This window comes from Cyprinus carpio, chromosome A16 (genome assembly GCF_018340385.1).
Source record: "Cyprinus carpio isolate SPL01 chromosome A16, ASM1834038v1, whole genome shotgun sequence".
NCBI classification, from domain to species: domain Eukaryota; kingdom Metazoa; phylum Chordata; class Actinopteri; order Cypriniformes; family Cyprinidae; genus Cyprinus; species Cyprinus carpio.
The window spans coordinates 12964490-13249268 of NC_056587.1; the positions used below are offsets into that span (position 1 = coordinate 12964490).

Consider the following 284779-nt stretch of genomic DNA (forward strand, 5'->3'; position numbering starts at 1 on the left):
GATCTTTGGTGATAACTAAGCAAATTTAATTACTACAATACTAATTTCTTGGTAGAAATGACATCAAAATAGAAATAATTGTCACAAACTCACCACCAAATCCAACTTTCAGACAACTATTTTTTTTAGCTCAACTGTCATAGAATAGAACAAAAATTTATCAAGTAAAGGCCTATCAGGAGACAGGAAGTGAAGCTAACATTGGATTTAGAAGTGCCTTGATGTCTTTCTACCTCGACAATTCATCCCCTGAAGGCAGTATTTTTTAATCTTAATCTTATTTTTCAATTAATTTAATCTCTGGTTGTACTTGTGCAGTTGTTGCTGCTGTGAAGCAATCTGGCCTTTCACAGAATTTCGTATTAGTATCTAGGTATTAGTATCTAGGTATTACTAGTTATAGTTTCTTTCGAAACTGAAACATAACTACCTTGTTGAAAACAGTTTCTGTGGTCCAGAGAGCATATGCACCAATATGTTTTGTTGCTCCAACAGGAAACTCATGAATACGGATTTCAGTAAAGTCTCAGACACCAAATATTTCAGAAAACCTGCTTGTAATATCTTCAGCTGTATCTGAAATTGCATAGTATCTGAGTAGGTACTTTTTTGAAAAAGAAATTGCTTTTCGTGACTGAAACTCTTTAAGCCCCTTAACCCTCTGGTCCTTTTCATTTTGGAGTCACACTTGCCTTCTTGACCGAAGCCTTGAAATGTAACTTTTTTTTTTCTTCATGAAAATCTATGAAATATATTTTTGTTCAATAATATTTTTTGATTATTATTTATGATTTTGAGGAAATTTTATGGTACTTTACAATATTTATACAATTTTAATTAGCTATTTTCTCCATTAGAATTAAAATATTTATTTACTATTTTTTAATAAATGCAATATTTCACTTCAAAATAGAGTGAAGGCATTTAAAATCAATTTTTTTAAGTGAGAATTGGGCCATCCATCCGGAGTCATTAAAAAAATTAAAACTTGTGTAATGTTGCGTAACCTCTTGTTTTGGCACCCTGTATAGATGTATACAGAGGCTTTTGAATACCCATTGTTTTCTAGACATAATTTCTTAATTTTTTTAGGTTTTGCATTTAGATATATATCTAGACATTCTAAAAGACTACCTTTTGTCAAGGTTTAGATATTTTTGGATAGATAAATATCAGGTTTTACATTATGATTATAGTCAAACATTAAAGTCTTGTTAGAAAGTTAACACACAGAAAAGCATTTTTGTTAATCGGTATTTGAAAATTTAAAAAAGCTAATAAAATAAGGAATGGATAGTGATAATTCAAAACACTTTATACAAACATTTTGTAATTAATTTATATTTTATTCAATGTAATTCAATAAATGTTATTTCACATATTTTGAAAATTTGCTCTGTTGCAGTCTTACCAGTTATTTCTGTGTATATACGTACAGTATATGAGTGTGTGTGCGTGTGTGGGTGGGTGTCTGTTTTGCACTCCTGATATTCATGAGAGTCACCCCTTGATTGCTGCACACTTTTTTTCTGACCAGTGGCTGATTTGTATTTTGTACTTCCAAAAGATTCACTGAGTTTTCTAATTTTTTCGTATTTCCCCTTCATTTCCTATGTCAGTCATTTTTGACCGTGAAGAGGTCAAGTGTGAGTTGTTGTTGTTTTTTTTACACTCAAAAAAATAAATTGTTGAATTAACATGATTTATTCGTAGCACCCATTAAGCATCTAATCAAATCAAGTAAACTTGCACTGCTTCGAATAATAATTTAGTTACAAATAACAAGAATTAATAATTTAACATAAGTAAACGTGTTATATTCTTATTAATCAGACATATTTGTATTTTGCAAATCAAACAAATGGCTAGTTGAATTTTTTGAGTGTACCCTTTAACATATCCGAATCATGTCCATGATTTTTTTGTGTGTGTGTTCATATTGCTAATGTGACAAAAGTCAACAAGTGTCATCTCATTCCGATGAGGTTAAGACTTTTAAAATTTCTAAATATAAAATATAAAAAAAAAATCAAAAATAACCGAAGAGGGCCAGAGTATTAAGAATATATCTTAACCAGTAGTCACTTCCAATTCATTTCCAAGTTGCTGTTCTGATTTATAACCACAATGTCATCTGACAGAATGAAAATACATATCAGTTAAAGACATTAGCTATTTACATGTAAAATGAGCACTCAAAGAAAAGTAACAACGTCATGCAAAAGAATAAACTGCTTGTGTGGTGAGGTCCTCTGTTTCTCGCTCTGTGCCAATGTGGTCTGCAGATTGAACGCACTGAAAGAATGCACTGAAAGAAGGGGAGGAGCTGATCGAATTCTGCCACCGTTTTCATATGAAATTTAAAGAGGACTGAGGTGATCACGAATTCTTGTACAGTTAATAGGGCTAATCGCAAAATGTTAGGGGGGGCTGAGTAGTCATTTTAGGGGGCCATAGCCCTCCTAAAAATGGCCCAGCGATGCCTATGCTTGTGATAATGGTCATACATGTTTATACAGTCATATAATCTCTGTCATGGAATGGTAGTGAGCAGCAGGTTTTGTGAGTTTCTCAGACTGAGTCCTTATATTGAACATTATATTGAATATATTGAATGCTTTGAGCAAAATAAAACCCACAGATGTGCAGTGGTCAAAAAGGGAAAATGAATACATGAAAAGGAACTTAAAAGATTTAAAAACTGAGAAGGTGTGTGGAAAAGTCCCGTTTGATAGGTGTAAGAGAGGTGTGGCATTAGCCTACATATTTGAAATACCGGAAATATAGTTTCAAAAATGTTTAGACTTCACCTTCTCAATAAAAAGTGTTATTTGTTGTTGTGTTTCAAAATTAACATAATGCAATGACTAATATTCTTCAATGATCAGACAGAAACATAATTAAACTGCTTTAATGTACAATTCAGCCACAGAGTGGCCTACACTTTAGTAAGTTGAAAGAGAGGGAGAGAGAAAAAAAACATGATACAGCAATGACATCATAGGGTCCTGTAATAGCTGTGAGATAAAATGATTAAACTGTCTGGTAGAAAAAGAGAAAAATAGAATGACATGATTAACTATAACTAAAAGAAATTAAATAAACTCTACATAGAAAACTACAAGAAACGTAGGGAAATCTTAAGCATAACAGGTTCAATAGGCTACAGAAAAGGAAGAACAGAGAAAAGAAAGCAGACAGAAAATGAAAAGCACCCAACGGGCAAAATTAGTTAAATTAGCTATAAGAAAAAATAATAAGCCTTGTAGGCACATTCAGAGAGTCAAAGTGAAAGACGAGTTACAGAATCAGATTACAAGATCACTCATTTATATGAGTAAAAGCACAGCAAAATCAGCCCAGAGAAGGAATGAAATAGAGATAAAACAGGAAGAGGAAAAGATAAATCGAAACAAGATAAAATCAGACAGTGAGAGAAAAACAAACAAACAAATAAAGCAGGAAATATTATTATGAGGGCGTGGGAAATTACAAAGTGCAAAGGAAATTTTAGAGGCACTAAAGAAGAAAGTTTAGTAGTAGAAGAAAACAATCAAGCAAAGCAGGCAAAAAAGAAAAAGAAAAAGAAAAAAGAAAGGAACAAAGAAAAAAGACAGAAAAACGGAAGGAAGCAAAGGAAGGAAGAAAAAAGAAAGAAAAAATGGCTCAGAATAGTTCTTTAGAGATTATAGAAAACATTCAAATAGTCTTCAAAATAAATGTTCATACACTATTGATTCAGTAATTTGGCATTTGAAAAAATGATCTTAAGCAGAATTGAATGCACAGTTAAGAAAGTAGAAGCAAACAGTAAAGGGAGGTAAAGCACACAACAGGTTAAAATAAGCATGAAAGAAGTTTAAGTGGCAAAAGATAAGAATAAAGACAGAATGAGAATACAGAAGTAGTATTACTGAAGCAATAACAATAGAAAAACAGAAAGAAAAAAAAAAGACGAGTGGACCACAAATACTGAACAGGAAATGACAGGAGAAAATCAGAGGAAAGTACCAGAAGTTTTTTGAAGATTTTGAAATAGCTTCATAAGAAACCTGATGAATAGTTTGCATTAGAATAAAGAGATGTTTAGCTCAGAGGTAGATTACATTGAGAGAGAACATATCACCCACCCCAGTGCCACTGCTGTATCTCACAGTATTGCTTGCGACAGCAGAAAAATTACACACACTCGATCACTCCAAAGACACTCCAACATGCACACAGTCCTATACATACTAGACAGGTTCAGATTTTTTTATTTCTCAGTCTAGGGGAAGTTCCACTAGAGGTATCTGTCTTTGTCTATTTTTTATCATCATTCAGCAGTGCAACAAATCCAGAGGTTGTCATAAAATTAGTGTTTTGGGACTCTTTGTGAGGCCTGTCATCTTCCTTTGAGGCTTGATAACTATATGATATCTTTTGATAACTTCTATATGATAACTTCCATATCACGCTGCTATTATGAAAGTATCTGTATGTACTGGACATAACAGCACCATGATCAGCTAGACACTGTCTGTTAAGTAAGTTCTTTTTTGGGGAGGGTTTTTTTCTTAAATTAAGAATGAAATAAATGTCCTTAAATATAATTAATTATATTTTCAGCCTAGATTCATCTTTTTCCCCCAATAAATATATGCAGTTTTTACAATCTCAAGATCAAATGGTTCCTCAGCACTCAGCAGACGTGAGTCACAGAGCTGTTTTCATTCAGTACGGAGTAAAGCGGTTGTAGCCTCCACGATACAAACTTGCCTGATTGTAAAGAAATAGAATAAATCAGACATTCCATTGTATCAGTCAGTCAAGACATTGTTTAATTACAACTGACTGTATTCACCATGTGCGGTATTTCACATTGTAACTTACCACTGTTCCAACTCCATAAGTGGTGGTAGGTCCCACTGAGTGTTGGTAGGGGTCTGTTGCTGTGGCATAGATTCTTCCATATCTTAATATAAATTAATTAATTAATAGATATATTAATTGATTGAATTGAAGAATGGATAGATTGATTGATAGATTAACGGTTCTTACCCATCACTGTATGTGTATGTGGCTGCTGCAGCTGCTGAGGTGGACTGGGCTACTCGATATGTGGCTGGATATCCTCCCTAAAGAAAGGATGGTTTAAGTATTGCATTACATTTTTATTCATCCAGAAAACAATTTGAACTGCAAAACATTTTACAGGAATGCTCCCATGGTGCAGGCTGGTGTTAGATTATTAGCTAACCTAAAAAATCATTTTGGATTTGAAAATTCAATTTACAAATATTCAAGTAGATTAAAGTTTAGAGTTTAGGTTAGGAGCTTTTTTTTTTTTTACTTATACATCACACAATACAGGACAAAACAAGACACTACAGAACTAGACAGAAATGGAAGAAATAAAATTAATAATAAACAGGAAAGTAGATAAAAAAAATAATAATCTATACACCTATACAAATATTCATCTGTAATATCTTAGTCAGGGGAACATTCCATATGGTCTATTGGTGTTTTTTCCATATAAACTAGGAAGGGTTGCCAACTCTGTAAAATGTTTTACTTTTATTATTTTTTAACCAGTATGTTAACTTTTCTAAAGGTATACAAGTATTAACTACATATAATCACAGATTTATAGGAATAACATCAGAATAATATCAGAGATTATTTTATAGGTCGAATAAACCAATTGCTCCAGCTGTGTTAAACTAAAATGAGTTGGATTTAACTCTTATAAAGTCACATAAGTAGCCAATTTTTTTTTTTTAAATCTTAATTGCTTAAATTATACCTAGATTTGAGCTGTCTAAAAAACAATAATATTCTATCCTCATAGCATTTCTCTAGATAAATAATTCATTTATCAAGCCATATGTTAAAGTATTTATTCTGAACACATTTTGGAAGCAATCTGTTGCCCCACATTGGTGTCTTGTGAGAAAGAAACTCTTTCTGTCCAAATGTCTTTTGCAACTGTTCCCACATTTGGATTGAATGAATGATCATAGGATTGTTGGTTACCATTTAAATTAATTTCTCATCCCATTTATACAGCATGTCCAATGGAACATACTCATTTAATTCAAATAATTATGTTTTGAGCCATGAAGGTAGGGCGCCGCTTCCAAAGATCTGGGCCAGATATCTGGAATGTGCTGCCCAACAGTACAATTTGAAATTTGGTCATTTTAAACCTCCCTGATTACAGTATAAAGCTAATTTGTCAAGACTAATTCTGGGGTTTTTGCCACATCATATGAAACGTCTGATCAAACCATTAAGATGGGTGAAAAAGAACAGTGGGATATGAATTGGGAGAGACTAAAAGATATATAAAAACTTGGGTAAGATTTTCATCTTGATAGGGCTAGGAGTTAAGCTAAGCACTTAACAAAGCCTAAACAGACAGTGAAAGAGAGAGTGATCGACTGAGTGTGCGGGATTACTTGCGTCTGTCCTCCAAGCCGATTAATATATATTTGTGAAAATAGGTTATGTCCAAGGAAAGCGAAATTTCTGACATAGCATCGACACTGTATGCACAATTATTAGGCAAGTGATTATTTTGACCATATCATCATTTTATCCATAATTTCCAAGTCCAAGCTGTATAAACTTGAATGCTTATTGGATTTAATGCATATCAGGTGATGTGTATTTGTGTAATGAGGGAGGGTGTGGCCTAATTATTAGGCAGATTTTTCTCCTCAGGAAAAATGGGCCAAAAGACACATAAGTTGAAACGTCAAGAATAGGCCAAGAAATATCTGAAGACAGATTTTTCAAAGGTTTTGTGGACTGATGAGATGAGAGTGACTCTTGACGGACCAGATGGATGGGCCCGTGATTGGATCAGTAACGGACACAGAGCTCCACTTTGTTTCAAGCGCCAGCAAGGTGGAGATGGGGTACTGGTATGGGCAGGTATTATTAAAGATGAGCTAGTTGGACCTTTTCGGGTTGAAAATGGACTCAAAATCAACTCTCAGACATACTGCCAATTTTTAGAAGACACTTTCTTCAAGCAGTGGCACAGGAAAAAGTCTGCATCTTTCAAGGAGACTTTGATTTTTATGCAAGACAACGCTCCATCGCATGCATCAAAGTACTCCACTGCGTGGCTGGCCAGTAAAGGCCCTAAAGATGAAAAACGAATGACATGGCCCCCTTCTTCACCTGACTTAAACCCTATTGAGAACTTTTGGGCCCTTCTTAAGCAGGAAATTTACAGTGAAGGTAAACCGTATACCTCTCTGACCAGTGTTTGGGAGGCACAAAAAGTTGATTCTGACCAGATCAAGAAACTGACTGACTCCGTGAATGGAAGGCTTGTGACTGTTATAGAAAAGAAGGGTGGCTATATTGGTCACTGAGGTTTTCTTTTTGAAATTTCAGAAATGTTTATTTGTCAACTGAGTTTATTATTCTCTTTAACAGGTGAAAATAAACAAGTGAGATGGGAAAATCTTTGTTTTTCATTTAGTTGCATAATTCTGCACACTAATAGTTTCCTAATAATGGTGTACATGTAGAGATTCTCTTAAGAACACCAAAACTTCACTTTTACTACTTAAATGTTCAGGTTTGAGGGTTTGTTAACATTTTAGATTGACCAAGAGCACTGTAGTTGTACAATAACAAAATTAATCCTCAAATACATTTTGTCTAATAATTGTGCACACAGTGTATAGGCTAACGATAGCCGAACGATCTTATTGTCAGGTTTGTTCCGCTATGTGGACTGTTATGATGTTATTTTCTTGTTTACTTCAATTCCAGTTTCAGTGCTATTTGGTTTCGGTTTTATTGTTTTCTGAATGACCTCATTAGTCATATCACACACACAGATTATAATTATTTGTAGCAGAAGTCTATTTTTTACGACAGTGCGTGACAAGATCCTGGCAGTGTATGAAATGTCACATTCTCTACAGTACTTACTCTGAAGATTTACAAGCCTTCACCTTTAACCACAACACTTCATAACTCACAAATTTCTACTGAAACACTCTAAGAAAGTGCTGGTAAAGTTCACTGGTAACTTACATAGACCTCAGCACCATACAATCCATCTTGATACACCACTCTGCGGGAGACATAAAGTAGGCAGTAAATTACACAATGGCATAAAAAAATAATACAATTTAATGTAAGCTTAATGTAACTTCATGTAAATTATCCAATAACATAGGTGCAAAGAAAGGTTTACTTTGTCTTTTCAACCAATAATACCAGTATAGTGTAAATACTAATTCAATGTGTAACAAGAGCTACTGACCCTGGATAGGTTGGTACTGCAGCTGGTGTGGCTGCAGCTGTGGCTGCAGCTGAGCGGATTGTATTGTAAACTGCCCGACCACGTCCACGGAGTGTGGAGCCTCTGTAGGCCAAGGTCGGTGTGGGAACAGGATAAGGAAAGCTGGCGACTATTAAACCAAAACAGTGACATTTAGATGGCTAAATAACAAATTACATGTACTACAGTCTGTCTATGACAGGACATTTCTGCTAGCTATTATATTTTTAACTCAAAAATGGAATAAAAGTCAAGATTAGAAATACCTGTGTAAAGTTCAGGGGCGTACATGGCTCCCATTACTGGATTGATTTTCCACCCAGCAGCTACAGGAGTTGACATATAGTTAAGGAGTTGAATTTTACAAACCCTTTATTCTTATACTGAAAAAGGAGTAACAAGTTTAAAACATACAATTTTGGGCAGAATATTATGAAGGAAGCTCACCGTTCACCAATGGTGTCTGAGGCTTTTTTGTAACTACCCTCGCTGTGGCGTTGTTCACCTGAGAAGCAGAGTCATTTAGTTGTTTAGTTGTCCATACTCCCAACACAGAAACTTATCATCCTCATACCTCAATCTTCCTTCCCTCGACAATCGTTCCGTTGAGCTTCTCTCTCGCTCGGTCTGCTTCCACTGCACTCTCAAATGTCACAAATCCAAAACCCTAAAGAAAGGATTGAAATCAAACTGAATTCCAGTTGAAACTCAAATAAAGAAGCAATTAACTCACAAGCCTGCGGGAATCTACTGACCTTTGATCCTCTCTCATTAAAGATGATCTCCACGTCTAGAATCTTGCCAAATTGCTGAGAGATGAAAGACAGATATTGACTAAACAGTTGACAGGTGAGAGAATGGGTTTATATGAAGGGATAATTCACACAAAAATGAACATTCCGTCATCTTTTAGTCACCCTTATGTTGTGTCAAACCTGTATGACTGAATTTATTCTGTGAAATGCAACAGAGGATACTTTGACTAATCCACTGAATTTAATTGTATAACAAAAAGTTTAAACATTCCTAAAAAAATGTCTTCTTTTGTGTTCTGCAAAAGAAAGCCTTACAGTTTGGGTAAAACATGAGGCTGAGTAAAAATGCCACAAAAGCCAATTGAGTAATGCATCACATTTGGGACAAACACAGATTCTCTCACCCCAAACATCTGCCTCAGGTCTGGGTCCCGAAACCTAAAGGGGATATTGGAAACATGGAGCCTTTTGGGTTGAGCCTTCCCAGCTTCATCCTCCTCAGTTCCACTTCCAGACGCTACAGAAACACTGAGAGACTGTGGGTCAGATGTCACAGGCGCTAAAGAATCATCCTATGAGGGAAACAAGAATGAAAGATAGGGAGGGAGAAAATGTGAAGGAGGCAACAGACATAGAAAGAATGAGGAGGAAGTTAAAGAGAAGAACAGAAAAACAGAAGAAACATTAGTATGTATTTCATTACGTTAAACCCTTATAACTACTGCTTATCTATTGTAAGATTGCTTGTCAAATTTATTACAGTCTAAAATTTTACTGGGAGAAAAACTGTTTTTATAAATTGACCACAACAAAACGCAAAGGAGCATTCCTCATCCAGTGAATTCTCTCAAGCAAAAGTGAGGAAATGTGACAAATTCCCATTTTAGTGAGCTGTCTAGGTACATGCCTGTTAGATATAGACATAAAAAACACAGTTTCCTTGTAACACAATCATATTTTGACTTCAGTGAAGTCACTAAATCAGCAGCTGAAAGTCATTAAAGAATACTAGCATACTAAACGATGTGTAGTTTTATGAGCGCTGCAACTAAAATGTCGTCTATGTAATGCACAGGTTACACAGCATTTCCTATTGCACTGATTGTACATGACTGTGAATAAAATGCCCCCATGCAGATCAATACATAAGAGTATTTGTGCTTCAAACCCAACGCATCCACTATCCCACAATGCATCACGATGCCAGTTCGTATCTCTGCACAGCCTACCTCACCAAACGGCACAAAACTGTTACTTTTAAAAAATGGATTAAGAAGTCAAAAAGGGTGTATTAAAATTTTCAAAAAGAGAAATAAGTAGAAGAAAAAGAGCAACAAAACCAGAAAAAAGGGGTGCATTCGGTTCATCATGTTTTCTTCCTTTGTTTGTTTTCATTTTTACTATTTTTATTATTTTTTTAACCATTATCCCAGATGTCCCTCCTTATTCACAAAATATACTTTAAAATTTAAAATTAAAAAATAATTTTAATTTTAAAAGTACTATAGACCTATATTGTTGGCCATTTATAGATTACTGCATTAAAAAAATAAAAAAAGATAATTTATCTGTATCAACCAGAATTTAAATATCAGTGTATCCCTAGATTTAAATATGATAAATGAAAATTTAATCTTCTCACTTTCGCTCCATTTCACCAGAAGTTGCAAAATTCTTCAGTCATTCTATTTCTCTATTAAAATTCATTTCCACCTCAAACAGAAGCAGCATTTATAAAGATAAAAGACAATAAAGAAGCAAAAAAGAGAAATGATGAGAGTTGATAATCCTAATACGTCAAGAAGGTTCGGAAGGGTCTAGAACCGAGTGAACCCCAAACAGAAAGTGAAAGACAGAAGCTCTAAACACAGGGGAATTCAAAGCAGCTTATGCATTTTGGCGTATAACTTTAAAGGTCAACTACAAAATTGCAACAATGTATACAGCTATTTTTGTAACCAAGAAAGAACTTTTTATTAATAAGGAAGAAAGTGGTAGGAAAGGAAACACATGTACGTAGAGATTGACGCACAAACACATCCACACACGCAAACAGTTCATGGTTATGGTTAACTCTGAGCCGGCCGGGCTGAGTGCTAGCTGTAATGACTACGACAGCAGGTGTCACACTGCTGAAACACCATCATCATTACATTCATCCAGAGACACAGGCCAGGGAGGGTTTTTGGGAGAAGTGACAGATAGGAGGGGAAAGGTGTGATGGGAAGGTATGTGATGATATCACGTCACGATGCAGAGTGCTTTTCTGACTGGACCTGGGAAACATAGATGAGGGGGGAGGGGTCATCCCGTCCGACTCCCCCCTTGACCCCTCCCTCCACGGCGGCGTCTCATAGTCCCAATATCTGGCGCTCTCTAGTGATATAAGCAATGTGGACAGAAGATGGTGTGACAGAGAAAGAGAGAACTCATTGCATGAACCTTTTCAGTGAAAAAAAAAAAAAACTTTCATGGTGAAATACTATTCACAATCCTTCCCACAATTCCCTTTGGCACAAGCCTTTGTTGTAACTTAAAATGGCCTTTTTTGCAATTACTGTACCCGATGAGCCATTAGTAACACAACAATAACAATCATACACTTGGTGATACGCACTTAAGATAATACGAATTTAAAGATATGGTACGTGTACAAAAGACAATATTTCAGTAATTACAGATTGTCCTTTAAAGGATTCATAACTGACATCTCATTACTGGTGCTTTAAAAAAATATATAATTTAATTTAATTAATTAATTTCTTATATCAGGGATGTTCAAAGGTTTTGATGCCAAGGCCCCCAAAGTTTTATAATTCTCATTTGATCAGAAAGAAAAAATACATTTTGTAAAAATGTATATTTTGCAGACACCAACACCCTTTTGTGGCACCCTGAGAGTCCCCAGACCCAGTTTGAAAACCCCTGGCTCATATATTAACTGGAAAACACAATGTGATTCAGTTTAAAAGTAAATTTAGAGTACAAATAATTATTTCCCTGCAACTTAATATTCAGACACATCACTGAATTTCTTTTTATATAAGCATATAAGATTACCTCAAACTATTTCCTCTTTGAAAAGAGAACTGGAGAGTGGAAAAGCAAGTAAAGTCAGTTTTCCTTCCATAATAAGCTTAAATATTCTACTGTATAGTGCCCTGAGCGAGTTGAATTACTATACTTGGAGTTGGACAAGGCAAAGGAAGGATGTGTAAAGGACATAAAGATATTTTTAGCTCAGACAGGGGATCCCAGAGGACCAAAGCATAGGATTATATATCAGCAGCCTATATATATTCCTGACATACCTTCTCTAATGAAAAAATATTTGAAATGAATATACGCTGATTGTACTAAATAATTCCCAAAATCTTAATTTTCCATAGTCATATTGGCCCTGCTATGTTTTTAGTTAAATTTGATTATTTAAATAAATGTTTGTGCTTGATTTATATATTACGTTATGTTAGTTCAGTTTATTATTTACTTGTTGAATAAAGTCTACATGTACTTTAGATGCTCCCCTCTGTTAACTGATGTTTAAGACAAACTAATATTTAAAAAACCCTTTATCATCTGAATTCATTCATTTGTCAATTGTTCTTACCGGGTTATTGGTTGTTATGGACTCCGTCCCATCATGCTGAGGGCCCTGATAGACTCTCAACTGATGATGATCTGAATATTCAGAGTTTGGATGAGCAGCGCTGAAATCGAGGGGTGGCAGCCGGGCAGTATGTGTGGGGGGGCCTTGTCCAGGTGGAGGATATGAAGGAGGTTGCGCATAGACCTGAGGAAGTGAAGGGTCACCATTGCCTGGCCCCGCCTCTTGGGCAGCGGCACCCTAAAATGAGACAGAAGTGCTGTTTACTAACAGAAACTTACTTTTGTGAACTGTTAATTACAAGAACAAAATATGATTTGATCAATGAGCCATGGTAACAATCCATTACTTTAAACCAACAAAATAATTTTACCAGTTATAACTTCTTTTTATTACTATATGAGATTCAGCGTGATTTTTCAAGTCTGTTTAATAGCGGTTTGATTATACTTCATACTTATAATCAGCAACTGATCAACAATAATTTCATAGTGCATATTTGACAAAGATCCTTATCAGCAACTTTTTTTTTTCCTGTTTTTTACATAAAAGCAATTTCTGGAAATTTCCCTTATAGAATAGACACAAAAAGCATTTGCAACAAATTCATACCACCTTCAGTTTGGTAAAATATGCAATCCACCTTTTTTTTCTTTACCAAATAAAACTGACTCAAATTAACCAGCTATAAAGAAGCCAACATTCTTTTACTGTTTTGTTTGCAGATCAAAAACACTAAACAAAACACAGATAAACCAATACTGACATCACATAAAGGTCCTGACAAAGACACAACATAGCCTTTTCAAAATTGGGAGTATAAATTAGACATCTCACCCCTTCAGTGCATTCCGCAGGCGACCCAATACTCACCAACAACTGACGCATGCTTTAATGCAAAGCTTTCACCCGCCCACCCCACCATAAGTTCTCACACCCACCAATCACAGAGCTCCAAACCAGTCTCAGGGGGGAACTTTACACCAGCTGTGTTCATTTGTTCATGTCAGTCATCAACCCATTTTCCCCTCCTACTCTTAGGTACTAAACAGAGACACATCTGTTTGGATAAAAGTTGATTCTTACATACAAATAACTAAACTGCTCTGTAGAACTCTGGTCCTATTCATGTTCAGTTGAAAACAATCATATTGATTTATTTATTTAAACCAGACCAACAAGATTTCTGTGAATACTGAAGTGTGTACAGTGTGCATGAAATAGATCAGGTAAAACAGGTAAGATCACTCAAACACATTCAAGTTACTGTTCACTCAGAGTTCTCCAAACAAAGAAAATTGGAGACATTAAATTTACTTAAATACAATCTATAATACATTTTATGCAGAAATTTCAAATTATATTGATATTGTCAAGCTTTGGTTAATAGACTTTTGTTACAAAACCTTTCATTTCAGTGTTTTTTATGTTTCTTTACTGAGTCTGTTAAAAATAAAATAAAATACATATAATTATGGGGAAAATAATGTGAAGCAATGAAACCAGTATGAAGCTCTTCACAAACACAGACTCACTTTTTATGTGTTTACTCTTTATCAGCTGTTTCGCAGATAAGGATAAATTTAGCCTTCAATGATAAACTATGACACTGAAAGACACAGCTTTGATCGGATATCACCACCACACTTAGATTCCTTTAGCAGAAACAAAAGTCTCATGTTACAGCATGGTCTGTTTCTCATCATAGCTAGGGATGTTATATACCATAATTACAATGCTACTCAGTGTTTACAAGAACATGGCATCTTACCTTCATTCCTTAAAAAAAAAAACAGGAGCTACTTGACACCCCTGTATAAGATTTACGAGATGTAAACAAGTGTTGTCAGACCTGCGAACTGAAACACTACAGCGTTTTGAGTACTGCTGACTCAAAATGACATCCAGTGTGCCATTGCTGCTGGCTGTATATCAAGTCAAAGATCAAAATTAAGACTTCAGGCTTTGGAGACTTTATTCAACAAGTACAAAGAGAACACACTTGGTGAGATATTTACATACACTTATAACTTACATAAACAACACCCTGCCAAGTTCTTCTATAGAGGATATGGAGACTAATCATAAACATGCATGAGATAATTGTTCGAACAAACTAGTTGCTATCTAACATGCAAAGGTTATCATATGAGATTTGTAAACTGTTCTGTTTCCCGTCCTGATTCTTTGTTACTGTGAGAGTATTTAAATAAAGCCTCTATCTAGCAGATGAAATGTCTTTTCAAGCACACTGACTGATAGGAGATTCCCTCCCCCTCACACACACACACTGGCCCCTCCAGCTGTCAGGTTTGGGGTTAAAGATCAGAGGCAGGATGCCAGGTGCGTGATCTGACAGCTGCAGGATCATTCAAACACTCACACAGATCTGATGACAAGATCTGTTTATGTAGTCTATACTCCTATATTACAATCTGAAATACTTGATTCTGATTGGTCAGTTGTGGTATTCTGATTCATTGGTCAGTTGTGGTATTCTGATTCATTATTTCACTCTGCTGTCTCTTTAGTCATTTAGAATTTATTAATATTGATTGTGCCAGTCATTATTGCAAAAATAAGACACTTTAGGGTGACAATAAACCTCAGATTAACATCAGGGTTTATTTAGGGGTTTATTCTAATAATGAATGTCTATTTATTCATCATTCTATCAATAAACAGACATGCACACACAAATATATGAGCCAAATTATACAATTTTGCACCAACACAAACATAGCTATCAAAATAACCACATAATTCAACCCAAACACAAAAGGTTAAATCAAAGTATGACAGATGACTAGCAAATAAATGAGTAGAAGCAGCTAAGAAAATTCCTCTGTTTCAAGTCCTACTCTTTAGATGACATAATCTGTCACTGTGTATCACTTCAGATAAACTCAAGAGGCAACCTGAGACTCTATATATATTTCATATCTGTAATCCATGTGTGAGAGGGAATTTGCAGTGAAAGAAACAGACTAAAAATATGAGTGTGACAGAGAGAAAGAGCAGCACACCGTTTATCAGCTGTCCTGGAATTTCTCTCTCTCAGACACACACAAACATACAATCACACAACGGCACACAAACACACACTGAACCTGTTTGCAGTAGGCCACCTCGCAGGGACAAATATAACTAACAAAAGGACACAGCTTCCTTCACTGGCAGAGAGAAACACATTTAATGTCCTCATTGCAAACCCATTGGTGGATGACAGTTTAGGACATACACAAGCCTTTTGCTGGATAGTGATTGGTTGATTTATGCAACATATTACCAGATATGTGACAGCATAAACTGCACAAGTAAAAACTCGTTAAAAATTTTATAAAAATACAAATAAAAAGTTATAAAATTAAAAATGAAACAAACAAACTACAAAGAGAATGTGAAAGAGGACGATATAGAGAATAAAGGGTCATGTTTACCTGTACAATGCTGGGGTAGCAGGAGGCTGTCTGGGGGTAAACAGGGAGTCCGTAGGGCTGAAGGATTACAGTAGGGGAGGACAGCATGGTGCATAGCCAGAAAAAAGGACAGAAAAAAGGAACAGCTAAAAGGGATGGGAGACCGAGGAAAGAGAGAGGGGAAGGAGAGCTCTCTGAATCAAGAAAGAACCAGACTGAGAAAGTTTAGGATCCAAACAGAAGAGGAAAAAGATCCAGGGGCATGAAAAAGAAAAGGAGAAGAAGAGTGGGCTGCACTGCACTAATGGCTGGAGTCACAACTTCTAGGTGATAAAACGAGAATTTAAAAAAATAAGACCCGATCCAAGAGTTCAGAGTACCGAGTCAGTTTCACAAAAGGCAGAGGAGATCAGTACTGAAAGATCTCTAGGGGACACTGCATGTGTGTGTGTGTGTGTGTGGTTGTGTGTCTGTGGATATATTTGATAGACAGAAACACATGTTCAGAGTTGTGTTACACTCCTTTAAATAGTTCCCCTTCCTATTAGTTGTGCTAGTATCACCAATAGAAATTAAACAGATGCCATGTAGTAATACACGATTTAGTCCAAATTTGATGACATAGATGTTTGTCGTCTGGTGTATACTGAAACAGACATAAGCAAACGCTACATAAAAAGGCCAAAATGTAAAACCACAGACATCAGTCCATTTTTGTTTTGAAAATCTGATGCACTCGGTTAGGTTGACTTAATGCCATGTCTAGAAAAAAATAAATAAAAATAAACAAACAAAAAAATTAAAATACCTATGAAAGTGTAATAAAAGAGCATGTTGCCTTGCACACCTATTAAAGCTATCTCAAGGAAGCAAGAAAGAAAGAAAGAAAGAAAGAAATATTAAGGCATTTACATTTTTAGTGTTGTGAGAAGAAAAAACTTATGAGAAATCTAACAAAAACCTTTATTTTGCATAAAGCGAACTGTAAAAGGCGAGTGACTGTAGATTTATTCTCTAGAAGCTCTTTCTAGGCCTTATTATAACAGAAACGCAACAGATACTTAAAATTATTCATGACATCGTCACAACAGTTCAGCAACACTGCAGACAAATGTCTCACTTGTAAATACGACTTCTTCTGTTCATTCATGTGCACAGAGCGTAAATACGACATTTCCGATTCCACTGAAGGCTGCAAGTACAAATTCTTCAGTTATAACTATCTTCTGTTTTTTATTATTATTATAATTTCCTTTGTGAATCTACATCAAAATTCTCCTTTTTTTTTGATAGAAATTCATATTTTAACCAGCAGGGGGAAGCAAACAATTAATAAATCGTGATGTTAACGGAAGACACTTCTGTCCGTACTCGCAAAGCTTTGTGGGTAATGTAGTTTAAAAGGCACATATAAATATCCGGGAAGGCCAAACGCGCGTTCTCTTTCCTTTGCGAGCCTGACATAGACAGGTAATGGCATTACGGGCTTCCGTATATCTTTACTAATTTCTCACTGTTCGCAAGTTTAACATTTTCACTTAAACATTATGAAAGATATTATATAGTTAGGGGCTGTTTTATACGCGCAGTATCTCGTTGGTAGGTTATATTATGTGGAGAGACGAGCAGCAGCGCAACGTGTTTCCTTAAGGCGCGCTCAGGCCTAGTCATGAAGCGATAACTCGTGCTCTTTTTCATATGAAATTAAATCTCTACCTTGAACTGTTTAATTTATTAAAGGTTTATTTTATTTGGAATTTCAGTTGTATAGCCGGAATTTGGTCCCATAATAAAATTAAGTGTAAGTGTCATGAAGTGTAGTTACCAATACAAGATACGAGGATTGTGAGCTGGTTGAGTGGTAAAGCTTAAACATATAACAATTATTTTTATATTAAGTGTTATTAAATTTATTTATGCACAGGCGTCAATAAGTCGCCATGCCGGTTGCAAGGAGTTGGGTTTGTAGTAAGACATACGTCACCCCCAGACGTCCCTTCGAGAAGTCACGTCTCGACCAGGAGTTGAAACTCATTGGTAAGGGGAAAAAAATATTTAAGTGAAGAAAAAAAAATAAATATATATATATATATATATATATATATATATATATATATATATATATATATATATATATATATATAATAATATTATTATTTTTTTTTTAATCCGGATTTCTTTCCTCCACAGGCGAGTATGGTCTCAGGAATAAGAGAGAAGTCTGGCGGGTGAAGTTCACTCTGGCCAAAATCCGCAAGGCTGCCAGAGAGCTTCTCACTCTGGATGAGAAGGATCCTAAGCGTCTCTTTGAGGGTAAACTAGCTGATTTGTCTAAAACTTAGTGGCCAGTGATTTAAAAGAATACAAGTCAGACTGTCAGTGCTGCCAAGAATTCCTCGTCAATGAGGCCATATAACTGCTTATAGTCATTTGATGTCTGGTTTGCAGCTATCACTTTTTTTTCCTCCACTAACCGTTCAACTTTTACTTCTAGGTAATGCTTTGCTCAGGCGTCTGGTGCGCATTGGTGTGCTGGATGAGGGCAAGATGAAGCTCGATTACATTCTGGGCTTGAAAGTGGAGGACTTCTTGGAGAGGAGGCTGCAGACTCAGGTCTTCAAGCTTGGCCTGGCCAAAAGCATCCACCATGCTCGTGTGCTCATCCGTCAGAGGCACATCCGGTAAGATGCTGGACTATGCAAAATATGTAGCCCCTTATAGTTCAGGACTTTTAATCATGTAAACTGCATTTTCCTGTACCTGTGTAGAATGTTTACTATCCTGGTTGTCTGAACATGTGTATTGAGGTTTTCTTCCTCTTTCATTAGCTGACCATGTTTAAACTCCTCCCGGTGAGAGGGAATGAAATATTCTGCAAGGTCAATTCGGTGATTAAACCGTATACCTTTGCTTGTGTAAAAAAAAGCCAATAAACCACAGCTTCCCATCACGTCTGGGGTGCTTTATTGCAGAAAACCGATTCTACCAGGTAATGTATGTGGGCACTTTGGCAGATATTGTACTGAAAACTACACTTCTCTTGGTCAGTGATTAAACTTAACACTGTCAGATTGTCAGTGGTGTCAAGAATTCCTCGTCAATGAGGCCTCGAGATCAGCAACATCAGTTCTGAAGCCTTGAGTAGCCTTTGCACATTTAACAAATTATTTCTTTTTTGATGTTCTGCAGGGTGCGTAAGCAGGTTGTGAACATCCCCTCCTTTGTAGTGAGGCTGGACAGCCAGAAGCACATCGACTTCTCTCTGCGCTCTCCGTATGGTGGTGGCCGCCCTGGCCGCGTAAAGAGAAAGAATGCCAAGAAGGCCCAGGGTGGTGGTGGAGGCGGTGATGATGAAGAGGAGGATTAAACTCATTCCTCTCAGAGGGGTGGAGGGACTCCCTGCTCCCTAAAGTTTTCAATAAATAAGAATTGTTTTTCAAGTTCTTGTCTTTTCTTGTCATTTGAGTTGAACTATTACATGTTTATATAAACGTTATAAGTAGGTGCATTTAGTATTTTAAATTAAATACCCATAAATGTTTAAATGCAACATGTTGCATTAACTTCATTTTATGGACTATAGTGAAGTATAACTTTAGCAAATTGACTGCATGACCAAACTAGACTGAGGGTTTTGTTGCAAAACATTTGATAAGAGTTACTTTGTGACTGAGTTACATTGTGTGAAGTGCATTCCTGTGTACGATACGGTAAACAAAGTTCCAACACTTAATTCCTGTGAATGTATGAGATTTTTGATCATTTACTACAGGTAAACCACTTGAAGAATAGTGAAGTAAATGTTAAAGTTCCCTGCTGCAAACCAGTGTTTGATTCCATTTTAATCTTGAATACCATTTTGTAATTTAAAACATAATAGGCAGGGAGCTTAGTGCATTAAAAAAAATTTTAAAAAAAGGTGGATAGAGAATTCTAAACTGAATAATACAAAAAATACAGCAAATTTTTATTTATTTTTTCCCATTGTGAATCAAACTGAAATATATTTGAAATATACAAAAATATTTAATTACAGTTTACTTGATAAATTGCAAAAGTTTTTTTCAATTCCAGAAATGAAACCCACCCTTACAGGGATACATCAGCTATAAGCAGCCATTGAATCTAAACTATGCCACTTCAAAAAAAAGACATTCAAATGATAATATACAGTATCTGAAATCTTATATATTCATATCTTTCTGACTGCACTTGCAGCTAGTAACAATTTACCTTAATAAACAGAGTTTTAGTTAAATTATCTATTTATTGTGTTTTGCACTCTTCAATGGATCTTGAAGTCTGTGGAAGGCATTTTTTGTGCTTAGGCCTCATAAATAGTCGTCCTGGGGACTGGTTTGACCTCTTGTCTCAGTGTAGCCCACGTTGCTTGTCTGCTCGCTATGAGTGAGACAAAATATGAGTCCATAGACAACTATTGTGAGCAGCTGTAACTTGCATTGCACTTAAGGTAGCTGTAAGATATTTTATGTATTTGTTCTCACCTCTCACCATCCTTTTCCAGTGTTTTAGCAGTGAAGAAAAAAAAAGATGGTCATCTTTAACATAACCACAAAAATATATTGTTACATGTATTAAGAGAACATTGGTGTGTTACTAGTATTTGCTGACCTTTGGTCGCTGCCCTGCTACACCGCCTATCTTCTTTGGTACTCCCAAGGTATCGAATGAGTGGCTTCGCACCCTAATAGCTCTCTTAAGATGGAAAGAGTCACATAAAGTGACTGATTTGAAGCTCATTTTAATGTCAAACTGTAATAAGCACAATCCGATAACAAAATCAAGGCCTATTGTCTATTATTCTCAGTGATGTTTGAGATTATCTACCTTAAAGTTCTCAATGAATCCTCCACCACCCTCTGGAACACTCCTCCCCCCTTCAGTGAGGGGAATGCAGGGCTGTGACGGCTCTCCCAACATGCATTGGGATCGAGAAGACAGTTCAGATCGCAGTGCTTCCAAAAGAGATGAACGCGTACGCAACTGAGATCATAAAAGGAGAGAAGAGAAGCACATGTGTTTAAAATTGAGGCTGTGACATAAATTAATTATTATTTAACATGCTTTGTGTCTGGTTACCTCCAGTCGACTGAATTTCTCAGCCTTGTAACAAGAGATTTCAGCATTTATAAGTTTGGTCAGGAGGAACTCTCTTAAAACTGAGCCCTGGAAGTGGAAATTCAGAGGGTGACTCGCATGTTTTATCTTCACATATAATGAGGAAACTGAGTAGGTATTACTGATGTTAGACCTACAGGACTGATGTAAGAAAGTTGAGAGCTCCCTTGCTGAAACTTCTGAAATAGTGATCTCACCTCTGTAAAAATGGGCGGTGTAGGAAGGGGTGGGCCAAATGGGGGTACATCCTCCCTAGCGGTGACAGATACCTACCAATCAAACAAGAGGCTTTGGAGCTGTGTGCTGATAAAGCGAAATGTAGCAAGTTTTTTTTTTTTTTTTTTTTTTACCTGAAATGATCCTCCATCTCCCTCACCCTCATTCTCTCTCTTTATCCTTCTCACTGCAATGAAACAATGCAAGAAGTGAGATCTGATCATATCCGAAATGAAGGGAGTTTTACCTTCCTGATAAACCAGAGCAACAATGTCATTCCCAATGTGTCTCTTTCTCTGCAACTGAGAGGAAAAAGAGATGAGTAGAGTTGTAATTCAAAGCTGGTATAAGTTTGTTGTTATGAAGGACATTTTAGCACTTACCGTGCTACTTACTCTACTGTGATTGTCCCATTCTGTGTATTAGTACTACTTTCAGTGACTCTTTCTGCAGCTTGTATTGATACACCAGTAGGTGAATTAATTATCTAACTAAAGTGATATGTTCAGATGCATTAATTCATTCAGGAATAAAACAAGTGTATGGCGATTAAACAGTTTCATAAGCGCCACATATTTAAAAACCGCCCTAGTGAAGGAACATATAAGAACATTGTCTGTGTGCAAAAATGTGCTCTCGCGATACCCCCTCTACTCCCTCTTAATTGCTCAATTGTCAAGTTGACTTTTGAGACTTTGGAGCAAAGATTATAGATATACAAAGACAGTTCACTCCTATTAACGTTGCTTATGAATGGGAGAAACTGCAATGCGCAATATGGCGAATTAGTCCCGCCTTCTGAATAAAACAGCCAATCGCTGATTGGTAAAGTAATTGCGTCACTGCAGCTGCTGTTAAGTTCCGTTTTATGTCATCTGTTCAGGTGTTTGGTCATCTAAAGTATTCATAAGTGGCTGGATATAGTCAGCAGGAGCAATCTAAATATAGCTCTAGGTTACAAATACAAAATGTGATGTAATCATACTTGGGAATTTGCACATTTTAACAAAGATACAAAGTACAGGGAAAGACTTGCAAAACCTAGTGCGATGAGACTACGTTTACATGCAACCAAATAATCTGTTTGTAATCGGATTGACAGCTCAATCGGACTGAAAAACCTTCATGTAAACACCTTAATCGATCCGATTGAGCTTGATCGGAATGAAATTTTGATCTAATTGAAGGGGGTGGTTTTTTCCTGTTCTAATACAATTGAGAGTGCATGTAAACACTCGATCAGATTGAACCACAAAACTGAAAGGACTGCACATGAGCAATGACGCAGAAATACGCACTGTGAAGTGGAGCAGGACAACCTTGTTTTGGATAGTCATCCACAGGCGACACGTTTTGGGCGCGGGGAGGGGCTTTTTTTTTCTTTTCGTGATAAATATGAGCAGCACAGCACAGCGGTTTATATGTATATTTATCCATAAATGGATAAATATAAATTCTGCTGTTAAAAACAAATAAAGTAACCAAGTAGGAGAGTGGTTATTATGTGCAAACAGTGAGAAACTCCATATTATCTATAGGGCCTTTCGCACCGCAGGAACATTTTCATAGTACCAGAACTAATTGTGGAACTACCCACTTTTTGGTGTTTTCTCACTGCCTAAACTGAGTACGACTGTATTACCGGACTGCCTTTTTCGAGAACCAAATTAGCTTCTACTCCGGAACAGGGTCTAACCATAGACATATACACTAGATGTCGCCTTGGCTACAGCAGTTCATTGGAACAAATGCGTCATTAATGCCGCCATCTTGGAACAGGTGATCCCCTCCTCTTTAATGCATCAGCGTCAATGTAGGCAAATGTAACCCCTCTCTCCTGGGTCCTCACCACCACACCTCGTCCTTGCTCCGAGTGGGCCTCGAACCCGGGTCTCCGGCATGGGAGATGGACGCACTAACAAGGAGGCTAAATGACTGCAGCCACTAGCACGTCTATTGAGATCAGGGGAGTGAGGTTTACCTGCACAGCACATACTCACTGGCCTCCGTTACACTCACCCCACTAAACCTCACTCCCATCCGGGTCACGGCACCAATGTAACCCCTCTCTCCTGGGTCCTCACCGCCACACCTCATCCTCGCTCCGAGTGGGCCTCGAACCAGGGTCTCCAGCATGGGAGGCAGACGCACTACCAAGGAGGCTAAAGGACTGCAGCCACTAGCGCGTCTCTTGAGATCAGGGGAATGAGGTTTACCTGCACAGCACCTACTTGCTGGCCTCCGTTACACTCACCCCCCCTAAACCTCACTCCCATCCGGGTCACGGCACCAATGCAACCCCTCTCTCCCGGGTCCTCACCGCCACACCTCATCCTTGCTTCGAGTGGGCCTCGAACCCGGGTCTCCGGCATGGGAGACGGACGCACTCGTCTCTTGAGATCGGGGAGTGAGGTTTACCTGCACAGCACCTACTCACTGGCCTCAGTCACACAAAGGTAAACCATAAATCATCATGAATGTGATTTTCTAGTTGTTGTTTTTTTGTTCGTTCCAACGGTCAGACATGTACTTATCATTGAGTCCAGAGAAAATTTAAGGTTTTGATATTAAGATAATCTACTTTTTCAAAATATAATGCATAGTGCTAGTAGGCCTTAGTTTATTAGTTACATTCTTAGACTACTGCATGCAGCTACTTCCTATGACAAGACCCCTATTCCAAGATGGCGGCGGTTTTGACGCATGCTTAGAACCCCAAGGTGACATCCAGTATATATATCTATGGGGTCTAACCAGCGCAACTAGTACTACCAGTGACCCGTAGACATTGATTGGCCAGACGCGTTCGAAAACGCCCTCACCCGCCATGATTTAAAAAGTTGTGTAAACATGCTGTAAACATTGTGTCAACTTATTTCACAAGTATGATGAACAGTGATAGATGGAGGGACACTGAAGTGCAGGCACTTGTAGCAAATGTAGCACTGCCAGTTTCGTTGGGGAATCTTAGTACTCCTTTCTGTTCTTTCAGTCCCCTCTTCTTTTTATAACAGTCTGCAAACGTCTGGGGACTGAGGAGACAAGTTGCTCAAGTTTAGGAATAGGAATGTTGTCCCATTCTTGTCTAATACAGGCTACTAGTTGCTCAACTGTCTTAGGTCTTCTTTGTTGCATCTTTCTCTTTATGATGCGCCAAATGTTTTCTATGGGTGAATGATCTGGACTGCAGGCTGGCCATTTCAGTACCCGGATCCTTCTTCTACGCAGCCATGATGTTGTAATTGATGCAGTATGTGGTCTGGCATTGTCATGTTGGAAAATGCAAGGTCTTCCCTGAAAGAGACAAAATCTGGATGGGAGCATATGTTGTTCTAGAACTTGGATATACCTTTCAGCATTGATGGTGCCTTTCCAGATGTGTAAGCTGCCCATGCCACACGCACTCATGCAACCCCATACCATCAGAGATGCAGGCTTCTGAACTGAGCGCTGATAACAACTTGGGTTGTCCTTGTCCTCTTTAGTCCGGATGACATGGCGTCCCAGTTTTCCAAAAAGAACTTCAAATTTTGATTCGTCTGACCACAGAACAGTTTTCCACTTTGCCACAGTCCATTTTAAATGAGCCTTGGCCCAGAGAAAACGCCTGCGCTTCTGGATCATGTTTAGATTTGGCTTCTTTTTTGACCTATACAGATTTAGTCGGCAACGGCGTATGGCACGGTGGATTGTGTTCACCGACAATGTTTTCTGGAAGTATTCCTGAGCCCATGTTGTGATTTCCATTACAGTAGCATTCCTGCATGTGATGCAGTGCCGTCTAAGGGCTCGAAGATCACGGGCATCCAGTATGGTTTTCCGGCCTTGACCCTTACGCACAGAGATTGTCCCAGATTCTCTGACTCTTTGGATGATATTATGCACTGTAGATGATATTAACTTCAAACTCTTTGAATTTTTCTCTGAGAAACTCCTTTCTGATATTGCTCCACTATTTTTCGCCACAGCATTGGGGGAATTGGTGATCCTCTGCCCATCTTGACTTCTGAGAGACACTGCCACTCTGAGAGGCTCTTTTTTATACCCAATCATGTTGCCAATTGACCTAATAAGTTGGTCCTCCAGCTGTTCCTTATATGTACATTTAACTTTTCCGGCCTCTTATTGCTACCTGTCCCAACTTTTTTGGAATGTGTAGCTCTCATGAAATCCAAAATGAGCCAATATTTGACATGACATTTCAAAATGTCTAACTTTCAATTTTGATATGTTATCTATATACTATTGTGAATAAAATATAAATTCATGAGATTTGTAAATTATTCCATTCCTTTTTTACTCACAATTTGTAGAGTGTCCCAACTTTTTTGGAATCGGGTTTGTACATTTAGTTCTGGAACTAAAGTGGTGCAAAAGGCCCTTATATGTCACTTTCACTATTTGAGCAGTGTGCGCATGTCGATTTTTAAGCTTGTGACATAAACGCACACATCAACCCGATCACTTTATTTAGAGTTCATGTAAACACTTCATTCAGATTCACCACCTGAAGACTCCCTTTAATGAGACATCACCCTCACAATAATGGCTACGTTTACATGCACAATTTTTGGTTCAGTCGGACTGAATTCATTCCGATTTAACCAAAAATTGTGCATGTAAACGCAGTGACTGCGTCAATGTACAGGTTTGCTTTCAGTACAAGAACCACCTGGAGATTCCCTTAAATGAGACATCACCCTCACAATAATGACTACATCATAGTCATTATTGTGAGGGTGATGTCTCATTTAAGGGAATCTCCAGGTGGTTCTTGTACTGAAAGCAAGATAGAGGACAAAACACAGGAGAAATGATTAAGTGATTATCCATCACATATCAGTCCTGTGGCATCACTGCTCCTCCACCACTAAGTGCTTCTATAGTAGCTAGATGTATAAGGTTAAAATACAGTAATAATGTACAGGTTTACTCTGATTACTTCTATAATACAGTAGTGGTATATAGAACATTTTTGTTAATTTAGCCTAGTATGATCCTGAAATGAAAACTGCTCCCCCATTTTCAGCTTTTTTCATTCACACTTAGGTCAATCAGCATCATTTGCGACCAATCCAATTCTAACATTTAACTCCCACCCTGCAAAAATCATGTTTAAAAGCCTTAATTACACAACAATGGATGAAACTGCATGAAGAGAATGAATAACGTCCCCTAAATCTACTAATTCAACTATCTAATCTAGTCTACTAATCGACTAGCATGTTTTAATGTACAAGATCATTTGATTAGCTGTGCTGATAATATACAATTTTATTCTATAAACGTCTTAACTTTTAAAAGTTCATCTCACCGATTTCTTCTGCTGCACCTCTACGCCGCTGATATTATTTGGCGCTAACTTCCGGGAACTATTGAGAGGCTCCATGAACTGGTTCATTGGAGTGAATGGAGATGACATGACTCTTCTCTCTCTCTCAATGGCTCTAGACTATTTCATGTTTCATAATTGTTCCTTATATTCTATAGCAAATATGTATTTGTGTTGCCATGTAGTTTGTTCCTGATTATTTATTTAATAATAATAATAAAAAATATATATTCCTAAGATCATGACTTAACAAGCGGTGTTGAAAGTGATCAATCACGAGAGCGGACACATCTGACACTTGATCTCCGCCTCCAAAGTCTTAAAAGTATGGCAAGCCAAAGTATTCTTATACACCTGGTCAGGCGTCTGATTGTACACTGACCTGTCAAAAGTGTATGATTTGCCAAAAAAGCACGTGTTCTTAACTAGTGGTCGACCGATATTGTTTTTTTGACAGCCGATTTACAGGTCACATGGGATATGTAAAAAGTCATATGATCATTCTTCAGTGTACTAAAACCTCCAAGAAATACTTCATACGTGGCCCCTATAAGGGGCCTTCCCTATTATTAATGCTTATACCTTTTAAACTGTACACGTCTGCGGTGCAGTGTGGCTCTGATACGGCCACTGAAGCTGACTGCGGCCACTCTAGTCAATGCTTGTGTTTATTCCAGCCACGCCACGCATGTTTCTGAAGTGGCTCTCTGTGCTGCTTCTGTAAAGATACATGCATACGCCTCCTTTGAATAAATATAGCCAAAATCCCACCAAAATCCATTGCCATGACTTATTGCAAGAGGCAAAAGGTTATGTTTTAATCGCATTACATTACACCAAAGTTTTGTGCAAATCTGTAATGGAAATGCGCCTATATTTATTTTCCACTCAGTTATGTTGTAATAATAAATGTTATATGTTATGTTGTTTAAACAACATTTTCTTGTAATAATGACATATCATAAAAACGTGTTTTCCATGATAAAAGATAACTAAGTTGAGATATGATATGTTACATTATATGTAAACTTTTTAAATGTGTAAACTTTTCAGTTTGATGAGTGATCAGAGGTTGAGCAGTTGAGAGGGTGCAGAGGGGGTCAAGTGAGCACTCCTCAGTGCCGTTCTTACAAGAGCACATTTTAGTGCAAAGACAATGTTCTGTGCGCCCGCAGTGCAGAAATACTTCCTCATGAGGGTGATTTTTAAGTGAGCTACTTTTAAAACCGTTTAATCACCATACTCATCAGATTCATTCAAACACAATGATTTAATCAGCATCAAATAATCAACACTCTTTGTTGCTGAAGCGTGTATCTGACTTCTTTTGGAAATATTGCCAGTGGCGATGCAAAAATTCACAAAGTAGGCCTGACTATCAATATAGTTTCTAAAATATAAGTTACTTGTTGTTAGTCAGAATATATCAGCACACATAATAATATGCATTAAGGTAAAGTAATTTGGTAAAAGATGTTAAATGACTATTTACATTAAAAAAAGAAATATTCATCAAATTTCACCTGTTGTGGATCTCCTTCTGTGAACGGTAGTTTAGTGGCAACATGGAACATAATCTCACGTCCATGGAAGGAGGTGAAAACTGCTTCATTTCCTGTCTGGCCATGAGACACATCCAGACCTCCCCTGAAACTAAGAGATAAAAAATGATGTCCTTTTGACAGGTGGCAATACATTTCCAAGTTGTTTTTTGTTGTTGATATTCATATTGATATTGATACTGATACCAGTCAATATGAATAGGAGTGAGTCCTAACCTCCTTACCCAGTAAATCCTTGCAGTTTGACCGTCTGCCCGAGTATTGATAAAAACTCCAAAAACTCCTCACTTTCTTCATTGTTACTGAGAATATCTTCCTCTGTTAACTACATCACATACATTAGAACAAAATACAAAATACAAATTTATTGCAGCCTAAATTCAAAGTCAGACTAACACAAAGATTTATAACAAACCGGTGAATAACAAACCGGTGAACATATTAAAGGAAGTGAAGAATCTGCATACCTGTCCTTCTCTCTGGTATAAGACACCAAATTTAAAGTTTGGAGACACTCTGTGTTCATCAAATACCATTATGATCTTTGGGGCCTTTTGATGCAGAAAAAGAAAAGATAAATGATAATTGTATTAAATGTGTGAGAAAAGTTTTTACTTCATGGAATTTGTCAGTTTATAAAATCCAAATGGAGTCTTATATTAGCTCTTCCACCAGATCATAGTAAACAAATTTAAAAAAGGAAGATGTATACCTTTAAGTAACTCACAGCCTCAAAACATGTGATGCTGACACTTGGGCACAGCATCTTAAATTAAACAAATCAAAACAAATGAAACTTCTATTCACTTTCATTTAAACTGAATCAAATAAAACCAGTTGTGCAGTTGTGAAATACCTTTGTCAGCTCCACTGCTGTGGGGAATTGTTGAAAGAGAGAAACAGAGAATGTGCCATGAATTGAGCACTCCTTCATCCTGAATAAATGAAAAAGAAAACTGATCATGATGAACTTGTACAGCCAGTGACTACGGCACATCATTATAATGAACGGCATTTAAGATGGTCACAAAATACACACCTCAAAATGACTCTCAGGCGATTTTCCTCTTCCTCAAGACAAATAGACAAAACTAGGGGCCCAAGAGAGGGGTCACAGGCAGTGAACGAATGATGATACTGCAGCAAACATGAAAGAAAATCATTAGTCTGTGAGTTATTCCACAAAGTTATAAGGGTGTGAAGATTTTCAAATGACAAAAAATTATCACTGACTCTGTGGCGGAAGAATTCTTGATAGACTTTAGCTTCGCTGTCTCTCTCCATGATGTCGTAGCTCTCCAGACCAAACCCCCCCTGTGAGAGAGTAGGGCTGGTCTCCACATGTCTATCCAGGGGAGGGTCAATCCAATAACCTCCAGATTTAGGGGGCAGGATGAGAGGTAAGCCATCTCCAATCTTTAACAACTGTGTCTGAGTGATCAGTAGTAATTGTGTACGTGGGAACTTGAAACTCTATACAGTTTGTATTGTAATAAAGTGGTTAAAACAGTAAAATATATACATAAAAATGAAAACCATGAACTTTGTATACTTAAAAAAAAGGTACATAAAAGTGCTTAAAGTTGAAATAACACCACTTATGATTTGCTAAAATAGTTTCCTGTAAATAAATGTTAATAAATTTCAGTTAACCACCAATAATTTATATTTTTCAGCTAAAATCCCTACCCTCAGCGGTGGTGGGAACTCACAACGCTGTTCATCCAATCTGCTACCCTGCAGACAAACACAACCACAGAAAAATCATCATCTCTGCAGCAGAATTAGACATTAGTATTGTATTTACACTGTGTTATATACACTGGCAGAGAACCTGGAGAGAGAAAGAAAGATGACAACGTTACCTGTAGCTTTTCAATGATTGCAAACAACTCTGTGACCTGCAGAGAAATGATGGGTGAATGACAGAAACTGTGAAAGTTTCACATAATGCACCCTACAAGGTATAATCAAAATATTGATGCAGAATGTGAATTGTCCAGTTTCTCCTCAGTGTTTCCATGATTCAGTATCGGTATGCTGTATCAATAGAGTGATTTTCAACATCTTTAGAACATCTAAAACAGGAGATTTCTTACCTTCTGACTGGACAGTGCAGAAGTGAGTGGCTTGGCCTCACAGGATGGGGAATCCAAAATGTCCAGTATGCTGTGACCCACAGATTCTGCACAGCTGTAACATACAGAGACAAGCTTTCTGGAAAAGTCTGCTTGCGATAACTGAGTTCAAACACCTGAGCACAGCGACAAACCCACACTGTTGCTGACCTGCTCTCATTTCCAGTGATGAACTTGTCAATCCTACATACAGCATAAAGAAGAGACAAGACACGAAATCCTTAATTCAGACAGCATTGTGTTCAAATTACACTAGCGGCTCAATGTTATTTGTCATATCCACTCACCCTCCATAAGCTCCGAATGTGAAACTTCTTTTCCTGGAGAACAACTTCTCATTTCTCCCCTCCATGGTAAGTGTTTATTACAGACAGCCACAGAAAGATGCTAACCGGGCATGCAGGCCATCACTCCTGGTGGTGAATTAACTGCCTCCCTCTCTCTGTGTGTGTGTGTGTGTGTGTGTGTGTGTGTGTGTGTGTATCTCTCTCTCTCTCTCTTCTCTCTACCCCCTGCCACTTTCTAATTTAATCTTTCTCTACATCCTTCCTTGTCTCCTGCTGCCTGTTCACTGACAGGAGTAACTCTTGCATGCCCATCTGCTGCCACTGAAATCAGTGGTCGGTGAACTACTGCACATATACAGACCAACTTAAAGCCATTGGAAAAACCTACAGTGGTGAATATTCACTCGCTGAAATCATTTAAAAGCATTTGTGTAGCGTTTATGCAGCCGCTCTAAAGAAACCTGCCCTGGGAGGAAGGAAACATACGTCAATGGGCAATGGACTATTGCTATAGACCTGTTACCCTTTCAGTAAGCAAGATTCATCAATTATTGACCAAATTCTCTAAGAGAGAGGAGGCTAGGCAGCAGGGGTGAGGGAGCAGGAAAAAGAGGAAAGTGTGGGGGGGGGGGGGGGGGGGGGGTCAAGAGAATTTACCGACAAGAGAATAGAGAAATGAGAGGGCTGACACTCAATTTATATATGTTTCCTGTCTGACAGGAATCTTTATTAGCGTATTACTTGCTGAATTGAAAAGACAAGACATTTTTGTCTTTCACTGGTCTTAAAACATTTTATTTACATATTGCTTAAAATGCACAGTGGATATCTCATAGAAAGTGATTACATGTTAAAGTGATACAATCAGTGCTGATCATAGACTTCTGGGGGCCCTACTCAGCTTGCATACTTTGCGTATAGGGAGGAAGGGCTCTAGATATGCATTTTATTTATTAAACTTACAATGCAATTTATTAGTATACTGCAGTATGTTTCCCCAACCTGTAATTAGTGAAGTCCTCAACTTTTGCCCTTAAACCTAAATTCATCTAAAATTCAATTCACTTCAATTCCTCTCACACATCTAAACATGACGTGAGCATTGCGTTGTGTTAAAAGCAAATAAAGATGCATGTGGGCAAAGGATTTCCCCATCCAGATTTCATATTGTGTTCAATTTGATCATGGTGTCACATGAATTCGCTGTGTTGACAAAAAAAAGCTGACTGGTTTGAAAGTGACTTCTCTGTGAGCTTCAGACATCACTACACTAATTGACAACTTTATTTATTTATTTATTTTGGCAAAAGTGACTGCACTCATTCCATTTACATGATTCTGCTACTTCCGACAACAGGACAAATGGATTTGAAATGTTTACTTTGACGCATCCACTGTAGACAGTTGCTGTGTCTGGAATTCCCCCGTTTTCTCATTCACTGATCCCTGTGTCAATCCACTAATATAGTCCACTTGAAGAAGTGAATGAATACGAGTGAATTCGGGCTGCCATTTTTACATATGTTGTGCTTGCTGTTTAATGATCTTTGAACTGGCAAGTTCCAGTTGTTAAACGATCTTGAAATCTGTCATGGTGGCATTTGCCACAGTGTTGATATGTGGTTGCTAGGTGTTCTGAGTGTTGTTAGTGCATTTCTGTGCAGTTGCAGGGGTGGTTTTTAGGTTGCTTTTTGGCTCAAGTCAAAAAAGTCCACTTCCTTTAGTGTAAGTGTGGGGTGTTTTTTGCCCACTTCTATTGGAAAATCAAAAGTCCAATTTGCTTAGAAACAAAATGGCTTAAAGGTTTGGAATCCTGACCCTAAATAGCAGCAATAATGTCCAAAAAAATTTTTGTTGATTATTTCTTTTCTTTCTTTCTTCTTTTTTTTCAGAATGGGATTGTCTATATTTTCATATTCAAAAATATATGAATTATGTGAACAACTGACCTATGTAGAAATAAAACCAGAACTATGTATTTTAATAGTTCCTTATTCTAATAATATTCTATTTTAGCAACATCATGTTTTCACATACACAATGAATCCTCTAATTCATTAACTAGTTGTTTCTACTCAACACACTGTCCTTAAAATCAGATTTAAAATAATGATGATGATGATGATAGTAATAATAAAAATTTGCTACAACTCCTAGAAGTTCTTTTTAAATTCTAGAGCTTCACTTTATGTGTCTTTCTGGAAGATCAGATTGTGAACAGCCAGAAAACCTGCCAGAACCTCTTCTTCACAGAAAACAAGCAGTTCATGGATTTTCTGCTGTATTGCTTTATTGTTCCTCAGGTAATTCCAGCAGAAATCTCTGGGTTCTCGTCCAGTCATGTGGTAGTGTCTGATCACCATAACGGCCCTGTCAGAGGTGAAGCCTTGTGTTTGTTTTGCTGCCCTGTTTAGGATGTACATGTAGGCCTGAACTTGATGTGTTTCATTTAGGTGTGCATGACGACCACCATTTTGCAGTTTGCAGCTCGTGGCAGAACTTGAGGCATCCACGTTCATCTCCTGGGTTCTGGAAATATTTGCCAGACCTTTGTGGAGAAGAGGTTATCCAGAAAGCTGACTTGTCAACATAGTCTCTTGCTTTCAATGTCTCGGACATTCACTGTCACACCTGCAGAAATATTTTCAAGATTGTCTCCAACTTCTAAACGTCTCCAGCTCCTTGTCTATGTTGTAACATACATAGCAAGTGTGGAGGTGGCTTTTGTCTGGTATTCGTCCCTGATCCTGAATTCACAGCTTGTGTTTGACACATTTTTCCTGTCGTCATTCAGTCATGATACGTTCTTCCTGAGTCATTCAACAATGACTTACATAAATCTCTTTAAAGATGAACATGCTTCCAATTAAATTACATGAATTTGAATGGTTGAACAGATGAATTATGATAATAATTATTTATATGTTTTAAAATATGAATAACATTTTTATTATATTTTTATTAAATATTTGTTTAAAATATTTTTTGAAAATTGTGTACTGCTATGTATGCTTGAATGAAAGAAAGAAAGTGTTTTAATGAGCTTTTTAATTAATGGTTCACCATTTGATTTATTTTATTTTTATTTTATTTATTTTTGACATATATACATAATATTTTTACTTGTTATTTAAGAAATCAAAATGTTTGATTTAAAATTCAAGAGCTTGGCGTTCATGTTTTCTACTGGATTTTTTTATCTATTTTTTAATCCTTAACCTGTATTAGCGTATGTATTGCAGGTATGTATTTATTTGTTTATTTATTGTACAGACAGACGGGCAGACTTTTATTGTGTAATTATATAACGCCGCGGCAGACTTCTATCTTGCACGTCATTTTTGGCGCCGGAAAAGCTATAGTAAACAGTGCGGGGGGCGGGGCGGGGTTTCGTCGCTTTTTTGAGCCTCATCGCAATCACCGTTGTTTGAAGAATTCCAACAATACTTGCAAAAGCAAAAAATAAACACTGGAACTATATTATATCGATATCATAAGCAACGTGGACTCAACGTTTCCTGGTGGTTGTTTCCATTAAGAGACAGGGAAGAGAACACAGAGCCGATCGCAGAGAGGTAAATTCTGGCTGTTTGGCACTTTGGGAGTCGCCAGTTCGCCAACATTTTTGCAGCAGCGGATGAGATACTGGGGCGGACATGGTGTCTGTTTCCACCCAATACTTTTCTTCTGCTCTTACACATATGAAAATAAATAATTGTGCATAGTGTTGTTTAGTCTAATATGCTTTGCAACTTGCTGAAACGTGAATATTGCACAGAACTAATGCAGCAGAACCCCGATCATTCATCACCGCAGATGACAGATAACATTAACATTTATATATTCACTTCTAATTTTATATACATTAAAACTAAGTAACATTGTTTGGTTGTTTTAAAGATATTCTATAAAAAGGTTTTAACAGACTTGAGTGCTCTAACAAGTTAACAAGTGTTCCTGTGCGAACGTGTTTTTCTTTCTCATTGTTTTGATTATAATTAGCTGTTTAAATTCATATTTTATGATACAGGTAAGCATAAAAGCTCTTTTTAATCGTTTGTTTATGCATTTTTTTTCTCTCTCTGGTATTCTATTACAAAGTTTGATTGACTGGTCGTCCATCCAGTGAGCATGGAGGCAGGAGAAGACCAGACCAACTCCAGCTCAGCCAATAGCAGCGCAGCATCAGGAGGAAACTCCCGCCCCCCTCAGATAGCTCAAATGTCTCTGTACGAAAGGCAAGCCGTGCAGGTGGGTCACAAAGCCACTGCAAACTCCACTAACAGGCAAACTTAAGTGTATTTTAAGTCACTTATTCCCATCAATGCTTCTGTGTGACTTTAATTGCGTCTTGAATTGTGGGAAATGTAGTTGTCTGCACTGTTAAATATGTTTCCAGGCACTGCAAGCATTACAGAGGCAGCCCAATGCAGCTCAGTACTTCCAGCAACTGATGCTGCAGCAGCAGATCAACAGCGCTCAACTCCATAACCTGGCTGCTGTGCAACAGGTCAGACTCAGGCAGTAAATCATATCAAGCAAAATCCATTAAAAAAAAAAAAAATGATTAGTGATAATATCCCCGGTGGATGAGAAAAAACATGCAAATTATGCATAATTAAAAAAAAATAAATCACATCAGCTTTGTAAAATCTCAGTGCTGGTGTTTTAAAAGTTTTACCTGGTTCGATAAATTAAGTACACTACTGTTCTTTATATATATATATATATATATATATATATTTATATATATATCATATATATATATATATATATATATATTTCAGCAAGGACACAATAAATTGATCAAAAGTGACAGTAAATACATTGTTACAAAAGATTCTTATTTCAAATGTATGCTGTTCTTTTGAACTTTATAATGATCAAAGAATGCTGCTGAAAATTCAGCTGTGTTGATATATGAATTAACATGTCTTATATTCAATACAAAAGCATTGTTTTGCTCCGTATTTTATTGTCATTGTTTTTCAGCAAAGTGTTTATGAATTCATAGCTTTCATGGAGTTACATTGTAGTTGTAAACTTTCCAATTATTTATGGCAAATGGAAATGTATTACTATGGAGTTATAAAAATATTATTGCTTATAATTGTTATATTTCCATTAATATAATGTATTTACCATCATTACCATTATTATTGTTATTAAAAACATTCAATAAAATGTATTTTTTCATAAATGTTGCTATTTTTACACCAAAAAGTATACCATCTTTAGTGTTTTTCTACAAATTTCTTTTTTCAGTATTTCACCCTGAGATATTTCCTTTTTATACTTTCAGGCAACTCTTGCAGCCAGTCGTCAGTCCAGCTCTCCCAGTAACAGTGTCTCTCAAGCAAGTTCAGCGCAATGCACAGTGAGTTGTTTTGAATCTATTAAATGTGTGACATGGCTAATGGAAATTACAACTTTGATCAGTTCTAATTCTTTGTTTGTGAAAATGTGCTTATGCTTGTTTGACGATCATCTTGGAACGTTTTATTAAATAGAGCTGATCTATGGTGTGGTTTTTTTAGGTCAACTTAAGTACCACCTCTGGTGGAGGGACCATGACAAACCCCCGTCCAGTAGGACCTGCCACTTCTGCAACATCAACAGCCCTTAGTCAGTCAGTTTTGTTGGGTGGAAACTCGGGTGGACAGGGTCAGATGTACCTGAGAGTAAGTGTATTGTCAGAGTGCACTTAAATCCAGACCAAGGCCTAATGTATGTTTTTACAGCTTGTAATAACACTGTACAACAGTATAAAACTGTTTACCTGGTGAGCGTTAATGTAATGTTTATCCAAGCTCACTCTTTTCCTGAGGGTGTAATTTTACTGGTCTCACCACTCACAGGTAAACCGCTCTCTCAGGGCACCGCTCACCCCTCAGCTCATTTTCATGCCTGGTGGCACGGCGACAGCTGCTGTTGCAACGGTTGCCCAACAGCAGCAACAGGAAACAGTTCCCACATCCTCAAGTAACCAGACAGACAATGATCAGGTGTGACATTTGGCCTTCTATGGTTTTTTTTTCTTGACATTTAAACTGTGCCATAATTTGCGGCAATGTAGTAAGTGATAAATCCTGTTTCCTAAACAACTTCACCATGCAATGAGACCTGTTTTTATGGTTTTTGTGTCTTTCTTTGTTCAAAATCAAATCTTATTGGTCTAAAACCCCGCGGAATATAACTGTATATTAAACATCAAATATATTCTTAATGGTTGTGATTCTGTTTCATAGCATTTCACTGTCAGTTTTGAATGAAATATTACTTGTCGGTAGAAATCTGGTTAGACCATAGTGTGAAGATCATTGTTCTATATTTTGCCTCTTGCATAATTTCCTTTGTCTGTCTCTCTTTTTTAGGTGCAGAACTTGGCTATGCGTTGCGTTTCAACTCCAAGGGTGGCTACTGTGAAGACAGAGTTTGCAGACAGGAAGGAGACAAGTGGTGAGAATTAAAATGAAGATATTACAGGGCTTAAAAATAATTTTTTTTTTTTCTGCTTGGCCAGTCAAGCCAGTTGTTCAGATTGTACTTGCCCTCTTCCAACACACAAACAGTTTTTGTTTTTAATTAATTTTTTCAAATTTTATATTTATAATTTAGTTTAGTTTATATTTCTAATCTTAGTATTAATCTTTATTATTATTATTATTATTATAAATATGTTATTTAACATATTTTTCATTTTATATAGTATAATTAATGAAAAATAATATATATATATTTTTTAAACGATAATATATTTAAATAATAATTAATTTATAGATTTTTTTCATATGTACCCATTTATAAGTTTGGGGTCTTTTTTTTAGGTAATGACAGATACTTTGTTTTATAATTGTTTTTATAAATTTATTTATGTTTATTATATTTATATTTTGTGTTCTTCTATATTCTTTATGTATGAAATACCTTGTGAAGCTGATGTGGCAATAAACTTAAATTAAATGTTTTTAAGAAATTACAGTAAAGATGTAAATAAATCCATATCTCCATATTTTTCAAATAAATATAGTTCTTTTAAACATTGAAATTCATAAAAAAATGAATTTTTATTTACAAAATAAATTAGTTATAATATGTACTACAATATAACTGTTTTTACTGTATTTTTAATCAAATAAATGCATTTCTGGTGAGCATAAGATACTACAATGAAAATATGCAATAATTGCTGGATGTTTTGCACTTATTATAATTATAGAGGAAACTCCAAGACAGAAACATTCATAAACTCTTTTGCTGAGAAAAAAACAAAACAATGGCATACATGGCAAAACATTTTATATTGGCTTGTAATTTTCAACTTATTCTTAATGATATTACAAGACAATCAAAAGCCAGTCTTGCAATCTGTTAGTCATCTAAATAACTGTCCTTATCTGATGAATTTAAATATTAACACATTTATTACCAAATGTCACAGAAAGCCAAATGTTTAATTTTACAAGGCATAATAATACATGTACACAATCACTCCCTATTGTCCTGCCTTGTATTGCATTTCAAATTCCTAAATGTATATGTCTGCTGCAATCATTTCCAAATGCATGACTGTGAAATTAACTGCAGTTTCTCTATCTCTTCTTGACCTTTAAGGCTCATTCCCGCTTAACCAGCAAACTCAGCAGCAGTTTGGTCAGTCAGCCCAGCAGATCCAACCACAGACTCAACCACTCGCCAACACCAAACTGCAAAACTGCTCCAACGCCACCAATCCCAGCATGCCTGGCCTCAACGTGAAGGGCGCCAACCAATCCGCTGTCACCCCACAGCAAGTAGGAGGTTCCTCCAATCCTCCGTCCTCCTCACCTTCCCCCTCGCTCCCTCTCTCCCAGCTCCTCCTTTCTCAATCTGGCTTGTGCCAAGCTCGAGGAGTACCAGCTGCTACGGCCACCGTTACCCACATCCTGGTGCCCACCTCCAATGTTCCTACCTCTTCTCAAGGCTATCCAATGGGCACTGTGTCAGCCAAATCTAACATGACTGCCCAGACGTTAGTTGTGCAGCCACTCCAGCAGACAGGGGCAAATCTGAGCACTGAAAAACTGGGTCATGGAACGGGACATGTGCCTATTCAACCTAAAACTGCTCAGGGGCATCGGCTGCCAGTGCAGATGCCCCCTCGCCACCCACCTCCCATTCTCCCAGCACCACCCAACAATGGCCAGGCCACGGGAGGCCATCCCCCTCCCCACGTCCCAGTCCAGCTGGTTGGAGCAAGGCAGAGTGCACTAGGAAACTCCCAGGCTTTAGCAGTGGCCCAGGCTCGGACCTGTTGTGCCCAGCAGGATCCCACGGCGGTCGTGCCTGTCAATAACTCTGGTAGCAATGTTGTTACTATGGTGACAGCTGTAGAAACGGGCGGAGCCGGCATGTGCCTTAAAACAGCCCAAAGTGCCCTCCCAATGTCTCTGATGCAAACCAATCAGAACCCAGCGTTGAGTCAGGGTAATCCCGCTTTGGTCACACATTCGATGGATGGACAGAATAACTCTGGAGATTCTGTTTTCATTCAGTCTGGACCAGCTCAGGTTAGTAGATAATGGGTGAACTCTATTTCCCTATGGTCTGTCCATTCTGTGACGCTCATGCGTTCCTCCTTCTCTTGTAGACGAAGCCTGGGATTGCTCCGTTAAAAAGAAAATCCGAATCAGATTTACCCCATGAGATGTCAGCCGAGGCCGTCAATGCAAGTCCGTCAATGCAAGACTCTGCTCCTCCTCTCTCACCAGCTCCCTCACTAGATACAGGTGGGCCATAGGCAAAATGCTTCTTTTTTTTGAAAATAATACACTACATTTCAAAGGTTTGGGTCAGTAAGTTTTTTTAAATAAATAAATACATGTATTGAGTAAGGCCATAGTTAATTGATCAAAAGTTAGAGTAAACACATTTATAATATAACAAACAAACAAATTATGTTCTTTTGGACATTCTTTCTCATGAAAGAATCCTGAAAAAAATGTGCCTTGGGTTCCACAAAAACATTAAGCAGCACAACTGTTTCCAGCATTTATAATAAAAAAAATTATTTGTCATTATAGGAATAAATAACACTTAAAATATATATTAAAATAGAGAAGTTTCTTTAAATTGTAAATGATATTTTTCAATTTTTTTTACTGTTATTATTAATATTAATAAATATAGCCTAGGTGGTTAAAAAATGGAAGTGTTGCTGGTCACATTTTGATTCAAAGGTTTAATTCATAATTTTTAAAATGTATTTTTAAACATAATCTACTATTAAAACAAATGTGTATCTTTACATACACATTTGCAAATGAATAACCATCCAGTAATGATTAAAGTGCATCTAATGTATATATAATAGGGCTGTCAAATGGTTAATCACGATTAATCACATCCAAAATAAAAGTTTTGTTTACATAATATATGTATGTGTACAGGGTATATTTATTATGTATATATAAATACACACACATAAATTATATATTTAGAAAATATTTACATGTATATACATTTATATATTTATATTCTTATATTTTATATTATATATAAATATATTTAATATATAAACATAACATATTCTTCTTAAATATATACATGCATGTGTTGTGTATTTATATATACATAATAAATATACACAGTATACACACATATATTATGTAAACAAAACTTTTATTTTGGATGTGATTAATCGTGATTAATCATTTGACAGCCCTAATATATAACAATATAACGAATGTAAATGTAATTCTAAAATGTAATAAGCTTGCATTTTTATCATTTAATACATTTATGAAGCAGTGCAGAAAATACTGTTGAATCGCTTTTTTATCTTTTCATTTATATCAATGTTGTGCTGTTCTGAACAATCTGTTTTTTCCTCGTCTTTTTGTTGTTTAGTCCCAGATATGGCGTTCTCCTCTCCTCCTACCCTCTCTCTTTCTCTCCCTCTCCCTCTCCCCCGTGGAGGAGGGCAAGGTGATCGAGCACCTGTCCCACAGGCTGTGGTCAAACCTCAGGTTCTCACTCACCTCATTGAAGGCTTTGTTATCCAGGAGGGAGCCGAACCCTTCCCTGTGAGTCTATCTACTAAATACAAATCTAGATTTTCATGAAAAGGCATAATTTTCTTTTCAGACCACAAAAGAAAGATAACCCAGCGTTAGTAATTTAGTGGACCAAAGGTCTGAGAAGAATAAAACACAAATGAAGTTTTCCTTCTGATTGACAGGTGACTGGGCCAGTGAAAGAACTTCCTGTGGCTGTCCCACCCATCCTACATCCAGAGAACATCCGCTCTGATAGTGAGTTTTGTTATATTTATAGAAATATTTCCTACTGTGAATCGCTTCAGACATATTTATATTCTCTCTATCTCTTGCACATTGTGTCTTTGTATTGTTTACAGAGTTAAAGTGTGAATACTGTCTAAGATTTGCACCGGCCAGCCAGTTCAGACGATCCAAGCGCTTCTGTTCCAAAACCTGTGCCAAGAGGTAAGACCAAAATCATTGATCGATTCTTAAAATGTCTTTTTAATTAAAAATGTAATTAATTATGAATGACTTGAATGAGTATGTGCTGTGTATTGTTGTATTTGCATCCAAACCTTTTCATTCAGGTACAATGTCAGCTGCAGTAACCACTACCGTGTTAGTAGGGGTCTTGAGGGTGTAGAACGGCCACCAGGGGGCCCTGCTGTGCAGGATGTTATTGCTAGACGCAGAGGTCCTCGCAGAAGCAGCTCTGAGATCGCCTGTGCTAAAATAACAGGCAGGCATCTTCCTGTAAAGGTGAGAAAATGGACATTGCAGCAACCTGATTATAAGATAATCAAATTAAAATTTTATGTACACTACCAATCATAAAAAAAAATTAAATAACAAATAAATTAAATACTTTATTCAGCAAGGATACATTAAATTTATATAAAAGTGACAATCAAGGTATTTATAATTATACAAAAAAATTATATTTCAAATAAATGCTGTTCTTGTGTATTTTGTATTCCTCAAAGGATCCTGATAGAAATGTATCACCGTTTCTACAAACTAAATTAAGCTGTTTTCAACATTTTTAATAATAATAATATTTAATGGGCACCAAATCAGCATATTAGAATGATTTCTGAAGAATCATGTGACACAGAAGACTGGAGTAATAGCTGCTGAAAATTTCCTTTCCATCACAAGAATAAGTTGCATTTCAGAATATATGAAAATAGAAAATAATTATTTTAAATTGTAATAATATTTCACAATATTACTGTTTTGAATGTATTTGGATCAAGTAAATGTAGAGTTGTAAGCATAAGAGACTTTCAAAAACATAAAAAAAAAAAAACTTGTAGATATACGAAGTCACCCAAAGGGAACTGAAAATCATACTTTTAATATCCATGGTTTTATATCATTTTAAATAATTTTTTTTTTGTTTGAATGAATATACTTTAATCTATGATTTTTTTTTCTCTCTCTCTCTCTCTCTCTCTTTTGCAGTGTCGTTCAGAATCTAGTCGTTCTGAGGACATCTCCAGCTGTGAGGGTGAGGAAGAGGAAGACTTCCTGTCTCTCTCTCCCGGCTCATCCTTCTCATGCCCAAGACCAACTCACTATGGCCCTCAGTTGGATGACACAGCACCAAGTGGCCTCCCAGTGGATGAGAACCACTTCCTATCTGGCAACCCTTCTCACTGGAGTGTGGAGGAAGTGTGTCAGTTCATTTCTTCTCTTCAAGGTTAGTGTTCTAATGCTCCTCTGTATGAATGTGTTGTGTTCACCTGTATATTCATTATATCATGTGTTCCTCCGTCTCTTGTCAGGTTGTGAGGACCTGGCATCCCAGTTCCTGTCACAGGAGATTGATGGGCAGGCACTGATGCTACTTAAGGAAGAGCATCTAATGTCCACCATGAACATCAAACTCGGTCCTGCTCTCAAAATCTGTGCTTCTATCAACAGTCTGAAGGATTGAACGAGGGACGGAGAGAGAGAGAGATGCAGCAGGATTAGAGCTTTATACTTCTGTCACCAGCCTGAGAAACTGAAACTGATGGGCATGAAAAGACATTAGATTTTATGGCTGATCTAGAGGTTAATAAAAAAATAAATAAAAGAAGGAAAAAATGGCTGAAAAACATCTGAAGGGGAAAACAAGTGATGCCTTATTAAAAGCAAATTATTTACTGTAGTATTTTTGTTTAAATGTGAAAGCCTGGATTTTTTAATGATATTGTTTTCAATGATGGCTAGATTGGAGCTGACTAGTTCTCACTTTAATTTTTCCTGTTTTCAAACTATTCTAAAAAAAAAAAAAAAAAAAAAGAATGAGAGTGATCCTAAAGGAAAAAATAGCACAAAGATTATAATGTATAATCTTTAAATGACAGAATCGATTAGTTTGGAGGTGATAAACATAATACCTCTCGATTCTGGATTTTGAATGTGCTACATATATAATATCTTGGCTGTGTTTGAATGGGCTTGAGAGCCTCGCATCTCTGATTTGAAGCAGTCACTGTAAATGTGTAGCATTTAAGTCAGTATGTTTGTGTCCTTTGGTGTTTGTCAGTTATGTTAAACAATAGTAATCAAAGTATGACTGATAATGACATTAGAGACAGTAATCAATGTTATACCTGTAGTGCTTTTGACTATCAGAGTTAAAGATGTGAATAAGTTGCCTTTATAAAAAAACAAAAAACAAGTAAGTTGCCTCTGACAGCTGGATCTTCCTTCAGGGCTTCCCTTATTTTTCCCTAAAAAGTCAACTGAGTGTCATTTCACTACTTTTGTTTAGAAAGCCTGTTGTTTTCGGTTGTTCAGCACTTGACCAAGTGATTGTCGATTATCTTCGGTGTGCCATTTGGAAGTTAATACAATTAGATTGCCATACGCTGTATAAGTCGGTCTGCTATGGAACTTTGGAAATCTAAATGTTCATTGCAGCCATTAGTGATCTCATACTGAAACTTTCTGTGTGTGCGTTCCTGTTTCACTGCTATTAACGATTCAATGGCTGGGAGAGATGGAAGATCTGTAGTTATGTTCTCACTACACAGTATTACTGAATGGAAGTAGGTTCTGTTTCTTTTTATAAATCACATACTGAAGGAGTAATTGGATACCTGTCCCTAGAACAATAACTTTTTTTTTTTTTTTGTACAGTAGATGGTTAGGAAATTTTTCATTTGTATTAAAAATTAGCAGCATTTTTTTTTTTTTGGGTACAATTTAAAAGCTTCATAGACAAGTATTTGTAGCTTTACCTGAGAGTAATGCAGCACCTGAGTGCCGGTATGAGGAGGTAGTGTGTGAATGTTTATGAGAGAGAAAGAGTGCTGTATGCTGGCGCTCTAAACATATGGCTGAGTTTCTTTGTATGCTTAAATATGAATAAAGAAGGTGCTGTGACATTCACATCCAGATACTCACTCTAAGTCTTTATTTCCTGGTTGGCCAATTACCGTTAGTTTCTGGTCCTTGTTTTAAAATGCGTTGATTGTTAATGAATAATGCACGGCTTTTTTAAAAAAAAATTCTTCTTTTTTTTTTTTTTTTTTTTTTTAAGTATTTTTGTGTGTGTGAATTTTTAAATTAAACTAAAAAGGTTTGATTTCGATTATTTGATTTGCTTCGATTGAGTTTAAATATGTCTTTCTGCAGGTTACATCGTTATGCCAGTAGGTGGCAACAAGTTACTAGGAGTGGGTTAACTTCAGGGTGGCCAGGTCCTTAAAACGTCTTAAAAAGTTTAAAAATGTCTTAATTTAAGATTCAGTGGGTGTTAGATATTTATGGCCATATTACTGCAAAAATGTCTACAGCCTGGATGAAAATAGTTAAGTATATTAAGCTACTTACATTTTAGACACAGTATTGACTGTTTTGTTCTATTTCACCAACGAAAATAGTTCCAAACAAAGATAAGAACAGAAGAATTTGCAGTGTGCACTGGGCGTTTTTGTTACTGAACGATTCAGCAATTTGAAGGAATCGTTGAATGAATAAGTGACTTACCGCCTACTGGCTGTTTACTCCCATGTTTAAAAGTATGCCAAGTATGCGTTTATTATTGTATATTCAAAATTTGATTTAAAACATTTATCTCATAACATTATTGCATTTGTAATTTTGCTGTGTAAATGATTTAATTTGATTGGTAACAGCCTTGTAGTGTATATTGTTTCCTGATCAGTTGTAAGAATTTGACATGCAAGATGATGCATACATTTTATAAGGTCAAACATATTGGCCTTTATGAAGGTAAATTACATCCTGGGGTAAATATTAAAAACAAGCCGATTTAGTAAAAACTGACAGGACACCGATTAAAATATTGCTTCAGAATAAATCGTTTACACCACCAAAAAGTCTTGGTGTTGCAGTATACATAGTGTGTATTTCCATGACAGGTTTGGTCTTAAATTTCACCTAAGGTGGTATGTTCCAAGATCGAGCTGTGTTTCCAGGGTCATGTTTTTGAAAATGCGGTCACAGGAAAAAATACAGAGCCTGGGTATATGTTTTTTTTGTTTTTTTTTTTCTTGTTCTGCATTTATGTACCACAACCGGGCGCCAGAAAGACAAAGCAATCCTTTTTCTAATGTGTATTGATTCTTGGAATGAATACTAAAGACCTCTGAAAGAGGAGAAACTAGAGATTAGATAACGTTACATGAGTTTCACCCAGTAAATTTAATGCCGGTTAGTTGACTTGTTTTGTTAGAAGACAAAACAAGTTACTGTGAAGAGGAGGCAAAGATAAATGATTACGTACAGTAGGCTTAATAATGGTCTTGATTGAGATCAGAGAATATCAGATGATGATATGTTCTTGTTTTTTTATTTATTGTATAAAATGTGTTAAAAGAATTGGTGAAGATTCAGTGACTGAAGAGGAATAAAATACAGATTATATCAAGATGGACATATTACATATAAACAAGCCTAGCTAAAATCATTTAAATAAGTTTTAAAATTTTGAGTCAGACTCAGTATGGGCTGGAAATAGTATCTTTAAACAAGACTGCATCATTAACCCAGATCTTCTACGGTTAAGGCTAGATGGCATACAGCAAAAACTACTGGGCATGCGAACATCAACATATCTTAATTTTTCTCACACTGTACAACAATAATCATTTTTGCATTATTGTAACGGGTTGGTTCAGGGTTGGGGTAGGTGTAGACGTTAATAAATCACAATCTAATAAGTAGAAAATTCAATTTAATGTTAGCTTCCAGTTTTTGCTGTATCCCTTCTAGCCACAACGCTCTTCTACTGCTAATTTGTCTGTCCTGAAAAATTGATTTAAATTTTGCTTGATCAGATCAGTCAAGTAAGTTTGAACCTTCTCTGTGTTTATTGCTTCAAACTACACCGTTTCAAAGCATCATGTTCAAACTGTACAACAAAAAAGCCATTTGACCAACATAAATAAAATCCTAGAATTTGGCAACACTGCAGTTTGTTCAATGCATTTTAAAGAAAGGATAATATCTGTAAACATTCTCTAAAATTAACATTTCATACATTCAAACTCTTTAATGTCAGTATGGCTGGTCAACAGTCAATTCACTCAGCAGGAAGCACTGGAGATGCACAGTCTACACCTCAAACACAAAATAATATATTCATATAGATGTGATGTTTTTTATGTAGAGTCATGTGGAGTTTAGAAAATGGTGTAATTGTTGGATTCTCCATATCCCGCTTCCTTCAGATATTGTTCAGTATTGATTGGCTCAGGCACCCTGATAACACTGCTGTCATTGGCACTCTTCTCTCCTGATTGGAGTTTGCGCCTGACCTCAGCCAATGAGGGGCGGTCGTGCTCTTTCCACTGACAGCAAGCTTTGATAAGTGAGTAACTGGAGAAAAGCAGTAGCAACAATGTTTATTTTGAACATACACACTATATAAGCAGAAAATTCAAATACAATAAATAAAAAATGCAATACAATAATTTTATAAAACAATAATTTTAGAGGTGCATTTACAGTGAGTTGGAGCAGTTGTTTGGTTTCTTCAGGGTTTTCCCTCGCTGATGATACTGTAGAAGTTCCTTTGCAGGGATTTCAGCAAAGGGGACCTCACCTGCAAGTATAATCAACAATGTGAGAGAAGATAAAGGTCAGATTTATTAACCATTCTAAGCAAGATACAGTCAACTTAAATCATTCCAAAAGAAAAGGACAGCAGACTCACCAAGAGTCACCATTTCATACAGTAGCAGCCCAAATGACCAACTGTCGAAAAGATCAAGAAATACAGGTATTTGAGGTGAAAATGTGAATGTTGTTTTTCCTGAAAACATGTGTTGTGCTTTTTACTTACACATCACTTTTTGGAGTGGCTGGTCTCTTGGCCAATAGCTCAGGAGCCTGCCACTTTTTTCTCTCGGGATCTTCCTTGTGATTAGCACTTGCTGAAGTCCTTGCATACAAATCACCCAACCCCCAGAGTTTTGCGGTACAAATCCTGCTGACTAACACGCTGCGAGCCTTGATGTTGCAGTGAAGAAGATCTTTGCTATGGAGAAAGTCCTACAGAGAAAGAAGTAAGAATGTCCATCCTTGAAACTGAGCAAAAATATCACACAACACCATGACTGGTGTCATATTTGTTCCAACTAATGCTTATATTGCCACTTCAAATGTCAGAATGCTTGGATTTTGACACTGAGAAAGTGGTGATAACAGCATTGTGCTCACCAGTGCAGAGGACACATGTGAAGCCATGGTGAATATCTTTTTCTCTGTCATCTGATACATGCCGTCTGGTCCAACGTTATCCTGTTTAATACCAAATGACAAATGAATTCGCAACAAAACAAGTTTATTTTGATGCACAACCTTTGAGATCAACAACATAAGATATGGGAAGCATTTTAGAACTTTTAAAAGTTGATAAACATGCAAAAGAAAAAAACAGATATCATGGCCACAATTTAATAATTTGTTCCCATGATTATTCATTTGTTCCTACAATTTATTAGTTTGAACTAAAACAAGGGAACTAATTATTAATTATTGGCCACAATATCTTGTTAATTTTTTCCCTGCATGTCATGGACAGGGCTCTGTACCAATTGATTGCATATTACTTTATTGCTATTTTGCATTGTTGTTGTTTTTTATTCTAATTTAGACGTTTTTCGCCAACATGTACCAACCCTGGGCTCTGTACCAATTGATTTTAAATTACTTAATTATATATATATATTATATATATATATATATATATATATATACATATATATATATATATAATTGCTATTTTTCTTTTTTTTTTTTAGATCTTGTATTTTTCTCCCTGGTGTCAGTGACCCTATAAGGATTATGACCTCTGTAAAGCTGCTACCTGTTCTAAAACATCTTGATCAAACCTCTTACCTGTCTACACCTCCACAGGAATCCGAGCAAATCTCTGTTCTCCATCTCCTCAATAACAGTAATGAGAGGAGCTCGCAGGGATATAACTCCCAGAAGCTCCGGTAAGAAGGGATGGGGCCCTAACTGGGAAAGGAAGGACGCAAAGCCCAAGAATGACTGACTTTCCTGGTTACTGGCTGAATCTGAGTATAAGAATGAAAAAAGGAGAGTGAAACTGGAATTCAAGATCTCAGTCAGACGTTATGACTATATCATAAATCACTTGGCACCTTTAAGTACACGCAGCACCACATTTCTGTTTTCCATACGAGCCCTGTAGAGTGAGACAGAGCTGTCTGACTTCAAAGAGTATGATGCTGGGAGAGGAGACACCCCTTTGAAGTTCTCGGGCAGTCGCTGTCGTGGAAGTTCCCTGGGCTTTGTGAAGGCTGAAGCTGCGGCGCCAAAAGAGCCTCCGCCATCGGTAAAGGCCACATTGTTGGCATTGAATGAGGCATGTTCATGCCTATAGGAGTCTCGAACTGGGTTGAACGTCCTGTAAGATGTAGTGTCCAATGCTATGGGCTCACCTTCAAGAGCATTCAGACCCAGAGGAGCTACGTATAGGGAAATAGAAAAAGAGTTGTTTAGGTAAGATTCAATGAATCATAAGTTTAAAAAAACAAAAAACAGAACACGATTCTTAAAATATATTACCCATCAAATATCATGTTTGCTTACTTGAAGTCAGTATCAATACCATTTTGTGCAAACCCATCTCAGTGTGTAGATTAGAGGTGTGGTTCATACGCCCTTGCCACGACACGCAAACACAGTGGTTTGCATTTGAAATACAACATTTGTGCTTAACACTAAAGCAAATATTTAATCCCTGTATTATGTAAAGACATTCTATATTTATGTTATTAATTAGGAATTACATTTTTTAATTTTGAAACGTATGCATCAGTTTTGTTATGCATGATACATGTAACATAACATGCAAGTTTTTTGCATATAATACAAAACGTTGAACTATATACTGCCAAAACCTTAAAGAAGAAATAAAGACAAGTGAACAATGTGAAAAGATAATGGGAAAACAATGTGAAAGATTGGCAAACATGTATTATTGTATTTTTTAGCAGCAGTTAAACCTTAAAATTAGTATTAATAGTATAAGTGGATTTATCCTTAAATAAAAACCCAACTGGGAATTGGGAATACCCTAAAGAAAAGAAATATACGATTGTATATTATCATCATATCATAATCATGTGACAGTAATACAACATAAATAAATGAATTCCCAAAATTAACCACCAAAATAATACTAATCTAAAATAGTATTTGATTTGCAATATAAACATATTTTCGACTTTTATCTATGGATGACACTCTTGGCATGTTGTTTCCTGAATATATATGCAGACACTGACCATCAATGCCTTGCAAGTTTCTCCTAGTCCTGGTTGCTCGACTGGACTTGGGTTGCAGGCGATCCACCTTCTCAGGACAGAACTTCAGCAGCAGGAGAAACACCAGTGTGACCAAGAAACTCATCAAAAACAGCACTGGTACGATTATCACTTCCTGTTCATACACACGGATCTCTGTGGGGGAGCAGATCACATGTTGACATGGAATAAGAGTGATATTTTTGAAATTTTAGCTTACAACTTTGGAGACATACTCGTCAAATGGTGATGATGCCTTTGTTTTATCTGACAGACATGATTACTCACCACACAACGTGTCTCCAGGTTTACATTCAGAATACACAGAACTGGAAGGGGTCGCCATCCTGTGCAGAGACAGAATAAGGATTTAAAAAGTTGGAGATTTTTTAAATTAACTACTTACTTGTATACCAAATAGCGCTGAGTTTCATGTTGTTTTCCAAATACGGAGAACACTGAAACAATGTTGATTTTAAGTGTTTAAAATTTAAACCTTCTAAGGATCTCTTATAATGGCAGTATAAAACATCATACTGAGTTCTGGGTCAGTGTAACATGATCAGTGTTTCTAATCAGCATAAAAGGCTTTGGGTAATCGAGACAAATCATCACCTCATCATCAGTGTTCATTCCAGTAAAAAAGAAAAAAATAGTTTTTTTTGTTTTTTTTCGGGAACAACCACAGAGAGAAAATAAGAAAAATACAAGGAAATACATTTCACATGTAAATATGTGAATTCTGTGTGTTTACATGACGAGAGGGTTTTGTAAGTATAATCGCAAAGACGCTACACTAAACACTTGTGCTCTTTGTGCAATATGAGAGCAAACAGTGAACACCCAATCTTATGGTTTCTAAATGTCAGTACAAAAGTAGTAGCATTTGCTATACTTTGTGTATGTTCATAGCTGTAATTGTCATTTGAGTTGTGTTGTGCTACTAGATGAATGTGTTCTTTCTAGGCCTGTAAGAGTGGCTAAATGTGTTTTCAGACTGTAACATAAAAGGGCGCTGTATTAGCTCAAATTCTGTCACATACACAGAGCAGTCTTTTTATTTAAATTATGATGCTCAACCTGTTTGTTTGCATTTTTCATTCTCAAAGACCACACAACGACACGTCATATACACAGAGGTGCATAAGGAAACCAACATAAGCAACTATATTATGCATAAATATCTTGACTTAGTAAATTAATTTAGTATAGTGTATTTATTTACTTTTATTCAGCAAAGATTCAGTTGTTCAAAGTGACAGCAAAGGCATTTATAATGTTAAAAAAGAAGATTTCTAAATAAATTCCTTTATAACGTTATGTTCATGAAAAAATCCAGAAAAAAATGTATCACGGTTTCTACCAAAAATATTAAGTATCAAGATTGTTTTCAACAATGACAAAAAGAAATGTTACTTGATTTCTGAAGGATCATGTGACACTGAAGACTGGAGTAATGCTGAAAATTCAGCTTTGCCAACACATGCAGGAATAAATTACATTTAAAAAATAATAATATATAAATGAAAAGTCATTTTAAATTTTAATATTAAAATAAATAGTTTTTTGGGGACTTTCAAAAACAACAACCAAAAATCACACTGACCCCAAACATTTGAACAGTAGTGTAATGCTCTCTATATACTGTCTTTTGTCCTTCTTTGGTGTAATTGAGGAATGTTTTGACATCATCATATGTGTTCTGTGCACTTTATAATATAAACTAATTCACAATAAATAAATTATCAAATTTTCTGACAGCTAATCCCACAAGTAAGCCTGCCTTGTAACAAAAAGACTAAGTCACATATTTAACTGTGGTGGCTTTGTCTGCAGGTCTGTATGGACCTACCTGCTGGACACTGTAGGTAGTTTTACTCCTTGATGTTCAGTCTTTCTTTGCGTCTCAGATTGTCTCTATTCAGACAGTTTTGCTTGATGGAGATGATATCCCTTTGTTGAATACATCACTCTGTCCCATATTAAACAGTGTCATTAGTACATCTTATTTGTCCTCTTTCTTGTTTCTAGAGAATGTCCTTATGGTGTACTGTATACTAAGGCTGCTTGTGTTTGTCTAGGTTGCACCTTTGTTGGTGACTTAGCTCCACCCTCTTCACTTGTGCTCTGTCTCTCTACACTTGCTGTTGTTGGTAACACCCTCCTTTTCTGTAGTGCTAAAAATATTTTTTTTACAGCCAAAGGGTTTATTACAGTGCCTAGCTAATTCTGCATTTCACAGAGTATCATTTTCTGCTGTCAAACCCCATGAAATTGCACTATGTCCAGTTAAATGCTCAGACCCTGCCTTTGTCGCTACTTATGTTTAACTTATCTCAACTATCATGTTCAGCATATGTGACATTTTCTTCTTCTTCCTGAATATAACCAAACCAAAACCTGATTATCCAGCTCCTCAAGTTTCTCTATGATGTTCAGACATCCAGGTACAACTCCTGGCTCAATCAATGTCCATTAAACACTGTAAAAGAGGGCGTGCAGGTTTACCTTTCATCCACTGTTTATGTTTTAGAATGAAAACGGTTTCGTCAGCACTTACATTCAGTGTCTGACAGCTGATTGTTTTAAGTAGGACTTCAAAAAAGTCAATAGTAGGAATGCACAATTCAACATTAGGGTGCATCACTAACCAGTTAAAATCAGTTAATCAGCAAGCTATAAATAAATATGATAAAAAGTGATCAAACATGACAAAGGCCAATGTTTTTTATTTATTTATTTTTTTTTTTAAATAGGTCTTTACTGGCTTAAACTATAGACCATGCTAATTGTTTATATTTAACACACAATAATATTTTAAGGTCTACACACATTATCAGACATGGACAAAATATTTTACACCCTAGGTAAATAAAGTCAATTATTATTTTTTAATTGAAAAAAAGTGTAAAACATTTTCTGGTAGTGTTAGGGGTGTGGGGTTAAGTTATAGTAATTATAACTAGCTCTATACAGAAGCAGATATAGAAAATTATTAATAGGGTGGCATGAGGGTGGCATGATAGCTCTGAGGTGTGCCAACAATAAAGCAAGTGCATGTGGTCAATGTGTCATGGATTTCTGGTCTGATATACACATCTGTGTGCATGAATGTGCAGAACAGTAGCATTACCATGAAGTAATCTATACGGTTTAGAAACAATTAAAAATAAATATTAAAATATAAATATCCAGGGCAACAAGATGTTGGCTATTAAATCAACATAATATAAATGTCTCTGAGCTCATAACATTAGGTCTATCATTAATGCATACAGAAGACATGTGCATCAAGTCTGAGAGCAACAAAAACTTCTCTTACGTGGACATTATGGAAGGTCACCCAGAACACCCTAGCAACGGCCTATACCATCTCTCTCTCTCTCACTCTCTCTAAGTCTCCTTTTACTAGTCAAGGCCTTTATCGATCCAACATAGTTTATCAAGTTAAGATCAGGGCCCGTATTCACAAAACATCTTAAGGCTAAAAGTAGTTCATAACTCGCCGATTTAGGAGAAAATCTTAAAAATAATGGGCATGTCATTCCTAAATTTAGAAATGCTAAATTTTTTATCTAAAAGTATTTCACAGAGCATTTTAGCACTAAAACTAGCTTCTAAATCTGTGAAACGTTAGGAATAGTGAAGAGGACTCCTAAGCCACTAAAACCAAACCACAAACTATTCCTAAAATGGCTGTTGCTGGCAATCTGCCTCGGAACATGAACATTTTACAAATATTTGACGATAATGAGCTTTTATAAAGGTATCTTCTTCGGTTTTGAAGGTTATCCCAACTCCAAATTTTCCTTTGATTGTGTCCTTTATTTCAGCGGTTCCCAACCACGTTCCTGGAGGTCCCCCAACACTGCAGGTTTTCCATGTCTCCTTAATCAAACACACCTGATTCAGATCATCAGCTCACAAATACAGACTCCAAGACCTGAAATGGGTGTGTCAGACAAAGGAGAGATACAAAATGTGCATGTTGGGGGGCCTCCAGGAACGAGGTTGGGAACCCACTGCTTTATTTCATTAACCAGTTGGCCAAGAAGTAACAGTTGTGCTTGTGTCCAGTTTGGTTTTCTTTAACATTTGCATGTCTTAACCATGATTATTCTACTCTGTTTATTAAAAGGCAGTTTATATGCATATTCATTAATTTTGAGAAGCATACATGTAAGGGGCTGACAATTAGCTGAACACATACTTGTTTATTATAGTGACACTAAGCCTTCATTTTAAAATCTTTATTTGAATGTGGCAATATTTTTTATTTTTAAACCTTTATCTTTACTCAAAAATATTTCTATGAATAAATCTCTGACAGATACTATTAGCCAATCACTGTGGAAAAGTTAGTAAGCATGCTGACATCACCCATAGCAAGGAGGTCAACCCCGGCCCTTACTCTTAGCTTAAAACTTCTCTCTATTCCTATTAAAAGATTTTCTCAGCAGCTTTGAGAATAGGGTTTAAGAGAAAACTATTTGCTAAAAACTTTTACTGCTATTTAGGAGAACTCTTAGTGGTAAGATAAAAGGTTTTGTGAATACGGGCCCAGATTCTTACCTATTGTTGATTTTCAGAGACTGGAGTCATTTGATTTTGACCAAAAAGAGTCTTTCAGATTCTGATTTGTTTGTTAATGTTACATTTATGCCAGTAGGCGGCGACAAATGAGCTATCAAAACAGGCATTATTATCCTTTGTTTAAAATTTGCTTGTCTACAAATGTCGACTAATGGTTTTCCTAACAAATGACAACAAAATATATACATTTTTGCTTATTCATGAATGTAATAAACACAGACTAGTTTGGAATAATTCTGGGGTGGCAATGCATTTTCTTAAGGCAGTTGCCACCCAATGCCACACCAGTAGATCTGCCCCTAGCTGTATTTAAAAACATTAGAAGTCAATGTCCTCTTTTAGATGTGTGTGTGTGTGTGTGTGTGTGTGTTTGTGTGTTTGCTGTTGAACAGAAACAATGTGTATTTACACCACTTTAACATTTTATTTAGAGGTTGTTGAAATAGAGCATGGAGGAGTAGTGATCACATTGTGGCTGTGGGCTTTATTAGGGTGACAATGATTTTCAGAAAATCTTAAATCTGTAGTCAGTTTTTCCATGTCCATGTCATTGTAGTGATAAATATAAACTTTGACTGGAAAGAGATGTAAACATAAATTAGCATATAATATTTAATAAAGCATGAATAACATAGTTGCTTATCTTGCAAGAGATAAAATAAAAAGGAAAATGTGTTATTTTCTTTATAAGAGACAGAAAATAAATATGTCTTGCATTGCACATTATAAATCTGTCCATAAAAACCATCTGAGAGAAACTGTGGCTTGAATAACTTTCTCAGAAAGGCTTGAAGGTGAAAACATAGATACTCAGACAGCAACTTCAGATCTGAGACCATGTAGAGAGGTTTACTAGGGTTCAGTCCAAGGGGGCGGTTACCTAGGGAAAGAACAAACTTGATAAGGGTTTCAGTCTTCATCTATAAATAAAACAAATTTACACATATAGTTGACAACTGTGCATTACAAATTATACTTAAGCAGTTAGAAGATTATTGCTATAAGTAGAGCTTCACATTTAGTACATACTGTATATACTTATGAAATAAAGTGATTAAATAACTACATAAGGAATACATTTACTGTCTGGAATATATAAAGCTATGACCATTAATGTGACATATGTATTTAGAGTAGTTGTGATCATGTAACTCCCATGGACCCACCATCTGTGGGAGGAACCGTAAGGGGCTGGTGCATTGTGGATCGGGCAGTGGTCGAAGGCAGGAGCCCCGATGACCGGATCTCTGGACACAGAAACTGGCCTTAGGGACGTGGAATATCACCTTGCCGGCGGAGAAGGAGCCTGAGCTTGTGCGGGAGGTTGAGAGATACGGACTGGAGATAGTCGGGCTCACCTCCACGCACAGCTTGGGTTCTGGAACCACGCCCCTTGAGAGAGACTGAACTCTCTACCACTCTGGAGTCAGCCGCGGTGAGAGGCGACGGGCTGGTGTGGGGTTGCACATAGCTCCCCAGCTCAGCCGGCATGTGTTGGAGTTTCCCCCGGTGAACGAGAGGGTTGCTTCCCTGCACCTTTGGGCCAGGGATAGGTCTCTCACTATCGTTTCTGCTTACGGGCCGAATGCCAGTGTAGAGTACCCGGCATTCTTGGAGTCTCTGGGAGGGGTGCTGGAAAGTGCTCCAACCGGGGACTCCGTCGTTCTACTGGGGGACTTCAACACTCACGTGGGCAACGACAGTGACACCTGGAGGGGCGTGATTGGGAGGAACAGCCCCCTTTATCTGAACCCGAGTGGTGTTCTATTATTGGACTTCTGTGCAAGTCACAGTTTGTCCATAACGAACACCATGTTCAAGCATAAGGGTGTCCATCGGTGCACGTGGCACCAGGACACCCTAGGCCAGAGGTTGATGATCGACTTTGTGGTCGTTTCATCTGACCTCCGGCCATATGTCTTGGACACTCGGGTAAAGAGAGGGGCAGAGCTGTCAACTGATCACCACCTGGTGGTGAGTTGGATCCGATGGCGGGGGAGGAAGCTAGACAGATTCAGCAGACCAAAACGTATTGTGAGGGTCTGTTGGGAACGTTTGGCTGAGTCTCCTGTCAGAGAGATCTTCAACTCCCACATCCGGCAGAGCTTCGACCAGATCCCGAGGGAGCCTGGAGACATTAAGTTAGAGTGGACCATTTTCTTCACCTCCATTGTCAACGCGGCCACTCAGAGCTGTGGCCGTAAGGTCTCCGGTGCCTGTCGAGGCGACAATCCCTGAACCCAGTGGTGGACACTGGAAGTAAGGGATGCCGTCAAGCTGAAGAAGGAGTCCTACCAGGCCTGGCTGGCTTGAGGGACTCCTGAGGCTGCTAATGGGTACCGGCAGGCCAAGCGGGCTGCAGCCCGGGTGGTTGTGGAGGCAAAAACTCGGGTCTGGGAGGAGTTTGGTGAGGCCATGGAGAAAGAATATTGGTTGGCCTAAAAGAGATGCTGGCAAACCATGTGGCTCCTCAGGAGGGGGAAGCAGTGCCCTGCCAACACTGTTTACAGTGGAGGTGGGCAGCTGTTGACCTCAACAGGGGATATCATTGGACGGTGGAAGGAATACTTTGAGGATCGCCTCAACCCCACCGACATGTCATCCACTGAGGAAGCAGGGGCTGAGGGCTCGGAGGTGGATTCGTCCATCACCCAAGCTGAAGTCACCAAGGTAGTTAAGAAGCTTCTCGGTGACAATGCACCAGGGGTGGATGAGACCCGACCTGAGCTGTCTTGGTTGACACACCTCGCGTGGCGGTCAGGGACAGTGCCTCTGGAATGGCAGACCGGGGTGATAGTCCCTCTTTTTAAGAAGGAGGACCGAAGGGTGTGTTCCAACTACAGGGGTATCACACTCCTCAGCCTCCCCGGGAAAGTCTATGCCAGGGTACTGGAGAGGTGAATTCGGCCGATAGTCAAACCTTGGATTCAGGAGGAACAATGCAGTTTTCATCCCGTCGTGGAACACTGGACCAGCTCTATACCCTCTCCAGGGTGCTGGAGGGTTCATGGATGTTTGCCCAACCACTCTGACTCCGGCAGGGCCTGGGAACGCCTGGGTATTCCCCCGGAAGAACTGGAAGAAGAGTCTAGGGAGAGGGAAGTCTGGGCATCTCTGCTTAGACTGCTGCCCCCGCGACCCGGACCTGGATAAGCGGAAGAAGAAGAAGAAGAAGTTATCATGTAATTTCCCCATTACCTAAGCCGTATATAACTTACTATATACTTATATAACTTATAAGGTTTGAATTTAAAGTTGATGTTCCTAACATTTCTATGGCGACAGCACCTTAAAACACACACACAAAAATCAATGCATACATGATATTGACACTGCATTAGTACAGATGGCAATGAAATATACTAAGGGGCGAAAAACATTACGCACCTCAAATGCCAGCCAGGAATTAGGAGAAGCAATATCATAAAAGAACTCTATCATTTTTCAGATCCTCAAGTTTCTCTAGGACAGGGGTGTCAAACTCAATTCCTGGAGGCCCGGAGTCCTGCAGAGTTTAGATTTAACCCCATTTAACACACCTAATCCAACTAATCAAGTCCTTCAGGCTTATTTGAAAACTACACGGTATGTGTGTTGGAGCAGGGTTGGATCAAAACTCTGCAGGGCTCCGGCCCTCCAGAGATTGAGTTTGACAACCCTGTTCTAGGATGTTCAGACATCCAGGCTCCTGGCTCAATAAATGTCCATTAAACACAGTAAAAGACAGCGTGCATCTATACGGCAGCGGGTATTTACACTAAGTGGAATGAACTTTCTTAGCGACAGATCCTATTTACAGTAGGCTAAGTGCAAATTTACTTCCACTTTTAGAACATTTTCTTCATTTTTTTTGAAAATAAATTCTAATGTGATATGTGATGGGAAAAGTGAGAAGAACAAGCTCGGCAAAAGCCGGATTCAAACCCCGTCAATCGCGTTACAAGTTAGTTTTCCACATCCAACACGTTACTGCCTGGAAGGTACAACCACTGAAACTACTATTCACACACGTCATATATTTTAACCTGGTGTGCATTAAGATTATTTTTATTACCACACTGGCAGATAATTTTACTTAAGTACAATGCACTTAATTTAGATCCCCCCAAGAAACAAGACTAAATATGTTATATAAATTTCTTATATAGAAAATCCATCTTGATGTAAGATTTTTTTTATAATTGTACTTGAAAAAAAAAAAACTTAGTAAGAAATGCATTTTTGCAGCGTGCATGAATGAATGAAGTATTTAAACAACACTTGCGCTTTAAAAAGGGGGAGGAGACCAAAAGAAACTCTGGGTTTACCAAAGAAAACCTATACTCCCGACCAGGTTAGGTTCATAGAGTAAGTAACCTCTCTTTCAGAAACGGGCTTGACATACCCAGCTTTCTCGGGTTTGACAAACCTCCCATTCTGAAACAGAAAACCCAGAGTTTCCCTCATTTCAAGGTTAACATACTCAGTTTTCACTTAACCTCTGAACCTTTCTGAAACAGGCCCCTGCTCTCCCTGCTTGTGTGATATCGATATTGTATGATATAAATATGAGACAAAAACACATAAAGGGGCATTTTTTGCATCAGTATCTTGAATTTTAGGACATTACTGCATTAATGGAGTTGTTGCCTGGCATATTTGTCAATAGTCAACTGTAAGAAATGTAAGATGATGTACAGGTCTGGGGGTGGGGCCAATGCATTAGCTGCATTAAAGTATTTTAATCCAATATTTTTTGGTAACTAATTAATTAAGCTTTAAACTGACAGACCCAAAATAAACAGAAAGATAGATTATGCTTCATTAAATTACAAAAACAAAGTTTAGCACTACTTACATGCCCTTGTAAGGGACCTCACTGGGAGGGAAAAATCTTTTCCAATAAGTTTATAATAAAAATGACTTTAAAAACAATCCACAGCATTCTTCTTCTATTTGAGTGAGAAATTATCTGAGATTGTGAATGTGGTCATGAGCCATCATAAAGAGAAACGGTGGTTTGAATACATTTCTTTCAAGGTAAAGGTGGATTCACAGGGACCCCAAAGAACTTAGACAGCTGCTTCAAATCTGTGACCATGTAATGAAACTTATTTTGGACCAAAACAGGTTCCTGGTTACCTAGAAATAAAGCAAAAATGTTTTGTGACATTGTGAAGAAAATCTCAACTGAAGTGTTCCAAACATTTCTATAGTGACACAGCACCTTAAAACACAAAATCAACACGCACACAATACTGACACTGCATAGGCACCGATGGCATGGCAATGAATATACTAAGGATATAAAAAACTTTCGCACCTCAAATGCCAGCCAGGAATAAGGAGAGATGACATCATAGAACTGCTTGACCACCTTTTTTTCTGGAACTGGACATCTGTAATAAATAATCACAATATGATACTCACACATCCAAACACACAAGTTTGGACTACAGTATATTAGAATGGCATTTACAGGCATAATGGTACAAAACCTTTGCTGTGTTCTTGTTCTGGTTTCTTTTAATGGGAGAAGAGTGTAGCTGCTGGTCAGAGATCTTGAAAGGGTCAGGATCTTCAAACAAAGAAACACACAGGCAAACCCTACCCTCAAACTTAACTGTCTGTCTTGCACTTACCCTTTTGAATGTTCTCCAAACCTATTTGGAATTCTTCTCCCCTTTTTGGAAATCACTTGTTTCTCACCATGTCTATGTGTTTAATGGCTGTTGGCAAACCAGCTTAGCTGGGATCACTGTTTCATATGCTTTGCATCTTCGCACATGCTGTATGTCTCTGGGATTTCACACAAACTATACCTTCCTGACTAATGTTTCCCAGTTCCAAAAAAGGTTCTACCAATGTTCCCTCTAATTTGTTTTTTTCTTTTCTTTTCTAACTTTTATCTGTTTGGTGGACATACACCTAGGATGGCTTGAGAGTGAGTAAATCATGGGGTAATTTTCATTTTTAGGTGAACTATCCCTTTAAGGTCTATACCGCATGAGCTGCACATAGTTTAAATTCTTTAGAAATGACAGAGAAAACAAATGTAGCCAACAGAACCTTATTTAAAAGGGACATATGATAAATTCGTGGTTTGTTTTGTTTTAATGTATTTGATTATTTTTGTTACAATAACACAGTAACAGAGTTTAATTGACTGAGTTTATTAAATGATTATGAAACACTTAACTACATTCATTTTCTGAGAGTTTAAGCCTGTAAAGCCTACATATCATATTTAATAAACATATTAGTCTCTAAATTATTAAAATGACAAAACTTTGGTGAAGAACCTGTTGTTTACAGTCCTCTACATGCCTTCTATCATCTGACTGACACCTTATACTTATTATAGTAAAGTAAAAGGCCTTTTAGTTTAATTATCTCCACCTAATGGTTCTGGTATGTGACAAATATTAACTAATGTTTTTCTTTTTGTTCTTCTCCACACCCAGAAAATGTAAAATCAATGAGAACTTTCACATTACACAAGGACTTAAGAAATTTTTTTTATAATATAAAGAACTTTTTTCCACTATAAAGAACCTTTTGTGCAATGGAGTGGTTTCCATAAATGTTAAAGGTTGTTCATCCACAGATGTTAAAGATGTTCTTCTTGGAACCATCAATGTCCATAAAGAACCTTTCATTTTTAGGAGTGTTTATGTTTTATTGTTAGTACATGTATTAGTTAGACTATTTCTGTATTCCTGGCTTATTTTTTGGCATTCTCTTTTTTTGTTTTGCGTGTATGTTTGCTGTTGAACTGAAAACAATGTGAATTTAAACATTAAGAAGTTGAAACTGAGTATGGAGGGGTAGTGATCACATATGGGCTGTGGGCTTGTTAGGGTGAGGCCCCATCCACTTCTCCCCTGGAACACACACACACAAAGAGAATGATTGTACAATTAACAGTGTCACCGTGTCTACACTGGACGTGAACGTCGCAGCGCGACAGAACACTATAGATCTCATTATAATAAGTGATGCTGTCTACACTGGATGCGGCGTGATGCGACACGACAAATCCCTGACAAAAAACTGCTGCTGCGTTCTATTTATGATGTATTGACACAAATTTCAAATGATTTTCAACGGTCGCTTCGTGTCCAGTGTAGACAGACTTTAGCTGTTGCAGCACAGCACGACAACTGTCACGTCTGGTGTAGACATGGTATGTGTCACCTAAGATTTCAACATTCTAAGGTTAGTTAGGAATTTATGATTTAAAACATGACACAGCACACTGTTAAAAAAGTAAGTCTTTTGAGTTCTCTCAACAGTAGTTTTTTAGTTTTGCTCAGTAAAGATACTTTGTTTAGTCAATGTAAATTTGTTTGTTCATGCAATGCTGATTGTCTTATTTTGCTAATAGAAAAATTCTTTTCACAGCAACTGAAAAAGCAATTACTGTTGTTGGGGTAGTTCATTTTTTTCTGTTGTCTGGATGAAAAAAAAAATGTGTAAAAAGTCATCACATTATTAAATTTATGTTTGTTTACAAATGAAAAATGTTAATAGGCAATTTAGTCTAATAAGTAGACAACATTGTCTTTGCTGGTAAAACAACTTTTAAGACTAAGATATCCAGGAAATGGACATGAGTGGTTGAACATACTCTAGGACTCAAAACTAGACACACTAACCTCAAGAATGGTGACAACCAACAAATGTTAAAAAGATGAGCTCTTTACATCACAGTACAACAAATAAATAACAATAATGATAAAACAACAAGAAGATAATAGCATTTTTTAGTACAGGAGATTCAAAAGGTTTTGTAAACTGAAAAATGTGCAGTTGCATTTTTTACAGTGTACAATAAATGGTAAATATAAGATATATGGTAATATATATACAGGTGCATCTGTAAAAAAGTTCATTTATTTCAGTAATTCAACTCAAATTGTGAAACTCATGTATTAAATAAATCCAATGCACACGGATTGAAGTAGTTTAAGTCTTTGGTTATTTTAATTGTGAAGATTTTGGCTCACATTTAACAAAAACCCACCAATTCATCTCAACAAATTAGAATATGGTGACATGCCAATCAGCTAATCAACTCAAAACACCTGCAAAGGTTTCCTGAGCCTTCAAAATGGTCTCTCAGTTTGGTTCACTTGGCTACACAATCATGGGGAAGACTGCTGATCTGACAGTTGTCCAGAAGACAATCATTGACACCCTTCACAAGGAGGGTAAGCCACAAACATTCATTACCAAAGAAGCTGGCTGTTCACAGAGTGCTGTATCCAAGCATGTTACCAGAAAGTTGAGTGGAAGGAAAAAGTTTGGAAGAAAAAGATGCACAAACAACCAAGAGAACCGCAGCCTTATGAGGATTGTCAAGCAAAATCGTTCAAGAATTTGAGTGAACTTCACAAGGAATGGACTGAGGCTGGAGTCAAGGCATCAAGAGCCACCACACACAGACGTGACAAGGAATTTGGCTACAGTTGTCGTATTCCTCTCGTTAAGCCACTTCTGAACCACAGACAACGTCAGAGGCGTCTTACCTGGGCTAAGGAGAAGAAGAACTGGACTGTTGCCCAGTGGTCCAAAGTCCTTTTTTTCAGATGAGAGCAAGTTTTGTATTTTATTTGGAAACCAAGGTCCTGGAGTCTGGAGGAAGGGTGGAGAAGCTCATAGCCCAAGTTGCTTGAAGTCCAGTGTTAAGTTTCCACAGTCTGTGATGATTTGGGGTGCAATGTCATCTGCTGGTGTTGGTCCATTGTGTTTTTTTGAAAACCAAAGTCACTGCACCTGTTAACCAGGAAATTTTGGAGCACTTCATGCTTCCTTCTGCTGACCAGCTTTTTGAAGATGCTAATTTCCTTTTCCAGCAGGATTTGGCACCTGCCCGCACTGCCAAAAGCACCAAAAGTTGTTTAAATGACCATGGTATTGGTGTGCTTGACTGGGAAGCAAACTCACCAGACCTGAACCCCATAGAGAATCTATGTGAATTGGTGGGTTTTTGTTAAATCTGAGCCAAAATCATCACAATTAAAAGAACCAAAGACTTAATCTACTTCAGTCTGTGTGCATTGAATTTATTTAATACACGAGTTTCACAATTTGAGTTGAATTACTGAAATAAATGAACTTTTCCACGACATTCTAATTTATTGAGATGCACCTGTATATATATCTATCATCAGCATATATATATCCCGGCAGGGTTTGTCAAGTCTGGTAGCATGCTCCAACCTCCTGCTCAGAAAAGGAACACCATGCTTACACCCGGCAAAGAGTGGCATATGTTAACAAACCTCAGGAAGCAGCTGGTCTTTACAAGAGATTGCAACAACTACCCTTCGGCCAGACATTATCATGTGGTCCACAGTGGAGAAAAGGGTCCTCCTCATTAAGCTGACCATCCCCAGCAGCCCACGAAAGGAAGCATCTCAAGTACGGACATTTGTCCATGATTTCAGTTTTTCACATTTTAAATCTGCAGTCAGTTTTCCCACATCCAGGTTATAGCAGTCAGGCCCGGATTGACCATCAGGAGCCCAGGGAGAATTCCCGGTGGCCTGGCGGCTGATTTTGCCTGTCCTTGCAAAGTTGTAACTGGCCCACTTTATAGAAACAGACTTTGAGCACAGACCCATTGTAGGCTAGTCTGCAGGTTCAGGAAACAGTCCTCCATAAAATGTGTCACACACTGTGGGCTTGAGTGAGGAATGGCCGGCGGTCTTGCGGCAACCACATGTGACCACCCCGGGCTGAACTCAGCTTCGTCCACGGTGAAAGCCGATTCGGCGATCCACAGCGAGAAGTTGATGTATTTCCTCAGCGACTAGCACAGATCAGCTCCAGGCATGACGAAACGGATATTATCCTCTTTTGGAAGGCCAAACAAATTAGTTTCGCTTTCACAATGAAACACACAGCACCTTCACAACAATACTACAGCGAGAATAAAAGTTATGCCGTCTTTCTTTGCGTGAACATTTGTTCCCACACAGTGATGTAGACGTGGGGGGCGTGTTTAAATGAGGCATTTTAGGAGGGCGTAGACAAGTCTTAACTTTTATAAAAGAATATCTCTTTGGATTTGAGACTTTAGTCTTTGCAACTTCACAGATCTTCTTTATGCACCAAGAGCTTGTTACACTCCAAAAAGAAAGGAAAACTTGAAATCGCATCATATGACCCCTTTAATATTTTATATTTCTGCCTTCTTAATGTACTAAATTGAGCATTTCCGATTTTGTCATTCGATAATAAATTAGTTAGACTTGACTGGCAGTGCTGCACTATAGGAATCTGCTCACATCTTTTCCGTGCTTCTGTCAAATGGTTTTGAACAGAACCTATGCGCAGGACTCTGTGAAAGAGAGAAAGCGGCCAGAAGGAGCAGTGAAATGTAGCAACATCACTGACCTGTTCAGAACTTCAAGTGCAGGTCAGTTTCATCTGTAAATATGCTAGATAGTTTTGTCTTTATTAACCTAGTTGAGGATTAAACTGCTAGTAGGCTATCTGTTAGGCTGTCAGTAGCACCCCATTATCATCATCATTCAGAATACTGTGCTAAAGAAGTCACAGCTTAGTAATTCAATAGTGTGTTAAGTATGAGAAATTTTCAACAAATATATTGTACTAATTTTAACATTTAGGCACTTTAGAAATTGTGTTTTAGTAAGATCAGTAAGATTTTTAATGTTTTTGAAGAAGTCTCTTCTGCTCACCAAGCCTGCATTTATTTGATCCAAAAACAGCAATATTGTGAAATATATTTATTATTTAAAATGACTGCTTTCTAATTGAATATATTTTAATATGTAATTTATTCCTGTGATTTCAAAGCTGAATTTTCAGCATAATTACTCCAGTCTTCAGTGTCACATGATCCTTCAGAAATAATTCTAATAAGCTGATTTGCTGCTCAAAAAACATTTATTATTATTATTATTATTATTATTATTATTATTACCTTGAAAACAGTTTTTTTTTTTTTTTCAGGTTTCTTTGATGAATAGAAAGTTCAGAAAAACAGCATTTATCTGAAATATAAATATTTTGTAACATTATAAATGCCTTTATCGTTACTTTTGATCAATTTAAAACATCCTTGCTAAATAAAAGTAATAATTTATAATCCCCCTGCCCCAATTTGTGGATGTCCCTCATCTTTCCAACTGTATTTCTGAGATTAAGTTAAATTTTCTATGTCTGAATAGCTCTAAAACTGAAGTAATGCTTTTTGTCTCTCCCCTCCAACTGTGAAATGCTGCTTCTATAGCTCTATCAGTTGATGGTGTTGCCCTGCACAGTAAATTAAAAAATCTTGGTGTTATTTTTGACACAACCCTGTCTTTTGAGTCTTTTGTACAGAACACGGTAAAGACCTCCTTTTTTCATCTTAGAAATACTGCATGTATTTGGCCTATGTTGCCCATTTCTGTTGCTGAAAGATTTTCTCACAAATGTATTATTGCAGTGCTCTCCTCGTTGGAGTGTCTAAATCCTCTCTTAACAAACTGCAATACTTGCAGAATTCAGCAGCTAGGATTTTAACTGGGTTTAGGGCTGGCAACCATATAACTCCTGTAAAATACCGTATAGATTTTAAATTTTTAATGCTTATATACAAGGCTCTGCATGGTCTCGCGCCGCAGTATCTGGCAGATCTTTTAACACCTTATACGGGAAAATGAAGAAAAGGAAAAGGGAACTGAAGGTGCAGTGCAAGAGACAACCTTTGATTATTTTCCATGGCCTTAGACTATGGGTTTAGACCTTTTTTATGTGATGGCCATACAAATAATAGGGTTGTCTGTGGTTTCGGAATTTGTTGTGTGTGTATAGACTAAATACAGAAAAAAAGGGGCCAAAATTGCACCTTTTGGGGTACAATAGCTTGTTAATGTAGCAGTACTCTTAAAAGGACATTTTTGTTCCTTTTTTTTTTACCCCTAATAGGTAGGCCTACAAATTAGTACCTTAAGGGTATAAATTACTACTCTAAGGTACTGATATGTTCCTATTATTGGTAAAAAAAAAAAAAGGTACAAAGATGTCCTTTTAAGAGTACTGCTACAGTGACAAGCTGTTGTACCCCAAAAGGTGCAATTTTGGCCCCGTTTTTTTCTGTGTGGCCTGGGTGAGTGTGAGATTTTCCGGCCTGAAATTGCATCCCAGTCCATCCCTGATTGCAGTTCTAATATAGACTACAACTGGAAAGTGATGTAGGCATAAATTATCACAGAATAATAAATAACAAATCATGAATAACCTACGCTATAGATAACTTCTTTTTAAATAATTGTATTCTTAATTTTTATCATGATTAATTGGAGTAGTCTTTTTTTTAATAAAAAGTAAAAAATAAATGTGTTAACAGAATGTGTAAATTAACGTTAGTAATGACGTTAGTCAAACAAATTAATTATCAATCAGTGAATCAGTAAATCCCTAGGCCATTGTAGTTACCCATAAAATAAGCCATGAGCTCAAATCTGTCAGAACCAAAGAAGACCTTCGCCTTCCCATTCACTTGGCATACAATAAATGGAAAACCAAAGCACTGCAAAAATGGGGGAAAAATGTGTAAGGACATTTTATTATATTTTTCTACCACAAAGATTTTTTGGTGGGCAAGACAGAGAGTGCAAAGATGCAAATTAAATGCACTAACTTTATACTCCAGTGCTTCCTGTGTGACGCTCTTCAGCTTGTCTTTGATTGGCTGAGATTTAGAGAGACTCAGAATTTCCTTAACCACATTGGCTGACAGACCTGCCTTTAATCCTGCCTGTGCAAAACAGAAAGACATTTGAAAATACTATTAATTACCAAATGACAGTTTGTTATATTGTCTTCACTACAGGTTTAGCATAGAAAGATACATCATTCTCCATCTTTGTGCTAAAAATATGAAATTTCCTCACGTGTATAATTGTATGGAGTAATAATTTAAAAAATAAAATATGTACTAGTGATTTTTTAAATTCATCAAGGTGACATATCATGAAAATCTGACTTTTCCAGGTTTTAAGTGCTATAATCAGGTTCCCGGTGCATCTACAACCAAGGAAATGTGAAAAAGATTAACCCAGTAACTTTGTTTTAGTAAGCCTTTTTCTGCAATCATCTGAGAAAAAGAGCGCATCTGATTTCGCTCCCTTGGTGACGTGGCAAAGGGATCTCATTATAATATTACCGCCCCTTAATCTGTAAGTTTCCACCCACGGCGCTGTCATTTTGATTTTGCAAGCGACAACGGTGTACCAGTTCCAATGCCATGGTGAAAGTTTGAGCAAAACATGCCAACCATTCTGCCTTGGGCTGCACAGATTAGCACAGAACACTATTTAGATTCCCAGCCTTAGAGGAGACAAGAGAGCAGTGGATTTATTGCTTTATAAATAATGACAGATAGTAAATAAATCGCTTGTCTATTTTAGATCTGTGTGGCAGCAGCAATATACAGTACTGTATATTGCTGCTGCCACACAGATCTTAAATAAACAAGTGATTTATTTCCCAGCTGTTTACCTTCACAGAAATAACCGACTGTTTTTGTAACTCATGTGTGTTTTAAACGTAAACTTGTGTGTGAATGAGAACTTAGTTTAGTACTCAAATGCTCCTTGACAGCCGCTTTCTGTCCGTGTGCTTCGGATGTGTGAAAACCGTATTTCAGAAGTAGGGCTGTGAATATTTGGGTAGACAGCGAATTGATTCGATTCACGATTCATAGGTTTTCGATTCGATTTTTGCAAATTCAGAACGATTTGATTCGATTCGATTCGATTCACGATTCGATTCGATTAACGATTGTGCATTCTTCAAGTGCATTCACAGGATTATTTAAATGCTTCCCCTAAATTCTTTAAATGCTTAGTCATAGGGCAAATGACACAGCAGCCTTTATGGAAACAGAACCATAGGTTAGAGGATAAAAAAACTTTTGTCCGTTTGATAGATGCTAGTTTAATGATGCTATGGCATGACATGGCATATGTAGAAATTTATGTAAGCCAAGATTTTAAAAAAGAGCTTTAAAAGTATTTTGTATAGGCTAACATTTTGTCATGCCAGGGGCGTAGCCATCATTTCAGAAGTGACAGAAATGTCAAATACAATAATTTTATGTATGTATTATTGTTATTATATTATATTATTTATTTATATATATTTTTACAAGACCTTCTTATCTCTTACTTTAAATTTGCTATAAGAAATCAAATACACTGCTGAACAATAATCAATCATTTGTAATCTATAATTTTTCCTAATGGCATTTTTATGATTGTTTTATATACTATAAACAATTATTTAAATTTTCTGCACAGAATAAGGTAAAAAAATAAAATATTTTATAGTTTCTGTACTGTAATAAATTATATGTCAATTAGCATCACATCATTCATAAACTGTATTTATTTATTGTGTTTATTGTCTTAACGTTTCATCAGTTCATTCTGCTTTTTATACAATTTAGGTGCAGATATAGCCTGGCACATCTATGAGCACGAGATCACTTCTCTTTCAGTGCAAAAACTTCTTTATCTCGTTTTTATAAAATAAAATGTCTGTTTGCTATAGCAACAAACGATAATTTCATGCATCTGATTATCAGATAAACCTCGCACTCTTATTTCAAGGTTGTTGTTAATGCTGTGGTTATTTTATCAGTTTCCTTCATACATTCTGTTCAACAACATTGTTAAAACACATTTATCATTCAATGGAACTGTGCGTATGCCTTCGATTGCTCAGGTAATGTCATTGGCATGACTGAGAGCCATTGAAAAACTACAGAAAAGCAAAACTACTTCACTTTAGCATTACTGGCCACGAGTCCTAAGGAGAGATCACAGTGTGAGCGCAATCCTGTGACAATCATTCACAGGTGGTAAATAGTGGAGCCCGTGAAGGAGAGATGCGAGGGCACAGACACTGTTCAAGGTCTCCATCAATTTGTGCTTATAGTAATTTAATGTATATATATTTTGAAAGCATTGAATCGTTATAGAAATCGCGATTCCTTCAATTTTTAGCGTCTTAAATTGATTACTGTCCGAAATCAACGATTCACGATTCAAAAATCCGTAATCAAAGTAATCGATGAAAACAAGTTAATTGTTACAACCCTAATCAGAAGTTTAAACTAATATGGTTTAAAATGCATGATTTCAGAACGATAAACATGATAATCAGAACCAAAACAGATGTTTTTTAGCAGATATGAGCTGTAATGGCACAGCTCTATTCTGGAAAAGGGGGTGGGGAGAAGCAGCTCATTTGCATTTAAAGCACAGGCCCGAAAAACAGCTTCCACTCAAAATAGCCATTTTCAAAATGATAAAATAAATGCTCTGTGGAGTATTCTGAACTGAAACTTCACAGACACATTGTGGGGACACCAGAGACTTGAATTAAATATTGTAAAATGGGACATAATATGTCTCCTTTAATTTCTTAATCTCAGTTGTAGGACACCTCAGTGAGTGAGGCAGGCTGGGTAATGTCCTGATGAGTGCGCCACTTTCTCTTCCAAAGCTCCCTAGACACCCTTTCCACCAGCATGTCTCCCTCTTTTTCCTTCTCTGCTAGAGCTGTCACAAAACGCATCGCACTCAAAGTGTCTATGAAGGCAATAGATAACAGGAGAAAAAAAGAGAATAAAAGATATGTGATTCACTTAGAAGCACAAGAATATATTTCTTTATATTGTAACAACAATCTAATTAGACGAGTTAAGTGCCAAATTTAGTACTTACTTAAGTACATGCAATTGTCAGGGAAAAAACTTATAAAAATGAGTAACATCTTAGAGAAACAGGCTTGAATACCTTTGTCAGAAAGGTCTGAAGGTCGAAACATAGGGACTCCAAAATATTCAGACAGCAGCGTCAGATCTGAGACTATGTATGTTAGCTTACTTGGGTTCATTACAGCAGGCTGGTTACCTATGAAAAGAACAAACTTGATAAGGATTTCTGTCTTCACCTATAAAAATATTGAGTGTATATAAGACATACATTTACTGCTTGCAATATTTTTAAAATCATAAATGTCATTAAGTCATTACCTGAACCGTATATGACTCCCGGTAAAAATGCTGGTTTAAATTTGAGGTCGATGTTCCAAACATTTCTATAGCGACACAGCACCAAAACACAAAATCAACACATGAGAACATCCAGACTGGATTGCAATTAACTACTTTAAGGGAGAAAAACTTTATGCACCTCAAATGCCAGCCAGGAATAAGGAGAAGAAACATCGTAGAACAACTGGACCACTTTTCCAGAGCTGAACATCTGTAATGAAGAAGCATATTATTTATAAAATTTACCAACATTAATAGGCCAGCATGAGAATAATTTCATTTAATTTTTCCATTGTAGGGGGTGGGATGGTTCAGATTCTAGAGTGCATTTGATTGGGAAGGAAACATGATGAGAAGGATCATCATGAATGATTATAATCATCAACTTTGTTGTGTCATCTGTATTGTTGGTAGACAGAGACATGACAGGCTGCTGTCACTTTAAGACCTGTCTACAGATCTTGTATAATATGCATTTGATTTTATGTATATGCTTTGTTACTCTGTATTCCTGTTGAAAAGTATACTTCTTTACTTACCCAAAAATTTATGATAAATGCACTTTTAACTGGAGAAAATATGGAGTCATGTTACATGTGCACATGCCCTAAAAGTGGAAACAAAATGGACCCCTGTGGGTCATGTGACCACTTTTTTTTTTGCATTTTTTAATGCTAAAAAGAACATTATGTTGTATATTTGGTGTAATGCAATGTGTTTATGCAGTTTAAGGTTTAAAAAACTTATTTTAAATTATTTGCTCCTCTATGACCCGCCTTTCTGAAACACGTTGATCTTTTAATCGGAAGCTCATCGTTCTTAAAAGTGAGATGTACGCTGATTGGCCAGCTATCCAGTGTGTTGTGATTGGCTGAATTGCGTATCATGCTGCATAAACATAAAACCATGTCTTCAAGGCCAAACAAAGTAGTTTTGCTTTCACAAGGAAACACACAGCATCTCCACAACATGGCAGCAACAACAATACTACAGCGAGAATAAAATTTACACCTTCTTTCTTTGCGTGAACATTTGTTATGCAAATCTTCCCACACAGTGACATAGATGTGTGGGGGCGTGTTTAAACAAGGCGTTTTAGGAGGGCTTCTTTTATAAAGAATATCTCTTTGGATTTGAGATCTTTGCAGCTTTACAGATCATCTTTATGCACCAAGAGCTTGTAACATTCCAAATAGAGGTGTTTTGCTTTAATATTTTTATATTCAAATCAAGAAGTAACTCAATATAATTTTTCCTTTCTACTTTAATAACAAAAAAAGTTGTTTTGCATTAGCCCATTTTGTTTATTCATATATTGTCCCATAATTAGACAGAAAATGATAATAAACGTGCCACATTTGGTTGTAATCTATCAAAAGAAAAATATAACTTTTTAAGAAAGATGGAACTTTCATACCTAAAGATTTACAGAGTATGTCTTTCAAACTGTCCTGCTATAAATGCAGTTGAAAATATGTGAGCCTTTTCTTTCTTCAACCCACAGAAATAGTATAAGTGCATTTACAGCAAATTGTTTTGATAAAAGAATCTGGTGCAAATCCTGGGTAGGCATATCCCAAACCTGCCCCCTTGGCTGAAATCAGAACGACATACTAGGATGCTGCTTGTACTATTTCTTTCATATATTTATACGAGCAGTTTGCAATAGTGTGGTCTCAAATTCAGACAAATAATTACATGCTAAGAAAAGTGGAGCTTTAGACACATACTTACACAGATTCAAAGGAATATTGCATAAATGTGTATAAATACATATTGCAAAGATAGAAAAGTAGTAAAGAATTGTTGAAACATCAAAGAAAATGATAGTTGTTAACTGTTCTTTGCAGTTAAATGTAGAAACATGAAAAAAATAAATTTATGAAACTGCAATTTATTACACATATACTGGAATGTGATTTCTTTAGGTGCTTCATATGAAATGGAAGGTAATTGTAAATGTCCTCGAAGGTCCTTGAATCTGGTTTTCATAAAAGAGTGAGAATCCTGGCTGATATGCTGTGACTTTACTAGCTGTGTTTGGTTACAGTATTCTCAGTTGAAACAGTGGAATAATGTCATTTACATGAAAATGTGCAACCTACCCTTGGTGTTGTCCTCTAACCCTATTTGAAGATCTGTTTCTTCTTCTGATTCTGTTTAATGGCGATGGTCAGATCAGTTCATGGTGTATTTCTGCCACCTACTAGACTGGAGTGTGAAGTGTCAATGTTGGATACTATGAAATATTATTCAGTCACACAATATTAATCTTTAGTCTAACACTGGGTGGAATGACCTCCCAATCTCAATTCTAGTCTTTAACCATTTTCAAAAAACATCTAAAGACACATCTTCTTCTCCAGCACCTGACCAACTAATACAAGCACTTACCTATTCTATTCCATTCTATTATAAAAAAAAAAAAAAAAAACTAGCAGCTGCGTGTACTGTGCTAGACTAACTGAGACTTGTCATGGCTCTTGTATACTGTTGTTCTCTCGTTGGTCTGATTGCTTCTGTTGTTCTCATTTGTAAGTTGCTTTGGATAAAAGCATCTGCTAAATTATTAAACTAAAACTGCTAAAAATTCAGTTTTGCCATCACAGTAATAAATTGCTTTTTTAAAATGTATTACAATAGAAAATTATTTATTTTAAATTACAGTAATATTCCACATTACAGTTGTTACAGTATTTTAAGTAAATTAATGCAGCCTTGGTGAGCACGAAAAAAACTTTTGATCAGTACAGTATATTGACATAACTTTCATTATTTCTGTCTCCATGGCTTTTTCCCCCACTCTTTTGTATTCAGTATGTTTATATTGTAAGAGCAATATGAATTTACACCATTTTAAAAATTGTATTTAGTGGTATTGAGGAGCAGTGATCACATTTTGGCCGTGGGGTTGGCAGGCTGAGGCCCCACCCACTTCTCCCCTGTAACACAAAAGAAAGGCAACAATTGGACAATGAATAGTAAAATGAAATATATTTTAAGAATTTAATATCCCAAGGTTAGTTAGGAATTTATGGTTAACATGATCAAGTCCAATAAAACATCAAGAAAACTGGGTGTGTTAAATATAACCATTAGACTATAGTAAAAAATCAACAGTTACCGATGCAATAAGCCATGAGCTCAAATCTGTCAGAACCAAAGAAGACCTCAGTCTTCCCATTCACATAACACACAGTGCAAGGAAAACCAAAGCACTGCAAAAAAAAGGGGTGGGGGGGGTCACTGTAAGGAATATATATTACATGTCTACCACAAAGACATTCTGGTTACAAAGACAAAGAATGCAAAGACGCAAGCAAAAGGCACTGACTTTATGCTCCAGTGCTTCTTCTGTGACACTCTTCAGTTTGTCTTTGATTGGCTGAGATTTGGAGAGAGTCAGAATTTCCTCCACCTCATTGGCTGAGAGACCTGCCTTTAATCCTGCCTGTGCAAAACAAAACTCTCTTAAAGGGGTTGTTCGGTGTTTTTTTTCTAGGCTTGATTGTGTTTATGGGGTGCAGTCTAACATGTGTTAATGAACCACCCCTTTAAGTCTGTTTTAATACAGTGGTGAAGTACAACAAAGGTTATCATGAAATTTTTCATGTATGGCATAATATAGAACATGTAAATTAATTCTAATTAGCAATTTTACAATGTAAGTTCTGCATCTGACACCTCTTCATTTCAAAACAGCTAATCTTGGGTATATGATACCTCAGTGAGTGAGGCAGGCTGGGTAATATCCTGATCAGTACTCCAGATTCTTTTCCAGAGCTCTCTAGATACCCTTTCCACCAGCATGTCTCCCTCTTTTTCCTTCTCTGCTACAGCTGTCACAAAACGCATTGCATTCAGTGTGCCTACATGGAAAAATGGAAGATGAAACAGAATAAAAGTGATTGTGACAGAAAGTGATTAAAAATGTATTTTCCCTTAAACAAAAATTGCTCTAAGAAACAGTCCAACATTCTTTTTGTATATGACATATACAAAAATAATGGCTTGCACTGTGCATCTGATCATGAGTGCCATAGTAAAGAGAAACAATAGTCTGAATACCTTTCTCAAACATTGCCTCAAAAGCATTTGAGGGTGGAGACAAATGGACCCCAAAGTAGTTAGACAGCCGCTTCAGATCTGTGGTCATGTAATGAAACTTATTTGGGACCATTCCAGGGGGGCGGTTTCCTAAAAAATAGAAGAAAATTGATAATATCTTTTCTATAGAAGCACACTTTTATAATGTTTTAATTAATTACATGATTATTGCTCCCATGACAGCCTAATATGTGACCCTGGACCACAAAACCAGTCTTAAGTCGCTGGGGTATATTTTTAACAATAGCCAAAAAAACATTGTATGGGTCAAAATGATTGATTTTTCGTTTATGCCAAAAATCATTAGGATATTGAGTAAAGATAATTTTCTATGAAGATATTTTGTAAATTTCCTACCATAAATATATCAAAACTTAATTTTTGATTAGTAATATGCATTGCTAAGAATTCATTTGGACAACTTCAAAGACGATTTTCTCAGTATTTTTTTTTTCTTTTTTTTTCACTCTCAGATTCCAGATTTTCAAATAGTTGTATCTCGGCCAAATATTGCTTATTTATTCAGCTTTCAGATGATGTATAAATCTGTGGTCCAGGGTCACATATTAGTTACTTTTGACCAGTAATGGTAATGTTTCAGTAATGAATGCAGCATAAATAGCACATTTGTTTTGGTGTTTTAAATAGGTTGTCTGAAATTGTCAACGATAATACTTTTTTGTTTAAAATATGTGACATATTATGAAATGACCATGGAGATGGATATTTTTTTGTTATGAAATTGTGTCCCGAAGTTCTTTAACATTTCTTTTTACTCAAATTGGGTTACTACAACATTCAGTTAAACCAAATGCATACTGCATTCTGAGACTGATATTTGTGTGTGTGTGTGTGTGTGTGTGTGTGTATATGTGTGTATGTGGGACACTAATTTGCATCACAGGAATAAATTGTATTTTAAAGTATATTAAAATAGAAAACCATTATTTTAAATTGCTAAAATATTTCACATTATTACTGTTTTTTTCCCCCTGTATTTCTGATCAAATAAATGCAGCCTTGATGAGTAGAAGAGACTTCTTTAAAAAACATTACAAATCTTACTGATCCCAAACTTCTGAACGGCAGTGTATATAAGGTTATACCCATTACCTGACCCATGCATGACTCCCGCTAAATATGCCGGTTTAAATTTGAGCTCGATGTTCCAAACATTTCTATAGCGACACAGCACTTAAAACACAAAATCAACACATATATATGAGAATATCTCGAGCAGACAATTGACTAAGTTACTTTAGGGGGGGGGGACATTACGCACCTCAAATGCCAGCCAGGAATACGGAGAAACAACATCATAGAACAATTCGACCACTTTTCTTGAACTGGACATCTGTTAAGAAAAACCACAAAACCGAAACATAAGTATGGATTCTGATATGGATTATTAGAATCATGTCATTCGCATGCACGCGAGCACCTTACCCTTAGCGTCACTGCCTCACTTTTGTACTTATGAAACCCGTGTTAAAGTTCAACGCAGGTACGCGAGAGATTAACCCAACTGTTACACCCACCACAAGAAAGCCCCTCATTCGCTGGGACAGTCCAGCAACGACAGTTTGAATTCTGTTAACTACAAAAAAAGTGTATTTGTACAGATTATGAACGACGTTTAGAAACAACACAAACAGAAATCATATTCGTCTCGAAATAGTGATGGACGCTTTCAAACTCAAAACACTGCTTAGGCCCTGTGTCCACCAAAGCGTTTTCCCATGGGAGCACGATGATACTCACTGAGCTCTTTTCGCGCGCCCAAAATCTCATGAACCCACACTGACAGAGCGGCGGGTCCGTCTCTTCTTTCTAGTGCTTGGTTCAACCACCCTCCACCCAAAGCAAGGACCAGAACAAGTACTCTACATTGTGTCAACATTTTAGTCAGAAACAAGTTATCTACCAAATCAGATACAAGTAACAGTTTAGGGGATATTCCGTATCACAGCAACCAAAGCGTCTCAAGCGCCCGCTGGCGTTTCGAGCGCTTTAAAAAAAAAATCATTTTACGAAGCAACTGTTTCAATTGATTCAAAGTTGCGAGAAGCTTCGTTTCTTTCTCCCATCACTACTCCAAAGTAAACGCAGTCCATTTAAGCATACTGTGAGCAGCATGCAGTTCTAAAGTTAGTGAAGAACTTGTAGAAGAATGTGTAGATTATACTTGCTTAAGTTGAAAAGTAAATGCAATTAAAAGTCTGTTTTGATTAAAAACTAATCGCCGGCCAGGTTTGTTTGCACCGTGATTTGTAGTTACTCATAAACTTTTGCAACAAGTCCCAAATATTTCAGGAGTGGCTGAAAAGCTCAAGGCTTGAGATCCTGGCTGTATCAGTTCTCCGCCCCTAGCAGTCACAGTGAAATACCCCTTCTGTTAAAGGGGTTGCCAGATATTCAGATTGTTACTGTCTTCATTTAAACGTAATGTTCCTGAATGAGGGGAAAAATAAATTACGTTTATTATCGTAAACCTCATGAATAAAACCTGCATTTTTTTGGTCTTCAAATATCTTTTACAGTCCAAAAATGTAAAAGAAATAAGAACTCTCACATTACACGAGCACTGATAGGACTTGTTTAAAGCTATTTTTACAAGACCATGAAGGTGCGTAGCATATAATTTATTTGTATTATATCGACCAAAGCCTTATTGTTTGTTTCCTATTGTCTCACTGTAATAATTTGCTGTTGAGTTTATTATTAATATCTGGCAACCCGTGAAGCGATCCACGAACCTATGCGGTAGTAGGAAGTGTTGAGGAGAGAACACGCCAGTGCGCGGGTGGTTAAAGGGGACTGCAGGGTATTTTTAATATCCGTCAGAGTATATCGTCTTTGATAGCACACTTCCATTTATCACTGCTGTAAGTATTGTTGTGGTTATTTCAGAATTAAACTTGATATATATTAGCCTATCCAGTCTAAATGTTCCAATGTCAGTCTGCTTATCTGAGAGGCCAGTCTATTACAGTAGATTCATCCCATATGATTCAAATCATTGTTCAGATGTCAGTCTTATGAAAACTGGTCTGATGTTTTTGTAGCGTTAAGTTAACTTGTTCAGATGTGTTGAATGACTAGTGCCTGGAAGTGACCGCATGATCTAGTAAAACCATTTTACTAGTAATGATGGGATAGTCAGAAGATGGGATGACTGGTTAAATGTTGGCAGTTTTCCAAACTGAATAAAGTTCACAAGAAAAGTATTTTTGTTATTGGTGTAAACAGAAAGATGTCACCAGATGAATTAGTCTACCTAGGCATCCTTGCTGCATCAGTACCTGTAGGATTCCTCTTCCGCTACCTAAGTAAGTCTGATCATGTTATTCTTCACATTAATGTGTTAAAAATAGGGTGAATATAGGTGAAGAGGGATAATTTGTCATTGACATTGACAATATCTTTAGAATGGCTCATCCCATCACAACGTTGTTTTGTGACAAAAAGTACAGAATATTAAATAAGTACTATACAGCATGAAATCTCACCTCGAGCACACATAGACCCCACCTAAAACACCCCATATATCACAGTGCTTACTGGCAAATTATTTATTATTATTATAGTAAATGGGTCAAAATGTAAATTTATGTTGGTCAAATAAAAATACAAAATTGATTGCCCCTTATTAAAATGAATTTAATGGCTTTCCCAGTGTACCAGTGATACTTCATCACTGTATGAATTCTTAAAGCTGATTGGAATAATGAAATAATAATGGCAAGGATGATTAAGTTTAAGTGTCCCTGTATTCACCCTAAAATAAAGCACCATTTAAAGTCAGCATGTAATTCACCCTATCTCTTTTAAATGCATGTTCTAAATCTTCTTGTAAATGATTCATCCATGTATATGTTTGATTTAAAAAAAAAAAAATTTTTGACCTCATAATTTCTTTTATCAAAATGTCATAACTGGATCTTCCAGTGACGTATGCAGGACAAGCTCATATTCATCTTTCTATATTGATAAGTGTAATGTCTACGTCTCAAAATCCAATCTACAGCTGATGCATGGAACCAAGTTTCCACACCTTTGTATTTATTTTTCGATAATCCATTACTCTCAGATGTATGTCACAACAGAGAGGTATTCAGAATTGTGACTTTAAATAACAGCCCTTGATAATTTTCCTGTGTATTATTTCCCAGGTCCTCCAGTCAAGCAGGGGGCAGCATTGCTGTTAGGTTTGATCATCTCTATAGCAACCTGTGGGCTCCACACTCTACACTCTCTATGTACAGTGTTAGGAACATGGTTGATTATAAAGATCAACTGGCGGTTAGTATGATATCTGGACTTATACATTGGATATGTGATGAATCCTCTGTAACCTTGTGCCTTCTGCCTTGTTTTTTTATTTAGAAGTTCCCCTGCTCTGTCTTTGGGTTGGACGTTTCTGTACCTCCTCTTTTTCCGTCTGGTCACCTGGTTTGGCCTCCCTCAGCCAACACCTTTTGCAAATGCCATTCAACTTCTGTTAACATTGAAGGTAAAACAATAAGATCAGACACCTTATCCATGTTTTAAACCCTTGAAATATATTTAATGAGTTTTGTTTTGAATACACAGATGGTCAGTTTAGCCAATGAGATTCAAAGTTATCACTTGGAGAAGAAAAAGGAAGTGAGCGCCTTCACCAAATCCCCAGTGGTGGGAGGACTTTCCCATGAGCCTTCACTTTATGACATTATGTCATACAGCTACTGCTATGTGGGCATAATGACAGGTATTTTGCATGATTATTGTGTTGATTTTAATATTTGGGAATGCTTTTGTGTATATTCAGATGTTCTGAACTGTTTGTTTTGCATGTATGCTAACGTGTCTCTCTGTTTTTCTCTGCTACTAGTTCAGTAATGTGTGAGTCCAGTTAATTTTTTATAACTGATTGTGTTTATTATTGCTCCTCTTTTGTCATGATTTGTCCTCCCAAACCATGGCTCATTTTTCATTCCAATATTCCATTTGATTCCATACCTTTACTCCATTCTATCTCAATATTGTGTGTTATTTTTGCACATCTACTTCATGTCTTCATTGATAACTCTTACCATTCTCTTCTCACATGCCTCCATTTTTTCATTCTTTCTCCCACCCACTCTTGCCGGTGTTCTGCAGGTCCTTTCTTCCGTTATCAGACATATGCAGACTGGTTGCAGCAGTCTAATCCTCTGTCATTGCCGGGTAAAGAGCCCTGCCTGCAGAGGCTGAAGATGGTGCCTGTTTACGGAGCTCTCTTTATAGCCGTCAACTCTGTCTTTCCCTTGTCCTATGTCCGTACTGATGAATTCCTGGAGCACAACTATTTTTACAGGTTCATTTTTCTGGATTAAAAGACCATTCCAAACTGAGTAAATGCCAAAGGAGATGTCAAAATTAAATCATACTTTATCACAATTTTTATCATATTGAGAATAATAGTGGTATTATATTTCAGGTTTTTCTACATGGTAGCAATATTCTTTGTATTCCGGATGCGTTTCTACTCTGCGTGGTGTGGGGCAGAGGCTGGCTGCATCAGTGCAGGTCTAGGCTGTTACCCCCATGGGGCACTTTCCAAACCTGGAGGAGGGCCAACGGTGAAATATAGGTAGGGTGATTAACTTTATTACCGGATAGAGTTATAATGTTTGACTGTAACTTGGAAATATGATGATTTTAAAGTCCACCTACAGATATGTCTATACCAGGAAATAACAGTGTACATTCTTTGAAAGGATACAATAGAACTTGAATTTCCCAAGAAGAGAAATTTATATTTTACAGTAATGGAGCAGGATCCAATAAAACTTTGAGGACAGCAGGGTCACAGTTATGTAGTTTGAAATGGCACAGAAAAGTATAACTAAATATATATTTGCTCTACCATTTAAAAGTTTAGGGATTTTGTAAATGTTTTTGCAAGAACTTTTATGCTCATCAAGGCTGCATTTATTTGTTCAAAAATACAGTAAACACATAATGTGTAGTATCATTGAAATGTAAAATAGCTTTTCTAATTATATATTTTATAATAATAAAAACTTAAATATTAAAATATTCCTTTCAAGTAAACATTAACACACAAAACTTCATTAATCAACTATTCATCTTCACACCATCACTCAGCAACAAACCAAATACGGTGGTTTGGTGCTCAAAAATATTAAATGTTTATTTATTTGCTCTAAATATCATATTTAATATATAAAATTGTTGCCAAACCAGTAATAAAATTTCATTTAAAAAAATACTGAAAACCAAAATTAGTCATTTAATGAATGGCATAAAATATGGATATTAATTTTGAGAACTGCTGAAGATTGCATTTAAATGATTAAAGGTATTGTTATTGAATGTGTTTTTAAAGATTAACTTTTAATTAAGTGGCAGTGGTAATCTAAATCTGTAAAAACAAGAGAAATGAGCATGCATAATTAAATCGGACAATACAATTAAATTTAAATGAATCTCTTAGTAACTGATATGGTACCAGTATATTGGTATAAAACGGTGTATCAAGATAATTACATTTTTCTATATTTCTTAAGCGTAATTCTACAAGACACTTTAGCTAGACTATCTACAGGAAATTAGAAGCTCACTTGTGGTTTGATGATGTGGTTGATAAGGTTAATAAGAGGTTGTTTATATTTCAGTCCTGATCCAAACACAGCTGTGGAGTATGACTTTAAAACGATCCAGAACATCGACTGTTATAATACAGATTTCTGCGTAAAGGTTCGGCATGGCATGCGCTACTGGAACATGACGGTGCAGTGGTGGCTTCACAACTACATCTACCCCAATACTCCTTTCAGAGCGTATGCTCTCAGGTACAAGCATGTTCATTTCAATTGACTTTCAGCTGCATTGTGCTCTTATTGACCATCACTAATCCTCAACTTTCTTTTTATTTTTTGTCTCTTTTCTTACATTATGTCAGGGCTGGATGGACTATGTTAATCAGCGCTTATTGGCATGGCCTCCATGCTGGTTACTACCTCTCTTTTCTCACTATCCCATTGTGTATAGCAGCAGAATCAGCCATGGAGGCATCAGTCAGAGCCCGTCTAGGGCCGATGGGCCAGAATATCTTCGACTGGATCCACTGGTTCCTCAAGATGAGGGCTTACGACTACATGTGCATGGGATTTGTTCTCTTAAAGGCCAGCGACACCATCAACTACTGGAGCTCCATATACTTCATAATTCACATCATTGCTGTTGTTTGTATAGCAGTAGGACAAATGATGAAAGGAGGTAAAAAGAGAGAGAGAAGGGAACGAGGTGAAGGAGAGAAAGAGGATGTGGTAAGAGAGAAGTCTGAGTGAAACGAATGTGTGACATGCTGATCGTTCTGATAAACGGAGAGTTGGTATTTTTATGCAAAACCATTTCCCAACATGTACCGTAATAGCCATCAACTGCCATTAAAGGTATTATTTTTTTTTTTTTAAAACAACACAGACAGAAGAGTAGTAGATTATAGACACGAGGACATCCATCTTTATTTTATTAAAAGTGAAAATAGCTTTCAAATAATTTCCAAAATGTTAATGTTATCAGTTGTTTTGTTACATATATTGAAAAGTGATTCTTTTAGTTATCTGGTGAAAAACAGTGCAATGTATATATTCATCCTGACCAGGTCAGTATTGTTTAAATTATGATCTTGTTGCTTTAAACAATTGGAAAGGAGGTTTGTATTTTAATAGTGGTTCTCTGCTCATCGTTGACCTTGGGAAATGAATCTCCCACACAGAGTACTTATAACTGAATCCATCCATTCATTTACAAAAAAATAAAAATAAAAATAAAAACCTGATAAATGATGGACCCGTATCACTACTTTGAGCACAAATTTGTGGTGATTTACTCTCTGTAATGGTGTATTTGAGGTAATACAACCTTTATAATAACAAGGTGTATGTATGGAACATTAAAAGTTAGTCTGCCTTGTTTTTCATGCATTCTGAGGGATGGATTGAGTATCCATTGATGATTAATGTATGTCATGTATATCAATATTATTATTCTACAAAGAATGTGAAAGTAGTTGGTAACTTTCATTTCAACTTTTTCACTTTTTCAGAAAATAGGAGTGAGTGTTTTTGCTATTTTGTTCATTCGTTTTTCAGTTTAATACCACATGTTGTAAAGTGCAGCTTAAAATTATCAAGCAAAGATTTTGCACCAATTGTTTCAAAAGTAATGCATTATTATTAAGATCTTTTCAAAAGAGCTCAAAAGTTCTGTTCTTACAAAATCAAATTGTAATGAACAGTCCTATTTTATAACATTCAGAATATTTGTCCTTGTACACTGGAGTGGAGCCGGGGTTTAGTTTATTGATCGGTTGAGATTGTATCATGGTTCCTGTAATGTCTTCCTGCTATGTTGTATCTCTTATGTTTACTTTCTGGAGTATTAAACACAGAATGTGCCACTTCAATCTTTGAGGTTTTGTTTAAAAAAAAATAAAAAAAAATCACAGTATTTTCATTAAAATCACAGTGATTTTTTTTTATCCCAGACAAACTTCCTTCTTTTGGTGGAATGTCAGTCTGAAGACAAAATGTGTTAAACGATCATCTGATTTCATGATTACATGAAGTGACAGTTTTCATTACTTTTACAAAATTTTTGTGATGGATATTGTTTACTGTTTTTTTTTTTTCTATCATAGCTCACATTCTGCTTTGGCTTACACTACCATTTCAAAATTTGAGGATGGTAGTTTTTTTTTTTTTTTGCAAGAAATCTTATGCTTGACAAGGCTGAATTTATTTGTTTAAGAATACAGTAAAAAAAAAAAAGTCACAAATTACTGGAGTTTGAAACTTTTATATGGTAATATGTAATGTGTTATAATTCAATTTATTATTATTTTATAATTATTTAAATTTTTACATGATCCTTTGGAAATCATTCTAATTTGCTGATTTGGTGCTCAAAAAAATAAAATTGGTGCTCATTTCTTTTTGTCAATATTGAAAGGAGTTCTGCTGCTTAATATTTTTGTGCAAATTATGATAGTTTTTCAGGATTTTTTTTTATTTTTTTTTTTTTGTAGAAAGTTCTAAATTTCTACATTTGAAATAGAAATTTATTGTAGAATTACAAATGTCTTTACTGTCAATTTTGATCAATTTAATGTGTCCTTGAAGTGCTCATTTCTTTCTTTAAAAAAAAAATAAAAAATCAAACTGACCCCAAACTTTTGAACCATAATTTATACCAACTGTCTGTTTCGTTTTCGCTCTTTTTTCAAACGCATTTTAATTAACGTTTCACCGAGAGATGGACGTTTTTATTTTTTAATTCTCTTGTTTATTAACAGGGTGTGATAGTGATATGATCTGGTAGTCTGTTAACAAGGTTATGCCCACTGATCTATAATATAGAATATTAACATATTTTCAACAAATAAACTTCATTCTTCAGTTATTCATCATTATTTAAACTGTCACAACTAAAGTAGTAAATCTGTTATCGGTGCACAGAGAAACAAAAATGCTTTAAAAAATATTCACGCATGGTTACAGGATCTAACAATAGGTTGCCTTCGCGATCTGACAAGACCCAATTAGTCTGCCTAGCATGTGTTGCTAGTGTTTTGGTGGTAATAAGTACAAGGAAGTGTTTCCAAAGTTTATTTCCACGAGAATCAAAGTTCAGATGACAGAGTCCTGACACACCTGTGTTCTTCTCCGTGAGGGCGAGTTCGTCCTATCTGTGCGCTACTGAGTACTGACAGCTGCGGTTTCTGGATTGTGATTTTCGTCTTTTTGTTTGTTTTATGTGGAATCCATGTTGATAGTACCAGTTTCTGATGGAGCTGAAAGAATTCAACAATCAAGTCCATCCATCTCCAGGTAAGACAGTGTGGATGTGTGTAACTGAGTTAATGTTATACATGTGTAAGGGGGTTTATTTTCGCTGAAGTTTACTGTCAATTATTCCCAAGTATGATAACTACAGATGTTTGTCTACATCTATAGACGGTTTCAATGGCAACAACATAAACAAACGTTATCGCGCATGCGCGCTTTTATCTTAACTTCAGGTAGACTTCCAAATAGAATCAACAACAACAGCTAAGTACAGTAGATTATTTTTGATAACAAGCTAAATGTGTTTGCTGCGTAAATCAGAATTACTGAAAATGCAAATTCCTTCTCTGCCAGCAGGAGGTGTTTTAAAGCGGGAGAAACAGAGGTTTCCTCAGTAACTGCTGTATACAAAGAACTGCTGAGCTCACAGACACTGCTTTATAAGGAATATAACATGACATGAAAACGACAAAGGAAAATTAATAGACTAATTAAAGATGGTCTTCCTTCAGAAATACAGTGATATAAAAACACCCGCGCCTCGTTTTGATTTTTAAACGTGCAGTACTTGTTCATGTTTCTTCAATTAAGCCGTTTGGAAAATCGGTCAGTTTTGATATTGTGAGCGCCACAAATAAATAAATGTACGCGAAACACATCCCACAGAATAACCACCTGAGCCCAACTTCAGTCTACTCATCACCTTAACTTTAACTGCGTTTGTAGACGGTCGCAAAACAAAGCCAGACTGATAAACAAACACAGACCGGAAGTTAATTTAGGGCCAGGCGCGTGCGCCCAATAAAACAGTGTATACACTTTTTAATTTTTATTTACAGATGGATAACTGGAAAATCATAAGCTCTTATGATGAGACACCATGTTTGTGACACTATATTTGACAGTTCCTTAACCGCAGTCAACTGTGTCAATAATTTTAATGTACCATCTACCATCCTGTATATTATGTTAGTATACTGTATTGAGTTTATCTTTCTTGCTTAAAATGTACTGACAGTAACACTACAATGAAGTAATAATTAAACCTTTTGAATAATCTAAATAAATGTGATTTGGGGGAATTCTGAAAATGTCTTTCCCGTAAATTATTACTGATTATTTTGTATTTGGTTTTTTTTATTTTTATTATTTAGAAGTGATTTGAAATTTTTACTTTTAAAGAAATATCATTGTATAGAATGTATATTATTTTAGTATATTTACCAAAATATTATACAAATATGTTAAAAAATAAATAAAATAGCTAAATACTTATTTTTTACACTCAGGTGTGTCAATGTAAATAAATATTATTGATACTATTTACTTAAAAATACAGTAATCTACAGTACAATAAACCATATTGTTCTGTTATATAACGCAGAGCTAATGCATTTAAGGTCTGTATGGTCTTGTAACATTTATTACACTGAATAGTGAAAATCTCACAGAAATGATATCTGTCCTTAGTTTCAGCCATTGTCAGTGTAAAGTCTAGGAGTAAAGTCTATGCTATTTTAGAAGTGCACGGAGAACTGACAGCGATATGTATATATATATAGGACTTGGCTATGTATAGAAATGTAGTGCATATCAGAGCTGACGGGAAATGCTGCTCCATTTTGTTCTCGGTCACAGTTTTTAACACAACCATTACTGTACTTGACTGTAATGTCTCCCAGTACAGTTAACTGTCAGTATTATTCTTTCCTTGCCATATATAATCTTAACATTCCAACTTTGTAATTGTGATTGCTTTGAAGTACATCTGCTTTCTCTCAACACCCACAGACTACCCTAGTCCTTACAGTTCCCAGGATTCATTGAGGCTGCGGACAGTGCCAGCCCAAGACACAAGTGCGGTTCAGTTTGATTGGGCCTCCCCACCTGAAGATGCTGAAGACTCTAATGAACCTCAAAATCTCAGAGAGCTGCCACTGCACATGAGTCTGAAGAGAGCAGTATGGTATACATGCATTATCGTATTGCATACATGTACCAGTGTCAACTTTTACATTTTTACATTACCAAAATTTAGCTAGGGATACACTTGAATTGAAGAAAACCCATTTTTTCTCTGTTCTATCTCCAGCTCCCTAAAGTTTCAGACAGAAGTATATATTGAAACTTTTAATTTTAGAAAGTTTAATCATAACATGGCTTGTTTTCGCTGTCTTCGTCCAGGCAGGTGCAACAGATGAAAGTTCCAGTTGTTTCTAGCTCTTGGAACATCAAACGATCAAAGACATTTCACCGTTTCTGTGAGGTTGCCAAATACATTCTCAGCTATTTTGTTCTGTGGAAGAGGGGAATCCAAAGGATAGGAGGTGATGAAAATATGAATTAATTTACAAAAATGAGAAATACTGCTCTCATTTGCACATACATGTGTTTTTTCCAGCTACAATTTAAGCCATTTATTACAATATAATAAAATAAATAAATAAAATAAAGATGTGTTTAATATTTGATTTCCTTCATTCACTTGTTTTCTTGTAGGTCACTTTGGTGGAGGAGTTCAATCCTACTTCTTGTTCCTGAGATTTCTTGTGATTCTCAACTTCCTGTCCTCCTTGTTAATCGCAGCATTTGTCCTCATTCCCAGCATTGTGTTTCGCTCCATGAACTTCAACTCCACCATCGCTCTCACAGTCAATAGAACCGGTAGGAACACAGTCTCTCTGGTATTCAGCACAACACAAACTTATAATGCTTGATTGCCTCTAATGAGAGCATTCTAACTGGTTATCGGATAACAGTATACAGTATTCATAAAAGCAACAAGACCAGTCTGACAAGTTTAGTGCTAAAACATTCACAGTCTAACTTAAGTCTAACAAAAGTATATTAAATTAAAAAACAATAAACCCACATAATGTCATGTCATGTTTAAAATAATTCGTTAATAATCCATTATAATAACTAATCCTTTTAAAGAAAACCTTAACCTTACTGTTTTATGTTTAACCGACTAAATTGGGTCTATTCTTCCCTGTTCTGTTATGTTTTCATTACCTAATGCAGTGTTTCCTGCAGTTAGTAATAATAAGGATTGCTGGGATTCTCCCTAATTTTACAAACCCTTTACTCCTTATATGATTGGATTTCGGGTAAAACACTATTAGGAAGTAACCCTCTTTGTTGAAATATACTATTCACAATATACATACAAAAATATATTTGTAAAAAGAAAACAAAAATTAATAAGAAGTGCATATTATTACATTTTAAGAAAAATGTGCTTTGAATGTCCTTTTTTTAATTAACTGAATTAAGTGCACTTTAATAGTTATGTTTTTTTATGTTCAGTCAAATTTATTTATTTCTTTATTTAAACAGACGTTGAGACATGCTTGCAGTATGATCCAAAACCTGATGCCCTGATGGTGTTTTTTACATACTTTCTGGACCTAGTCTCAGGAACGGTATGGACACACATTCAGTGTTTTTTTTGTTTTGTTTTTTTTGTTTTTTTTTTATACATTATACATATTTATACACTACTGTTCAAAAGGTTTGTGGATGGTAAGATTTTTTTAAAAAGTGTTTGAAAAAGGTCCTTTATCCTCACAAACACGGCATTTATTTGATCAAAATACAATAAAAGGGTAATATTGTGAAATATTACAATTTGAAATATTTTTTTCTATTTTGTTTGTTTTTTTGTTTTTTTAAATGTAATGTGTTTGTGATGGCAAAGCTGAATTTTCAGCAGCCTTTACACCAGTCTTCAGTGTTGGCAGCTGGCAGCTTTTCAATTTAAACCTACAACTTTTTAATTTAAACTTTGAATTCAAATAACTGAGAGACAACAAGGCAAATGGAATGAGAATTAAAGTAAACGTGAAGCAAAGTATGTGTTTCTTAAGGTATAATTTTGCTTATTTGTCAGTCTGAAATAATATATATATATATATATATATATATATATATATATATATATATTATATATATATATATAATAATCTTTACTCATCACAATTATCTTTTTGTTTAGGGTTTTATGGAGTATTCATACCTGTTTTATGGGTATTATAATAATTCAATGATTGAGAGTAATGGATTCTCTTACAACATCCCTCTGGCCTATCTGTTGACGGCGGCTTTCTACTTCCTCTTCTGCTTGATTTGTATGATTATTAGGTGAATCTTGTCAGCTTTGTCAGGTTTTTCAAGCAACATATTGAAAACACATTGCTGAAGTATTAAGTTAACATCTCTGATTGACCAACAGAATGGGCGTCTCAGCTCGTCTTGTCATAGTGACGGGTGGAGGAGCAGCAGGGGGTTACAGTATGCTGGTGTTTACAGGATGGGATCATGGTCTCCAAGGAGACCGTGCAACAAAACTTAAACAAAACAATGTTCGCCACAGATTACAGGTCTGTGTATTGCAAACAATAGTTGTCTTCAGGTATTTTATATGAAAATACAGTGAGTTATTGTGTTGGGAAAACTTAAAAATTTGCTTATGGAAAATAAATCTTTAATATAAATGATAGTTCACCCAAAAAAAAAAAAAAGTACTAAATTTTGCTAACCCCCAGGCCATCAAAGATATACATGAGTTTGTTTCTTCATCAGAACAGATTTGAACTCAGAGCCGTCAGAGTTCAAACAGCTGATGAAAACATCACATTAATCTACAATTAATCCACATGACTCCAATCCATCTTTTAATCTCCTGTCAAGTGAAAAGTTGCATGTTTGTAATAAACAAATCCTTTATTAAGGCATTTTTAAGATCAAACTATTGCTTACGGCTACATTATGAGTCCATTATTCATAATATTGTGTTCATCAGTGAGAAAATCGTCTGAATCAAGAGAGAAATATGTTCAGATCAAGTACCATTTACAAATGAATACGGTCCAAAACAGTTCTAAACAAATATGTCAGTGGATTTTGATGAGAGGTGATAAAAGGGCTTGGAATTTTTCACTTGAGGAAGTGTTAATATGGATTATGGATTGGTATTTGGCCAGAAGCAACGGTTTTAAGTTAAAACATTTGTTTCTTACAAACACAGTTCATTAATTGATGGACCGGAGTTGTGCCAGTTACTTGTAAATTACTGAGATGTTTTTATCAGCTGTTTGAACTGTCAGTCTGATAGCATCCATTCACTGCAGAGCATCCACTGGTGAGCTAGTGATATAAAGATTACATTTTCATTGCATTTTCATTTTTGGGTGAACTATTCCTTTAAAAGGAACTGCTAGTGCAGTATAATGTTTATCATTGTTTTGACTCTTTCTCTGTCTCTCTCTCTCTCTCTCTCTCTGTCACTGTGTCTTTCACACCTAGGTGGATCTAGAAGAGGAAAGGCTTAAGAAAAGGGCTGCCTCCTTAACTTTGGGCCAAACAGTGTCTCTCTATGCACTCCGTGTTTTCCTTAACCTAATAGTCTTAATACTCATCGGTGCAACTTTCTATGGCATTGCAGAGGCAACTCAGTTCAGCCAGGTTAGCTTAATTTAAAAAAAGACCACAAACAGTATCTAAAACTAAATAATATCAATACAGCTTACGTAAGTCCCATATTGCCTTGGGCCAGTAAATTCCGATTAACAAATTAGGTCTCTGTGTTGTTGTTTTTAAAGCGGAAGTTTTAAGATGATATATAAGATTATTAAAAAAAGTAAAAATCAGTATTTATTAATTTAGTTGAGGTTCTGATCACCCGGTCTGGCTTTAATTTACAATAATTAATTGAATAAAATATCTCTTTCTCTCAGTCTAGGAAAACAACAGGCTTTGTGGGGCTGCTGTTGCAATATTTACCCTCCATGGTCATAACAGCAAGCAATTTTGTGGTGCCGTTGCTGTGTGACAAGATAGCATTACTGGAAAAGTATTCTCCAAGTACCACTGTCATCCTGGCCTTATTGAGGTTTGATCAATGCTTACACCCACACAGAATAAAGATATAGACATAGAGCAGATAGATGAAGAGCAGTACTCGTTTAGCCTTGGTTCGAGCCTCATCGAGAGCTCTTAACCTGCAATTTCTATTGTGACCCTCATTAAATAGCTTTCAAAGTGAATAATTTCAAATGAAGCGCCATCATTTTCTCACACATTGTCTGTTCATCCACTGCTCTTTTGATTTGGTCTTTGTCATTATTCTTCTGCTTGCTGAATTTTAGTAATTCTTTGTATTGGTCATTGTAGGGCGGTTTTCCTGCGTTTGGTGAGTTTGGGTGTTTTGCTGTACACTCTATGGGAGCAGATTACCTGTAAGGGAGAAATCAACAGTGAAAACTGCACACCCTGTAATTATTATTACGACCAATATAAGGTAAACAACTAAGATATGCACTCATTCCTAAACTGGTCAGATACTCTACCATGTTTGGGTTCCATAAGATTTTTTAAATGGTTTTTAATTAAAGAAGTATTTTATGCTCACTGAGGCTGCATTTATTTAATAAAAAAAATACTGTAAAAACAGTAATATTGAAATATTTTTACAATTAAAAATAACTCTTTTCTATTTTAATATATTTTTAAAAATGTCATCTATTCCTGTGATGGCAAAGCTGAATTTTCAGCAGCCACTACTCCTGTCTTTAGTGTTACACCATCTAATATGCTGATTTGATGCTCAAAAAACATTTCTTAATACTAATGTTTGCTGCTTAATATTTTGAGGGAAATGTAATAAAAAAAAATTCAGGATTCTTTGATAAATAGGAAGTTTAAAAGCACAGCATTTGTTTGAAACAGAAATAAAAACCTTTGAAAAAGGTCCCTTTTTAATTTGAATGTATTTTTTACTTTCAATCTCTTTCTTACAACCATATAGTGCTGGGAGACACGGGTTGGACAGGAAATGTATAAACTAACTCTTTTTGACTTCCTGATCACCATCGCTACACTAATCCTGGTAGAATTCCCCCGCAGGTCTGTTTACACATTTGTGTATTGGGTCATACATTTCCATATTAAAAATGTAAGTCTATAACATCTTTTTGCCATGTTCAGGATCGTGGTTGATCATTGCTCATGTAAACTGACTCAGTGGGTTGGACGGCAGGAGTTTCTGGTTGCCCCAAATGTTCTTGCTCTAGTTTACAGTCAAACAGTGGTTTGGACTGGAGCTCTTTTCTGTCCATTGCTGCCATTCATTAACACCATCAAATTCATCTTCTTTTATTACTGCAAAAAGGTACCATGACCACGCCTTTCTCGGACACACACATCTACATTTGCAATTGATTGCAATTGCTCATTTTTTTTTTCTGTTTGCTTGTGTCAGATAACCCTCTTCCACAACTGTCAACCGGCAACAAGAAACTTCCGATCCACCACCTCCAATTTCTTCTTCTTGCTGGTTCTGCTATTCGGATGGATGTTGTCCAGTGTGGTTCTCCTTTACAGTGTGGCTAAGTGAGTGAGGCCTGTAACTTTCCATGTGGTAGCACATTGTTCTTATTGACAGAAACTGAATATTTGTGTATAATCATGTATATGTCAAGTGTTATGTAGACCTTCTCTCTCCTTTTTTTGGTAGGATCCATCCATCTTATGGCTGTGGGCCTTTCCGCTTTTACCCAGCAATGTGGGAAGTTGTACCAGGAGCTGTTGAAATGCTAAGCAGCACCAGTAAAGAATTCCTGTTTTATATCGGCTCCCAGAAATTCTCTATACCACTCTTCATCTTCTCCTGGTCAGTATAAACAGCCTTGGTTCAGTTCAGGATTTCTTATGGTTTCATGTAAAACTTTACTCAACATGCATTCAAGTACCATATTCAATATTTCCATAACTTACAATATTTACAATATTTCCATATTGCTGCAGGATTAGGACTGATTTGACATGTGTTTGATATTTAATATACAGTGTGCTCCTGTGCTATGTGAGCGCTTTAACATCTGTCCATGGGAAAAGTGTAGCACTGCTGAAATCTCAGTGTAAACTGGTAAGTTCTTAGTTATTAGCAATCCAGTTCACAGACTAGAATGGTTATGCATATTTAAATGGTGTAATTGTATAATATAATAATAATAATTACAGTAAATGTCCTTTGTATACCTTTTAAGCACAGAAAAAAATGTTTGTGGTTTGAATATTATAGAAATATCACTAAAGGTATCACTAAGTCTTTTTTGTTTCCAATTTATCCTCTGACTGGAACCATTATTAATCTGTCCTTTAATCCGTATTTATCTGGGTGTAACAGGAACAGCGTGACAAACAGTTCCTGGTTAGACAACTTGAAGAGCTAAATGCCACAATGCAGAAGTTACAACGTGAACCACAGCAGCCCCAGAGAGAGACTGAGCCTTTCTACCACACAGCAACACGGTGGCATCAACATACCAATTATGCATTTGATCCCCATGAAGACCCAAAACCATATTAAGACTCTGTTGATAAAGTGCAGTTTATACTAGAATTCTGAAAACTGTGCACTCCATTATTTTACAGAAATACAACCAATGATATTTTCACTACTGTTCAAAAAATTTGGGGTCAGTAAGAGTTTTTTTTTTTTTTTGTTTGTTTAGGGAGATTAATACTTTTATTCAGTAAGGATGCATAAAATGTGATTAAAAGTGACAATAAAGACATTTATAATGTTACAAAATATTTATGTTTTAGTGTTCTCTATTCCTGAAATAATCCTGAAAAAAAAATTTAAGAAATGTTTCTTGCACACCAAATCAGCATATCAGAATGATTTCTGAAATATCATGTGACACTGAAGACTGGAATAATGGCTGCTGAAAATTCAGCTTTGCCATCACATCACTATTTCATTTTAAAATGTTAAAATAGTAAATGGTTATTTTATATTTTAATAATAATAATAATATATATATATATATATATATATATATATATATGTGTGTGTGTGTGTGTGTGTGTGTGTGTGTGTGTGTGTGTGTGCGTGCGTGCGTGCTTGCGTGCGTGTGACGTTTTTTAATGCAGCCTTTTTAATGAGCAGAAGTCTTCTTTATCAAATAAATGCATGTTCATGAGCCAGTGTACCTATTAAATACTTTGCGATTTTTGCCACTCAAAACTTCAGTTATGCATAATGTACACTATGCACAGCATCCCAGGTTTTATTATGCTGCACCTACTTAAGTATAAAGTAATATTTATTTATTTTTAAGTCTTTGTTAACCATTAAAACAACACAAACAGCTAAAAGACCATTACAACGCATTTTGTTGTGCATTCTTTAAAGCATTTTCAAAGAGAAATAATTAAAATACACTATCAGTATAAATTGCTGAGCGTTATGATATATTCAAGTACTACATAAATTCTGAAATTGTTTCCCTGGCAAACAAAAGGCTGTCGTTGAGGATTTTAGCCGCGCCCTCATGTGGTAGCCTACATGTAGCACATGACTATTCACTGCGTCACAAACGTTTTACGTGTGACGTAGTCACGCCACGACAACTTCCGGTATTTCCAAAGCTTTTTTTCTGTACCATCGAGTTGGTATATTTTTTTCGAACGCTGTTTACTTGTGTTTTGTTGTGAATATTCAGTATGGATGAAACGGATCTAACTTACTTAGGGATTCATTGGCGAGTTTGAATTTCCTAGCGTAGTAAGTCGACGAGCCTCATTTATTGGATCGTGTATGTGGTCTGACGAACTTGCTACGAGACTACAGCTACATTTTTCTGTTTCACTGCTCTCTGAAGCATTACATAATGAACATTTTGCCCAAAAAGAGCTGGCATGTGCGCAATAAGGACAACATTGCGCGCGTGCGCCGCGACGAGGCCCAAGCAGCAGAGGAACAACGCGAGATTCAGCGGCGAGTGGAACGCGCAGAGCAAGAGGTAACCATAGCAACCTAGCATCCTTCCACTGTTTCTAGGTTAATTTACTACATTCTCATCCCCTCCTGTACTCTGTGACCACGACATGACGTATCGAATTTGACCTCACAGCATTACTTAAAAAAAAGTGTATTTTGTCTTTGTTTGCATGGCATGTGTCATAATTATAATGCATGTTTAAAATGAAATTTGACCTTATGGCTTGAGTTTTGAGCTGAATGTTGATTTCTGATCTATCCATCTGTCCCATGATCCCTTAGGCTCGAACCGAGTATTTGAGAAAGAAATCTCAAGCAGCCCTTCAGCAGACAGCGAAAGGAACAGAGGATGGAGAGACGGCAGAGACAAGCCGAGGAGCCCGAGAGATAGAACACCTAAATCTGTTTCCTCTAGAGGACTCATCTGAAAAGAAAGGAAATGCAGAATACCTCAAAGAGAAGAAGGAAGAGAAGGTGTAACAAAAAGACACAAAAACTCATTTTTACCTACAATTTTAAGATTTGAGAATATTATTTTTTATACTGCACACAGATGACTTAAAATGGTGATTTAAGGGTGTTTTTGTGATATTTTGTTTTAGGAGAAGCAGGAACGTGCTATTGGTCTTTTAGTGTCTTTAGGTCCAGCTCCTGGAACAGAAGTGACTCCCTGGTACATGAAATGTGGAAAAGAAAAGGAAGAAGATAGAGACAAGAAAGAGAAAGGCAACAACAAGCCAAGAACAATAACTGAAGAGGAGAAAGAAAAGAGAGACAGGAAGCTAAAAGACGGTTTGGATCCTCTTAAAGAAATGAAGAAAGCACTGGCAGTGAAGGACGGGAAGGAGAAAAAGCATAAGAAGAAGGAGAAGAAGTACAGAGGAGAGAAGAGGAGTGGAGAGAGGTGTGAAATAAATTTTCTATTTCTGTCAATACCAATAAAGCCTCTTGCCTGGCTACACAACAATTTAGTCTTACTTCAGATGTCAGTACATTCACTCAGTGGGTTCTTGAAAGTGAAAACGTGACCATGAGTGTTTGCAATCAGTAAGAATTTGATGTATAGATGTTTGTGCGCTACTTTACGAAAATTTGGGGTTGGTAAAATGTTTTAATGTTTTTGAAAGAAGACTTGTGCTCACCAAAGCTGCATATATTTGATCAAAAATATAGTAAAATAACTTTTTTTATATGTATTTCAAATTGTAAATTATTACTATGATGGCAAAGCTGAATTTTCAGCAGCCAGTACACCAATCTTCAGTGTCACATGATTCTTCAGACACCATTCTAATATGCTGATGTTATGCTTAAGAAATGTTTTTTTGCTGGCGCCAATAACCTCGTGAGCAGTGCGCCAACATATAGCGCTGTTGCACTTTAGGCGTCCTGAGTTCGAGTCCTGGCTCGCGGACCTTTCCTGATGCCCTCCACCTCTCTCTCTCCCACTTTGTTTCCTGTCTACATACTGTCCTAGCATAATAAAGGCAGAAATGGCAAAAAATAAATCTTAAAAAAAATAATCAATGTTGAAAACAGTTGTGCTGCTTAATATTTTTGTGGAAACTATCATACATTTTTTGCAGGATTAGTTGATGAATCAAAAGAACAGCATTTATCTGAAATAGAAATATTTTGTAACAATATGAATGTCTTTACTTTCACTTGTGTTGAATTTAATGCATTCTTGCTGAGTAAAAGTATAAATCTTGCTGATCCAAATCTTTTGAACAGTAGTGTGTATGCATTTATAATTGGTATGTTTTTGCCTTCAGATATCTTCCTGATGTCATGTTTAAATAACTTAAAAACTTTTTCTGTTGTGTAATGCAGTCTAGAATTACAAACAAAGCCAAAGTATTATATAAATTACACTCTGAGAATTGTTCCCCTTGCAAACAAGTTCAAATATGCATCAGTAGATGCCCTCTGCAATAGTAACTTGTGTACGTTTGTCAATCTTTTTGTCCTAAAATGATTTCTTTTCCTCTCATGACAGTTCAGTTGAGAGATTACGGGCTGAACGACTGCAGAGAGAAGCGGAGGAGAGGAAAAGGACAAAGGCTTTACTGGATCAGAGGAGCGGAGGCGGGAAAGAAAAAGAGCAAGAGCGAGAGATGGGGGATAGAGACAGACCATACAACAGTGCCTACTTCCCTGAATTGGCACGGAAAAGGCAAAGGAGAGACCGAGATCAGTATGGCTTTTATTAGCTTACAAAGGCATTGATTCAATAAGTCTAGAAATCACAGAACTGTTGTGTGGTCGGACAAGAAATTAGCCACATGCAAAGTGTGAAGACCATTTAAAATGACTGATTACTACTGTACCTAAACGCCATCGATCTGGCCTCTGCAACACTTTTATTGGCATCAGATGTCTTGGAAAAAATGGTCAAACAAGAAATCCTCATTTTTGTTTGTGTTCACAGCACACGAGTGATTAAGTGTTGAGTGTTATAAAAATGTCATCTTATGATCTGTAGGATATGAAGGTTTTCCTGAACAATTCTAAGGCATCAGAAAACGTGGAGAAGCCATTGAGACAAAGAACATTTTCTGTCTGCTGCTAAAATTGGAGTCCATAAAATATTTTGTGCCCCTCTTGTGTAAAGACTTCATTATACCCTATTATCGCATAACTGGGATAAGCTGCAAAAGGTTATATTAGAGTTTTTATCTAAAGCAAACTTTTAAACCTTGATATAGGTTTTTTAAATAGCTCTTTTATACTGTTTCAGTTTGTTACTTGTTACATGAATAGACAGGGAAGCTAGCATGGCATTAAGACATCAGCCAACCAACTCTGATGTGAAGCGATGAAATTTTGTTTTTATGTGACAGTTTAGAGGAAGGTTTATCTGAGATTATACCACAATGATATATATTTGTAAAAAAAAAAAAAAATCCATAGCAGTCTCTTCAAACAATTGTACAGAAACACATGGAAATGTCACAGAATATGTGTGGAGGCGCTTAGTACAGTGCAGAAAAGAAGTATACACTATTTCGTAGAATATAAATTTTTGTGCAATATGTATCAGTCATATATTGTGGAAATGCCATCTAAAGCTGCCACTAGAAATACTTATTATGCCATTTGTCGCTATTCTTTATCCTTGGTGGTTCATATTATAAAGTACAATCATGAATTTTGTGAATTAATACATATGTACTGTTTTCACTCCAAGCAAATATGTTTTGTGGGACAAAAAAAACCCGACTGCTTGGAGGATGAGATTATAAAAATAGTTGGTATTTAAGGCATTTAATGTACCTTTAACCTTTCTGGTGAAAATATTTGGCCTTTTCCAGGTACAGACAGAGATTTGCATGTTATTAATTTGAAGGCTTCTACTGCGCGCTCCGTGCACCTGTCCTCCCAAACGGGTCATGTCACCGCTCCGTGGAGGTGGTCCGATTTAGGGGGCTTTTGATGCAGTGATACCCAAAGCAAAGACACGGGGGCGTTGACGTTCTCTCCAGTCCCATAAACAAACGCTTTTGTTGGTCGGCAGCAGGTACCTGAGCGGAAGACATGGCGTAATCGTTCGATTGCGAGGCAACGTCTACCTAAGAAAATCGCCGCGAGGCGCGCGCCGCTCCACAGAGATCATAGCGCAAGCTCGGTTGCGTCTGACGTAGAGAGGTTTCTTGGAAGAAAACATAGCTGGACCACTCACATGATACTGACACACTATATAGGATTGGATATAGAACCAATAGAATGACTTCACTGGTATTTTCTGCCCGTTTTCGACCGATGGGACTCGATGAGCATGGAATAGTAACAGCGCGCTGGTGAGGATGCGGCTCGCGGGATTAAGCTGACACAAAAGAGCGTTCACACCGTGTTTAATTGCGGATTAAAGGAGGGCATCAGCCTTGCACAACAAGGAGACGCTTCTTTATTAGAGGGGAGCCAGACGCGCGGCGGGTAACATTGACAGCGTCGCTCGGATGGTGGTTCCGTGGACCGCGCGACTATGTCACTGCAGTGCTGGGTGATTGTTCTGGTTGGGCTAATGTCGTACTTCAACCCGGAGAGAGCACTGGGAGCCCCGCAGAAGGAAGGTGAGCGTGTCGTTCCGATGGCGTTGATGCGCTCGGGGGGAGGCGGCGGCGATGAGACGCGGAATGAATAAGGCATAATGTGACAGTCTTCTGAGAGCATTTTATATTTCTGGATGGGGGTGAATCATGTATGGCGACGCTAATTATTATTTCATAATTCAATCATATCTATTAGATCTAAGTTTCATATTGGCACTATATATGTGTATTGAGCCCAGTAGATCCTGCACTGATGATAATAAAGGTGTCTGGCTGGTATTCTGGTACGCATGTATGATTCTTCATTGTGGGCCTGCAAAACATCTCTCCTTTATGTTATTTTACCTATGGGCCTTAGGTAAATCATTATTTTACATAATGCGATTTTCCCTGTTTTAGCTGTTCGCAGAACTGCATCATCTGCGGCGTTTTATTATGTCGGATGTTTTATTCCGCGCGTTATTTTAGCAGTATCATGAACACAATGTGCCAACAGGCCCGTGTGTTTATTTGTGTGTTCTCTCGTATGCAGTATGCGTAACCATATGGTCAAAGACGGGAACTGCGCACAGGTCCGTGTCTGCCAAAGTCTGCCCACTGTCCCTCGAACAATAACAGGTTATCAGATGAATAATATTACCCTTCGTGTATTCACACTGTTACCTGCTCAGTAGCCTATATATTTCCATATAGTTCAAGCGGACGAATTCCGCGGGGTGATTCTTGAATGCAAAACGCATGACTATTAATTGAAAACGTGGCATTTGTGTTTGTGATTTTTAATGTGCATTTTTTTTACTTCTAGCCTATGCATTGATCTTTGGCAACATACATAATGTTCGAGTGTTCTGACATCATGTGATATTTTGAAATTATAAAGCTGTACTATATTCTCCATGAAACGAGAGCAATATAGGTTGCTGACTTGTGAGATAGCTATTATTTTTTATTTGTAAATAACAATTATAAAAATCATAATGATATATTATGTATTATCATATGAAAATAATTGTAAAAAAAAAAAATAGTATTTATTGTTATCGTTAATAATAACATCTACAACTTCATCATTGAGAATAGATGCAATGATATTTTGGTTTCTGTAATTTTCCTGAAAATACCATCTATAAGTTTAAATGAGCACAACCTCAAATGACCTGTTCACACAACAGACCTTTATGACTGCTTGTGACTCTTTTTTAACAGCCTTTCCCAGCTTCAACCAGGTCCTTGCTGTCAGTCCTTATGTGTCCAAAAATGTCTTTGTGGTGCCTATGCTATTTTAAGAAAACCTTGGCCCGTCGCCTTTAAAAGTTACATTACTTTTTGCAAATGAAGAAAGCTAATAAAAGGGAGGTATTCTCTAGCAAATGGCATGTGTGCTAACATTGATGAATAAACAATGAGGTTTCGAATCAGTTAAATATATTTTAGTAGTGGATATTCAATCTTAGCAATCACAATGCCAAAGGAATTTAACATCCTTGCCCTCCTCCCCACCTTCTCTTCTCTACAGATGGCTCTCCTAAAACAAACGGCCAAATTGAGGTACAAAATCAAGTATGGCACCTCTCCTTCTGACCCAGCGAATCTTTTCAATAATCCAGTCCCTCCCCCTAAAAAAGGCCCTACCCCAAACAAAACTCCAAATACCTTCCTTTCTTCAATAGTGACGAGTACAAGAAATGTCTTGTATGATGACTCTCTGGTTTCTCTCCTTTGCTTCCCTTAAACCTCAACTCTCAAACCCCTCCCTAAACCCAAACTGAAGGTGATCTATTCTGAGTTCCTCTGCTTTTCTCTGTACTTTCTCCCCCTTGTGCAATGAAAACACTTCATTGGATTCCTGTGCTATGTTCTGAATGTAACGCTGCCCTTTTCAATCTTTCCCTGTTAGGAATATTTACAAGTTCTCTTTTAACACTCTCTTTTTATCTATCTATCTATCTATGGAGCAATCCCTTAGTATTTTTAAGGCTGGATATGTAAAACTCTACCCTCTTTTTTTCCTCAGTCTCTCTGTCCCGGGACGGCTCTCTCTCTCCTCCCCCTTATGTGATTATTCTCATCTCCTGCTCTGGGCTGGTCTCTTTTGTTCTGTTGCTTCTCACCTGCCTTTGCTGTAAGAGAGGAGGTGTGGGTTTCAATGTAAGTCTCTTTGGTGTGTGTTTTTTATACATGTAGGTTTATTTGAATTTTGCATAACGTGGGTGTTACTAATATGAATCAGCATGAAATATATGTTTTCTTGTTTATCTGATGGTGGTTAAATATCTTCTTTTTTATATTTTCCACCTCCACCTTTCTCTTTCAGGAGTTTGATAATGCTGAAGGGGAAGAATGCTCTGGGGCATCCAGCCCTGTTCCTGAGGACAGTTTGTCCTCCTGTCCATCACTACCGGAGGTCTACACTCTTCCACTGCGGGATAAGAACTGCCACATTCTACCGAATGGCACAGGTAAACCCATTTACTAAGGGCAATATGCACATCTAACTCCATAACGTGTTCGTAAGTTACAAGTAAACTGTCACTGTACAGATACATACATACATACACACACACACACACACACACACACACATATATACATATATATGTATATATATATACACATATACACACACACACACACACACACACAACTCTCTTTAACAGTCTTATTGAATCCCACAGACAGCTCCCAATGTTTCCGAAGGCACACTCTCAACTACCTGCAAGAGATTGGAAATGGCTGGTTTGGGAAGGTAAACAAACCATTTTTAATCTCAGGAACAGCTTGAATTGTAACTAACAATAATGGAAACCCATGTTGGTGGGGGTACCCAAGAAATTTGAAAGGTGTAGTATTATAATTATTAGAATTTCTTTACATACCTCTTTATGTAGGCTGTTTCAGGTAAACATAAAACTAGAAGAAAGTAATTTGTTTTAATTTAAGTATGTATATGCACTTGAAGCTGAGGCTTCTGAATCAGTGTTTCATAGTGTAAAATATGATTTTAAGGCTGTGGTCTCATTTTCAGCTGCTTAAAGATCACTTTCTTACTTGATGACCATCTATAATTACACTGACCTGAATTTGTAGTCTGTTTGACATGTTTGTCATGGTCTATATGTCCACACTCTGCAGTTATTTTAATTTTATTTTTGTACTATTCTAAATACTTTCTTTTCCTCTTTTTCATTTGTACAGATATAGCATAGAAAACTTTTCTCTTTTTTTCTGGTATATCTGTTTGATCTGTCTCTGGTAGGTGATATTGGCTGAAGTGCTGTGTGACTGCAGCTCCTATCAGGCTGTGGTGAAGGAGCTGAGGGTCAGTGCTAGTCCTCTGGAGCAGAGGAAGTTCTTGGCAGAGTCCGAGCCATACAGGTCAGACAGACTGGGTTTCTCTGGCTGGCATTATGTCTTGCTGATTGTTGTTTTTTCTAGTTAGTCCATTTTTTAAAATTATATTGGTGGAAATTTCTGCTGCTTTTTATTGAGGCTATTATTCCACACTTATCTAGCAATCAAATTGCTCATTCAAGCAATGGATTACCTTATTTTTGTCCTCGTTTATTTGCATTACAATGGCTTGTGATGGCCAGGAAGGTTTCATTTGAGCACTGGACATAAATACATACACACATGATGTGTATGGGCCCAGATGTGCCCGGGAATGCTGAAAAATTTATAGATCTATTTATTAGACCAAAGTTGTAGTTTAATTACATTTGCCATCTTCCTTTCTCTTCTCCCTCTAACCCTTTATAACTTATGTTTACAAGAATTTTGACAATACAGTTAATTTTTAATGATTTTTTTTTCTCACCTCACAGAAGCCTTCAGCATCCGAATATTCTCCAATGTTTGGGCCAATGCAGTGAGAGCGTTCCTTTCCTCCTGGTCATGGAGTTTTGTCAACTGGTGAGAACCCAGATTTGGAGACCAATTTGAGACCAATTTTAGATCTCTTTTTTTTTCAAACCCACAACCTTAGGGTTAGGAGTCAAACTCTCTAACCACTAGGCCACAACTTCCCCTGTGAACCAATTTATGTAACAATGGATTTGTGATGTATTGGATTAGATAGTTAATGTGTATTTTTTGAAAATTCAATATTCATAGAAATTAATTCTGCATGTTTCATGAACAAGGCCCATTGTGTACTCATAAGACTGAAATAAATTGAAATGTACCAGTGTATTCTGTTATCATAAATTGTTTTAGTGCTTTTAATTAGGAATTTGATCCTATTTTCTGTATCAAATAATTTTCTGGATTTTCAATTTTTATGTCTTTATCCACAGGGTGACCTGAAGAGGTATTTAAGAGCTCAGAGGAAGTCTGATGGGATGACCCCTGACCTGTTAAACAGAGACCTCTTGACCTTACAACGAATGGCATATGAGATCACCTCAGGTCTCTTGCATCTCCATGAGAACAATTACATTCACAGGTAAGACTGAGGAAATCTTTAACTTTAAAAGTGTTCAGGATCATGTGACTGACAGATAAAGCATTTGTAAAAAAAATAAATAAAAATAAAAATAAAAAATGGAGAGATATCAAAAATGTTGATACTATTCTCTGTTTGTCTGTGTTCTCCAGTGATTTGGCACTGAGGAACTGCCTCCTCACTTCAGATCTTACTGTTCGGATTGGAGACTATGGCCTCTCGCATAATCAATATAAGGTATTTAAACAATCTCTAAACATCATTCCACTTCAAATAGATTTTATAGAGCAGGACCTCAATCAATCGGTGTCTTAGGGTTTTTTTTCTGTTCACTATAGAAGATGATTTGGCAGTATTCAAAACAAATATTTCATGCTGCATAATCAGCATATAGATAGTTTTAGAGCAGCTTAGCTTCTTTACTAGGAACTTTGATAATGTGGTTTTCCATATTTTACACAAACAGGAGGATTACTATCTAACGCCAGACAAACTGTGGATACCTCTTCGCTGGATTGCCCCTGAACTTCTAGAGGAGTTTCGCGGGAATCTGATTGTCACTGATCAAACCAAAACCAGCAATGTGTGGTATGTAAAATTATAGACAAATATATTAATAATGGAAATTTAAATGGAAGAGTCCAATAATAGCACATAAATAAAAAATAACAGTTATGGAGTTAGCTTTTTTTATTATTATTATAAAAACAGTTTTAGGGACTTTGATAAAACAATATGAGACAATATACTCTAACTTTAGTAATAGTGTATAATATTTTGACTTTATATTCTGAGTTGTCAGCTTGTTTAATTTCCTGAATTTTATCCCAGTCTATCACTTGTGCTACTCTTCAGTAACTTCAACCACTTTTTTCCCTTCATGTGACAACTGACAGGTCTCTGGGTGTTGTGATATGGGAGCTGTTTGAATTTGGGGCTCAGCCCCACAGACACCTGAGCGATGAAGAGGTTCTCACCTTTGTTATCAGGGAACGACAGATCACTCTGGCTCAACCTCGCCTCAAACTCGGTCATGCAGACTATTGGTCAGTATTTTTAATGTCTTTAATTAGATAAACAGTATCTGCAAGCAGATGCAGATATAGAGTTCAGATTCACCTACCAAATGCAGGGGCGGCTCGTGGGTTTTAAAATAGAGGAGGCACACTTATTGTATTGGTCTGGGATCCCTGCCGATTATTATTATTATTTGCTTAACCACTTTAAAACGGCTTTTTGATTGCTTTTAGTCAAAAAACATAAAGAAAACGACACACATACAACAAGATAATATAATATCACTTAACTGTTCTATCACCTGAAGCAAACATCCATTCCTTCCTAAAAGTTTGTGTTAGAGAGCTGCCTGTTTTGCTATTTAATTAAGCCGACTGCTGTATTCTATATCCAGCTAAGACGTGGTTTCCCTGAAAGTGAACACTCAATGCTGATTGGCTAATTTTTTTACCAACGGAGGCATGAGAGCTCAGCTCTTCCCCCGCCTCCCACTACTCTTCTCTATCACCTAGCGGTTGTAATTACATCAGCAGATTCGGCACATTCACGATAGAAATGCAGCGCTTTCCGACTTCATTAACATTTTATGGTATTACAACTGTGAAATTACAAAAAAAAATACACATTCTGAGATATGAACTGAAATTAATTGTGAATTTTATTAACATTAAATAGTCCTCCTCCCATTTTCACCTCAAAATTTGATGAGCCGCCACTGACCAAATGTTTTACACTTACAGAAATTAATAGTACTTGCGAAAATGTCCCTTTTCATAACTAGCATTAAAATTATTTTTACTTGTTTCCCGGTTTAAAAAAAAAAAAAACTTTAAATCAATGATTCTTGAGTGTATTTTGTCTTACTGAACTAAAAATTTGAATAAAAAATAAAATGAGAGAAAAATGAAACAGGATTTGTAATCTTAATAAAGTAAAATATGTAGTATATAATGTCACATACTAATATGTGAACTATTTTTGTATATTTCATTAGGTACGAGGTCATGCAGTCTTGCTGGCTACCCCCATCCCAGCGGCCAACGGTCAACAAAGTCTTCCTCCTACTCTCCTCTCTCCTTGCCGCAGAACAAGGAAGTCGTAAGAGTGCTAGAAGGGATGACGATGAGGAGGATTATGAGGAAGACAGTGGAGAAGGAAGGAGAGGAGAGAGTGATGAGTCGTTTGAAAGACGATGGGATGCCCTCCGGCCCCCAGCTTTTCAGTCAGCTGCTCACAAACTTCTGAGGGAGAGAGAGTATGGGAGGGAGGATGGCTGCCTCAGAGAAAACGGAAACTCCTTTCCACTTTTGGACCCTGTGGACAATATGATCTCTCCTACATCTGAGCTAGATGACATTCTTACTGTAACAGAGACCAGCAAAGGGTTAAACTTTGAATACTTCTGGGAAAGGGCCCATGCAGGAGAGGGTACAAACCACTTCCTCCTCCTCAACCAATACCGACACCCAATTCTGGCCACAGGCAAACCTTGGACACACCGACCGTCGTCCCCGTGATCAGTGCCCGCAGCCCTTCACTGGCCAGCGAGTATTACATTCGCCTGGAAGAGCATACTCCCCAGGATAAGTCCCCTAGTCTAGGAAAAGGGCGCTCGTTTAAAAAATATTCTGTGTGTTCTGGAGATCTGGAGCTGGTCGAGCTTCAAACAGGGACTACTGGAAAAGACAGACCATCTTTCAATCAGCAAGATGGCTTTGCGAGAGGCACATCTCAGACTGTCAGATGCAGTGAGGTAAAGGTTATGGTTACAAACACTGGCTTGGTTGAGTTTAGTAAGGAGAGCTGTAACCGAGTGACAGATTACGCTGTTATAAATGTTGAAGCAAACCAAAAGTCCCTTGGTCCTCAAGCACCCATCCTCCCGCCTAAACCTCGTTCAATGTCCATGTCCTCTGGCAGCCATCTACACTCACGGCCCCTGCCTGCTCCTCCACTAGGTTACGCAAGAACATACGGGTTAGACATCTACCCTGGATCCTCGTTCCCAACAGGCAAAGTTGAGACCTCTGATTCTTTACTAATAAGTTCACTGTCAAAAGTAAATTTTGACCATTTGGGCTTAAATCGCACTCATCAGACACTGCCCCCATCTCCATCACTCTCTCCTTCTATTCCACCATCTTCTGGCAGTCACTCCTTGTTCCTCCCACCTCAAACCTGTCCTCCACCTCTCCCTCCCCACTATAGACTCCAAAAGGGTCAAAAGTACTCTTCAGAGACATATTCCAGATACAATGTGATGCACATACAAAGAGACCCACTAAGCTGTGACCATACTGATAGGAGACATGCTGACAGAGGCATGACACGGTCTCAGTCTTTGTATAATTCAAGAGATGGTCCAGAGACATACACTACAGACAATGAGTCCTCCTACAGAATGACTCGATCCCAATCCACAATTCCAAAAATTGAGAGAACATCATCCTCTAGTCCGGAGCTCTCAAAGGACGATGAAGACGATGATGACGATTCACCTTTCATGTCACCGCATAGATCCAGCAGTGGCACAACTATTCAGCACACCAACCTGGCTGATGAACCCGATCCAGCTACGGCCGAGTTTTTCTCAAGGGGAATGAAGCGAACACAATCCCGCCTCGCCACTATCCTGCTGGCCATATGGAAGGAAGATGCAGTCATGCAACGTGAGCGAGTTGCAGCTGCTAGGAAATCTCCCATACATTTGTTTCTGACTGAGATCTCCAATGACTCCATGGACATGAAAGATGGAGAAAGCTCATGGGCACGAGAAAGTGATGGAAGGAAAGATAAAGGAATGCGGAGATCCCAGTCTCTTCTCTCAGAACTTGACTCATCCACACAGGCTTGGGCCTCAGACAAAGACTTCCTGCCTGGGTATGAAGGCAGTACCAAAAAGAGAGATTTGTTCCTTACAGAGATTGAGACATCTGTGTCAGATTGTGAGGATGCATATGATGGCGAAGGTGGCACCCCGGTTTCCAGATTTGGAACTACTCCTCATCCTTTTGCACATCCCTCAGATTTGCCAGTGTATGCAGAAGCTGAGGAGGCTTTTTCATCAGCGATGAAGAAGTCTCATTTCGTGCTCTCTGAAATATCTATTGAGAGTGTTGAACCTGAGCCGAAGAAAGGGGAAATGACAAGAGAGGAATTTCTGAAGGAGATTCAATCTGCTGAAACATTTCTGACTGAAATCATTACAAGGCAACGCAAAAAGGAAGAGAGTGTATCACCTACTCCATTGTCTCCTGAGTATGAATCAATATGCATTGACCCAGAATCGTCTCAGACAATACAGTTTGAATCAGAAAGAGCAAGAGCAGGAAAGCTGCCAGGTGACACAAAAGAAGCAATTTATGCTCAAGTCACCAAGCGGGCGAAAAGGAGTGAAATAAAAGTTGCTATGCGTCCAGAAATTCCAGTACTTCAGATTGCATCTGATTTACACAATCTTGAATCAGCTCAGAAATTAACTCCAGTCAGTCACTTTTCACCTGAAATGGAGCCAGAGAAGCATCCCCTTAATGATTTTCCTCCCTCAGAAGTACTGCCTAAAAATGGGCCTCTATTGGAGCAGATATCTCCCATTATAAAAGAGAACCAAAATTCTCAAGAGTCTCACAGTCAGCATGACTGTGTAAGGGATGGTCCAGCAGAACCCAGAAATATGCACAATGTTAATGGTACACTGAGTTGTGACAAAAATCTAATCACTGATGATACACGAATTGGAAGCGTAGATGAAAATTATTTGAAGAGCATTTTTATTCAGCCAAAAGAACTAACACAGAAAAACAATCACAGTGTTTCAACTGAAATTGAGGTGATGACATCAAATGCAACATTTGAAAATGTACACAATGAGAAACTGCCAGAAAATCTAAATGAGAGGCCAAATGAATCGACTTTCCTTGATCCTTCACAAAACAGTAATTCAGCAGGTGGCCCAAGCTCTACAAAGGAGAGGGAATACAGTTCATATGTGAGTCAAGACTGCCCCACAGCCAACTTGCAAATGGAAACATCCTCTAAATCCCTTGAACAAACTGATTTGCCTGACAAGGACACTAGTTTAAGGACTGGGTGTCATGATAAAGACATGAAAATGGCAAAAGAGCAAATACTTCCAAGTGACTCTTCATTCTCCTTGAATGAATCAAGCACAGATGCGTTCTACTCGCCTATGGTGCATGAACCCAACTCTGATCAGTCACTTTCCACCATGACCCCCACAGATTCTATGTTGTCACCTTTGACCTCTAGTTCACTAGACTGCCTCACACCTGGAGATTCCTGGTTGGGTGGGGGAAGCAGTGGATGGAGAGCCCTGGGAACTGAAACACCACACCGAGATTCAGCTTACTTCTCTGACAGTGACTGGGATGGTGGAGAGGGTTTAAGCAGAAGAGGCACTGATGTAGTTGGCCCTTCTCGTCCAGGTAGTGTTCAAACAGGAGAGCGAGGAATATTGATGGGAATTGAGGAAAAGATTGAGGATGAAGGACTACTGGATCATTTAGAAAAGGAAGTGGAGATGAAACAAGATATGCAGGGATTGTGGGGTTCGAATGAGAGAGCTGATGTAGAGAAGGGTCTCAAACAAGGTGCTGTCATTTCAGGAGATTCTCAGAGCGAATGCAATGCTGAGTTTATTGCCAGGTTTTTCTCCAGTGGACAGGATGAGCCAAATAAGGGAGTTCCATTTAGCAACGGCTACCTTAACATCCAAAACTCCTCTCTAGTTAAAAATAGTGAGCTGTTCATGTCTCACACATTTTCGAAAGAAAGAATGCTTCATGATTCAGGTGCTACAGATCCTAGACTGCTTGCTGACATGGTCTCAGAGCCTCAAAAACCCATTTCTGGACCAGTTTGTCAAGAGCAACTCATTGAACATTGCTCATATTTGCAAACAGCGAAAAATACGGAGGCACGTTGTACATCACCTGAATTCCCAGTTGATGAACAGTCATCAGACAAAAGTAAATCCAGGTTATCACGGTTTTATAGCTTTCAGTCTGATTATTCTAAATGCATCACCAGCCCTGAGATAAACACAAAGCTCAGCAATGATGACACCAAATGTGGCTTGACCCAATTCATCTGGTCTGAGACAAAAGCTGAACAACCTACAGGAGGCGAGAAGGGTAAGCTTGATATCCAAGACGCAGATGCAAATGAACTAGGCTTGAGAAACCTCTCATATTTAGAAGAGTGTGAGGATGAACAGGCAAAGGAAAGGTCTGAAAGTCAGCTAGCTGTAGGGGAGCTCTGCTTCACTGTCAAGGAATCCCCCAAAAATGCTGCAGATGAGAATGCCAGCAGTATGGAGATCTCAAAAGATGAAAATTCTGATGAATTCAGCAGAGGTGCCTCAATGGGTCTTGAACTGAAAGAGAAGGAGTTGTGGAGTGCCCTTGAGGAAGATTACAGTACGGAGGAAACTATGAGAGGGGAATTCAACTGCCAAACATTTAAGCAGAGAGAACTTCACATTTGGCCTGTAGAAAATGACCAGTGGGCTGTAGCTGAAGCTCGGACACCAGAAGCAGGGCTTGGATCAGAACTCTTCCCAAATTTTGGAAAAAAGGCCTGGGGGGAGGAAGAACATTTAATGGTGAGTCATGAATTTTGGGAATCTGAAGCAAATGATGAGCTTGCGGATAGTGAGTCTCATCCCTCTACTCAGAGAATATGTGAAGATGCATTTAATGACGAGAAGCTAGGACGGGCTGATTATCCACCACATGAGAGGCTGATCCTTTCTAGTGGGAAAGGAAGCTCAGCAGGCACTTGTAGAAAGGCTCGACTTTCAGCAAGAGGAGAACATGGAAAATCCAGACATGGAAAATGGAACACCAGAGTGCTATACTAGCAATATAAAGATGGAAGCTGAGAATCTGGAGAACCCAGAACTGGAGGCACCTGTACAACACAGACCTGTTGAGGTGGTGATTGATACCCAGACATGCTTACAAAATTATGTGGGAGGTGAATTGTTTGGGGATAAAGATAATAAAGAGTTTGACAGTCACGAAAACATAGTGGGTGTAAGAGGTTGTATGACTCACTCTCCCTCGTTTTCTATTACAAATGCTTCAACTGATGAGTTGGAACCTCTACAATGCCACAAAGAATCTCTTTCTACTGATAATGACAATGTACAAAGGGACCAAACTGAAGCCACATGGACACCCAAGACTGAAGCAAGCAAAACATTGGTTGCAGCCCTTGAAGACCATCAAACCTGCACAATAGATATGTCAAACTCAACCACTGACTTAGCTGATAGTTCCCAAATCATTTCAGAGTGTCTCAGTACAGAAACTGATAAACGTAATGTTGACAGTAATCACTGTCCTTCCACAATCAGTGATGTATTTTTTGAGAAAGAAAGATCAGATTCTCCATCTTGCCCAAATCTCACCATTAGCACTGATCCAGAGCCATGTAAGATTCATAGTAGCAATGTTCAGTGTTCAGCCCCTGCACTGATTTCAATGGAGCTTTCTGAATGTGCTGCTTCCCCACGTGCAGGAGTGGGTAAGTGCCAAGGCCCAAGTACTTTCCCGAATACAGTACACCACATAGAAATCAAGACCAGTTCAAGTGTGTTCTGTGCTGCAGATCAAACATCTAATAAAGGACATGAGGAGCTGTCTGACTCCTCTGATGATGTTAACTGTTTAGATCAGCCTTTTGAAGAACTTGCCACCAGTACCACCACTCACAGCAAAGGCATCACCGCAAACCTGGGAGAAAAACTGCACACATCTCTCGTAAAAGAAAACCACATTCACCCAGAATCAAAGGCTGTGGATGACAAAAATAGCCTGTTCAAGAAAGCGGCCCATCCACCTCTTTCCCAGTGTTCTCTGAACTCCATCCCTGAGTTGTTGATCTCTGAGTGGAAGGACATGGATGAGGAGCCTCTAGAGGATTTTGAAAAACTGGAGCAACTGTGTTGCATTTCTGGGGATGAAGAGACACTTGGAGATCTGTTTTTAGGAAACTTAGATCTGCTTGAATCTTTTAAGAGAAATCCAGAGCAAAGAACTAGTGGTGCTGGTGGCATAATAAATCATCATGACTCAGCAGATGCAGAGGGGAAGATGAGAGTAGAGCTTAAAGAGGAAGTTGACAGGATATCGAAAAGTACCACGGTTGTCTTGCAACAGTCAGACCAATATGAAAACATTTCTCCAAATTTCCCTGGAGAAGCTCAGCAGTCAGTGGAAAAGAAAACGGGGCAGCTTGTGCCAACATCTCTCTCACCATGCAATTCTGTAGATGGTTCCAAAGGGCAGAGGTCTCTCTCAAAAATGCAGACAAAAAATGGACTGATGATGCAGGTGAGTAAAAAGTACTCTGACCTGTACTCTATTGATGCTCTGCTATTTCTGAAAAATTCTGTCTTTTTTTTAGGTTTGTGAGGAAAGACTTCAGTACTCTCTCAGTGAAAATGTTAAAGCCAATGTCCTGTGGGGGTCTACAGTTAGTGACAGCGTGATTCTGCACCCTTGGGGAGCCTCTACCACTTCGTCCTCTGAAGAAAATGTTGCAAACAAAGATTTCCAAGAAAATGAGAGGTGTGGTTATGCTCCAGAAATACTTCGAAAATAGATGAAGTGATGAATAAAACAACATTATTCTAAGAGAGAGATAATATATCTATTTAATACTATTCTAAGAGAGATAATATAATGTCTCTCATATTCTATATTTAATAAATATGAACTGTAGAGAATGTGATGTCCTCTTGGCATTTAATGTAACCACAGTCTTTGCTTTCAAATCATTTTTAACTGAATGCTTTTTTTGGTTAAAGAAGGTAAAAAACAGACTTCATCTTAGTGTAAATTATTAATCTTAGCAGCAAAGAGGAGACCCCACCCTCCTCTCCTGTGTCTGTGAGTGAACCTACTGAAGCAAAGACAGAAGGAATGACTGTGCTTGAACAGCCTGAGGTTACACCTTCACTGCCAGCTGCAAATCAAGCTGTGAAAGGTACTGTGAACTGAAAACACTCATAAAATAAAACCAAAGATTATTTATTTTAATTGAACGATTTGGCTAATTATCCAGTTTTTATCACATCAGTCTCTGAATCTAGTTAAAATCCCAAACAGAAAAAAAAATGGCCTGTTGTATAATTTATATATTGTCATAGTTCTTTAAAAAAGTAAATACTTTTATAACAATCTCTCTCTCTCTCTCTCTCTCTCTCTCTCTCTCTCATATATATATATATATATATATATATATATATATATCTAATTTCAGCTAAGCTGGCCCGTCTCTCCTTATCCCTCCCTCTGCTCTCTCTCTCTCTTCCTCTCTCACCAAATGCCAAAGGAGGATTCTGGGAAGGGGGAGAGCACAGAGGGGGAAGGAGGAGGGTTGCTTCAACAGGTAGCGATCCAGATGAAGATGAAGAAGAGGAACAGGAGGATGAGTCTCCCAGGCGCGTCATCGTTGTCACGGAAACAGATGTTGACAAGAGAGTGGGTTTGCGCAGCTTGTTGAAATCACCAAAGGAACCCGTGGACAAAGAGAACCATGACCGTGGGAGGAATGTGTCATTTTTTGATGATGTCACAGTCTATCTTTTTGATCAGGTATGTCAAGGGTGTTGTTTATACAGAAAAGTGCCTTCAGTTGCAATTTCACATTTTTAAACATTATCTGATTTGCTACTTCTCTGTGTCTGCCAGGAAACTCCAACCAATGAACTGAGCTCTGGATCTACTAGTTCATCTCCCCATGGAAAGCCCCCCAACACTGATGGTTTTGGTAAGTGTAATCAGCAGAAGATATGATAATTTTGGCCTTATTTGCAAAGAGCAAATGCAAAACTTGTGATTTTGGGTCTCATTTTTTTGTCTTCCGCCCTGATTAATCTAATTTTTTTTTCAGGATCAGGCAACCACAAGGCATCAAAAAGTAAAGACCATGTAGTGAAGCCAAGATCTCCAACTGGAGTAACTTCCGGCTCATCATCAAGGTTTACAGTGAGCCCTGCCGATGACCCACATTTAGTGTGACATACTACAGTTCCCATAAACACCTGGACAGAATGTATGCCCCTGGAGTGAATGAGTGGCCCCCGTTGTCATCGGTAACTATGACGACTCCTGGAGGTTATTTTTTTAACTGAACTGTAAGAAAAAGAAGGACTCCCGTTTCAAAAGGCTGGAGGCAGTCCAGGTTTTACTCACTGCAGCAGCTGGAGTGGTAGATCCACACATAGAAAGTACCTTCCAAACAGCCAAAATCCTTGGAGTTATGTAAAATCTGACATGTACTTTTCGGCTATGCAATGGGAGTCTTATTATGTACCAGCTTAACTGTTCTATTTTCATGGCTTCTTGAGGTATGTTTGTATTTTATTCCCTTTGAATGAAGGGGAGCACTTTCTCTGACCAGTACCTGTCTATTTGTGAGCTTAGAAATATTGACATTGTAAATTTGTTCTCATTGCAGTCAGACATTCTTGTAGTTTGTGGTTGAGGAGGAAATCATCTTTTTCCCAAATCACAGCAGTGCAGTTCTCATTTAGCATTTGTACAAACTAAAAATGAAATTGCAACAGAATACAAACTCATTTTAAAAACATTTATTTTAAATGTATTCTTACAGAAATGCACGAAAAAAATAAAACTGCAACTGTCATGTTTAATACTGTATTTTTAATTGCAAATGTTATTTATTTCTGTATCTAATTTCTTTACTTGTTTATTTATTCTGCATTTGTTTTTTTATTTTTAATATATGTTTGTCTGTTGGCCTAAGTCACTTCAGAAGTTTAAGTATACTGTATATTTAGTTTATTTTGTATTTATGTTATTTGCCATTTAATCCTATTAATAACCAACTCAACAAACATGTCTTTGCATAGGTACAAACACTTTGAAATGTTTTCTCTAATTTAGCTATTTCTAGATGTCAGTCTGTATCTAGTTGTCCTAGGATGTCTCTCTACGCAGGTGTTATTTTCTAATAATGTATTTGACATTAGCTTTTCCTTTATTTATTTTGAAGCAGTAATTATTGCTTGGCATGAAAAAAAGAGGAATCAGCATACATAACTACAAATTGACTTATTTATTCATTCATTTTTAGTTTTTTATCTTATCGTTCATGCAAATGTCTGACTCTGAGGTAGTCCAGATCATTATATCATGTTCAACATCTGTTTCATTTAGAGGATTCATATTATTCTGTAAGAAGCTGAGGGAGTGAAAATAACATGAAAACTGTGAAACATTTATTGAACTGTTTGATGACAATAAATTGTTCTGTCTTATAATATCTTCTGTGTAACATTTTAATTTACTAACCTTGTTTTGTATTATCATTATTTTAGTGCATTTTTCCCACAGTATAACTTAAACTGGCATAAAATAAAGCTTAGTATTATGAAGTAGAACTCCTTAGCGAAATCCACAATACTTTACACTGTCCCATGAAGCACAAATCCCAAGTGTTTTTTTTTTTTTTTTTTTTACCTAATATCTACCAGAAAATTTGTAGTAAAGATTTGTCAAAATTATTTTAAAATAATGAATTATTGAAAGATTATTATTATTATTTAAATATTATTGGCTTTTGTCACATGCAACCCTTACCTAATATTTTCCAATCGAAATAAAAAAGTTACAGAAAAAAAATACTAAAATTGTGGCATTTATTTGTGCCATGATAACAAAAATATTCTGCTTTGTCAGTTTCGTTCAAACTTTGCACAAACTTAATTCTTAACCATGTTCTTCCATTCAATATTAGTTTAATGCATACATTCTATGGTTTAATGTTTATTGCTAGAAAATTGCGAGGTTACACAAATTAGGGGTTTACATTTTATTTTTACAATTTCCCAATGTTGCTTTTAGGGTGCAAAAACGACAACCCCCAGAGATTCAATTTTTTTTTATTGATTAATTAATACCATACCATACCGTAAGCAAATTTTTTTTTTTTTTTTTTTTTTTTTTTTCATGTCTGCGTTCCTGAACACATTTCCCAGAAGCCTTTGCTGTAAAACATATGACGCATTTAACCTGCGACTTCAGCATTGTTCGGTGCTGTGCGTTAGTGTATCGTTGCATGTTGGCTGATATTGGTATTTTTATAGAAGTGAGAAGAAAAGAGGCGCTTTGGAAATGTAAGTTTAAGCACATTTATCTTGAAAACTATTTTAAAAACCTCGTTTAGTTTTGATGTAATTCGTGTTTATTTGCTCGCTCTGTTCGTAGATGTCTCTGGCAGACGAGTTGCTTGCCGACTTGGAGGAGGCAGGAGAAGAGGAGGACGGGCTGTATCCCGGTGGAGAAGGGGGTGAGAGTGACGGGGAACCCGGGGAGAATCAAGCCGATGGGGGTCTGGAGGACATACCGGAGGAGATGGAGGTGGATTACAGTGCGACGGAGAGCGTCACATCCATAGCAAAACTAAGACACAGCAAGCCAGTGAGTTTCTGACTTCATTCATTTGATTCTAATAATTACCGTCTCCCTGAAACGTTCCACTAACTTACTGCAAACTTCTCGACTTCGTACAGTTTGCTGAAATCATGGATAAAATCGGTCATTATGTTGGAAATCAACGTAAAAATTCAGAAGGTGAGTAGCATCCATCTCATTTCGGAAACGTGCGTAACTATTAATTTTCCGTATTTAACATGTTTTTCCACTCTCTTCAGTGTCTGGACCTGTTGAAGCAGACCCAGAGTACAGACTCATTGTCGCTGCCAACAATCTCACAGTGGAAATTGACAATGAACTCAGTGAGTTTAATATTTATTTTAAAGTGAATATGCAAAATATTTGTGAAATTACAAGATTTATATCACTTATCAAGCACTATTTCCCCCTCAGATATCATTCACAAGTTTGTCCGTGACAAGTACTCCAAAAGGTTTCCTGAACTGGAGTCTCTGGTGCCAAATTCACTAGACTATATCAGAACTGTTAAGGTATGAAGATTAATTCAAAAAATATAATGGGCTGAGCATTTTTGAGCAGCCTTTTCATGCAAAATGTTACCGTCATATGATTTACATCATCTGATCGTGCATTTTTTTTTAAACTAATGATGCTTAAAGATAAATTCTCATGTGTGTGTTATACAAGTTAATTTGTTTGTGCATCTTCAGGAGCTGGGTAACAGTCTAGAGAAATGCAAAAATAATGAGACCCTCCAGCAGATCCTGACTAATGCTACTATCATGGTGGTCAGTGTCACAGCCTCAACCACACAAGGGTGAGTGAGCAGATTTATAAGGTATGATTACAGGAAGAGAACCTTGTTTTCTGTTAAAGTTTTTTTTAAAAGTTTGGAGCAAGTGGGATTTTTGTTTTTGAAATAAATGAATACTTTTCACCATTCAGTTGGTCAAAACTTACAGTAAAGACTTCCAAAAGATTTTTAAAAAAAATGCAAATAAATGCTGTTCTTTTGAATTTATATTTATCAAAGAATCATGGGGAAAAATCGTGGTAATTATTTTACAATTGTTTCACAATATTACTGTGTTTTTGATTAAATGAAAATGCAACCTGGATGAGCATCAGAGACAATAATATTACAAATCGAACCAACCCAAAACTTATGAACAGCAGTATAATTTTGCTGGTTTTCTGATTAAATGGTTGGATTTTGGCAGAACAATGCTTGGTGATGATGAGCTTCAGCGATTGGAGGAGGCATGTGACATGGCCCTTGAGCTCAACCAATCAAAACACAGGATCTATGAATATGTGGAATCCAAGATGTCATTTATTGCTCCAAATCTTTCAATAATTGTCGGAGCTTCAACTGCTGCCAAGATTATGGGTGAGAACAAGACTGCTGAATCAAAAGCACATTTACCCCAAAATTACAATTCTGTTATTTACATGTTTTATTTTGTTTGGATGAAATATGCACTTATGCTTGATCACAATCAAATTTGGTGCTACTGTAAAGATCCCTTCCGTTTTGTTTCCTGACCACATGCAAATCTCGTTTCAGGTGTTGCTGGGGGGCTGACTAACCTGTCCAAGATGCCTGCGTGTAATCTGATGTTGCTGGGAGCTCAGCGGAGGACGCTGTCTGGATTCAGCAGCACATCCCTGCTGCCCCACACAGGCTACATCTACCACTGTGACGTAGTGCAGTCTCTGCCTCCAGTGAGATCAAGCTTTTTGCTTTCACTTATTTTTCCTTGCTTTTATCTGATCATTTTTATTCAGAATATCATGAGTTTTTCTTTGTTTCCAGGATCTGAGGAGAAAAGCAGCTCGTCTGGTTTCAGCTAAATGCACTCTGGCTGCCCGTGTGGACAGTTTTCACGAGAGTACAGATGGCAAGGTCAGTGGTTTCATCATGCTCTACACCACTGTACAGTTTAGAGGTCACTCGCTTCAAATCATAATTAAAGCTAGACCGTATTTGCTGCTAAAAAAACTACAGTACTTTGTCTTGATTAACTTGTTTATCTGTTTATACACAGGTTGGCTATGACTTGAAGGAAGAGATTGAGCGAAAGTTTGATAAATGGCAGGAGCCCCCACCAGTCAAGCAGGTGAAGCCTCTTCCAGCTCCCCTAGACGGACAGAGAAAGAAGAGAGGAGGAAGAAGGTGAGGGTCGTAGGGGGTGGGGATGATGGGTCCTTGTGAATCTAATAAAGCATGCCACTAACTTTCATTTCATGAACCATTTCATAATATTTTTTTTTTTTGTAAAAGAAATTGTTTTTCAAAGGGTTTAAAAAAAATTTATAGGGGAAGTAAAAAAATTTTATAATTAATTTTATTGTTTTATGTTTATTATATATTCACTAATTGTTATTAATTCATTTTGTATTTCATCTAAAAGAAGCAGAAAAAAATTGCATTGACCATATATTCAATATTGACAAGTAAACAATAATAATAATAATAATAATAATAATAATAAAAGGGAAGTACTTGTTTATATGACATTATTCATTCTTAAATATGACTGTTTGACAATATTTCAGAATTTGCATCTAGATGTTTTCTTCACAATTAAGCAAAAGAAATTTAAAAGGTGTAAGAAGACCCAATAAATAATATAATGCAAAAATTATTTTATTGAATTGACAAGTAAAACATTGAATTATACGTGAAATTTTGAACATTTGGAATTGTATATGAAATTTTGAAGTATAAAGACTGAAATAGTATTTTCTTGTAAAACCTACTGCAATAATTTTTTTTTATTTTTTTTACATTGCATTAACTTGCCATTCTTTTTTTTTTTTATACCGTCAGGTATCGTAAAATGAAAGAGAGGCTGGGACTGACAGAAATCAGGAAACATGCCAACAGAATGACATTTGCAGAGGTTAGTTGACCTCTGTCAGTATTGCTCCATTAGCATGCCTTTTTGTTTTTAGTTCCATAGATTGATTCAGATGATAAACTTTGTCTTTCTCCCTGTAAGATCGAGGATGATGCTTATCAGGAGGATCTGGGCTTCAGTCTTGGTCAGCTGGGAAAGTCTGGTAGCGGCAGGGTCAGACAAGCTCAGGTCAACGACTCCACCAAGGCCAGAATATCCAAATCCTTACAGGTATGCTTGCTTACTGTAGCATGAATTACAAAATATAAGAGAGAAATCAGTTTCTTCAAAGTTACTACCATTCAAAGTTTGGGGTTGGTAAGATTTTTTTTTAAATGTTTTTGAAGTCTCTTATGTTCACCAAAGCTGTATTTATTTATTAAAAATATAGTAAAAACAGTACAATTCTGAAATATTATTACAATTTAAAGTAATTGAAAAGTGAATTTCTTTAAAAACTGACCCTGAACTTCTGAACGGTAGTGTAAATTTGATTTTGCATTGCTACTGAATGAGCATTTCCATATGGTCTTCTGAATGTTTTGTTACTGTAGCGAACACTGCAGAAGCAGAGCATGACGTACGGTGGGAAGTCCACTGTCAGAGACCGATCTTCTGGAACCAGCTCCAGTGTGGCCTTCACTCCTTTACAGGTACACAAACTCTTATTTGAAAATGGATTATTTTTGCCATTCTTTTCCTGCCTCTAGGGTGAAGAAGTTACAGCCTTCACATCCAAGTACAATTGCTTTCTGCTTGGTTCCCTTGCTGAATCACTGACTGACAGCTGTGGTTTGTTTGGCTGATTTGTTAGTTAACAGTCTGTACACTGTCTGCTCTCTGTCAGGGGCTGGAGATTGTGAACCCACAGGCTGCAGAGAAGAAGGTGGCTGAAGCCAATCAGAAGTATTTTTCCAACATGGCTGAGTTCCTCAAGGTTAAGCGCGAGAAGGAGGATAAAGTGTGAGGCGTTGTGTCAGACGAAAGAAACTACATACATCAGAGTCACACGTCAACTGTTCATTTATACTCTATCACACACCCACACAGATAGACTTGTGTGGGAATGGTGACATTATGAGGACAGCACAAGGGCACATGGCTGGAAATCCTCTTTCTGTTCAGAGGCGCTGAAGAGGGAGAGGATTTTGTTTTTTGTTCATTTCTATCTTTTAAAATTTGTACAAAGGAATTGTGTGTTGTCTGTATATATGACAAAGAACAGTAAATGCAAGTTTTTTGTCTTTAAGCATTTTTTTTTTTTTCAGTTTCAATAACTTTGGACAACACTTTGAATAAAGCTGCTTATCTAGCACACATTCATTGTCTCCAGTCCTTTTTCATTTTAGTTCAGAGCCACCTGTTATTTTCTCTGTGTGATGCATGCTATGATAATGATAGACTAAGGATTACTATGTCTTGGTGGATTTCTTAATTTTTTTTAATGAGAAGCACATTCAAGATGAATTAACAGGAAGTGTTGTGCCACTAAATGAAAAATAATTATCAAGACATTAACTTTTTTTAATAATATGCTTTATTATACACCTCTGGTTAGTCAGTTGCAGACTAGTCTGTTATTACGTCAGTATGCTAACTAAATTGCATGTTTGACTCATGCCGCTGGTAATCAATCTTGTAAAGTGTTCTCTCACATGATAAAAAATTAAACTATTTCTCATCCATTTTGTGTGTTTATTTGGTAGGAATATATGCGGTTTGTAGGATAATAAATAGTTAAGTCCATTGTTTGCTCAAAGTCTGGTTGCAACTGCTGGATGATGTATATTAACATCTACATATGCATATTTGTATTGGTTATATATATATATATATATATATATATATATATATATATATACACACACACACACTTGCTCACTGTATATATGGTCTTGTTTTTGGAGACAACAAGAACACTGACATGGCATCACAAAAGTATTTTATTGAAATTTTACAACTCTGTTTTTTGTTTCCTCTCAACCTACGAAGCGACATCACAATCGCATGCTGTCCTGTCCATGTCAAAAAAGGCAAGGATGATGGTGTTTTATTACTGGAGAGACAAATGCAATCAGCTGCCCTGTGCATCAAAAATACTTTTCATCTCATCACATTTATCTCATTTTGTGTGTTGGTCGAAGCCCGTTGTTCTCCCCAGACAATAGAGAAAACTGAAATGAATGGAAACTCACATGGGATTGTGTCACAATGTGGGTTGTTTGAAAAAGCTTTGCCTTATAAATGGAGTAACAGGACAATGATACTTTATTTTTGTTTTGGGAAACTGTGCAGCAGAGCATTTAAGAATAATTTTGAGACGTGACTTCAAAAATAACTGAGGAGAGTTCGGGGAAGGCTTTTGCTTTACTTTACATGCACTTTTACACAACAAAAATATTCAGCAATGGACAACCTAAAGGACACTAAAAGAAAGAAAAATAAGGTTTTTAACTTTTACATATTTTACTCTGTCTTTTTATTAGATATTTTTGAAGTGAGATCACTCATGCCATGTTTAACAGACAAATAATCACACGCCACTCTGAAGGCTGACAACTTCAACCCACCTTGCTTGTGAACATATGTAAGATAGATGCTACAGAACATTACCCTATCAATGCCATCTTTTTTGTGGTCTAGGAAAACCACATTTAGGTAATGATAAAGGTAGGGAGGTCGAGAGGAATTCAATTGCATAGCAATTTAATGGTCGACACGTTATCTCGCAAGGCAAAGTCACAGTGCCTCAACACTCCCAGAGGGACTCAATGAACTAAGAACAACCAATCAATGCATTAGACTTGGGATCTCGCATAGTGCCGGTACATCATAGTCAGTATATGTCATCAAAGAGGATAAGACTCGCTAATGCAGCACTCCACCAAACACAAACTACGAGCAAAATGTTTTGACTGTGGCCAAACCAAATTGTTTCCTTTTATTTCTGTTTGACTAGGTGGGGTTTTCGGTTAGAACAGAAATGAAGGGCATAAAGACTCAACGTTAAAGGAGGTTCAAATGTTTGCATGTAAACAGGCACTCGACCCCCTGCTCTCTCTCTCTTTTAAAGAAAAAGGCCATCATCAAATCCAACTTTAACCACGACATGGAGTTCATCTCGGAATGTTAACAGCAGCGTTTTCTCTGTCGCAGCGATCACTCTCTCTCTCTCCGTCAGTCACTGCAGGTCTCGGTCCTCCAGGTATCTGTACTCAAAGGTAAATCCTTCCTTTTTTCTCTGGCCCCACTTTTCATAGTCAAAGTAAATGTACGTGCCCTACAGACAGAAAAACAATACATTCATTAAACAGAGTTTTGAAATTTCAAACATATTATTACTGCATTACATCACAGAAACTAGGGCTCTTAAAATGGTTCCAGTTTGTTGGATATGCACATACTCATATGTTCATTTGTACATTTATTAAACTGTAAAAAGATTATAGAAATAGATTTTTTTTTTTAAAGAAATCAATACTTATTTTTAGCAAGGATGCATTAAATTGAAATTGAAAATACAAGTGACAGTAAAGACATTATAACGTTATACAAGATTTATACTGCAAATAAATTCTGCATTTTTTTTTCTTTTTTCTCCACTGGTATTTGCATTGACTACTATAACTGGTTTGGTTATGAAACTACATGCAGCATTAGAAAATTAATCTCAGTTTGCCGTATTTATTTTCGGTGATGAGCAGGAAAACTGTGCTGGGTTTGTACCTGTTCGAACTCATCAGTGATGGTCTTGGGTTCCTCGTGCCGTTGGAACCACATCATGTATTTGGTGTGGAACCTCCACGATTGCTTCTTCAACGCTTTAGCCGACAAGTACTGCGCCTTTGTGCCCTGAGGTAAAATGCCAACCAAGAGAAACATATGGAAGACTGCAACATCCAACAGACGTGCTTATTTAAAAGCAACAAACACAGACCTCCAGGTAGTAGAAAATGAAGAAGAGCGTTTCAGTGGACAATCTCTGGTAGAACTCAATAGAGTCTGAATGATGTGGGGGAACCTGGTGGTGGAATGGCGGTGTAGGACAGGGGTTTCTCATCAAATACTGCCTACAAACAGACAAAAAAAAGACTCATGTCAGGCCCACATCTTCAGCTTGAGGAACAGCTTCTTCCAGCTGAATGCCTTCACAAGATTTCTTTTAATCTGTGTTTAGACTAGAAAGCATATTGTGTACCTGATTCTCTCTGAATCGGACGGGTGGGGCATGTGTGTCCATGTTGACTCCTGCATTGCCTGTTGGTAAAGCTGCTCTTTAGTGAGGGGGGTGGGACCTAGCGGACATGCCCCTAAAGATGGCGGCAGGTTGACCTCTGAAACGGCAGGCTGAGGGGCCGATGTGGGTCCAGGTGGGGCTGAGTACAAAGGAAGGAAGGGAATTTTTAGAGTTTGTGATGATTATACCAGCCTGTACCTTATGTAACATATAATCTGGCACACTAAACTGCAGTCTAGCTGTTAGACAGGGTGGGCTGTGTGTGGTTGAGTCATTTTAATCATAAGCTTGAAGGATACTGAGGCGTGACGGCTGACTGTACTGCAAATAACCATGTATGCCAGATAAATAGATACTGAAAATGAGTTGTTTTAACTATTTCTGTAAGGTACCTCGATCTGGGAGATGTAGTGATGAAATCTCTCCATCCAGTGTCAATCCCAGTGCAGCCCGTTCTGCCATAGCTTTCAGAGAGCTTGGTGGTTCAGGAGCCTGCGAGAGACCAAATGGAGTTACAGAGGAAACAGCACTATTTCAATCTAGAGGAAACTGATTTCATTGTATTTGATGGAGATGACTTTTGAGAAACGTAAAGCTGAAGTGTGTGAATTGTGTGCCACTGGCAGTCTGAATCTAGTCTAACCAGAATGAAAAACACACCTTGATGGCTTCTGTGTTGAGTGTGTAGGAGTGTGGGCCATTTAGCAGACTCCCACCACCAGGTGTGCTGTCAGTGAAGGCAGGTGATGGGGAGGAGGGGGGTAGAGTGATAGAACTCAATAAACTGGGGCCATTATCCAGACTACAATACAGACGAAGTTGGAGAGAGAACGACAGCAACAATCAATCAATCATGTTACTGTTATGTTAGCTACAACTTAAAGATATGCAGATGTACACTCACATTTGATTGGTTGATGAGCTCGAGGATGAGGAATGGCTGTTTTGTGATAGGCTGGCACTGCTAAGTGAGGAGTCTGGTGTGTTGTCCGCAACCACAGCACTGTAACCTGTATGTAGAAAGATAAGGATCAATTTAAACAAATAATAATAATTAAAACATTTTAAAAGTGATCAAATAAAAACAAAAAGATAAACAATAGTAATAATAATTGTTATAAAAACAAACTAAAAAACTCTAAAGATAAATATGTATTACTATAATAACAACAATGATCATAACTATAAAAGGCAATAATTTAAAAGATTCATAATATTGAAATAAAAAATTATAATAATTAAAAACAATTAAAATGAATAATATTACTAATAACAATAATTATTGAAATAAATAAAATATTAAAAAGAGATTAAAAAGAACAATAAAAATTCAAAAATTAAGATAAATATTAAAATTTTAAATAACGATTATTTTTATTAAATAAATTATAAAAAGCTAATAATAATAATAATAATAATAATAATAATAATAACAACAACAACAACAGATCTGAAAAATATTTTTAAAAATTTAATTTTATAATAATATTATTATTATTATTATTAATAATAATAATAATAAACAAGTTTAAATAGCTTTATAAAGAGATGAAAGAGACAGCTGGAAAACACAACCATTATCTTCAGCTAAACATTTATTCCTACTCATAAAAATCAAAAATAAAAACTGGTAAATACAGTGAATAACTAATGGCCAGATTAAAAAAACTCACTGGTTGCTCCATTTTGTTTGAGGCCACTAGGGGGTCTTGCAGGCACTGCGTTCGTCCCCACTCCTGCACTTGCCACAGAACTGCTTCCATTTCCACCCAAACCGCTCTCTCCAGTTCCTCCTCCAGGTGCTGTGCCCACATGGCTCACAGGTATCTGTGTAGACCCCTGGAGAGCCGTCTGCCCCGGTACCAGGTTTAGAATCCCTCCGGTCAGAGCACCATGACCCGGACTGGACCCTAGCAAGCTCAAACTAACCCCTGCACCTGTGCCATTACTGGTTGCGCCTGTGTTTGCTCCCCCTGAACCTCCGCTCGGTATGGATATGCCAGAACTACCACTGCTGCTCCCCACCGGACCACTGGAGGCACTACCTGCTGTTCCACCAGCAGCTGCCTGGGCATAGGGAGCAGGGGTAGAGCCTGAGAGAAGCCCTGCCATGGTGTTGAGAGAACCAGACATGCCTGCCATGCCCAGACCTGGCATCTGAGCCCCACTACTGCTGCTGGTCACTGTCACGCCCCCCTTCACAAGGCCCAAACCCAGTCTAGAGCCCTCAACCCCAGGAACAGATGAGGCCTGGGACTGGGAATTGGAAGTAACTGGGCCAGGTGTGCTGGAACTAGGCAGAGAGGAAGTAGTGGAGGCAGGTAGCGTGGGGTGGCTAGGTGGACTAGGTGTGTTGTTGGAGGGTGTGGATGTCGAGGAGAGTTTGACCTGTGCTTGCTGCTGAGACTGAGGAACATGCTGCTGCACTGCGCTGCTAAAGCTTCCCAGCAGGTTGCTGCCCCCAGAGATCGCTGTGCAGCCACCAACAACAGTAGCCACAGAAACCAGCGAAGAGGAGGAGGAGGAGGAGCCTGATCCTGAGGAGGCGGATGAGGAGAAGGACGAGAGAGATGGGTTGCCATTCTTCACAGGAGACTGATCAGAGCAAGAAAGCCACGAGGTTAGAAACACTTATCTTTTTTTATTAAGCATCCATGTGATTTAAAGGGATTGTTCACTGAAAAATGCCATTTCTGACATAATTTGCTAATGTCATTGTTCAAACTTATGATATTTAAACACATAAAGAGTCAATTCTGAAGACTGTGCTGGTTGCTCTGTTCCATATAAATATTACGGGCATTTCAAGCTTATGAAACAAAGCACCAAAAAGTGGTTCACACAACTTGAGGAGTATTTTACTTTTTATATTAAGTCTTCTGAAGCCATATGATTACTCTTATAATGTTTTTGCACCCTTCTTTAAATTGAAAGCTTCAGTTTCCATTCACTGAAATTAGGTTAGGAGCAACCTTTAACTGACACTGATGCTGAGGTCTCACCTGACTGATTTCACTGTCTGTAGATCGGACTCTCTTTTCCTCCGAAATCTCCTGAGTAAAACATATTCACACACAATATATAGTAAGACAATCAATTCTGTGACTAAAGGTCAATAAAAGGTAAGAAAAAAGCATGATGGGTGGTTCTGCATCAATAAAAAAATGACAGAGATCCTAAGCAGACTAGACTGAGACGAGAGGAAGAATGAAAGAAAGCGGTTTACCGTTGTGCCTGTTGCAGGAGATGGAGGGATGGGGGAAGAGGAAGTGGTGGAGGTCGGTGTGCTGCTGGACTGAAGGAACATGTCATCTTCAGTATGGCCCTGAGGAGACGTTGCCATCAAAGTTGTTGCTACAGAGAAAGAGATATTTATAAATGTGACCTATCTTGACAAAGCCATTTCATTAAAAAAAAACATCCATCCCACACACACACAAACTTACGTATTTCCTCCAAATCCAGATCATCATAGATGAACTCGTTCTCTTCAAAGTCTGGGTCTTGCGAAGAGTCAATGTAATACTCCACATCATCTTTGATCTTATGGATAGCGTCAACCTGGATCGAATCATTATCCAACATCCTCAAGATGGTCTCTAGCATAAGAATGTGGTGTCGGTGTCTTTCGATTAACCTCTTTAGCTCTTCAATCCGATCCTGCTTCTAAAAACAAACACAATAAACAGCTTTCTATAGGACAGAACTGTGTGAGAAGCTAAGAACAAGTTGAGGTCTTTAACAGTGAGGGTTCACATAATAGTGAATGCATATAAAGGAAAGCTAATCTATAATAAAATAGGAAAGCAGTGAGAAGAAAGGGGGGAAATGGAAAAATTGAAATGCCGACCTCTTTGTCTCCTTTCTTCTTCCGTGTTTGAACAGAGAGGGACTCAACTTCACTCTCAAACTGGTCCACCTGCATGTTCAAAGTGTCTATTGTGTTCTGCGAGAGAGAGAAATCATTCAATTAATTAGCACAACACTAAAACCCTTCAAAAAAGTTTTTCTACCCCCCCACTGTTATCCATGAGCCCTCTTGTACCGTGAGCCACTGTTCTGTTTCCTCCTTCTCTTTCTGCGCCGGGTCCACTTTCTGAGCCAAGCCCAGCCCCTCTTTAGAGTAGGCCTTTGTCTTGGTTTCTCTTTCAACAACCTTAAATCGCTCCATTTGCTGAGAAGAGAGAGATAGATATTCAGGTTAAGTGGGGCAAGCTTGACAGATTAAACATGGGAAACATATCTAAGAATTCATGAGGCAAATTTAAAATGTTATGCCAATGCACTGATATTTTTATCAAAAGTACAAAAGAATTTTGCACACTGTGATAACTGCATTCAAATAAAGTAGCATTGAGGAATCAGGCAAATCCCTTGTACCGTTTCAATAAGCTTCCGGTTCTCCACTAGCTGCCGTTTGTCTTTGATCTCATTGGACGCCACCCATGTCTTAATCTGGTCTCGTAGCCGCTAAGAAGAAAAACAGGTGAGAACAATTATACTGATTGCGAACACATATTTATCTCTTGGTTCTAAAGAAAGTGTACAATACTTCATTCTAGGCAACAGCTAGTTTCACTTCTCTAAATGCATTGCCCAAGAAGTGATCCAAGAGTGCTAACACTTAGTCCAACAGCAAGAAATCCTTCTCTGTTTGTAATTTATCCATGTTCACACGATTCCAGAAAGCCTCAAAAGTAGCTAAATGTCAAATGAGCACATCCTCACCTGCAGCTTTTTAATCTCTTTTTTGAGATCGGCCTCGTATTTTTCCTTCTGATTGGCATTGGCTGCATTATGAAGCTGAGAATGAAATGGATCATTAAATATAACATATAAGAACAGGTGCACGATTCCTTTGACTTTTCGAATTGCACATTGGTTTTTGAGTTGTTAACATCTCACCTTTTTCCAAATGTCTTCAAACTGTTCGACTCCTTCAGCAACTTTTTTCAAACATCGATCTATTTCACCTGGTTATGGAGAGCATATGATTATGCATAAGTCATAAAAAAGATTTAGAAAACCTCTCAAAAGAAACTACTGCCTACACGCAACTGTGGCAGGGGAGAGTAGAGAAAAAATATATTTTTTTATCATATAATCTTACCTTGTAGTTTTCTCTTATCAGCCATGGCTTCGCTATGATAATGTCTTCATACCTTCTGTCACTGCAAGCACATCAGAGAGACTGGTAACTTATACCGTATTCAGTGTGAGGCAGAGGGTAAGTGTTTCTCATCTCAATAGAAAAGGCTGATATTATAACACCCCGCTTGATTAATTTGCCTGAGCACAGAACACGATTAACCTTCAAATTTACATTTTAATCATATTATTTCCAGGTCAACAAATAAACGCAACTGTCACCTTTGCAATCCCCCTAAATAAGAGAAAATATAAATAACTTTAATGACAGCCAGCCTTGATCGTCCTCATAGTGTTATTCACTTAGACGGTAACGCCAACACAACCACAGTGCGTTTACGCAGATTTACGCAGCCTCTGATCACTGAGCACTAGCCACCAAGATGCTAACGTGTTAGATCAGTAGCATTTCATCGCCATATCTCATCTGCACTCATAATATGTAACCCTGGGAGTATATATAGACCGTATAATGTATATTTCTGCAGTTATCATGGATTAAGCTGCTCTTGTTGAGATGTCGAGCAGCGCTGACGGCTAACGCTCTGCTAGCACACACATAGTTTTTCCAACAGAAGGTGTGGGGGGTTTAAACTCTTAAATTGAATGCACAGTAGTCGTATACCTTTTTCAAACGTGCGTAATATTCGTCAGTATCTCTATGTGACAGCCACGACCAATATATCCGCCAATTCCTTATTTCAAATTTGGTAATGTTTTTAGCTCGTCAATCCCCCTTCTGTTCAGTAGTACATTAAAGATGGCCGGCAGACTCCGCCCACCGCTCGCTGCTGAAGGTCCCGCCCCTCGTCTTTTTTCGTTCTCGGGATTCATTAAAAATGTCTGTCAATCATTTCTCAAATTGTGACCATTTCCGCAAGACCGTAAATCCCATTGGATGAAACATTGGGTGAAAGGTTATATTTACGGAAAAACCATTCTCGTTACAAAAATCGACTTCTCCTTCTATATATATATATATATATAGATAGATGGAGAAGTCGATTTTTGTAACGATCATTTCTATAAGTATAGCCTACGTTATACACACACACACACACACACACACATATACACACACACACACATATACACACACACACACACACACACACATACTATATATATATATATATATATATATATATATATATATATATATATATATATATATATATAACGTATAGGCTATACTTATAGAAATGATCGTATTAAATATATAAATGAATCAATTATGATGAATGTTTTATTAGGCATTTAATTTCATTTCATTCAACATCTCCACATGCAATTATATAACCTATTTTCACAACTTCATTATGAATTAAATAAAACTTTATACAGGTAAAGTATCAAAGTCTGTTATCAAAACATGATCAAAAATATGTTCTACCCTTAAGGTTTTCGGCCTTTTCTATTCTTTAATTATTCTTTGTTTTATATGTCTGTGAGTTAGCACAGTGCATAATTTGACTAAACAAAACTAAACATTAACTGCAAGTAACTGTATACAGTCAAAGTAAAGTATCTCTCTCATCAGTAATCAAATAGAATATAAAAGTAGCAAACAAGCTCTTCAGCACTGAAGACATTGCTGTGAAGTAACGGGCAAAAGCGTGTTTTATCCGAGTTATGGGCTGGCCAGACAGATTGTATTTCATGATTGTACGTTTATCACGTCAATCATCCTGTTGACTCCGCCCACCGCGCCGAGAGACTTCCTGAAAACGCTCGTGCCTCCCCTACACAGATCAGGAAAGCTAGAATACTCGCCGTGTAGTGGGGGGCAAAAAAATAAAATAAAATAAAATAAAAAAACCGGTAAGTCCAGTACTATTTTCGCTTTGTCGTTTATGGTTATTATTACTATAGTCATTTCTTTCCGTAAGACACATAAAAGTTTCTAGTTCGCCCTATTTTATGAACAATTTAAACAGAAACAGATCCGTTTTCAGGTTGATGTCTCGAGTTTGCTTGGCTATTTAAAATGACACGAGCCACATGTTTGCTGAATACTCTATTCTCTTCATCGATAAAACCGAATTTTGTCTTTGCCAGCTTTAAGATTTTAACTGCAACTGTTAGGTATAAAGAAGTCCACTCATATCCATGTGATATGCTAGTTTCTTAGGTTGTTCTGACATGTATATATGTGAGTTTGACTCTGAGTTGCTAAGAAATTGCAGTTGCACTTAATAATTTTATTGCCAGTCGTTTCTATGATGGTTTATGACATGATAAACTCCCAAATGTCACTAGATGAGCTTCCTTTTGCATGTAAAACCCTGATTTAATACAAGTACACTCAGATGAAAAGCCTGATTTCTCACTTGTAACACTTAAATGAACTTGTGACTGTCACGTTCTGAGACGCTATGTAATTGTATAAAGTTATTTGAGTTGTAATAGGACAGAGCTTGTGCCTATGCTCAACTGGCAAATTTGTATTTTGTTTATTTATTTCATAAGCACTCGCCTAAAGAAAGATCTACGAAACTGTGAGCAAAGGTCATTAGTGCTTTTATTTTGTGATCTGTGAGGTCACAACTGACTAATAGTCAAAGCCTTTGAAATTGCTTTGGCGAATCTGAATAGGTCTCAAAACTATCATATCATTGATGCAGTGAAAGTCTTGGTGATAAAAGGGACAAAGTGTGCACTCATGTGTGAGAGCACAGACAGCTAACAGAGCTCCCTTTGGGTCCTGAAAGGTAAAGCTTGAGACAGCCTGAGAGAGGAATGCACTTTTGGTCTACTGTGGGTTTTGATTACTTGACGGTGTCTCTGGCCAACTTTTCAGGGACACATAAGGACAAAGTGGACATCACAGGTTTTTTTTTTTTTTTATTCTTTAACAATTATGGAAATCTGCCAGGTATTGATTTCGCAGGAGTCTTAACAAGCAGAAAATTAAAGTGCATGATAAGAGTTGCATATTTCTGCATTTTGATCAAATTCCAAAACACAGTCCGCAGATGTTGAACTACAGCTAAAACATCCTACACAGCCACCCATTTATAGATATTTACAGACTGTGTTGATAAATTAGGCCTCTCAATTGCAGGCGGCGTTTCCTGTCAGCCATAAACTCATACTCTGAGAGCTTAATCTGTTGAATCTGTGGTCAGTTCACATTTCAAACATTCCTGTTCTCCTCTGAGTAGAAATTGCGATTACATCTCAACTGTAGTTTTCATTCATGGTCCTGGTGTTGCGTTTCAGACTCAGTTGCGGAATTTACATATGTATTGTCATCCAAGATTGATGCCGGACGGGTGTAAATCCACCCCAGACTGTCTGCTAAAAAGTTAGCTTTTTTGCCATTGCAAGAATACATTACATTTTAAAATATATTAATATAGAAAGTTATTTTAAATTGTATTCAGAGATACTACCTTTGATAGGTAGTACATCTTCCTTAATAAAAGGTCCTCAACTTCTATTCAGAATAATATATTGTTCATGTTCTTAGGGTTCATATTATTTGACCTATATTGCTTTGTAGGATGTAGAATATCGCATTTAACTTCAAAAGTTAATCTTTCTCTTTCTGTCTCTCTTCAAAACTTTTCTTCTCTATGTACCAGGGCACCTTTAACATCGGATAAAGAGGTTTACCAAGCCTTGAGACCCTGTTCCAGCACTCCTACTCTTTCTGTATTCTGTGTTGTATTTATTTACCATTTTGATGACCATCTTGTAAGGGTTGAAGAACAGAATTCAGCGTATATGGAGATCAAATCCTGGATTTTCTGGCATTTTTTTATTGGGTGAACTATAACACATGATTTCTCCGCACGTCTGCAATCTCTGACACTATTTTGAACCGATACCAGAAGTTACATCCCTGTTCATCTCTATCACTTCCTTAACCTTAAGGTTTCATTTGATACTTCTTAAACAATATCCTCGGCTGGGCCGTTACGTCTGCTCTCTTTGCTTGTTTGTGACTGAACATTTTTAAGGTTATTATAACCTTAGTGTGTGTTTATTTTTAGTCATTTGTAAGTTTGCTGACCTTTAGACAATGCATTGATAATTGAAATTGTGCTTCGTATTTTATTTAAACAACTTATAAGGATGTAAAATTGTTAAATTAGTAACTTAAGAAATTCTGTTTAATGGATATATGTAGATGCACAACCTTAACAAAACCTTGCCTTTTCTTATATTATGACATTTTGCCAGTGCAGTCAGTCAAAGAGAGAAAAGCAAATAATCTGGCATCTTAATCTTGTGTATTTTCGTTTTTAAAACAAAACTGTCATTTTTGTTGGTATACTAGAAATACTAAACTGGAAATCTCTTTCTTATATTGTGTTTGATCAGATGATCATAAGAGGATTTAGCATTGCTTTCAGGCAAAATACACTGACGGAAAGGATTTAACACTATCAGGGATGGAAAAACCTGCTGAAATTTTCTTGTGTTTTGAAAAGACACCTATTGAAACACTGTCATCATTTGTAGTTTTTAAGTTTAACTTAAAGTTTACGTAAAAGCCCATGATTTGGGCTTAAAGCTGACACATTTATTTCAGAACAACTAATGCATCCGTCCAGAAAGTCATCTCTACAAATCAGAGGAAAGACCCCTACATGAGGCATTCAAGCTGTATAGTCCAAACATACTCTCCGCATCCCAGTGGCACTACCTTTTGAGCCCAGATGTTGAACATGCGCTCCCCAGGCCCAGAGAGCCCGTCTTCTACTGAGGAGGCCCTGCTGCACGGACAGTTCGGCGGTTGTAGCAGCGGAGGAGGAAGTGGAAGTAACAGCAACAGCTGCCCCAACAGCCCTGGAGGTGTTTCTTTACCTTCCAGCCCCACCAACTATGCCCTGACCCTCACGCCAACTCACATCCATGTCCAGCGGTTGTCTCCACGTGTGGGTAAGCAGTCTAGGCTGATCCTGCCACTGGCAGAACTGACCGGATGCAGCTGTCCGCGCTCGCCGGCTCCTCCTTTGCTGGTGCTTTACTGGTACCCTCCGGGTCGTCGCCGGAAAGGTGTCTCCAGACACAGACAGGTGAGGGCATACTTGGCAGAGAGCAGAGTTGAAGCGGAGAAGTGGAACACTGCCATACAGAGCCTTCTGAGGGGGATGGATGTCAGCTCCACTACAGGTGGGTGTCAGGGTTTGATCATTTCATAAATGCTTTGTCTCAGGTATGTTTATGCTTTTGTTAGTGGGAAACGTTTAATGTACCCCCTCAATGTCTTCACTAAATAAAAAAAAAAATGCATCCAGATGCTGCTAATTCTTCAAGACGTCTGAGTCAGTGCTGTTGCGTTAATGTTGTGTCATTAGTTTGTGTGTTGTAAATGGGATGCCACTTTGATTTCTTCTATAGTGAACTAAATTTATGTTAGTAAGAGTCATGTCTGTCTGCATTTATTTTTGTAAGAGCTTAACTGTTCCCTCCTGCTCCTTTTTTCTGTTTTTACACTCATAATGTGTACCACATGCTGTTATTGACAGTCAGAGAATGGGTGGGTCTGCGGCAGGGAAAATACAGCCTGAATTGAGTAGTGCATATCATTCGGTTGCAATACATCAGGATTTAACAGATGCTTCTCTGTCCCTGTTTTAACTGCTGTGCTGTAGTTAGTTGTCAGTGCTAGTGGTTGCAGCTCAGTAAATCATTAAGTTTGTTGGCTTGTTAGTTTGTGTTAGGAGTTCAGATCTTGAGTCAGGATAGTGGTTCTAATGGTGTGAAAATATAAATACACCCCATTTATTTTATTTTATTAATAATTTTTATTATTTTGGCTAAAATGACATTTGATTGTCCTTTCACTTATGGTGGTAGGTAAAACTTGGCTGTTTATAGATTAAAGCAACAATGAAACAAACTTTTACAATCAGCTGTTTAAACAAGGAAATCCAATGGAACATTTATGGGCAAAGTTGTGAAGTAATTGACGGGAAAGTCTTGCCTCAGTTAATTTCAAAATACATGAGTCAACCAACTGAAAAAGACAGCACAAATTTGACCCACATGGGAGGTTTAGGAAGAATTTTTGATCTTAACAAAATACCAGATAACATTTGAAGGTCAGATACTTATTTTTCACACTTACTAAAAACATTTATGGTCTGCTTTCAGATGGTTTAGGATGTGGCCTAGTGTTGTTTTCAGCCTTAATATGAAGGCATTATCCTCACTTGCTTGTTTTTGCTCTCTTATTGAGCAGAATTTTGTAAAAGCATGTTGCCCCGTCCCCGTCGACTGATGCTGCTGGTCAATCCATTGAGTGGCCGGGGTCAGGCAATGCAATGGTGTCAAACGCACATACTTCCAATGATAAGAGAAGCCAACATCAGCTACAACCTTATACGGACAGGTAAGAACAACATGCACAATCACACACAAACAGCTGCAAATGGTTCAAAATATATATTTTTAAGTGCTCAGACCAACAGTCCTAAGAATTTGATCGATTGCATTGAATGGTTGTGATGTGTGTGTGTGGTTTTGTTGTTGAACAGAGCGTCAGAATCATGCACGTGAGCTAATTAGAGAGATCTTGCTACCAGAATGGGATGGAATTGTCATTGTTTCTGGAGATGGACTCTTGCATGAGGTAAATATCATAACAATCTTGATTGCTTTGTCGCATGTATTTAGTTAACTTATTACAAAGCCCATATAGTACTTTTTGCAGGAAATTTGTTTGGTAAATTTCTCGGAACATCTGTGGAATTCTGTATAATTTATTAAAACAGGGTAAAACATGTTAAACAGCTCTTATCAGTAGCTGAAGATATGGCCAAATAAGCAAAAATATTTAATAACTGTATGAGCAGAGGACGTTTAGAACATTCTGAATGACACATTCAAATGTGTCTTACCTATTATCTTACTTGCTTCATTCACAACCTTGGACAGCTTGACTCTGAAAATCTGAATATTTTCTACAAAATTTGTATAGACTATTTCAAGTATTTTCTATGTAAAAATAAGATGATTTACATATTATTTACATATTAATCTGTGTGTCCTCTTTTTGCAGGTGATAAATGGCCTTATGGAAAGGCCAGACTGGGAACAAGCAATAAAAACTCCAGTGGGAATCCTTCCTTGTGGCTCTGGAAATGCACTGGCTGGTTCCATCAACCACTGTGCAGGGTACAAAGTGTGCTTGAGCTCACCTGGGACACATTGTGTGAAAATCTCCAGTTCTTTAGAGAACCTCCCTTATTTTTAAAGGAACAGTTCACCCAAAAATTTCAATTGTCATGATTTACTCACCTGCATTTCAAACATATATTGTTATTTTTTCTGTCAGCTCTCACTGTACAGGAAATAAATCTGTGAAGATTCTTTGTTATGTGTATGGAAAAACAACAGCATTCTGTTCCATCTATAGAGATAAAAAATTATATTTAAAAAAAAATTGTCAGTGTACAAAAAACATTTCTGTTATTAAGATGAGTTTCATACATTTCTCAAGGGCTGTTTACTGTAGTGTACGTGTATTGGTTGCAGTGTACCTACATTAACACTCAGACAAAATCCATGTAATGCAGAGGAGATTATTCACAGCAGTATTTAAATATTTTTTTGAGTCATGTTTTAAGTATGAACAGTAAATTAATGTTTTTTTTTTTTTTTTTTTGCGGTTTTATTAAATGCAAATGATTTGAATTTAATCATGAATCTTTCTATTTTCCCATTTGTCTCTCAGATATGACATGTGCCTTCGGGAGCCTCTCCTTCTCAACTGCTGTTTTCTGCTGTGCCGGGGTGGGGTTAAACCAATGGACTTGGTGTCCGTTACAACCAGCCCATGCACTTCATCATCCACATCCAATCAAAATGGGCACCCACCTGCTCCCAGGAGGCGTTTCTCTTTTCTTTCAGTGGCCTGGGGTTTTGTGTCTGATGTTGACATAGAGAGTGAGCGCTACAGAGGGCTGGGCTCAGCACGGTTTACACTGGGAACACTAGTGAGATTGGCTTCTCTGCGCTCCTATAAGGGCCGTCTTTCCTACCTTCCACCCGCTATGGTCAACCCGTCCCCTGATGCCACACCTCAGCCACCCCGAAGGCCACTTTCACGTAGCATTACTGAAGGCTTGGAAGGATTTTGTCACACTCCCATTCACCGCACCTGTTCAGACATGGGCCTGAGTGAACAAAGAAGTCTCTGTAAGGGAGATGGGGAGAGAGAGAGGGAAAGAGAGCGGGAAAGGCAGGAGAGAGAGCAGGAGAGGGAAAGGAGGAGAGAGAGGGCAAGAGGGGTTGGGGTAGTGAGAGCTAGCAGTCTCGCAGAAGACAGAGAGAGAGAGTTGGAAGCAGAAGAGAAGATGGAGGAGACGTCAGGGACCAGCTCGGAATCAAACGGAAGGGAAGAGTGTGACAACATTGCCAGTAATAATGGGATCAGGGAAGAAGAGAATAAACCAGCTGGGGATGAGCTCGACGGAGAAGGCTTGACGAAAGCGAGAGATGAGGTAAACGAGTGCAATGAGAGTTATCAAATGTCTCTACCTGAGATGCAACACACACTATGTAAAAACTCGGCCCCTTCCGGCCAGATAATTAATGCCTTCTTCAGCCAGCCAATCGGTGCAGACACTGACCAAGACTTGGATCTGGCAGCCTATGGCAAGGAGGACGAAGACATGAATGGGACCTACTTTCAGAGAGAGGCATTTCCACTGGACAAATCTCGGGAGCGAGCCCTCACTATCTCATCTTCCCCGTTCCGTCAGTCTCCTTTCAAAGCTTTTAAACCTAAAACTTTGGACCAGGACCAGAACCAGAACCTCTCACGACCTCGGCCCCTCTCTCTTCTCCACCAATCGCATTCAGATTCTCTCCCTCCAAAATTTCCATCCCTTTCTCTGTCCCTCTCCCCAACCCCTCCTACATCTCCATCTTGCACCTCTCCTCACTCTTCTTATCTCGCGCCACGTCCCAACACTCCCAGCTCATCTTCACCATCGCCTTCTTTTCATTCACCGACCCCTTCCTACAGCTTTGATCTTGCAGAACCTGCAGGACCCCTGAAAAATCACCCTCACACGACATCCTCCATCAACCTGCCAGAAGATGATCTGCTACCTCCTCTGGACCAACCTCTCCCTACACGTGACTGGGTCACTATTGAGGGCGATTTTGTCCTGGTGCTTGCCATCTATCAGACCCACCTGGGAGCAGATCTTTTCGCTGCGCCTCAGGCTCGATTTGATGATGGGTTGATCCATTTGACATTTGTGCGGGCTGGTATCTCACGGGCAACACTGCTTAGACTGTTCCTAGCAATGGAGAGAGGAGCCCATTTGTCTGTTAGCTCTCCCTACGTTAGTCATATTTCTGCTCGGGCGTTCCGCCTTCAGCCGCTTTCACCGCGAGGAACCCTCACTGTAGATGGAGAGCTAGTGCCCTATGGGCCACTGCAGGCACAGGTGAGTTGAGTCAATAATGATATTTAATTGATTAACAAAGTCAATCTTTAAAAACACTAATTATTTAATAACACTGACAAATGTAATCTTTAGCAAATCTCAAACTGAATATCCATTTTCATACTGTATATTATAATAAAAAAATAAATAAAAAAAAGTTGATTGATATCTTCTTTTGTCCCAGGTTCATCCCTCCATGGCCCGTTTGATTGTTGGGGACTCCGGAATAAAGATTACAAGATTCTGACCGGTTTGGATTTGAACAGACAGGGATTAGCGTGACGCTTTGGATTATATAAAATTTTGCCATCCGCATATTGTGGGGTGGCTGTGTCGGGGGAGAAACAGAAAGCCAGCAAATTGCAATCACTGCTTTTACTGGGAATAACTAAGGAATTGCTTATTCATGCTGCATATGCAAGGAGTATTTTTGAATTTAAGGAAGGGATGAAAACTATTGCACTACTGTAGGATTACACTTGGGTTACCCACACTGTAGTTGGAGAGAGAACACTAAAATGTCTACATAAGAGGAAACGGCAAAAACTGAATGAGTCCAACTGGTGTATACATTTTAGTATGCATTTGATTCACAACAGTGCTCCAGCCTTATTTCAAAGTGGGAAAAAAAATTACAGTCAGACACTAACAATAGCCAGCTTTTAGTTTGTCACGCCCACATACAAATGGATCCACCTGTTTTGCATAATGGGTACCCCTGAAATGCCTTGTGCATCTCTGAACTTTAAGCACCCCCGCCCCCCTTTTTAATTTACATACCGGCTTAGTATCACTTTCTCTGAAACCTCATTTAGTAAAGATTTATCTGCATTGAAGTCTTCGTCCAGCTTTTGAAAACTTGATTTATGGGACTGATCAGAAATGCAGTCAGTTCCATCTTGTGTCCATTTTTTTGTGGTATTTTAAGGACACAAACATTGTGTAGATTGAGTGAAACAGTTTAATGAGGGATGTTATGTTGTATATTGCATTGCTAGTTTGTGTAAGAAACGCATGTGGTGATGATGATGATGATGATTATATTCAGTAACTAGCTATATACATTGCAGTGAACACCGAAAGAATTCTAGGAAAACTTCCAGTTCAGCATTTTTCTTCCCCCCAGTAATATTGTATCACTGTCTTCTATGACATAATGCAAACTTGCATAACATTTGCTAATTTTTATTCCTAATGAATGAAGAAAGAACTGGAAGTTATGGATCGACTGGAAATGCACCTTCAGCTCCCTTTCCTGAAAGATTCATCTGTTAAATATTAGGCAGGGACTATTTCATAGTGATCAGCAACTTGATAACATTTTAGTCTCTTTCTCTCCATTTGTTAGACTGATTCATGTCGTGTCTCGGGGCTAATGATGAATTTCTTCAGTCAGATTAATAAGGCTCAGGAGGCAGAGTTCCAGATGTCAAAATATAGACTTTATTACTCAAAGCAACAAAGCCGAGATAATGGGCACCACATCTCAATCTTCTGTCTGTCCACGCACTCGTTTTATACCTTTATACCTAATTTGGTAGTTCCGTTTTTTATTTGGCACCCACTGTCCAGTTTACCACAGTTTTCTACCAGTCCACCTAGTATATTTTTTTTAATGGTGGAATTTGGCCAAATCAACAATTAAGAAATCACCTCTCCCTATTGGTTGGCTGTGGTCACGTGAGACATCCACCAAGTCTGTTTACTGCTGATGTCAGCATTTGGAAATCACCCAAAGTTCACAGGGTTACTTTAGTTCACAGTCGCAATTCAGAGGTTAGTTTAGTTCACAGATACAACTCAATGGAAGACTATTAGGACCTCCCAGTGGGAGGTCTTTTATATGTCCAATCCTGTTCAACACTACTAGTACTGCCCAATGGGAGGGCTTTATACATCCGACCCTCTTTATGACATCCAGTATTTATGAGTAACTCAGCATATTAATCAGTATATTGATTTCTTTCATAGTTATGCATAATATTATAAGTAAGATAATACCATATTGAGTAAATAACATAGAATAACACAATTGTATTGAGTATTATCATAGGATAACACAATATTCACTAGAGTATAATGTATTTTTCAGCTGTCTAAGAGAACAGGCCTGTGGAAAGTCCAGCTGTGGAGCTGATTACGATTGTAACGGAGCCTTTCCAGTGCTTTTAATTTTACCTAAATATTTATTAGAAAATGCATTTCTTCTGTCCTTTTTAATTTTTCAGAGGAGCACAATTTGACAAATGCAGACTCTTTTTGCTCTCTTTTTGTGAATTTACAATGATTAGCGAATAATATTTAATTCCAATAAGTGTTTCCGAACAGCTGTTTAGTTCTGTTTAGTGCAATCATTTTTAGCTTCTGTTGATCACCGTTGTCCTCACATCTTAAGTTTCGGCTGGTATGTAAGTATTTGCAAGTCTGGGCAATCAAATTGATTTTCAGCTGCAATCAGATTGCCAGTTATTTATTTAATTTATATATGTATATATATATATATATATATATATATATATATATATATATATATATAAATATATATATAATTCCCTATATTTCATTCCTTCTTTTCTTGTACCATGCTTTAGAGTGATCTAATAAATTTGGTTTCAAGCTGCTGTCCACCTTGAAAATGCCAGTTTAAGGTGTCTCTTCATTCTATGATGCTTGTATTAAGATTGTAATTACTATTAAAAGAATATTATATTAAACAGATATACATATTATTATAGTTCCGTATGGTTTAAAAGTTTTGTTTCAGATAAGGTTTAACTATGAAACCTTTCATTTGTGTCCTCCAGTCTTTTACCTTCTGTAGGCTTTCCAAAAAAGTACTGTAAAGAGGTATCATTGCGAACACTGAGGATAAATGTTTTCCTCTGGTCTGATTCAACAAATGTCAGCTCAGGATTGTTTTTCCTCTTTGATTAGCATATTCTCAAGAGGAGGCAAAAACAAAAAAGAGCTGGAACTATGAAAAACATGTGACATAATTTCACACAATCTCTACTTTAATTAATACAAAGCTATTTCAGAGGAGGAAAACAATGCAAGTTCCTCTTAGCCAAGATGAGTAAGGCACCCGTGGTCTGATAGCCTAGGGTTTCACTTCTCTCTGTCTCCTTTTGGTTATCAGGTTTGCACAACTTGGTAAACAAGGAAGCCGTCATCTCAGACTCTCTTCCTCTCTTTCAGCTCTTCATCCTTCTCTTCACAATCTACTAAACAGTCGAACAACACTTTAAACTTTTTATGATAATGACCAACTGACTGTACATTACACCGCTTATTACACAGCTGTTTAAATAAATAATGAAACATCATCTGAGATGTAATTATTTGATCTTTCTTGTAGATTACACTATAAAGCTTTCGCCTAGAAAAATAGTCCATTACATTGTTGGAAATATTTAGCCTAGTCACATGATGAACACTATAATATATTATTATTATTATTAATCTGCAAACCAATTTGCTTGGTTTATAGGCATAAAACTTAATTGACCTGAGTGTAACAGATTTTCTTCGTTTGAGTTGTCTGTTCCAGCTTTTTTTCTTGTTCTTCCGAACGATCTTTTCGTTTTCTTCCTTTAACAAATATATAGACGCTTGAGAGAGTCCTCTTTAGACTTATGATTAATTACTGCGGAGTGATACGAGAGACTAGGAAGTAGCACCGGCTCGGTTCCTAGACGAACGGTTACTAAAAACTGCAGTTGATCAATAAGTCATTGAGAGACATTATTTTAAAATTAAAACATGTAATCATGCTATGGAATTATCTGTGCCTAGTACTGATGAAAACAGAGTCTAACGTGCTCTCTCACCACAAGGTGGCGTAAACAAGCCATTTGCACAGCACTTTATGGTGAGTTCTTACAGAGAAAATAGAGATAAATGGTTAACATTGATGCATTTCTTAACATTTCACTTTGTGTCATTGATCAGCATAAATTAGATCAGTGTTATTTTAGTATCATACTAAAATAGATACCAAATAGCATCTAAAAGCGATACTGTTGTAGTTTTAATTAATATTTTAATATTCATTTTTTTGTTCATTTTCCATTTTAAGTTTACCTGGTGTCCTTACCTTACTAATTTAGTTTTTTTAGTTTTGGTTTTTAAAAACCCAATATTTCCATACACATATCTATAGTATCTATCTATATCTATAAAATAACTTCTATATATAGTTCTATATAGATTTTTTAAATTCATTTTTATTTCAGTTTTAGTTTTAGCACATCAAATCAAAATGAAAGAAAACGCTAGATGTTTCCTTTGCAACTAGCTGAAATAAAATACGATTAAATTTCTTTTTTTCTGTGTTTGAGTTAATGCTTAAGTCAAGTAAGGAAAAACCTTTTTATGGTTTCAGTTTTAGTTAATTATAATATCCCTGGTACAGATTATTTTTCATTTCTGTATACACATCACCAAATGTATATTAAGAAACAACTGGTGGCCTTGAGTGTTCTTTTGTAAGGACAATTTTTGGCATCGGTTATGTTACACCTGTTTTACAGGAAGATTCCTCCAAGTCAGGGGAGGAACTTTAGGAAAGTGTGGGAGGTGTGTTACGTTCGTATGTGTATTATAATCCGTATGTGTAATATAAAGAAAGATGTGTGAGAGCACACCTGTCAGTCGCCCGGGTGAACTCAGGGAAACAGCCTAAAGCAGTGATGGCTTGTTTGAATTTGATCTTCTTACTCGTGTTGTCTGTGCTGGTAGGGGTCACAGAAGCTTCTCTAGCACAATTCAGCCACCAAGGAGCCATGGCCCATGGAGACATCATCATTGGAGGTCTTTTCCCCATCCACGAAGCACTGGAGGCAGTGAACAACACTGACTTAAACAGCTTCTTTACTTCTCGGCATCCAAACTGCAGCAGGTGAGCGTTCATTGTGAAGAATCTAGTGTTTTTTTTTTGTTTTTTTTTTGATAATTTTGTGAATTTATTTATGTTGGATATTAAATATTCGTTAATTGTTTGTTTGCGGGCACTACAGTAAAATTTAGATTTGACTAAAATTTAGATTTGACTTTGATTTAGACTTAAAATTGGGGCAGAAGGCTTTCAGTGACATGTTGCTGGTGTTTTAATATTTAATTTAATCATTACCATTTATTACTTAATAGTTATTACAGTTATTATATATATTAATGGTTATTTATAGTTATAGTTACTGGATTAAATGCTAAATTATTTAGCAATACCTTTAAGTAATTATTCAGTATTATTCATAAATCTTATTGTGTCTCTCTAGATTCTACACAAAAGGTCTAAATCAGGCTCTAGCTATGATTCATGCTGTGGAAATGGCAAACAGATCACCCGTGTTGAGCAGTTTGAATATTACTCTTGGATATCGTATCTATGACACATGTTCTGATGTCACGACTGCACTTTGGGCCGTCCAAGATCTCACACGGCCGTTCTCAGACTGTGACTCAGCAACAAACTCTTCTCAACCTGTCCAGCCGATAATGGCGGTCATTGGGCCCTCTTCTTCTGAGATCTCCATCGCAGTTGCCAGGGAACTCAACCTTCAGTTTATTCCACAGGTAAGTTCTCCATGAAGTAATTCTTAAAAATAAAGCTTCCAAAAGCGTGGTTTTGCAGCAATGCCATAGAAGAATCATTTTTGGTTCCTCAAAGAACCTTTCAGTAAACAGCTCTTAAAAGAACCATTTATTTTCCGTTGTGTGAAGAACATTTTAATAATCTAAAAAACCTTTGTTCCACTGTAAAGAATGTTTTGTCCAATGGAAAGGTTTCATGAATGTTAAAGATTTTTCATGTAACTGTAGATGGCAATAAAAAAAAAAAAATTTTAAGAGTGTAATAAATTTCACCTTTAATTGCTGTCTGTTTATCTGTTGTGCAGATAAGTTATGCATCTACAGCTACAATTCTGAGTGACAAAAGTCGTTTCCCTGCTTTCATGAGGACTGTCCCCAATGATGAGTACCAAACCCATGCCATGGTACAACTTCTGAAGGACAATAAATGGACCTGGGTTGGCATTATCATTACAGATGGAGACTATGGGCGTTCTGCCATGGAAAGTTTTGTTAAGCACACTGAAAACAAGGGAATTTGTGTGGCCTTTAAGGAGATCCTACCAGACTCACTAGCAGATCAACAAAAATTAAACATCAAAATCAACAAGACTGTGGACATCATTGAAAAAAATACCAAGGTTAATGTGGTGGTCTCATTTGCTAAAGCATCTCAAATGATGTTGCTATTTCAGGGCCTGCGTAGGAGGAATGTTTCAAATAAGGTATGGGTGGCCAGTGATAACTGGTCAACAGCTAGAAATATTCTGAAAGACGTAAACATCTCAGATATAGGAAATATATTGGGCTTCACCTTCAAGAGTGGAAATGTTACAACTTTTCATCAATACCTAACGGATCTACAGTTTAAAAGTGAAGCAGAGCTGAACAATCCATACCTGGAGGAATTTTTTAAACAGCCTGATATAGGAAATCCTGCAAAAGCAGTACAGAACCTGATCAAAAACACATATTTGGACATGGTCTTCAATGTTCAGATGGCAGTCAGTGCTATTGCTAATGCTGTGGCTGAACTATGTGTAAAAAGACAATGCAAGACCCCTACAACTATCCAGCCCTGGGAGGTATTTAAGCACACTATATGAGACACTTGCTGTAAAATTCAATCCCTTTTTTTCTTTTTGCCTTGTCACAATCAAAATCCTAAAAGTCATTGCATGTTTTGTTGCAGCTCTTTATACAGTTGAGGAACGTCACTTTTGAGAAAGAAGGAGAAATGTACAATTTTGACGCGAACGGCGACATCAATTCGGGCTATGATATCTGCCTATGGGAGGAACATGAATCTGAGGAACATGACATAATCGCAGAATACTATCCATCTAACAGCAGTTTCACTTTCACTAGGAAAAATCTAAGTGATATTGAGGTAATGTATTCTCTTTAATAGTCATTTTTATCAAGAAAGATTTTCTACTAATAAAAACTTATATTTCAGAAAATATGCTCATCGCTGTTAAAAGATGTGTATAATGATTGGTTCCCTACATTATTACAGAAAAATGAACAGTAACGTGTAACAAAATTTTCATTTTAACAGGCATGATTAAGTGTGAAAAAAAATCTGAAGGAAATATATATTTGCTAAATGAATCCAAATAACATGATTCATATTCTTTTGGATTCTGGACCCAATATTTAAAAAATGTACAAATGCAGTGAAAATACAGGTATTGGTATCGGCAAGTACCAAAAATAAAAGTGTCTATATCGGAATCTTTCTGGAAAAAGTAGTATCGGTGCATCCCTAATTATTATTATTATTGTTTTTATTATTTTTGACAGATGTGTCTATTTCCCAGTGCCTCTCACTCGCAGCATATCAGAGAGACCAAAGGAACATGATGTTAAAAATATATACATGGGATGGGATGAAAAAATTTATTTCCGTGCTTTTGCATTCTCCCACAAATGTTTTAGGTTCCCCCAAGAAACTTTGTATTTGCTAGCAAAACTTTTGAATGCAAAACTACAAATAAACGCAAAAACATTGAATATATATATTTTCCTCCCATCTGATATTTTGGTCCATCACCATGTACCTTTAGGGAGTCTGTAGTTCTGCAATAGCTTAATTAGGACTGGATTATATTGTAGAATGCGTTGTAGAATTCCACATTGGTTCATTTAAAACATTTCATGCACAAACCCCGCATTTTTAAGATGGAAAGCCTTGAGACTCTTCATTTCCTCAGTGCTGTGTATTGCATGTTCTATTAAGCCTTCCCTAAAACAATTTCTCACTTATTTCTTATCAGAATGTAGTATCTAAGTGTTCAAACAGCTGTCAGCCAGGGGAGTATAAAAAAACAGCAGAGGGTCAGCACACTTGTTGTTATGAGTGTCTTGTCTGCGCGGAAAACCAATACTCCAACCAAACAGGTAAGTTCCTGTGTGCCACTTTACACTAAAAATGAAAATCTCTGATCTTCATTTCCAATTTTATCCCAGCAGTCAATAAATACAATGATTTTAAACTGTCTTTCAGATGCAGATGCATGTTCCAAGTGCGACACTGAGAATATGTGGTCAAGCACTAATAGCTCAGAATGTCATCCCAAGCTTTATGAGTACTTTGAGTGGAATTGTGGGTTCGCTATCGTTCTATTGACACTGACTGCCTTTGGGATCCTCCTCCTCTTCTCAGTGTCTGCACTGTTCTTCTGGCAAAGGGACTCTCTGGTGGTAAAGGCTGCAGGCGGGCCGCTTTGTCATCTGATTCTTTTCTCCCTGCTGGGCAGTTTTGTCAATGTCATTTTCTTTGTTGGTGAACCAAGCAATGAGACATGTAGGGTGAGGCAGGTCATCTTTGGCCTGAGCTTCACGCTGTGTGTCTCATGCATCTTGGTGAAGTCTTTGAAGATCCTTCTGGCATTTCAGATGAACCTAGAGCTGACGGAGCTTCTGCGCAAACTCTACAAGCCGTACGTGATCGTCTGCATCTGCATGGGGCTTCAAGGCACCATTTGCGCTATCTGGCTGACCTTGTACATGCCTTTTAAAGACAAAGTGGTGCAGAAAATATCCATTCTCCTAGAATGCAACGAGGGCTCAAATGTGATGTTTGGGTTAATGCTGGGATACATAGCTTTGTTGGCGCTGATATGTTTCACATTTGCTTTTAAAGGCAGAAAACTTCCGCAGAGGTATAACGAGGCCAAGTTCATCACATTTGGTATGCTCATCTACCTCATGGCCTGGGTCATCTTCATCCCAGTGCACATAACAATCAGTGGCAAATATGTACCGGCTGTGGAGGTGGTTGTTATTCTCATTTCAAACTATGGGATCCTAAGCTGCCACTTTTTGCCAAAGTGTTATATAATTATTTTCAAAAAGGAGCATAATACCAAAGCTGCATTCCTGAAAAGTGTTCATGAATATGCCAGAAAGAGTGCTGAGAACATCAGGGGCTTAACTGGAACTGATCCAGTCTACGTCATATCCAATCCGTCACTTGTGACTGAGGAGAAACAAGCTTCTGTGCCAAAAATAGATAACGTGGCTTAAAATAGTACTAATAATAATTTGATGCAAGAATATGACATCCTGAGTCAAAGCAACCATTTAGATGACATTTTGTCTTTATTTGACATGAAATGTGTGTATGTGTGTGTGTGGGGGGGGGTACTGATACTAGAGAAACATAGTGAGAGTGCCACAGGCTTGTGGATTGACAAAAGCCATAAAACTCTCATCTCAGACAGGGAAATGGATCATGTTTCTTATGTCATGCTGAAATCACTATGCACTCAATCACTAAAACACTTCGTAATTGGATATTGTGCAAATAACTTGGCACTAAGGATTAGGATTTCAGCGAAGGATTTCAGTTACATTGAACAAGGTGTTGTTGTTATGCAGCATTAAGTGTTAAATTAAGTTGTAGCTCACTTTGAATTTACGTGTTTGTATGTCTTTCTCTGTGAAGGTTTGTGTAAATGCTAAATGTTTAGGTTTACCTATTATCTGTCACCCTTCGAATAATATTACAGGCTTCAATATCAAATGTCACCCAATGTGAGAAAGGTCTTTACTTGAAATTTGAGAGATGGGCGCAAATATGCAATGGCGAAAAAATTGAACTTTTGCAGCGGTTCTAAAAATGTGACAGATGATGAATCAATTCTTTATTGTTACCATTGAGAAATGTCATTCTCACAACCACAAAAGCAGACAGTGGAGTCATTATTGCCTGTGGCATGCAGTCTTCAGTTGTTGTTTTGTGGTATTCCCCTCTATGAACTAGCATGTCCAGTTTTGTCACCTGGATGGAAATATTTCTCAACACAAAAATAGTATTTACTCAAATGTTTAGATAAAGTTACACTGAAATTCATGCTCAGGATGCTAATGTTGTTGGAAGATAATGCTGCTTATAATCTCTTGTCAAATATTTGTTGAGATGATTGAGATTATCTAAACGCACAATATCCAAAAATATGTAAAATGGTCCCCAGGTATATTTGTAGTTATATGTACATAAGCAAATGAAGTCTAAATTGAAACTTCATAAAACATCTTATTATTTATCATATTTTATTTTATAAAATACTAAGGATTAAGATCATTTTAAGTATTTGCTCTGAAGTTATATTACCATATATATATATTTCTACTTAACATTTAAAAAATTAGGCCCTCAACACACCACACCCATATGTTCTTGCGGAACATTTAATTTGACAAGTTTTTCTACCCTTGCTGCTCTCACTCTGGTGAACATGGCTGTGAGGATTTGTTTCCATTCATACACTAATGCTGGGTCTGGTGGGCAGCTGGCATTTCAATTCATCACCAAGTGGGGTTCAGGTCTGGGCTTTAGCAGGCCAATCAAGATTTTGCACACCAGACTATTAAACAATTTATATATAGATCGTACTTTCTTCAGAAGAAAAAAGTCCCTTCTCAGTCTTTCAACAGTGTCATTAGGCCTACTTCATATCATAAATGTCATGGCGTAGCATCGCGATTCATCTTCACTGGAAATTGCAAAACCTGTAAATTAGGTGTCCACATACCTTTTGCTGTTGTGTTCCAAAGCCCACATATATGAAAGCGTACTAGGTGCCTTTATCAGTGCACAACAATTGAGGAAGATCTGTTCGTTCCGTTAAACTTGAAGCAAAACAGATGTATGACTCATGTTTCTTGACGTCTTGCAAGTCACACTTGCGTGCAAATTCCCTCATTGGGTAAACCATGACAGAGTGATTCAAATGTCATGAATCAAACAGCCCTGGTCTGACGTTTGTCTTTTTTTACCGGAAAATATTTTACAATATTATTTTGGGGCTTTATGTTACAGGGGAATTGAACGCTTATATAAAACAAATATGGTGTTCCAGTTGTGTAGAGCTGCGTCCCAAATGATGCACTATTCACTATGCACTCCACTATGTAGTATATTTATTATATGAGTGCAAGCTGAGAGCATGAACTGTCCAACATATTCCACACTTCGTTTTTTCAGTTAAGTGCACTTTTCTTTTTGGAATTTTCAGTGTGAACGCACTACTCGCACTTCAAAACATTATGCAAATTGGGATGCACCTTGACATTAAGATACTGTCAGGGTATTAAGTCAATTTTAAAACAATTTTATTTTAATTATTGCTATATTAATATTACTATCTATTACTGAACCAAGCTGAGTAATTGCCAGAAGTGTCCCGGACTCTACAGCCAGATCCAGGCGAATTATGGTGAACAGGAATCGGCCCAGTACTTTACAGCTGTAAAAACATGCGCCAAAGCGAGCTGCGGGCCACACTCGTCCAGATATCTAATATATATAGATTTCTGCATGTAGGTGTAACCCCTCTCTCCCTATGAGTGTGTGACGTCACGTGAAAACTATCAATTGCTATGGTTATCACTATGTCAAAGGATAAGGTAGGAGTAGACTGTAAATGTATCACAGTCTGATATTGTTACATTATCTTATATCTTAATATAATATATAACATGCCTATATGATTAGGCCTTGCAGAAAAATAAACAGAAACACAATCACAGTGGATATGGCTAATGGATAACGTATTTAATGACAGTAGAAGATAATAGTATTTTACATAACAATTACACTGTATCAAAATTACTTATATTTACATGTTTAGATTAAACTAGTAAGCAATAAACAGTATTAAAGTTATAAATATTTAAATTACCTGTTACATTACAGTCTGTACAAATAAAAACAAATTAATCCATCTCAAGTGTTTTGTGTAAGGCCTGATCTCTGTAATCAACTGCAAAGTGGACCATGAAGAGGACAAACTCATCAATGGGCTGCAGAGACTGACACTGTCAACATAAATTATGATATTTATAATGCATGTAACCCATATATCAAGAGAGAAAGATAAATATAAACAACATTTATTTTCTTTATCTGTCACAGACAATACAATATCAATATTTCCCATTGCATTGCTTGTTATTCCAACTTCACTCATTGTTGTAGCTGTCCTTGCTCTGGTCATACACAAACCATGTTGTGGGATGCAGGTTCAATAAGTCTCCAAAAGGCCATTGGTTGTAAATCACAAATCTAAATTGGATGTGAGACCAAGTGGCAACCTCCGCTCTCTCTCTCTGAAGCCAACAAGGAAGTGACTAAAACTGCAATTCATCGACTGGCTGCTAGAGGCTTGCTCCAAAAGGGAGTCAATCCCATAGAGTCCCCATGTTAAAATGCCCGACTTTACTGCAATAAAAAAACATGTTTACAGCCCAGTATGTAGTAAAAAGATTTTGGTCTATATAGCTAATTTTACCCTTTATGACAGCTGTGGGGGGGTGAATTTTTTTATAACTCATCTGATTAAATTATATTACGCCTTAAAGTTAATTTAAGGGCATAATAATTAAGGGCATGGCCACTTAAGTGACAGGTGGATTGCCCCTGCTGACACTGCCATCGAGTTAGGTGGGTGTGGCTTCAGCAACTAACTCCTGCCTTTTTGCCCATTTTCGATGATCTGGGAATGTTGTGTTGCCAATATGGCGATGGCCGCCTCCACCTACTTTGAGCTTCAAAACCGCTCTTCAGAAAACTATGGGTGGCGTCACGGACACTACGTCCATGTTTTTATACAGTCTATGTGTGAGACATGTTTTCAGAAAATACACACCACAAAATGTAATAACAATACAAGCTAGTTTGTCCACACTAAACCTGAATGTTACTTTTAAAATGTATGGTTGTAATGTATTGACATGTAAGTACTTATTTTTATTTTTAGGTGAATCATCTATTAACTCGTTAACACGTATTGCCCAGACCCACAAAAGAGGTACATTCGCTCTACATTGCGAAGCATTCACAGTGGGAACTCCTCCCCTTCTCTGAAAACCTAGAATAATGCCAGAACAATAAACTGGCCAATTGTCGCTAATTATGCAAATCACATGCAAATACTGACAAACCTGTATATATATGGAGCATCGCCTGTGGCCTTAGGGAATCGAGGCCCACTGCCACCAGCTAGCTGGTCCTTTTCGCTGACAAGAGCCTTCATAGAGTGAAGAGAGCCTTCATGGTATTCCTTCACAGTAACCTATGGCTGACTCTAGCTGACCTGGAGGACTCTGACAGTAAGGTGCTCCTCAGTGCTCTGATCACTCCCTCCGGCCTATTTGGTGATGCCGTGTAGTTGGTTATCAAGCACTTCTCTGAGGCACAAAAGCACAAAGGTGATGAGTCACCTGATGCCCTGGTGCATTTTCCATCTGCCGTTGAGATCACGCTCCACTTCTGTGCCGCGCTTCACTCAGAGAACGGCTAAGCACCCAGCCGCATCCTCTGCGGCTCCTCTACATGAGCCGAATTTTTGCTGCAAGCTATGAACAGGACCCAGGAAAATGCATCACAGGCAGAGGAGGAGCCCCTGGTGTGACAGCAGAATGCCCTCTTGCTGCCAAGCCTTCGTCCTGATGGACCTGCCAAGAGGAGGAGAAAGCTCGCTGGAGGACCGGCACCAAAGCACTGCATCCTGCATTATGTTCCCCTTGTCCTCCATGATCCGTTTTACCGTCAGTGCATTTAGCCTCGCTGGGGCAAGGAGCCAGTCTACACACATCGGTGCCATCGATAGAACGGAGAGATTTGGCCACTATGTCAGTTCCTAGACACATGGAGAGCTATTCCTGCCATTTCACGCTGGGTGCTGAGCATAACAGAACATGGGTATTCCCTCAGATTCAGATGAAGACCTCCCTGTTTCAACGGCATGGTTCCATCACTGACACTACCCATTTAGAGACAAGAGGTTTACAGGCTGCTCGCAAAGGGAGCAATAGAGTGAGTCCCTCCGAGTGAGCTGGAGAGTAGGTTTTACAGTCGCTATTTTGTGGTAACCAGGAGAGAGATGGGGGACTCCATCCAATTCTGAACCTGTGACCCATCAATGGAGCACTTCACATACGTGTGTTCAGGATGGTGACTCTGAAGCAGATCCTGGGACAAATCTGTACTGGGGACTGGTTTGCATCCATAGATCTGAAAGATGCATACTTTCATATTTAGATCACATGCTTTCTGAGGTTTGCTTTCGAGCGCATGGCATACCTGTACTCAGTGCTCCAATTCGGGCTGGCTTTAGCCCTGCACTTCAGACTGGGTCTGTTTCCTTGAGGGAATTTCAGAGTCTTCTGGGACATACGGCGTCGGCTTCATCTGTTTGCCACCTGGGTCTTCTGCACATGTGGCTGCTACAGTTGTGGCTGAAAACTCGAGTTCCATGGACAGCATGGACCATGTTTCGTACTTCAGGGGTCTTAGAAGGGCTAAGCACTCTGCCTCCCTGTGTGCTTGACAAGCACACTGAGTCTTGTGCACCTTCTAATAGGCGCTTATATGCTCTTAAATGGGGAGTGTTTGTGAACTGGTGCCATAATAATGATATTAACCTAGCGAGCTGTCCAGTGTCAGATGCTTTACACTTCCAACAGCACAGGTTGGATAATGGGAGCCTACCATCCATGCTAAAGGTTTATTTGGGTGCTATTGCCAAGTTTCGTTCCCCAGTTCAGGGGCAATCGACTGGGTCAGATTTCTCAGAGGGGCAAGGAGATTACATCCACCATGCCCAATTTCAGTGCCACTGTGGTACTTGATGCTGGTACTGAAAGCTCTCTCTCTACCCCCGGTCAGGGCTTTGCAAATACACATCAACCCACTCTGCCATTCTTTTGTCAGTCTCACCAGTTCTTTGTGTGCTACAGTGGCTGTTCTAAGGGGCAAGCTGTATCTAAGCATAGGCTTTCACTCTGGATAGTGGTTGCTTTTGCTTTGGCTTATGCGAGCCAGGGACAGGAATGCCCTTTCAAAGTCAGAGCTCATTCGATGAGAGCTATTGCCTCTTTGTTGGGCCTGGGCTATAGGCACGTCTATTCAGGATATACAGGTGCATCTTAATGAATTAGAATGTCGTGGAAAAGTTCATTTATTTCAGTAATTCAACTCAAACTATGAAACTTGTGTATTAAGTAAATTCAATGCACACAGACTGAAGCAGGTTAAGTCATTGGTTCTTTTTAATTGTGATGATTTTGGCTCACATTTAACACAAACCCACCAATTCACTCAACAAATTAGAATATGGTGACATGCCAATCAGCTAATCAACTCAAAACACCTGCAAAGGTTTCCTGAGCCTTCAAAATTGTCTCTCAGTTTGGTCCACTAGGCTACACAATCATGGGTAAGGCTGCTGATCTGACAGTTGTCCAGAAGACAATCATTGACAGGTAAGCCACAAACATTCAATGCCAAAGAAGCTGGCTGTTCACAGAGTGCTGTATCCAAGCATGTTAACAGAAAGTTGGGTGGAAGGAAAAAGTGTGGAAGAAAAAGATGCACAACCAACCGAGAGAACTGCGGCCTTATGAGGATTGTCAAGCAAAATCGATTCAAGAGAATTGGGCTACAGTTGTCGTATTCCTCTTGTTTAGCGACCCCTGAACCACAGACAACGTCAGAGGCGTCTTACCTGGGCTAAGGAGAAGAAGAACTGGACTGTTGCCCAGTGGTCCAAAGTCCTTTTTTCAGATGAGAGCAAGTTTTGTATTTTATTTGGAAACCAAGGTCCTGGAGTCTGGAGGAAGGGTGGAGAAGCTCATAGCCCAAGTTGCTTGAAGTCCAGTGTTAAGTTTCCACAGCCTGTGATGATTTGGGGTGCAATGTCATCTGCTGGTGTTGGTCCATTGTGTTTTTTGAAAACCAAAGTCACTGCACCTGTTAACCAAGAAATTTTGGAGCACTTCATGCTTCCTTCTGCTGACCAGCTTTTTGAAGATGCTGATTTCATTTTCCACCAGGATTTGGCACCTGCCCACACTGCCAAAAGCACCAAAAGTTGGTTAAATGACCAAAGTGTTGGTGTGCTTGACTGGCCAGCAAACTCCCCAGACCTGAACCCCATAGAGAATCTATGGGGTATTGTCAAGAGGAAAGTGAGAAACAAGAGACCAAAAAAAAAACCAATTGAGCTGAAGGCCACTGTCAAAGAAACCTGGGCTTCCATACCACCTCAGAAGTGCCACAAACTGATCACCTCCTTGAAACGCCGAATTGAGGCAATGATTAAAGCAAAAGGAGCCCCTACCAAGTATTGAGTACATGTACAGTAAATGAACATACTTTCCAGAAGGCTAACAATTCACTAAAAAAAATTTTTATTGGTCTTATGAAGTATTCTACTTTGTTGAGATGAATTGGTGGGTTTTTGATAAATGTGAGCCAAAATCATCACAATTAAAAGAACCAAAGACTTAAACTACTTCAGTCTGTGTGCACTGAATTTATTTAATACACAAGTTTCACAATTTCAGTTGAATTACTGAAATAAATGAACTTTTCCATGACATTCCAATTTATTGAGACGCACCTGTATGTTTTGCAGCTGGCTGGTCTTCACAGAACACTTTTGCCAGGTTTTAAAAGTTGGATGTGCCATCTGTGACGTCTCAAGTGCTTTCAGTGAGTGGCTAACCTCATTCATTCTGCTAGATTGATTACTATACTGCATCTGGCACAGTTTGTTACCGTGTATAGCTGTTGAAACTGTCCATACCTATGTACATTTCATATGTGTTTATTGGCTACCTCACTCATTATTCTAGTTTATTACTATGCAAAATGCCTCCAGCACAGTTTGTTACTGTGTATATAGTTGTTGGCACTGTACATATGTGTGTGCATTCTTATGTGCTTACTGATATTATGTCTGTCCTGCATTCAGTGCAGCTTGCTCACTTATTGTTTGAATATGCTAATTTGGTGACCCTGAGCTAGCAGTTCACTGGTCTAGCTCCACCTATTAGCCATGAGCACTCCTTGCGGCACTGCTATTGGTGGGAATTGTATTCTGTGCTTGGTGTACATTGTCCGTCTCTTCTGGCTGATCTTCACCACTCTCACGGCAGGACTGAATACAGTTCCTGCAGCAGAGCTGACAAAAGGGAACGTCTCTGGTTACTGTTGTAACCTCGGTTCCCTGAGTGGTGGAAAACAAGATATTGCACCATGCACGCTGCTCATCAGCTGGATAGCATTCTGTCATGATTCTGACGTAATTATCACTCCATTGCATTATATACTGCCAGTATATACAAGCCTGTCAGTATTTGCATGCGAATTGCATACTTTGCGACAATTGGCCGCTTGATTTTAATGCCTTTATCCTATAAGAATTCAGGAACTGCAGAGAAAGAGACACACGAACGCTGTGTCCAAAATCGCATACTGAGGTTACGGCAGTAACCGGAGATATTTTCTCTGTGTTGACTGGCTATTTCAATAATTTTGACACTGACAAGCACCAATAAAACGCTGTTGCAGACAAACCTTAATTAAATCACAGTAAACTTATTTAAATGTGAAACAGAGCATTTTATTGTCTGTTTATTTGTCTACATCATTTCACACAATAACATTTGTCCTCGAGGAAAGCAATGATCTCCTCTATACTGCAGGTTTGTACCAATGATAACTTAAAACACAGATGTTTTTTTTTCTGATGCGAGAAAACCCCCCAAACTTAGAAAACATTGTACAAACATGAGAAATTTTACAAAACTATACACAATCGAATGTGCTTGATAAAATTTCATTTTACAATCTTAATGATTTTTTTCCTTTGTGAATATACTGACTTTCCATTATTATGACTCTTATTTGGATCAATCAAGCTTGTTTCAAAGGAAAATGGGTGCAAGTCATTTACGGGCAGAACATAATGAGGAAGTAAACAATTACACCAAAAACAGAAAACTGAGAGGAACTTTCTGCTAGACAAGTTTCATTACTAAGGCAATCTTCTGGAAGTAAATTAATTTGAAGAATGTAAAAAAAAGAAGGATATATTATTACAAGAATTAATAAGTTCTTTAGTTGAGGAAATCTGAGCGCTTTTGGGGACCATATGAGGAAAAGCTCTTTGAATGAAGAAAGTTATGAAAGACGCTTTCCTTACATTAGTATTTCACTGCACACCAAGACCATTTCACAGAAAAACATCCTCCTCCTTCCCTCAATGTATATATAATATACACATTTTAATAAATCTCAACACTTTCAAACATGTGAACATTAAATAAATCAAATTAAAGCCAGACAGAGCAAAAATAAACACCTTCCAGGTGAGATGAGAAACAATCCAATGATATGCATACATACAAACAACTATCTTAGTGATCACATGACCACACTTAAATAATTGCATGCAATGCTTTTAACGCTTTGATAGCATTTGCAAAGCGGGTGCTCAGAGAAAGCAGGCCATGCGCTGGTCTCTGAACAGCAGGACCCCACAGACCGGTTCCTTCTAAAAAGCACAATAAATACCTCTCTAAATCTCTCAGGTCAGCAGTTTGTTGCTATTTAACAAAATGCCAAATTAAATAGTTTAACTAGGCATGATATGCCCTCAGGATGCATTGTGAACAAACATGGCATGACATGAAGAGTGGGTGCACTGGCACACAAAGTCAGGGAATTCATCCAATGCAAATATATCAATGCAAATACATTAATTACTTTGTCTGGCCGTGTTATTTCTGTCACGCCCAAAATACATATTTGTTTGCATAGAAGCATTTACTTCATAAGAGAAGAGAACTGTCAGAATTAAAGGCTAGGTGTTTGTCACACACGTTGTTTTCTGATTGAAGAGGTAGTTTCACATTTCTCAAGGGATATGGAGTAAAGTTTACTTTACAGGAGACCAGTGCCAATGTCTAATAATCATAATAATAACAACATCAACAACAACAATAATAACAAAAGCAAGATGCTTTTTCTAAGTCTCAACAGGACTTAAACTACAGACTCTGAGCTTTGCTCTCCTCGGCCCATCTCACAGATTTTCTCTCTTGATAATGGAGCTTGGAATATGGGCAAGATGGAAATGGAAGATTTAGTGGATAGTGTTTGGGGCGGGGGGCGCAAGCGTCATCTCTGCTGTGAGTAGCGGGTACGGGCCTCTGTGTCTTGAAGCGAGGCTGGAGCTGAAGTCCTGCACTGTAGAGAAGGAGGGAGAGGAGACTCCAGGCAGGATGGAGGAAGCAAGGCCTGAAGCTTGGCCAGTAGCACAGGGATACGGGTTAGAGCTGGTAGCCTTCCATCGGTCCTTCAGGCTGCTGGAAAATGTACTGGCCCTGATTCTGATCCACCTGCGGAACGATGCTTGCATCCTCCTCCTCGACCCCAAAGTAGTGCTCGATCAGGTCAAAGGCCTTCTGGTATATCTCCTGGTTCTCGTGGCTCTGCAGGAACTCAATCTTGTCCAAGCCTGTGTGGGAACATCATTAAAACAATCATATAAACATATGAACAAACAGCATGATAAACACAGTCTGCATGAAAGGAAAGCATATGACAATTCAGATAACAATAATAAAATAAAAAAAAACAGCATCAGCGAAATCAACAATTTTTATAACAATAATGATGTTATATTTAATTAATACTAATCAGAAGATTATTATAAGACTAATCAGAAATTGTGGAAACCAATTGAAAAATAATATAACGTCCATTTGTTCGAGACTGCTGTATTAGGATTGAGATGGAATTGCTGACAAATGAGAAACTTCGAACAAATTAAATATGTCAGAGCTGACCATAACTAGAAATGTTTAGAATGACTACAAAAATTCCAATGAGAATTGATTTTCCAGAGTGGGAAATCAAAAATTACATTAACATGAGGTGATACAAGGTATGAGGTGAGGCATGCCTACCATAAGCCTCTTCTATGAGAGCGCAGTAAGGATTGATGCCTGATCCATTCTGTTTAGACTCCTGTTCTCCCAGTCTGAGGATGTTCTCCAGGCCGTTTAGAGCCACCTGCACAATCTTGGAGTCCATCACCGTCAGCAGGTCGCACATGGGCTTAATGGTGTTGAGAGAAACTAAGTACCTGTGTGTAAAGCGCATTTACATCAACTTCTGTCTCACTAAACATTCACCTAAATAGTACCCCAGAACAAAGTTTTCTCTCCTAGAATGCATATATGGGTTAAATGGGGAAAAAAAAGTTAACAATTGAAGACTTCCTGGAGTGTCGGATACAAATACCACTTCAAAAGTAAATTGGCATTTACCTTAAAAAAAAAACAAAAAAAAAAACTGTGTAAATCATACTAAGCTCTTCAAGTCTGTCTTAAAACAGATTATGGGTAAATGATAACCTAAGTCAGTAGCATTAAATAAGGAAAATAAGATTCTTAGAAAAACTGCAGTAATGTAATGAGTACTAAAAAAAAAAAAAAAAAAAAATTAGGTAAAAACCAATGCCAAAAAACCCAAAGTGCACCTTATCTGCTCTGGCGTGCCTCCTGAGGTGGCATTGGTTATTGCCCACGCGGCCTCCTTCCTCGTACGGAACTCAGCTTTCTGCAGTATCTCGATTAGCACTGGGAATATGTTCGCATCAATTACCGCCTACAACAGAAAAAGCATCAAGCCATGGCTGTTTAGACACAACATATATGGTACAATAATCTTACAGTGTCTCAGTCAGTCTGAAGTACCTGGATTTGCACTCTGTTCCCAGCGGTGATATTGGAGACGGTCCAGCAGGCCTCTTTTTTGACGGATTCTTTCGGACTGCTAAGTAAATGGAGCAGGCAGGGCAGAGCGGAGCAGTTCAGAATCACCTGACGTACAACAGAGCAGCACAACAGATCAGAAAAATGCACTCTTGTGAAAATGCAGACAATTCAGCATGTGATAAACGAAAGCTACACTACCTGGGTCTGAATGTCGTCTCCTGTTACAATGTTCCCCACTGCTCTCAGTGCAGGGGACACCACCTTGTAATCACTGTGCCTGTGAATTGACAACACATGGATGTTATTTTAAGTCAGTGATAAAAGAGATCACATGGTTTATTGCTTGCGTTAGCATGTCTGGTTCTCACATGAGCAATTCCACCAGCCTGCGGCACACGCCTGAGTCAATAACTGTCTGGATTTTGTCATTGGGTCCATCAGACAAGTATGAAAGTGCCCAGCAGGCATCTGCAAGAACATCAGGATCACTGCTGAAAAGCAATCTGGAGAGCACGCTCAGACATGGTGACACCTGTGAAGAAACAACAGTTGTTTGATCAAGTATTTATATCATGTTTACAAGGGGGAAAACACTGGTTTACACAAAGCGAGTGTGTTTGAGTGCATCACTGAAATTTGATAACTATGCAGCTGGAATGTGGTTTATACAGAACTGGTTTGCAAACTCACCTTTGCAAAGTCTGGAGGCGGATTTTTTCCTCTGCACAGGTTGGATAGCGCCCACACAGCGTTCCGGGTGGTAGTAAGCCGGTTTGATTTTGCAAGCAACCTGCAAAGACGAGGGAAGGAATAAATTAATGCGCTATGTAATCATACCACTAGATGGAGGTAATGATAAAGTCTTTTAGAACAGACACACTATAGCAGAAAAATGCTATAGCATAGTCTAATACAAGCACACCGGCTCAAGTCACAAAGCACACACCAGCAAGTTTGACAGTGGGAAACAAAAACTGTTTGTGACACCAGAATGACGTAATGAATTGAGATTTATTCAGTGTTAGCTGTTCTTATAAGGATAAGGCTCCTAATCATAAGACTTCTACCAATTAGATTTAAATTCCTTGAACACAAAGGGATTTCATGAATTTAGAACCCCTTTATAATCCATGTAATAAGAAAAGAACAGTAAGTGTTTTTTTTTTTTGGATTGGAACTTAAAGCAACCTAGGCATTATGGTGTGGCTGGGTAGCATGTCATTCATAATGAAGCTAGAGATTATGGTTTAAATATGGATATTTTTCTTACATTTTTCTTTATGCTTCACTTCTCTTCAGGCAGCGTTTATTCACCCCCCGGAGCCTTGTGGGACACTTTTTATGATGGATGGATGGATGCACTTTATTGAACTTCTTTTGGACTATAGAAAAATAACCCATTCACTGCCATTATAAGCTTGGAAGAGCTGAAACATTTTTTTTGGGTGAACTATCCCTTTAAGCAGCACAACCGTTTTCAATTTTGATAATAATAAGAAATGTGTCTTTAGCACTAAATCAACATATCAGAATTATTTCTGAAGCTCAGCAAAGAAATAGGGACCTGGACCATAGAGATACTAGATAGATTTCACCAGGTATTATAAACTTCCTTAAAAGCAGCAAAATAAAAACACATGCAGTCACGGTGTTGGAATCAGTAGAGGACACTTACTGCTGAAGAGAGGGCAAGATGCTACAGTTCAGGACATAGTCTCTGCACTCTGCATTATCCCCGGCAATATTTCCTAACGCCCACACTGCCTGCAAAAACAGTTATACACAACTGATCATTTTCATGGTGCTTTTAAGTCCTGATAAACCATCTATTGGCTGAATGGCATGAACCAGGTCACAGTCTGCAAAAATCACCTGCTCTTGTACATCTTCATACTCTGAGTTGAGCAGCTCTATGAAGATGGGCACGGCCCCCATCTCAATGACCGCCTTGGTGTGTATGAAGGTTCCTGAGGCAATGTTGGTCAGGGCCCACGCAGCTTCAAACTGGTCAAAACAAGCAAAAAAAGCATCTTAAAACTTGGCAGTAATGGCAATTTAGCTTTCGCAACGCTTGTTCTATGAAATGTTCTTACCTGCAGAGTCCAGTTATCACTCCTTTTTAGGAATTCAACAAACCGGTTGACGACACCATGTGTGTGGATGACCTCATCAATCGGTGGATTGGGCTCTGAGGCAAATTAATAACATCTTAATCTTATCTTTAAACAACTGTCATCCTTGAGTCTATGAGACATAGGAATAAAGGCACCAACCTTTAGAGAGCAACTTTCTGAACTTCTGAGTGGCTATGAGCTGCTGGTCTGGATCCTCAGAGAAGATCATCTGAATCATGTCTTGGGTTATAACTCCTTCCTGCAGATTGACACAATGATTATCCTAGATGTGGTTTTCAAAGGATCATAAAAATTGTATCAGGTTTCTACAAAAATATTCAACAGCACAACTGTTTTAAGCATCCATAATAAGAAATGTTTCTAGGACCCATTCAGCATATTAGAATGATTTCTGAAGGATCATGTGACAGTGAAGATGGGATATATTTATATATATAAAAATATATTTTTTAAAAATATTAAAATTATATATTTTAAAATATATAAAAATACAAAACTTATTTTAAACAGTAATATTTCACAATATTGCTGTTTTACATTTACATTTATGCATTTATCCAAAGGGACTTACAGTGCATTTAGGCTATTCATTTTTTTTTACCAGTATGTGTTTTACTGTATTTTTGATCAAACAAATGCTTCCTTTGAGAGCATAATTTGTTAATTTATTCATATAATGCTAAAATTCATATTAAACAAATTCTATTACATGCTTCCGCACAACAAAACATGTACCACTGTGCTAGTTGTACATGTTAAAATGCTATATAGGCAATTCAATATGCTTAAAATGATACAGGACTAATAACCAAGCCCCATGGTAAAAGTACTTATGCCTGTCATCTGTGAATTTTACTGTCCACTCATCTGTATATCATCTGTTTGACAACAATGACAGATGGTCTGCTGACTAGATTACTTACACCTGATACAGGTACAGTGGAGCTGATATCAGGGTCCTGAATAGGGCATTCAAGCATGGACTCATCACCAGGTGGCAGACACACATTCCTCCTCTTGAACAGCTGAGGAGAGGTGAGAACATTTTACTTTTGTACACAAACCTTATATGAACAAATCCGGTCATATAACCCTCCATAATATACACTTTTATTCTATAATTTACGATTAATCATTCATGAACAAAACTGTAATTTAATTTGCTTGTATATTAAGGAAGAAAAAGGATGACAAACCTGCTCCTCCCTCTTCTGTTTACGGAGCTGTATCCCATCCTCCTCTCTCCGTCTCCGCATTTCTTGGGGGTTCAGGGCTTTATTCTTGTAGCTCTTCATTCGATAGTTTTCATTGCCTGGGCTTGCCATTGCGTCTTTAGATCAGAGAAAGGAATGTGGTCAGATGTGCACTGTGATACTCAATTTCTGTTGTCTATTCAGCACATCAACTATAAGCCTATAGCAATACAGACAAGAATCACAACTGGTCAAGTCAGTATGCAACATTCTTCATAATTTGAGCCAAACAGCAAGTGGAGACAAAGGAATGGTTTATCTTAAAGCAATTACGCTTGTTAATACTAGCATTTCCTGTGTAACACCACTAAGAGCTAACTGACACTTTGCATGCTGAACTTCCTTCATTATATGGTTAACGTTTTTGTTGTTCAGCTCATTTTTCAGATCAAAAACAGTTCAGAATTAAACATTTTAACTCAGCAGCTTTTGTCTGTTATTACCTGTATCTTGCTCATCATGAAGAGTCTTTTATAGCAAGTTAATGAATCACCAATACAGAAGCAGAAACATTTAAGCAGAGATGCCCAAGCCAGCAGGCCAAAATAGGCCCATGCTAACCTTTACTTTGGCCCACCATACTATTTTACAAGACATGGGGGAACAAATATGACAGATTTTCCAAAACCAATGAATAGTCATTTTTCTTTCTTTATTCAGTAGACTACAAAATGAGACGTTTGAGTCAAAAAAGGGGTGTGTGAGTCACCTTTTAGGTTCAATGTATGGAAAAATATGCATTGAAAGTGAATGATGACTGATGCTGTCAGTCCCAACATTCCACAGAAGAAAGAAAAACAGACAGAGAACAACATGAGGGCGAATAAATGATGACAAAAGTGTAATTTTTAGAAGAAACTTGCTTTTAAAAAAAGAGTCAAAAAAAGAGTCAAAATATACGTCGACGTCATCTCTAACTTCTAAATACTCCGTTTAAACAAATGCAGCACTTATTTATACACACTGGTGTTTTAATCTGTGTTTAATCAGCTGGTCTTTTTTTGTGGAATGATGGGAGGACTGGACTATTTTCCAAAGACAATTTATCACATACTACATAAATAATCACAGCTCTAAATATACAAGCCTAAGCATCTTAATTTTAATTTCTACACAAATTATTATTCATCATTATCATTCATAATTTGTGTGCAATAGCTGGACAGCTGGAACCAAGACCATATGGATCCCAAAATCAAATCAGTTATATAAATCCACTGACAGACTGTACGTTAGAGGTTTATAATCTCTCAAATCATTCAGTCTTTTCACTTTCATCCTAAACTGTGCTCAGCTTCTCTGTGCTAACATGCTAACCGTGTTATGCTAGCTTGGACTAAACGTCAAAATGGTAATTACTCTGTCAAAGCGCCATGCTGCCTCATTCACTCCCTGGAAAGAAAATACTTTTACATCTTAGTTGGTGTATGAATCTCACCCATTAGTCGTAGATCGGAGAGGGAAATTCTGGCCGTGTGTTTTTAAATTTCTCTCAAGACCCTCCCGTGTTCCTCCAGCTGAGGGCAATATGGCGTCCACTGGTTAGGAACGTCACCTCCGCTGCTGTTTCCGGTTTTCTGGAGCGGCCTCATTCAACAATAATAAATGGAAAGTGAAATGGGTTACTGCTCAAGTCAACATATCTACCTCAACAGGTACGTTACGTTGCATATAAACGTCGATTTCGAGATAGAATCATATTGAATTTTTGTTGTTGCGCATGAAGTCAGTGGAAGAAGACTTTCAGATGTTGTATATTTATTGACAGTCGCGTCTTGATAAAATCCAGATTTCAAGTTAACAGGCCAAATAGCCGCGTCTCAGAGTTTTATGATCAGTTGATTATGACCTTTTAAATGCATTCAAAACAAAAACGCGTCCCTTACCACTGTGTACCAAGCTCTACCACTGTTAACAGTGTTTATCAGGTAACATCATAATTACTACAGATAGTTTTAGTTAAGGCCTGTCACGATTATGAACTTTTGGCTGTCGATTAATTGTCACATAAATAAATGCGATTAATGAAATGTATGATTTCCTTCATGGCTTTATAAACAAACATTACACATGAGTAGAATTACATGAATTTTAAATAATATTATTTATGAAAAGTTATTATTTATAATATTTATATTGATATATACACAAAGGTTTAGCCATATTTAATTTTTTTGTCCACTTCAGTCTTATTTCATTCACACTTATGTGTGTGTGTGTATATATATATATATATATATATATATATATATATATATATTATATATATATATATATACACACACACACACACAGTCATAGTTCTTATTATATTAAATATTATTATACAATAGTAATATATGTAGAAATGTATGATTTCCTTTATGACTTTTTAAAAAACATTGCAAATGGGTACTTTGCAAGTAATATGAAATATTAACAAATGTTTGCCATATTTCTCTTTTTGGATCACTAATGTGTGTTTTTTTTCTCCCAAAATATTTTATATAATATATATTTTATATAATTTTAGATAATATAGTAATATCATATCAAGTATGGTTAATATTATATGAAATACATCATAAATATATGTCATAAATCCTTCATTTTTATTGTAATTTTAAGGCAGTATGATTTAACCCACAAGCATTCATGTCACATTAAGGAATGTTAAAATCATTGTGAGAGGTCTGTTGGTACTATTGATACTAAAATCAGATTCAATTAATATCAGAGATCCTTTTTCAGGGGTTATTCTGTCATTTGGATTACTATCATGGTTAATTTGTCCATTTGTTTCATCCAGCCTTGTGACAATGCCTGTGTGTGACATCTGCTGTGAAGAGCTCCCATCTGAGGCAGAGATGAGAACCCATCTCCTCCTGAGTCACATGGAGAATGTGATGGCCTGCCCGTTCTGCTCTTTGTCCGGTGTTTCGTACGACGAGCTGAGCTTCCACATCAGCATCGCACACATAGACAAAGACTGCCAGGACACGAAAACAACAGTGGCTGACAGTGGACAGGAAAACTTAAATGACTGGACAGCTCAAAGACCCAGTTCTACAAAGACATCCAATGTAAATGTGAAAAATATGGACAAGGTATCTCAAGCCTCACCTCAGTCGCCACCTCAGGTAAACGGGATGACCTCCCCGATTACAGGGACCTGTCTTTCTCAGGGAACCTCGACTAGTCCGAAGAGTTCACCACCTGCAGTAGCCAGAGCGAGTGGTGCAATAAAACTCGTCAGAACTACACCAACATCCAGCAACAATGCAACCAGGGAGAGGAAAGATGGGCGCCGAAAATCAAAGCAGAAGCGCTTGTCCTCACCTCTTAAAGGTGCTCTTAACTTTACAACATAAAACTGATTTAAATGAAGCCATTAGACTAATAGTTACTCTTTGTGTATTTCAGAAGGATGCTTTTCATGTCCTATGTGCAGTTTGGTCTGCAAAGATTGCTTTATTCTGCAGGAGCATGTTGAGCTTCATCTACAGGACCAAGATGGAGCTGAAGGTGTCTTACCTCAAAACATAAATATCACTTTTGCAAGTATATATGTATGTTTTACAAGTGTTCATTTTACACCTTTTTTTATCACTAGCTGTCTTTGATTTATGTCTGATATGGTTTGTCCTCTTGGGGCAGGTCCTGAGGCTGGCACTTCAACAGAAGCATCTTCTACAAGCAATGGGAGATCAGGTCAGTTAGCAAGGTGGTCGATTTGGCAGTTCTGAGTAAGTGAATGGGCCAAACTAAACTATACATGTATTTTTGGGATCTCCAGCTGTGATGCACTATGAGTGTCCGATGTGTTCTCTGAGCTGTCCCAGCAGCTCCTCCCTTCAAGAGCATGTTGAGCTACACCTGGAATACGGCTCAGCATCTGCAACAGGTATGTGTATATTATTAAGTATGCAACTGCATACAAGCTTTTTTCTAGAATTGTTTGTTAGTTACATTTAAATGTAGAAATCAAGCTGTTCTGTGAATCAATATAAAATCTGTTGTAGTAGCTATCGGCGCAACAAAACTTGTGTTCTTAAAATATTTGGTTTGGGTGTTTTGAGGACATTCATCTGAAGACCTGACTCTGGCCAGGAAGCTTCAGGAGGAAGAGGAGCAAAAGTGGAGGGAGGCTGAGACTAGACGGGAGGCAGAGGACTTTAAGAAGCTTCAGGTTAGCTAAAGAAAATATCACTGTGAGATTTCCATAAAATGTTCACCTAAAAGGTGAAAATTGTCATTATTTATTCCCCCTTGTCTCAAACCACTACAAAAGTTTTTTTGTTGTTTCATTACTCTTCACTGCTCTATTCAGAAGCAGTTTGGGCTTGATAACAGTGGTGGTTATCGCAAGCAAATGGAGAGGACTATGGAGAGGGCTGTGTCTCGAGGTCAGATGGTTCCTGCAGAGTTCCACAGGAAAAAAGTGGAGATGCTAGAATCTCTGGCCTCTGGGATGGATGATGGCAGAAGCAAAACATCAGGTCTGATTGAGAGTGCATCATAGAGCTACACCAATTATCTTTACATATTTGTTCCAACTGCTGAATTATTAGACTGAAAATCTGTTCAGTTATTTTCTTAATCTTATTATCAATGTTGAAAACAGTTGTGCTTCTTAATATTTTGTATACATTTTTATAATTGAATTATTTGATAGATAAAAATAAAAATTAATTTATACTTTTTATAAATGTTTTTTACAGTCACTTTTGATCAATTTAATGTGTCCTTGCTGAATATAGGCATTCATTTCTTTGAAAAACAAATCTCACTGACCCAAACGTTTGTTACAACTGTAGTGTGTGTATATATTTTTAATTAATATATACTTAATTATACATTATATTTTAATGGGTTTAATACTATTAATTAATAATGTATAAAAGTAATTAAAAATAATGTATTATTATCATTATTATTAGGATTTTAATTATATAGCTGTTACTTTTTAAATGATGCAACAACAAAAAAAACTGTAGTAAATGAAAATAGATAAAACCCGCTCAAGGCTTAAACGTAACCTTTCTGTTTCAGGACTTGTGGAAGCTCTCTGTAGGTACTATCAGAAGGACGCTTCTGACTGTGCGCATGTGTGGCTCTGTGCTGAGACTGATCACTACTCTTCATCAGAGGGGGAAAGGTTGGGGATGTGGCTACAGAAACTTCCAGATGCTTCTTTCATCTTTGCACAGGATGGAGCAGTATAACCTTTTACCTGGTATAATATCAGTTACATTGTGTTATTCTCTTGGCTCCATGTTGATTTTCCTTGTAACAGTACCCATCATATAATTTCCCCTCACAGTTTCAGTTCCCAGCATTCCGAGAGTGCAGGCCTTAATCGAAGAGGCGTGGGGTCAAGGTGCAGATCCTCAGGGTGCTTCTCACTTCAACCATCGACTGCAGGGGACAAGGGCTTGGATAGGAGCTACAGAAATCTATGCAGTTTTCACCTCTCTTAGTGTGAAGTATGCATTGAAACCCCAAGTTTATATTTTCATATACACTACTGTTCAAAAAAAAAAATATTTTGAAAGAAATTATTTTATTAATATAAATTATATAATTATTTTGTTCTGAACTTTCTACTTACGAGAGAATCCTAAAGAAAATAAAAAATTATCATGGTTTTCTCAAAAATATTAAGCAGCACAACATTAATAATAATAAGAAATGTTTCTTGAGGAACAAATCGGCATATTAGAATGATTTCTGAAGGATCTTGTTGTGACACTGAAGACTGAAGTAATAGCAGCTGAAAATTCAGCTTTGCTATCACAGGAATAAGTTACATTTTAAAATATACAAAAACAGAAAAGTTATTTTAAATTGAAAACCCCCCCCCAAAAAAACAGTATTACTGTTTTTACTGTATTTTTGATCAAATAAATGTAGTCTTGGTGAGAGACTTCAAAAACATCTTACCAACTTCAAACATTAAAACAATGTAAATAGTAAATAATAATCTTAACTTTCCTTAAAAAATGTAGAGCCCGAATTGTGGATTTTCACAAGCCCACTGGCCCAGGAGATACGCATCCCAGACTGTTTGAGTGGGTGAAACAGTATTTCTCACATTCTGCCAGTAGGGTTGCAAGACTGCCACCCAAAGTAGTGCAGACGACATTACCACCTATATACCTCCAGCATCAAGGTATTTAAAAATTTCTCTTGTAAACTACAGCATTTAATAAGAATCAAGTGAATTATTATCATCTCTCATGCAACTCCAGATTATTAGCCTCAGAGAAATAGAAATTCCTTTATAAGATGACGTACGTGTTGTCCTGTCTTTATGATCAGGCCACAGTCGCTCAATCGTAGGAGTGGAACAGAAAGTAAATGGCAACCTGTGCTTGCTCCTCTTCGATCCGGGGTGTGCACCCAGGGAAATGAGGAGAGTGCTGTCGCAGGATACAGCAGCTACCATGGTACGACGTATGCGCAAATTCTCCGGTGGTCTAAAACACAGACAGTATCAAGCGGTCGCTGTAGAAGGGCTGCTGACACCTGAAGAGAAACGGGTAATTTAGAGCTACAGCTTCAGGAATTCATTGCTCAGTTCAAGTAATGAACTGCATTTAGATATTTTATATGCACCGTCTATGTTAAACTCTTGAGCTACAGCTTGACATCTTTTTGGCATGTTTGTTTTTCAGAGCCGTATTCTTAATTCAAGGACACTATGTGCTGAGAAAATCCCTTGATGGAATTGTCCACATCTGCTGACTGCAGTTTTATCTACTAGTTCCTGCTACTTTTATTAGACTGTGAAACGCTGTATTTTTGTAAATGTCAATAAACAATAATACATATAGCATTGTATCTTACTTGCTGCACAATAACTCACTTGTTATTACTTTCTTAAAATGTGTGTGAGTCTTCAGTTCTTTAAATTTTGATTCATTGAATGATCAGCTTGTTTAGTCTTTAAACTACAGTTGCATGCATATGGTATCCATTTTCGACACCATCAGTGGTCAAGAGATATTTGTCAGCATTATGCTCTCTGAGGAAATCTGAACCTTCAGCGTCTCACTCCTTTTTCCCACCCTGCAGGCCAAATTCAAGCCATTTACAGATCCTCCCCTCATTTCTCTGTTTCATGATCAAATGGTTTATGTGCTAAAATACGCTTCCTGATTTAATCAGGGCAGACAACCTGCAAGTCACAGGACAGACAGGAATCTCACGGTCACTCCAGAGGAAAAGAGCAAGAGAGAGAGAGAGAGAGAGAGAAATGGCAGGTAAGTGCATGGTTGAACTGACCAGGCAGACAGCACACTATAGTTAAGGACTAACACCCATCATATGGCTTCATGTATAAAATTCTCACACAAATTATTTTTTGACATGAGATTCCTGGTGGTGCTCTTATTTTGTAATATAAATATATATATATATATATATATATATATATATATATATATATATATATATATATATATATATATATATATGTATATGTATGTATATGAGTTTTGGTGGGCTTTTATTTTGGAATTTAACACCAGACAGTGACGGATCGTGATGTATCATTTTCCAGTGAATCTGGGCTGTGGTGGGAAAAATGCGCGTTCACCAGAAGAGCGCTTGCATTAAAATCATTTCTCTGAAGTTATTACCGTAATATGCAGCATATGCGCGACCCTCGAAATAATGTGGCGGCTGGCCTGACCGCAGTCAAACGCAAAAAAGTGTAGTTTAATATATAGGACATCATATATGCTACGGTTTCCATGAATATATTTATGCCCTTTAATTCACTTAAGAGATTTTAGGTGTAAATATTGTTTAATTTGTGCAAAAATGATCTTTTTTTGATGAATGCATATGTACTGTATAGATTCTCTGTATAGATGAATACTTGAATGTAGACACTGACATATAGTGTATAACATATGTTTTAAATTTAATTCTATCTTTATTTACATTTTTTGGTCTCTCAGAGGGTTTCAGTCAGAGCAGTGGTGAGGCCCCTGAATATAAGCTGGTCCCTCTTAGGGGCTTCAGCCTAATATCAGGAATCCACTCTCCCGAGGTTGTGGATCAAATTCAGAACTTTGAGATTCAAGACTCGGATGTCTTTGTCATTACTTACCCAAAATCAGGTAAGACAGAGAACCATTGGAGCCACATGCTACTGCTAAAAGTGCAGTATGCAAAAAGCATCTGTAGAACATGCATAACATCTCTTCTGTTTTTGGCTGAGAAAATTGTAACTTACTTTATGAAACTGTATTTGTGTTGGCTTAAACTCAGACAGTACAAACAAGCCAAGAAAATCACAGTTGCTATAATCTTCCTGTCATAATGTTTATCTCAGTCAGACATCTATCATCCAGTTTTCTATGAAAGTCTGTCTACCTTTTTTCATAAACAGCTTTCAACATAGTGTGAGCAAACGCTACACGAACATTAGATTTATACTGTAATCACATAAATGCACACTTACTGAGTATGGCACAATTAAAAAATCTTCAGTGATCAGTTATCTTAAAAGACATCCTATATGCAAATTATTAGTGAATTGAATTTGTAAACATGTTCTTGCTTCTTTTGATCATCTTTGCAGGGACTATTTGGTTGCAGCAAATCCTCAGTCTAATAGAGGTCAAAGGTGATGTTACAGCAACAATTAATCAGCTGAATTCTGAGCGAGTACCATGGATTGAACTCTTAGATTCTAGGAAACAGTTTGTTTCTGCCCCTTCCCCCAGGATCTGCGTGTCTCATCTGCCATACAAATTCATGCCAGTTGGACTGAAACAAAAGAAAGGCAAGGTGAGCTCGCTTCCATCTGTATGGCTTTAGTGAAATAATCATGTACTGAATAATTATGACTGCTGCCTTCTCTTACAGTATTGCATGTGCGGTCTCCTTAAGTCTATTGCAAATGTTAACATTATCTCTTCACTCTTCTTAATGACTAATAGGTCATCTATGTGGCCAGAAATCCAAAGGATGTTTTGGTGTCTTACTACCACTTTCACAAATACGCAAATATGCTGGAGACCCCAAAAGACTTTGATACATTTTTTGAGAAAGGAAAGGAAGGAAATGGTAAACAAAATGCTTTTTTTTTTTTTTAAATCTAAGTTGCAATTTCAATCAAAGCAACTGTTTGACCAGCAATTCTCAACATATCTCATGTGTTTCAGTTTTTGGTAATTGCTGGTTTGAGCATGTCAAGAGCTGGTTCTCCCACAAAGACGAGATGAATTTCTTGTACATTACATATGAGGAGATGATTAAGGTTTGACTGGTTTAATTGTTTTCTTGATAAATAAGATAAACTATACTCTACTGTTTAAAAGTTTGGTGTCAGTAGGAATTGTTTTAAGAAATGAATACATTTATTCAGCAAGGATGCATTCAATTGAACAACAGTAAAAGTAAAAACATTTATAATTTTACAAAATTAAATAGGCTACTATTCTTTTGAACTTTCTATTCATCAAAGAATCCTAAAGAAGTATCACAGTTTATGGAAAAATACTAAGCTAAGTATACTAAAATTAAGATGTCATGTTTTGTTTTCTGAGAAATTGAAAACTAAAACTAAAACCAAAAAAATATTTTTGTTGAAATAAAAGGCAACATTGAATATTTTCCTGTATCTGAACTAGATGTAGTCAAATAACATAGAATTTCAATGTTTGTTGAAAGTTATTTTCAAACTTTAAAGCGCTGCTAATACAATTATGTAGACATTTACATTTAAAGAACATATTTATTCCTTTATTCCTTCATTCTTAAACTGGTCTTAAGACATCTTGAATTTACTTTCATAAAACCTGCGGAAACCCTTACTGTTTTTACTGCATTTACTGATCAAATAAATGCAGCCTTTTTATAAAGACTTATTTCAAAAGCATTAAAGAAGAAGAGACAGAAAAAAAAACACTTAAAAATTTTGACCCCAAACATGTACACATAATCTCAGAGAGGGAGTATCAGTCCTGAATTGTTGCTGTAATTTATCAGCCGCGCATGCTTGCAGGACTTACGGTCAGTGGTTGAAAGGATCACTTCATTCTTGGCGAGGAACTTGACATCACAGCAGTTGAATGATGTTATTGAGCACAGTACCTTCAAAAATATGAAGAACAATCCCCAGGCCAATTACCAGCAGATCCCTGTCATCCTGCTGAACCACCAGCTGGGATCATTTCTGAGGAAAGGTACATAACACCTCACTGTTTCAAGCACACAGATTATGTAAAATCATAAAATTATACAATAAAAATCAGTACACCAACAAATTCTTGTGATTGTGAAAATGCAGACTCTGTCATCATTTAATCACCCTCACAGTAGTTACTGACAGCCTTTATGCCATACAATGAAAGTAAATGGTGTCTGCTGATTCTGATCTTTTGTGAAGAAAGAAAGAAAGTTATACATGTGGGGGAAAACATGATGGTGAGTAAATGATGACAGAATCTTCATTTCATAACATTCACAAGGATTTTTACTTGTAGTGAACTTAATTATACTTTATCTATGTGCTCATTTTTGGGTTGACTATCTCTTCAAGGCAAAGCTTTTTTTAAGACTCCTATAAACCACAGTATCTCCTAAATGTGTTTCCACCCAACTTGTCATTCCTGCAGTGAATTTCTAGTTATATTTTGCTCATGTGTACAAGTCATTGTACATGTAAGAATTGAATGTGTTCTAAACATGTCTAAGATATGAGGATAACCTTTGAGAATATAGTCACTAATCTCTTCCATTATGTAATTTGAATGTTATTAACCTGCTGCATTTAGTTATTGACTAGAATATAACCTTACTGCTTAACTCTGAACAGGAACTGTTGGTGACTGGAAGAACTACTTCACTGTGGCACAGAATGAGAGATTTGACAGAGTGTACCAACAGAAGATGAAAGATGTTCCTCTTTCTTTCATCTGGGATATGAATGATCTCATCACACCATGATTTATTCAGGCTCATCAGCAGGGTTTGAAATCAAAAAAGTAAAAAATCAATAAAGAAAATCTGAAATGGTTTAAAAGTTTGGAGACAGTAAATTATTATTTTTTCTTTATTTTGGTAAGATAAACCATTCTACTGTTTGGTGTAGAATATTTGGGGATGGTAACATTTTTTATTTTTTTTTATAAATGATTTATTTTATTCAGCTAGGATACATCTAATTGGCCAAAAGTGACAGTGAAGACTTTTACTTACTGTTTCTACAAAATATTAAGTACACCTGTTTTGATAATTTATAATAATAATAATACGTTTATATATAAAAAAAATAATGTTTCTCTTGAGCATCAAATCAGCATATTAGAACGATAAAAGAATAATAATATACAATAAATCCTTCTTAAAAATCTAATGAAAATAAAAATTATCAATAAAACAAATAAATTGACATTTATGAAAATAGAACAGTTATTTTAACTGTCATAATATTTCACAATATTGCTGTTTTTACAGTATTGTTGATCAAATAAATGCAAGCTTTAGCCACGTCATTTAAAAACATTTTAAAAATCTTACCAACCGCAAACTTTTGAACAGAAATATATACAAAGTACAAAATTCAGCAAATATCTTATTTGCTTCCTAAATTTTATACATTTAAAGTTCAAGGCAGCTTCAGACAGATGTGATGTGACTCACTGCTGTCCTCTTCTGGAATACTGTTTTAAAAATTACCATTTAAAAAGAGGATTTGAATAAAAATATGAAATTCTAAATCTTGCTTGTGCATTCTTTTTAGTGAAATAAACAGATGTTTCAGTCAGATGTTAAATAAAGTTAATTCCAAACATATAATTCCCAAAGTGGACCTAACACACAATTTCACCCAATCTCATATTAATCTTGAGTATCTATAGAGTAGAACTGCGTCATTCTTATCTCCAAAAAGTCTTTAGTTTTATCATATTTTTAAAAGAAAGATAGAGCTTTATGATTCTCTCCGGAAAAAGTCGAGCTCCTGGAGGCGCGCCGTGGGCGGAGCTAAAGAGTGACGAGTACTTGAGCGCCGATTGCCAACAAAACAGACATTTTCACATACCATCTGCAGTTCTTAATCATGACCAAGATCTTTTATTGCTGGGACCGCTCCATCTTTCAGTATCAAACGATGTGCAAATCCAGCGTCAAACTGAGCCTTGTTTATAAAACGTTCGTCAACAAACTCCATTGCTGCCCCGGAAAACAAACTGCATCCGCTCTTTACGAAACACTGGATTCTTCAGGAAGCTGAACAAGGTTATCCTTCCCTTACAACCAAACACACATCACTTTTAGAGACATTCTTCCTGAGCGAGTCCGTGCAGCGCTGCTGAATGAAGCGTGTTGATGGGCGCGCGCTCTCGTGCTCGCTCTGGTCTAAGTGTGCGCGGGCGCGCTCTTCCGGAAGAAACGCCCATATAAAGAGTTCCACCCTTCATTACGTCATGAAGAGCCACGATCGGAAAATATAATATAAAGTCAATGTTAAAAACAATGGCGCAGAATCATTTGCTTTTTCATCAGATTTCAGGGATTTCATTAAGAGTTTATTTAATATGCTAATACTTTTTGGTAAATTCATATTTATTGTCTTGTACTGTATAGACACAGAGAGTTAGATGAAAAACAGAAAGTGATTGGAGTTAAACTCAGGATGTAAAACCTGCCATAGCACATCTATAGGAAACACCAGCATAATGCAACTCTTGTGTTAATGAAGCCATTCAGCAAAATAAGAGAATGTTTTTAATAGCAATAATTGTAACAAATGACAACATGTTTGACAGATATTGTAAAATATGCTGCATCATAGATGGTAGTGACTGAAAAAGTTGTGTTTAGAATGGGTGAGCTAAAGTCCTGCTCCACGAGGCTGCTACAGAGGACGTTGGCATCTATATCATTACTGTCAGGTTGAGCGTTAACAATTCAGTCCTCATCACTGCCTAAGTCCAGTGGGTTGAAATCAGGGTCATCCTCATCCAAATCCAAATCATCCATGTCTTGAAACAGCGACTCGTCTACTTCCACACTGTTCCCACCTAAAGGAAAAGAGCAAAGAAGACCTTTTTTAAGGACAATCAAGTTTAAGTTTCAAAAAGAAAAAGGCATCCTATGGCAACTTGAATATAAAATAATAATAATTGACATTGCTTACTGTCTTCCAAGAACTGGATATCTGATGTGTCAAGATTGTGGTCTGTCTCAAACAGCTGTTTTCCTGTAACATAAAAAGTAAATGAGCAGAACATGACAAAAGGTGGTTCAGATTTGGGTTTCCACACTACTTTCAAAGTTATGGTAGCAACTCACCTGTGAGTTTTCCCTTTCCTGACTGCTCCTCTTCTTTCTGCCCTTTCTTCTTTAGTTCTACCATTTCTTGTTCAAATTTTGCTTTCCATGATAAGAAGTTCTCAATTGTGACCACAGTGCCTTGGAATGCACGCTGAGAAAAGCAAAAAAAATTTTTTTTTCCATTTTAATATAAAGGATAGCTATGTAACTGCTAACAAATCTACCATTCAACATAATAATATTTAAGTATAATAGCAATGCTGTGGTACAGTTTGGTTGGTCTGTTTCAACCCAAGTGGTCAAGCTTTTGTTAGTCATAACGGCCCTCTACTGGTAGAAGCTCTACTTACACCTCTAGCAAAAGCATTATCTGTCTTCACTGACAGTCTTTCAAAAGCACTTGTTTATCGTAGCTAAACAAATTTTTGGATTGTTGCAATGTTTTTATCAGTTGTTTGGACTCTCATTCTAACGGCACCCATTCACTGCAGAGGATCAACTGGTGAGCAAGTGAAGTAATGCTAAATTTCTCCAAATCTGTTCTGATGAAGAAACAAACTCATCTACATCTTGGATGGCCTGAGGGAGGAGTAGGCTTTCAGCAATTTTTCATTTTTTGCATAAGCTATTCCTTTAATGTTAGTCTACTTTCAGAAGAAACATGCTCAAACCTTCTCAGCTTCTTCGGCCTCCCTTTCTTTTCTTTGTTTCTCTTCTTCTCTTCTGCTCTTAATGTGGTCAATTATTTCATTAAGTTTCTCCTGCACAGCTGTCACCAACGTGAATATCATCACCATTCCCAGGTTTTCTTCAGCCTACAAAAGAAAGAGGTTATTAGGAAGGACTAAAGGACAGTAAAAAATACCCAACAATCGGTATGTGCACTTTATCAACTGTTAACTGTTTGGCTTGGTAAGATGTCATGAGTGCAGACCTGTTGCTTTAAAAGCATTAGAATGTCTTCTGTGTATGAATCTTCCAGGTTCTCCTGTGAGATGATCTCCCAAAGTGGGGGCTCGTCTGGGTATTTCTCCACATATGTAAACTTTAGGGTAACCTCCGCCGCTAAAACAGACAGAAATCAGCTTTGAGCTACACAGTAACCCTATAAATCAGGCTGTCCAAACTCAGTCCTGAAGAGCCACTGTCCTGCAGAGTTTAGCTCTAACTTGCCTCAACACACCTGCCTGGATGTTTCTAGTATGCCTAGAAATACCTTTATAAGCAAACTCAGCAGTACATAGTCCCAGCAAAACTCAACACCACAGTCCCAAACAATTACCAAGTTTGGACACCCATAAAGCCTACTATATCATATGGGATACACACGTTTCTAGGGCCTCTCAGTTATTTGTACATCTCTCAATCAACATTGTACTGCATTGCATTATACGTTTTGCCCACCACAATAAAAAGCTTTGATCATAAAACTAAGCACTATTGGGAGATTAAGAAGGATAAGTGATATTTATATGCATTTGATGCAAGCAGTCTGTTGTACTGATGCAAAGAGTTTACTGGTTTACAATACAAGACATCAGAATTTCTACTTTCTGGCCATAAAAATGTATGCAAATGCACCAAATTGCATATTTTTGCTCAGTTTGGGCCTCTAAATAAGTGTTTTCCTCATTCTCCTATATCATATTGCATGAGCATAGACTGTGTGCATGAGCCATGAAAGCTTAATGTATCAAATATGACACTTCAGAGGGTTAATCACAGTAGAACACACTGTAACATATTCCGTTCACTGACATAGTAAAGCACATGAACTTACTCTCTTCGTTTTCTCCGGCATCAGAAGTAACTGTGATGGTGAAGCTTATGGGCTCCTCGGAAAACACTGCATAAATGGAGATATTGTAAGGAAAGGAACAAACTAATGAAATATACAGAGCTCAGTGTTGCTCCTCTCTTCCCACAGCCTGGAAGTAAACATGTATGTGTGGGTGACCACTGACTGAAGCAGTACATAAACATAAATCTGACACAACTTCTGCTCGACATCTTATTGCTGACCATCGGTTAATTTTTGCGTTGTTTCTTAACCTGTGACAGCTTAATCTGCTGCTATAGAGAATGATATCAAAGAGATGACTGATTCGCTCTTACGTTTAACTAACTTTGTTAACATTACATGAAAAGCCAGTCGGCTAACGGGCAGCGGGGCGAAGTTATAGGCATAAAACATACATTTTCGGTCAGTCTTACCTGTAAATGAGTCTGGGTAAATGGACTCTATTGCTTCTAGTTCATTCCTCTGCTCCTCGCCGTAGTCTGTCATTTTATGTCACAAATGTCCATAGATTAGAGCCTGCATGGAAGAAACGTGTGCTAAGGCCCAGCTGTCATCGATGTCATCTGCGATCACCAGTAATGTCTGAGCTAGGGTCAGAGAGGCGTGACTAAAACCCCAATTTGACTTGCTCTGCTAAACACAATAGTACCATTGTAGAAATTCATGCTGTCTCCGTCTTGAGCCTACTACAAAGATTGTATACAAAATAAATAATGGAAAAAAATAAACGTGTGAATAGGCTCGATTCTGGCATGGATTATAAAGCCTGCCGGTCCAATCCCCTAACTGCTTCTCCACAATCTAAGTAAGTTTATGTATTTTTATCTAATTTAAAAGTTTTCCCCCCGGTTTCACAGAAAAGGCTTAAGCCTAGTCCTAGACTAAAATATACATCTGAGCTGTTTCAACTGAAAGAAACTTACACTGACTGATCTTAAAACATGTCAGTGCCGTTGTTTTGTCTTAAGATGCACACCAGTAATGTTTTTTTCTAAGGCATGTTTATAAAAAAATATTTAAATGTCCTAATTGAACTATGGCCTAATCCTGGTTTAAGGCTAAGCGCTGTCTATGAAACCGAGCCTTTATGTAAGATATGTGAATTAATACATGTAATTATATCAGTTTTATATGGCAACTTCCAGGAATCAATTTATAATCCTTGTCTTTTCTTTTTTACTTATAAATGTATAGTTTAATTTATCTATTTAGCTGGGCATGTTGCCCATTGCACAAACCCTTTCACGGCATGAATTGGTATTTATGACACTGGTTGTAGAGTAGTTTTATTACTTGTGCATTTATTTATTGTACAGACAAGAACAAAAATAAAGGCTTTTCCTTATTTTGGATATGGTTTTGTTTACAGTTCTATCCTGTCAAGCCTGCTGAAACCACTTAGACCAGTTTGTACCAGCATAAATTCTAGGACACTTTAGCTTCTGGATTCATTTTAGCTTAGGTAGTACTGTACACTCTTAAAAGAAATGGTTCTATTTAGAGCCACAAATGATTCTAACCCCCGCTTCATATATGGAACCCCAAAATGGTCTTACATAGAACCATTTTTTTTTGGTGAAAGGTTCTGTTGGCCAAGTATAGAACTCCAGGTTTCCATAGTGTAGCTACTGACACTGACTGACACTGTTATTGTTACAGGTAGATCAGCTTGACCACTGCCATCATGGCAAAGAATGGAAGTGGCTAAGCTTATGAACACACCTTCACCTTGTAATTTTAACCAGAAATACATTTAATTGGTAATTTACCAGCTGAACAAACTAGGATGGTCTAGACTGCCTTTTTCAGCAGGGTAGATGAGGGTAAAATTTCAGTATTTCTGTCAAAGTACATTCATAACCTTTGTACAGTCATAATAAAATTGCAAATATTAAAATATATAAATAGCAAGGCAAGAAACTAACTCAAAAAGTATTGGCATTCAGTACAAAAATGCAAAAACACAAAACAACATAAAAAACAGTTTAACAGTCTGTCTGTATGTACATGCATAACTTATGTATGCATATTCATAAACATTTTGTTTATTTGTCTGTTAGTTTTAAATCAGTTGAGGCAGATGGACTGAGTGTTTGTTATTGTAATTCTACTTTTTTGCCATTGCCTTTGCATTTAAAGGGAAGGGCTCAAACCCAGGTCAGCCACTATATCTCATATCTTTGTACACAAGGGCAATGCTCTGTGGCTCAGACTCAATTTTAATGTCATTAGTTATGCTACATTTTGTTTCTTCCAAGCAATATTTTTTTGCACACTCAACTAACTTTAAACAGCCTTACATTGAATAACAGTTTAATATACATTAATATAGTTGTTGTTGGTATATGTACTTCTCTTTCACAACAGTGCAGGAAATGCATACCACAAACATGCCTGAAACCACAACCTTACTATGTGTAATATTTTTGACATTCTATAGTAATTGGTCCTGTTTTTTTTTTTTTTTTTTTTGCTAAGCTAAACTCATTTTGATTACAGGAGCTCTTTCATAGCTGATCTGTGGGTCTAAACTACTGAAGAAATGAGTGTTGGGGACACTGAATGTGGTTTCCTGTTTGTCAGATTTGCTTGAAACCTGCAGAGGAAATAAGAAATGTGGTTTACATGTTCTATATTTTGTTGGGTGGCATAATTACAATGTGACCTTATTGTAGATTTTAATCAATAGCGTGCTGGACAGTTACTTATTAATACTATACAAAAGTCTTACAAAAGTGAATAAAAGTTTATCAAACACACTGTCTGTTTCATAAGGATATGGTGAAGAAAATTTTAAAATGTAGAGAGGCAGAAGAGTGCTCAAGGGCTAAATGACAAATGCCCTGAGAGAATAAGTGGTTTTTTTTTTTGTGCCATTGTAAATCATGAAATTCAACAAGAGAGCTACTAATTCAAAGAGTGCACAAGGCCTAAATGATAAATGCCCTGAGAATAAGTTTTTTTTTTTTTTTTTTTTTGCCTTTGTAAAACATGAAATTCAACATTCAAGTAGTATGCAAATTGGATGTTGTTACTGAAAGTGTCACTCAACTCTGTCAACATTTCTAGGGCCTGAGATCTGTGTTGGTTCACTTATATAAAAGTATAAAACTGTATAATGTTTGAAGTTTGAAAAGTACTATGACCACTTCCTCAGTGGGCAAAACAAAATTTCCCAAAACTGTCAATACAGGTTGTAGCTACCAAACAAAAATGTAATTCTGTCTTGATTCACAGTGGCTTTTTGTCTTCCAGGTCATATTAAAATTCCAGTTTAGCAGTTAGCAGTCCATCTCTATGCCATCTTCCCCCTCCAGAACAGGTTGCTTCTCAGAGCTGTAGTCCCGATCAGTGCGCTCTACGTATCTCTGCAGTGTGCTGTAGTACTGTTCGCTTTTCTTAAAAGTGTATATAGTAGAGATCTCCTCCCATGCCTTGTGATGTGGAAAGGGAAATGGTTCGGGACTTTTGTTGTCAAAGAAACTCTTGAGGTTTCTTTCTGCCAGTTTGGTAGCATAGTCTTCTGCAAACAACTCAAACTTTTCCTTTTCCTTCTCGATGTAGATCTTCTGGAAAGTTAACTGAAGGTAGCTCACTTGAGAGCGACAGTTCTTATAGCAAGTCCCAATTATTGCTACTGTTGCCGATATGATAATGATGCACCAGCCGAGGATCTGCGACAATAGATTGATCAGTTGAATGTTATAAGATAGAATAAATTATAAGTTATAATAGCAAATTATTATTAACGAAATTTAGCAGGCAAAAATAGGTAAATTGTAGTTTAGCACAGCTTACACAGAAGTCACTTTCAAACAGCTTTCTGTTGGTCAACGCAGTGAATTGTGTGACCAGTTTGAACCTTTTACAAAATCTCCCAGAGGGAAATCTTTCACGCTCAAGTTGCAGTCATATTCATCCTTGCTTGGCTAAATTTTGCATGCAAAATCCAGTCATTCCAATAGGAATCCACACAATCAGGAATTTCACATTAGAAGAAAAAGTTTCCCCTGCAGATGGTTCAAGTTGGTCATGCAAATGTGCTGTGCTGACCAACAGAAAGCTGCTTGATTTAAAAGTGTCTTCTTTGTGAGCTGTGCTTCACACATCTCCATGCTAATGACAATAAACCTTAATCCGGTTAGACATCACGTTTTGCCTGCGAAAACTCGCCGAACAATGGTAAATGTGACTGCATCTTTGAAAAAATTCCAGAAAAGAAAAAGACAAAAGAAAGATTTCACAGTAACAGTCTGTGCTCACCTGTGACTGGGCTCGCAACATCAACAGCAGTTCTGTGTTTTCATTTGGAGGCAGCTGGGACTTGCTGCAAGGCACTCTGTGCAACTCGTCCTGGCATGTACGTGTCTTGTTTTTGCAGATAATTTGCACCACCACATTTTCATCCAGGCCACTAACAGCACACTCATAAAAAGTTCCATTTAACAGTGCTACACTAAGCCACATGACAGGGGCAATGCAGGCTCCAGACAGCACTTTTACAAGCACTTGCAAGCATCCCACAAAGTTACCTCTGGGGCAGAGTTTGAGAGGGTTGAGACAACACCCTGTATATAACCGCCAAAGACGCGTACAAACAAAGAGACCAATCACCAGCAAGACAACAGCAGGGCCAAGCAGAAAAGTTAATCCATATGCAAAATTCTGTCTACGGTTGCACGGACACTGGAAAGACACCATGGCGAAAATTCGTTCACTACCTATTGTCAAAATAGCCATGAAGCTGTACCCAATGGTGGTCTTCTGATTGGTGAGGAACTTTAGGACCATCTTAAATGAATTCATAGCTGGTACAGCCATTGCCGCAACACTCCTTAGCTGATGAACAGAAATGAAATTGAGATGATTTCTGCTATGGCACTCCCTTCTTCTCCTCTTCCACACTTCCTTTATCTCCGTCTTTTCTGTCTCTGGCTTCTCCACAGCTAATCAAATCCCTCCCCTGTTCATCCTCTTCCCCCTCCCAAAACCAGCTCATCAGGTTCCACAAGTCACAGAAGATGTGTACAGGCACATTAACACATACATCACGCAACAGCAGTCAAACAAAATTAAATCCCAACAATGCAATTGTTGTTTAAGTAAAAAGCTGAGATTTGTAACTGACAACATGCTTTTTATTATTGGAATGCCAGAATCTGGAGGTTGCTACTATAGCAATGGGATTTGGAAATCCAGAGGCTACAACAGCAGATTAGTGCGTGTTAGGTCAAAAAAAGAAGTGTATTGTAACATAATGCTGTATATTAGTAAAAAAGTAAGTGATTTGTGCTGGTTATGTATAAGGAGACAGTTTATGTTCTGCTTTGGTGCCCACTGTTTTGCACTGCCCTTCTCACATAAAGACATCTCCTTCTTCTCCGCAAATGGTAGAACTTAATGAATATTGTTTTTTTTTTGTTTGTTTTTTTTGAGTGAGCTTTTAGCAGTGTAATTTTTCAATTGTACATGTACAAAAAAAGGCATTAAAATGTTGCCTGTTGAAATATGAGATCACTAATCATCATGTTCATTATACAAGGTGCATGACACCAAATGTCTAGCATTATAAAGTAACTCTTTGTTTGTACAGTCCTTTAAAAATGGCCAGGGCAGAGCTGTTCAAATACAAATGAATGAGGAAAACTCTTTAAACGGATTATTATGAAAAAAGCTTTTTATTGTTCATATACATAAAAAAATATACTGAAAAACAAGTAACAAAAAACAAGAAATGTTAAAATCATACAGCTGTAGTACTCAAAAGAAAAGCTAAAATAGCAATATAGGAGAACAGTGAACTGACACTGTAATATAGGCACAGAAAATAAAGAGGCCAGTAGAGCTGTTTATGCCCATAATAACAGGGTATAGCATGAAAAGCTGTCAACCAAACAGCGTCTACACGACCAGTTTGCTCTCGTCCACAAATGCAAGTGCTGCTGGGTTTGAAAAATCATTTTCAGATCTCAATGAAGCCCTTACTACTGGATTTTCAAGGTCCTCACAAGTGGAAACATACTTGTGCAGGATGCTGTAGTATTGGTCCATGCTTCTGAACTTGTAAAAAGAAGATATCTTCTCCCAAGCCTGTCTAGGTGGACTCCTCATAGGAATGGGTTTGGTTAAATCAAAGAAACTTGTTATGTTTCTCTCTGCAAGCTTCTCAGCATGCTGAGCTGTATAGCTGTCCAAAAACTGACTCTCCTTCTGAGTGTACATCCTCCAAAACTTCAGCTGCATGTAACTGATGGGAGAATAGCATCTGGCCACGCATGTGAGCAGAAAGGTGAACGTCATCACAGAACCTATCAGGATCCAACCAAGTACCTAAAAGTATTTTCCAGAATTATTCAAATATTAAGAGACATAATTATTTGTTGAAAAATAAAAATGAGATGCGTTAATATCGCAGATATCACTTTATACATTTTTTTGAGATGACAGAAGAGGACCTTATGAATGCAGACAACAAGGTATGACATTCTGTAGAATTGCTAAAATAACCATTTAACCTAAAAAATTAACAACATTTAGGCTTCTGCTTCCTACGAAATTTGTCTGTTTTTCTGAAAATGTGAACGAGAAAATATTTATTCTTGACCAAAAGATTTTTTGTTGTTTATGACTACGAATTATGGACTACAAGTTAGTCAGAGTTATCTAAATCTGCGAACCTATGAAGATAAAATGATGTCAAAAAGATTTGCATATGCAGGGTAATATTTGTGGAAGTGTACATAAGACTGTAAGCATAAATTAAATTTGCATGTGCAAGAGAAGCTTTGTAAAGGTGTAAATCGTGTTTCAAGCGTAAGAAAAAATGATTTGCAGCATTTGACTGTTACTTGTAAGTGTAATTCATGTATTGTGAAACTGTAGCTTGGCTAAATTAGGCTCTCTCTCTCTCTCTCTCTCTTTCTCTCTCTCTCTCTCTCTCTCTCTCTCTCTCTCTCTCTCTCTCTCTCTCTCTCTCTCTCTCTCTCTCTCTCTCTCTCTCTCTCTCTCTCTCTCTCTCTCTCTCTCTATATATATATATATATATATATTATTTATTACTGTATGTGTAAAAGTACCATTCCTGCAGCAAGACTTGGCATATGATGTGTTTATTGAACCAATCAGATAAGAGTAAATGAAGAGTCAGCGAGAGGCTCATTTGATTGGCTACAAGAAGAAGGTGGACCAGCCCTCCCCCTCACTTGCAAAACTCAGTTAGTGAGAGCAACATGCCAAAATTGTAAGTGCAGAGAAAAGAAAGACAAAGATCTACATATCGGATTATTTCGGGAACTTTTTGCACATGCACAACAGGTCATTTAGACATTTGCAACAGTTTGTTTTTTTACACATACAGATTGGTTCTATGCAGTCAATCCGTTTTGCAGTTCGTTAAACTGTTGTTTTCGCTTGCAAACCACCGTTCACAGGCTTGCAGTGCTTTTGACTGTCTTTTGCCGAAAAAAAAAAAAAAAAACCGTGCCAAAAGTGTAAGCATGGAAAAATGGAAGTCAGAAGCATGCAGATCATATTTATTTTGCTTTAGGTGTTAACTTATCCATGCTTGCCAGCTGACAACCTCTTTGTTCTTAAACAATAAACCATGAGATGACACTCTAGTTCCGTTATGAGACACTGGGTGTCACCTTCAGGCGGGTGCGCGATAAAAGCATGCAAAGCATTGTGCTTAATTTAAGAACAACAAGTTCATATTTGCTTTTCAGCTGTAATGAGAAATTGACTTTATGAAAAATGAAGATACTAAAAACACAATGTTAGTGTTAAGTCTACACACCAGTTTAGTTTAAAGGCATTGCAAGCGAATGTGGCACAGTATGCTAAACACTTCACGCTTTCAATGACGTGTAAAGTTGCAATCTGCATATTAGTTCAGCTACAATCTAAACCAGTGGTTCTCATGCAGGGGCCCGGGACCACTAGAGTGCCTATGCAAACTTCCAAGAGGCCCTTAACATGACTTAAATCATTTTAAGTCAATCTGTTTTGCAGTTCAGATTGGTTCAGATACAGATTGGTTCTATGCAGTCAATCCGTTTTGCAGTTCGTTAAACTGTTGTTTTCGCTTGCAAACCACCGTTCACAGGCTTGCAGTGCTTTTGACTGTCTTTTGCCGGAAAAAAAAAAACGTGCCAAAAGTGTAAGTGTGGAAAAATGGAAGTCAGAAGCATGCAGATCATATTTATTTAGCTTTAGCATGAAGCTGCAGTTTCACAATACATGAATTACACTTACAAGTAACAGTAAAATGCTGCAAATATTTTTTTCTTATGGTTAAAACGCGATTTACACCTTTACAAAGCTTCTCTTGCGCATGCAAATGTAATTTACCCTTACAGTCTTATGTACACTTCCACAAATATTACCCTGTGTATGCAAATCTTTTTGACGTCATTTTACCTTCATAGAACCCAGCTATCAGGAAACATAATCAGAATTTTGGCTAACGTTTTTTCAAACTTATGTATAATCATTATTCCTGTAACGTTAATAGAATGTTTGTTCAAAATAATCTGCTCTTTAATGATGTTCTCAAAACCTAATTTATACATAGGTCATGGAATGTTTTTTTTCTTTCTTTTTTTCTGAAATGTTTTAACTTTTTTATGCGTTAGGCCTACTAATTTATAACGTTCCCATAACGTTTTAAAAATGATAAAAATAAATGTTCCCTTAAGGTTCGCAAAATCAAGAAAATTAAAAAAAAAATGCACATTTCGAATGTTCAGAAAACATTTAGAACGAATGTTTTCATAACTTAATGGGAACGTTGGCAAAACGTTCTTAGAACTTTTTTTATTTATTATTTTTAGCTGGGAACCTTGATTTCCCTGAGGCTCCAGCGATTTAATCAGTGTCAGCGCATTGAAGAAATAAAGCTATTACCATTATTTATTATTAAATTACAGATTACATTACAAAAACGGTTTTAAAATGTCTTTAAATACAAATCTCAACGTACTGTCACCCCAACAATTTCTGACAAAAATTCCTCTCAAAAGTCGAACCCCCCGAAACTCACTTAAACTAAGATAGGCCTATTGAGTCCAAGTCAGGTCACAAGTAAAACTGCTAATCTCTGTCCGAGTCTTAGATCTGAGATCTAAGTGAAACGACTTTACATTTTTCTCGGACAAAAACTAAAATGATGCCATGTCTCTTGAACTTTTCTGCTCTGTGCTCACCTGTGACTCTGCGCGTATGATGGACAGCACAGCCATTCTCTCACTCTGCGGAATAGCGGTCCCATCACACGGGAACTTGTCCAGCTCTGTCCAACAGTGAGAATACTTTTCGTTGCAAAGGTGACGTCTAAAAAGTGTAATGTTGGCGCCAGTCATCGAGCACTCGAAATACACCCCTCTGAGTAGAGCAACTGCGATCCAGCTGAGAGGTGCAACCATTGCAGTCGTGGTGATTTGAAGAAAAACACACAAGAAGCCAATCACGTAATTAAAACGACATAGCTTCGATTTCCTAAGGCACATACCCGTAAACAGTTTCCATGTTTTACTGCTCAACATGTAACTTAAGATGAGCAGTGCAAGCGCGGGTACGAGGAGACAGACGTTGCCATAAACGAAATTCCAATCATTGCAAGGACACTTAAAAGCAAAGACCGAGAAGATGTGCTCGCTACCAGCAGTTATAAGAGCAATCAGTCCGAATCCTAAATTGGTTTGCTGTTTCTGAGTGAAACAAAGCAATGGTGTTAACTTATCCATGCCTGCCAGCTGACGACCTCTTTGTTCTTAAACAATAAACCATGAGATGACACTCTAGTTCCGTTATGAGACACTGAGTGTCACCTTCAGGCGGGCGCGCGATAAAAGCATGCAAAGCATTGTGCTTAATTTAAGAACAAGTTCATATTTGCTTTTCAGCTGTAATGGGAAATTGACTTTATGAAAAATGAAGAGACTAAAAACACAATGTTAGTGTTAAGTCTACACACCAGTTTAGTTTAAAGGCATTGCAAGCGAATGTGGCACAGTATGCTAAACACTTCACGCTTTCAAATGACGTGTAAAGTTGCAATCTGCATATTAGTTCAGCTACAATCTAAACCAGTGGTTCTCATGCAGGGGCCCGGGACCACTAGAGTGCCTATGCAAACTTCCAAGAGGCCCTTAACATGACTTAAATCATTTTAATTTTCATTCATTTTGAAAGTAAAAGTAATAACATCTTAAAACTTAATGGGCATTGCCAAGCTCATAAATTACTCACACTTTTATGAAATTAAAATATTTTTTATTAGGCTCCATTATTTTTATCCTTAATCATTCAAAATAAGGGGTTACATGTGGCTTTTTATTGAAAAACTATTTTACAAATTATTTATACATTTTACAAATAAATGTATTTATTATTTATTTTTTACTTGTAGGTCTATTTATTCACTAATTATGTTATAAAACTACATATCAAATACCAATATATACTTAATTCAAAACCAATAAGAAAATTTCACCTCATCTCATATTCGGCGCCTCGTGGACACACATGATCCCGCGCATGTGACCGCAAGAGGCGGGGACTGATTAAGACTCTAGCGTTTACAGTAGCTCAGATGCATCGGGCATACGTGACGAGTTACGCCCCCGGTCTCTAGACCGTTTTCTCCTGGGGTCGATGCAGATATTTTGTTTGGGTCAGTCAAAGTTGCCAAGTGACCCGACGTCGGATAAAATCGAGAGAAGAGGACACTGGACACGAAGGTACACTGCGTGCGTGCGCTTTTTAGCCCGGTGTATGTTTTTACATTTACGATTAATATTTTCTAACATACAGAAGCGTTTAGACAGTGATTACGGATGGATGCTGAATGGATGTACCGAAAGAGTTCACAGCTGATTGTCATGAGGTTGCAGTTGGGCGGGTCTTCAGTGAGGATTACATTTATTGTTGCCCAAATATTCTTGGTTCTGCCCTGTTGCTAGGAAACCTTTGATAGTTGAGGTTTAAAAGTGACTGTGAAGGGGCTTACGACCAATCACTCTAATCTGCATTTAGTGACAGGGTTGCTTTGTGTTCGTGACGTAATTAACTTGTCAAAATAATGCTAACAATAATAATGTAAAAAATCAGCATCCTCCTACAGGTTACTATTATTATTATTTTTCAGTAATATAACCTACACTTCGATTTTAACGCGACGGTATGTGACTTAAACTGTCAGTCAGTCTCCTTTACTTTGATGGATTAAGGGTGTATTCTGGTTAAGTAGGTCAGTGACAGGCTGAAGATGATAGATGGGACCATTTGAGAGACACACCAAAGCTATTGAGAAAAAAATATGCCATACTGTATCATGGACATTATGGACCTTATGTCTTTCCTTTTCTCTCTTTTCTCCTCCAGTCTGCTGGCTGAAGGTCATTTTGTAATCAGATCAATATCTGCTGGGATGCCTCAGACACGATGGGCTGTTAGGTTCCAATGAGTTCTGCATCAAATCGCCTTCTCTCTGCCTTCAAACCATTTGACCATCACATGAGGCTCTATGAGAGGAGCGCCACAGACTGATTGGATCAGAATGAACTTTGCCTGTAGCTGTTTTGTATCCAAACACATTGTGCATCCGTAGGGTGAGTGGTGTTTTTATTATGTTTCTTCTATTTTGTTGTGCTTTGTATGAGCATTACCGCATGAGTGAATCTCCCAAAAATATGTCTGGGTCATAATTTCCCTGCTTTTCATACAGAAAATAAAGCCTGTTGATAGGACCATTAAGATTTTTGTTTACCTTGTACCATATTTTTATGACAGTTATGCACATTTCACCTCCAAAATTCTAAATAAATTAATAAACATTATTGTTTTAATTATTATCTTGTGTGCAAGTTTCATTATTCTCAGTTTTAAGATTCTCTTTATTGTAAGTTGAAATTGTCCTGTCTGATGACATATATTTGTTATCTATTTATTTTGTTTTATGTTATTTAATTGTAATTTATTATTTTAGCACTATTAATGTTAAAATCAACATAAAGCTAGTGCAACAAGTGCTACCATAATGTAGAAATGCAATAAAAAATGCAAAATTTTGTATTACAATATTAGAATTTTGTGAAATTTTTTTATAAAGCGTAGGCTATAGCATTTAGTATATGTCAGATATGTTTCTCAGTGGATATTTTACTCTGTCTTGCACAGGCAAATCTTTTCAATCCTTGAAAGCTCTTTTTCTCAGTAGCTCCATCGAGATGCTCAGATATTCAGAGATATTCAGTCTATGAGAGGCTCCTCAGATATGTAGGCTATGTCCTTCTTCACTCTCAGTCTTTGCTGTTTCTGTTCTCTCACTATAGAGTGCTGCACATGCTCAGTCAGGCCTGTCTGGTGTTTTGTAGTATCAGCAGGAAGCAGTCCTTCCTCGTTCCCCTCTCTCCTCCAGGAGCATGCCCTCTGAGCCTCCTCCCAGGTACGTTCTGCACACCTCAGTCTACCTTGAGAGGTCACCGTGTCCTCAACTCTTTGGTGAGATTTAATTTGATGTAGGTGCCGTTGGATTTGATGCGAGGTGTTGTGACATGGTCAGCATTATTTAAAGAGCTCTGGAGGATATCTGAGGTCATCCGAAGCTTTTCTCTCCCAGAAGGTGGTACTCGTTAACTTTGATATCGGGCTTAAAATCCTGTAGTGTGAATTAGGCATAAGTATGTGAATTGCCAAGTGAAGCACGTCATTGAATGAAATGTTTTGCTCTGAAACCAGCAGTGCGTAGCCTAGATTTATGCTTTCAGTTTGAATAGAAATCTTATACAGTATAACAGTTAGCTGATCTAAAACGGTGACATAAACAGCTCTCAATCATGTCAGTATGCAAATGAATGTTCTGAACTTATTTACCCAGTGCATTTTTTATTTTGTTGCACATGCACACTTGTGCACCACTTATGTGCACCCCTGGTTATAAATATAAATAAAACATAAATATAAATTTTGTTTATAAATATATAACAATTTAGGCTTAAAATTATATTTATTTTATTTGTATTTATCTTTCAATTTTTACAGTAAAGTGACATGTTTTGTGTTTTGTAAACATACATACATACTGCAGGCTGTATGTTTATATATTTACAAAGCATACAAAAATATATATTACCATATGATAAGGTTAGTTAATCAATTAATAAGTTTTACTGTAGTATTTCTGGATTCTTTTTATGTTTTTTTTTTTTTTTCCAGTGTACAGACAGAATGAGAGCTAAATCTGAATTTGTTGAGCTGAAAAGAGCTGTTCAGGGCCACAGGAGCAGTGAGAATCAATGAAATCTCACTTACTGAATAGATGTATTGATAGACCTAGTGTTAAGCAGCAGGCAGAAAGACACATGCACAAATGCACACTTTATTGTTTCTTGGCACAGGATTCCATGATGAGATGTTCACAATTTCCGTGCATAGGCTTGTCTTGCAGCATTGTTCTTGTGTTTCAGCTCTCAGGACATGCTGACAGGACAGAGGCTGTGTCAGTCCAAATCCCACCAGGACTCTGTCCTCTCTGCCCTTAATCAGCAGCGCAAAGACGGACTGCTCTGCGATGTCACCCTGGTCGCCGGGGAGCAGAAGTTCCATGCTCACAAGGCAGTTCTGGCAGCCTGCAGTGATTACTTCCGGGTGAGATTTTACATTGTGGAGGTGAAACATGATCAATGAGAGTGTTTACTACTCAGGTTTCTTTAGGATTCTATGCTCTGTATAAAGCTACACTTATGCAGGTGTGTACTAAAAGAACAGTTCACCTGAAAATATGTATTTTTGCCATCATGTCATTCCATATCTATGGAAGCCCATTTCTGCTACATAGGAAAGAAATTGTGTTTTTCAAATCATAATTCTGACATAAAAAGTCATAATAATAATAATATACAAAAGTTTAAATTATGACATGGTAAGCCATAATTATAACATAAAAAGTTGAAATGATGACAATTACAACACAAATTAAGAAACAAAAAGAGATTCAAAGAGAGTCATAGTTTTGACACAAACAACAATTATGACGAAAAGTTGAACTTATTAGAAAATTAATGATAATCATGACTTTAAAGTATAACTTATGTCATAATTATGACTTAGTATCTCTTAATTCAACTTGTGATGTCATAATTATGACTTTTTATTTCAGAATTACGACTTACCAAAGTATGACGTTTTTCTTATGTGGCAGAAAAGGGCTGCCATGAATATACATATTTTTTGACCAGAAAGGGAGATATTAGGCAGAATGTTCACATTGTCTTTTTCCATACAATAAGAATGAATGGGGACAAGTGCTGCTGAGTTCCAAAAATTACAAAAAAAGCACCATAAAGGTATCACTGAAGTAGCCATTCGACTTGAGTGCAAAATTACAAATCTTCTGAAACCATCCAAAGCTTTGTAGGAGAAAAAGCGGCCTTGAAACTGTATCAGAGAGATTTGATTTTGGTTTGTTCAAAAGATTACAAAGAAGAAATACATCCAGCTCTGCAACAGAGAGAAAGATTATCTTCACAGTTCAAAGACCAGAATTAAATAGGGAAGGTATATTTATCTCTATATGTCTCCTGGGAAGCTCTCTACCTCTGTTGGGCTGGAATGATAAGATTTTATCCTTCTGTTTTTGATTTTAGCCCTTGGTTTCTGATGAGGACACCTGCCTTTGTTAGCGGTCGTGGCTTATGTAAAACATGGACTTATCCAACGCTTCAGTCAATATAGTTACTGTGTACACAAATCAAAGCAAGCTGTTGGCTCAGTTTGACAGCTACCCTTTGATGTAGTATGCCTGCAAGGTTTGTATTTTTTCTGATTTCTATTAAATGGAACGGTTGAAAAGATTCAAATAGGCAGGCGTGCATGAAAATGTGTCTGATGCTCTACTGTGAATACCAAATTAATCATAAATCACAAGTATTTCACTTTGGCATACAAATGGTCCTGCATTGTTCGTGCATGAATTATACCTACAGTTTTATGGCTTGTTAAGGAGAAATGTGTTATCTGAAACACAGAAAGATGGTGAAAACCTTATATGGATGGAAGAATGCAACCAGAACCATCCTAGCAATGTGGCAGTGAGTTAGTACAGTTAAATACCAGTCGCATTATCTTCATAATGTGTAAAAATTACACCAGTTTACCCAGTAGCACCTGTCTTGCTCGATTTACAGGCCTGATGTCCCTAAGACATTACAGGATATTGCACCCTTTCGAGCTTTACCACATCAGCAGCACTAAAGAAAAAATGTGAGTTGTGTAATCAGCGCCTGTGGCACTGGCATTAAAGACAAACACTGTAATAATGACATTAGTCAAAAGATAGCAAAGCTCTTTGAGTATATACCAATTTCTATCTATCTATCTGTCTGTCTACACATTTGCTTGAGCTTTTTGTCATAAAAAGAATATGTCTATGTGCAGTATACACAAACACACACACAAGTAGGCTATACAAGTGTATCTTTAACAATTAATGATATCCGCAACAATCACATGACACAAGTTCAGTGACTCAAATGATGATTCAGTAACCACTCTGGCCGATTACCTTCAGTGAGGGATTTGCCACGCTGATTCAAACCAGTTATTAATCTTTTTGAACTATTCATAAAAAAAAAAAAAAAAAAAACAGTAAGTAATAAAAGTAATTTGTTTGTGCATCAGACTACACTGGTGTTGTTGTATGTTGTTGTTTTTGTCTGTTTTGTTCTTGCTGTTGTTTTTTGTGGTGCACTGTATAGACATAAAACTTGCATTCACAGCTCATGTGAAATATGATTGCATTGTACTAAATATTCATGGTGCAGCAATGCCGGAATCACTGATGCGAGGCACTAAATAGATCTGTATTGTCATATGGTTCAAAAGGCATGCGTTGTAAACTAATTAGCTCGCAAAGCTGCTGTCTGACCAGCTGCTCTGCTTTTCAAAGGTCAGAAGTCAGCCAGCCAGACATGTGATTTAGGACTGGTCATCCTTAGTACCACAATTCCCTTCCAAAAAAACCTGTAAGTCTTGCTTATGGGCTGTGGTGTCCCAGTAAGGAGCTCTCTAAGTACCGTCAACAAACCAACAACACCCAGCTATAATGAGTGCTTTTGAAAGTCTGAATGTGAGCTGAGGTCAGGCATTAAAAAAGTACTGCTTATAAAATAGATAATAGAAAGACACAGTAGACTTGTACCAGGCACTTCAAATGTGATATTACTACTGGGGAAAAAGTTTCTGAAGGTGAGGTGACGAAGATAAGATGATAAACATTTGGCATCTATTTTCAGCACATGGAGGCTTCAGACTGAGCCAAGACCTGAATTAGATGTCTATTGATTCTTTTAAAGGACTAAGCACTGATACTAATTTTAATCCAGAACCAGGCTTTTTTTAACACTGGATGTTCATCATTAGATGCATTAAGTTTGATCAGTAGTGTTTGGCAGGTGTAATGATGATCCAATGTCCTGTGACTTCCTCTTCTCCATGTGCTCTGATCAATGACCATCCTACACTCGCTCTGTGACAGCAATCAATTTTTTGATTAGTGTACTCCTGCCAGAGAACACAGCGGGACAGTGCTGGCCTCTTGCTCTCTTTATTTTGTGTGTGCAAAACTAAAGACCGCACTGATTGATGGTAATGGACTCACTTTCATTTTCAGTATGAGACTCTTTAGACTTGAATGAAGAGTTCATTGAGGTTTTTATTTTAAAGTCTATTTACAGGATGCTATATTACTCTAGTTCTGTGGTGCATCCTGCTCATAAGTTTGTGTGTGTCTGTCTTCAGGCCATGTTCAGTTTGTGCATGGTGGAGAGTGAGGCAGATGAGGTAACTCTCCAGGGTGTGACTAGCGTGGGACTGAAGCACGCACTGGACTTCGCCTACACAGGCCAGGTAAATTCAGCATAGCCCACACAGCTACATAGAACCTGAACATGCAAAACAAACAAAAATTGACTGTGCCTCAAGCAAAGACATGTCTCTAGGTTCTGGAAAAGACCCCATTATGAATACACTCTGCAAATAGGAGCAGATAAGTAAAATACTTGTGAATAATCAAATTTATTCTAGAGCTTCACAAATGGGCTTATAAACATCTAATTCTGGTTAAATGTTATTATATGTGATAATGTCATATTATATGTAAACTGAAATTTATGAGGTCAATAACATTGATTGAATAAATAAAGATTGCAACAAGCATGTGACCAATTGTAACAAATGCATGTCCAGTTGTGAAAATGTCACCATGTAGGTCTGCCCTGGCTGTTTTAAGTTGCCTAAAGTAGAAGTCTTACGTCAGCTCGTTCTGAGCTCGTACATGCTCATACGGTAATCTTGTGCTGCGTTCAGACAGAGCATATTATCATAATTTACTGTAAATGTTACATCTTCTCATACCGGTAAATTGCTGGAACAAATTTACCGGTATTTTTAAAAAGGTCCTATTCACACATGATCTCTTAAGGGTAATTTACAAGTAAAGTCTGTATGTGTGAAAGTTGCTATTGATCAGTAGATCAGAAGTGACAGTAAAGGCTTTTATAATGTTACAAATGATTTCTATTTCAAATAAATGGTGTTCTTTGAATGTTCTATTAATCAAAATAAAAAAACATCAATCCTGCACACTATTCATACTTGCAAATGTATCAAAATATACATTTATATTGAAATAACTTGACATTTTAAATTGAAAATACATTTTTAAATATATTCACGTTGAAAACTGTTATTTTAAATTGTAATAGTATTTCTCAGCTTTACTGTTTTAACTCTATTTTTGGTCAAACAAATGTACCCTTGGGGAGCATAAGAAACTTATTTAAATAAGTTTAAAAAAATCTTACCAACCACAAACATTTGAATGGTGTAACTGAATTGGATAAATTGTAGTTCTCACTATCCTCACAGTTAAAATAGCCAGTAGTCTGCTTTTTTTTGCTCCTGGATGCATATGTGCGTTAGTTGCTCCAGCCTGAATTTTTTTTTTCTTTTTTCATGATTTGAGCTAACCATCTGTGGTGCAGAGAATGTAGCATATTTTGTGGCTTATTTTGATTTAGCTCTTAAGCCTCTATGTAAATAATTTTTCTTTTCTATGATAGGTAAAAATTGATAGTCTGAATGCACTGTAAGTCGCTTTGGATAAAAGCGTCTGCTAAATGCATAAATTTAATTTTTAATTTTTTAATTTAATTTTCTTTCTTTTCAATGTTTCCCAATTTAATTTTTATTAAAATGAAACTGTAGCTGTATAACCATATAATGCACTCTGTACATTAATAATTATTATTTTATGGCTTTGCAATCTAAGGATCATGAAGTATGTTAAGACATTTAATATACAGTAGTAGTCTGCTATACACATTATTATAGAGATGGCTTAAAATGCAACACTTACTTTTAGACAAAATTAAACCAGGGTCACTGTTCTGTGTTTTTCTTCATCAGGGGGTCCTTGGCCTGAAAAATGCCGAAGACCCCTGATTGCAAGATTGTGGTTTCTTAGGATAGTCTTACTTCGGTCCTTTGTTTGTAGATCATGCTGGAGCCAGGAGTGATACAAGATGTCCTGTCTGCTGGAAGCCACCTTCAGCTGCTGGAACTGCTCAGCCTCTGTTCCCACTATCTCATTCAGGTGTGTTTATGAGTCATTTCTGTTCAGGTCAGCAGGTACTACATATAACTTCACTGTGTAATCAGATCTCTCTTTTACACCATCATTGTTTGTGTCAGATTTTGTTTCTATAAAAGTGCTACTGTGTTATAATCTCCTGAAGCTTTTGTGTGAAAAATCTTAGTCTGCATTCTTTAATGATTTTGAGCTGATTCTGCAGAATTCCATAGGCTTTCCCCATAAATTAGCCCAGAAAATGTGAATTTTTAAATGTGCTTGTTAATAATTGTAACCAGTAGATGGCAGTCAGTCTCTGTGTCTTCGTCATCATGCGTCTGTGGAACATCCTTAGAGGATTTATCTCTCTGTTGTTCTTTCTTTTACTTATAATTTTCCAGGCTACATTTTTGGATATTGGGAACTTTGATGAGATTTAGCTCTGTTGAGCTTCTAATAATCAATTATTATAACTGTAATATATACTGTATTACAATATTAAACAACTGTATGTGTGCATTCGTGGTGATATCTTATTTTTTGTTTGTGTGCTTGAATCAGGGCATGTAAGATTTGGTTTTAGACTGTAATGCTCAACTAGTTTGTGTTCATAGACTTTAGCATGAATAAAAACTCTGACCCCCTCTGACTGTGAATCTGTTTGTATTTATATCTGTGCCTGCAGGAGCTGAACAGTTTTAACTACCTGGACCTATACAAGCTGGCAGACCTCTTCCACTTGCCAGCCCTAGAGGAAGCAGTGGTGGGCTTTCTGGTGGATCACCTCTCTGAGCTGCAGAGGAACAGACAAGAGGAAGTGCTGCTTCTACCTTATCGGCTCCTCAGGGAAGTGCTAAAAAGTGACCGTCTCACCTCCCTTAGTGAGGAGGAGATATGGCAGGTGTGTGGGCCGACTTTAACTCTTCAAAACAGTTATGAAATATTTAAGTTTCTACATCATGTGTAGCTCACTGATGTGTGCCTCTTTGTACAGAAAGTCAGATGTCCATCCACTGAGGCTCAAGATGCTCTTTGGAACATCTTGAATCGTGTTAAACAATGTGATCATTAGGTTTTACACAAACTCGTGGAGCTCTCAGTGCTGCTGTCATTAAATCTGAACAATAGACAATTCATTTTGTAATGGACCCTCTTCACAGACAGTTATGATGCGTTTCCACAGTCATTAACATCGTAAATCTTGTTTTTTTTAATATAATAATTTTTAAATCTTTATGTTATATTACCTTGGCTTAAAATTACAGAACACTACTTATATAAAATTTTATTTGTTGTAGTTTCCATTCACCGCTGTAGAAGTTTAGCCAACTATGACAACTTCCACTTCTGAGAACCCTGGAAATTTGAAAAGGGTCCATTAAAGTAAAATTCATATCAAGTTTTCACTATAAATAGTAATATATCATAATTTAATACTATATAATAATGTATAATTTAATAATGAAAAATGTTGTATTGAATCAGAAAAGAACGTCTCAGACTTTTGGACACTGTGACATTTTCTATAATGGCTGCCAAACACAAAGCGTCTGAATGCACAAGGCTATATTCACAAACACAAACTCCACCTGTTTAATTTATGGTGTAAGAATGAGAAGAAAAGGTGTGCAGACAATGTGAGTGTGTGTGTGTGTGTGTACACACGGGTGGAGGCTGTAGTCGGGGGGGGGTTTGGGGGGGTGTGGTGTAACTATTCATTTGCACCAATCAGGCATCCCCACCACACCCCCCACCCAGCCTCTCTCTGATTAGGCCCACCGCGGCTCCATCAGCGCCTCAATCCCCCAGCTGTCACTCTGGCCGCCCTACTGATTGAAAACAATCAGCCCTCTGATGGCACAATTACCCTGACCCTTTAACCAGTTGCTGCTGCCATAATCAGGCCCTGATTAGGCTGCTTTGGGCCTCCTTCACTTTGCAGAGAAGGTTAATTTGGGCATCAGATGGAAGCGTGATGGGCACAGGGGCTGGTGCTGCCGTCCGCTGGTCCGAACGTGCACCCGCCAATACTACACTCGATATAGTTTGGCTTGATGTCAATCATCATCATGCAGAGTTCTCGGAGTCTCACGCTCTGGAAATCACATTTTCTTCCTCTTTGTTTTTTTTTTTGTTCTTTTTTCTTCTCTCGCACTCACTCTCTGTCTGTCTTTCTCCGTGCGGGAGTGGGTGGGGGAGTTCATTTATTATTTTCTGCCCCGAGGAAGTTCTCTGATCCAGTGTGACCTTCACAGTCAACAGACGCTGCCTCACTCACACCTCACTCTTTCTCTCTCTCTCTCTCTCTCTCTCTCTCTCTCTCTCTCTCTCTCCCTCTCTCAATTTCCACTCTCACTCATTCTCTTTCTTCTTCTCTTCTGTTAGCTGTGAAAAGGAAGAAGAAATTCAGAGAAAGAAAAAAAAAGCGAAACAGAACCTCAAACAGAGCGTTACATGATTAATGACGGCGAACAGAAATGGAGGGTTTTGCTGAAACCTCTGCACACTTAAACTTAACTGTGTAACTATTTAGGAATGCACACTGGGTTATTGTAGAGATTACAGACTTTATAATTTTTCAGAATTGTATACCATTCTGTCAATCTTATACTGTACTATACTCAATATATATATTGGCCGATATGAGATCTTTAATTGTGCATTCAGTTATCACTTCAGTTGCTCACTTCAAGTTAATCAATGTTTAAAAACATTAAGAACTGTATAGTCTATTATCCATAATAATACATGAATATCTGTTTTTCTTACTGCACATTATAATGTTTTGATGCCTAAATTCACAAATAGCATTTAAAATAATTTTGATAACACTTTAGAATAGGTAACACTTGTTAACTATTAACTACAACTTTTCTCTCAATAAATTCTTAATTTGCTTCTTATTAATAGTTAGTAAGGTAGTTGTTTAGTTTAGGTATTAGGTAGGATTATGGATGTAGAATAAGGACATGTAAAATATAAGGCATTCATATGTGCTTAATTAGCACTAATATATGGCTAATATTCTAGTAATATGCTTTTAATTTTTTTATTTGTTTAGACGGTATTGTATAGAATTTTATGTCAGCAATTTATTTATTTAACATTTAAATAGTTATAGGCTTATTGGCATTGGATATTGTGCCTAATTTTAATATGAGTAAAAGAAAATAATTTACATTTTTTAATTTGAAGCATTTCTTAACATTTAATATGCATAAGAAGGCCATAAGCAGTTTAATGAGCTCAAAAGTGGCTCTATTTGTTAGAGCATCTGACAGAGCAAAATCATCTTAAACAATGGCCTCAGTTTGGGGAAGGATTTCCTGTTTAACAGCCAATGGCAGATGGGGGGAGTGTTTGGGGAAACCTTTTTGCTAGCAATCATCATCTCTGCAATTTGGTGCTGTTAGTGGCTCAGAAATAACTCACTGCGCCATAAACTCCCATGGTTTTTTCTAGAAGTATCAATTAATGCATTTTAAATAATTTTGTGTAAGTACAATGAAATCGAACATTTATGTTGTGCTATTAAATATTTAAATGATGAAATACTCCCAAGAAAAATATATTACAAGCATTTAAATTTGCCATTTGTGTGTATGAGACAGCTGCGGAATGTCAAGAGGTGGTGGCCCATGATCTTGGAATGCTATAATAAGTTCTCCGTCTCAGAGCTGATTGTGTTAAAAGCCACTTTGTGTCCACGAGAGTGGCATCGCTTATCTCCAGCCATCTCCGCCATACCCACATGCCTCTCCAGCTAAACAGTCTAGATTGCTCTCAAGTTCAATTAACTCCCCTTTGTCTAACTCCCTTGGCTGCGCCGGAGTACGTATGTATGCATGCTTCACACGCACGTCTCATGTGCGTGCGTGTGCGTGCTCAAAGATCCCACCCCCCATCTCATCTGCAGCTGTCTTCTCATCACTGTATAGAGACACAATGTCTTAAGCATTAGCATGCAATGATACAAAGCATTGGCACTGCTTAGACAGGCGGTATTGTGTGGATGGTGTGAGCTGCAGACTGTAATATGAGCAGTATGATCTCCTGATCCTGAATCGGTGCTGAATACTGATGAGCCACTCTGCCCCATTGTAGTTGCTGGTGCGTTGGTTGGAGCATGACTGCAGATACCAGTACATGGAGGAACTGCTGCAACACGTGCGCTACGGCCTGATGGAAGTCTCTGCCCTGCACCATGTGGCCAACAGCCACCCCTTTCTCAACTCCAGCAGCACTGTTGCCGCCCTGGTGGAGGAGGCATTGGATTACCACCGGTCTGTATTTGCACAGCCTTTACGTCAGACAGCACGAACCACACCGCGTTTTCAGTCCTTGACACTATATATTGTCGGTGGGCGCAAACGGGAGGTCAGTCGTGTACGGGAGCTGCGGTTCTTCAACCCTGCCACACAGGAGCATTTGCGCGTTGCTGGGGGTTCGAACTGGAGCGAGTTGACACCCATGCCTGCTGGACGAAGTCACCACTGTGTGGCTGTCATGGGCAACTTCCTGTTTGTGGCTGGTGGGGAGGTGGAACATGCCACTGGAAGGACGTGTGCGGTGAGGACTGCGTGCCGGTACGATCCAAGGGTGAACCGCTGGACTGATATTGCACCGATGAAGGCGTGCAGGGAGCACTTTGTGCTGGGAGCTCTGGGACAGTATCTCTATGCCGTTGGGGGGAGGAACGAACTGAGGCAGGTTCTGCCCAGTGTGGAGCGCTACTGTCCCAAGAAAAACAAGTGGACCTATGTGCATCCGTTTGACCGTTCGCTGTCCTGTCATGCAGGTTGCGTGGCAGACGGGCTGCTCTGGGTCTCAGGTACTAATACATTACTTAACATTTAGCACACTCTCATGCATTTATCAGGCATCTGTGTGTGTATAAGACCCTCACTGAGGTTCTAGGCCCAAGATTTAAAAGCATTACTAGAATCGGTTTAACGTGTGATAATGGCTCCTTCTGTTCCAGGTGGTGTTACTAACACAGCTCAGTACCAGAATCGACTGATGGTATATGACCCAGAACAGGTAATATATTGGTATTTATGTGGTTATATTAGACTAATGTAGCTGGGTATTTTTTTTTTTAGTGTGTAAATATAACTTTATTCATCAAATAAGTAAATACACTAATATTACAAAATAATTATATTTCTTAAATGCTTAAATGCTGTTCAACTGAACTTTCTATTCATCATAAAATCCTGAAAGAAATGTATCACGGTTTCCACAAAAATATAAAGCAGTATGATTGTTTTCACTGATAATAATAAGAAGCACTGATAATAAGAAGAAATGTTCCTCGGGCACCAAATCAGCATATTACAATGATTTCTGATGCATCATGTGACACTGAAGAATGGAGTAATGACTGCTAAAACATTAAGCTTTGCCTTCACAGGAATGAATTACATTTTAAAATATATTAACATAGTAAACAGTACCTTTAAATTGTAATAATGTTGCACAATATTTCTCTTTTTTACTGTATTTTTGGTCAAATAAATATAACACTGGTGAGAGTAAGTGACTTCAAAACATATTTACTGGGGTTGGGTGACGTTTGAATTTGATCAGTTCCGATTCTTATCAATTCCAGGTTCGATTCCAATGTGGTAAAAAAAAATAAAAACAAAAATGAATTCAAACAATTAGATATCAAACGCATATTTATTCTGTCTCTTTTTGCAAAACATTTAGTCGCAGCTGAATACCATGAGCGAAAATCAACAGGCCTCATAAGAAAGCTGTTTGTGTGCAAAATAGAGCTGCACGATTATGGATAAATTGAGACTTCTTTTAATGGAGGTTGTGGTTCTCTTACGATTCTAAAGAAACAGACAACTAAACAAAATCACTTGTAATTCATGAATGAATGATTCAATGACTCACTCAAGATTGACTTGTTACATTACTGGATGAATCGGCGTTTTTGAATGAATCTCTTGAAAGAATGATTTAAAGACAAATACAATTTTTTTGACCACAACGTAAAAGCATTATGATCTGTTAAAAGGACTGTGCTTCTGTTTGCGAAAAATAAAATATGGCATCTACCCTGATTGAAGTCAGGGGTGTCACATATGCCTTTAACATACAAACTGCTTTTAACATTTAGAATAGAAATGAAATATTAATTCACATTGGGCAAATGCTCAAAAAAACAAACAAAAAAACACAAGGGACTTCTACGCTCCACTCCTCTACACCACTGTCATTTATTAATATTACATTTAAAAAGACACAAGAATAAGTATTGTAGAACTTCTGTGGTCAGTGCAACTGTGCATTTTTCAAAGAGAGAGATATAAAGAAAGAAGAGGGGAGGAAAGAACAGGAGGCAGAGGCTCATTGGTATTCAAAGTGGCTTTGCATTCACCTGCCAGGAACACCAACCCCCTACCCACACCACCCTCAACAGATGGTCGCCAAACACATACGTGTGTATTCATACTCTTCACTCATCACTGCTCGTGCAATCTCTGCGTATACACACACCTCTCACAAGGAAATGGACACACCCATGCACTGGAATATGTGAAATAAATGAATGTTTGCTCTCACAAAGTAAAAAAAAAAAAAAAAATTTTATATTTAAATTATATGCTTTTCTTTTGTAATTCCCTCTCTGCCATAGAATCAGTGGTTAGCGCGCAGTCCCATGTTGCAGAGGAGGGTGTACCATGTGATGGCGGCAGTAAAAAGGCAGCTGTATGTGCTGGGGGGTAACGATCTGGACTACAACAATGACCGCATCCTGGTTAGACACATTGACTCTTATGACATAGACATGGACCAGTGGACACGCTGCACCTTCAGTCTTCTCACAGGTCACTACACACACACAAATTCCAGCCGAGTAATAGATATGATTATTCAACTATTCTTGCAGAACACTATTCCCTTTCTCTTTAAAAGATAGCATATATACTGTAATTGTTTTGAATCACTATATTGTATTACTGCTACTGGTACCTCTTACCAGAAGTACTAAAGTGATACCATGGTACAGTGATGGTTTCAGATAACAGTACCAGTTAATATGGTTCTGAATGATTCATATACTCTATTTGCTTGCTGCTTCAAAAAAACAGTTCACCAAAAAATGAAAATTTGATGAAATCAAATCCAGAATGTAAATGAGTTTGTTTATTTGTCGGAACAGATTTGGAGAAATTTAGCATTACATCACTTGCTCACCAATGGATCCTCTGCAGTAAACAGGTGCCGTCAGAATAAGACTGAAAACAGCTGATCATTACAATAATCTGAAAGTAATCGACATGACTCCTGTCTGTCAAACAGTTACTTCAGGCTAATATAATAATAGTCCTTTATCCATTATTTGAAATAAACCATTTGAAAAACAAAGTAAATAAGTCAGGGGATTTTCATGTGAAAGGACAACAGTGGATGGACTTTCACTTGAGAAAGCATTATGAATTTTGGCCAGAAGTGAGAGTTTAAAGTTTAAAATGCCATAATGATGGATTTGTTTCTTACAAACATGCAGTTTTCACTTTACAAGACATTAATTGATGGACTGGAGTCATGTGAATTATTTGAGGATTATTGTGATGCCTTTATCAGCTGTTTGGACTCTCATTCTGATGGCACCCATTCACTGCATAGGTTCTTCCATCTGTGAGCAAGTGATATAATGCTACATTTCTCAAATCTGCTGTCAGAATCTCTACAAACTCATTCACATCTCGGATGGTCTGAGGGTGAGTTCAGCAGATTTTCATTTGTATTGTATACCATGTAGATGCCTAGTTGTGTAATTTATATTTTTATCAATTTTCATTGTGCAGCATGTTACCTTTTAAACTTTTATTCTTTAATAACTACTGATATTTAATAGGAATGTGTGCAAGAAGTTTTTAGAAGCACAGAATTTGGAGACAAATTACAGTCATCCAATAAAGAAAAAAAAACACTGCAGAGATTCATACTTTCAGGCAAAATGGCTTTTCACCTCTCCACTGTTCCTGAAAGAGTTAATTGACCATGGTTATATTTTTAACATTATCCTCATAGGCCAAAATGAGGCAGGAGTGTCGGTCCATGATGACAGAATCTATGTGGTTGGTGGATATTCGATTTGGACAAATGAACCACTTGCCTGCATTCAGGTGAGTTGACTTGAATGGTGCATATGTTTGAATGACATGTTGGATAATTAGTGTTGAGATGCCATCATTTGTCTGTTTGGCAGGTACTTGATGTGAGCACCAAGGGAAAAGAGGAGGTTTTTTATGGGCCAACGCTCCCATTTGCTTCTAATGGAGTGGCGACGTGTTTCTTGCCTGCGCCATACTTCACCTGCCCCAACCTGCAGACCCTACAAGTGCCACATCACAGGATAGGAGCTCTCTAACCTTTCCACTCATAACTCATTGAGTATATTCCCCCAAAAACACTACGAACCAATGAATTCATGTGAAAGCCTATTGTACTTCCACATATTGTGACTGGTGGATGAAATCATCTTTGATCATACGTTGATCTCGTAGAGCCAGTTTTTTGATGGATGTGAAAAACCTTCGAAAAGAAGTTAAAGAGTTTTTTTTTATTGTCAAGCTTCACTGACGTTTATGCATTTCTGAACTGGATGTGCTGTGGTGCTGCACCATGCTAATACAGTTTAACAAGCAACATGTAAATCTGTCAGAATGATTAAGAGCCACTTTATGGTCCAGTCCCAATTGGTGCACTTGATGTGAGCCTGCGGTCCGTCAAGTCCACAGGATTGCAGGTTGTCCCATTTATCATTTTAACTTAAAAATGGTGTTTATACCTCGCAGTGAGCTTTTACTCAACAATCCATGCAGAATTAAATCAAGGGAAATACACAAGAGCAGCATTTGGGACAGGGCTGAAGTGTTAGTGACCTGTTTTCATAGATTCTTAGGACTCCATCCATTCTCCATTCTGACCTTAATGTTCTGCTGCTTTTATCCACACATCAGTTGAAGTTCCTTTTCATTCCATGTCATTTCTCAGCCTGTGACAAACTGTGCTTTTTATTAAAACTCAGGATGAAGGCCGTACAAATGTTTACTGAATGTGTATGACCACAGCTGACGACAAATGCACACACAGCATCTTAACAATCTGCGTCAATGGCGGTATCTTGACTGTTCTCCATCCTACCACCAGAAACCCATTTCATAAGAAAACGTGTAAGAGCACACTTTTTTTACATAATGTCTCTAATAAATACATTATTTATGCAGTTGTGCAATAATGATTGACATTTGTGAGTTCTTGAATCATTGATTCACTGGATACAAACAAAAGTCAAACAGCAGCTTTTAATTTTTCAGGGTTTCCACTCTACCAGTGAGTTTTCCAGTCATTTGTGATTACTGGGTAAGGAAGCTTGAATAGTTCCGGTCCTTGATTCTGATTGGTTGAGCCGCGTTAGAAGCTGTTGTAAATTACACTACAAACATACACCTTTGTTTACTTCTGTGTTGCTCGGCAACCACTTTGTTGGAACCACACCTGTTTCTGAGGAACTACATTGTTTAGTGGAAGAATACTGTTTTTATTTATATCGTTACACTTTATTTGCTCTGTTTTATTCTGTGAAACCTTACTACGTATATGGAATAACCTTTTTATAAAAACAATAAGCCCCGTTAAGCCATGGTTTACAGTGAATTTATAACAGCTAAGGGGCGTTGTTAGGCACGACGCAAAGCGAAGAGCTGATCAAATGAGTCATTCAGAAGGATTTGTGTACCAGTTTGACCAATTTATTGAGTTATGGGCAAGTTTTACTCTACACATGCAATACTATATAAATTTCTTTGTAGTTAGATTAACTCTGATTAGCTCAGAGAATGAAAGCTCGACGTGACGGAGCTACGCGGCGACTGAGGCGAGAGAGACAGCGCGGCTCTTTTGATGGCTCTGCTCTAATGAAGTGTGATGTCTGTGTCACACTCACTGTGGGGCTAGGTGCGAGTGACACGGCAGCAAGAGAGGCCCGGGAGCGGAGATGGAAATGGAAGGAATGATTGGGATAGAGGTAGAGGTGGAGGTGGTGGGGGAGGCGGCAGGAAGTAGAGAGTGATGAGAGGCTCTGGGCAATTTGTGCCAAAAATTGCATGGAGATTGCAAACAGTATGAATAGTTAAAGGAAAGGTTTGGTGTGGAGGTGATTGAGGGAGCCATAGGTGTCATATTTGTGGTTTCATGACTGATTTTGATTGCTAGTCTGTGCAGTTGTCATAAAAGTGCTCATTGATAACAATAGACCACGCGACAATTTATCGTAGCCTCTTTTCCGATGTGATGGGTAAAAATATCGATTTTCCGATTAATGTTTGCCCAAAGACGCATTTTACTATGGATTTGTTTGGAGCTATTATCGTTGGCGAACAAGAGCAAAAACAGACAATGTGTTTAAAATGTTAGTCATTTAATATAACTTGTTTACCTGTTTTGTAGTATCAATATCACATTTACCACAGTGCCGAAATACGTGATTCTTGTTCGCCTGATATTGCTTATCTTTGTGTGTTAGAATAAAAACTCATACAGGGGATTTATTTATTTTGCACCCACATCTTTAACTTGGCGTCATTTGCACAAAACGACCTGCTTAATGATTCCCTCTGCCAGTGACATTCATTCGTTATAGCACATAGCTGTCTGGAAATTCCTTCAGAAAAAACAGCGTGGGGTGCTGCTTACGCATGCAACTTGGACCAGCGACTATCATCGTTTTTAATATTTGGGCCTTATGGGGCATCCCTTAACACACTACCAACATGGCTTGATTCCCGAAGAAAAACGATTCTTAGGAATTTGTTCAAAAAACAACAAAAACAAACGACTCATTGTTTTGAATTATTCTCAAACATTGAACTGAATATACGTATTAGCAGAGAGACTGTATTTCTATGTAACGATATAAGTAAATGGACATTCTAATGGAAATATACCCAAATAAATCAAAATTGGAAAGTCTGTATCATTACCCAGCCCTAGTCACTGACCAGCAAAGTACTGTTATTACTAAGACAGATGTCTGACAGCAAAGCACAGAACACAAGGGTATTCAAACAATGTTTATTCACAATATCCGCACATGGATCCACTATCAAGTTTACACCATGTACACTGTTTACATAAGACTATTGAGAGTTGATGCAAGTCAGTCTTCTTCTAAACTTATCATCTCAGCCTGTCCACTGTCTCCAAGCAGGGCCAGCAGCCTCCTATAGCCATTCCTAAAACAATAAGACAGAGTTTAAGGAGAAATGAAGCATAGTACAAAGCGAATGGGAATGTGGGGGAAGTCGTGGCCTAATGGTTAGAGAGTTTGACTCCTGACCCTAAGGTTGTGGGTTCGAGTCTCGGGCCAACAATACCACGACTGAGGTGCCCTTGAGCAAGGCACCGAACCCCCAAATGCTCCCCAGGCACCGCAGCATAAATGGCTGCCCACTGCACTGGGTGTGTGTGTGTTCACTGCTGTGTGTGTGCACTTTGGATGGTTTAAATGCAGAGCACAAATTCTGAGTATGGGTCACCATACTTGGCTGTATGTCACTTTCACTTTCACTAATGATTAACATTGGTTTTAGCATTAAGTTTCTTCTTAGATCTCAGCTGACATATAGGTAACTGTTGCTGAGTGAGGTATTTTTTCCCAGACCTCTCTTGCACTCTATCTTTCTTAGGCTCAGTGACAGAAAGGGAATAAGAGCAGTCACTGTGAAGGGGTGAAGGACGGCAACAACTTCTAGAACATTATACACTTGCTGGTCGTATACACCTTAATTCTCTTCCACAAAGGCCCTGGGAAAGAAAAAAAAATAGCTAACTTTGAATGAGAAAGTACAGTCTCTAAGGCAGCACTGATCAGTGTGGATAACTTACTGTAGAATAGTAGTGGTGTGTTCACATGGCTGCTCTCCTGCCGCAGCGGTGCACCTCTCCACAATAAGCTGCGTAACCTCTTTACTGAGAGAAATGCAACAGGGATTTGTTTGAACAAAAACAATGAAATATATTCCAATTTAATTTTTATCAGCATTTAAGAGGTCTTTATAAAAGATGATCTATGTAATTGATGGGTTACAATGTTATAGCAATGTGTGAGATACCAGAGATCACATCTGACTTTCCACCAGGTTCAACAAATGACCCTTTTTTGGTTACTTTTCACGCCATCTTAGTGAATACAAATGGTGGTGGGGTTACTAAAACACAGTAACTTATATTAACTGGATTAACTCCCATTTACACCAAGAGTGATAACTATAATGATAACTAAAACCATGAAGTCAAAAAGAGTTTAAAAAACAAAATTGCTTCAAATCTAAGAAAATAACAGAGCCTACATAAAAACTACACAAATTATCCTACAGGTCGGGGTCTGTAATATTTTTTTAGCATTAAATTAATCAAGTTACGTTGTTACAAAAATTTCTATTTAAAATAAATGTTGTTCTTATTAACTTCCTATTCAAAAGAATCCTGAAAAAAAAAAAGTCTCACGACTTGAAACTGCATGGTGCAGTTATGTTGACAGAACACATTAGAATAAACATTATTGTTTTTGGTGTGAATGGGCCTTTATATGGTTTGTCCTTGTCTACCTTGTGGTTCATTGACCAGCATCAGACAGCGCAGCACCAAAGGAAGAGGAATCGTGTGCAAGGCAGGATCTCTGTCACTGTTCCTTTTCAGGAGCTCCAACAGGAAGGAGAGAACAGCAGCGAGTCGAGGGATAGGAGTGAGACCTTTAAACTGGAGGAAGTTCTCTCTGCGGAGACATTAATATTCCTGAAATGTTGGTCATCTCCTTCTATACTCAAGACTATGTAAGAATCTATATATAATTTATTTATTATTGTTTATTTAGATACAAATTTGAAATCCCATGACTCATACCTCAGCACATGCAGAATGCTCCTCCTGAGTCTTTCCCCCTGTGGCGTGGGTGTTGATTCGCAGGCTGCCAGCAGGACAGGATGATTGACCACTGCTCCAGTAGAGGGTGTGGTTGGGAGAAATCGGCTCAGGTACTGGGAAATGACACTGTGCAGCTGCTGCTTCAGGTACGCCCCCTGAGATTGGGACACACTCACTGCCACTGACAAACCCTGAAGATACCAAGCCAATCTTAGTTATGACAAAAACAGGGAACAGAATCAACAGTGACCTCAGGATATAGGGAAAGATGTTTCCATTAGTCTGAATATAGAGTGTGTATTAGATTTAGAGGCATGTTGACCTGCAGAAACAAAGGCAGGCTTTCTTTGAGGGCTGAGATCATTTGAGTGTGCGCGCCACTGTCCTGCTGGAGGAGAGCGTGGGGCAATAAGAGCACATCTACAATGCGGAAGAGCAGTTGCTGAGCTTTGGTGGTGGCCAACAGGTAGCTCCAGTGCTTGACCAAGCAGCCTAAAATTTTTTTACAAAACCTCAATAAGTATATAGTACACATGAACTCAGTACACTCATTCAACAGATAAAGTACTCCGTGTCAAAAAGCACTGACCTACAGTCCAGTATACTAGCTGTAGACCCTCCCGGCTCTTGTTTAGCAGGTAAGGCTTGATGTATTTGAGGATGTCTCCTACATACTCTAGTGCTCGGGACACTGCTGAAGAACGCTCAGAGAGGAGCTGGAGTTCACAGTATGATCGACCCACAGCCTAGTAATCCACAAACACACAGTGTTGGAAATACTATGTTACTCTTATATGTTAGAGCTTCTGGTTTGTGTGTGTGTAATGTGTACCCTGATGAACACAGCCATTGCAGGTTTGGGATCTCTGGCAGCAACAGGATGTAATCCTGCTCTCTGCAGCACAGACTCCACTTCTGGAAGTTGGAGGATCTGCCTGGTTAACTCGGCCAGCTGTTCATCCAGATTTCTGCCTGTACACATGATACCACAGCTGCTTGCTCTGACACACCATAAATGATTTTAATAATACCCAAATCATTTTAATAATACTGATTCGCCATCACTTGAGCAAACTGGGGTTGAAGGAATAATTCACACACACAAAAAAAAAATTCACAATTTACTTCCGCACGTCATTCCAAACCTGTATGGCTTTCTTTTTTATGTAGATAATGATAATTGAATCTTAATTGAATATCCAGTTTGGTAAATTTGATCGCAATACATTGTGTGGGCAGTTGTGGCCTAATGGTTAGAGAGTCAGACTTGTAACCCAAAGGTCGCAGGTCCGAATCTCAGGTCCGGCAGGGATTGTAGGTGGGGGAGTGAATGACCAGCGCCCTCTTCCACCCTCAATACCACGACTGAGGTGAGACCCTTGATCAAGGCACTGAACCCAAATGCTCCCTGGGTGCCGCAGCAATATGGCTGCCCACTGAACTGAGTGTATGTTCACAGTGTGTGTGTTTGTTCACTTGGATGGATGAAATGCAGAGCACAAAATATATCCTTGTGTATATATTTAAAGTAGTAGTTAATAAAGTAGTTTTAACAGTAAAATCTTGATGGCTGATTCCTGTGCACCTCAGAGCACATTACACTCCAGTCCAATAGGTGGGAGAAATGCACCTTTTACATTGGTTTGCCAAAAGTCATAAAATGCAGTATGGTTGAATAAGTCCCGCCTTCTAGATAAAAGAGCCAATATGGCCGAAAAGTGAACTGTATTTCCTTGAAAGGGACTGAAGTGTAAAGTCCAGGATAGTGACAATTTTACTGTTAAATTCTTAATACATCAGGTTGTTTTTACAAAAAACATTCAGTTTTAGAACTACAAGAGGTTGAGTGAATGATGACAGAATTTGCATTTTTAGGTGAATTATACCTTTATCCACTTGCCATACCATGCCCGTTATGACTTGATGAGATCTTTGTACCTGCTCTTGAATCTGGAGCATCTTGGCTTTTATGGAGGTACTGTTGTAGAACACATCGGATCCAGGCACGTACACACAAAGCCTGGGCCGAACCTGAGCCTGGCCCAGAGCTGACCCAAATGACCAGCTCTCTGTGAGAGAGAAGAATTATTGAGCTCACAGTCCAACTACACATCAGAAGAAAGTGTAAATGGAGAAAAGACACTCACCCATTTTGCAGCAGGTGATTTAGATAGTGGGTTACCAGCAGGGGGTGGAGCATCTCGTCCCAGCCGAAGCTCTGCATAATGGACTGGATGGGGTGGGGCTGTAGGTTTTGAGGGGCAGAGCCAGGCATGTCTAATGCCAACAGTGTGAAGCCTAATGGCATAAAATACTATTAGATGTTACACATTCATGCCCACATTTCTACCCTTAAAAAGAGTTATACTTATAGAACAAGAAAGTGAGAGCAGGTCATAATATTTCTTAAAATCAATCAAAACCCCCTCCCCAAAACACACTTGAGTTGTCCTGGATGTGTGCATCAGAACGACTGCACATTCATACAGTTCCTTTCATTTAGAGCAGAGCCCACAGAGAAAAGGCAGCCATGCAAAGAGAGCCCCTGAGAGAACAAGAGTTCATTTTCTCTGTTTCCCTGACCTGCTGCGGCGTCCGCAAGCTGTGGCGGGGGGGTCTGGGAAAGCCTCATGCCGCACAGGAAGGGGAAGAAGTGGGACCAGAGTGCCGCTGCCACCGCTTGGTGGCGCTCTTTAACCACGCTGTGGAGAGGAACCCAACTGGGAAAGTCTATAGAGTGAGACTGCTGGCCACAGCGCTGGTGAACTCTCCTAAAGAGAGAAACGGAGAAACAGATTAATGCTAAGAACACAGTTCAAGATTCTTGTTTTTTTTTTTTTGCAGACTACAAGTGTGAAAAGCTTCAAATTGTTCCCGTCTTCCTAAATTCAGTCATCCTCACAAAAGTTCTTGTGTTTCATTCCCCCATCTCATCTTTTCAGATTCATCCATACTGTTTCAATCTTCCTTTCTCTTTACAACCTTCTTAAATATGACTGCTGCCTTTCTCATTGTCTGTATTATCTCCAGCCCCCTCTGCCCTCTTTTCGCTGCAAATTCTCCTCATCTCTCTGGACAGAGGGATTAGACTGTGTGTGCTGGTGTGGGGCAAGTGGTTCCTCCATGGCCTGGCGGTAGCTGTGAGGCTAGGTCTGAATGGGAGTCTGAGAGCACGAGTCTGGCTCTGCAGCGGCTGGCATTAGCTCAGATAAGCAGCTGAAGGGGCTGTAATCTCATTTAGACTGGAGATGATCCTCCTGTCCTGTCATTCTCAGCGATGAAAGTGAGAGCGCCGGGGTGAACGTCACGTGTGCAGGCACATACACACCTTCGCGCCTTCCAGCAAGGTTGCATCTAATCCACGGAGAGCTGAGACAATCGATTAGAGAGTGAATTCATTAGCTTCGTTACCACAGCGGAATGGGCCTTTCACACCCATCAACCCTCATTGTACAAGACATCGTCAGAGACCCCACTTAATCCCCTCACTGCAGTGTCCTACACGCGCACACACCCCGTACCATCTGAACACTCGTTTAATCTCTCCCCGGACTGCAGCACAGATTTTGAACACACACCTCTGGAACATACACGATCACGCCAGGCACCCTCGTGTAAACTGACACACGGAATCACACACTCAGCTAAGCATCCTGAGCACGCCATCTGACACAGTGCGTAAGCTCTGATATCTCAGTATCGCTCGACACACACCCCGTTGATGGAGGAGCACGTCCTTCACTGTGACATTAAGCAATGCTGCTTATTTCTGACCGTGCATGTGTTGTAGTATCAGCTAATAGGCCTTTCAAAATAGTAAGCAGGCATTCTAGAGTGGGGACAGACCAAATCAAAGTTTTGTGACTTTTAGTCTGTGTTCATAAGCTCTGAGGCTAATCTATATGCTAGTGTGCTCACAAAAACAGAAGAAAACATTTTGCTTTCCATTTCAATAGTAAATGTCAACACAAGGTTTGTCAAACCATTTCACTGAGTCTTGAAGGTTTTAAGCTATCAACGTTAACTTTTGAAGGGTAAACGGAGTAGTGAAGAGTTACTGAATGAAATTACCATCAGTAAGGCTCTAGGCTCTGTTTGCTCTAGGGAACATTTCTGTACAATTAATGTAAAGCAAGCATTATAAATATTAATTAACAGCAAAATGAATCCTAGCTAAGTTTCCAACTCAGCAGTCAAATACCTCTTGAAATCAAAATTCAACTTGTGTATTAGCTATATGCTGACTCAGGGGTTTTCCAACTTTTTAATGTGGAATATTATAACAATTTAAAATAATTAAATAATTTTGCTATTTTAATATATTTAAAAATGCAATTTACAAAGCTGAATTTAATGCACAATTGCTGAATAAAATTATTAATTTCTTGCTTTTGAATGGTAATGTGTGTAAATAGGTGATGGTTGTGTTAATGTATGTATATTAAAACATTTATTTTTTGTGAAAAATTAATAAATATGATATAAAAAACATACTGTTTAAAAACTAGATAATTGTCTATTAAACAGAAGAAATTAGTTAAATATTAAATGGAAAATATTATTAATTTGCAGTGATTATAATCAATTCAAATGTATTTGTACAGCGCTTTTCCCAATACATTTTGGTCCAAAGCAATATTAAAAAAAAAATCTTCTAAAATATGTACTCCTAAATATTGACTAAAATTATTGACAATGTCATTCTCTTCCTAGAAAACAGATCAAAAACACTGATGACTCAAGTTGCACCACACAGATTTTTATCCAAATAAAAGCTCTATAGAATTGACCACCTACCACTCACTAACAATAGAAAATCATAGTTCATAGTGGTGATGTAATGTAACCCTGTTAGTTCTTTAAATAGTCTAGAAGTGAATCACTGAATATGTTTAGCTCATTAATAAACCTTTAGACTAAATACACAACAATTCTTGCATTCTTTTAAAGCAATTTTTTCCTAATAGTTTAAGCGAGTAAAACAGTTTTGTTCTTAAATGAGTTTGACAAATAGCCCCTGCTGTGTTGAACAGAAACATAGAAACAGAGATAATGCTCACCACCTCCCTTCTTAGCCTCAGTGTCACCATGCTCTCCGTTCTCCTTAGGGGAGACGATGTGCACGGCGAAAGCGCAGCGGGAAGGAACCAGATTAATCGATTGGCGAGAACTCGATTATTCACTTGGCAAAGACGCCACCGTGCTGAAGGGGTCACCATTGTGATCTCACTGCCCACACACACAGAGGATCGTGGCAGGGAATGCAATGAGCAGAATTAGAGCGTGACTAGAGCCTGGCCTGTGTTATCTGCGTGAATCATCCGTCAGTTACAGTCTGCCTTACATCGCCCCCTTAGCCGGGATCTGGCTAATTCACATAAGGCTTGCACATGTCATCTCCAACCTAACAGCCGTAATGAAGCCAGGGTTCAATTTACCGGACCACATAATAACGCATTAATTGTGTCAGTGAAAACGCATTAATAAAATCGATACAACAGAACCGCGGTGAAATTAAAGAGTAATTTGTAAGGACACGTCGAAGAGCGGCCCATTTCTTTAAACTGGGTCAAGGGGATCTTGGTGCCAACATGAGCCTGTTCAGAAAAAACTTGCTCGCCTAACATTTATCGCCCGTTAATGTGCAAATGAGTGGCCTCCCACCCACAGATCCTGCTTGGGAATTGTGGGAATGAGTAGTGTTAAAGTGATTCAAAGTTAGATGGGTAAAATGAGAGGAGTGGACACTTAAGCAGTGAATTCTTTACATTGGAGGTCTGTGTGTGTGTGCTTTCAAACCCGGACACCTTACTCGATCGCACCCTAGCCACCTCTGACTATGTTAGCCGTGTAAGGCACACCGATGTCCCTGCCATGAACTCGTCCCTCCCTTCAGCTCAGTCCACACTCAGCTGTCTCCAGCCAGGACCAGACCCATGGGCCGAAACTCAACACAGCTCTCTTCCAGCACCTGTACGGGCTGACCCGGGTGCTGCTGGCCCCTAGAGATGCACAGGGGACCTTACAGGGTCTCTGTGCACAATGGATAAGCTTAGCTCCACACTAAGTTATAACTACTGCACAATCAAGCCATTGTCAACATACAAGGGATGCAAGGGAGAGATTTGAGCTGTGCAGGGGCCAGGGTGCCATATGTATAAGCTTCTGGGATCACTGGGGGGTGGGTGGGGGGTGGCTGCCCTATGTGTTTGTGTGTTCGAGGAACCAACACATCTTAACGTCTAAAAGTAAAGCATGTGTGTACTCTCACCGTAATTGCGCCAGCACCGTCTGCAGGAAGCCCAAAGCAGAGCTGAGCTCGGACTGGCGGCAGGCGGGCAGCAGCAGTCCAAAGCCCTCGTTCAGAAGCCTCTCCTCTGACAGCGCAAGATTAGGACTCGTCTCAAACACCTCGCTCACCCCCTCCAGGTATGAGCTAAGTGGAGCCCAGAGAGCTAGCTTGCGCAAAGGCTCGGTGGTCTTCAGGTAGAACTCGCGGGCCGCTTGGCTAAAGTAGGTGGCCAGCTGCTCCGCCAACGCGCCAGCATCCAGTCCCTTCTCCAAATACAGCAGCACAAGAGCCAGCTGGCCTCTCTACTGCAACGCGCGGAGGGCCGGGGGCGTGGAGTCAGCGGGCAGCATAGCGAGCAAGTAGCATGCTCGACTGGCCACGTCCTCCAGCTCTACACACTGCGCCAAGACCAGGAAAAGCAGCAGGAAGTGCAGCAGGCCCGTGTCAGAGAGCTCCGTCATCCTCCTCTGGTGGAACTTTCAATATATAATCTGGACACATGAGACAGACATGGTCATAATGGGGAATAAACACTGTTGATACAATTTTCTAAACAATCAATATTTGAATCTATTTGATTATGTTCTTATTTCCTACAGTTCAATTACTGAAAAACAGATTATCTAAAGCAGTGTTTCTCAACCAGGGTTACGCGTACCCCTAGTGGTACATCACGTAATTTCAGGGGGTCCATTGAGTCATTACAAAAATGTTTAAAACATTTTTTTATCATCTGAGACTTAAATAGTTACCAAAAAAAAACATTCAAAAAAGAAAATCACAACTTAAAGATAAAGAAACATCATTATATCTTATAACCTCCACAACACAAAAAACTTTCACCACTGTGAGAGAATGAAAGATTGTTCTAGCTTCTAACCTTTACACCACAATGCACTGTCTCTGTCATCTCATCTGTGTTAATTGTGTTAACATTTTCTTCACAAGATTTGCAACATGCTGGAACAAACTTTTCAATACATCAAATTTATAAACATTTTTGCTGAAAAACGATGGCATATAATGCAAAACATTGCTGATTGATTCGTAATTTTACACATTTTTATGGATGTTTCTAAGACTATCAGAAGTTGTTCAACAAATCTAACTGGCAACAACAACGAGAAAACCAAACGTTTAAAGTCGGAATGAAGTGGAAGTAGATCTTTTCCTCTATATTGTGATGTACATCTAAGTTAAAGTTGATTGTAAGAAAGGGGCAGGGTTTAAACAGACTAAATGATTAGAGAAGTCTGATATACATCATCAGAGAGAAGTCTGTCGTTTCACTGGCAGATGGCATTAAAAAAAAGAACATATGCATGGATGAATCCTTCACAATAAGATCAATAATGTGCGTTTAGAAAAACAGAATGAAACAGAATTTCATTTCATCCCATCTTCAAGTTTGCAAGGCATACAAATGGGTGTAAAATATATCAGTGAATGTAAAATAGTATCTTACACTGTGGGTCATCTTTGTTGTGACCTGAATTATATCATCATATCTTTATTTCCATGTGTAAAATAGATTTTAAATACCAGATGTCTACAATACAAAATTTTCCTCATTGACTGATCAATATTTAATTCATTCTGATGATTTTCCACCACACAAATGCTGCCATACCCTTAAAATCTGTTGGGGTCCATCAGGATCAAACATTTCAACCTAAGTACTCAACTCATCGCTAACCTCCTCCAGACGTTCAGTCTTCCTGGAAAGCTACGCCTGTGAGCAGCGTGTGTAAGTTTGCCTTTGTGTGTGTGTGCATGAGAGAGAGTGTTGTTTGATCCTCCAGGCACCACGGTGAAATGCCTTTAAAAGACCATGTTAAATGTCAGAAACACTCAGGCACACAGTGGTAGCTGCACTGTCGTGTGCGGCTCAATTTGCTGCAGCACAGAAAGAGAAATCAATATTTACCCCCTCCGCTCCCCTCGTCTTTCTACTGTTGACTGTTTGGCCCAAACAGAACCCTGCAGGTTCCATAACAAACACACTGCACTACAAGCAGGCCTTTGAGCATCCGTTTAATGTTTGGACAAAAACACATCACGCAAAGCTGCGGGGAGTTTGGCCACGTCGCCGCTACAGATAGAAGCGATGCACAAAAGTGTGGCGCAAGCTTTTAGAGCCTGACCCGAGAACGAGCCAAAGACGAACGGAAGACTGTCGAGATATTGTTGTGTGGTTGTTTGTTTGTTCATCACGGACAGCTTTTTTTGCGCCTGCCACGAGCAGATGCTTCTCATTCCCAGAGTATGAGCTTGAACGCGCTCCCTGCCGATCTCATTAATGCACCGTGTGCCGTGCCTCCCACAGAGCACGCTCCAAGCCCGAGTGCCATCAGCACAGCCCACACCTCCCCTTGTGGCACATACAATTGTGTGTACGGGAGGAGGAGGTGGTCCTGGAGCCGGCCAAGTCAGCCCCCGCCACGGCATTGCTGGAAGCCCGAATGCCTGCGTTAAGGTGAATTAACCGCTATGCTCGTTAGCTAATTAGCCTTCGCGCTTGCTGCACAGCTGAGCACGGTCCAGACAGGAAAATTCATTATCCAGATTCTGTCCGTTTCAGCCTCTCACCGAAGCTCCACCAGGCAAACCGGATTGGTGACAGATCTGAAATCACCAAGTAGGGGTGACGATATCTAAACTTTGAAAATAAGTGTGAGTTCCAAGACGTATTCTCACCTGCCCTTGATTTGTCTCCAGGGGGCACCGCCAGCATGTTCCTGGCTCAGGTGAAGGGCCAGAATACGCAGGAAGATATGGAAGGAGTTAGTTGAGCGGTAGAGCTGCGTGTGAGAGTTGGAGCCGACAGATGCAGGGCTACAGCAGCTCTTAGCCTGCTGCAATAGACTGACACACCTAACCAGGGCACGGTGAAAGAGCTGTTCTGCATACACATGAAAGAAGAGAGAGTTCAGAATTAGATATAGTACTTAAGGTTGTCTTTCACACTGGTAAAGTTAAAGTATCGTCTAATTGAAGCATAAGTGAAGTCTACATCAAATGTTTTCAATATATTGAATATACTCGTCAAGTCTATTATTTTGAAACCCTGCAAAAAAATCTGATTCAGCATGGATCTAGTCATTATGAAACTACAGCTGGTATTGTAGCTGTCCTTTTACATTTTTTGGGAAGTCGTGGCCTAATGGTTAGAGAGTCGGACTCCCAATCGAAGGGTTGTGAGTTCGAGTCTCGGGCCGGCAGGAATTGTGGGTGGGGGGAGTGCATGTACAGTTCTCAATACCATGACTTAGGTGCCCTTGAGCAAGGCATCGAACCCTCAACTGCTCCCCGGGCGCCGCAGCATAAAATGGCTGCCCACTGCTCCGGGTGTGTGTTCAGAGTGTGTGTGTGTGTTCACTGCTCTGTGTGTGTGCACTTCGGATGGGTTAAATGCAGAGCACGAATTCAAAATTAATAAATTATATTAGCACAAGAGTTTGAGTGAATTTAAATGATTAAAATATTAATAATATTAATAATAAATTAAAATGTAAGTGTGATCTTGCAGTAATGAGCTGATATTTGGACACCACAAATTAATATAAATGTAAAATGTAGTATAAATAATTTATTAAAATTATCAAAACGAATTACTGTTAACTTAGAGAGAGAGAGAATGAAAGATTGTTCCACCTTCTAACCTTTACACCACAATGTTTGTTAAAAACACACACACCTTATTATATTTGTTCATGGCCAGGCCAATGAGATCACAGAGCAGGTTGTTGACCTGGTCCTCAAACAGACTGATGTTCGTGAGCGTCTCACCTGTCAAATTCACGAACTGGTGTGCATAAACTACCTGACCTTTCAAAATCACCAGGACCCAACACTCATTAGTATGACAGTACCAGATTCAAGACCATACATGCGATCTAGAGACAGCTATTGCAACATACCCATCATCCTTTGCTCCAACAGGATCTCCAGAACAGACCAGTGGATGTCCAGGTGCAGATGCAATAATTGCCAAGATGGAGGAAAGAGCTGTAAAGGGGGTAAACACTGTTAGTTTCTTTTATATAACACTTTCTTTCACTACTAGGGTGAGTAATATAATAAAAATATATAGTTCAACCAAAAATGAAAATTCTGTCTTCGTTTACTCACTCTCAAGCTGCTCCAAACCTGTATGAGTTTCTTTCTTCTGTTTAATGTAAAAAGTTATTTTGAAAAAGGTACATCAAAAGGTACTACTATGGAAGTCAGGGGGGACCGGAAACTGTTTGGTCACCCACCTTCTTCAAAATGTGTTCTACTGTATTCATAAAAAGAAAAAAATTCATAAAGGTTTGGAACAACTAGAGGATGAGTTAATGATGACAGAATTTTAATTTTTGGGTGACCTATCCTTTTAAGCAATTTACTGTAGATATTGAGGAATATCATCAAAAGGCTAAAAGATATAATTGGCACATAGGTGTTCTGTGCCTGTGGTACCTTTCCCTGATGTTGAATGTAAGAGCACTCTGGACATTGGCTGGCAGATTTTTGATTCGTCCAATAAGCAGCGTGATACTGAAGAGCTCCTCTACCAAGACTGAGGGCAGGTGAGCCTCTGTGTCTTTAAAGAGATGAACAGGACCTTCATCTAGGGATTGTGAGGGCTCCAAAAACTGAGAGCAAAACAAAATGTGAAACCTACAGTACAGGTCAAAAGTTTGGAAACATTACTATTTTTAATGTTTTTGAAAGAAGTTTCTTCTGCTCATCAAGCCTGCATTCATTTGATCAAAAATACAGATACAAATTGTAATATTGTGATATATTATTACAATTTAAAATAATTGTTTTTAAATTTATTATACTTTAAATTATCATTTATTTCTGTGATGCAAAGCTGAATTTTTAGGATCATTATCACATGATCCTTTAGAAATCATTCTAATATGATGATTCATTATCAAAGTTGGAAACAGTTCTGCTGCTTAATATTTTTTCAGAACATGTGATACTTTTTTAGGATACTTTGATGAATAAAAAGTAAAAAAAAAAAAGCTATGTTTTTAAAATATAAATATTTTGTAATAACAATATACACTACTGGTCAGTAATTTGGGGTCAGTAATTTTTTTTTCTTTCTTTTTTTAAATAAAATCAATACTTTTATTCAGCAAGGATGTGTTAAATTGATAAAAAGTGATAGTAAAGAAAATATATTATTAGAATATAGATCATTAGAATTTTTATTTTTATTTTGAATAAATGCAGTTCTTTTTAACCTTTTATTCATCAAATATATTAGACAGCAGAACTGTTTCCAACACTCATAATAAATCAGAATATTAGAATGATTTTCTAAATGATCATGTGATAGACTGGATGTTACATGTGACACTGAAGGCTGGAGTAATGATGCTGAAAATTCAGCTTTGCATCACAGGAATAAATTTATTTTATTTTAAGTATATTCGAATAGAAAAATATTATTTTAAGTTGTAATAATATTTCACAATATTACTGTTTTTTTTCTGTATTTTTGATCAAATAAATGCAGGCTTGATGAGCAGAAGAGACTTCTTTCAAAAACATTAAAAATAGTAATGTTTCCAAACTTTTTACCTGTACTGTATTTCTGATATTACTTTGCTACTACCAAGCCACAGCAATCTGTACCTGTAAATGAAGACCTTGATGTAGCTGAGGAACAGCACACACTGCTGTCTCAGTTCCTCTGCCTCATAATGAAGACTGCTCGCTTGACCTGAAAGTGTCAAAATATAGTTATTCATATTTCCACTGCAAAAATACTGTCAGACTGCAACAACTCTTCCTAAAATGACTGTCTCCAGATGCTTACCAAAATCATGCGAGCTGGACTGCACCAGCGTCTCCAGTTTTAACACCTTTTGTCTGAAAGGAAAGACAGATTGTCAAATTAGCAGACTTCCTGTTTCAGCAGACAACATGGCAATCATCCAGAGCCAACACACCTGCACTCCTACCTGAACAAGCCAAACAGAAGTTTGGTAGATTCTACCAGCGCTGTTTCTGTCACCCACGGGAAGTCAAAAATATCAACCGTGTCTCCCTCAAAATCTGCAGGAGCTGGATCGAGCTTTAACAGCAACCTAAACATAGAGGAAAGAGGATATACGCTTAACAGACAGGTTGACACAGAGTATATCATCATTATATCGCCGGGACATTGTACCTCTTCAGGGCTCCTCTGCTGATGTAGCCATTCGATGACAGTCGTCCCGTCTCTTCTCTACCTGGTTCATGAGCACAGGTGAAGCAGGCAGGCTGACTGGGAGCAGATTCACCATAATGATCCAGAGCAGATGGGGATACAGGCGGGGTGAGGGACTGCGAGAACTCGCCCTCCATATCAACAGGATGGAATAGACCACTGGGAAGAGTTCTGAAAGAGAAAATAATTCAACTCTGTTCAATAAAAACCCCTTAAACCACGACTTACTGTTCTCAAACAATCATTTAATAAAAATCGTACACCAGGGAGATAGAGAGAGAAAAAAAAAAACATTGACTTGGCCAGGCTGTAAGGCAACCGTAAATAAAGAAAGACCAGCAAATATCTAAGACTTGTTTACGTTATTTTCGGCAGTGGACACTCCTCTTCCAGACCTACGGCGCTAAATTGTGAGTTATTGACCTGGAAATTGTATCAGCAGAAAGAGAAGCCTATCATTTTTAACAGATACAACTATTTCAGTCATTTAGGAGGTAACAACTTCTATAATATCACTTACATCAACACTGTTGACAACTGCTGCGTCTATGAACGACCTTCCTCCCGGTGTATCAATGCACTCCCGCGCTACAGTCACAACAACACTGCGCATGCGCACAGACGTGTCGGTCATCCAAACAGCTCTTCGATTGGCCAGAAGTTATCGGGGGCGTGGTCAGGACCTGTAATAATATTACTGCATTGCAAACAGTGATTGAAAACATCGAAAAGTTACTGTGTGTTGTTGTTATTATTATTATTAAAGTAACGTAATTAATAACGCGTAACAGATAAAAACGACAATATATTTACATTACATGCAAGAAATGTGTTATTGCCGTTTAAATCACAGCTCCAGGCTGGCAGTAAAGAAATAAACGATTTTGAATCGTGATGCATTAATAGGCTACGTCTTAAGTCCCTTGGTCTGCCCCACATTACTCCGGTCTAATTAATAACCAGTACATCACTGTTAAGTAAAATTGGACCCAGGGTTATCCTGATTTCCATATGCAGATCTATCTCCGCCGGCTGCAGCTCTGGCCATCACCATGCATACATTTAAAAGCATCTTTTTCAGTCCCGCATCTGAAAGCAGATATCTCGATTTGATAATCTTTTATGGTCTTACCGGCTAGATTTAAAACATATATCGTTCGACTTGCGATTTTAGCTGTCACATCTACGACAAAAGACGAACTGATGTCGTTTTGTAGCCTCTTTGTTTTATCCAAATTATGGTTGCGTCTTGCAGTAGGCTACAGCTCAGCGCGCGCACGGACAGAAGGTAAGAAAGACAATTAAGTAAATTTTGTGATGTCTAACAAGAACAGGGCACTGAAAATGAATGCCACTTGCATAATTTGTATATGTTACTTGCATGCTTGCAGAGGCAAGAAGATTTTTTTTTTCTTTTTTGCAAAATATAAACTGGTTGTGGTCCAAATCCTAGCAAGCCCTCTACTAAGACAGCATTGAAAGTGCTTTCCAGATTTTCAAACAGTCAAAATGTTCAAGTGAGTCCCATTTTGTAGCCATTTTAGGTTATCCTAGAGGCTGCCGTCGTCTGTCTCAATCTATTAGCTCTGAATAATTTACGTCCATAATTTGTGAATGAAATGATGTTCCTGTGTAATCAGAGCACAAGGACGTGTCAGGCAATATGCTGATTAGTGTGCATGAACTCACTGCAGTTGTAATGATGAGATGAGCTATTGTCTATATGTTGCAATATATTTGGAGCATACAGATGTAGCTATAGCCTATTTCGTCTTATTATCAACAGGTACGACCCTTGTGAAAACAAGGTATAGTATAAGGGCAAATGCAAAGTAAAAATGCAAATGGTCTTGAAAAGCATGCCTGCTTGAAGGGCATCCTATGGCTATTTAAAACAATTAATTTATGTTAAATTAGTATTTTTTTCCCCCTCACAAATTGGACCCATTTGCTTGTTGCCCCATGTCTGTTTCCCCCAGGATACAAAGAAAAACCAATAAGGGTTAAGTATAAAACAAGTACTCAACAGAATAAACCCCTGACTCTAATAGGTCTATAAAAAGCATACTTTAAAAGTGACATACAGTTAAAGCTCCACAATGAGTTTAAGTAATGACTTATATTTTACTCCTCATTGGGTTCCTTCCAAAAAAAGATTCCACCATTGTACTTCAAAACGTTCCCGTCTCTTTTATCTGAAGGTGCCCCCCATGGCTTCGTCTTGATCAATTAAACTGCTGAAAGGCCATCTCCCTCAGCCTTTTCAGCACAGTGCTTTAAAGAAATATGAAGTTATCAGTCGTCCTAAGCGATATGAGGGGGAAAAAAATAAGTAGTTTGTCTATAAAAATGTCCAGGTGCTTTATCAGAGTCCCTGTAGGCCTTGAGATCCTTGTGCTGAATGTTCGCTCTGTGGAATGGATCATCTGTATGGCAGACCCCTGTCCCCCTCCTTCCTCACTACCTCAGGCCGAGCAGCTTAGTGGGAGTACATCCCGGCTTTACAGAAAGATTTACTAGGCGATTTTGAGGAGCAGGGAAACTCCATCCATACTGAAGTGCATGCAGAAATACTAATATAGTACATTGTTTTTAATGTTTTTTCATATCACGTCTGTTCTCACCTAAACCATTCATCCGAAAAATCCAAAATTAGTCCATAAATGATGTCTTTTAACATTCATTTCTTTGTGATAATGTTTATGTAAAATAGACCTAAATATTCCTCTTACTTCATTTAAAATTTTTGTCTGTGCTTTCTGAACTCTTTGCAAAGAATATAGTGGAACCCTGCAGATGGTGAGTGAAGGTAAAGTTATAAATGCATTGTTTGTATGCCAAGAGCAACTAGCGATAGCACTGTGTCTTCTTGCCGAAGACATTTGCATAGAAACCTGTAGATAGAGTGTGTAGGAAGAGGTTGTGTGGGTGGTTGTTATTGGTTTCTGTCAGAGAACCGTGACCTAAGGTGATGGACTTCAGGATTTTTATGCTGTGGCGGACAGGTAGTGTTTGTATGAAAGAAACTTAACATATCTTTCCAGGAAAAACTTTCAGATCAGTTTATAATGTGGAGTGCGAGATACTATATGTGTAAAATTGACTATTTAGTGATATAATTTATGCTATCTTGGCTAAATATGTATTTTGGATATAATCAGCATTAAAGTTGTAGTGGTCAAACCACTTTTTTGCTTTTTAATTTATTTATAAATCTGTACATTGGAATTGTTCTGAGATATTTTCATTTAAAAGTACTGAAAGTGAAAGTATTGAAAACACAAATTTACTTCAGAAATTAAAAAAGAAAGCTTACATTGAACTTGGCTGTTGTATGGTAACAAAATGGATTTTAAAATTCTAAAAAGCAATTATATTTTCCTAATTCTGAAAGTGAATGTGAAGCCTGTCCTTAATAGATTAGATTATTATTTATTAACCATTTAAATGTTTGTTCATGGGTTTCTCAGTATTTAATTAATATTATCCTTTTACTAATACTGCTACAAATATTTACTGTTTGATACTTTCAACACACCATCATGTTCCCCACCTTTGCTTAGCCTTTGTATTCATACCTGCATGTTACCAGCAAATATCACTCTTTCATCTCTTTACTTTGCTGAAACATCCTCTTTCAATTCAGAATGTCACTCTTGCTCATTTGTTCCTCTGTTTATTATACAGTGCTTTACATGAAATATGCATGAAACACAAATGGACTCTCCAGTTCATAAGCAATTTAATAAGTGAATATGCCCAGTGCAGATATTCATGTGGACACAAACTCGCACTTTTCAGATTATAGTTCTGGTTTTGTTACCTGTTAACTCAAGAGTGTTTTCAAGAGCAGAATGGTGAAACATGTAGACTAAAACAATTCAGACACTGAATTGTCTCAGCATATCATGGGTCTAAATAGCTTCTTTTGATTGCTGTGTTTTTCCCTTATCGCTGTGTTTTTTTTCAATGTGTTCATTGATGCTACTTATTTTCTTACACCTAATAATTTTCTTTTTCCTCTCTTGATTTTTAGTATATTTCATATTTTTATTTAATTAAAATTTTTTTTTTTTAAGTAGAGTCTTCACACTCTCTCAGGACACTTTTCATAATAATCATATCAGTCTTGTTAATACAAATGCTTCATTAATTAATATTGAGAAAACTAATGGGAAATGTACTTCAGGTCAAAACATAAGTGTTCACTGTTTCGTTCATATTTCTATTTCCAATTAGATTTTTGTTCTCTATTTTGAAAATTTCCATGGGCCCTCTGGTTTGTGAGACAATCATACATATTTACACTCTGTAGGTATTCACGTTCTTTCACCTTGTCTGCCCAGTTGGCCGACATTAGTCATAAATGTATTTTCCAACCATTAAGCATAGACCTGTTAAAGTGTCATATTAACATTGAGCTAAAGCATAATACATTCTAGAAATAATATGACTTAATTTCAATGGGGCAACTTGTGGGGCTGTACTTTTTGTTTGGACCCAGCGGTGATACACCCTTCAGCCAATCAATGCATTTCAACCAGCCATCAGTCCTTTTGAACTGTTGAAAGGCTTCACTTAATGTATGTATTTAAGAAAGAGTGCTCGCTGCTCTTAATTGATACCATTGTGAATGGCAGGGCATGGATTGGAGAGGCCCGCTGCGCTGCTGCTGTGGCTGCCCACACACTGCTGCAGTTGCACTGTTTTGCCGCCGGAGGGCAGCGCGGGACCGGGACCCAGTGGCAGTGGAGGGAGGGACGGCGGTCGAGAGATCGCTGGCCGTGCAACACGAACTACAGATCATCTCACGGGTCAGCGCATATTTTAAACAGCCTTTATTACCCTAACCCAGACCCCCGTTTTTTTTCGCTCCAATTTCTAAATCCGTTTACTGAGGGTCTTTTATAAGCAGAAATGTGAAAAGTGCTGACTGCTATTCCCATTTTGAGGATATCTGACTTCATCAAATTACAGTTGGGTTTTTGAATATTTCATATTTGATCAAAAGCCCTTTACAAGCGACGCACACACACGGGCCCACCTGGGGCATGATCAATTTTTAAAACTCCAATCATTATGCACACATTGACCCACAATGTCCACTTTAATTCAGGTATTTATTACGAAACCTTTGCACCCTTTTCACTTGTATTATTTCAAAGGTTCCTAAAGCCTTTAATGAAAGCCTAGGCATATAGTGTATGGCATTAGCCTTCTCTGCTATATGTTTTATGCTTGCACATAAACCGACTCGTGTGCTCTTGTTGCTATCGAACTGCACAACGTTGCCGTTCCCCTTTTAACCCCCCATCTAAAACACTTTAAAATGGCCAGCCTCAGACGGAGGCCAATATTGGCCTTGGCTGTACCTTGAATAATGAATAATTCATCTGTTTGACCTTTAGCTGAAGTTTATTGGAGGGTGAAGGCGTCCTGCTGGCCTGCCTGCTGCCTGGCCCAGCTTGAGCTCTGTTTCCCCTCTTAGTCATGTCCCCTTAGATATCCTCGTCTTCCCTCGCTGTCGCCAAGTGAGGTGTGAGGACACAAAATGTCTTGACCATCAAAGTTCCTCGCCGTGTCTTGGTCTTATGTTTTGACTTGTTTTGAAGGTCAGGTTTGTTACATCCACCTATATTAAACATAACCTCTGACCCACTGTGAGCTACTCTGTATCATGGGATGGTCCTCCTGTTGTATATCTACCTTTATGAAACATATCGTATGTAAACGCACATCCAGTGTGCAGAATGGCAGTGAATGATTGCTCTGAATTGGTTGCGTGTTCGTTTTCAATTAATCCTCGATCCCAGCGTCCCATCGGCCCCATGAGCTCTTTCGTAAAAAATGACTGACTGGGCTGTTTTACCTGTCGCCTTAGGCTGGTGCTACATGTCATTGACATTAAATTCCCTCTGTTAAGTCTGATTTAATTGTGTCACTGGTGATTTTTGTCCTCACCTGTCCAAATACTGTATGTCAAGTTCTGCTCATTCCAGTTCCCTTAGCTTATGCTCTCAAATGGGTTATGCCTGCACATCATGTTTTGCAATATTAACACGTCCTTCATGGCTAAGACTGTGGAATTGAGTGGTTATCAAATGGGTACTTTGAAAATCTTTCTATATTGATAATTTGTTTGAAAAACATTTCCATCTGAAAGGTTTTATCCCACAAGAATCCCCAAGGACACCATCAAGTATAATTTGTTGCTTTCTGAAAGAAATGCTTACTTTATTCCCTATTATCCAGAATTACTCGTTCGTATATTCAAAAAGTTAGAGCTAAAGATTTAAAGATTCAGAATATGTGAATATATTTTGAGTATGTTGTAAATGTGGCAACAACTCTCTGGAATACTTGATTAATTGGTCAACTGCAGAATTTAGCCCTGAGATATTTCAGTATTTGGTGTCTCTCATGGCAATGCTTATCTGCACAACTGAGACGCACACTATTTTCATGTCTCTCTGTCACAATGCAGACTTGCTCTCTATAAAGTGCAACGGTCAGTTCCTGAAGCAAAAATCCAATTCATTTTTTCGATAGGGATTTTTAACAATAACTTATAAACCTCTGATAACAAGCTTGCTATAAGGTTGTTAATCAATAGGATATTCTTTTGTTGAAGCTGTCAGCCTGCATTATTTCAACTTTCTTTTTAAAATAATTGCATGTAACAGTGAAATTCCTGATGGAAAAACTACAATCAAGAGAACCAACAAGCAAATTGTGCTGAAAGAACTCTTTAGTGCCTGTCCTTTTTCATGAAGCAATATGAATGATGTAATATGATCGGTCTCCCTGCACTCTCAGACTACTCAAATATTTGAAATGCTTCATGGGATTGTAGTTATTTTCTCATTACAGCTGTTAAGTACGGTTTAAGTTTGTAATGTTGTGATTCACCATATAGCTTTTTGGGTTGGTGCATGACTATTTAACAAAGAATTTCTTTTAATCATTGTGGGAAAAATACTTCCGGAACCAAAGCCGCTAAATTTTTATTTTTATTTTTTACACTTTATTCTTTTGTACGGAAGCAATTGCCACCATCTTACATATAAGTTATGATTTTATGATTTCAATTTAAATTCAAAAATCAGTATTAATTGTACACCAATATTTTTGCAGTATTTGTCTTCTTGATATCCTGAATGTTTGGTACGTTGTAGTAGCCTATTATTAAGTGGAAGCTTTAAGATTGGTCTAATATATGAATTACAAATGTGCAATTCCACATTTATTTATTTGGTGAATAGCTGTGTAACAAGTGGAGTAGCAGACAGTCAGCCCACCTTGTTTGAGATCCACGTAAAAAAGGAAAAATTGTGGCTTTCTTTGACATATGCTTCATTACATATGCCACAAAATCTCCTCACATTCATATGGGATTGACCAGCTGTGCCACAGGAAGACAGATCATTCCTTGTCGTAATAGAGGGATTTGGCAGAAAGCGTCCATAGCATACATCGCCTCAGAGCCGCCACCCCGCTGTGAAACAAATCTTCACCCCATCTTGCTAACATCCTCTCACCATGTAGTCGACCATAGCACTTTGCACTTAATATATCCCTCACACCTTTCAACGACGTCATGTGCATTTGAAGGTCATTACAATATGTTTGTTCTCACTTGGAACAGTTATGGGCTGTAGATGCTGTCAAAGTGAGCTTGCTTTTATTTTATGTGATTTATAATGTTCTCAGTGACATTATGTCACCATTTCCAGCCTCTTCAGTCCCATCATAAAAGGTCACTGATGAATCTCTTCGTCTGCAAGGGCGATATTAAAATCTCCGAACATAGTGGCTTACATGCTGGCTAAATGAAAACCCCATTGAAATCTGCTGACACAAGGCTTAAATAAACCAGTGTAGGCAGAGTTTGTTTATATGGAGGTTTTCAATGTAGGCTGAGACTTGTATTGTAACCTGTGTGTGTACCGTAATGCAATCCGTGTGTAATTGTTGGTGCGTGTTAGGAGTCAGTAATCATCCTAAAGTGTGGTAATGAGTGTCCAGGCACATGTCAGGAAGTGTTCCAGAGGTTGTTTATGCATTGTTGGGTTGAAATGGGATCTGTGTGTTCTGTGAGAAGTGTGGGCACGAGCACGCAGACGCACGTCAGGCAGATAATGGTAGCTATTATGGGTTTGAGGTTTCATTTGAAGTGCCAGGAAAATATCTGACACCTTTGCAGCACAGATATACAGCTTCACGCTTGTGCACACTGCGACCTCATGGTGAACGTAAGAGATGGTGGTTTTTGAGACCTCCATACAATGGGCTAGTAAAGTGCTATGAGAGGTCAGTGTTTGTTTGTGTGTGTGTGTTTTGTTGTTGCATTTGGTTCAAAGTAAAAAGAGTATTTCAGTTCAATCAACAATGTTGTTTTAAAAAAGCAACACTGATGGAAAATTCTAACACAATTTTTTTAAGAAGTGAAAATTTTTAATAGTCATCTACTTATAATGGATGTCTAAGTGTGTATTTTATCACCAGTGCAAAAGCATTTCACAAGACAGGTATTAAACGTAACACATGACTAGTGTGAAAATCACTTACCAACCTTGCCTCTTTTTACTATAAGGCTCGCTTGTTGCGAGTTTAGAAAAGGAGAAGAACATTGTCCTCTACATAGTCCTTTCCCCAAAGACTTCCACTGTAAGTGCATCACAGCAAATGTGATTTGTGTTTGTTTTGGTAATCAACAGCATGTCACAGATGCTGTTGATTGGACTTTTTTTGAAACCGCTATTAAAATATGTTAAAAGTATCCAAAGTTCGTTAAAGTTGTAGAAACTTGGTGGCATGTCTGATTAAAACCCTGGAAGAAACACCAGTCCTTTTCTATTTTTTTATTCCATTGACTTGAAGAAGCTTAAAGGGATACTCCACCCCAAAATGAAAATTTTGTCATTAATCACTTACCCCCATGCCGTTCCAAACCTGTAAAAGCTCCGTTCGTCTTCAGAACACAATTTAAGATATTTTGGATGAAAACCTGAGGCTTGAGACTGTCCCATAGACTGCCAAGTAAATAGCAGTGTCAAGGTCCATAAAAGGTATGAAAGTCGTCGTCAAAATACTCCATCTGCCATGTGACGTGCAATCTGGGTTATATGAAGCGACGGGAACACTATTTGTAAGCGAAGAAAACAAAAATAATTACTTTTTTCAATAATTCCTATGTCAACGGTCTCCTCTGTGTCTCTCCATATCACCGTATGCTCTTCTGTATCAGCCGCGCCACAAGGATGCGCTATTTTATTTCAAATCAAAGCTAAATACACATAGAAACAGCACATCCTTGTGGCACGGATGATACAGAAGAGGATCCCTCCTGTTTGCAGTAGCGCTACTGTATGTAACATGTAACATAGCGTATTACAGCTGGGAAATGCATGTAAAATTAAGCTACCCTCTCATTCACTGATCTGCTCCCTGCAATGCTCTGCTCATGCTCTGATAATACTGAATAAAAATAATATATTGATATTTAATATTAATATATTTTCTGTCCAATTTTTTTGTCACTTTCATTAAAAGTCTTACAAAATTACTTTATATTATTTGATAAAATAATAATTAATTATTACAACCCATTTTCGGTTTCGTTTTTCAGCCAAGTGTTTTCAGAATTTTCAGTTTCAGCCCAGAATTTTCATCTGGTGCATTCTTAAATCATTCTCATACAGTTTTTTTTAACTGACCTTGTATAAAGGGCTTGTCAAACTTCCTTTTTTTTTTTTGGAAATGCATTAATACATGCATGAGAACACACTTACACATGTTGTTGTTTTTTCGTTTTAGTTTTTTCTTTTCCTTTTTGTTTAAATAAGAAAAAAATTAATTAAAAGAACCAACAGAAACATGAAGGCATGGTTACATCCACTATGTGCTGTTCGTGTGAGTGTAATTTGCGTCTTCTGTGTTTTCGTAGTTTATAGAGGTAGTTTTTCTTCGGTCGGCAGTTGAGATATGATCTGCCAATCTGTGTTTGGGCTATTTCCATTCAGCGGTTTCCCCATTTATCTTGGATGTGCCTGTCCTCTTTATCTGATATTAAGTGTTGATGTGCTTTTCCCTTATTTATTTTTATTTATTTATTTTTTCTAGGAACATTACAATCAGTTGTATCCAAGATGTGTGAACATCCCACCGTCAGTCTTTTTAGATTCACATAATATCCCATCAAATGCAGACCAAATGTTGTGAATGCTCTGGTGGATGTCAGACACTGTAAGTATATAGTACATTTGGAGTGAAAGATGGGGAGTGTGTGCACGTATATGTGTGTGTAATCATGTGGACACATGGCAATGCTCTAATGGTAGTGAGAGAGTTTGTGTTCTATTACAGAGAGCTGTGTGATAGATACGGCTGTGCCATTTACTGTGCAGTGGAGATGGAGACAGGTTTAGGCCAGGGCAGAAAGGAGGGAGGGAACGCCATTACACACACACACACAGCATGGTGTTTAGCCCCTCTCTCTCTTTAGCTCTGTCTGTTATCCTCTGTATTTCGCCCTGTTTTATTTCTCCCCTCAATGTACTTGCTGATTCTTCCCGTTGTGTTCTTGCGGAGAAGGATTGAGATGAAAAAGTGCTGAGGGCAATGCTCCGACTGAGGCTACTGAGAGACAGAAACATGTCTACATCTCTGTAGGCAGGAGAGATAGAGATAGATTTATAGACAGAGAGAGAATGAACGAATGTGTGAGTGAAAGAGAGAGAGAGGGGAGAGAGCTGATGCTGTATGCTCTCTGCAGGGTGAGATGATGTATGACTGGAAAGGCCACATGTTGGCCATGTGATGGATTAAAGCACTTTGTAGGAAAATTACAGAGAGCGCCTTGCCACCCCCAAGTCCTGTCTTTAATAAAACTCCACACACAGTCTCACACACACACACACACACACCCCTATGCAGACTAAAAGAAAGTGTGTAGTCTAGATAAACACATCTGGACTCAGGTAATGCATGTTAATCTACATAAATTTACAGTCATTTGTCTAGCATTTAATTCAATACACCTGAGCATCAGAAGAAAAGACCTTGAATAATGTAGTGGTGGTGGAAAAAATAGGCTGGGGTTTATAAAGTATGATTTCGGAATATAAAAGTATGTGGGTAAGTCTACGTGAAATGGCATCAGCAACTCATTTGGGTTCTGTACTGTGCTGTATTTATGAGTAAAACAGAATGTTCAAAGAGAAACAGTTGAGGACAGGACTGGATTTTAACTGTCACAAATTGACTGGATATTGAAAAGTGGGGTGTTTTATATCAGAATGGAGCCAGTCTTGTATATGAGTTTGCAGTAGATTGTGGAGGAGTTTGAAGGACAAGTTGACTCTTAAGAGTATCTCAACATATCCTGAAGGTATTGCTTATTTTTAAAAGAAATCTATTGTTATTTGCTATTATTATCATAACCTTTATTATGTAATTATTTTCATTTCTTAAATTCTGATCTGGATTGATGATGATCCACTCCACAACTAGTTACACTACTGTTCAAAAGTTTTGGGATATTTTTGTTTTGTAAGAATTTAGTGCTTTTATTCAACATGAATGCATTTAATCAATCAAACATGACAGTAAAGACATAATGTTACAAAAGATATCAAATAAAGACTGTTCTTTTGAGCTTTCTGTTCATCAAAAAATCATGAAAAACAAAATATCATGGTTTCCAAATATTAAGCAGCACTGTTTTCAACATGGATAATAATAAGAAATATTTCTTGAGCACCAAGTCAGCGTATTAAAATAATTTCTGAAGGATCATGTGACATTGAAGATTAGAGTAATGAATAAGAATAAAGGACATTAAAAAATATATATATTTAAAATCGTAATGATATTTCTCATATGGTATTAAGTGTATAATTTAAGAAATAAGATCCTCTCATATTTCATTAAGGTTTTGATTGGAATTGTTGGATTCAAAATAACAAGTGTAGCAACCAAGACTTGGAATATAGTGCACAAGTCGTCATCCTTTCAGCTCCATAAATGAAAAGGAAAATTGTACAGGTTGATAGTGAAGGTGAGTAAATTATTAAAATTAACCATTAAAACATTAACTGGTAACCCACATGGCCTATGGCCTACCATCAAAAAAGTAGTTTTGTAGCAGAGTGATTTACATTTTGATGAACATAGGAACAATAATAAATGGTGTCCATTTTGATCTTGTGTCTAGTGTATGGTTTGAAATGTTGTTGGCTGATGTGAGAGCTCAAGAAATTTAATTGGTCAAGGTTAGAACCTAATAGAAAACTTCTAATAGAATCCTTTCAGTTCACCTCCTGCTAAAGAGGCCTATGAATATTCAATGAAAGAGTGAGAGGAGAAAAACAGCAATGGAGGGAAGGAGGCTGAGGGCTGGAGGTAAAGACCAAAAGGGCTTCTTCATTTGCCTTCGCTTTTGCCCTCAGCAGACCTGTACATCAGGCTAACAATTCACCATCCTCATCTCTCACTATTTATCTGCCACAAAAATGATAGATCTCAATTAGGTTGAAACAATAAACAAACAATCAAACAAATTCACACAAACATTTTAACCGACAACCTCTTGTCTGATATCTATCTATATATATATATATATATATATATATATATATATATATATATAGATAGATAGATAGATAGATAGATAGATTCCAATTCATCAATTAAGGTCTTGTGCAATGAGAATCTCTGTTTGTAGTAAATAAAACAATAAAAAAGGTCTTCTCCTCTGAATCAGGAGAGCAATATGCACAGATAAAGCACAATTTACAAGCGAAAACTGTTTTAAATAAGTTGGTGGATTTTGACGTAAGAGGACAGCAGGGAGGAAATTTACTGGAGGAAATCATATTTTGAATTATGGACATGTAGACCAAAAGTAACAGTTTTAAGTTTCAAGTGCCTTAATGATGGATTTGTTTATTACAAATGTAACTTTTTTTATTGTTTATTACAAACATGTAACTGATTTTTGATTACTCAGACATTTTGCTGAACATTGTAGTTTGTGAAACAGCAGCACTGTTCAAAAGTTTTAAGGTGCGCAAGCATGGTAAGTGAGCTGGCGAGCTCGTTAAGATAAGACAGCGCAGCTTTAGAACGGCGCTGCCTAGAATCCATCTGGCGAAACTCTGCTCTCTACCCAACAAAACAGACAAACTACTTCTGCTCTATAAATAAGGACTTTTCAAACTTTGCTGCTCTGTGTTTCATGGAAAACTGGCTGAATGAAGCCATTCCGGACAACGTGTTACATCTGCTGGGCTTCCGGCTGTTCAGAGCAGATCATGAAGCAGAATCAACAGGGAAATCGAATGGCGGTGGGACATGCTTTTACATCAACAAAAGGCGGTGGACAGATGTAACAATGTTGAAGAAGATGTGCTAAACCAATCAATACTACACATGGCTGATCAGATCACAACTGTAAAAAATTTTCCTGTAAAATAACAGTAAAGAGCTGGCAGCAGAGACGCCAGCAGTATACCGTTATTTTTACGGTATTCATACGTAAAATGACTTTACGGTAGTAGTCTGTAAACCAGAAAAACTGTATTTTTCTGTATTTCTATAATTTACAGTAAAGAGCTGGCAGCAAAGACGCCAGCAATATACCGTTATTTTTACGGTATTCATACGTAAAATGACTTTACGGTAGCAGTCTGTAAACCAGAAATACAGTATATTTCTGTAGTAACAGTGTTAAATGATTTAACAGTATAATACAGTAAAAAATAAATGCAGCATATTTCTGTGATTTATTTGGAAACTAAAATAATATTGTTTAGGTTGTTACTTTAACTTCTCACAGTTTACTGTGCCTGTCTACAGTAAACTGTGAGAAGTTAAAGTAACAACCTAAACAATATTATTGTAATTTCCGAATAATCACAGAAATATGCTGCATTTTTTTTACTGTATTAAAAATAACATAAATTTAGCAGTTTCCTAAAATATCAGTCTGCAATGATATTTAAAATATCAGTCTCCCAATGAACTTCATTATTCCCAGGGCTAAAGACAATTGCTTAAGATATGCATTATTGTGAATACTATGCAAATTAAGCAATAAAAACTTCTAAATCAAATACCTTTATTTCAAAGAGCAATGTCAATGTCAACATGAATACAAAAAAAGAAAAAAAAAAAAAAAGAAAAAAGAAAATAAACACTGTTGGACGATGCTGAGAAGAGCTATCTAGTAGCAAACAGAAACAGTAGTGTCTGCTTTAGACTATGGCAATAAACTTTTTGAAAGGCATAACCTACAGTTGACTTTTTTTTTTTTATTTAAGACATAAGTTTGAACACTTACCAAATTCTTGTCATAAGTGATTTATCTTACCTACAGTAATTTAAGCTTTACCTTGAATAACACAATAGGTGTAAGAAAAGGACCAATGCAACAAATACACATCATTAGCAATATTTGGAAAACTACACTATTAAGACTGTTGAAGGAACATTAAGACCTTTTTGATAACATGCATAAGAACATTCAGCATGCAAGCATCTTTTGCACATTTTGGGGGAAAAAAGCCCAAAGGCTCATTTTTTTCCTCTCAACATAGTCCTGTGAGTTAGATAAAAATTTCCTCAAAAATCAACTTAAAAGATTTATATATGTAATCTGCAATATATTCTCTTCTGTCTGTAAAAATATACTTTCATAATAACATTTGAACATATGCAGAAATGGCAACATTTTGAAAACATACTTAAGAACATTTTGAAAATGTGCATTAAGGCCTTTTTGAAACTATTATAGAACAGTAGAACATTTTTGCAGGATGTATCAATATGCATCAATAAAAACATTTAGGGATGAAACTGTAAGGTAGGCACCTTGCCACTGCAAGCTAGACTTGCAGGTTACCTCTTAAAATTGTCCTGTGAGGTAGGCTTGTGTTTTTACATCTTAGTTTTTGTGAATCCAGGAGAGATGACTATCACTTTGGTAGCCGCTGTTCCTCTCTGCAGCATTATTCCAGTGCTGCAACTGTCAAAAAACAACAAACAATCATAATCATAATCATAATAATAAATAAATTATACAATGGGGGTTTGTACAGTATACACTCCAAGCTAATTCTTATAAAGTTAATAATACCAGTTCTCTTGTGGCTTAATGTGGCAATGCCAGACTGTCAAAACAAAGAGAGAAAGATTAAAGAGCTCACCGATCTATATGAAGTTCCATTCAAAGTCAAGGAGATTCTTCAGTAGCATGGCGACGTGTGTATTGACTGCAGAAGACTTCTTCTGGACGATCACACCTTTCTTCTTGGAGACAACCTTGCCCCTTTTGGCCTTTGTCCCTCTCTCTGGATTTATACCAATGAAGCGCCTGAAATCAAAATAGTCTAAGATCAGAGTGGGGCTGCAACAACATACTGTTTTTTGTACATGCAATTAAATGCAATGATTTTTTTTGTCTTTCTTCATTGCACAAATAGAGTGGATTGAATGACATCAAATGGAATTATAATAAAGCCGATACCCTGTGTGTGTGTGTGTGTGTGTGTGCGTGTGTGCGTGTGTATAGGTGTGTGTAGGTGTGTGTGTGTGTGTGTGTGTGTGTGTTTATGCTTGTGTGTGTGTGTGTGTGTGTGTGCGTGTGTGTGCGTGTGTGTGTGTGTGTGTGTGTGTGTGTTGAGGCTTGAAATGTACAGTACTAATACCATTTTATGCAAAAAAAAAAAAAATACGAAAACATTAATTTAATTGTATATATCCATATAATGATGACAGAGAATGAAGGGGGTTTACCTCTGAATGAATTCCAGAGTGCAGGCTGCCTCATCTTGATACTGAAGGCTGAATATGTAGTAGATTGCAAACATAGCAGCAAGTCCCGTTGCAAATGTTGGTGTGATGCCCTCAGAGATTACACGGCCCTCAAAGGTGATCATCCAACCCTTAATTGTGACTTGCCCTGTTGCACCTGAAACTTCAAGTCATAGCAACATGGGAATACTTGTGTTACCTTGTGTAAGCATTTGTAAACTCAAGATGAATGGCCGATATAATATACAATGTGTCTATCAATGAATCTAAATTAAATGTATATTACCAGGCAATATCAGGCGAGGACTTGCAGGAAGACTGAGAGTTGTCTCAACGTCAGATGCAGTGGCAGACACCTGAAGGGAACAAATATATTATCCTTACCATAATAAGATTTTTAAGAAGAAAATTTATTAAAAGGACAATAATTAGTAAACACTAGGTGAGAGTAACCTAGAGGCCAATGAGGTAGGCTTCTGAAGTAAATACAATCAAACTGCTAAATAGATTTGGCATTTAAAATTTAAAGGGTAACAATTTTATTTTTTACAGGTCTTGGGGAGTTCTACTGCAAACGTCTAAAAAATAGTATGAACCCTTTTGTGGCTCTAGAGGAAACTGCACATAATCTGATAAATTGCCTCCAGTGATGTCACTCAGTGGTCAAGTTGAATTGTGGATAATGTAGGCACAAGGTTTTGCAAAGGAAGAAGAATATGTGGAATAAAAAAGTTAATATTTGTGTTTCTGCTGTATTGATTTGATCATTTGCTTTTAAAACATTCAACAGTGTCATTGTAGGGCAAAGAAGACAAGTTAAATACTTTTTAAAACCTTGCACCTACTTTACCCATAATGCAATTTACCAACTGTGTGACAACATGGAGGTAATTTATCATCTTACATGCAGCTTCCTCTGAGCCACAAAATAATTTACACTTCTGTTTTGACATATGTAGTAGTACTCCCCAAAACTAGTACACACATTAGGTGTCTGGACACTGAAGACTGGTTGAGTCACCCTTTAAAACACAGGGTTAGAAAGAAAAAATAAAACTTACATCTGTAAGAAGGATCAGCCCGGTTAGGTCCTCTCCAAAGTGTGCCATGAGCAGCTGAACAACACGAAGTGCCATCTCATTATCTTCACCATTAGAGAGGATATCCTTGACATCTTTGTTGGTAGGTTTTCCCCTGAAGTATTCTGTGATGGCTCTTCCACATTCCTCCATACTGAGTTCCAAGCTACGAAGCACATTGATGTCTGTGAGCAACTCAAAATGCGCGTATATATACCTTGGCATGAAAAGAAAAGGCCATTTGCTTTTCACATCTTCAATGTCAGGTGGTGGAAGTGTATTTATATGGCGACGTTGTAGAGAGAATGTGAGCTCCATTAGATTTTTAACTTCTGCTCTTTCTGCTCCACCTGCACCCTCCTGTCTGTAAATCTCCTCCAGTCTCTGGCGGTGCTGCTCCACAGTTTCATCAGTTTCTTCTGGGGGAAGCTCTGGCTGAAATCGTGTACATCCATATGTGTCAGTTGGACCCCTCTTGCCTGTAGAGGATCGGTGGCATGAGAAGCTTCTATCACGGTTCACATTCTCAATGCGGTTTTTTAATTGAATCAAAAGTGATGTATAACCTCCACACAGAAGTGACCCATCTGGTGCAATATCAGCAAAACTCTTTGGGTACTGCCTGATGATATTTCGAACCACAGTTAGGCATTGTGCGCGAGTGGGGTTAGCTTCATACCTTCTCATTTCATCCGCAAGTACTCGTACCATCTGGCGTCGCTCCACTGGTTTAGGTCTCTTGCCATCTGCAATTGCAGAACGAATTTCCTGTGGCATTTGTTCCCAAGGGACCTGGAATATTTCTGGCCATGTTTTCAGAATCTGAGATGTGGAAGGTCTGTTGCTTGGCTCACTGTTTCTTGCCTGGCTTGAACATGACGAAATGGACGATAGCTGTGATGAGCTAGAATTAGGTGGAGTGCATAATGTTGGTGATGAAGACCCAGACACCGACCAATCACTACTCAGTGGTGACGAAGTTGGAATGACTTGTAAATCCAGTGCAACTGTCTCGGTTTCTAAAAAACAAACAAACAAAAAAAAAAATTAGGGCACATAACTAATAAGCTATATCAGAGTCACTGCAGACATTTGGCCAAAAGTCTACTAAACTCTCATTATAATAAGGAATATTTGAAAAGTTTAAAGGTGCATTATGTAGTTTCAGGAAAAGAAATTCCACAACTGAATAAACGAGAATATAACAAGAGAATGCCACACTAAATTAACCATACATTACCTAATTTAAATGCATCCAGAAGTTTTCTGCGCTGGATAACAGGTAACAGATCAGCAATGTCTTCCTGTTGTACATATTTTAAGTCTTCTTTTGACTCCAAGCCGGAACTCTGAAGTTTCAATATTATTTGCCACTGGGTCTCTTCAGACAGATTTGGCAAGGTCTTGCAGATGATCTCTTTGATTTCTTCACTCATGTTCGACATCATTCTGGACTAGAGGGAAAGAATGGTGAAGAATTATCAGTGGTGTGCCATGGACAGTGTACTCAGGCAAGGGATAGTAATCAAGCAGATTCTCCTGATTAATACAACAGTAGCTTCTCTGCATCAGTGTGAGGCTGTAAACACCCATGTCAGGAATACGCAGGGCATGATACTTTTCAGCAATAAAATATACTTCTGAATCCTTATGAACGAGAACCACTTTGATTTTTCCAGTAACAAGACCCTCATCATCATCATCAATCACAATGATCATGTTCTTTCTGTATTTTGTCCCCTTCACAGTCACTTCATTGGCTATCAGAGTGTTTGTGGACTCAAAATTGTGATTTGCAACTGCTTCTATGATTACATCATTGTAGTCATCTGAGAAAAACTGTGTGCCCCTCTCCACTGAAACATCTGGAGGGAAGAAGGTACCCGCACTCAGAAAGGCCTGCAGAAGCTGATGTCTCTCTGCAAGAGTAGAACATGGATTCTTAAAGTTACGCAATTTTCTCAAACACTGCTTAAAATATGTGTGTTTGCTCTCAAATCTTAAAGTCCATAGGCGAATAAGTGGCCCAAACTGGATAATGAGCTCAGGATAATGACTGACATAATGATGTTTGGGCTTCAGTGGGTTGTCAGGAAAGGTTTGAATTCGGCAATGCAAATATTCATCAATCAGAACTCTTAGGTAGGCTATCTGGCCATTTGAAATCGCAGGTGCACAACTGAGGTCCACGACTTCTCTAAGTTGCAAAACCAACTGCCAAACTTGGTTGTCACCTGGATTTTTTACTTTGTCTCCGATCAAAACGGGCAACATTCTCAGCAAACACCAATTCTGCACAGCATGTCCCCCAAGTTTTCCACCCTCTGGAATAAACTCACACGGTTTGTCATTAGCATCCCTACCGAGATACTTGAACTGATTTATTCGTCGATTCAACTCAAGATAGCTAAACATTTTATCCACCTTAACAAGATGGTTAATGTACAGTGCCAGATCAGAGGATACAATACCTTCAAAAAGATCATGGCCAAGACATGGAGGCAACCCTGGCTGACATACATGGAAGTATTTGAGCGTATTAAATGCAGAGTCAAATTTAACACCTCCACTAGATGTAGACTGTCCTTCACTGCTCTGAACATGACCACTGTATGACTGCACTGTGCGTTTTGTGCTCTGGATAAGAGGATCTGCATGGAATACTTCTCTGCTGATATCACAATATCTGCAGAAGTGTGAGCTCCTGCTGAAGTTCTCCACAAAGCCTCCTATGTTATGTGAGCCTAGGTTGTCGCCTGCAATGGCACATAAAGTTCCCTTGTAAACCTTTCCATCAGACAGGGTAACACCACTAAGCTCAAGATCTTTAAGGTCATTGACAAGAGTGCCCATAACCAAGTCTTGACCAAAATACTTAAAATCGTGTTCTTTACAGAGAAGAACAAGTTGCATTTGATCAGTGCTGGATCTGTTGTGTGGCATTAAATCTGCAAGAGTTAGATACACTGCAAGTATCTTATGTTTTTTCTTTCCAGATCCCAGTGGGTTTACCACTTCAAATGCATCCTGATACAGGATCAAGCCCAGTGATGAGCTCTCTGTCTGGAAGAGCACATTCTCAGCCATATTTTTGCCATCCCACACATCCTTAAGAATATCCTTAGAACCAATACTGGCATGTGCTTGCTTATATTGTTCCTTCACTGACTGGCAATGGAATAGAGAATCAATTGTCTGTTTAATAGGAACATACTGGGCAAAACACTCTTTGCCTGCCTCATTCTGACCTAGAAAGATCTGAACTGGCTCAACATAGTTGAAGCTGTTCTTGAAAACTGTTTTTCTTTTCTGATCAGTTTTCAGTGGCTGAGTGTTGCAGGTCCTAAAGAGATCCTCAGTTTTCATGACTTCAATCACATTGTTTGTGTCTGCTTCAGAAATCCCAACTGTAATCAATTTCTCTTTGAGTTTGAAAAGCAAATGTGACTGGCTTATATCATGTATTTCCTGAAAATCTTCAATAATTGTTTGGATGACAGAGGATGGAAGCAAACACTTTGCTTGCAATTTCAAATAAAAGAGGGCTAAATTTTTAAAGAACTGTGATTCATCAGCAATTTCTGGGTAAATCTCTTGTTCATCACCTGCATTACAGGGAGGATCAATCTGCATGTCAGACTGATCCTGTTCACTCTCATGGGAAACACCAGGATTCACAACAGACTCAGCCAAATTTTCCTCAGCACCATTTTTATGTTTCCGACTCATGTGTGATGTGAATGTGGATAAAACTGTAAAGCTCTTGCTACAGTGTCTGTAAGGACATGCAACTTTTTTCCCCTCTCTAATGTGTGTTTTCAAATGAGAGTAAAATGCTGTCAAAGTCTCACACCTTGCACTGCAGATATCAACATGACATGTTAGTTCAACACCAGATAAAGTAGGCCTAACTACACGTTTTTTATGCCTGTAAGTGTGACACTTAAACGTTGAAAATTTTTTAAAAGTCTGACTGCAATCTGGCAAAACACACTTAAAGGTTAAATTAGGTGTATGTTTTATGAATTCTCATGTGCCTTATGTATGTCACTATTGTGGCACAGTTATGACAACAGATCTGACAGGGGAACATTTTGTTATTGCCCGATGGTAAAAGAGTCCAGAGAGACAATATGTTCACACCAATTTGGCGTTTAAACAGAAAATTGCAAAGCCTTGACGATTCAACTGTCTTTAACCGAACTACAATTAGCGTAATTGTCTTGTTTACTGTTTGTAAAACACTTTTAATTAAAAGTCGACACAAACAAAATAAAACTCACCAAAACCATCTTGGTTAGCCGATGTTCAAATAATCCTATGGTTTGCTTGAAATAAATCCTTAAACACCGGGCAAGATGTAGGCTAATTATTCCAGTATCCTAATGCTATTTTCCTGCTGCCTCCATCTGCCGATTGGCCGCTCTCTCTTGTGTGCGGTTAACAAGTGTTCCTCGGATGCAGAAGTTCGGCTAACGTTACCAAAATTAAACAAAATACCACCCGAAAGTAACATTGTTTTGGCTATTCAAATCTAAGCCTCACTGTTAAATGACATGTTCAAATCCCTAGCAAGACAAGCTCCTATCAGTTTGATAGCATTCTTGGCAATATGAATAAAATTTGAATTACCGTTTAATTTGTAGGTGCAAGATGAATGTTGATGAAGAACACTCGACGATGTGCAGCACGTCATCTAAATTGTGCGTCCTCTTCTGGAAAATCTCCTATCCAAATGATGGTTCCCGAAGTCCCTCCAGGAGTTAATGGCAAATTATTTCTGTATTTTTTAAAGAAAATTGACCAAAAGCAGTAGCCTCAATTTCTGTGCTCCAAATTTCCCAGTCAACACGCAGTTTCCAAAAAATACTGTAGTGTCCTGTAATTTAAAACATCAGCGTACTGTTTAGGGCCTCTGTTTTGTTGCTTTAATTTAAGCAGCCCACAATGCATTGCTAACTACAGTACTAAACTGTTTAACATGAAAACAGTATTTTAGTGTTGAAAATTGGACTTAAATCAACATCAATAAGCTAACCAGTGCGTAAATGCAGGAGTACGACAGCTGGCTGATCAGATCACAGACATAGATCAACAATTTCCAGATTCTGTTATAATCATTCTTGGTGACTTTAATAAAGCAAATCTTTCCAGTGAACAGCCAACATACAGACAGCATGTTACATGTCCTGTTACACCACAATAAAGGATGCATATCACAACTTTGGGGCTCTCTGATCACTGTTTGGTTCATCTTATACCGACCTACAGGCAGAAACTGAAATCAGCTAAACCTGTAATAAGGACTGTAAAAATGGTCTAATGAAGCAGAGTGGGATTTACAAGCCTGTTTCAACTGCACTGATTGGAATGTTTTTGAAGCTGCTGCCACCAATCTAGACAGCTCACAGAGATTTTAACATCATACATCAGTTTCTGTGAGGACATGTGCATTCCTACCAGGAAAAATCAAACATCCAACAAAGACAAAACAATCCTCACAGCAAAACTCAAAGAATCTTCAACAAAAATAAGATGCCTACAGAAATGGGGACATAATCTTATACAGTCAGTCCAGGAACACACTAACAAAGGAGATCAGAGTGGCTAAGAGGAGCTACTCTAAAAAGCTGCACTTCAGATCAGATGTGTGTCATGTCTTCAGGAAACAGAAGAGAAAAAAAAGCACCAGGCCCAGATGGTGTTTCACCAGCCTGTCTGAAAACCTGTGCTGACCAGCTGGCCCACATCTTTATACAGATCTTCAACAGATCAATGGAGCTATGCGAAGTCCCTGCCTGCTTCAAATGCTCCACCATCATCCCCATTCCAATGAAACTGAAAATCACAGGACTTAATGACTACAGACCTATTGCCTTAACATCTGTGGTCATGAAGTCGTTGGAGAGACTACTATTGGCTTATCTGAAGGACATCATTGGACCCTTACTGGATCCCCTTCAGTTTGCTTATCAAGCAAACAGGTCCATGGATGATGCAGTCAACATGGGACAGCATCATATCCTACAACATCTAGAAAAACCAGGCACTTATGTGAGGATCCTGTTTGTGGACTTCAGCTGGCTTTCAATACAATAATCCCAGCACTCCTCCAGACCAAACTAAAGCATCTGTTATACTTTCCTCGTCCGCGAGTCCGCTAGTGTCTGCTATGGTGCAGGTGACGTAAAGAGGCTCTAATCGGACGACCGCGTGCCTCCCATTTTTTATGACAGTAGGCTTCAAAAGCACAATTGCACACGTGGTTTCCCTGTGCTGTAAACAAAGCTTAGTTCTTGCGGGATTACACTTTTCTCCGCTGAGCTACTCTCACGAGACTACACTCTTCTGCCCGAAGCTTACGTTGTGCCTTTTGCTACGCCTATGTCAAATGCTCAAATGCTGGAGATTACAGTTTATACATTTTTTAATAATCAATATTTTTCTTACACTAATGCATCGTTTCACTTTAGAAGTCCTTTAATTACACCCCGGAGCTGTGTGGAGTAGTTTTATAATGGATGTAGGCACTTTTTTCGGTATCAAAAACAGGGGCACCATTCACTGCAATTATACAACTTAGAAGAGCCAGGACAATTTTTCATAAAACTTCGATTGGATTCGTCTGAAAGAGGAATGTCAGATACACCTAGGATGCGCTGAGGGTGAGTAAATCATGGGCTAATTTTCATTTTTGGGTGAACTATCCCTTTAATATATCTGATTTTTTCACTTCACAAGAAGTTTATTGATGGACTGGAGTTTTGTGAATTACATGTGGATTATTTTGATGATTTTATCAGGTGTTTGGACACTCGTTCTGACGGCACCCATTCACTGCAATGGTTCCATTGATGAGCAAGTTTTGTAATGCTAAACTTCTCAGAATCTGTTCTGATGAAGAAACAAACTCATCTACATCTGGGATAGCCTGAGGGTGAGTAAATTAAGCACATTTTAAGTTTTGGATGAACTGTTCCTTTAACTCATATTTGCTTACATTTAAGCTAATCATTTAAAACAATGCACTTAATATGAGTATACAGTACATGTTTTTGTACATGCTTTTAAAAAAGATTATTAAAATTAGAATGAATCAGGAGGGCTTCCAATGCAACATAAATGAAATATTCAATGAAAATCAATTTCATTGTTGACTTATTTCAGTTGCAAAACAATGAAATATGCTACTGAAAATTTAGTTAAGTTGGTTAGTGTCACTACTTTAAGCCAGTTACCCCCCTTCTGCACCTGAAACCCTGCAACCTTTTTCACTATGTTCTTGTTTTTCTTCTAATCTCTCTCTCTCTTTCTGTTTCACACAGACCTGTTCCAAACAAAAACAGCAGCATCACCTCTAGATTGCAGGTCCATGTCACCTCAGCAGCAGCAAGAGTGGCATTAGTTCTGCTTGTGTGTTTGTGTGTGAATATTTACAGGATGTGTGTGTATTTGTTACAGTGTGCACTGCAGTCCACAGAGCGGCCCCGGCGTACAGGCTGTGGCATCGCGGTATGTGTTTGTATGTCCCTGAGGGGACATGTGTTCCACATAGTTTATGATTATGGTTTCTGTGGGGGAACAAGATGCGGCAAACTAACATGTGAGGTATACTCCAACAGCCACGCTCACACAAAACACAAGAGGCAAGGACTGCACCATAGAGTTCTGCCTCTCCCCTTCGCGAGGTCTGATGTCTTTGTTTATTTTGTAGTTTTTTTTCACACATTCCTTCCCTCCTGTCATCTTTTAGATCTGACAGCGGGAGCAGCTCATGGCAGCAGCTTGATAGACATGTCAGGAGTGTAAAATACCTGTGTGGTATGAAGCGCTCACACACACACACAGAGTTCAGCTGTGCCGGGTTAGAATTATTCATCACAACTCGATCCCTGTTGGTCTCAGAACCGCAGGATAGCTGAAGCATTAATGCTGACTAACTTCCTTTATATAGTATTCAATTAACAGGCAGCATTTCAGAATGTTCTATTTTAGACCAATTATTGGCTAAAGTGTTGTAACAAAATATATTTTTTTTTGGTAGACTTTTTAGCATTGTTTGTGAGCCAGATATTGATTTATTTTTCCAGTGGACTTTTCATGGTGTTCAATACACCTGATGCAGACTTTTTCCTAGAACTCCAGAAAGCAGAAGAGTGGTTTATCTGAGTAATGGATTCATTTAAAAAAAAAAAAAAAAAAATTTTACAATTTCATTTTTGGAAGTTTGTATTTCTGCAGAGGTATATACTGAAACCAGGTGGAATATATGGATTTTTCACCTTTGTGATACTCAGAAAACTCAAGAGAGATAGGAAAATGGGAAGAGAGCATAGAAATGGGAACTGGACATTACATAGACCAGGTTTTACCTGAAGTTTTGTTTTCTGATGTTGTAGATTTCGCTGACTACAAACCTGGTAATCATTGAGTAGCATGTATTGCTAATATCATCATTGTACCAAATTACCACCACTTTGCTTTTCTTGAATGGTGATTGCACGATGGTGAGAGTGGGGTAAGCCATTTTATTTTTCATTATTTATCATTTTATATTTTATATCGTTACGTTTAAAATCACCTATTCAAAGTGCACCCATTTCATCAAATGACTTGTATAAATATGGAAATAATACAGTACAATGGTATATATCAAAGAACCATGATATTACTGTCCCTCTGTGCTAGTGATGGGAACCTAATTCACTTCTGAAAAAAATGAATATCACAGGTATTTAATATCTGGGAATTGCTCAGGCCAGTATTTAGAATGCATTGTCTCAGAGTTCACTTTATCTAAATTTCATAATCTAAATACTCTTACGTTTGATTTATTACTAGAGACCGTTGCTATAGACCGTGTAAATATAGAGTAATTTCCATGGCTACAATAACAACTTACAAAACACTTCTGTAATTAATGTTGTGTTTGCATTGTGTTACACTGATACGCCCATTTGCGAGAATGTTCAGGTTGAAATATGATTATCACATTAAACCCAGATATGATTAGTGTGTGTCGTGCAGGAACTGATGGCCGAGATGCAGAGACTGAAGGTGTGTGTAATTGATAGTGACAGTCCTCTCTTACATTTAATTGCTGACCATGAATCAGATTACTTACTCAAACTGCTTTCATTAGCGCAGGGAGATCTGTGGCAAAACAGCTCGCACTGGATTCATTTTGGCCTGTGGTGGGATGTCTATATATGTGAGTGCTTGTGATTCTCATATCCTGATGGATGACTTACTTGATTTGTGACATGATGGATTATTTTTGGTAAAGCTAGTATCTCAGTCTTCAAGTTTGAAGCATGTTTGCAATTTCTAATAACAGGTCTTTTCAAGTGTTAATTCCTGTCAAATTAAAGTCAGCATGAAGGCAAAACTGTTTGTCTTTACTTTCTTCAAGTCAAGTCAAATTTATTTATGTAACACTTATGTTAGTTATGTATTTATGTAACACTTTTCAAAATGTACATTGTTTCAAGCACATTGTTTAAAAGCAGCTTTATGGAAAATGTTAATGTTTATAATATCTTAATGTCAGTATACATTTTGTGTCAATACAAGCAACCAAGCCGTTGAGATATGCTATATATTATTTATCGCCCAACACTGTATATATGTGGATACAGTCGGACATACGGAGATATCCAAATTTATATAAAGAGCTGGGCAATAATATAGTCACATTTTTCAAAAGGTATTATCTTAATTCACATCTCTTTTCTATTTATGAATGATTTTTCATTGCATGCTATTCCAAAGATCTTTGTTGATGAAAGATGGTTATAGTTATTAATATTTTCTCTGTGAGATACTTTACTGCACTAACACAAAAGTACAATGCCTTTTTGACATAGTAGGTTTGTAAGGGTGGTTGCATTGTGTTTGTGAGATGGGGCGAGTGGGGTAAGTTGTGCCACTGTTTCTTCATTTAAGGCATATACATTTTAGTTAATAGTCATAATGATTTTTTAGCATTAAAAATACTTCCCACTTTTATGTGCATATCCATCATAGGCTGTCACAGCTTACCTCCTGACACATTTTACCCCACCCTAGTGTAGTCTGAGTCTCTGCACACTTATTTTAGTCAGTCATCTCTGTGAGACGGCCTACTGTTATAATCATTTCTATGAAGTATCTCTGGAAAATACTTTTACAGTCGTTTCTGAAGTACTTTAGTCAGTCATCTCTGGAAAATACTGGAGTCAGTCACGCTGAAATAGTATAATATACTCTGAGGATGACAAGCATGTCATTGAAGTTGACATTTAAGCAAAAACACTTTGAAAGGAAGCCTATGCTATTAGAATGACTCTCACAGTGGGGTTTATCAGCCGTCGTTGCTGTCAAATTAAAGTGTTTTTCTGTTTGCTTAGAGTTTGTTCACAATTACATACCGACAATGTAAAATAAAGCATGTATGATGATTTTTCAGCCAAGCAACGGAAGCTAAATGGCATTAGTAAAGGTTGAATGGAGACAGCCTTAGTTGGTCCACTAGCATTAGCATTGCAGGCCACTTGTGACCAGATGTGTCATGGACACCTTACCATACACAGCATGAGGGAGTGTACTAGAGATCTCCCTGCTGCTATCCATCAGTGCAGGTCTCGGCTAGCCCGAGCTCGGCTCCTACTGAGTGTAATGGGGTGTAGGAGAGCCGAGGGAGCAGTGTGCGCTGCACTAGGCTCGGCCCTGGCAGCATTATAAACTTACTGTGTGATTATTGTCAGAGCGGGACTCTACCGCCTGGGGGTCCACTGTGATGGTTAGTGTGTCAGGGAGGAGAGTGGGAGAGGGAACACAAGCTGAAGGAGAGAGAGGAAGCAAGAGGGAGGGGGAAGATAGATGGTGTGGTAGACAAAGGGAGCTGGAAGAGAGAAATAAGATTGAAGAAAAAGAATAGAGAGGGACAAGCAATGAAGAATCCGTTAGAAAGCTACTCTATGGTGGGAGAGAAAGCAAGAGAGACGGAAATTAGAGAAAATTGTTAAGAGCCTGACTGTGCCAAGATTGTTTTTCCCTTTTTTTTCACCACCTCTAAACGGCGGAGATGTGGCCTGTCTCTGGCAAGGAGAGGGAACTCAATTTGGGACAATTTACTCTGCAGTCTTCTCACTGATATACCTTCGGGACAGAGAATAGGGAGCGAATGGAACTGAAGGAAGATAAAATCTGTGAGACACTGACACACACAAACAGAGATGCACACGCATACCGCACACGCAGATTTCACTTAGTTAGCTTGAACTCTCCCAGTTGGTCGATATGATTCAGTCTCTATGGCAATGAAAATGAAAAACCTTTGAAAGGGTCAAAGGAAAGCCACTGGATTTGATTTAGCTCCACCCTGAAGATTGATGTGGCTAGACAGGGTGCGTGTGGATGCGTGAGTGTGTCTGCTGTGAATATTTTGTGCCTTCTGTTTGCATGGCACTACCCTTATGCTTCCATTTGACCTTTAACCTCACATTTGATCATACAGGACTGACAAAATGACAGTCTAAGCAGCCCAGTGTTGGGGAAAATATGGTTAAATTACACAAGTTACTAAAAAGGTAACTTAAATTGCTTCAGATGCTATACTTTGATATTATCTATAATTTAATCAGAAGCTGTTTTTTGGCTCAAAAACAATGGTTGAACTCAGCAGTCATAGCAGACAGCTATTAACTTGAAAAAGTACATTAAATAAAATCAGAATAAATTACCTAAAAAAGGTAATTAATAGTACAGTATATATTTTTAAAACGGACACCTAAAAATGCAGAGTTTGTCCAAATAACCACACTTGGGGTCTTTGCACTTGACCGTTTGTCTGCTTACATGACTTATTTCCTATATTTGGCGTGAAGACTGTGAGTGTGCATAGAACTTTTGATTACCTGATGAAACACTACATCATAGTGTTGCATGTAAATTTTTTATGTACACATTTTGATTTTCAATACTTAACACTTTAAAATAAATTTCTAAATTACTGTTCAGTATAACAGAAGGCACATGTCATTGTGCTGCTTTTAATTAAGGTGATTTTTTCAGATCTGGGACAGTCTGAGACAGTAAGTGAACATATATCTGTTTCATGCACATACTCTTAAGCGGCCAAGGCCACAAGTGTGTATATAGGGACAGGCCCAAGGTAAATCATTTTTTTAAACCGTTTTATGAACCGTCCAAACAAACTCATTTGAATGAATCAGCCTTTTGAAAACTACATAGGACAGTATAGTTGAAGACGCTGAAGTGCCTACAGGTTGACATTACAAACATTTTGTTTGGAAACTCAGAACAAAGATTGGAGTGCAGAAGATCTTGTTCTATGTTACCATGGGCTAGTGTCTCGTGGCTTTTTCTGGGTCTTGATGCAGCACAGTTCATCAGTGGAGGGGTTTGAAACAGTGGACATGCTTTCACTGCATCTCGTTTTTAAATGCAAGAACTCATTCTGTCTGAAAGGCCCCTATCATCTACCATGGCACTGAAAAATGTAGTACAGTTAGTAGCGTCACTATAAGGTTTAACTTGGTGGAAGGTGGAAGAGTGTTTATTATGAAAGTGAAATACTGTAATTAGTGAAACGCTTTTGTATTTCATATAGGAATTTGATAATAACAGCATATACTCTATGTCCACCAGATTGGCTGGAAACTAGAGCAGACGGTGAGAGCAACCCATCTCTGCACTAGCAGTGAAGACAAGACAGTGAGTTTGTGCCATGTCTGAAAACATTTCCGAAGCATTTCTAACATTTCAGCTATTTTAGATTCCACAGTGTCTTTAACATTCAGTAGAAAAATTACATTAGACAAGCATTACATAATAAAACACAATATGTAAATAAATGAATATGTAATTAGATTTATAGCAGTTTGAATGTACATTAGCCAATATTATTCAGTTGTGTACTGAAATCAAATACTGACAGCCATCTATCTCTGTCTATCTGCCAGTCTGTCTCTGTCATTCAGCTAGAGGATAGTGCTAATAATAAGGTCATGGGTTTGATTCTCAAGGAATGCACATGCTGATAAAATTTATAGACTAATGCTGGCAAATGTATAGAAGAAAAATGTATTCAATATATCATCAAGTTGTTATGAAGCCAAATATATTTGTTTTTGGCTTTTGAATGTTTATATGTATGTATGTATGTATTTGCTTGTGGTGTTGCAGATATAGATGTATAATTGTCCACAACCATTCACTTGATTATATGGCAAGGGCACTGAATATTTTAGCAGGGGATGTGCTGGAAAGTTGGACAGTGCGCTCTTTATGCCCGGAGGCTGCTTTAGTATGCAGAGCAGGCTCTATTGATGAGCTATCTCACAACGCCCAGCTACCTCAGACTGCTGACATAGCGCTTCCTTTTTCCTAGCTCTTTCCTTCTCTGGGTGTCTCTCCTGAGCATAAAGATCTGCCTCTTCTCGTCTATATCTTGCATGAGAGGAGGAGCATGAATAAGTGTGTTGGATCTGAGGAAAGAGAGAGAGGTCAATATCATAGGAATCTGTATCTATATGTGTCCTAAGAAAAATATGATGAATTAACCTACGTAGCTATTTATACATTGGGATCCAAAAGTCTTTAATTATTTAATCATTTTTACATTTATATATATATATATATATATATATATATATATATATATATATATATATATATATATATATATATATATATATATATATATATATATATATATATTATTTTAAAATCAAGAAACACTTAATTTAAAATGAAGAAATGTTTATGATACTGAAGTATTTGTATGTTACTAATCAAATAATCAAATTTGTGACATTGATCATGTCATTAATCATCAACTTACAGTTCAAATGGTACTGAGGCACAATATTCTTTTTGAATGTCATCATCAGATTTTACACAAACTTGTGGAGTGCATGCACTTCTGAAATTATTTATGAATTCAACTTTTCAACTTTATTGTTTTGCAGCAAATTTTATTTGCAATTTTTTTAAATGTAGTCAAAAAAGAATGCAAAATAGAAACCTTTTCACTAATGGTCTCAGACTTTTGGGCCCCAATGTGTTTCTGTCAATGTCAGATTTAAAAAAATCTAAACGTTGAAGAGGGATTCTTTTTTCCTAGGGACAGCTGTGCTTGGTTATTTATGAAGGGATGATAAAACACAAATTAAAAGGTAGAAACAAAAAGAACACACATGGTTGAATTATTTGGAATGCTCCAATAAATCAAATCTTGACACATCGAAACAACTTTACACAGAGGTGTGATTTTTAATTTTAGGTGACATGTTTATGCAAATTAGCTTTTTTTTTATTATTTTTTTTGTAGGGATTCTCAACCAGACCAGTGCTGAGCTGACAGGAAGGGAGGAAGCACAGACTGACATGTTTAGTATGTTTGACAATTCTTGTGTGTGTGTGTGTGTGTGTGTGTGTGTGTTTGTATGCAGACGTGCACACTCTAAGGCACTGAGCCCCCTACCCAACCCACCACACTGCTGCACTGGGAAGGGTTTCCAAGGAAACTGTGACCCATGGCAAGGTCCGGTGAGGGTGAACCGGCTCTTGCATGCATACCTAAATTCAGACCCCTAGAACCTACAACATTCCACACCAGAGTGACAAACCCACTGCATCATCTATGCACTCCATATGTGTAACCATTTTGATGCACTGCTGTGTTTTCCTCATACACTATATCTTCATGTCTGTGAGAAGCTAACTCTAAAAGTCAAACTCAAAATAGTCCATATTTTTCATCAATGCATGTTATTCCATAAATAATAAAAATATTATTGTTACAAATAAAAGTATTAAACACACACACACACACACACACACACACACACACACACACACACACACACACACACACACACACACACACACACACACACACACACACACTTAAATCTGGATTGCCCACTTTTCATGGTTCAGTAAGTTCCTGGCATACTTTTTAAAAAAAATTTCTCTGATATTTTTCATAAGGAAGAAAATGTTGCGAATTCCTTTTGAATGTTGACTTTAAAACCTAAGCTTTAAGAACTTAGCCTACATTATTTCTACTATATCCAACAAAGCCCTCATGTAGCTATAGAAAACTTTTTCATAAACCTGCAGTGCTGTACATAACCAATTAAGAGCCCATTTTTTTAAGATTGTGAGTTGGAAGTGTTGAATTCATGACTTTGACTTCCGCATAATTTGCTGTTTACTGGAGATCTGTAGATGTAATGCTGCACTTTCCTCATTGAAACCTTGCAGCTGTGATCCTAATACTGAGGAGAGATCCCTTCGTTGAGAGATTGGGGTTTGTTTGTTTGTTTGTTTGTTTGTATATAATTCATTTTAATTGTTTTTTTTTTTGTTTTTTGTTTTTTTGTATACAGTTAGTCAATATTGTAATAGGGTTAGGGTGCACTTTTTCTTGGCTGTCGCTGTGTAGGGAGCAAACACAATTAGTCTGTTACCTGGCTAGCAGCCAAAGCCCTCACTGTGAGAGCTAGACTTCCTCTGAATTTTTCTCTGCAGGTGACAGTGGCCAGTATACAAAAGAAATAGACTATATGAATATTTGCATACAGTACAGTACTGGATAATTTTTTTATTAATAGAATGCAAAAGAGTATACAACAATAAAATGTCAAACTGCAGTTTGCCTCTCTCTTGTTACATGACTTCATTATGTTGCATGTTTAATTCAGTTTGGCATCCAATTATAATCTAAGTAATAAATGCTATATTTAATATTATTTTGCAATTTAAAACCAATTTGTGTAAACCAATGTATCTAAACTGTTTTTTTTTTTTTTTTTTTTTTTTTTTTTGGCAGTTCGATAAAACAAGATGTTAAAAATTAAAGCTTCTGGTTTATTCATCGCAACAGAATTCAGAAGGTCAGGTTGAGGGCATTGCATTGTGGGATACAGTATTCCATGCAAAGTGTTCTTACTTCACATTTTGGCAAAATGTACTAGGTCATCCGGTTCTCTTGTCAGTTTATGTTTTGGAAACTTTTTTTTTAGAGGTTTTAAGGATAAATAGTATTTTTAAATGCATTTAAAAATTCCATGGAAGCCAGTGTGCACATTTTAAGTCTAAATGGGTTTTAGAATCCTCCTTTCCACTGAATATATAGCAAGTTGCCTTGTATCATTTAAGACAGAAGGTCTGCTAATGAGCTGTCGATATCAGAGATCTCACTGCAGTAGACTTGGCGTCTGAGTAGCTATTCGAAGAGACGAATGACGCCTCCACATTGAAGTGGCCGAGCTTTGCTCGTTGAGTTTCTCAACCACATTAACAGAGAGCTTGGCTGTAGCTGAGCTATTATACATGAAGAGATCTCACATATGTTTCACCACGGCTTTGAACCCACATCCACGTGTTGGTGTAAACAGCAATTATCAGAAAAAGCGTGTGAGGAAATGGAGCGATACTGTGTGGGAATGCTGTCGGTCAGGTGTAGGCATGCAGCCATGTTGAGTTGACCTGCGGTGGCCTCCCCCGAGCTCTCTCCCAATCAACCACAGTGCTAATTACAGCAGTAATTATGTAATTACCATGCCTCTGAAACACATCCAACACAAGCTGAGAAAAGTCAAAGGTAACATGGAGATAAGGCCAGAAAACACACACTCATTCAAGCTCAGAAGCAGTTCTTCTGCTTCTACTGAAACTGTCTTTTTTACACTTTTATTTTGGCACTTTGGCACTATTTTGTTAGAACATCCAATGTCCACAATGGCAACAGAATCAATGCAATAACCGTAAGGCAACATCTCAGACAGAAAAGTTTTTCTAAAAACAGTTGAAGTATTTTGTTCATTTTTTGTTTTTATTTCCTCCAGACTGGGACATGGAGGAGGGATGCACTGGGTCTCTGATTCATGGTCCTTCTCTTACCTGCATCGCACCCCCTGCAGGCACACCAAAACCTCTTCATGACCTTTTGCTTACAAACACATAGATTTGGACCCCCCGCCAGCCCCTGACTTAGATATGGGTCAACTCTAGAGCAGGGCATGCAAACAAACACACACACACACACACACACACATGGAACAACCAACTCTACTACTGCAAACCAATGAAACTATTATCTAGACTCTGCAGTTCAGGTAATAATGTTGTAAATAATGTTTAATTTCTTGCACAGACTGATAGTTTTGCTCCATAAGACCTCAATATCTTGTCAGGGGCCACAGGTATTAATTTTGTTCTGCCTGTATAAACTTTTTTTAGTCTCAAAGTGATGGTAGCCATGGAATTACATTTTATGAATTACCAAGGATCAGCTAAAAATCTTCTTTACTTTTCTACTGAAGAAAAAATTCAAATTATTGTCTACCGCTTTAAATCATCAAGCACTTATAAGTGGAGTTTGATTGGCTGTCAGTGTTTTTATCATTTATGAGCTGGAAAAAATTAGTTGTTTCTCATAATTGTTATAGCTGTGTAGACTTCACTATTCTCATAGAATTAGAACAATTATTCAACTAAACCATTAAAATCATCAAATTCGACACTAATCTCCCAAAATTCAGGTTTGGACACTCAGTTCAACTGTAGTAGCAACTGTCTGCATAATTGCTAAATAGGTTTTACTTCATGCTTAAATTCTTCAAATAGTAGGAAAATTCTTAATTATGGCATCAATTGTTAATTTTGCATTATTATATCAACAGCCATGCTTATTCTGCATTGACATGTGATTGTCCAAAATGACAATGCTGTCCGCCCAATTCTCCCATTTCCTTGTGTGTCATTTATGAGATTTTAGGTTGTTTTTATTTTTATGTCATTCTCTTTCCTATTCTTATTTTTCTTTTTTCTTTTTTTAAAGATCCCAGGCACATCCACAATCCGGAGGCCCTATAAGGAGCTTTCACGCTTTTTGGTTTGCTTTAGATGTTTAATACCCCTCTCTTTTGTGTCAGGGAGCTGGAGAGGCGTTAAGAGGCTCTGATAAACCCACTTAGATCCCTTCCTGGCCCGTCACCCCGGCCTGCCAGGATGCTTTAGCAGGGAGCTGATCTGTGACGGCCTGCCACTCAAACTGAGCACTTCTGAAAGCTAGCACAATAGAGCGAGCACCGCAACACAGAACGCAGGGAACCAACGAGCAGAAGAAGGGTGAGGGAGAGGGCACGTTGGATCCCCTCTCTATTTCATCCTTTCTTTTTTTCTGCCTCATTCATTCTCCTCTACACTTAGGGGGCAAGAGTACCTTCGACCTTTGCTTCTCTCTCCTTGTGTTCCTCACTTTCACTGTCCTCCGACCCTCCTGTCCTTCCTTTCCTCCTTTCAATCTAACTCTCTCTTTCTCCCTCACTATCTCTCTCTCTGGCGAGTAAGAGTGGGCCGATGAGGAGTGGGGACAGAAGGGGTGATATGGATCAACGGTCTGTCCAGATGAAGGGATGCACGCTGCTCGGAAGATAATGGGGAGAAAGAGAAATAGTGAGTAAAAGGAGAGTGACAGGCACAGGGAGATTGACAGGGAGGGCTGTGGCACGGTTGCTGTGATCCCAGGGGGCTTTTGGGGGTAGCGGAGCCCGAAATGTCAGCGGTGATATCTGCTCCACTCACGGTGTCTGCCCGAGTCCTATCACAGCACTGCAGCTGGCTGTCCTCGCCCTCGCTCTCTCTGCGTGTCTCTCTCTTTCTGGCCGTCTCACTCTGTCTCACTGCTTTACCAATGTCACATTTTCTCCCTTCATCTCAGTGTTTATCCAGCTGTGCCCTACATCTTTCAATCACCTTTCTCGCCATCTAAGCGCACACATGTATATATTTCAGTCTCTCTTTACACAAACACACAGAATTTTTGGTATTTGTTAATAAATTAATAATTATTTCATTGACTATTTCTTCTACATGTTAAAGAAAGTAATATTACCTGTATTTTTTTTGGCTGTCTCTGTTAATTTAAATGTCCACAACAATTAAGACTACACTTAAAAATTTCAAATTCAATTAAATGTGTTACTTGCCGTAATTATTTGTGAAATTTACAAGAGATTTCTGAAAACTTTTCAAAACCAATTATTAAATTTTTTTTTTGAAGTTGAAAGATTGAAATAGTGATTTCTTGTAAAATCTGTTTTATGTAAAAAAATTTTTTACAGTGTACATATAACTGTGAATGTTGTAGAGAATGTAGTTGGAGGCATTTAAAACCCTGTTTACACCTGGCATTATCATAGGTTTCGGTTGATCTGATCACATGTGGTCATTATGGACACATTATGTTTACACCTGGTAATAACATGCATCTCAAATGTGTCTCCTGTGACCACATATGATTGAGGGGTCGAAGGGAGGGCCTCTGATTTCATGCCCTTATACATCAGCATCAATACTGTATATGGCTACATATTGACAAGACATCCAAAAAAATACCAGATAAAGTTAGCAAAATTTATTCATTTGCTTTCAGATGTTTTTATTTAGAGTTAATTATCTGTGTCACTGCATACTAAAGATGTTCTCCACAGTCTGTATTTGGAATGCATGACGTATTGGTACCATATTGGTTATTGTGCAGTATTTTTTATTTTTTTATTTTTAATGCTAAACACTAATTAAACAAAATAGACTTGAATTATAATGTCTACTTTTAGCATTTAAAACTATAAATTATTTTTGAGTGTTTTATTTAAAAAAAACAAAAACATTTTTATATATACCAAATGGTAAAATTTCATATTGGCCCAGTATAACATCATAGTAATTGCTGGATAGAAATTCTAATATTGTTTCATAGTCTGTATATGCATGAGCTTTTCCAAAATATCCAAAACAGTTTTGGTGAACATTGATTATGGGCAAAAAAACATTTCTCAAAATATCTTCTTTTGTATTATACAGAAGAAGGAAAGCCATGCAGGTTTGTAACAACATGTTTTTTGGTGATCTATCCCAAAACAAGAAAATCTCTGTTGGACCTGTGGCTAAGCAGTTAGGACGTGGTTTGACAGGTAGTGTTGCTCAGTTGAGCGATGCAATGTCTTCCTATCAATGAGAGTGTCAGAATTGCTGGTAAAAAACATCATTCGGGACATCCCAAATTTAATTGAGCCTCATAACTGCTAAACACCCCAAAAGACAAAATGCAGAACCCGCATTTGTCTCATCTGGTTCCCACCCACTCCAGACACACGCTGATTTTATTCCCATCTGTAACTGTGTGTCGTAACCTCTCACACGTGACAGTGTGAGTGTGACTTAGGGTGTCTGTCACCTCTTAATGATGTATGCCTGGCCAGTGAAGAGGTCACTGTCATAGACGGGATGGTCAATTGCCCTTGTTCTGCGAGCAGCGTGGCGAACACTCTCCCTGTAGACTCTGCCATTAAACAGCACTGCGTCCCGGCCCAGACAGAGACGTATTAGCTCTCTATCATTCTTATTGATCACTGGAAGGCACGAGCTTCTGTCTAATCAAATGCCCATTAGTCTGTGTGTGTGTGTGCAGTACTGCTTTTTGTAGCCAGACAGACAGTGACATCATGCTGTTCTCACTGTGTGTGTGGCAGAGAGCGGGTGTATTTGCTCATTGAAGGAGCTCTAATTTAACTTAAGTAACATTGACACAGTCGCCTTTCCTGAGTCCTGGCAGCACACCGCAGTCTTCCTAATTCTATTTTGCATTCTGAAGAGGATCTTTTTAACTATGGGATGTTTTTGGATGTGGATGGAATTGAACGAGTGCCGTCCCATCCTCCGCCGTTTGGCCTGAATTGTGTTTATTGCTGGATTTCTGCTAATGGGATGCTGTGGGAACTTAGCCAAATGTCCACAGCGCTGCAAACATCACGGACCAAAGCAATGGCCCTTCACATGAATTATCATGTCCTACTTAAAAAAATAAAATAAACAAGCTTTTGGACCTTTTGGGAGCCTTTCACATGTAGAAGTTCAAACCCAAGAGTTGTTGAGCACTCTAGGATTCTGGTGCTTTTGTTTTAAATGCACAATCTGGAACTATGTGTACATTACATTAGCCAGCACAACAAAACACATTATCTGCTGTGTAGAAGCTACTTTTCCTGTCATTTGTAATTAAAAAGTGAACTATAGTATATCTCTGCCAGTTACAGACAATGCAAACACGCAAAAAGGCACGCACACACACACACACACACACACACACACACACAAAGCAGGTATTTTTTGTGAGTTTTAGCTGTGTTTCAAACCCTAGTGAGTTACTTTGCAGTCTACAATAAAGTCACCTGCCTATTAAGTCTACATTTTTGGAATGCTTCTGGCAGAAATGTTAAGTGCACAATCGATTCCAATAGAGCTGGACATTAGCAAAAGAGTAGCACACAAATACTGAATAAAATAATAAATGTTAAATTAAAATTAATTAAATGTGTATTGTGGGATTGCATTTTCCATGAAGGATATATGCCGTGTAACTCCCCACACCGATTTTGCTTCAGGTTCAAATTGGTCATGCAAATTCACTGCATTGACCAACAGAAATGTAACCTCATAAATGAACATTTTGCAAGGCTGTAGGCAGCAAATTGAGCACACAGTTGTTTCCAGTAGAGTCAGCATGTTGGTAAGCTTAGAATGTTGCAAAAAAGTACACAGCACACAGATATTGGATAAAATAAATTAAATTAAAATTAATTCTTTTTTTGAATGATACTTTTTGATATCAAATGAGATGTGCATTATGGGAATGCCTTTTTCAAGGATACGTGCTGTGCTAGGTGCAGTCACATTAAACTTTGTTGGGCCAATGTTCATGGTTGAAATAGTAATTTCAACAGTAATCTGTAAAACTTGTGAATGCTATTGACAGGAATTGATTCCAAAAGGGTTGGACATTAGCATGTTGCAAAAAAGTACACCACACACAAATATTGGATTAAATAATAGTTCAATTAAAATGAATACTTTTTTCCTTTTTATCATAAGTTGCGTTCCCCATGAAGGATATATTCTATGCTGCCTTAAGGTCCACTCATGTGTACCATTGTTAGGTGAATTTCAAGGTCAAAAAAAGTCATTTTAATAGGAATTTGCACATTTGAGAACTTTGATTGAGGTTGAAATATTTCCCCATGCAGATTGCTCAAGCTCAAGTTAGTCATATGAAATTACTGCACTGACCAGCAGAAAGCTGCTAGGTTTGAGAGTGACTCTGTGAGCTGTGCTTTATAATTCAATTGACAATAGATCTTTTTACTCATGAAATGTCTCAGAAATTTGAGTTGAAAATTTCAGAATGTCTTTTGCTGTCTAGGTAGGCAGCTTATTAAGGTTTGGAACAGTTTCTGTCTCTCTAATAAACATGAAAGTGGAAAAACTCTTTTCTCTCTCCCTCTCTCTCTCACTCACAGTCTCTTGCTCCTTCGGCTGATGTTAATTAAGTCTAATTGAAAAGAAAACATAAGGGGGAGGCTTTTGTAGTCAGGCTCTTTGATTGGGTTGTGGTGTAGAGCTTGTGTCAGCTTGAGAGGACAGAAAACAAACGAGTCGTGGCCTGGTCATCAGTGGGGTCATTAAACCCACCTTCACCTACTCAGGGTGCTTAACACATCAAAGCTCAGAGCAGACCTCAATCAGTGTGTATGTTTCCATTTATGTGTAAGATGTTTATTTAAATGCATATGGGCACTTGCTTATTCTGATCAAAAATCGTAGGTGTAAAATATCTTAAATTAAGAATGCTTATTTGTGTTGGCCATTAAAGTCTTTAAGAGTAAATCCAAATTATTGGCTGTTTTCACTAGTTCAACCTGGGATCAACAATACAAATGTGGCATCCATCCATCTATCCAAATAATAATTTAAAAAAAATGTTTAAACTTAAATTAAATTTTTTTACCAAAAATTTATAAATTTTCAGCTTTTTAAAATGTTTTTATTAATATATATTTTTTAAAAAAATTTAATGTGTGTTTTTAAGGATTTATTTATTTGTTATTGTAAAAATATTTAATAATTATTTACTTTTTGGTTTTTGATTGTTTTTTGCTCATTTGATTAAATTTTCAAATGGAAGTATTAATCCAATTACATGTATCCATTCATAAGAGCTACTTTATTTGTCCACAACACTCTTATTTCAGGAATCACCCCACCAATATTTTAGTATTACATCTGTGATGAGATGCTTGACATTACTTAGAATTTTGACTCATCAGCTCAGAAAGTTGAATACGAATTTGGTAGTTTTATTTTAGGACACCTACATTCTAGAAAGCCGTTTTAAGTCAAAGTGTGTTTAGAGAAGGCAGACCCTATCATATATGAAACGTGTCATTCGAGGGCTACCAGCATTCATGATACTAACCAGAATTGTATTAATAAATATATTTTTTGCTTTGTTTACTATTTGTGCATGCATGAGTGCTTACTGACAGCTTGTTATATTGAGACCAGGCTGTTTGAATGTATTTTTTGCGATATTTTGGAGAGAATTTTAATAACATTAAGGTGTGGGTAAAGGTATAAGCACCTGGGAGAGAACGTGTTTGTTTATTTCTGAAATATGTGCATGTGTGTGTGTTTGTCTTCGCTGTTTTTCAGAGGGCAATGATTACTCACGTAGCTCTGCGGCGAGCTTCCATTCTCTGTGCAGACCAGAACGTGCCTGTATCACTCTAGCAGTGCCTCGCTTTCCCTCTGCTGTTGCCAGCGTGGTTCTGCGTGAGAGACAGAGGAGAAAAACAGAGTGACGTGGAGAGAAAGATGGAGAAACAGTTAAAGAGGTGAGTGGGGATGTGAATCTCTTGATGAGGAGATACCTTGTCCATACACACCAACACAAACTGTGCTGAGGTAATGTTATGGTAATGTTATGCTAATGATATGCTAATTCAGCAGCAGTATTCCATATCAGGAGTGTGAGAGGATTTCAGTGAGGTCCTTCACCAGTGGGTGGAAAGGAAAGACCTCCTGATCTCACTAAACACACACACACTTACATATTCACCAAAATTATACACTCGCACACAATTTTTTTCCATCTGATTGTAGAGTTTGGTGAGTCTAGGCAGAAAGAGAAAGAGTTCAAGAGAATACTACAATTTGGCAACCCTCTCTGGTTCGAAAATATCTTTGTATATTTGTTATTCTGGCCACAAACAAAAAATTGCAGAAAAAAATTGTGCTGCAGCTCTTCACAAGTTGTGATGCTCTTGTGATGATTCATTACCACTGCCAAATGAAGATCATTTAATTACATTATGCAGGTGAGTAAATTGTTGACTAGACAAAAAGTGTCTTTAGAAGTCCATTATATTGTTTATTTGTGTGTTATTGAAAGTAGTTATAGTACATTACCATTTAAAAGTCACCAAAGAATCCTGAAAAAAAGCATTATGGTTTTCACAAAATCTTAAGCAGCACAACTGGTTTCAACATTAATAATAATACAAAATGTTACTTAAACATTAAATTAGAATTTTCTGAAGGATCATGTGATACTAAAGACTGGAGTAATGACTGGACAAACAATTTTATTTGTAATCAACATACTGTATGTATGTATGTGTGTGTGTGTGTGTGTGTGTGTGTGTGTGTGTGTGTGTGTATGTGTTTGTGTGTGTATATATATATATATATATATATATATATATATATATATATCTCTTCCCATTCTGCTGCCTTTGAACTCATCATAGTCACTAGTAAAAGGTTTGGGACTGTACTTTCTTGTGGTGCCATCAGCCAGTCAGCATCATCATGATGTCATTTCCTATGATAAGGCACAGGTGATTAGCTCAAACACTTCTGTGGTCCCATGAACAACGATGACAGATTTCAAGCTTTTTTCTTTTTTCTTTTTTTTTCAGACTTTAGTGGCATGCAAATTCAGGCTATGCAGTTAAAATATTAAGATTAAAACATTCCCAGAAAAGGGAGATACTGAGTTCACGCAGGGTCTGTGGTGCATTACCGGGCCTTTGTAGTGAATCAAAGCATCTGAGCTTGGCTGCATTGTAAAGACTGGAATGTGAGCACAGTGACCTGATCACATTCTGTGTGAGTGATAAAGAGAAAGCCATTCCATCACTGAAAGCCGATGTTCCACAGAAATGTGTGATTGACAGGTCCCCCTCACATACACATACCGTAGTACACACACAAAAAATTCCTCTTGGCACAGTGGGAGCTTTCCTCTCCTGGAAGTGAATGGACCAGCTTTGTAATTGTCAGTGGGGTTCAGCTCGTGTGTTTGTGATCCTGTCAGTTGTTTGAAATATTATCATGAAATATTTAAAAGTACAACAATGAAAACAATAATAATTTTAATTTAAATATTATTAATAATAATAATAATAGTAGGAGTAGTAGTAGTAGATGTAGTAATAGTAGTAGTCATAGTAAAGGTTAAAATTGTATAAATATTATATATTTAAATACTTGATAATTATAATGCTTTAATTTTTTATTAAAATGTAAAATAAGTATAAAGTATTATATATTTTTATTAAAACAAATTTAATTCGTTATTTTAAATTAAAATGTAATAGTAATAGTTTAATTTATAATAGTTAACTACTTAATAATTAAATTCAAGATTTATTATTGTTTTATTATTATATTTGAATAATTTTTATGATGATGATTATTACAAGTTAAATGTTTATTAATATTTTTCTTTTTTAAATAATATTTATTAAGTAAAAATTTATAACTGGTTAGTAATAATAATGATAAAATAAATAAATGAATAATAATAGTTGTTTTTATCATGACACCTACTTTTACAAAAGCTTACGAAAATAATTCTCAGAGACTCAATAAATAAGCCCTTGGTAGGTTAATTTGTTTCCAGAAGTTTATACACTCATATATGTAGTTCATATAAGTTCATGCAGTTCTCACACACACACACACACACACACACACACACACACACACACACACACACACACACACACACACACACACACACACACACACACACACATATATATACTGTACAAACAGCAGTGTTTCTTTATTTATTTGTTCATCTTGGCGCAGTAACAGTGGCTTAACCAGTCATCTTGGTTTGGGATCGGATTATCTATTAGTGTTAAACTTTCTATATATGAAATAACAACATTGGCTCATGTTGTTATGTTGCATATAAATCACCTGCCTTCCCCTTCCTCTGTTAGATTTCATGAGATTTTACATGCTTGTGTATTTGTATACATTGTGAAGAATGAAAGTGCGTTGCAGAGGTGGGGGGCACTCCAGCTCCTGCCTTCCCCAGCGTGAGCCCCCTCAGTGGGTGGGTGAGGCTGTGGATTCCCCCGGGTCAGTCCCGCCGCTGGACGCTGGATCCATTCATCTGCCAGAGATCTTTTCTTCTCCACTACAAAGCAGCTCTGCTCCCCTGACAGCAGCTCCCCTGCTGCGCCATATTTATCTATTGTGTTTCGTTAGACTCATCTGTGCTCGCTTTCCCTCTCTCTCTCTTTCTCTCTTTCTCATTCTCTCTCTTTCCTTCCACTTCATCTGATCAACATCAGCGCACAAAAACAAAAACAAATCTCCAAACACTCCTGTTAAATATCAGATTGGCTGGGTGCATATTGAAGGCTGGCATTTCAAGCGAGGTCCCTTTTGTCCCTCTGTGTTGTGCAGCTATTGTATTAGTTCAGAGAGTAGGTGCGGACTAATGTGTGTGTCTCTCTCTCTCTCTCTTTCTCTCTCTCTCTCGCTCGCTCTTGCTCTCTGTCTTTCTCTGTATGAGGTTTATTTTGGAGCTCTGTTCAAGAGTGAAGACAGACAGCCCCCCCTTCTTGTCGAACTCTTAAGCGCACTGTTTATTAGTGCTGCTGCTGTGAATGGTCACCCACATAGAGTTTGTACTTTTCTGATCTGGGTGTTACAATATTGTGTTACTATTTTCAGTGTTTAATACATTTGTCATGTCACTGCATGTACAACACACATTCTATTGACCCCCCTAATACCCATCGTGCTTGGTCACCTTAAATATGTCCTCTTTTTTCTCCCAACATGGGATTTGTCAATATAAATTAAATACTATAAATTAAAAAATAGTAACATTATTACCTAATGCTCATCAATTGTTACACTGTTGGCCAAAGCTAAACGACCCCTTCACTCATCCTCCTCCTCTCTCAGTCTTTGCTGTTCTCCGTGTTCCTGTAGTTTCTCTGAAATTGTTAAGCAGTTTATGAAGGGATCTCAACCAGGAATGCAGTGACAGTTAAGGACTGTTTGTCATGTGTTGTTCTGTGACAGAAACACTACGTGTGAAAGATGTTCTGTGTGAAAAAAGGTGTTTTAAAAGTTGCCTGCATTCACATGAACACATCAGGGAAAGAGAGAGAGAGATAGATGAAAGATCAATTAAAATGTTTTTGAAATGGGTGAAGGTGCTTCAGGAATATTTCAGTCATACATAATTGATGAACCAGTCCATGAACCTGCTGACAGATATCAAGATTTTAGAAATGTTTCCTTTTAAATATTTACTTGCCACAAAACTGTACTTGCATTATTTCATTAGAACACTGTAGTTTATATATTCCTACTACATTTGTCATAAGCGCAATCTTGATTTTGTTTTGTATTTTTTTTCTTCCTAGCTAAAACCCAGGCTTATGTCAGCCAATTAATTTCTTCTAAACAAGCTAGTTGTTCTTAGGTAAACCATTTGTATCTCTGGTCTATTTTGTTCACATCATTTAAAGGTGAATTTTCTGCAACATTAACAGTAACCTTTTTGGGAAGTCAACCTTCAAATGTTTACTTTATAGTTTTTTTCTGCAAACCAAAGCTATTTGAGTCTCATGGCACATGTTAACTTTGGCCCTTGAATAACTTGCACTGTATCAATTATAGTTCAAAGATGCATAAATCCAGCTAAAGGTAACATTATACATTGTATATAGAATCTCTTCTTCATTTTTTGACACTTGTCCTGCTATGAACTTCTCTGCGACCATTTGAATTACTCTAGATATGTGCTGAAAATCTTGTTTTGACCATTGCATAGAGTTAGGCTTTCACACACATCAGTCTTGTACTTGTAAGTTAAAAAAGAGGCTTTCTAAAAGGATTTTGGAAAAGGAGAAATAAATAATTATATAAAGGGATAGTTTGAAGAATCAAAGAGTTAAAAATACTAGAACGAGTTTTTCTTCCTCCATTTATCTCTCTCTCTCTCTGTCTCTGCTTGAGTGAAGGAACATTTCAGTCAGCCTGATCTCCTCTCACTCACAGTACAATGAGAGCTGCGCCCATAATGGCTGCTGGAATATCTAGCTACGGGGGGAAATGAGAAAGCAGCATCTTATGGGCTCATTCATCAAGAACTAATTGAGGCCTGGGTACTCTCAAGTGCTGATAAAAACGGAGGAGTATGTGTGTGTGTGTGTTTGCTTTTGTGTTTTCAGCTGGAATGCATGTGTGTGTGTGTGTGTGTGTGAACGCATTGCCAGTGAAGAGCAGAGGAATTCTGCTCTACAAGAGATGTTTTCCTGGTGGAAGTTACTGCATGTGTGGCTGAGTAGCATGCGGGCAGAGGACCAATGGGGTTGCGGGGGGTGTGTTGGTAGCTCTGCATACTAAACGGGTCGGGAGCTACGGAAGAGAGCGAGGGGAGCGAGGGGAGGGCGGGGGGCCGCATTAGACCTGCTTCACTGGACCTCTCATCTGGGGCTGGAGCTATTGTGCTCTACTCCACCTCGCTGTATTGATTCCACCAGGCGGGAATTCTGCACCCCTCTCTCTCTCTTTTTTTCTCTGTCTTCCCTCCCTGTTCCCTGCTTTTTCACTCTCATTTGCTCTCTGCCACCTTTTCCCCTTCCCCTTTCTATTTACCTGTTTCACTCTCTTTCTGCATCACTCGCCCCGTTCCCCTCCCCCCTCCTCCTCCAGAGCCGTTTGACAGCAAGTCTTTGAAGCCTGAAGGATCATGTACACACACATCACCTTTAGCCACCTTTCAGTCGATGCTTATTGATTTTGATATCACAATGAAATATATTATTTTCCCTGCGCTGGCCACTCTCGATCCTTTTCTTCCTCCATCCCTCTCTTTTCCATCTAATGTAATTAAGAACCAAAACTGTTCCACGTTCCTCCGACTCAACCAAATTTACCTGCCTCTTGAGTATGTGTGCTCGCATATACATGTGAAGCGCGGTGACGTGTCAGGTGCAAGTGTGTGAGTGTGTATGCATGTGCTAATGTGTCAAAAAAAAATTAGCAAAAAAATTATCCTAAAAATGCTACCGTTAAAACCTATTAATTGGTTAACTGGAACCACGTCTGTTTGTCTGTCTGACTGTCTGACTTGTAGAGTTTTATAGAGGTTATAGAGGCTTATGTGTTCTAATGTGTGTCTGTGTGCAAGAGAGAATGTTTGTAAAGAGTGTGTGTGTGTGCATGCTAATGTCTTTCTCTGTGTGTATGTGAAGTGATTGTTTGTTTGTATACAGCTTCAGTTTTTCCTTCACTAGGTCTATTATGTCTTGAATTTGATATTGATTTGATTGATATAAATAAATTGATATATCTGATTTGACATGATGTCAATATGATATTGACTTCAAGTCCTTTTCCTATTGGAAGAGGTCAGTGTATTCATACATACTGTATGAATAAGGTCGTAATTTAATAAGCTTTTGGCAATTGCATCATTTCAAGTTAAAAATGAAAATCAAAACAATTCTTACTTCAATAACTAGTGACGCTCATTACTGTTGCAATTGTGTATTGTTACACATCATAATTTTATGCACAAGGGATAGATTAATGAACAGATTAATCAGCTAATGGTTAGAGAGAGAGCAGGGCTTTTTTGTTTGTTTTGCAATGTCTGTGTGGTAAGAGATCTTGCACGCAAAAACACATCAGTGGGGTGTAGTTGAATTTCGAAATGGATTTGAGTTTTTAGCCCAATGTAGATCCATCTGAAGGATGTTTACAGTTTCCAGGAGTATGCAACAGCATTTACCTTACACACTTATCAACAAGCAACCAATAATATATTTGATATGCTTATATTAACATACTATAAAAAAAACACGGTCATTTTTATATGGCCAAAATGGATGATTTTCAGGTGAGTTGTGTTGTAATTATAGTATAAATATTGTAATTATTCCATTAATTTTCAGTTTGACTCATTCAGGCCAATTTGTGGACTGGTGGCATACTGTACAACTCATTGATAGTCGTAAGGAGGCCTTCTGTCAAGGTAAGCTGCCTCCCTCTGAAACTTTATCCAGTGGTGTCGCTCTTATTTATTATTTTATTTATTTTTATCCTGAGTGAAAGGGGAGTCTGTTTCCCTTCGCCCCTTGGAGAAAACACCCCTGACACACACATGCTTGTATTGATTTGCCATCGTGCTGTCACTGTGTGTCTGTGCACTACATCTCTCAGCTACAAATCATGATTCAGAACAGGATCGGTACACACAAAGACACCCGTGCAGAGACTCTGTGGTGTCAGTGGGAGGTGTGTCGTCTTAAGCTAACCTCCGCCCTTCGGGATATGACACTGGAAGACAAAGTAGGATTATCTTTTCTTTCAGATCTTCTGTTGCAAAGCTTGAACAAAATAGCAACTGAAGACAAATGGTTTAATCAGAACAGACAGTACAATGTTTGATACACATTTCTGTGTTAACATTTTCATATGCACTTTGGAGGTGATGCAGTCATATGTAGGCTTATAGGGAGGTTATTTTAACATTGACAGGGATGTATGGAATAAGAATACTGTGTGTCATAATTATTATTTTTTCTTTCTTTTTTTAATAACCATGTTGCTGTTTATGGTTGGTTGTTAGGATGTTGCTAAGTTCAAAAGTTACAAAAAAATATATATTTCAAATAAATTCTGTTTTTTGGTCTTTCTATTCATAAAAAAGTTTCCAAAAAATAAATAAAATAAAAAAAAATATTAAGAAGGACAACCAAATTTTTTTATTTTTTTTATTGATAATAATAAGAAATGTTTCTTGAGCTCAGCATATTAGCATGATTTCTGAAGGATCATGTAACACTGAAGACTGGACTAATGGCTATTGAAAATTACATCACAGGAATCAATAACATATTATAATATATTAAAATAAAAAACTGTTATTTTAAAGTGTAATTAAAAAAATCACAATATTACTATATGTATTTTTTATCAAATAAATGCAGTACTAGTGAGCATAAAATACTTTTTATGAAAAATATTCCTGACCTCAAATCTAACTGATTAACTGATATGTATTAAGAATCTCTTAAAATGTACATTTTGTGAGTATAATATATTTAATGTTAGAAAAATAATATTATTTTTGTATTTTCTTTGGACAAAAGTCTTCTTACACAATTTTGCATCTCAACTAAATTTATCTTTTTCGGTTTGCATCTCAAGTAAATTTATCTTGTTTAGGAAAACAGGTATTTTAAGACAAAAACACAAATTAGGATAATGCACCAATAAACAATAAGAACCTCTGGACTACATCACTGAAGTGTGATGGTGTACAGTACATTCACGCATGCTTTCACAGCTCATTGGCTGTGTTGTGTTTTGGTCGGAATGACACTCGCCCGGCCATGTAAAAATACTTGTGATGGGGTGAGTGTCAGAGTCAGCATTTTTTCCCCCTCTCTGTTCTCTCCTCCTTCCTCCCCCAACTCCCACCCCCACCCCCCACCCCCCACCCCTGCTGTTTAATCCATCCAGCTGCTGTCACGGCAGGGGAGCAGCCAATCTATCACACCATTGAGACACATTCTTCTCACCTGCTCTGCGCCGACACCGTGCCGTACCGGCCCTTTAATGAACAGCCAACATGATCCCGGCTGACAAGCAGGAAATGGATGCAATAAAGATTGTTTCTGCATGCTCTTTGCATTCCTGATAAATCACCTTACTGTTCGACAGACACCAGCCAGTGCCGCGCACAAATCAGATTTCACGCCGAGGGAGAGACACTGAGGGAAGAGGCATCGGGCCAGGAGGGGTCAGTTCAATTTAAATGCAGACTGGCTCGGACACGGAGCCCATGCGACTGCTGATTGCACGTGTGTGTGTGTGTGTGTGTGTGCGTGTGTGTGTGTGTGTGTTGGGAAGCCCTTTGTGATGGACCCGTGACACACCTCGCACCTCACATCATTTCTTTGGATGCAACGGGCGGCGGTACGTGCACACCTGCAGCTTGAAGTCCAGGTGAGGGGGTTTATCAGTCAAGCAGACCTGCTCTGTCCGCCAGAAGACTTTACTCTCTGCAGCTCTGCAGATGATACAGTCACACGTCGGCCCTGCAACCTTGGACAGTGCATTGTAATGAAAGATGAAAGCAGGAGAGGGGCACGAAGGGCGGAGAGAAGAACAGGGAGGGGGGCGTGAGGTGTGGGGATGTAGTGAGAGATGAGGAAGAGATGCAGATCTCTGGGCGGGTAATTTATGATTTAATCTTGTGCAGCCCGTGCTTGCTGTAAGTCAGACTTGGGAGAGAGAGAGAGAAGTGGTGTCTATAGAAGTAAGGTTGTGGAGTCTCTGAATCTTGAAGCTGAAAGGTTTAAATGGATGGTGGAACCTGAGAATGAGTCATTAACTCTTTTAAATGTAGCGAACTAAGCTGTTCAGTGTAGGTGCTAAATAACTTGCTGTGTATTTTGAGTTCCTAACCTTCCTTAAAGTCAACATGAATTCAGAATTGAACCTGTTTACTTCCTTAATGCATGTTCTGTGTATCAAAGTGTAGCTAATAACTTGCTCTGCCTTTGAAACAACTTTCCTTTTCAGCTGACATCATAAAGTTCTCTAATTTTTTAACCCCTCCCCTCCAATCATGCATGATTTATACAGTAGAAATGTTTTAAGATCCAGCCAGTTGGATTTAAATTATATATGTATATATGTGTATATGTATATAACAGTTTTATAGTTTACAATAATCTTTCACTAAATTTCTTTTTTTTTTTTTAATCATAATAAAAAAATAATAATTTTTTTATTATTTTTTATGCAATTCATGATTTTTGAAAAACTGAGTTCGTAATCTTCCCCCATTTCATTCATAATGAAAAATATTTTAAATAAATAAATTGTTTTTTTTTATTTTTTATTTCCCCTAAATTGTCTTGGTAGACTTTAGTCCTAACATTAAAAATGCTCTTTTTTTTTAACAAAATCATCGTCATCATTATTATTATTATTATTATTATTATTATTATTATTGTTGTTATTATTTGAATTATTTAGCAAATTTCATAATGTATGCATTTATATATGTTTTAAATGTTTTTGTAATCTTCCCTTAGTTTTAGACAAACACACACACACACACACACACACACACATATATATGTGTATATATATATTTTAAACTATATTTGTAACCTTCCCTCAAAGTTTCATAATTAAAAAAAAAAAAGTTTCATGCAGAGACCTGTTAAACAGACACCACTTTTTATGATCCAATCAATTCCCAATGTATAAAATCAAGGCCCAAGGGTTTTTTTTTCTCATTGAAGATCCTGTCAGAAAAACATCACTTTATGGAAGGACAATGATTTGTTTCATCTTGACTTTAACTTCTATAAAGGGTTAAAGAACTGCCCTCGGAGGGCTGCATTTTTCAGATTTTGTGTTGCCACAGTGCACTTCCATCTCCACTGTTTACATAGCACACTAAATGTAGTTTTCTATATGATTGTTTAACATATGGAGAAAGGAAAAAGAGACACAGCGTTCTTTGTCTTCCTCAGTGCGCAGTTCTCCTGAGGAGCATTCAAGGAAATTGATATTGGCAGCACTGCAGTGTGTGTAACAGTGGCCATATCGACTGTGTGTGTGAGTGTGTGTCAGCGACTGGCAAGGTGGCGTGGGAGTCATTGCCACACTCTAGGGGCCTGGAGCTCATTTGAATGCATCTCGACACTATGACACCCCCCTTCACTGCTCTCTCTCTCTCTCTCTCTCACACACACACACACACACACACACACACACACACACACACACACACACACACACACACACACACACACACACACACACACACACACACACACAGAGTACTCCCTCTACCTGTTTGGGCTGCCATCATTTGCATGAAATAAGATGGAAATGGAGCCCTTATTTATTTCAGCAGAAATGAACTGTATTATTAAGGGCACCATTGTGCAAAGCACCGGCCGCTATGAGAATACATTACCCTGGCTATTTCTGGAGCGCTCCAGTCACACATACTGGCTAATTTACTCCATTCTTGACTCATACCGCTACTTTGAACCCCCCCCCCCCCACACTTGGGTGCAGTCATTGGAGTGTGTATACAGTATATGTGTGTGTATATGGGTGATTGTAGCTTTGAGACAAATCTTGCTCCTGTGTGGGCAGCTTCCGCATGTATGAGTGTGTGAATTATGCATTTTGGCTGTATCTTTGAACTGAAATCATCTCTAATTCAGTAACATCAACCTTTTTATCAACCAACAGGTTCATTCTTTTCACCTCTGTGGCCTGTGAACAGGAAGAGCGCACACTCACCATTTCCTGTTCAATTTTCTCCTCCTCATTAATGGTGAATGTTCTCTCCCCTGCAGGAATGGTTTTAATAGTACATTGGCTGAACCCTGAACTCTTGGTGGATGTTCCTCTACCCATGATCTGATCTAGAACTGACTTACTTTACCTGCAAACTGGCAATAACAATGCAGCAGAACACCAAAATGGTCTCTGATCAGATTTGCAATCTATTTCTATGCAAGTTGTGAATTTAATTCTTGTGGAAAATCTAAATACGTTAAAACAGCTTGAGAAATTGACAAATAAATAAATAAATAAGTAAATAAAATAAACAAACAAACAAAAAAAACTAACAAAACCAAAATCATTAAAATATAAAAGGGGAATTGGATTAAGTGAAGGGAAAAATACTCTATGCAGATGTGAATGCTTTCCGATGGCTGTATGGTCTGCTATTCAGACTTAAAGGGACAGTTCACCCAAAACTTAAAATTGCCATCATTTACTCATCTTCAAGTCGTTACAAACCTGTATGACTTATTTTATTTTATGAAACATAAAATGACACATTGTCTCAGTAGTTATTTTTATTTTTTTTCTCCCTTTGGCTATTTGTCTATACAAGTAGAAGTTAATGGTAACCAAAATGATTTGGTTACCAGCATTTTTCAAAATATCATCTTTTGTGTTGTACTGAAGAGTCACACAGGTTTGGAACGATTCGGATGAGTAAATCATAACCTATCACTTGAACTATCCCTTTAACATTCTGTTATTATTAAGGTAACAAACCTTAGTTCTCAAGGGGTGATAGAGTTACTTTCTAATTAGAATTACCTTCTAATGTATATTCAAGTAGCTAGTCCTAAACATGCTGACAGTTTAACTAGATTTAACATACTCAGCAAGATTCTCTTTAAACTGCTGCTTCGTCATGTCAGTATTTGACCTGAAAGAGAAAACTGACCATAGAAGAATAGCTACTATTGCACCCGTGTGGCAATGTTGAGAATGTGGTGCATACTTGGTTGCATTCTAACACATTTCACGTACATACTTAGAGTGTGTTTCATGCTTTAATGTTTGACCAAGATATACCCGCTGTGTATGCACACACACAGTGATTTGTGGCTGTTCATTCTTTTACAGCCTTTCTAATGGATTTTATTAGCATCTGAACAGCATTGCAGAGCATATGAAATCTGTCCTTTTTGAAGGGTGCCACTTTTCAATCTGGATCTGAACAAAATAGTCTTATTAGGAGCTTATTAAGCTGAGAACTCACATACACATTCACAAAGAGTTTGATAAACATTACTTGGTATTTTCCAAGTGAAATGTAAGACATCTGTGATGTGATGTACTAATCTTTGGCTGACAGAAACAGCCTCAAATTTTAAAGACATAATCTGCTCTTAGACGGCCATTGCACTTGTCTCATTTGATGTTCTTATATCGTACACTCTTTTTTTTTTCTTGTGTGTGCCACATTTGTGCACATGACTCAGTGTGCATAAATGTATATACAGTATGTGTGTGTGCCTGCATTTGAATTCAAGTTTTGCTGCGTGTTTAGGAAAAGCAAAAAATCTTTGCTCGTGAACAACATTTTCACTGTATTGATGTTTCTGTGGCTCTTTCAACCTCTCTGCAAAATTCAGCCAATATCAAGTTATTAGCATTGATCAGAGGCAATGACAGATCTCAATGTGAAGACCGTTGGATTGGATGACACACAGCTAAACACCAAAGTCTTTACGCTTTCAAATGGAATATCTGGCTCGTAATTACTGTAATAGCCTAAAGCCTAATGTATTGAGGCTTTTAATTGTGGGTGGACTGTTTACATGTGGTGCATATTGTTGTAAAAGAGTGTCTTGCCAGTGTTTCCTTTTGTATTTCATGCAATAATTACTAATATACTAATTTGTCTTTTTGATGATGCTGTTTTTAAATGCATTCACTACAGGAATCATCTGGGGCAACTTGAGGTTATGTGCATTGCCTAAGGGCACTACAGTGAAAGGCTGTAGATTCAAACCCCACATGGGGTGATCCGTCCCCACGTGGGGTTTAAATCCACAGCCTTTCAGGAACTGCTAGGCATATAGATATAAAAAATTAGGGCTGTTGAAGTTAATGCATGCAATTAATTGAATATATTTAACAGAACATTATTGTTGATATCATTTTTATTTTTTGTCATTAACATGTTTAAATTTACATGGTCATGGTTTAATTTTGTTGTGTGATTTCTAAAAAAGTAGTAATCATACTGTAGAACCTCAAAAATATAAATAAAACACCCCAAAAGTACATTTTTGTTATGTATGATTAATCCCACAAAAGATTTGGGTTTAGTTCAGTGCATTTCCTATATATATTTTAACACTATTTGAGAAATACGTTTTAACTTCTTATGTTAATTATTAACAAATAAATTAAAGTGCAGAATCCAGTAATAATATAGTGATGTGGTTATTGTATTGTCCCTGTTAGTATAATTATCAATAATTTTGTGTATTTTATCCTACAGACATTAGTTAAGCTTTGAGCATTTTGAGTTGACAGACAGGTGTATATTTATTTATAATACAATATATTATTTAGTATGATAGTTGTGCCAAATAACCACAGTACATTAATAGTCAATTTTTGTAAGGGTGGCGATGATTAAAAGCCTTAAATATTTATTTTATCATATAACAAAAAATCCACTAACAATATAATTAGTTAGCATTGTTATTTTTAGTTAGTGTTCATGTGTTTCTAAAACGTGTGTGGTTCAGTGCATTTTCTGTGTATTTTAATAAAAGGGATATAGAAATTAGTTAGAAATTGAAAATTGTAGGTGCATTAAACTTTTAATAAAATATTAATTATATTTTGATAAATCGATTATTCCACATTGAACTGTACATACCTAATATATAATATGTTTGTGCATATATTGATGTATATCTGTATACATATTAAATTAGTGCACACTCATAGGCATTCATTTTGTAACTGTTTGGTCGTGTTTATTAATGATGTCATAAGTAAAGTGTTTATATCAGCTTACATGCACAAGCATGGCTTTATATGTGTGCAGTGATGGATCATGTGGGCTCTGTGTTTACCTAGTTGGTGATTTGGATGTGCTTGTGGCAGAGGCGTGGAGCAGGCCAGGATGGATGAGGTTGTCAGGGCTGAGTGAGTACACCCGGCCCTCATGCACTCCATCATGGCCCTAGCTGAGGCTTATCGCCCCCCAGAGGCCGACACTAGAGCTGTTAATGCCTTTCTTAATTACACAAACTTAGGAAATTGCCACTACCACACAATACTGTCACTTAGCGGGATGGAGTATTCATGTTCAGTTAGTTTGCAGTTAAAGAATGCTCAAGAAATTATTAATTGTGACTTTGTGAGTAACTGTAAAAGTTAGTTGAACTGTATGACAATAATTGGTGCAACGTTCAAAAAGAACAATGCAAAAATACAAAGTTCCGACAAGGCTATTCTCTATAGTGTAGACTAGTCATCGTGTGAGTTTTAGCAATGGCCCTGCTTTTGGCCATGTGTTTAGTACATAATGTGTTATAAAAATAGCTTGAGAGAGATTTGGTGTGTGTGTGTGGTTTATGTATGTGTGTGGTGGTAAGGGACAGGAGGGGCAGAGCAGAAATCAAATCACTTAATTGCTGCATTTTTCATCTCCATCATTTGTTTTATGGCAGAGCGGGGCTCTAGAGTAGCCGTGTGTGATTCATGGTTGTCAGGCAAGCAGCGAGCAGCGCCATCCCTCACCAGGCAGTGCCGGTCCTGCACCACACCAGCGCTATTACCCGGATGAATATAACTGCTCTGCTTCATACTCCCAAAGCCTACTCATCTAAGGAGCTAATGCTAACACTGAGCACAGCTACTGGGACAACAAACTGTGTGACAGGAATGAAAAGAAAGACAGAGATAAACAAAGAATGTAGGGATGACATTTCATGACATGATCTGCTGTGTGTACGAAAAGGATAATTCATGTTTAGGATGTAAAACGGATAGTTCTGGTTCTTGATGCTGATTGGTCAACACACTATGATGGGAAACACCGGCTAGCTACTCAGTGAGGTCATCATGTGCCACTTTTTTTTTTTAAATTATTTATTTATTTAAAAAAAAAATTGAGGGGATACCAAAGTATTTTGTTAAGAATGTGCCATGTTCAAATCCTGACCAAATATATTATTAATCTAGTGAACAATATGAAATTGCGATCAATGTGTAATCATCATTCTTTTTAATTTTTAAAATTTTTTGTTTTTTTAAAAATTGAAATTGTTGAAAAAGTTTTGATTTATACAGCCTTTTTTGTTGTTTGGGTGATGTGAGGGCAGATAGATGATCTGCACAAGATGTGACTTGATTGAACTGCACAATATAACAGAATCATATCAGATAATGACTGATATTAAGAGATTGATATTGATCCATATTGGATATACCCTACTGTTCAAAAGTTTTGGTACAGTTTTTTGGTAAGATATGTTTAATGTTGCAGTTATTGATCAATAATACAATAAAACCGTAATAGTATTACAATCCAAACGACTATTTTCTATATGTTGAATTTTTTTTGTAACAATGTAAAAGTCTTATTGCAAGTTTTGATCTGTTTAATGCATCCTTGCTGAATTAAAGTATTTAATAAATATGTAAAAAATGTTAATTAAATATATTGTTTTAATTTATGCTGACAAAATTGTGTAGAATTTTAATATTAACCATTTATCTGCTGTATTCCGTGTATTCCACGCCTCGACTGTAAATAGTTGTAGTTTGTGGCAAACACCAAACTACAAACAGTTCAAAAGTGGAATGAAACTACTAGTTGTATAAAAAGAATCACTTTCATTTTTGTATTTCTGTAAGTTATAAAATCTAGTTTTTCTATAAGTTAACAGTTGCTGTGAGTCATACTTCAGGTCAGGTAGAATCTGCTGTGAAGGTGCTTCTCCTGTTTAAATCAATAGGCTTGTCATTTTGAGTGGTGTCCTTTTTTCTTCAGCGAGCTGAGCTCTCACACACTGAGAGTGTGGAAGTGTGTGTGCCAGCTGTGAACATGTACAGCAGGGAGTGCTGGTCAGTGCAGCAGCTTTCATCAGCCTATGAAGAGAGGGAAGGGCTTTTGTCAGTGAGTTTGCCTCCCTTTTGGCTTTGTACACGCAGACACTTTAAGAGGGAGAAACCTCTGTGCTGGGTTTAGTTCCCTTCTTTTCCCCCTGATTTGTTTGTAATAGAACTTCACACAGCATGACAGTTGTTTATTTGAAGCTGGAAGAAGGTTCTGGAGCTTGTGTGGAAAAGCATACTAGGGCAGTTCCACATATTCATACCTGCTCCTGCTGGACTCCAGGGATTTCCATTCATCTCAATGCCAGCTGCTTGGCTGGTGCAGGACCACCCAGATTTTTGAGAATCTTTGCTCTTTCACCTTATCATTTTTTTTTTTTTTTTTTTTTTTTTTGCTCCAGTAAGATGAGCCGTAAATGCCATGTGACTAATGACTCTGAAGTGTCATGTTAGTGCTGATTGGCTGATGGCAGCACGAGTATGTGCAGTCTTGAGCTGTGTTTCCAACAATTAGGAGTGTAGTTAAAGCTAAAATGCTCAGTTACATTTTTTGTCGCTAATGTATTGTGCACATAAAACTGAAAAAAATTAATAAAAATAAATAAAATAATTAATATAATTTTTGTTCTTTTTTTTTAAAATTGACATAAAATATAAGTATTACATGTAAAACTCAAACTTGAAAACTTACTGAAATAAAATAAGTGATAAAATTACCACAACTACAATTGAAATAAAAAACCTTAAATTAAAAAGAAAACTAAATATAAAAATAATATATAATTATATAATATTAAAAAAATTAATAACCTAACATATAAATAATACCAAAATAACACTGGTGCACACAGATTTATACTTGAACAAACTAAGGTAATAATAAAATGTTCTTCAAACATCCTATAATAGTAATAGTAACATGACCATTACAGTATATTATTGCCCCAACACAACTTATGTTGCATATTTTATACTATAAGTTGAGCTGACATTCATGTAACTTGATGTATGTAATGTAACTTTATTATATTGAGCTTGGCACAATTTTGTCCTATTCATTTGGGGGATCCCATAGGATTTTATAAAGGAACTCTGTCAAATTCACACCATGCTTTCCACTGGTTCAATGTGCTCTGAGTAGTTTCATCCCACTTTTGGACCGTTTGTATTTTGGTGTTTGACATATTCACCTGCAACTACTGTACTTATTACCTGCTTTTAGTGTACTTAATTACTCTAATGTTTGGATTACTAATTTTTTTTAAGGGGGTACAGGTTGCTTAACTCTTGTTAAACTGCTTTAAATTATGAGTAGTTGGTAACTTGACAAGCTACAGTTTCAAATAAGTTTCCCCAACAATGATGATAGTAAAACAACAAAGCCACATGTAGCTGCCCCTTGGCACACACGTACTCATGCAGGATATCACAATTCCTGATGGAGAATCAACTCTTTTTACACACACGCACGCACACATATTTTAGATTACTTTCTTCACAGGAGGAGGTTCATTTTTTGATCCTGCATGTGTGTTTGGAAACTCATCCTTTAAATATTCATTACAAGGTCAAAAGGAGAGAGCTTTTGATGTTTATGTCATGCTCTCTAGCTTGCACACTCAGTATTAGGGAATGTTTGAAATCCCTGATGCTCAACTCTCAATGTTAGTGGTTTATGTGTGTAAGTTTATGTATTGTATTTTCAATGTGCCTGATCCAAAATGCCATGTGGTTTAGTGGTCTGCTCCTGGGAGTCCTTATTACCCATGCAATTCACACACACACACACACACACACACACACACACACACACACAACTGGGCCCAAAACACCACTAATACGTTATTTACTCCGCTTAACTGTCACAGTCCAAAAGGACAGAGAAAGAGAGAGAAAATGAAGTCGGGCCAGCATAGGACTGAATGGAGAACTTAATCAGTATGCTTATGAACTAAATCTGAGTGAGTTCATAATGAGTGTATGTACTGCGAGAGACTCTACACACACCCATACCCTCAGTAATGATGAACATGCTGTCCATCTGAGGCTTATCCATGTTCTCTCATCTTTCTCAAGCTGTCACACACTCTGGAGCAAAAGCCTTTACACTGTTATCAGTTGTGCTGCTTTATATTTCTGTGGAAACCATGATACATTTTTTTTTTCAGGATTCTTTGATGAATAAAAAGTTTAAAAGAGCATTTATTTGCAGTTCACAATGTCTTAACTGTCACTTTTGGTCAATTTAATGCAACCTTGATAAATAAAAGTAATAAAAGTATTAATTTCCTTCCAAAAGCCTTACCAAACTCAAACTTTAAATTTGAGTTTGTATGACTGATCAAAATTTCATCAGCATTCTAGGGTTAAATGTTAGATTTATGGAGTAATTAATTGTTTGTTGAAGAAATAAACATTTTGGCACAGCATATGTGTTCCTGGTGCATCGAGCTGAGGTGCTTGTGTGAATGATGCAGGTTTGAGGCCAATCTTTCAACCTTCCCAAAAATGTCCTGTCATTATATACCGTAAATATCCAAAATCGGAAGCAAAATGCCCAAAAGTCAATTTATGTTTATACAGAATGTGTACTGATTATTAATTATTCACATACATATTAATTATACTATTTATTTTTAATTGAAATGCATTAGATATACCAAAAAGTTTGAGACCACTTATGATTTTCCATTTAATTTTGTATATTGTATATATGTTTATTTATACTGACAATATAATTTGTAAAGTTGAATCAAAAACTTAATATGAATTTCAGAATTTAGTATTTGGTATGGTATGTATGTGTGTCCCCTTTGCTCTTACTGACTTACTCATTTTATGTCATACATTTTTTTATTTTTTTTTTTACTTTTCAATATCTTTATTTCCTTAGTTGCATAGCAGATGTCCAATGTGGTCTCAGACTTTTGTGCCTCACTGTAGCTTATATAAATGAATTAATATAATGACATCAACCGTATATCTCAGAGCAACTGAGCAGTGTATGATTTGACTCCTCTCCTTCTCACCTCTTGCTGTCATAAGATGCTTCACTGTAATGTCAGCTAGCAGTGCAACAGCGCAGCATCCATAGCTAGTGTCACTCGCAGTGCTATTTGAATCAGCAGCCCTGTCAGATGACTGTTGTTATCTCTGATTTAACATGTGTCTCCAACATGACATCTGATGCCATCACTCTGCACAGCCAACCGGCACAGACGCTGAGTACACAAAGATTCACAGAGAGCAGTTGATACAGGGGCCTTGTTTGCTTTGTTTTCCAGCAGTTACATTTTTAGCTTTTTAGTCATCGCAACACTTTTGACCAGATCACAGAAAAACCCGTTCTCAAAACAAACATGCTATCAAAGTTTTGGCACAGTTACAACTGTGCTCCCACAAGGCTGTGCAGTGACATTTAGCATCAAGTCTATTTAGCCCCAAAGCCCAAAGAGTATCATCGCTAAGCTGTGGAGAGTTCTCCTAACAGCTGGATTCATGTTAAATCCCTGCCATGTGTGAGGTTTCATATAGGGCTCAGCTAGCGCTATATCCCCTTTGTGAATTGTGGGCAACACCCTGGGGCATTTTGTTATAAAACAGTGGAGGAAGACAAATTATAGAAGTAATTAGCTTAGTGTATGAATGATATTTATGCAATGTTTGCTCAGTAGTCCTAACTACAGTACTGAAGTCTGTTTCTACATTCCAAAAAACTAAAGGAAATTGCGACTGAAAGTGTGTTTATTTCTTGCAATTTTTTTCTCATAATTTTATATTACATAATGTAATTTTCTCACAGTTGTAACTATATTTCTCACATAGCTTTTTTTCAGTTGGGGCTTTGTCTTTTTAAAATGTGACATACTGTATGTCGCAGTATGACTTTACAGTACTGCCACTTTACAGTACAGTATGAGTTTAGCAAATTTTCTATTGTACTAAAAATTTTTTATTGTAATTGCGACTTTATATCTCACAGTGTGGCTTTATGTCAAAGTATGACTTTATATCTCAGAATTGTGACTATATATTCCATATGTGAATTTACATTTTACAATGTCTTTATATCTCACAGTGCGACTTTAAATTTATCAATTGGAATGTTTTTCTCATAATTTCAACTTTGTATCTTATAATGTGATTTTTTCTTACAATTTCGACATTTTACACTTTTTATGTTCTAATTGCAGCTTTATATTTAAAAATTTGACTTACCTCTTTGTATGACTTTCAAGTTGGCAATTTTGAAAAAAAAAAAAATCTTCTTCATAACATGACATCACCACAATTTTTTTAAATCACAATTTCAACTTTAATTCTCGGGAATTGCAACTTTATATCTCATAAAGTTTCCTTCAAGCATGCAATGTGACTTTAAATCTCACAATATGACTATAAATCTCACAACTGCGGCTTCTGTACCTACTTGTTGAAAGGCAGATGTTAAGAAGGTGCTAGCATTGCCAGCTACAGATCATAATCTTTTCACTGCAGCCAAGCCAAACTAACCTTTTAGCGCCTATTTAAGGCATGTGTGTTGTTGGGTTATGTCACTGTGCATCACCGGCTTTTGTATTCAGCTATATTGGCAAATACATGTGAGGGTTCTTGTCAGTGGGAGTGGGAGATTTCAGCAGGAGTTGTGGAGGGCTGATTTGGGGAGAAGGGAGCGGGGAGTTCGAGGTAGTGAGTATAGAGCTGACAGGAGGTTGGATGGGAGAGAGCCTGAGGGGGGCTTGGCAGGGGGCCTGGCGCTGACCCAATATGGGCCCACTGGTCTTTGATGCTCCCGGGCTTCCAGGGCAGCTTGGGGTGGGAGTGGGGGGAGAGTGAAACATGTAGGGTGGGGGGGATGGGAAGGTTACCTGTGGATCTGCCGACCTTCAGCACGGAGTGGGGAGAGGAGGCTTTGAAGTGAAGCCAGGTTGAAGAGCAGCATTGATCGCCAGGGAGCAGAAAGAGAACGAGAACAAGGGAGTTGAAGCCTGAGATATAGATATTGAGGATGGCACAAGAAATAGAGAGGAGGGGAAGGGAGGAATATGAAGGAGGGATGGTGAGGGCGAGATGACGAGACAGCACTGTAAAATAGAAGGCATATTTAGCTCTTCACTGGGGTGTCGAGATGTATTTCACCACACTGGATGGATATCTGTGTTTTATTTGTTTGTTTTTGGCCTTTTGCCACTCTATTGAAAGGTGAAAGGGCGATCATGAAACGATGGAGAAAGAGAGAGAGAGAGAGAGACAGACAGACACAGGCAGTAGGAACAGGAAATGTTCTAATTCGAATCATACTTGTGGTCTGTGGTGCTAAAAAAGCAGAAACTGTTCAACATTGATAATAATAGGAAATGTTTAAATGATATCTGAAGGATCATGTGATACTGAAGACTGGAGTAATGGCTGCTGAAAATTCAGCTTTGCCATCACAGAAATAAATGACATTTTAAGATATATCAAAGTGCCCGTATTATGCTATTTGAAATGTTCATAATTTGGTTTTGGGAGCCCCCACCAACAGGTTTACATGCATGCAAGGTCAAAAAACACTTTCATTTTATAATATTTAATTTTATGTGATTTCTCAATGACTCTCAAATAATAAGTTTGAAGATTCATCTTACCAAACCCCTCCTTTGCGTGAAGATACTCTGCTCTGATTGGTCCGATGACCCAGTCTGTTGTGATTGGTCTACTGCGTACAGCAGTATCTTACCTATTCCAAACTTTTACATAGTACTGTATTTAATTTCAAAGATAGAGTTAAATTTAAACAAAAAATAAACCTGAATTGGTATATCATGCATTGCTAATTTCTTAGTAAGACAAAAGGTATTTGTGTAAGGCATATCCAGATGTGGAGACGGGAAAGTTTTATGGTTTTATTCCAGCAGAGATCACAGAGTTGTTGGCTTAATGATTCTAATGTATGGATATAGAGTCGGAATGTCATCTCTTAATGTGCCTGAGCAGATGTTCTGAATGTGTATATCTGTTGGGGGAAGCGCTAGAGGAATAAAGTGGGTAATGCTGAGTACTGGAAGTCTGGCTGTGCAGGAGCAGATCAGAGACATGCTGTGCCCAGGCTCCCCCTCCCCTCCCTGGCTTCACAGTTCTCTGCACAGGTCCCTGCTGAGATATGACTCCCACCGCACACCCTGCTCCGCTCATGCTTCCAGTCTTCACCCAGTCAGGATTATTCCATGGGAACTGAGATTCTTGCAGCTGCATAAAAACCTCAAAATACAAAATATCTCTCTCTTTTAAAATATTTACTTACTTATGTATGATAATTATTAAATTACATCATAGCCATTTATCAGTTGGGCATGTGTGGAAGGTTCATTATTTGCATTTTTTTATTAATTATTAATATTTTACATCAGTCTTTGTAAGTCGGAGGGATACATATGTGGACATTTTATTATTTATTTATTTTCTTGTTTATTTATTTGTTTCACCTCATGAACTGTGCAAATCAATTTGACATTTGTTGACGCTTCCTTCCTTCCCTGCTGTCTGTGATTGTATCATATCAGTTGAGAACCACTGTTGCCTACATAAGAACGTCTGCAGTGTTTCCCCCTTTTCAAAGTATCTTTGCTTCCTAGAGAAATCTTAAGTGTCAATCAGATCTGGATGTTTTCATGGCTTTAGGATCTCTGCTGGGATAAATGGCCCATCGTTGAGCCTGTCTCTGCGAGACAGTCTCTTCCCAAATTTAGCAGGCAGCAGCTCAGCTGTGAGCACCAAGAGTGTGTGCAAGTGAGAAAGGGAAAAGAGAGAAAAAGTGCTTGTAGGGAAAGGGCAATTTCCCAATGTAATCTGATGAAGGTTCATTTCTCTTTTCTCTAGCTCACCTCAACCCTGCTGCCCCTCAAAACCGTATGTCTCTCTCTCTCTCTCTCTCTCTCTCTCTTTAAGCTCCCCTCCAGCTGTGCGTCTCTCCCTCCACGATCCAGGCCTCTGCCCATCTCCCTATTCACACCTCCGTCCCTGCTTCCTTAATTATGATGTCATCTTTATGGGACTGTCACGGCAGGGTGAGATAAAGAACGAGGCACTCGGCAGCATGTAAAGCACTGTAGGGTGTCTGGCACAGATGGGCTCGCCGCAAAGAAAAGACTTTAGACGGACGCTTAATTACTGAGAGAAGGATTGTGAAAGCAGAAATGAGAGAAAGACAGACAGAGAGAGAGAGAGACAGACAGACAGAAGGAAGTCTGGGGGTGGAAAAGGGGGTTTTGGTAGTAGATGATTTTTTTCCACTTGCAATATCAGCCTGGCACTTTCTTATCTGTGCTATTTATTTGCTAAAATGAGAAATATGGATTTTTAAAATGCTATCCAATATCTTAGCTTGATAGAACTGCTTTAAAGACTCAATTGCAGATTAGGTTAGGCATGTAAAATGCTCACGCTGCCTGTCTTTTGTATACGTTAATATCTGTTTTCTTTCAGTCTGAATGTCTGCTACTAATAGGGTCACTTGTAGAGTCGGTGTGGCCTCTGTAACACCCTGTTAAAGTAATTGATTTTGCATTGAAAAGTTGCCAAGTAAAATCAAGCAAATTGCGTCTGGCAACTGAAGGTGTTAGTGTAAGATTCTAAGATGTTGTTGGGGGTTGCGTAGTGGGACGGATGCTGCTCTTGCCCCTGATTCGGTCCTATTTAATGGACTGCCGTGAAATCATAATTGCGTGTTTATGAACAAACCAGCTGGCTGTGGCAGAGGGTAATTATTTTTCTCCGCGCTTATGTTTGCTGTTCACGTGTGAGAGTGTGCCTCACTGCAGTTACAAACTGAAAAATAAAACATAGAACAGGTTTGCTTCTTGTTTACTTAAGTTTTCATTTGTCTCGCTCTTTTAATTGTTAAAGAAATAGTACAGGATCGGTACAAGTTAAGCTCAATTGGCAGCATTTGTGGTGTAAAACCACAAAAATTAATTCACACTTCTCCCTTTTTAAAGTAAAGCTCTGGGTTACAGTGAGGCACTCACAATGGAAGTGAATGGAGCCGATCCATAAATGTTAAAATACTCACTAGTTCTCAATAGTTCAACCACAAGACTTTAACAATATGCATGTTAACATGATTTTAGTATAAAACCAACCTTTTTTTTAATTAGATTTATAACTTGACAACATAATACTGCAAATCCTAAAATGCCTATAAAATTATTTAAACACTAAAAAAATTGGTGTAGAAAAAATATCTCTCAAATTGGTACTAAATTTTATGATTACAAAGAAATGGCAACTAACACATTGAATTAAATGTGAAATTTTGAAATAGAAAGACTGAAAAAGGATTTTCTTATAAAACATACTATTATTTTCTTTTAAATCTAAAATGAATGCTTTTTTAAAATTATAAGCTTCACATTTCTGCCCTTAAATGCTTCAATAATTGGCTTTATTCATTTCAATTATAAGTACCTTTC

General features: G+C 37.7%; 24 protein-coding genes and 2 long non-coding RNA genes across 40 annotated transcripts; 13 read left to right on the plus strand and 13 right to left on the minus strand.

Annotated features, from left to right (window-relative positions):
- Positions 1-2895: 2895 nt before the first annotated feature.
- On the minus strand, positions 2896-16521 carry LOC109105330 (RNA binding protein fox-1 homolog 1-like). 2 transcript variants are annotated; one of them, XM_042772772.1, is made up of 12 exons: positions 16096-16521; positions 12659-12895; positions 9453-9620; positions 9049-9102; positions 8868-8960; positions 8741-8798; positions 8560-8619; positions 8276-8423; positions 8044-8083; positions 5041-5117; positions 4873-4954; positions 2896-4758 (listed from the first exon to the last, which is right to left on the minus strand). In XM_042772772.1, exons 1-12 carry the CDS (start codon positions 16180-16182, stop codon positions 4714-4716), a joined length of 1149 nt encoding a protein of 382 aa, XP_042628706.1. In that variant the 5' UTR covers positions 16183-16521; the 3' UTR covers positions 2896-4713. The 2 variants fall into 2 exon arrangements, with proteins under 2 accessions (XP_042628706.1, XP_042628707.1); XM_042772773.1 differs by lacking the exon at positions 16096-16521 and adding an exon at positions 13493-13623.
- A 956-nt stretch (positions 16522-17477) lies between these two features.
- Positions 17478-19514, plus strand: LOC109105333 (40S ribosomal protein S9). 2 transcript variants are annotated; one of them, XR_006161994.1, is made up of 6 exons: positions 17478-17544; positions 17999-18111; positions 18265-18387; positions 18569-18755; positions 18903-19063; positions 19264-19514. XR_006161994.1 is itself a non-coding variant. In XM_042772775.1 (5 exons), the coding sequence occupies exons 2-5, from the start codon at positions 18015-18017 to the stop codon at positions 19439-19441; spliced, it is 585 nt and encodes a 194-aa protein (XP_042628709.1). In that variant the 5' UTR covers positions 17488-17544; positions 17999-18014; the 3' UTR covers positions 19442-19514. The 2 variants fall into 2 exon arrangements, 1 of the variants encoding a protein (XP_042628709.1); XM_042772775.1 differs by lacking the exon at positions 18903-19063 and having other exon boundaries at positions 17488-17544.
- On the minus strand, positions 19322-31003 carry LOC109074792 (rap1 GTPase-activating protein 1-like). Its single transcript, XM_042772774.1, has 19 exons — positions 30749-31003; positions 30612-30644; positions 30423-30516; positions 30189-30224; positions 30013-30060; positions 29557-29754; positions 29363-29460; positions 29180-29258; positions 29036-29089; positions 28791-28874; positions 28548-28648; positions 28285-28414; positions 21564-21731; positions 21411-21482; positions 21175-21261; positions 20923-21078; positions 20707-20790; positions 20580-20590; positions 19322-20475 (listed from the first exon to the last, which is right to left on the minus strand). The coding sequence occupies exons 1-19, from the start codon at positions 30811-30813 to the stop codon at positions 20406-20408; spliced, it is 1668 nt and encodes a 555-aa protein (XP_042628708.1). The 5' UTR covers positions 30814-31003; the 3' UTR covers positions 19322-20405.
- Positions 31004-34103: 3100 nt separating this feature from the next.
- Positions 34104-44160, plus strand: LOC109074797 (polyhomeotic-like protein 1). Of its 2 annotated transcripts, none has more exons than XM_019090815.2 (15): positions 34104-34323; positions 34850-34999; positions 35148-35258; positions 36051-36125; positions 36286-36429; positions 36607-36753; positions 37123-37207; positions 38363-39297; positions 39378-39516; positions 40637-40812; positions 40968-41040; positions 41145-41232; positions 41358-41529; positions 42235-42472; positions 42558-44160. In XM_019090815.2, exons 2-15 carry the CDS (start codon positions 34880-34882, stop codon positions 42707-42709), a joined length of 2655 nt encoding a protein of 884 aa, XP_018946360.1. In that variant the 5' UTR covers positions 34104-34323; positions 34850-34879; the 3' UTR covers positions 42710-44160. The 2 variants fall into 2 exon arrangements, with proteins under 2 accessions (XP_018946360.1, XP_042628710.1); XM_042772776.1 differs by having other exon boundaries at positions 41397-41529.
- Positions 44161-45562: 1402 nt separating this feature from the next.
- On the minus strand, positions 45563-51861 carry LOC109074793 (tyrosine-protein kinase STYK1-like). Its single transcript, XM_042772777.1, has 10 exons — positions 51421-51861; positions 49857-49915; positions 49551-49724; positions 48402-48728; positions 48133-48314; positions 47452-47532; positions 47075-47283; positions 46946-46986; positions 46738-46834; positions 45563-46608 (listed from the first exon to the last, which is right to left on the minus strand). Exons 2-10 carry the CDS (start codon positions 49912-49914, stop codon positions 46413-46415), a joined length of 1365 nt encoding a protein of 454 aa, XP_042628711.1. The 5' UTR covers position 49915; positions 51421-51861; the 3' UTR covers positions 45563-46412.
- Positions 51862-54267: 2406 nt separating this feature from the next.
- On the minus strand, positions 54268-60816 carry LOC109104849. 4 transcript variants are annotated; one of them, XR_006161997.1, is made up of 5 exons: positions 59639-60816; positions 59464-59539; positions 59169-59282; positions 55328-57306; positions 54268-55041 (listed from the first exon to the last, which is right to left on the minus strand). It is a non-coding gene; the product is annotated as an uncharacterized LOC109104849 (long non-coding RNA). The 4 variants fall into 4 exon arrangements; XR_006161995.1 differs by having other exon boundaries at positions 57082-57306; positions 59464-60816; XR_006161996.1 differs by having other exon boundaries at positions 59464-60816.
- Positions 60817-60826: 10 nt separating this feature from the next.
- LOC109083277 (glutathione S-transferase kappa 1-like) lies at positions 60827-72644 on the minus strand. The gene is made up of 8 exons (XM_042772778.1): positions 72330-72644; positions 70364-70435; positions 70204-70285; positions 69965-70081; positions 69612-69757; positions 66802-66918; positions 66597-66690; positions 60827-61024 (listed from the first exon to the last, which is right to left on the minus strand). The coding sequence occupies exons 2-8, from the start codon at positions 70433-70435 to the stop codon at positions 60975-60977; spliced, it is 678 nt and encodes a 225-aa protein (XP_042628712.1). The 5' UTR covers positions 72330-72644; the 3' UTR covers positions 60827-60974.
- Positions 72645-72858: 214 nt separating this feature from the next.
- Positions 72859-76678, minus strand: LOC109083278 (glutathione S-transferase kappa 1). 3 transcript variants are annotated; one of them, XM_042772780.1, is made up of 9 exons: positions 76093-76676; positions 75778-75928; positions 75614-75685; positions 75445-75526; positions 74293-74421; positions 73948-74093; positions 73559-73675; positions 73349-73442; positions 72859-73166 (listed from the first exon to the last, which is right to left on the minus strand). In XM_042772780.1, the coding sequence occupies exons 3-9, from the start codon at positions 75683-75685 to the stop codon at positions 73117-73119; spliced, it is 690 nt and encodes a 229-aa protein (XP_042628714.1). In that variant the 5' UTR covers positions 75778-75928; positions 76093-76676; the 3' UTR covers positions 72859-73116. The 3 variants fall into 3 exon arrangements, with proteins under 3 accessions (XP_042628714.1, XP_042628713.1, XP_042628715.1); XM_042772779.1 differs by lacking the exon at positions 75778-75928 and having other exon boundaries at positions 76093-76678; XM_042772781.1 differs by lacking the exon at positions 76093-76676 and having other exon boundaries at positions 75778-76069.
- Positions 76679-77080: 402 nt separating this feature from the next.
- Positions 77081-82789, plus strand: LOC109083276 (lysophospholipid acyltransferase 7-like). Its single transcript, XM_042772782.1, has 9 exons — positions 77081-77216; positions 77581-77660; positions 78504-78633; positions 78718-78844; positions 78925-79081; positions 79474-79669; positions 79793-79945; positions 80994-81170; positions 81281-82789. Exons 2-9 carry the CDS (start codon positions 77585-77587, stop codon positions 81666-81668), a joined length of 1404 nt encoding a protein of 467 aa, XP_042628716.1. The 5' UTR covers positions 77081-77216; positions 77581-77584; the 3' UTR covers positions 81669-82789.
- A 1156-nt stretch (positions 82790-83945) lies between these two features.
- On the plus strand, positions 83946-92711 carry LOC109083272 (transmembrane channel-like protein 7). The gene is made up of 16 exons (XM_042772783.1): positions 83946-84212; positions 85962-86136; positions 86355-86497; positions 86670-86834; positions 87510-87595; positions 88168-88313; positions 88405-88552; positions 89478-89636; positions 89909-90063; positions 90345-90471; positions 90979-91076; positions 91158-91341; positions 91432-91562; positions 91687-91842; positions 92019-92097; positions 92359-92711. The coding sequence occupies exons 1-16, from the start codon at positions 84170-84172 to the stop codon at positions 92539-92541; spliced, it is 2178 nt and encodes a 725-aa protein (XP_042628717.1). The 5' UTR covers positions 83946-84169; the 3' UTR covers positions 92542-92711.
- Positions 92712-93559: 848 nt separating this feature from the next.
- LOC109083275 (leukocyte receptor cluster member 1 homolog) lies at positions 93560-96495 on the plus strand. The gene is made up of 4 exons (XM_019098085.2): positions 93560-93982; positions 94243-94434; positions 94563-94864; positions 95960-96495. Exons 1-4 carry the CDS (start codon positions 93851-93853, stop codon positions 96171-96173), a joined length of 840 nt encoding a protein of 279 aa, XP_018953630.1. The 5' UTR covers positions 93560-93850; the 3' UTR covers positions 96174-96495.
- LOC109083273 (serine/threonine-protein kinase LMTK3-like) lies at positions 96493-104990 on the plus strand. Its single transcript, XM_042772784.1, has 11 exons — positions 96493-98033; positions 100027-100160; positions 100327-100471; positions 100688-100758; positions 101269-101387; positions 101837-101924; positions 102308-102456; positions 102609-102693; positions 102923-103044; positions 103353-103502; positions 104468-104990. Exons 1-11 carry the CDS (start codon positions 97946-97948, stop codon positions 104988-104990), a joined length of 1674 nt encoding a protein of 557 aa, XP_042628718.1. The 5' UTR covers positions 96493-97945.
- A 9514-nt stretch (positions 104991-114504) lies between these two features.
- Positions 114505-119145, plus strand: LOC109106087 (PRP31 pre-mRNA processing factor 31 homolog (yeast)). The gene is made up of 14 exons (XM_042772789.1): positions 114505-114643; positions 114735-114947; positions 115040-115100; positions 115181-115264; positions 115356-115453; positions 115634-115740; positions 116144-116313; positions 116491-116648; positions 116740-116829; positions 116972-117099; positions 117757-117829; positions 117929-118057; positions 118381-118479; positions 118674-119145. Exons 2-14 carry the CDS (start codon positions 114735-114737, stop codon positions 118791-118793), a joined length of 1530 nt encoding a protein of 509 aa, XP_042628723.1. The 5' UTR covers positions 114505-114643; the 3' UTR covers positions 118794-119145.
- A 606-nt stretch (positions 119146-119751) lies between these two features.
- Positions 119752-127918, minus strand: LOC109106085 (CCR4-NOT transcription complex subunit 3-like). 2 transcript variants are annotated; one of them, XM_042772785.1, is made up of 18 exons: positions 127837-127918; positions 127174-127234; positions 126969-127036; positions 126792-126866; positions 126444-126533; positions 126109-126237; positions 125914-126009; positions 125510-125729; positions 125290-125417; positions 125066-125116; positions 123737-124658; positions 122968-123073; positions 122724-122865; positions 122456-122555; positions 122025-122202; positions 121764-121896; positions 121553-121678; positions 119752-121106 (listed from the first exon to the last, which is right to left on the minus strand). In XM_042772785.1, the coding sequence occupies exons 2-18, from the start codon at positions 127196-127198 to the stop codon at positions 121008-121010; spliced, it is 2688 nt and encodes an 895-aa protein (XP_042628719.1). In that variant the 5' UTR covers positions 127199-127234; positions 127837-127918; the 3' UTR covers positions 119752-121007. The 2 variants fall into 2 exon arrangements, with proteins under 2 accessions (XP_042628719.1, XP_042628720.1); XM_042772786.1 differs by lacking the exons at positions 126444-126533; positions 126792-126866; positions 126969-127036; positions 127174-127234; positions 127837-127918 and adding an exon at positions 126388-126430.
- LOC109106082 (sphingosine kinase 2-like) lies at positions 127162-139361 on the plus strand. 3 transcript variants are annotated; one of them, XM_042772788.1, is made up of 7 exons: positions 127162-127290; positions 131752-132335; positions 133408-133557; positions 133703-133797; positions 134227-134342; positions 134902-136627; positions 136812-139361. In XM_042772788.1, the coding sequence occupies exons 2-7, from the start codon at positions 131879-131881 to the stop codon at positions 136872-136874; spliced, it is 2607 nt and encodes an 868-aa protein (XP_042628722.1). In that variant the 5' UTR covers positions 127162-127290; positions 131752-131878; the 3' UTR covers positions 136875-139361. The 3 variants fall into 3 exon arrangements, with proteins under 3 accessions (XP_042628722.1, XP_042628721.1, XP_018974944.2); XM_042772787.1 differs by lacking the exon at positions 127162-127290 and adding an exon at positions 128887-129032; XM_019119399.2 differs by lacking the exon at positions 127162-127290 and adding an exon at positions 128896-129032 and having other exon boundaries at positions 130799-132335.
- Positions 139362-140051: 690 nt separating this feature from the next.
- On the plus strand, positions 140052-146233 carry LOC109106081 (G-protein coupled receptor family C group 6 member A-like). The gene is made up of 6 exons (XM_019119397.2): positions 140052-141527; positions 141904-142201; positions 142525-143283; positions 143391-143588; positions 144478-144601; positions 144708-146233. Exons 1-6 carry the CDS (start codon positions 141319-141321, stop codon positions 145727-145729), a joined length of 2610 nt encoding a protein of 869 aa, XP_018974942.2. The 5' UTR covers positions 140052-141318; the 3' UTR covers positions 145730-146233.
- Positions 146234-154094: 7861 nt separating this feature from the next.
- LOC109106086 (importin subunit alpha-6-like) lies at positions 154095-162237 on the minus strand. Its single transcript, XM_042772791.1, has 14 exons — positions 162106-162237; positions 160611-160744; positions 160338-160439; positions 159553-159652; positions 159373-159467; positions 159152-159283; positions 158955-159043; positions 157970-158069; positions 157648-157811; positions 157478-157556; positions 157259-157384; positions 157042-157169; positions 156467-156645; positions 154095-156015 (listed from the first exon to the last, which is right to left on the minus strand). The coding sequence occupies exons 1-14, from the start codon at positions 162107-162109 to the stop codon at positions 155828-155830; spliced, it is 1620 nt and encodes a 539-aa protein (XP_042628725.1). The 5' UTR covers positions 162110-162237; the 3' UTR covers positions 154095-155827.
- Positions 162187-167479, plus strand: LOC109106096 (zinc finger-containing ubiquitin peptidase 1-like). Its single transcript, XM_042772790.1, is given in 13 exon segments — positions 162187-162322; positions 163456-163994; positions 164070-164171; positions 164298-164357; positions 164443-164550; positions 164726-164835; positions 164977-165145; positions 165699-165798; positions 165800-165882; positions 165970-166132; positions 166655-166818; positions 166968-167188; positions 167324-167479. Coding segments are annotated over 13 exon segments (1917 nt in total). The 5' UTR covers positions 162187-162272; the 3' UTR covers positions 167372-167479.
- Positions 167480-167626: 147 nt separating this feature from the next.
- On the plus strand, positions 167627-171797 carry LOC109106587 (amine sulfotransferase-like). The gene is made up of 7 exons (XM_042772792.1): positions 167627-167911; positions 168614-168775; positions 169240-169448; positions 169601-169727; positions 169826-169920; positions 170668-170848; positions 171481-171797. Exons 1-7 carry the CDS (start codon positions 167905-167907, stop codon positions 171609-171611), a joined length of 912 nt encoding a protein of 303 aa, XP_042628726.1. The 5' UTR covers positions 167627-167904; the 3' UTR covers positions 171612-171797.
- Positions 171798-173380: 1583 nt separating this feature from the next.
- LOC109106108 (RWD domain-containing protein 1) lies at positions 173381-176326 on the minus strand. The gene is made up of 7 exons (XM_019119432.2): positions 176157-176326; positions 175723-175788; positions 174877-175007; positions 174614-174757; positions 173961-174093; positions 173806-173868; positions 173381-173689 (listed from the first exon to the last, which is right to left on the minus strand). The coding sequence occupies exons 1-7, from the start codon at positions 176227-176229 to the stop codon at positions 173577-173579; spliced, it is 723 nt and encodes a 240-aa protein (XP_018974977.1). The 5' UTR covers positions 176230-176326; the 3' UTR covers positions 173381-173576.
- Positions 176327-176407: 81 nt separating this feature from the next.
- On the plus strand, positions 176408-203418 carry LOC109106094 (kelch-like protein 32). 2 transcript variants are annotated; one of them, XM_019119414.2, is made up of 12 exons: positions 176408-176548; positions 187126-187352; positions 188076-188188; positions 189210-189390; positions 192541-192648; positions 194297-194395; positions 195057-195272; positions 198476-199202; positions 199353-199411; positions 201021-201213; positions 202424-202518; positions 202602-203418. In XM_019119414.2, exons 3-12 carry the CDS (start codon positions 188166-188168, stop codon positions 202761-202763), a joined length of 1863 nt encoding a protein of 620 aa, XP_018974959.1. In that variant the 5' UTR covers positions 176408-176548; positions 187126-187352; positions 188076-188165; the 3' UTR covers positions 202764-203418. The 2 variants fall into 2 exon arrangements, with proteins under 2 accessions (XP_018974959.1, XP_018974956.1); XM_019119411.2 differs by lacking the exon at positions 176408-176548 and adding an exon at positions 186343-186482.
- On the minus strand, positions 177001-180708 carry LOC109106106 (calcium homeostasis modulator protein 5-like). The gene is made up of 2 exons (XM_019119430.2): positions 180007-180708; positions 177001-179417 (listed from the first exon to the last, which is right to left on the minus strand). The coding sequence occupies exons 1-2, from the start codon at positions 180562-180564 to the stop codon at positions 179025-179027; spliced, it is 951 nt and encodes a 316-aa protein (XP_018974975.1). The 5' UTR covers positions 180565-180708; the 3' UTR covers positions 177001-179024.
- calhm6 (calcium homeostasis modulator family member 6) lies at positions 181177-186357 on the minus strand. 2 transcript variants are annotated; one of them, XM_019119428.2, is made up of 3 exons: positions 186236-186357; positions 184947-185148; positions 181177-182073 (listed from the first exon to the last, which is right to left on the minus strand). In XM_019119428.2, exons 1-3 carry the CDS (start codon positions 186238-186240, stop codon positions 181645-181647), a joined length of 636 nt encoding a protein of 211 aa, XP_018974973.2. In that variant the 5' UTR covers positions 186241-186357; the 3' UTR covers positions 181177-181644. The 2 variants fall into 2 exon arrangements, with proteins under 2 accessions (XP_018974973.2, XP_018974969.2); XM_019119424.2 differs by lacking the exon at positions 186236-186357 and having other exon boundaries at positions 181184-182073; positions 184947-185557.
- Positions 203419-205843: 2425 nt separating the features above from the next.
- Positions 205844-220636, minus strand: LOC109106319 (protein MMS22-like). Its single transcript, XM_042771909.1, is given in 20 exon segments — positions 205844-206200; positions 206282-206365; positions 207004-207170; positions 207299-207510; positions 207642-207811; positions 207909-208065; positions 208152-208291; positions 209258-209388; positions 209467-209617; positions 209903-210090; positions 213591-214091; positions 216309-216508; positions 217309-217439; positions 217532-217619; positions 218030-218273; positions 219249-219336; positions 219433-219485; positions 219578-219703; positions 219787-219996; positions 220346-220636. Coding segments are annotated over 19 exon segments (3063 nt in total). The 5' UTR covers positions 219963-219996; positions 220346-220636; the 3' UTR covers positions 205844-206144.
- Positions 220637-233793: 13157 nt separating this feature from the next.
- On the minus strand, positions 233794-241684 carry LOC109088557. The gene is made up of 7 exons (XM_042772795.1): positions 241350-241684; positions 237958-238171; positions 236700-237736; positions 235925-235994; positions 235621-235801; positions 235032-235198; positions 233794-234850 (listed from the first exon to the last, which is right to left on the minus strand). The coding sequence occupies exons 2-6, from the start codon at positions 238163-238165 to the stop codon at positions 235036-235038; spliced, it is 1659 nt and encodes a 552-aa protein (XP_042628729.1). The 5' UTR covers positions 238166-238171; positions 241350-241684; the 3' UTR covers positions 233794-234850; positions 235032-235035.
- Positions 241685-254328: 12644 nt separating this feature from the next.
- On the plus strand, positions 254329-275737 carry LOC122148014. Of its 2 annotated transcripts, none has more exons than XR_006161999.1 (4): positions 254329-254861; positions 260283-260464; positions 274341-274409; positions 274937-275737. It is a non-coding gene; the product is annotated as an uncharacterized LOC122148014 (long non-coding RNA). The 2 variants fall into 2 exon arrangements; XR_006162000.1 differs by lacking the exon at positions 254329-254861 and adding an exon at positions 259160-259319.
- The last annotated feature ends 9042 nt before the right edge of the window (positions 275738-284779 follow it).

Coding starts and splice junctions, on each gene's coding strand:
- LOC109083277 (XM_042772778.1), bottom strand. CDS start 70,435: ATGTTCAGCTCTGGAAAAGTGGTCCAGTTGTTCTACGATGTTTCTTCT. Junction 69,758..69,964: donor TTCAGACCTTTCTGACAAAG/GTATTCAAGCCT, acceptor TTGCCTTCATAG/ACACTTTGAGTGCGATGCGT. Junction 66,691..66,801: donor AGGAAGCACTGGAGTATAAA/GTTAGTGCATTT, acceptor CCATTTTTGCAG/TGCTTTGGTTTTCCATTTAT.
- LOC109083272 (XM_042772783.1), top strand. CDS start 84,170: ATGGAGCTGAAAGAATTCAACAATCAAGTCCATCCATCTCCAG. Junction 87,596..88,167: donor TGGACCTAGTCTCAGGAACG/GTATGGACACAC, acceptor CTTTTTGTTTAG/GGTTTTATGGAGTATTCATA. Junction 89,637..89,908: donor AGGCAACTCAGTTCAGCCAG/GTTAGCTTAATT, acceptor TCTTTCTCTCAG/TCTAGGAAAACAACAGGCTT.
- LOC109106085 (XM_042772785.1), bottom strand. CDS start 127,198: ATGGCTGATAAGAGAAAACTACAAG. Junction 122,556..122,723: donor TCAACACAGAAGCCATCAAG/GTGTGTTTTTCA, acceptor GGTCTCTCGCAG/GCTCCTGAACCACCAAGCTC. Junction 121,679..121,763: donor TCATTTTCTACTACCTGGAG/GTCTGTGTTTGT, acceptor ATTTTACCTCAG/GGCACAAAGGCGCAGTACTT.
- LOC109074797 (XM_019090815.2), top strand. CDS start 34,880: ATGGAGGCAGGAGAAGACCAGACCAACTCCAGCTCAGCCAATAGCAGC. Junction 36,126..36,285: donor CAAGTTCAGCGCAATGCACA/GTGAGTTGTTTT, acceptor TGGTTTTTTTAG/GTCAACTTAAGTACCACCTC. Junction 41,041..41,144: donor AGAGAACATCCGCTCTGATA/GTGAGTTTTGTT, acceptor TATTGTTTACAG/AGTTAAAGTGTGAATACTGT.
- LOC109088557 (XM_042772795.1), bottom strand. CDS start 238,165: ATGATGTCGAACATGAGTGAAGAAATCAAAGAGATCATCTGCAAGACC. Junction 237,737..237,957: donor TCTGGATGCATTTAAATTAG/GTAATGTATGGT, acceptor TTTGTTTTTTAG/AAACCGAGACAGTTGCACTG. Junction 235,199..235,620: donor ACTCTGGAATTCATTCAGAG/GTAAACCCCCTT, acceptor TTTTGATTTCAG/GCGCTTCATTGGTATAAATC.
- LOC109074792 (XM_042772774.1), bottom strand. CDS start 30,813: ATGGAGGGGAGAAATGAGAAGTTGTTCTCCAGGAAAAGAAGTTTCACA. Junction 30,061..30,188: donor CAATCATTGAAAAGCTACAG/GTAACGTTGTCA, acceptor GTTTGTCTGCAG/GGTAGCAGATTGGATGAACA. Junction 28,875..29,035: donor AGGCTGTGAGTTACTTAAAG/GTATACATCTTC, acceptor CTGCATCAAAAG/GCCCCAAAGATCATAATGGT.
- LOC109074793 (XM_042772777.1), bottom strand. CDS start 49,914: ATGGCGACCCCTTCCAGTTCTGTGTATTCTGAATGTAAACCTGGAGAC. Junction 48,729..49,550: donor AAACTTGCAAGGCATTGATG/GTCAGTGTCTGC, acceptor CCCTATACGTAG/CTCCTCTGGGTCTGAATGCT. Junction 46,987..47,074: donor GCCACTCCAAAAAGTGATGT/GTAAGTAAAAAG, acceptor TCTTTTCGACAG/TTGGTCATTTGGGCTGCTAC.
- LOC109106082 (XM_042772788.1), top strand. CDS start 131,879: ATGTTGAACATGCGCTCCCCAGGCCCAGAGAGCCCGTCTTCTACTGAG. Junction 133,798..134,226: donor GAGATGGACTCTTGCATGAG/GTAAATATCATA, acceptor CTCTTTTTGCAG/GTGATAAATGGCCTTATGGA. Junction 134,343..134,901: donor TCCATCAACCACTGTGCAGG/GTACAAAGTGTG, acceptor TTTGTCTCTCAG/ATATGACATGTGCCTTCGGG.
- LOC109106587 (XM_042772792.1), top strand. Junction 168,776..169,239: donor CATTACTTACCCAAAATCAG/GTAAGACAGAGA, acceptor TCATCTTTGCAG/GGACTATTTGGTTGCAGCAA. Junction 169,728..169,825: donor GAAAGGAAAGGAAGGAAATG/GTAAACAAAATG, acceptor CATGTGTTTCAG/TTTTTGGTAATTGCTGGTTT.
- LOC109105333 (XM_042772775.1), top strand. CDS start 18,015: ATGCCGGTTGCAAGGAGTTGGGTTTGTAGTAAGACATACGTCACCCCC. Junction 18,388..18,568: donor TCCTAAGCGTCTCTTTGAGG/GTAAACTAGCTG, acceptor TTTTACTTCTAG/GTAATGCTTTGCTCAGGCGT. Junction 18,756..19,263: donor ATCCGTCAGAGGCACATCCG/GTAAGATGCTGG, acceptor GATGTTCTGCAG/GGTGCGTAAGCAGGTTGTGA.
- LOC109106094 (XM_019119414.2), top strand. CDS start 188,166: ATGCCCTCTGAGCCTCCTCCCAG. Junction 189,391..192,540: donor CCTGCAGTGATTACTTCCGG/GTGAGATTTTAC, acceptor GTCTGTCTTCAG/GCCATGTTCAGTTTGTGCAT. Junction 199,412..201,020: donor TGGTATATGACCCAGAACAG/GTAATATATTGG, acceptor TCTCTGCCATAG/AATCAGTGGTTAGCGCGCAG.
- LOC109106106 (XM_019119430.2), bottom strand. CDS start 180,564: ATGGCTGTACCAGCTATGAATTCATTTAAGATGGTCCTAAAGTTCCTC. Junction 179,418..180,006: donor TGTTGCGAGCCCAGTCACAG/GTGAGCACAGAC, acceptor CTATTGTCGCAG/ATCCTCGGCTGGTGCATCAT.
- LOC109083278 (XM_042772779.1), bottom strand. CDS start 76,122: ATGAGATTTTGGGCGCGCGAAAAGAGCTCA. Junction 75,527..75,613: donor ATTCCTGGCTGGCATTTGAG/GTGCGTAATGTC, acceptor TTTGTGTTTTAA/GTGCTGTGTCGCTATAGAAA. Junction 74,422..75,444: donor GGGAGTCATGCATGGGTCAG/GTAATGGGTATA, acceptor TCTATTTTTTAG/GAAACCGCCCCCCTGGAATG.
- LOC109083273 (XM_042772784.1), top strand. CDS start 97,946: ATGTCACTGCAGTGCTGGGTGATTGTTCTGGTTGGGCTAATGTCGTAC. Junction 102,457..102,608: donor GAGAACAATTACATTCACAG/GTAAGACTGAGG, acceptor TGTGTTCTCCAG/TGATTTGGCACTGAGGAACT. Junction 103,045..103,352: donor ACCAAAACCAGCAATGTGTG/GTATGTAAAATT, acceptor GACAACTGACAG/GTCTCTGGGTGTTGTGATAT.
- LOC109106108 (XM_019119432.2), bottom strand. CDS start 176,229: ATGACAGACTACGGCGAGGAGCAGAGGAATGAACTAGAAGCAATAGAG. Junction 175,789..176,156: donor TTACCCAGACTCATTTACAG/GTAAGACTGACC, acceptor CCATTTATGCAG/TGTTTTCCGAGGAGCCCATA. Junction 173,690..173,805: donor TATCCAGTTCTTGGAAGACA/GTAAGCAATGTC, acceptor CTTTTCCTTTAG/GTGGGAACAGTGTGGAAGTA.
- LOC109106087 (XM_042772789.1), top strand. CDS start 114,735: ATGTCTCTGGCAGACGAGTTGCTTGCCGACTTGGAGGAGGCAGGAGAA. Junction 117,100..117,756: donor AAGAAGAGAGGAGGAAGAAG/GTGAGGGTCGTA, acceptor TTATACCGTCAG/GTATCGTAAAATGAAAGAGA. Junction 117,830..117,928: donor ACAGAATGACATTTGCAGAG/GTTAGTTGACCT, acceptor TCTCCCTGTAAG/ATCGAGGATGATGCTTATCA.
- LOC109106086 (XM_042772791.1), bottom strand. Junction 159,653..160,337: donor CCACTGTACCTGTATCAGGT/GTAAGTAATCTA, acceptor GTCAATCTGCAG/GAAGGAGTTATAACCCAAGA. Junction 159,468..159,552: donor CAGAAAGTTGCTCTCTAAAG/GTTGGTGCCTTT, acceptor AATTTGCCTCAG/AGCCCAATCCACCGATTGAT.
- calhm6 (XM_019119424.2), bottom strand. CDS start 185,486: ATGGATAAGTTAACACCATTGCTTTGTTTCACTCAGAAACAGCAAACC. Junction 182,074..184,946: donor TCATACGCGCAGAGTCACAG/GTGAGCACAGAG, acceptor AAATACTTTTAG/GTACTTGGTTGGATCCTGAT.
- LOC109106081 (XM_019119397.2), top strand. CDS start 141,319: ATGGCTTGTTTGAATTTGATCTTCTTACTCGTGTTGTCTGTGCTGGTA. Junction 141,528..141,903: donor CGGCATCCAAACTGCAGCAG/GTGAGCGTTCAT, acceptor GTGTCTCTCTAG/ATTCTACACAAAAGGTCTAA. Junction 144,602..144,707: donor CCAATACTCCAACCAAACAG/GTAAGTTCCTGT, acceptor ACTGTCTTTCAG/ATGCAGATGCATGTTCCAAG.
- LOC109083275 (XM_019098085.2), top strand. CDS start 93,851: ATGAACATTTTGCCCAAAAAGAGCTGGCATGTGCGCAATAAGGACAAC. Junction 94,435..94,562: donor AAGAGAAGAAGGAAGAGAAG/GTGTAACAAAAA, acceptor ATTTTGTTTTAG/GAGAAGCAGGAACGTGCTAT. Junction 94,865..95,959: donor GAGAAGAGGAGTGGAGAGAG/GTGTGAAATAAA, acceptor CTCTCATGACAG/TTCAGTTGAGAGATTACGGG.
- LOC109105330 (XM_042772772.1), bottom strand. CDS start 16,182: ATGCTGTCCTCCCCTACTGTAATCCTTCAGCCCTACGGACTCCCTGTT. Junction 8,084..8,275: donor GCAGTACCAACCTATCCAGG/GTCAGTAGCTCT, acceptor TGTCTCCCGCAG/AGTGGTGTATCAAGATGGAT. Junction 4,955..5,040: donor ACATACACATACAGTGATGG/GTAAGAACCGTT, acceptor ATTTATATTAAG/ATATGGAAGAATCTATGCCA.
- LOC109083276 (XM_042772782.1), top strand. CDS start 77,585: ATGTCACCAGATGAATTAGTCTACCTAGGCATCCTTGCTGCATCAGTA. Junction 78,634..78,717: donor ATTATAAAGATCAACTGGCG/GTTAGTATGATA, acceptor TTTTTTATTTAG/AAGTTCCCCTGCTCTGTCTT. Junction 79,946..80,993: donor GGGCCAACGGTGAAATATAG/GTAGGGTGATTA, acceptor TTTATATTTCAG/TCCTGATCCAAACACAGCTG.